General features: G+C 41.2%; 3 protein-coding genes and 2 long non-coding RNA genes across 8 annotated transcripts; 2 read left to right on the plus strand and 3 right to left on the minus strand.

Annotated features, from left to right (window-relative positions):
• Nucleotides 1–75,071: 75,071 nt before the first annotated feature.
• Nucleotides 75,072–106,338, minus strand: LOC125323169. Its single transcript, XR_007202407.1, has 3 exons — nt 106,122–106,338; nt 99,223–99,470; nt 75,072–75,202 (listed from the first exon to the last, which is right to left on the minus strand). It is a non-coding gene; the product is annotated as an uncharacterized LOC125323169 (long non-coding RNA).
• JAG1 (jagged canonical Notch ligand 1) lies at nt 106,031–141,920 on the plus strand. The gene is made up of 26 exons (XM_048297885.1): nt 106,031–106,113; nt 106,953–107,258; nt 118,029–118,080; nt 123,524–123,778; nt 124,778–124,838; nt 128,609–128,739; nt 129,045–129,164; nt 129,601–129,714; nt 130,268–130,381; nt 131,132–131,245; nt 131,650–131,696; nt 132,203–132,376; nt 132,862–133,012; nt 133,536–133,700; nt 134,210–134,323; nt 134,942–135,055; nt 135,161–135,274; nt 135,399–135,515; nt 136,023–136,050; nt 136,161–136,246; nt 137,044–137,157; nt 137,382–137,491; nt 137,573–137,809; nt 138,142–138,273; nt 138,728–138,878; nt 139,250–141,920. The coding sequence occupies exons 1-26, from the start codon at nt 106,042–106,044 to the stop codon at nt 139,705–139,707; spliced, it is 3,651 nt and encodes a 1,216-aa protein (XP_048153842.1). The 5' UTR covers nt 106,031–106,041; the 3' UTR covers nt 139,708–141,920.
• On the minus strand, nt 133,243–148,815 carry LOC125323170. Its single transcript, XR_007202408.1, has 2 exons — nt 148,342–148,815; nt 133,243–136,412 (listed from the first exon to the last, which is right to left on the minus strand). It is a non-coding gene; the product is annotated as an uncharacterized LOC125323170 (long non-coding RNA).
• A 1,074-nt stretch (nt 148,816–149,889) lies between these two features.
• On the minus strand, nt 149,890–222,026 carry LOC125323155 (SLX4 interacting protein). Of its 4 annotated transcripts, none has more exons than XM_048297835.1 (9): nt 222,002–222,026; nt 220,591–220,751; nt 217,671–217,719; nt 186,081–186,170; nt 182,906–183,029; nt 167,267–167,344; nt 165,284–165,372; nt 152,701–152,810; nt 149,890–151,222 (listed from the first exon to the last, which is right to left on the minus strand). In XM_048297835.1, the coding sequence occupies exons 3-9, from the start codon at nt 217,695–217,697 to the stop codon at nt 150,394–150,396; spliced, it is 1,347 nt and encodes a 448-aa protein (XP_048153792.1). In that variant the 5' UTR covers nt 217,698–217,719; nt 220,591–220,751; nt 222,002–222,026; the 3' UTR covers nt 149,890–150,393. The 4 variants fall into 4 exon arrangements, with proteins under 4 accessions (XP_048153792.1, XP_048153791.1, XP_048153790.1 ...); XM_048297834.1 differs by having other exon boundaries at nt 221,958–222,008; XM_048297833.1 differs by lacking the exon at nt 222,002–222,026 and adding an exon at nt 221,524–221,942.
• Nucleotides 222,027–225,415: 3,389 nt separating this feature from the next.
• Nucleotides 225,416–230,262, plus strand: LOC125323154 (McKusick-Kaufman/Bardet-Biedl syndromes putative chaperonin-like). Its single transcript, XM_048297832.1, has 4 exons — nt 225,416–226,406; nt 226,891–227,066; nt 227,712–227,822; nt 228,265–230,262. Exons 1-4 carry the CDS (start codon nt 225,416–225,418, stop codon nt 228,703–228,705), a joined length of 1,719 nt encoding a protein of 572 aa, XP_048153789.1. The 3' UTR covers nt 228,706–230,262.
• The last annotated feature ends 28,697 nt before the right edge of the window (nt 230,263–258,959 follow it).

A 258,959-nucleotide genomic window follows, 5' to 3' on the forward strand; every position in this document is an offset into this window, starting at 1 on the left:
CCAGACTGATACCCAAAAATGAGAAGTGCTCAACTGGCAATGAGCACAGCTTCTGTTTTCTAAACTGAGTGACCTAAAAAATAAATCAATAACATCACTAATCCTGTCTGGCACATACCTTTGCTGTTTATCAATTCAATAGATGTGTTACTAGAAGCCTTTCAGGAGCAGCTTGAAGCTTGTCTCTGGAGTTCCCCTGGTGACTCTGGCAGGTGGAATGCATTAGCTAAGTCTTCACCTATGTTAGGCAGGGAAATAGGAATTATTTCAAGTAAACAAATGTGGCTTTCTCCTGTAAGAGCATCATAAGCTCCAGAGTTCCCTCCACTTCCCAATGCAAACACAACTTTTTATTGTGCTGAACAAAGCCTTTATTTTATCAGTTACACCGTGGAAGCTGCTCCATAAAATGAGTAGGAAATACTGTTTGCTTTTCCAGTTAAGGATCACTTGGATGCAATCTCCCAGCAATAATGCAGGTAGATGTAATTAGGGATATATACACAGCATTCAGTCTCACGACTGAATACTCCAGGACCAGAGTGTGGAAAGGGACAATCACTTCACTCTGAAGCAAAGGGACCACAGTGGAAAAAACAGGAGTCTCTAACCCAGGGTTTCCTTCATGGTCTGCCCAAGCAGCAGCAGCTGCACACACCACTCTTCAGTGAGGTTAAGAGCACAGCTACAAGCTTGCCCTCCAGTAAAACAAGTAAAACAATAGTTTCAAAGTCTCCCAGGATGTTTAAATCCTTGGCATAGCTCATGTAACTATGCACGGTAGCACAGCAAAGAGTTTCCACCGGTATGAACATGAGTTCTGTGCCTACATAACTGCCAGCAATGGTTGTGTACTCCTGTTGCTGCCTGTTTTGAGCTTCCCCTGTACCTGTAACATTCTCCACAACCTCCCCAACCATCCCCTGGTGAAACTGTCTTCTCTCAGATCCTGTCACTTCTTTGTCCAAATGTTCCACCATTCACATGCTCAACAACCAACAAGCAGATTCAATAGGTGGAAGGTTAAAAAAAAACCAAAACAAACCCACCAGACAAATGGCAGGATAAGGTTTCTTTCAGCTCGTTAATGTTCATTAAAAATCAGAGTCTATAAAAATGATTAAGTTTTTAACAAACATAACAGGTTGTCTTCAGGGCTGATCTAATAATTTGAGTGAAATATTTATAACTGCAGCTTCAATAGAACCTCCTAAAGCTGTGTAATGCACAGGTTTATGCTGAATTAACAATATGATGGATGTTTAAGAGCAGTATCCCTAAAACTACTCATGTTGAAGAAACTAACCAATGGATTGAATGTCTCTTTCAGCTGACAATTAATGCAATCATGGAAAGAAAAGGAGGAAACATGAGTGCCAAGGGATGGGAAATGGGAGGCCTGATTTCTTCTGCAAAATTAACTCTTGGGGCTGAAATAAAATTCAACCTGTTGGCTAAAATTTGGCTTTCTTCCTATTCAAATACCTTTCTAATCAGTTCAACATGTTAGATGTGTTTCAAACTGGACCTTGCACCTCGGGGGGAAACACTGCTTTTGATTTCTTGTTCTGTGGGGTACTACCAAGAATATTCCATGTACCCAGGCCTTTTTCTGTTTTTAATCCAAGCATATCACTATTATACAGAAACAATGCTAACAGATAGTGCCAAGTCCTGATAAACAACATCAGAATATTCTTCTAATTAGCAAGTAGTGAGGTGTCCAAAACTGAAGTCAGTCACAGGACAGGGCAGGAATGCAGAGGAGGTGGAAGTAATGTGTGGAACTGTAACTTGGAGCAGGCATATATGCAAGGGAATATAATCTCATAGCAACATTTTTCTCCGGTGAAGCATTAGAGCACTTATTTTTGAGCACACATTTAAATCCAATCAACATTTAAAAGCTTTGAAGAGTGTGTTGAAATGCTTTGCTAAGCTGAGCTCAAGATATAACTCACTTCCATCAGTTACTCTGATAGTGGGGTATGATACATGCTGGAGTTGTCCACACATCTCTGCTTCCAGAAGATGAGGAAAGGCTGAGATTGTTCAGCCTGGAAGAGAGAAGGCTTTGGGGTGAACTAATTGCAACTTTCCAGTACCTGAATGGAACATACAAGATGGAGAGGGACTATATACAAGGACAAGGGGTGATGGCTTTAAAGTGACAGAGGGTGGGTTTAGATTGGATATCAGAAAGAAATGTTTCACTCTGAAAGTGGTGAGACACTGGAAAGGGTTCTTCAGAGCAGCTGTGGCTGCCCCATCCCTGGAAGTGTTTAAAGCTAGGCTGGATGGAGCTTGGAGCAACCTGGTCTAGGGGAAGGTATCCCTGCTCCAAGCACTCTCCCTCCAATCCCAACAACTAGCTGGGATAGCTGTACCACTGCAGGCACTTTATCTTTAGGGGAGACACAAAAAAAGAAAAATCCCAAACTGAAGAGCAGAATCTTTCTATTTTACAGCCTGAAGAGTGGAGGGAAAGCAGGGAGGGATCTGTGTCTCAGCAGCGTGGCTGTGAGTCACGCTGCCTCCCGGGGCTGCTCCTTGGGTGGTTCAGTTTACACCCCATCACTTGCTCAGAGGACGAGCCCAGAGTCACCATCCAGCTCTTTGGGAAGGAAACAAACACCGATTTTACATAGGCTCGGTCATGGGGCCTGTGTGATGTTATCCGGCGTGTAATTATCAGGAGGAAATTTTCTAAAGCTCAGACTGTTTGCTTCCAAAGGGATCCCAGTGGAAAGCATTTCTACTTCCACATTTCCCTACTTTGAATATCTTCCTGACAATTATTTTTTTGCTTTGGTTTTCCAGGTCCTCTTGTAATTTATACCACCTACTCAGCAAGTTTCAACGCAGTCAATACTGACTGACCACAGCCACAGAGCAACTCAACGCTCACGCCAATTATTTTCAACAATATATGGATTAGATTACACACACGCTGCCAGAAAAAACGATCTACCTCAGATTTAAATCATTAAGAATGGCCCTCTGGAGACAATAATCTCTCCTCAATGTGAAGGCTACAGACAAATGTCAGAATTCTGTCTGGCCCAGGAATGTTTCCTCATAACAAGGCTGGTTTGTGCAATCAATGAGACTGACAAAATCTCCGATACGCTCTCAGGGCCTGATCCAAGGCACGGGGAAGTTTATGGTAACACTCCCATTGACTAGAGCTCTGTGGGAAACCTTTTTTTTCCCTGACCCATGAGAATTTTTGAGATTTTGAAAGCTTTTTCCCATCCTGACCAAGACAGAAAAATTGAAATCTCAAATTTTTGCAGCCTGAATATCTACTCATATAACTCCCACAAAACAGACAAGATTTAAAATCAAAACCTGATTAAAATATTTTGTTTAAAAGTGAAGGGAAAAAACTAAATTTTGAAATTAAAGGTAGTTTTCAAAATCAAAGGCTTTGTATAAAGATATTGGCATTTTTTCAACAAAAATGAGACATCAAAAACTTGTTGAACAATTCCAACATTCTCTCCTGAACTGTAGAGCAGGTCTTTCCTGCATGAGTGAGTTCACCTGGCATATTTTGCTCTTTAAAAATAGAAATCCCTTGTACACAGGGACTCTATTCATCTTCCTAACAAGCATAATTTATGTTCCAGCCACTAAAGAGGGACGGTCTCCCCTTGCACACTAAGAGGTGGAAGCCATTTGATTGCAAGGAGAATAAAAATTCCTCACAAGTAATTGCAAAATGTAAACACCACATCTCTCATTTTAAATCAATTATGCTTCCTTCTGCAAGGTGATAATTGTCAAATCATCTGTCTTAAAGCAGCGTTTTCCAGCCCCAAAGGTCTTGAACCCCTGTGAGACAAACCCCACACTCATGTTACAGCCAAAGCCACTGGATGGAGCTGTTAGAAACAGTCTCACAAGCTCCGGCAGTGAGTCATGTTTAGTCTTTAGGGAATCTGCATTGGTATTATTTTTAAGACATTTGCAATGGGAAAGCTCTTGCGAGCAGGGAGGAAGGTTTTTGTACATTTACAAGATTTACACAGAGTTCTTGCTCAGCAGGGAACAGACACAGGGATATCCTACAAAGGAGATGACTGATGTATTTTGTGGAATACGGGCAAGCAACACTGAGAACATACAAACACACACCTGCATCCCCACACCAATTTCATTTCTTGTGAGGAGAAACTGTCTTGGACCCTCAATATGGACTAGCATTCAAAAAGATAAACAGAACAGAACAAGCCTCACTCCAGGTGGAGAGGAGAGAGGAAATGGAGGAAGATATATCTATTGACTTACTGTAGTCCTAAAAGGAAACATGCAGAAAAACTGGAATTTAAATTTAAAAATCCTGATAGCCAATGCTAGGGTGATCTCCTATGGATTAAGCAGTTCCTGCCAAGATTTGAGTCATTGCAATCCATAATTCTTAAGGACAGTAGTTTCCCAGACAAAGCATCACTGGTAATAGTAATAAAGAGCTGGAGTTCATTATTCTTCCTATATGTGTCTGTGTGTGTGTGTGTGTGTGTATGTATAGCTAGAGAAAAACACTGACAATCCAAGAGCTAATAATAAACCAGGTGACAGCACCTGCAAATAAACGGCTCCTCCATGGGAACTCCTGAATTGACACTTTCCAGTCTCTGACTCCAAGGGCCATGTGAACTGTGTCACCTCCAGAACCTGGAGCACACTTTTCCACATGACAGAGAGAGAAGAGCACCCAAGGCTTCAGCTGAGTGTCAAAAGAGGAGCAGGCCACGTTCAGCAACACCCTGGAGCAGCACAGAGTGTGCTCTATGACACCAGCATCCTCTGTGGAATGTGCCACTCCAGGAGCACCTCTGCATTTACTGGGCAGTAAATCTCAGTGCTCCTCCTGTGCTGCTGACTTGGACAACCAGCATAGTAAGTTTAGCTTCATATTTTTCATAATAACATCAAAATAAGTGCCTGTGTCAGCTCAGTGAGCAATCTACCCAGATATCTCCCCCTTGTATCTCTGGCTTTCGATGAGCTGTCAGGAAATTCAGGATAGCAGTCAGTTCCCTCACTTCTAGTTAGAGCCTAAGGCCGGTTTCGCAGACACTCATTTAACCTCCCACTTTAAACCTCTTGCTGAGTGGGCCATGCTTTCTATCACCAGCCACCTCTCCTTAGCTATCATCTCAGCTCCCACAGCAAGCAAATCCAGCAGCTTTCCCAGCACAGGAGCCTTCTTGCAACGCTTCCTGGACAAAGTAGCACTTGAGGCCCGTGACTCCCCCAGCCCCTTATTCTCGCATCCTTGCACCCATTCACGCTTTCATATGCATCAGACAAGTTCACCACCTCCTTGCCCAATCATCATCCAAATGCAAAGCCTCATCTGTTGCCTGAAAGGTTTTCAGATGGTGCAGCAGATGGAAAAAATGCTTAATTTGTCTCCAGTTTGTGGTATTGATGCTATGCATCACATTTACTGTTAAAATAAGAAACTGGGGGGTCAAAACCTGTGCACATCTTGCTCCTTCATGGGTTGTGGGGTCCTACAAGGCAAAGGAAATATTGTGTCTCTCCTGAGAATAACTGCATAAAGTCAGCTTGAAGATTCCAGAGGGCAGGATGGGTCCAGCTAAAATTGTTAGCAAAAAAAGTTCAAAGGGAAGCTGGCAGACTCCTGAGAGGAGCAGGAGCTTGCCTACAGGAAAGACATTTTAAAGGAGCTTCATTTGTGGGAAGATGTGGAATACTCAAAGACTTCATAGGGACTGCATGGAATTAGCTACAGCCTCAACAGTCACCAATAACTCTTAGACACAAAGAAAGAGTGAAGGCCATAAAGCAAACTGTAAGGTTGTAGTAGGGGAATAAGTGAGTTAAACTGGATCCCTCTCGGAAGCTGTGAGCTTCTCACACCAGAGTCTTTTCCTGTCATTTTTTGACAGAAGCACAGCCTAAAAAAATTGAGCTTTTTGGCATCTTCTGGCACATGCATGAGAAAAAAGTGGCATAGTTCTGCCTCAAAAGTAATGTACCATGACATTACAGATCAGCTGAATAGGTCATAGATCCATGAGGACTACAATAAAACAGAGTCAAAAAGCCACCAAGAGGTCTGTCTTGCAAAAGAGAGAGAGAGAGAATTAATATATGTACCTTACTCAGCAGGTGATCTGATGTTCAAAATATGTTCCACAAAGTGATAATCTCAGCTTTGTTGAATACAACAGATATGGTTTTATTCTCAACCTGCATATTCCCATGCATAGAAGATGACTGAATTTGAAAGACAATGGATAATAAGTCTATCTGTCCCCCTTTTAATTAAACTTGGAAATTAGATGCCTGTTTCATTGTTGGTATTCTTGATTTTTTGGGTTTATTCTGGATTTTGGCAGGGGCGAGCTTGGGGTTTTTTTTTAAGGAAAGCAAATTGAAATAACTATATTGTTCTGCTGTGGAGAGAATTTCCACACTGCCATCAGAGCTTTATGAATATGTACATACATACAGCTGTTCATGCCACCAAGAGCATGGAAAAACTTTGCATCCTAAATTTTCCCCACAGAAGTGGGAAGTTAAACTTTCAAACTTTGAAAGGCCCTTTTATTCTTTCTTTCTGTCTCCATGTTGGGACTAAGGAGAAAAGGATAAAGAGTGACAAGAATAAAAAACGAAAAGGAGAAAGAAAAAAATCAGGAAGGGAACAAAGCTTGAAATCAGAACTCTGAAGTACTGTCAGCTATTTTTCCAGGTGTAAGAAATTCTTTCCTGACCTTCTTTAAAAAGGAAAAGTACTCTGATATCTCTTAATTTTGAAAACTCTTTTCTATTTCTGAACTTGTGCTATTAGTACTATCATGTTTGTTCCAATGCAATCCATCATCAAAGACTCAACAACTATTAAATTATTGATATAAACAAATGCACACATAAAAATACATGCAATGCTAAAAGGCATCTTTTTAGGATTAAAGTATACCTGATATGTGAGCACTGCATCATTTATACCTAAGTAATGTGTGTTCTTGGTTTCTACCAATTCTGAAAATGCAGGAGAACAGGAAGATTCTCCATGAAACACATCAGGTCTGTATGAAAAATAAAAAGCATCAGTGAGAGCCTTCTTCATGCATGAGATAAAAGGGCAATTTGTTTTCTCTGCTCCTTCCTCGGACTTGAAGTCCAGAGGACTGAGCAATGCAGTGGGTTTTGAATTCAGAGACACCAGAACCTCTAATGGTTTTTAAACCTAAACTCATTTTTTTTTTGGCAGGAATATAAGATAGCCCCATGCCTGATGATTAATGATCAAAAGAAAGTCAGCTAAAGAGAAAAAATATTAAAGTGCAAAGTCTAAACTTTATGGACTTACAGAATAACTTTTCCTGACATGTTGGAAGAAAAAGGAAGTAAACTGAAGCCACTGAACTCTCTGGATTGCACAGGCCTGAGACAATGACCTGCAGAATCATGATGAAATAATGTATTCAACACTGACATTCTTGAAAAGGCACTCTAGGTTAAGGCCAAAATTCCCAGGTATGGAAGATAAACAGCATTAACTAAGATTAAAAAAATCCACTATTTTTTCTGTAAAACTGTTCCTTCAACATGCAAGGCACAGACAGGCGTAGATGCATGCACTTGCTCCTTCTCTGCTGCTGGGAATTTTGCCAACATGTAGGATTAAACCACACTTCCATATCGTTCCCAGATGTGCAATCAGAAGAACATCCTAGAGCATCACCTCCACAGTTTGCCCTAGGAATCAAAGCTGTTCTTTATCCCACCCACCATTAACATCTTTCCATAATTCATCAAGCAGCAATAAACTGAAGCACTGCACAAACTTAGCCCTGATTTATTTCATTTGGTGGGTATTGTGACTACAAGACCTGCCTCTAATTTACTATATTGTAAACCAACTGCTCCGAAGCAGCACGTGTTTTCCCAGGCTTCAGCTATGCTATCGGGGGCAATCCATTCCCTGCAGAAATTTCCACTGGGAAAAGGAAGGTGAAGCGATGCAGCTGTGAGGTGTCTGCCCATGCCTGACCCTGGGTCAGCAGCAATAGCCCAGGAGGTGCTGGAATCCCTCGTAGCCTTCTGGAGGATTTTTCACAGCTCTGTATTTCTGCAGTGGGACTCTTTTCCCTGCCTCTGGCAGCCCCATCCCAGAGAGCATCCCTGGCATCGCCTGAGAACAATACACCAATGTGATTTCAATTAGGGTAATAACCAATTCATGAAGGCTCAGCCCTCACCATCTGTCCAAAGGGAGCAAGGCTCTGTTTGGATTGGGGCTTGGGGGTTTTTCCCCCTCTTCCCATCCTCCTTTCTTATGAGCCATTTGACAAAGCCATCTACATAGCAGAGAGATTTAATGGGGTTTATGGCAAAAAAACAAAAGAGCAAATTAAGGCAGTTCCACTATTAATTCCCACCACACCGGAGCATTACATAATTTTTCACTTAACATGTACATAATTTAGCATAATTCAACATTCAAGAACATTAAACAAAGACAGAAAAATAATAGTGAAAGCTTATTAATAATACTGATTCTGCCTTTCCAGAGGCGTCATGTCTGTCTGAAATCACAGCTCCACCAAACCTGCCGTTTCTAAAGTTTAGGTGCACTTTGCATTGGAAGGCAAAAAGTGGATCAATATATCTGAAGCAGAATAATTGAACAGGAGGAATTTTATAGGTTGCTATCTGGCTGTCTCAAAACCTTTACTTCCTGTGCACATACATACAGGCAGTAAATTAAGATTTTAAAGCCATTAAAATCTTGAGGGAGCCTGTCAGACACTCACCTTGTGCTGCCACTTTCCAGGGCAAAAGGTCAGGCATGGGTCTGCACTGACAGCCAGTGTCTTACCCTACGGATATTTCACACGTGGTAACTCCCACAGCCCTACACATCTGAATTAACTGGGGTGGTTTGTGGCCCTGGGCCCTCACTCAGAGAGCTGCATGTTCAGATCTCATTTCTGTTCCATGAAGGAAAGAAAATAAAGTGCCACAAAGCAGGATGCAGCAGGGAGTCTCAGGGCACACTTACAGTGAGGGACGTAGGGAAGGGCTGAGATAGGAAGGCACATCCAAGGTAATTCCAAACACCTGGCTTCAGGTGTGTTTTGGGATGCTTTGCAGAGCCTGGGCCATTACAGAAACTGCCAGAAAAACATGTGGGAAAGGAGGGGCAGGGTGGGAGAGAAGAAAGGAGGAGTAAGAGCTTTCTTCCAACATACTGAAACAATTAATTAGAGCAGATTTAATCATTTCACTCATGTTGAAGTGAGTAAATTCATGCTAAACTTGTCACGCTGAAGATAATGGAACAAGTCATGGGAAGGAAGATGTTACTGAGTTAAAGAGCAACGAGGGAGAAAGCAGCAAAATTCTTTACTTTGTTTTAAGATACTCTGTAAGCTTACGTCATCACACTGAGATGCAGGGATGAGTAATTTATTCAGATCATGGATTTTCCACGCAGGATTTTTCTAGCTTTGTCTCAGTCAATACAAAAAAGCCTGTATTTCAACATTAGTTTTCAAAAATACGGTCATTTTCTATATTAGGAAACAGCTTTAGTATTCTAAAAACTAATACTTTTCTACATGTCAGCCAAAACTCACTGTTTATTTCCCTTCATTGCTCAACATCTGCAGCCTGGACAGCACCTTTGCACACTGACATGGCTAGAAAGTGGGAATATATCAGGCAGCAGAACTCCTATAAATTATCTGCCATCTGCAGAAAAGTAAATGGACATCACCCTTGACCTTTCATCCCCCAAAATGATGGTTGCACACGATCACAAATGGAGACAGATTAAGAGATGAGGAAGCAGAGGGGAGCAGAAATCAATTCTTCCACTTACAAATAATTAAGACATAGAAGGATTAACCCCAAGTTGTAGTTATACCATTCAGTGCAAATATAAGCAACAAGAATCAATTAGAAAAGATTGAAAAAGTATTGAAAAGTACTCGACTGAAATGAGCACAAAGGAGCTTTAGTATGGCCTTCAAGTGAGTCACTTGAGACTGGGTGCAAACTGGTTTTGAAAACCTGTTTCTAGACCTGTATTTCAGCAATTTAGTAAGTCAGGGAAATCCATTCAAACCCAGCTCCAAAATCCATCTCCCTGACTGCAGGGAGATGCAGCACTGGTGACTCATTCTCCTTTGGACAGCTATGGGACCGAGCACCACAAGAGCTGCAAATCCATATTTTAAGAACATTCTTGCCTAGATCATTCCTGGGCATTGTGGAAGGAAAGGAGTGAAGGATGAAACCATACCCTGTTCAACCATATTTGTCCACATGAATCACTGAAATCTTGCCCAGACTTCCCCAGGAAAAGGAATGTGGTACCTCAAACTTAACTTAATCCTTCCTTTGTGGGAATAGGAAACTCTAACCTCAAATATCTTTCACCAATGCACTTACTCCTCTTTTATTCTCCTTGATGACTCCTGGAGGTGACTTTGAATTTTGGAAAAGCCTGCAGCCATAGCAATGAGAAAAGATGTTCCTAGGAACCAAATTCAGAGTTTTACCTTTAAGCTTTCTAATAGAATATTTCTCTCCCTCACTCTTACCATACTGAATATTAACCAGGAGGGAATGATTTGAAAATAAGAGGAAAAAAAAAAAATTTTTTTAATAACTTCGTGTACTGAAGTCAATGCAAGTTTTACTGCCAATTTAGAGAAAGCAGAATTTTGTGTTTAGATTGCACTTAAGATATAGATCAGAGTTCAATGATATTTCATGTTCTGGCTACTGACAATTTTTATCAGACATTTCGTATAATTCATTGCATCTACTGTCTACAAACATCTTTTGTAATGAAAAAACCTGCTTACATAAAGTAGAAGATGCTTCAGTCCATGGCACCACTTGAGCAACAGTTATTTATGAAAGCCTAAGGAAGAAATTGTTTCACTGTATTTTTTGTCAAATAATGAAATTCTGATGCACAAAAAGAACTCCCAAATTTAAATTTGCATCATATTTGTCAGAAGGTGTAGAAGTTTGAGCACCTCCTGGAGTGCTCTTAGATATAGCAGGCCATGACAAGAGGTCAGGTCTGATACATTGTGGGACAATTTTATATCTTTCCAAAATATTATTTGAATTTCTTACGGGCAAAGCCAGCAGGGCTAAAACAAACAGTCTATGGGATTAGTGACCAATTTTATTAAAGGAGTTTTGGAAGCTTCAGTAATTCTTATTCAAAAATTTTAAGCCTTCTGGGCTTAAATGTAGTGACATTTGGATTGGTCTAACCAGATACATGATGCATCTTCCTTCTGATATAGCCACAAAGTTCTTCAGCCAAACATTTTTGCAGCATTTTTAACAAAACAGGGAGCACAGGTATATGAAGGCATATATTCATATACATAGGTATAGGAAGTCATGAAACAGAGCTGCTTTCTTCACAGATCTTCTTCAAAATACTCCAAGAGTTCAGCTAAGTTCACTGCAAGACATGAATGAAGTTTTTGGACAATTCTGCTTTCTTTAAGGCTATTCACACCACTGCCACCCTTCACTTAACAATACTGTTGTTTTAAAAAAATTCAGATTGCCTGCAAATGTATAGAATTTGCTTATGTGGGAACATATTTCAAATGACACGCAGAGACTGGCTTTTAAGAGTGCCTGGCACTCAGAAGCTTCTGGCATAAAATTGAAAATAAGTTTTTCAAAGGAAGATGAGCACTCAATACTCAGCAGTTTCTGAAAAACAAGCCAGTTTGAGCCTTTCTGAAAGTCTGTCCTTGATTATGGAAACCCAGTAAGATCAGTTCTGAGAAGGGAGACTCATCACCACTCACAAAACTCTGCTGCTGGACCATATCAGGATTTGGCAAGAACGGCCTACATTCTTCACTGTCAGCTTCAACCAGGACTAAATGAAGACAAGCCTTTCAGTCAAGGTAAATGTTGGATTTTTAATATTTAATAAAAACACCCCATTCCTATGAACCCATTAGCTAATAAAAAACAGCTCTGCCTTCAGAGTTAGAAGATAAAGAAGAGGAGTTTAAGCTTTAAAGGGAATAATGCGGTAAATTATTACATTCAAGAATCATATCGTTAACTGGTGCAAACTGGCACAACTTCAACAGAGCCCTGTTGATTAACATCAGCACAGGATCTTGCCTAACCTGTTCAGCACCGACAAACGTGTGCACCCTTGTGGTACTGGCCCCAGAATATCTAAGATTTGCTTTCAGCAGGGACCAGTCAAAGAGAGACAATTCATAAATTATAAAGAACAATAAAGAAGTTTTTCTTCATTTTGTATGGACTCCAAAAATCTATTTTCTTTTCTTGTACTTTGGTTATTTTTGCTCATGGAGGCTTTGGGACAGCGGCAGTGGAAACTGAAGCTGTCTGGTTAATCTGAGGTCAAATTTTGTGTAGGCAGCTGCAATCCAAGCTTCCCCACCCTGCCCTACCACTAGACTGAACTCTGACCTGCCAGGACCACCCCCTCACTCCTGCAGCAACTCAAGCCACATTTCTACTGAGTGAACACAGACAGCTAAAATGCCAAAATATCTATGTGTGAAAATACAGCGCACACTGTCAGGTCTCTGTGACTCTTTCAGTTGGAAAACACCCAAGACCACCAAATGCATTTGGCAGTCTGGAATCTACTGATGAACCAAGGCACTCAGTGCATATACTTTGTCCTTGGGAACGAGTTAGGTTTTTGAACTGAAGCAGTGGTTTAAGGGAAAAAGAAAACACACACACGCACACAGAGCCACTGCCGCCCTGCAACCTCGCGCATCTACAGTGGGGCTCCCAATCCATCTAAATCCACGACATCCGCCAAAATATTCAGTCCCCCAAATTCACATCTGCCATATTCATGGCAGAGTGCTGGGTGGTGAGCACATCCGAAGTCAAGCAACTGATTCAGGGGCCTGAATACGGATTTAAAATTTGAATTTCCCAGGCTATCTAAGTGGTCAGTCTGTTGTTTCCCCAATACATGGACATGGTCTTCAGGAACCTGGAAAATCCCACCCTGGAAATCTACAGTAAATTCTGGCTTCTGAACATTTCCATTACATGCATTGCTTTAACCCTTTAGCTCATGACCAAGGACTACCTCACTGATTTTGGTGTTGCAGCACCTTACAGAGAACATCAGCTGTGGAGAGCTGACCCCCTTAACGGCTAAGCCAGAGGAAGGGCAACAGGAAGTTTTAGCATCTTGATTTTACAGGTGGGACACTGAAGCACAAGGAAGCAAAGGAGGGGCAGGAAAGATGTAAGTGATATGTTCAAGGCCACCCAGGAAGGCTGTTGTAGAGTGAGTGCATGAATCCACATTTCTCACCCCACCCCGTTCCCCTCCTCTCTGCACACAAAGTCTCCACTCTCGGAGCTGCGGGAGAGTTTCTATGGGTCAGTGCCACTGTGGATGGTGGTTACCCAGAGGAGCCCACGTCTTCACAGGTGCAGAAGGGTCTAAATCAACTTGCAGCTCTTGAATCCATCCAGCAGAGAAAGGACCAGTGTATGAATGAGTGCTCACATCCTGCTCCTTAGGCTTAAGGAGACAGAGCTGGCAACAGAATCCTCAGGAAGGACCACACGGAAAAATCACAGGGAAGCATGGTCAGTGAGAATTTCCTGATCAACACTGGCTGCCGAAGACAGGGGAGAAAGGGAGGCAGCCTAAGTAAGCACTTTGAAAGGCCAATTCTGATTATTTTAGAGAAAGGAGAACAGCACAGGCCAACATGAAGACAGTGCAGCTCAGAGACAGAGAATGAAGGATTTAAGTCCAACTGGGCAGATGATTCCTTGCACTACTTTTGTGCAAGTCACCTCAACCCTTCTCTTTCACTGGTTTTAAACCATAAATGCCTTGAAGCAAGGACTGTGACCACATCTGTCTTCATTTCACACTGAGCTATGGAGAGTCACCACGCTTGACTTTGAACCCTGGTACTATTCAGATAAAAAGTTTACGATACAAGTCCAGGAGTTTTTAAGCCCATAACAGCTTCTGTAGCTAGAGGGTCGATTTAATCCCTAAACCTTAAAGAGTCAACCAGAAGAACAGGCAAAATGGGAGGGAGAAGAGTCACTGAAATACTTGCCAATCTGTGTTCCTAAATCCCCTCCAAACAAGAAAGACATTTGTCCCTGAGTGACAGGAGAGAGCCCAAGAATCAGCAACACACAGGTGGAGACGGGCACAGAGAGGAGCCCCACAGGCTCTGCTGTGGAATCACTCACTGCTGGCACAGACAGACCTGAGTGTTGGTTGTGCAGGTTCACAGGGGAGACACCTTGTGTGTCTGTACAAGGAAATCCCAGCAGCTGCGGCATTTAGGAATCGTTATTACAGGGTTTTAAAAACCACAGGAAAAGAGCTGGCTTGACTTTCCCCCAGCTAACTGGAAACATGGCCCAGGATCCCAAATCAGAGACATTCAACCAATCTTTAGGTAACATCTGTAGTGCCGTTGACAGCCCTGCTGATTGACAGAGCTCCCTGTCCCTGACAAGCAGGGAGGGATATCCTTTTAGAACACACAGGCCAGCAAAGCCATGATTAGCATAGCGTGGATTCTAGAGAATAAGGAGCATGATGTTCACCACTAGGCTTTGGTCTGCACACCACAGACTGCATTTGTGAGAACCAAATATTGCCCCCATGCCAGCATTTGTGTGCAGAGCACCAGTGCAATTTTGAAGCAAATCCACCACCATCATCTGCATGGATGATAAGGTGGTGTTAGGTTGGACTTGATGATCTCCAAGGTCTTTTCCAACCTAGTTGATCCTGTGATTCTGGATCACACCCAGGTTTGCTTCAGTGTGGTTTAGTGTGGCACCTTCTCTCAAAGGTTTTAGACCACAGGCATTATTGAGATATATTCGATCCAGAGCACATTGCCCCAGCAGCACACACAGCTACAGGGGCTCCTGTAGCACCAACTGCTTTCATCTACTGATACTGCACCAGATTAACCACCAACAAAGTCACAGTCAACACAGCATGGAAATTACTGAGAATTAATTGCCCTGTTGATGTGAGCATTTTAATAAGAAATAATCACCATGAGCAAAGAGATAAAAGTGAAAAGCAAACTACAAAACAATTCCTGTGGTCAGAGCAGAACAGCAATATGTACAAACTGAAAATGTAAAATCTAAGTCACAGCGCTCAAGTCTTGTCTGAACTACTATGAAAATAGTTTTCACCAAGAAGGTGGTCTTCGAGCAACAGCAGTGTTCTGTTCATAAAACAGAACCTAGTTCTCCCTCTGAAAAACAGGTTCTAAATGGATGTTTCCTCCAGAAACACAAATTTCAACTAGTTTTGTATTTTGTTCTTCAAAAATAGAAGAACCACTGAAGTCATGAAGAGTCTGAAGTCAGAAGATGAACACTGAAACACAGTTTTCATTCTATCTAGATCAAATGTCAGACTGCTTGAATTTCTGCTTTACTAACTTTTCAAGTTTTTGTTCCATCTTACTGCCAACTCAGCCTAAGATAATTAACCTCTTACAGGAGGAAAGATTATCACTTACACTCATAGGAGAAACAGAGAGCAGGTATCACTCCTTATAAAAGTATCAGCTGGTTCAGAACTTGTCAATAAGCACAAGATCCCCACACACATCTTTCCCCTATGTAATTGACCCAAAATCTGCAAAAAAACCCAAAACGAAATAAATGTATACCTTAATAATTGCCTCAAATTTTTGCCAGGCAGCAGTTCTTCACTATCAGCCTCTTAAATAACAGTCCCACAAAAAGCAAGATAAGGAGAAATTCTGACTTTTGCATCAGTAGCCACAGTAATGAAGAAGGCAGAGTACAACTCAAGAAAATAAAAATTAAAAAATCTCAGCATCAAACTCCATGCCTACACTTCAGCCAAGGAGAAGGGAGGGTATACTGCTGCCCAGTAATCCATGATTTCACTGAATACTGTAAACACAGACATAAAAATCTCCATTTCAAAGATCCCTGAGTACAGTACATATGTGTAGTGGGACACGATAGCACTCCTGAGGCTTTCAGTCCAAGCTTTTCACAGGCTATAATAAAAACCAAAAGTTTCTTGCATTGCCCAAAACAATAGACATGCCTTTAACCCACTGGCAAATAACAGACCGAGGAGAGATTCACAATGATGAATCAATTTTTTTTCCTGGCAGTTTAATGGGATCACAGGAGTGCCATGTTAGCCCCCAGAACACCGGTAGGGCTCCTCTTTGTACCTGTTTAGCAGTGAGAAGTTTGGATAGGTTTGGGGTTAAAACAGACACATGAGCAATTCCAACTCTACTGAACAGAAGAGTTACCTCTGCATTTTCAGGCTGAACAGAAGTTCCAACCCAGGAAAGAAACACCAAATGTTAGAACAGCACCAACTTGATCTAACACAAGTGGCATGGCATTATATTGCTTTCTCAGGAAGGGGAAAGAGTTTTCTCTCATGTCCCATTAATCTTTGTGGAGAGCCCAGTCTAGAGGTGACAAGGAGCAAAATGAGTAACAGTCAGCCATGCGAGGCAGAGCTTCCCGCCAAAATCTGCTTGCTTAGAGACAGATGGCAAATACAGCCAGTGCTCAGCAACTACAGCTGCGTGCCTCAGCTCCCTCAGATCTATGTGTGTGATCATTAAAGATTTTCAAATTATCTAATAGACCAGAGTCTCCTGGAGATTTGGGTTCCCAGTCTCTTGTTTCCTTTACAGAGGACCACATTAAACTCACCCAGAACAAAGTCAAAAGAAAACAGTTCTCAAGCTTTTCCATTTAAAAGTGTTATGCACACACAAACACTCTGAGTGGGCTTAATTTTGTCCTGTGAGTGCCATTTGCTTGCACTCTGCATGAGTGGGAACAGCTGGGAACAACTTCCAGCAAGAAGATCGAAGAGTTCTCACTGCACCTTTCCAGCCTGGACACCACAGGTGGGCACCACCCTCTTCCTTCTCCTCTTGCTCTGGAGGACAGCTCCAGCCTTCCTGGATGCTCAGGGGCTCAGCACATGGACATCTACCTGCCTGTACATCTGGAGAGCTCCACAGAGCCCCTGAACACATTCCCAGCCTGCTGCATGCACACAATTATTGCTGGTCAGGTTCTGTTTAGCTCGGTGCAGGCACCAACGCCTTACGGCCAAGTGTAGAACGTGTCCACAGGCAGGGCTTACGGGGCTCACAGGTCACAGTAACTGCACTGAGACTGAGAAAGCTTGTGCTTCTTGTGCTTGTCTTGCGCTTCTTCAGTGGTGGAGGGGATCTCTCTCACCATCCCTCCTAAATACTGCAAATATCCCTTATTTTGCTCTAATAATATCTTTTTTTCCTTATGTAAATGCAAGTTCCTCAGGGCTAAAAGCCTGACCAGCATCCAGTCCCCAAGGTTGGGGAATCCCACCACAGCTCCTTATTGCAACCAGGCTGGCAAAAACCTAGCAGCACACCAGGATAAGACTGAACATTTCCTATTAAATCTCATCGAGCATCTTAAGAAGAAATACGTCTCTGGAACAAAAAACTTTCCTCTCTCAGGGTGGGAAGTTCCCATTCTGACCATGTTTAATAACAAAAACTTTGTTTTATTTCAGTTGTATCCTCCTGACTTCTTATTTAAAGATATTCTTTCAATAAATCAAAGTAAACCAAGCTTTGGCTGTTAGTTGCACAAAACAAAGTAAAATCACTTTATTTCTGCAATAAAGAGCTTCAGCACTTTGGAATCAATATTTTTACTGAAATATATACAGCAAGTGTTAAAAAATATTCATTTGGAGAAAGAACTTTTATTTTTCAAGTCCATATTACCCATGGTATGAAAATCACAGTTCCTGTATGGATACCTGCGCTTCCATTACTTACTACTGGTTCCATCTATGAGGGTTTTTTGTTTGTTTGTTTATCTTTAAGTGCATAAAATCCACATGAAGGCTGTTGAAGGTGTGTTTTTAAAATGGCTTGAGACCCTAACTTCCCTAAAAGATCCCCACCAAAATCTTGCTTCAAAACATGTTCCATAAAAAATACTACAAATAAATGCAAATATGGAGTGATTTTCTCTTTTTACCTGATTTGTGACCATGATTGACTCTCTTAAGTGACTGGTATCCAGACCATAAGCCAAATTTTCCAGGCAAAAACAAATCTGAAAACAAACAGTACAAAAAGAAATAGTTCAGTTTGATACCTGGACAACCAGTTCAAACAAAAATGAATTTTCAAACAATGACATTCGGCTGTGTGAAGTCCCTGCCATCTTCTAGCCTGACAACAGAATAAACTCAGAGATATTTATATACACATGACCACAAACAGAGAAGGTCAGTGTGTCCCACACAATGAAAGTCTTGGGCAAGGAGTCCCTAGGAAAAGGTGTGTTCACTGCACAGAAACAGAACAAGTCGGTGAGATTGCAAAGCAACTTCTCTTTCGGGCTACGACTGATAAAAACTCATATGCATGCAAATGGAGGGAGGGCAACAACAACAAAACCCCTGCCTTTGCCAAGCTGCATTAACCTGTTTATTCAGAAACTCCTCCAGATCCAGAGCGGCACTCCATTCGATAGCTCTGTTCTGCAAAATTTCTGAGCCATGTAAACTACAGACACCCTATCAGAGCAGCTTGCAAAGTGAATCACTTGTATGTAAAGTTTATGCAAACAAGAAAACCAAAACAATCCATCTCATTATTTTCTTCAACCAATTATGTCAAATACAAACAAACAAAGATATCACTTATGTGCAGAGAACAGCCCAATGCTGGTTTCACACAGGAGTGACCGACTCCAGTAAATTAAATGCCCAGGGCTTCAGAGACTTCATCTGGTCCTAATTTTCAATCGGTAGTAAAATGATATGTTTTCTTCACTTTCATTGTGGCTTGTTTTCATCTAGGTTGAGTTCCAAGACGTCCTGTTTTGCAAGCTCGGATCTGCTACATTCAAAAAAAAGGACTTGAAAAATGTGCAATAGCCGACGCAGCGGCACCGCCAAGGCAGCTGAGCTGCTGCTCTCTCAGCTGACTGAAGAATCCAGGTTCATGAGGCCAGCAAAAGTCTGGAGCAGAGCATTATAGGTGGAGGGAAGGATTTGGCATGTGTGGAAAGCACCCAAACTTCTTCACCTTCCCCAAAGATCATGAAAGCACCACCTCCTCCCATTCTCTGCCGGACTGGACTCCCCTGCACTGCATTTTGGCCATTCTGGGTTTGCCTAACACTGATCAAATGCAGAGAGCCTTGGGATCTATCCTGATACACTGTGCTATGGCAACACAGTGGGAGAGGACGGGAGAAGAGAAGAATGGTGTTGTCATCACCTCCAAGCCCTCCCTCTCAACCTCAGTGCTTCATCCTCTACCTTTCCTAGTGCCAGCAGCCTGCAGGAACCAATCCACTGCAAGCCTGTGGAGATGAGTCCATAACAGCAATTAACAGCACACAGTGTCACACACAACATCAGTTCCTGTGACCTGCATAAAGACAGCTACTCCTCTCACACCACCAGGAAGGACAAGCCTTAGCCAACCTCCCCAGTGGAACATCAGTAGATGATACGATCGTGTGTGCTCAGAACACCACTGTGGCTGAAGAACAGCTGCAAGATGGAGCTTGGTGTCAACTACAAAACCTTCCCAAAGAGGATAAACATATAGTGCTCAGGCTGAGCTCCATGTTGGTCCAGGAATACTGTCACCAGTGCCAGAGGGAGATGGAGTTACACACTCACAGCACCACGTTTAACTGTGGCAGAGAAGTATTCCAAGGATCGATTTGTTGCTCATAAAATCAAATCACAGTTTTACTGGTCCCATCCAGATTAAATTAGAACATTTCTAAAAGTCAATTTCGCAGATATTTCCCAAGCACCCTGTCTCTGTGCAACAGGCCAGGCACAAGGACACTCATCCAACCTTTCCCAGGAGATGCAAACTACTCCTCTACACCCAGTTAATTGAAAGGTCTTCACTGTAATAGGAGGACACAAACCACGTGCATGTGTATTTCATAAGAAAGATTCCACTCGATCAAATGAACACTATTATTCTTCAGCTTTCCCACCTCCCCTTTGAAATAAGGCCGTCTAATTTCACATCTTCTGGTCTGAAAAAACAAATAATTAAGAAAGCAGTTTGCAGCCCCTCAGTCAGACAGATTTCCCAGGGTAGGATTGCTCAGCCTCAGCACTCCCATCACAGCTTTGCCTCCCACCATTTCTAACTTTAAATCCTGCTGCCAAAACATCTCTCACTGCCCCTCCATATATCCCTCGTTTTCTTTCTTCACTTGCAGGATCACATATCTGCAGCTCTCTCAAGACCCTGCAGGACCTTTCTTGGCTGGTCTAAATCAGAAGAAACTTTTTTTATCCAAGTAACAGCAATTTCAGCCTACAGCAGCAAAGAACTTGGCCTCTCCCTCAGCCCTTCTAGTCCCGTGTTCATTTCATGAGCCCATGCCTCTCTTTCCCTCTAGGAATTCAGTATCAGGACTCAGATTTTCTTTATTCACCATAGACCCCCAAATACACTGAAAATAACTGTGAAGTCTAAATCTGATCAGTTTCCAAGAGTCACATTTTAGGTTTCATTTGGTTTTATTTTTTTAATTCTGGCTACCTTTATTCTTCTCATCATCAGCATATATGATGGACAAGATAAAGTCCACAGGAAGAAGCTGGTAAAATTGTCCTTTTTTGTAACTATTGCCAGGCACAGTGAGACAGGAAAGAAAAAAAAAGCTGTAATATCTGGCACTAAGAGTCTTTATACTGCTTCTAAACGGATCTACATGTTTTAGGAAAGTTCTGTCTCATCTAAAGATACATCCTTCCATTTATCTACCCTAATGGACACAACTTAATTTTTGAGGAAAAAAAATCCCAAAGGTTGCTGCAGGTTCACTTAATCCTATTTTGTCTCAGCTCTCACTGTGAAGACTTTGCTGCTCATTTTAATAGTAGCTAAAAAAGGCAAATTAAAAAAAAAAAAAGCTTTAGCATCACTGTATATGAATACTGTATGTAGAAGGGAGGAGAAAAAAAAGTGACATTACGTAAATTTCCCAAAGAATTCACAACATAGAACTCTAAGAAAGCTGTCTCATCTCTAGCAGTGCTATGCTTCAGTCACTTAAAAATATTTGCCTTAATTATTTTTTACAAGGACTCCTCTGTACATTGGCAGGTACACCTACTTAAGGTGCTAAGTTTTGTACTTTAAAAAGGGATGTAAGAACAGCTGCTCCATTTGTACCATGTTCTTCCTCTCTTTGCATACAATCTGATGGGTGAAAGAGACAGGGGGTGGGGAAGAATTCCACAACATAATCATTTGGCAACTTATATTATTTTCTTTCAAAGGGCATTACAATACAATTCTCTCACTTGGGGAACTTCAAGAGAAGATAATTATTCTTGTCTGCCTTGTAATATATATTAAAAATGTTCAAATGTGGCTTTCCAGGGAATTCTGCCAAATATTTTTAGGCACCAGACCCAGCTTTACTTAATTTTATGTTGCCTTCTTAGTCTATTATAAAATACCCTTCCATGCAGTTTGAATTTGGTAAAAAGGCTGAAGCATACTCATTTATATTAGAAACATAAAAATCCCTCTTTCCTTGAAATAGAGATCTTTAACTCCTAATGTGACAGCCATTCAGATGTACAGTAACTAAAGAGCTTAACACATATCAGTGAGCTTTTACTGCCACAAAAACCAAGAAGAAACAGAGAGAGCTGTTGGGGTTTTTTTAGGAGACAACACACCAAGAACAGAAAGTAGTTTTAAATAATTTTGTTTTATAAGCCCTTTATTAGTAGTATGACAGTAGCACCTTGAGACTCCAAAAAAAAGACCACATCCCTGCTGCATGAAGCATTATAAAAGCTTCAAAGATGCAAATCCTAAATCTTTAGTGTTGTCATCAGCTATAGGAAAGTATGGGATTATATGGTAGTTGGGGTAAAAAAGAGAAGCTGTTTGAGGTAATAAGAGATTATTGTTACCTCAAATATTAGCAATGATGTTTATTATAAAGGATAAAACAATGACTGTGGGCTAAGCAATCTGCTCCAAGGACTTTACAGCCTAGACAAACAAGAAAGCCAAGCACAGACATACAGGCACAGCTCATGATACAAGAGTAGAATATGTAGAGTTGGGAAAAGATAAGTAACAGAGAGGGAGGGATAAAACAGATAAACAAATAAAAAATACTGAGCTGGCGGTCTCAGGCCAAAGAGCAAATGGGAAACAGAGGCAGAGAGACTTGCTCCGAACCTCACAGAGCAACTTGCAGTCAGAGAAGCCTGACAACCAGATCCTCACTTGAGCATCCACCCAGTGAATTCTCACATCTCACTTTATAAAAATTCAAGTCTAGCCTAATATAGCCTGGGGAGAAAGGCCAGGCAACCCTCATCCTGAATTTCTAAAGAGTCAGACGTGATTTACACTGCTGCTCAGGATAAACCCCACACGATTTCCATCAACTTTCTGGATATGTCACTGTCTTCCCCCCACCCTTTTAAAAATCAGCATCAGAAACTGTAGATAATTAGCACAAAAGTCCCTGTGAAATGTTGTATTTGTTTCAGTGTTTATTTTGGCTTTCTAAAGTGGGCTGGAATCCAGCTCTTTTCCTCAGCCCCACCTCAGTTATATTTGTCCTGCTCATGCAACAAACGTGGAGCCACATTTAAATATGAAACACTTTGAAACTGTAATAATGCTACCTCTTTATCATTATTATACACTTTACCTCCCCTCACAACTGTCCATAAGTTCATTGGTTGACCTAACTTGTTGGTTTCACTTCTTAGCTTCCCTGATAATCAAAAGGAAGCCAGCCCAGACTGCAAGTTGAAAATTGAAACAGCTGAGTGGACTCCTCCTACCTCCCCTCTCTTGTGTTTTCATCTTTATGGTGGCAGGCCAGTCTGTGCCAGACAAACTAGGATTTCTTCTACTCTTCAGTCGTTTGGCTGTTCTTTCCCATAGATATTCCAACAGCAGATTAATGTCAAACCATGCTGAGCCAAACACATGAATCTCTGAAGATTTCAGTCAAGCAGGAATGCTGCTGGATAGGCTTTTTTTGCTGTTAAACCAAGAGATCACAACTGAACATGGTCAGGTGTGTGTGAGTGAAGAGGAACTCTCACCAATATCAACTAACTGAGGCGTTTGGGAGGTCAAAATAGGGTCTCTTAAGTAGTGCCTGAAGAAACAGAGTTCCACAGGGAAGTGAAGTTTTCCCTCCTTAGTGTGTAGACACCGGCTCCACAATTTCAAAGTGCTGGACTTCACAAATACAAGGAAACAAATGACTGCCCCATCCCAGGAAAGCCAAGGGCCAGAGGTGCTGCTTCCCAGTGCCCCAAGGAGCACGTCTGTTCCCTGCTCCCAGCATGCCCAGTGACTCCGTCCACAGCACACATACTTGGAGGACAGAGACAGCACACAAATGAAGCATCCAAATTCACAAGCTGGTGAGGAGCCCTCAGGATGCTTATTTAGGGCCTTGCCTTGCCTGGGAAATTGATTGGGTCAGTTTGCAACAAGCCTTGCATCCCTCAGGGCAGGATCAGTGGCCCAGGACACAGGGGCCCAAGTAGGCATCATTATTTGCAGGCTCAAGGATACCAGAGAGGAAGTAGTGATTCAGGAGAATGTTCCCCTTCCCACCAGCTCCAAACTCAGTGGCATCTGCTGTGTCTTGCAGAAATAACATTTTGGCATGTTCTTACCTCTGGAAGGGGTAGCAGCCCCCACTGGGTTTCTTCCCTCATGCTTAGTCTCTAATATGGGAAGGAAAACTCTGAGACTTCCCTGACCCCCTCAAAACGGTGATAATCCCTCGTTCAAACACCTCTAAATCCATCGCAGACACAGATGGGGGAGGAATTTCCCCTCCTCACAACAGTTACAGAGGAATAATGGAAAGGGGGAATAAACACAGCAGAGCAGCATGCTCCTCTTAATGCAGTTTCTATCCTAGAGTACCTGGGAATGAAGCACTCAGGAGGCACCTGTTGCATCTTTTTGCAAGAAGACCCAAACATTCCCTTTAAAATGAGCAAAAACCTTGTTAACTGTTGAGCATTTCTGTCAAGGCTGTTTACCTGGAGTTGCACGCTGCACTAGCACAGCCAGGCAGCAATACCATGACCTCCCCAGCCTGCGTGTAGAGTCTTTGCAGATCCGCTCCTGATGCTCACAAGACCACTGTGAGGAGCACACCGATCCCACTAAGGAGTCAGGGACACTCCTCAGAGGGTCAGTCCAAACCCAGCACCTTTCCTGCCAGCATCCCAGGCTTTGGAGAAGGTATTGAAGACCAACTCCTTGCAGTTCCAGACCAATCTGATCCCAGCCTGCCAACAGCCACTTCCCCAGGTCTACCCTAGTCGGCCTCTCTGCAGCTCAGCCCTCCAGCCAGCACAGAACCCACAGCTTCAGTGTAAACCACACAAGGAAAAACAAACAAACAAACAAACAACACACAAAACCACAAAACAATAGATCGTCAGCAATTCCAGACACAGTACATCCAGGCTTTCAGCTTCTCTCCCCCACAGGTCAGTGAAACTACAAGACATTTGCTATCTATTCCAGCCATGGAAACTGCAGCCTCATATAGATTCATCTTAAAAAAACTTTCTTGTGCAAGAAAATACCAGGCTGAAGATTACTAAATGAGAATAAATTCTAATTTTCTTCAGGAGAAAAGGTCAGTCTATCATTAAAGGAAAGCAACACTGATAGGCAACTGATGGAAGAGATCACATGGAGGGTTTTTTGACTAGAGACATTAGAACCCACTAGCAGCTAAACATGATTGACAGAAAGTCATGAATTATTTGTGCCATCAGGAAGGGGGGAAAGAACCTCCAAGCTCATATAGCTCAAACTATGGAATGCAAGTGCTTGAGTAGGTCCATAATCAGCCCACAAAAACGCATGAAAGAACAAAATCTATAAATTCATTTCTGTGCAGTTGTGCAGGGGGTCTGCAAGACGGATCAAAGGTTGGCAGTGGTTTGCTCTCCAAAAAGTTTGGAATCCAGGGCTCCAAGCAGTACAACTTATGCTCTTCATCTATCAGCAGCTTATGTTTCTAAAAAAATTATCCAAAAATTTAAATGCCAAATTACAAACTCCTCAGAAGACATTCTTAAAGAACTAAAGGAGAATTGGATACCAATGTTTTGCAGTTAAAAGTGCTGGCACTTTATAAAGAGAAGCCTTTTGTTAGAGACAGGAAGTTTAGTTTATTGCCTGGTGTATACAGTTCACCCACCACATTATTTTGGGCTATTTTCATTCCTCACACAGTAAAGAGGAAATTCTAAGAACGTTTCATTACTTTTCTTTGTTTGATGAACAGCAAAGGTTTGCAGTTTGCTGACCACTGTATTGCTTTGCTACTTTTGATACACAATTTCACTTCACGTAGATCCTCGGGAGGATAAAACATTTGTTCTCTATAAAAATCAATTGTTTCTGTCCCATTCACTTTAAGTCCATCTCTCACCCTCATCTTTCATTACTTCATAGAGAGAATTCCTGAATACAAAACTAGGGGAAAAAAAACTTAGGTTGACTTTTTTTTTTATGTGAGCAAAACTTCAGGCTCAGAAACTACCAAGAGGCAAACTATGAAAACTTTTCTCCTCCTTGCAGTTTCCACAGATCTTTTCCAGTACGCAATTTGTAGCAGAGGAATAAAACCACATCTATAGTACAGCACTACTATTTAATAATATGGCTGCTCTTCTGAAGAGCATTAATTTTCACCCAGATAGTGTATCTTATATACTTGTCTCGGTTTTGGAGACAAAACTTCAGGAGGAAACACTCTGGAGTGAGTGTCTCCTCCAAAGGGAAAAGGGCCTCCCCTTTTCCTCCACCAATAAGACAAGTGGGTCACAGCAAGTGAAAGTGGAAAAAACCAAACTCTTTATTAACACCCAAACAAAACCGGGTAGAACAGGGAAAAAAAACACCTCAAAATACAACAAATTCCCAGAGAGGGAACAGACACACGGGCTTGGACCAGCCAGGGCCACCCTGCAGGCCCGCTGGCGCCACCCCCACAGGCTGCCTGGACCAGCAAGAAGGGAAGGGAGGCAGTGAGGCAAGGGGAAGGAAAGGGCAAAAAGAACAAGAAAAACCAACAGAACCTTTTTCCCGCTAGCCAGAACACAAAAGAAACCCAAAGAGCAGCACAGGGCTCCTGGCGCATCCCTCCCGAGCCCTGCCAAGCCCCCGAACCATTGGGCTGAACCGTTCAACCGCCCCCTTGGGTCCGTGGCTCCGGCCCCAACCCCATCGTAAAGGCACAGCGTCCTTGGGCATTGAGCAGATGGTTAAGGAATAAAGCAGCCTCATAACATCACCCCAGGACAATAATATTGTGATTCTCTTTGCACAACGTGGTTCTGTATAGCTGAAATCATAAAGCAAAGAGCTAGAATACATGCTTGCCCATTTGTTCTCCCCCTTCTCATCAATTCACAAGGTTATCCCAAATGTTTTTTTTACTATTCTGGTCTAAAAGAAAAAAAAGGATTCCTTATAAAAGGCTTGGTTTCTAAAAATGCTAAGCATTTAAACATTTATTAGAAACAGTTTTAGTTCCTCATTAATCTGAAGATGAAGTATTATTGATCTACAATGAGCAATTCATCCGATATCCATCAGCAGCATATAAAAACAGAGCCTGAGAATTAAAAAATGGGTGATGCCTGTTTGGCAGCAGTTTCCTGTGTCCTGCCAATGGCACAACCTGTCCAACTGGATGGAAAACAGCCCTGCTCTTTCTGTGTGTGTTCTGCATGCTTGGATGTATATGTCCCACAGATCATAGGCTAACCTACATTTATTTTTATATTACAGGATCAGCAAGTATATATTAGATCAAGGCTTTGGGGACTTTACATATTGCTTAACCTCAGTCACCCAGGCTCTTAGTCACTGCAGCGAGGAGCACGGCAAAAATAGATAAATTGCACAGATAGATTGACACAGAGACATACACACATCTGTGCACATAGACATACATATCCCTAGGGCCTGATGGAACCACTCCAGTGCAGCACAGTGAGCTTTGGATCAGGCCCAGCACCAGTATATGATATGGACTAACTGCCTCTGATCTTTAAAACCAGTTTTAAAAAGCTTATACGGGGGGTGAGCCTCTATTCTGGGATGCTAGTTTTCTACCAGTGGAACTCTATTGGCTTTAGTGGAGTGTAAAACCAATGTAATGAAGTGGAGAATTATGCTCACATTATGTTTTTTAAGTAGCTTATTAGCCTGCATATTACACCCTTTTTAGTGAGTTGGCAGCTGTGCAAAGGACTCCAAGGACCTAATTCACTGCAGCTGATATGACTCTTCCCACTGGCTTTGGGTCAGGACCCTAAATCATTCTGAAAATTCTGGGGAGAGATATTATAAAGCAGTGCAGTAAAGGTAAAAGGGTGTTAATGAAAGTCCCTTGAGGAGGTCATGGCTTTTATTAGTTTGGAGGAGCTTTCCACAAGCAAAAGGGGTTTAAAATAATTTTCAAAGTATGCCAAATGTCCCCGTACGTGACTTTTTCTTCCTTTTTACCAATAAAAAAAATTAATAAAACCCATTCCCATCTCAGAATGGAAAAAAAAATCTATTTCCGTCTAAATAGATTTGTTTATACCTTGTAACATGCAGTGAGTGTATGAGGTGGGAGTGGAAGGTAGAGAAAAACATGTCTGTGCCACCCCCACCTCCTTTGCTGCATGTTTGGCCCTCGGGGGGAATTTCCTGCCAATGTTGCTTGATCTTAACTCTTCGCTCTTGTTCCTTTCAAGGCTGCCTACCTCTCAGGAGTGCCAGAATCACATCTCTCAGCCTTTAGGGCTGCACCTGCTTTTCCCCTCTCTGCTGCCATTGGCCTTGCATGTCTCCCCCAGCAGCCTCCTGTCACACCCAGCCCTATGCCTGCCCTGGCTTCCCACACACACGCACTTAATGAGCAGGTACAGTAATTGCTTTCATAACATTTTTCCCACAATGACAATTCTTAGTTTGCTCAGGCAGGATTTAGTGCTATTGTGCCAGTTCCTCGAGTCCTGTCGCAGCCCAAGTTCCCTCAACACTATTAATAACTGCTATGGAGACAGGCAGAGAGAGCTGGGGTGGTTCAGCCTGGAGAAGGGAAGGCTCTGGGAAGACCCTAGAGCACCTTCCAGTACTAAAGGAGGACTTTAGAAAAAGAAGGAGAGCAACTTTTTACATTTGCAGATAGTGATAGGACAAGGAAGGATGGTATTAAACTAAAAGCAGAGAGATTTAGATAGGATGTTAGGAAGAAATACTTCACTGTGAGGGTCCTAAGGCACTATCACAGGTTGTCCAGAGAAGCTATGGATGCCCTATCCCTGGAAGTTTTCAAGGCCAGACTGGATGGAGCTTTAAGCAACCTGGTCCAGTGGAAACTATCCCTGTACGTGTCAGGGACATTGGAACAAGATGATCTTTAGGGTCCCCTCCATCCCAAGCCATTCTTTGATTCTGTGAATTACCAAATTCCGGTGCTTTGTCCCAGGAATGACTCCTGGAGCCTCTGCTACAAAGGGAACTGTCAAAGATTGTGTGTGAACCCCGGCTCCTGCACCATCTCCCACCACCTCTTTGTCCCCCAGATTTTGCAGAATGGGAACTAACAGAACTTGACCCTGCAGAACAAATATGGGAACAAATGCATCAAAGATATGTGACAACCAATGCTCAGGTCTATCCAAAACACCGCTAAAATACAAAAGACTGTAACCAACAACTTTCTGAAATTAGGTCAGCCCTAGGCCAAGGGATCGAAATAAGTCCTTCAAAAGAAGATGGGCCAGGTTCCATTCATCTGATATGTCAGGATCAATGTGGAGGCCAGGGGGAAACCATGGATTTCAAGCAGGATCTACTCAGAGCCTCTAAGCCATGACAAACTATTGTTACTGAACAGATGACTTTGCAATGGACCTGAAGATTCAGTGCTGTTGATCTGACTCTTCCCTCCTGGCAGCAGGTTGGGGCCCTCAGTTACTGGGAGGTGAGAGGCCACTTCCGGAGGCACAGCATGCCTGGTTATTTCCTGAGCTAGCAGCAGCTAGCCAGCAGCACAAACAGCCCTTGGAATAATGTAACCTAAAGCAGGGGGCAAGCAACATCCAGCTCAGGTCTCTGCCCCTCACTGCTCTCCATGCCTGAAATTAAAGTTACCTCGAGTGATCACTCTTGGTACAATTTCTTACTGATATCTGGATAAGTTTTTACTGAAAACCCCCTTTTCTTCTAATTTTCCATTTCTCCTATTACTTTTTTTTATGACCTTACACATTATTTTCTTTTCAAAGGATTGAGTATTAATCTACTACTCCATTACCATACCTCTGTGACTCAGAATAATTTGCAAATGTTTAAAATTTTGACTGCATGATTTTGAATAGAGATTAATAGAAGGAATATAACTATCCAAAATGGTTTTTTTCAGAATACTTATTGGATTCACCAGAGGAAAATATTTTCAAATTAGAAGATCTAGTCCAGAAATGCCAAAATATTTCATAGATATACTTATGAAAAAAGAAAGTAATGCAATTTCAATGTATTTTCATTTCAAGACACTACCTTTTGTTTCAAAATATTCGTAGAACAAAAAGAAAGTGAAGGGTAAAGTCATACTTTAATCCAAAATATATATTCCACTTCATGCCAAAATATGGATGTAATTTGGGAGGTTCACATATTCTTGAAAGACATGGAAAATGTCTGCTTCAGTTCCTGCTCAATCAAATTGTTTTCTAATAGTTTGGTTCAGTTAGCAAAATACGAAGCAGAGAGGTGTCCATTCCTTCACCTCTAAAAAAGAGATTTATGTCCCTAGAAAGTGATGATCCGAAAGCAGCAGCCTCATGGTCGCTGGAGCAACGAGGGAATTGCACACGACAGACATGTTCTGACAGCACACACTGGAAGTGTGTTCTTTTTATGTGGAGCTGAAGTAAGTAAATCAGTAGTTGTTTCTGTCTATAAGAGTCAATGCTTGTCTCGTGTCACCAATGCCACCTAAATCATCGACCATATGCCCATTTGTTAAATGAAGATACACTGAGGGATGGAGAATTATCTCTCTGTTGGACTGAAAAAAAGTGACTAATCCCACATAATAATATGCCCATGTACTAATATCAAAATACTTAACAAAACCCTCCACACTTCTCAGATTGATGTGCTAAAAATCAGAAAAAACATTTCCCTTGGAATGCCAAAGCCTCAGTTGCCATATTTTCTTCATGAATCTCCAGGAGTGCAAAATTCATGAGGGTCTTCATTAGGAAAAGAAAAATTATATGTCCAAGAAATATTTCTTGATAATATTTCGTGCACGTTTGCAACTTCAGGACTCTCTGCAACAATTTTAGGTGAAATTTATCTTAATGAAATTTATGTTAATGAAGATGTTCCTGCACAAGCTTTTATAACTCAGCATTTGAGTCCTTCTCCTTTCAGGCATATGTCACTCTTCACGTGGTGAAAAGCAAGGGATAACCGTGCTTAGCTGTACCAGTAACATATGAAACAACTGGTGAATAAAAAGCTTGTGCTCCTGAGTTGGTATTATTTCGAATCAACTGCTGCCATTACTCACTCACTCAATAATAACGTTGCTGCAGAGGCTTAGTGAAGACAAGGGGAAGGAATTCAGCATTGAAAAGTGAGTCTGAAACACTGCCAGCCCTCACTGAATTTTCTTGAGTTAATGATACAGAACACACCACGACATGTCTTGACCACGCCGTGGATGACTTTCCATGGAGCACAAACGTCCAATCAGCATCACCAGACCCTGGGCCTTGCGTCACCCGTGAGAATGCAGATTGCTCCCATCCATGAGGGATTTAGGCTTCACTCAGCACAGCGGCTGGAGACCCTGGCGATGCAACACAGGATATGGAAGTGAAGCCATTAAAAGCCAGCACTGAGCACAGTTAGCACACTGGCATTTGAGGCATTATTGGGATGGAGGTCAGAATTTTCCAGCTGGGGTGGGAAGGAAACACACTGTCCTAATGCAGCTGTGTTTTAACTATGAAAATGCTGGGGTTCCTTGAAAATGACCCCTGGACAGTGCTGCTGCTGCAGGGTGAAGTTTATTGCAATGCAAAATTTTAACTGGCAGGATAATTATGAAGCAGGCCCAGAGGTCAGTTTAGACTGCTTTCACAAAAAAGGATTAGGCATTTTTCTAGGTCCAAGGTTTGGCATCCAGTTATTACTACTGAAATTATTATGAAGCATGAACCTACAGGCCGAACACAAGACCCACTGTGGGTGTTCCTACCATTCCTATCAGACTTTTCAAAGCAAATCAAAATGAAAAACTAGCTGAAAATAATCTGTGGCAGAGTTATACATTGCATCCATCAGTTCAGGTCTGATGTTTGATTTTCATCTATTGAATCACCCCAGATTTTTGTTTCCAGATGCATTTCCCAGTGGTACTGCATTGTTTCAAAGGTGGCTTAGGGAGTCTAATGGTCTCTTTGCTTCTGAATGATGCAGTGTCCTGTTCTTAGGCCTGCTAAGAACTGCTTTCCCATTAGGCAGTCAATTCTGGAGGGGAAAGCCTCCTTCTTTCTCTGTACACTGCTGTTGAACTACTAACTTCATCTTCCATCACAGCAAGTAAAAAGAGATTCTGTGACAAGCATAAAACAGGCTTGAGTTATCATAAAATTAAATCCTTAAATCCCACTTAATCCTTGAGCTCAGAAGGGCAATCAGAAGAAGAAACTGAAATTATTTTCATATTGACCAGTATTGAAGCAAATGACATCCTCTCCTATTTTGTTTTTATTTTGAGCAGAGTAACCTGGAGATATGTTCGTTCTTTTGCAATGTGCCAACACTGTATTAGGCACTGTGTAACACAGAATATGCATTCCCCACTGCTGGTCTTATCTAGCATCCACTTTGTTTCTGCTAGCTCATTCCTTTCTCACAGGGGTCACCAAAGTAGTGGTACTTGAGCAGGACTCAGCAGCTGCGAAGTCTGGACTTGGGCACACTTTCTCATTCACTAACCAATTACAATTTAAATTGAGAGCCTGAGTGACCCAGTTTTCTCTCAGTGTTCTCAGTGGGTCTTCCAGATTATTTCCACTCTCCTACATCCACCTGAAATTCCAAAATGGCTCACAAAGTTGGAGGTCACTGGCAGCAATGGATGCCTGGCTGTCCACCCTGAGGGACAGGGCAGGCAGGGGCAGTGCAAGCCTTTTTCCCCATGCCATGGTGTCCCCTCTGCTCTTTGAGAGGCTCCAGCTCTCCCTGACAATGTTACGTTCATCCCACTGAGCCAAAACATGGGCAGCAAAGTGCTCTAGGTTGTCCTCCGTGAGGACCAATGGTCTGATCCTCCCAGAACATTTCAAATTTTGTTGTTGTTATTAAAATGAACAGTTGCAGGCCTGTAAGCCAAGCAGTTTACTCACTATTCTATGTAGTTCTCTTATTTCCTGGCTAATATAATCCGTAAGTCCCCCAGTATGTGTTAATGTGCACACCAAAATGTTGATTTCGCACTCAGTCAGCCTTTTTAGCTTGTTTAGACTTACATTGAAGACATCATAAATTTGACACAGCAAATAGTGCTTTACTTCAAATATCTTGGATAAGAGTGTGTCTCAGCAAGGCAGTTTTCTCTTAATAGGGAGAATTTGAGAAACTTTTTTTTCTTTCTGTGACATTAATCATTAAACTTCAAAAATGGAACAGACTAAGCAGTTTCCTCTTTGGTGGTGACTATCCTTTTCATGATCCATGGTATTTTACACCACCTATTCTTCCTCCCTGCTGAAAACATCCTTTATTTGGAAGACTTCCTACATGTTGCTTTTTCCATTTTACAACCAGCTGCTTGCCTGTTGGACAATCAGAGCAAACAGTAAATATTTTCAGCTTTGAACAAGCATCTGGGGAGTAGTCACTACAACTGTCTGAATTACCTCAAATTGATTGGCAATCAATTTACCTGAGGGAAAACTATCTAGCACAGAGTATCTGAAGAGGAAGAGCTGAACTCCCTAATGGTCCCAAGTGGTTTAGTAGTCAACAATCACAACCACTCAGGAGAACAACGGGAATTAGACCTGCTCGGTCTGTTAAAGCCGATTTGCCACCTCTTAAACAACTGGGCTTTAAGCGTCTTTAAAATGCCTGTGACAAGTTCAGATATTCTGATAGAGACATTTTTGAAAAGATGAGTCAGTTGTTCTGTTGGGAGAGTTGCTAATAACACCGAGATCACAGATTTCTGAGTCAGGCACATGCATAGGCAATAACGCTCCTTACCGGAAGCACGGCACTGATGGGTGCAGATAGAGCCAGATATAGATGCAGAAAAATGATGGCATGGGATGGCATAAAGGCTTCGTTGGCAAGGGTTTGGGAAAGCTGAATTGCTCACAATTAGTGAGTTATGCAAAATGTCCTCAAGGAGTGATGATGCTTTGTATTTCAGAAAAATTGTTACGCGCTTACTTCAGACCTCTACTCTTCCCCTCACCTCTGCCTTTCAAGCCAAACACAGACTTGGCAGATAAGCAGTGAGGTTCAAACTCTTCCTACCATAATCTCAGGGCTTCCAGTTCCAGAAAACTCCTCTATCAACATCAGCAAATTGCTTATTTTTATGGGTTTTTTTAATTAAAAGTAAATTTTGGAATTAGAGGTACAATTTGGTGGCCAAAGTAGGAAGAGATCATTCCAGGAACAGGAAGTGCTCTTTGGAAGAAAAGGAATGGGGGAATGCAGAATTCTCTCCTAATTCAGTTGCTGGAAAATCTAATGTGCTCAGCGCCACTGAAATTATCACAAACTAATTTCCAATGCTGAAAAATTAAAAACTTGCCAAAATTTTTTAAATAGACTTGCAGGGGATTAAGAATAATTACAGCTGTATTGTTCAGGGGGCTCCACTTAAGTGCAATCAATTTGATTAGCTTATGTTTAACCTCACCATCATTTTACCATCAGTTTTTATGTCCTGCAGATTCTAGATGCTGATAGATCATCCCAGCTCCCCATTTTTTCCATTACCAAGGTTTCATTATGCACGTTAAGCATGTTTCCATTTGCCTGAGGTACATCAGGGGCAGGGAAGCATTTTTCAAAGATAACTCATTTAATATTAAATGTCAAAATACTACTCACTTCTTTAGCAAGATCATGCAGCTGCAACCTGGAGAATTAATTTGGGATGGTGTCTCTGTGGAGTTCAGGGCGTTGGTCTAAGCATACCTTTAGCTAAACAAAAAATCATTGACTTACCCAGAATTTAAAACATTGTATGGAACTGACTAAAGGGCAATAATGAACAACTAAACATATGAAGGAAGTGGTTTATAAGCCAGAAATGCTGTGATTAATTATGGGTAAAACAGCCAGGGGAAACTTCTCATTACACAAAGTAATGAAATAAGTTCATTAACATGATAACAAAAAAAGTGGAAATGGCTGTAGGCTTTGTTTTGAAGATTATCACCATAGCATTTTCCTTCTGCACAAGCAATCAAGAACCCATTCAATAAAGGATCATGAATAACCCCCACTTTACAGACAGAAAATCGATGTAGGAGAAGAAGACAGGCTGTTTATACAACACTTGCTTCCTGTGTTTCGTTGGAGGCAATTCTTGATTCACATTCATGTAAAGCAGCTTCCAGACAGCCCTTAAATGACATGTCCAAGGATCTGTGTCAACAGAGGGAACTGTCACCTGATCCTCCCCATCTCAGCTCTGACATTATGCAGCAAAGGCTTCCTCTTCATGGGAAGACTGAAATGATAATCTGACTTCCAAGAAGAAGGGTTTGCCATGCCTGCACAGGTAACTGTTCCAGGAGCAACAGACATCCATCCCTGAACTGTGCATTTGTCAAAAGACTAAAACAGAGATAATAACTGATCAGTCTTTATGTGGACTTCAATGTTTATATTGTTATTTGGCGTGTAAGTCTTGACTATTGTGGGGTTTATTTCTAAGTTTTTCATTATGTGTTTTGCTAACTCCTTCCTTCTACATAGTATCAAACTAGGAAACAAATCTTTCAGGGTGGATTTTTTGAACTCACACTTTTTTAGGGATTTTGTACACATAAAAACTTTTTCACAGAAAAGGCAGAGTGAATTTTAAATACATATTGGTGAACAAAACCATATACAGATACTTTGATTTTGTATTAAAAATGTCCAAACTGGATGTCAGTCAAAAGCAATAATACTTGTTCCAAATTACATCCTCTTTTACCTTGAAAAGTTCCAAGAGTCTTTAAACCCAAACTAACTAAGCTCTCCACACTGCAGAGTGTCAGTACAGTTTGTAGTAGTCAAAACAGTCAATCTTTACTGACCCACTCCAGCTCATTCACTACAGAAGCCATATGAAAATAGTTTTGCTAAAAAAGCAATGAAAAGGAGATAAATTGAGTTTTTCCATGTTTCTTAAAAATGGCATTTGAATGTGGTAACAGCCACTCTTTTGCTTGTAAAACAAGACAAAGCCAAATTACTCTTTAAAATTATATGCCAGTCTGAAAGCCAAAGAATTTTAGTCCCTCTGCTTAGTTCTCTTATTTAGCAAAACAGTTGAAGTCAGCCAGGCTTACTCACAGGACCTGAAGTTACCTCCTGAAAGCCAAGACTTGCAATATGGCTTTTCAAAATGTTCTGTTCAGTCTTCCCTGCAAGTGTCTTCTACCAGATCACCTTTCTGCATGGGACTAAAACCCCAAGATTTCCTCTCAGGATCTGTATTTTGAAAATTGCTGCCTTTGAGCCATCAGGTAATTTTTGGTGCCCCAAACCAGCCTTCAACACATTCTTTTGGGTTCCTGTATATTTATTTCTTTGACCCTCTGCCTGCAAAGAAAAATAGACACCTCAAGAAGGCTCTTGAGGTTTTCTCTACAGCTCCCCTCTAGCACTGGCCATAGGCCAGACTTCTTAGGTGGGGCCTTATAACCCCAAGATGAACCAAGATAAATCTGTGGCACTAGCAAGAAGCTGGGAATGCAATACTTGCCTCCGTTTCAGAAAACGGCAAGCAAAAATAAAAACGGCTTTCTTGTGGCTACATGCAAATCCAAGATCTGAAGCTGTACCTAGTAACTGCCTGGTCTCAGCTGCTGTTACTGCACAATCCTACATGATAAGGTCTTCAGGCATCACAGTAATGGCTACAATAGAAATGCTTTTCCTGCAAAAATCATAACCTTTGGGTTGTACATCACAGACATCATACATGTAGGCACAATCACTTGCATACAAGAAATTACTTTCCTGCTTTTGAAAGGTCTCTGTTTTGTCTTTTACCATGATTTGGCTCTTGAATATTGCCATTAGATGCTCCAAGTCATAAAAATTTTTTACCAAAAGTGTCCCATTTCCAGAGAATCCTTTTCCCTAGTACACACTAATGATGAAATACAGAGACTCCTCTAGTCCTCTGTAAAGACTAGGAAAGGAAATTGAGCAGAGGAGAACTGCTCTTAACACAGCAGGAACATTTCCACACTCTCCTTTCCTCTGTCCAACTGGCAGTGTTCTCATTTATGTCCAGTCCACAGATGCTTCTATAGGAACTGATTGCAAAATCCCTGAAGTTGAGACATATCTGTTTAACTTTAGTAATAAAATTAACATACTTTGGGGACAGGCACATAGAGAAAATGTTTGGTCTGAAGCACTGGCTACGGAACTGTGGGTGTATCATCAGTCCAGCTTTCCAGGAAAAAAAGCTACATTTCCCAAAAGCCAACACAATCAAAACAGATTTTCCCTTTGAAATGGTTCAGTACTTCTTTATGCTGATCTTTCACACAGTTTTTCAGGTCATGTAAGGAGTGGAGAAAACATAACTCTTTACTAGTTCCAACACTGTTAGGTGGCTGCTCATGCTGGCATTGCTCTTCTGGCTGACAAGAAATATCACCACGCCCTAGAAAATGCATTACACAGTACAATGATTATGCATGTTAAAGAAAGAATTATTGCTGCAGGAAAAAGTAAGCTTTAATTAGAGACAAGCAAATAAATTCATAATAGCGTCTCTCCCTTGAAACTTTCAAATACTGTTTATTTCCAATTTTTAATGCATCTTTCTCAGTAGGATGTGGAAATTACTAAGTTTCTCTGACAAACACTTCTTTGTGATACTTCACCTTACTTCACCAGTAGCTGGCAATGCCCAGAATTACCTGGGACACTGTTTGTTTCCAAAGAGAATTTTTTAAGAACAGTTCTGCTGCCCCATAGGATTTGACCCAATCTGCTTGGAGTCATATGTTGTCTCTTAGAGGGGTCAGCATCACATCTTCCTGAGGAACCGATAAGGTCTCAGTTGCTGCCACATGAAGCAGTTTAATCGCCACAGAGGACTCATCCTTGTCTTTACAGTCAGATATTTCCTATTAAGCCTGGAAGCTCAGTATTCCTTCTCTAATGTTGTCATGATCCACAGACATCCTCTTTGTCTGTTTAGATAAGCAATGTGCATTTAAGCTGAAAACTCCACATGAGGAATATTAAAATTAAATAGAAGTGCTGGTCGGATTTTGATTCAAATTTTTTAGTTTAAAAATTTTAATTTAAAAACGAACATTTTTTGTTTTATTTGCTTCTGATAAATATTTTCCCTGGCAAACACTGGGCACTAAATATTGTCAGAACACAAATACAAATGAATTGTGGATATCGCTCAACTCAAACTCAGTTTTGCATATGTAAACTAGTTTTTAATAAATTTCCTTCCCTTTTCTACTGATTGTCTAATAATACCATGTTTTTATTGTATTTCTTGGGATTTTGATTTATACCTTTCACCGTTTGACACTTCATGGCAAATCTGTCTACTATATTTTGCCAAGGTGGTTCCACTGAGAATCTAGAGCTTAAACAATAGGATTTTATTCCAGCCACCATTTTATTTAATCAAGAATTAACACGACTTTCCAGCTTTTGCCAATTCAATGCTGTACACACCTTCCCAAAGACTTTTGCTAGGTTAATGAACTTGTGGTTTGGCCTGAAGTACTGTGATACTGTGATTGTGTTTTTTGACATGCCTTAAGTTTTCTGTCATGTGTTGCACAAGCCTCTTCTAATATAAGGGCTCTTGCCATCACAAAGATTGATAGCTTAAGATGATAAAACAATTACTGGGATAAGAATACCAGCTTTATATTTTCTGTATCTTAATAAAACTTGAACAGTTTAAGCAGAAAATTACACTGCAGAAGCTAAATTCTCCTTCAAATTCCATTACACAAATCACAGTTGTTTATTACCCACAGAAGTGTAGTGGAGAGATCTTTGTTTTGTAAAAGATTTAATATATTTCTGACATTTCCAATCCTTTTAATTAAAACTGTTCTCATGACTCATTGAAGTCACTTTAAAATGTAGACGTATATCAAACTAGGTTGTGGGCGTGCACTGATACCGTGATTTACTCTCAATTGCTGGCCAGACTTATCAGTTAAAACAATTTAAAACACATGGGAGTTTTGTTTTTCTCAACCACAGACTAACAGGCAAAAGCAAAATGGATTTAACCCCTCCAGTTTGAGAGTTGCGTGGGATTTAGCCACACAGCTGTCATTAAAGTCAAGAGAAGTTCAGTTCCATGGGTGTGGCATGGCACCCTTCCACCTAACTCCTGTAAAGCTGGAGGCTTTGTGTGTCTGTGGGGCAGAAAGGTGGGCAAAAATACCTTATCTAGTGGGGTCACTGCCTTTATGCTGACTTCAGTGGAGCATCTGACTGGATACCTCGGCCAGGTACCACAAGGTGGACAAACTGGTGGGCCAATATCCAAACGCTGATTTCCCACTGAAAATATGGAGCAAGCAGAGTTTATGCCAGTTCAGAATAACCCACTGCTCGTACCTATCCTCAATAACAGGCCACCTGTGACACATGAAACCTGTGAGAGATCAATGTCACCCCTTTACAGCAGTGACAATCAGAGACTCAGATTAACTTCTTGAGGTCAGTAACACAGTGCCAGCAAAGCACAGGAATCAGTGAGACAATTTAGTTGGCCAGCTTGGCCGTAACAGCTGCTATGTTTATGCTCTGTAGAAGATCTGCTCCTGTTTTACATTTGAATGCAACTCGAGGTGTTGGTTGTTGCTCCTTAAAAGCCACAGATGGAATCCTGAGCCCATGGAAGAACATGGGAATGCTGCCATGGAAGACTTCACCCCACATGTGGTGGTGAAGATTCCTAAAACAAACTTTCCTAGAGGGCAAAGACATTTTGAACTGTTTAAAAGGCTTGCAGCAATGTTTCAACTTGTCCCAAGCTCTATTGCCTTTTGCATATTTTCTCAGTTTTGAAGAGAGCTTGGGAAAGACTTCCAGGAACTGATATGTAAAAACAGGCTCTGGCTCCTGCATTTCAGCATCTCCAGCAGTTCCTGCTGAGTTATCGGAGCACAGTTCTGGGCTCTGCCTCAAATCCTCTCTGTGACCTGGGGTAAAGTTGCTTATTCTCTCTCTTCCTTAGTTTTCCAATCTTGAAGCCCAGCTGATAATGCTTCCTTTCTTCTGTGCCATGTCTTGTCCACAGAGACCGTCAGCTCCAAGAGAGGGTCTCTGCTACAAGGCAGTGTTTGTTCTGTGCCTACAACACAGGGCTGGGATCCCACTGAAGGCTCTGGGGGTACCGGGCTGCAGGCCAAGATTCGGATAAGCTTGGCTTTTGGTTCAAACAAAGGTTCTCTCTCCTCGCAGGCCATCACATTCATTTATTTTGCCCCGTGGTGAAGTTAACGCTCCATCTGTGATGTCACAGTTGTTCCCATGACAACAGGTTTATGACTTCAATGTAAAGTCAAATGGAAGGAGAAGCTCAGGGACATGAAGGAAAGCTCTTATTCAAATCAGAAACATCTGACACAATAACAGAGAAGAGAAATGGCCAAGAAGGTACATTTCTTTTATTGTTATACATGCCTGTGGTTTCTTCTTAAGTTTTCAACAACATGTACTCCTTCCATCACATTTTAATAGCTACTCTTCCACTTACGTTTCTTCAGTTAAAGATGTCTTCTTTTTTCTCTTAAAAAAGTAAATTTAATACCGTTTGTTTAACTAGTTAATGAATGTCTTTGCCTTTTTTCAATTATGTTTAATTTAATAGGAGTAAATTTGGGCTTCAGTGTAGTCTTCCTTCTGATGCCAAATAGGAGCGATACTATTTCTGAACAAACAGGAGAACTGTTAAAACTGTGGCTTTCCATACTTAGCAGAATAGGCTTTCAAAGAAGAAAATTAAAAAAAAAAAAAAAAACACCACATCAAAGATTTTCAAAACATGGATTAAAAAAAAAATAAAGATGCAAGAAGGCAAAGCTGTTATGGAATAGAAGTAAGTATTGGGCAGGGTAATGTGCAGACTCAGAAGCTTTTCATTCCATGGTTTTTCTTTGTTTGCTGTTTGCTTTTTGCTTGAACACCAATCTACTCAAACACAAACGTCTCCGCATGGATTAAGGTGCCACCAAGGTACAGACCACTAAGTGCCACTGATACGGCTCAGTGTTTGTCCAGTGTGGGAACTTTCACAGGAGCTATCCGTCCTGTAGTCTCAATAAGAATTCCCAGGAGCATCTAAAGGTGGAGATGATGCCTGAAGAAAGCCTGTGAGGTTACCATCCACCCTTGTTAGCAAGTCTAAATACATAAAGCAGTCAAAGACCCTGTGAGCCACACTAAAAAGAGGATGGATAGCAAAGCTGAAGTTACACATTGCAGTTTGCTTCACTGAAATTACTGGATAATGTTTGCCAATAATGAAACCTTTAAAGTTTCAGTTGAAAAGTGTTCAGGTAGCTCCTGTGCAACCCAAACTGACTGGATTTAGCATGTTATGTCTCTGCTTGGTTCACAGATAGTTGATTGAATTAGTTAATTAAGGCTGGAATTTTCAAAGAAGCCACAGGAATTAGGTAACCAAATTCAATGAGATTTGGGTACTTAACTCCCTTAGACTCCTTTGAAAAGGCCAGCTATAAATGTTCACCTCTTTAGTTGCAATTATTTGTACTTGCAGGATTATGAGTGCAGCTGTTTATAAATGCAGAACCGAGGTTGCAAAAGCAGACATGGCATGAGAACAGAGATCTGTCCATGCATAGCACAGTACATAAATGTTTACAGGCAGTGGCCATACATTTAAACCATCCTTAATGTGAAAATACCAGTAGAGCTAGTAATAACTCTGAAGCCAGTGAGAGCTTCTTAAGCTTACCTAATTAAAATCACCTAGATATACACACTCAAATATACATGTGCACAAACTTATAATATATATATATATATACATATGCACATATAAAAGTATATGCATGTCTACAAAGAGCCAGATGTGAACATGGGTGCAGACAGTTGTTTGTTTCTGTGTGCAATTTTTTCTTTGCAAAACAGTAAATTGTAATAGTATTTGCTCCTGGGAAAAGGGGTGGCTCATCTGCTGTGGCCATGTCCATGATCTTATCCAAGTATATGAGGAAACGCCTTTCTAACAGGTATAATACCAGCAGGATGGAGGCAACTCTTCTTTAGGCAACACAGGAGGAAGCAGAAGTATCAACTGGAACGGTAACCATCTGATTAAGAAGTAAAAATAACAACCTACAAATACTGTAACAAAATGACCCTTTAATCAACAGAAGCAGTCATCCTGTTGTTGTACCTGGCTGCAAGGCCAAAGGACAAAACCACGGGCTGTTTGGTAAAGGCTCGGGGCGCTAATAACCAAATTATGGCACAGCCAACCAATACACCCTTGGTGCTGGCGCCCGCTAAAGCCATTGCCCGGTGGCATTTTGAGGTGAGCAGGTAGACCTTAACCTTGCTGAGGAGAATGACACAACATGGGATTGCTTTTTCTGAATAGAGCCCAGGGCTTTCACCCCATGTCTGCGGCCTCCCTCCAAGGCCGCTGCCATCACCATTGCTGCCAAAGGAAAGGTCCATTTGGCTTAAATGAGGTAGTGTAGCTTCTTATCAAGCAAAATACCCTCAGATGTGAGTAACCTTAGGCCTACAAATGATATTGGGACTACTCATGAGCTCAGGGATACACATAGGCTTAGGATCTTTGCAATGAAGGGAGTCTCAAAAAGGAGGATATATCCTGAGACCAAACAAGTGGGAATGAGGAGCATCCAGCCAGATCCTATTCATTAGTGGACAGCAATTGTTGTTCTACTAAAAGTTGCCAGGACTTTAATTCCATGTGTTCACAGCAAGAGTGTTGGCCCATAAACAAATCCAAAATATATAGAAGATCAATTTCTTCGTATAAGGAGGGTCGGTGACTTTCCATTAGAGTGAGTCACTGAGTTCTCCAAACCCTTAAGGTGTAGTAGAGCAAATAAAAATGTGGTTAGGTGAGGAATGCAAACAGATATATACAGCACATATAGAACTTTAGCTTCCCTCCAGCATCCATATGTGGCCATAAAATAAGGCCTCTTAAATGTAAAATGTATAGATTTCCCTCTGCAACAAAGGCATAAAATATTTCACTCCCAAACAAGTATTTGAGCATACGAACATGATCTTTCACTTCATCTAGGACTACCCACCCAGTAAACCAAGCTGTATTCTTTCTGGGTGGCTCAGAGAATAGCATATTACAGTGGAAACACCCATTTATTTCATTTACTGCCATTTATAATATTTTCCACTATTTGCAGATAATGAATTCATCCACTTTTTGCCAAGATTATGCAGCCTGTTTTATAGCCAAAATTATCCAGAATCCTTCTAAAAATGTGTTACCCTTCATTTTCCATGATTGCTTAGTGGTTCTCTTGGAGCAGGACCAAGATCAACCATATTAACAATGCACAGCAATAACTGAACTGTCATGCTCCTACTCTCCTAGCAGCAGGAAGAGTGCCATCGAGCTGGTCCCTGAAGTACACACGGCTCCACAGCATAACTGTTCAGGTTAATTAAAGCCATTAGATGAGAAATGAGGAATTACTTTTGGAGTTCTTTCCTCTGCATATCCTACACTGGTCTTCTCATAAAGGTAGATACATTTCAGATTATCTGATGTCTTCTTGGCGCCGCTGCCTCTTTGGTTCTCCAGGATAAATTGTGCTTGTAGAACAGAGCATAGCACAGACCTGCGGCATGTAGCAGCCCTGCACAGACCCAGATGCTGGCCCTAGGAAGATGGACACACATCTGGAACATCACACACCACGAGGAGCCTTTTCCAATCCAATAGAGGATGGAACAGGCACACCACGACCAAGCCCATGCACAGGGCACTGCACCAAGGCACAGGCAAGGCAAGCAGGAAAAGGTGGAAAGGGACAAGTCCTTTGTGAAATGATGTGCATTGGGTTAGTGCTGATTTCTTAGCAGAGAACTTCCCGCTCCCTCCACTGGCTCAGCAGTGCTGGCATGCTATGGAGGGTGGAGCTGCAGCAACATTCCCTTCCCGCTCCGCGAGGGAAGAGGAGAAACAGGCCGGCCACATCTGCGCTTCCCTTGTGCAGTGTCTGGCAGCCTGCAAATCCCATGCAGGGGAGAGAGAGGGCTCCTTGCCATCACCAGGCTCAACAGCTGGGCCCAGCATGTAAGATGAAGCACATGCAAATCTTTGCAGGAATTCCTTACTGCTCAGCCTGAGGGTTTGATCTTGGAGTCAAGGAAATCTAGCTCAGGACCTTGCATGAAAGAAGCAGTGCCTGCCCAGAGGTTCCAGTGGTCAGTGTTAGCAGTGATAACAGGAGGAATCACACTAAAATTAGAAAAAAAAGAAAAAAAGCTAAACAAAACAAACTTGTCTTCATTTTTTATAGTTTTGCTCAAAAGGAAAATGAGTGCAATAAATATCCTAACAGCCAAACAGTCCTTGTTTCTTAACATTATCACTATTTTCTTTGGCACCTCTGGGAATCTCTTAGTGGGAGCTATAGGGAAGGAGAAACTGTCTCAGCAAGAGGCTCTGTAGCAGGCAAAATATGTTCTTCACCCAAATCAGCTGCAAGACTGAAGCCGAGCAGCCAGTGCTGAACAAGTTAACCAGCCACCACGTGTGACTTGGGAACCAGGGAGGCAGGGGAACCTCACAGCAGGTTGAGTTACGGCCACTGGAACAAAAACAGGTTGTCATGGCATAACTGAAGATTTCTCAGCACTGACAACTGACAGCACTGCAATAAATATTAATGCTCCAAACTCCTACTTGGATTCTCATAAATACTCCAGACTTTGCCAGAAACTCCTTTCCCTTTGGCCACTCCATTATTCAGTTTTACCATACGTAGATGGTTGGGGCCTTTATAATTTCTCCCTTCCTCCACAGGCAGCACCACTTTACCTCTTCATCCAGAGCAGGCTCTGCCACATCACCCAATTTGGCTTGGCTGAGACTTCTCCAGCCAACCCAAAACACACAGATTTTTTGGGCTCACTCCCAGTTACATCTTGAGGGTGAATACTCATCCAGTTGATCTCAATGGAGCAGGATCTCAGCTGATTAGCTTTATCCAGACAGGTTTGTTTAATCCTAATCTCTCTCCCTCCTTCTCTTGCCTTATTCCTTTTTTTTTTTTTTTTCCAGGCACTTTGATTCCCTCTCTGGCTCTTCTCAGGGTCTCCAAGTTTCAGGCACTTCTCTAAACACCCTCTAATGTTTTGATTTTTGATGGTTAAATTTAAACAAAACTTAAAAGCTTTTTCCAGCTATTTTTACTCATTGTCTTAGTCATTTATCAATCCCACAGAAAGCCTAGATTCCCCCTATATAAATGGATCACCCTCTTCATGTGTAGCTAATGTGTAACCTCCTTTATTCCACAAAGACAAGAGCCTGGCCTCTTCCTTCTGGGTAAAGCAACTAGGAGGCCACTGAATCCTTCCTGCTCAAAACATGACCACTTCTAGGATAAGTCCTGCCAGACCTACCACTAAGGTTACAACCAGCCCAGCTCCAGGTTTTTGAGGCAGTTAGGGTGCCCTAAAGGATGTTGCAATGTATTCTGGCTGCAAAGGTAACCATCTGATTTGTCCTGGCACAAAAAACCCTGTGTGGTTGACACTGCAGTCAGGACAGCTGCATTCCGGCTCTTCCCATGTCCAAGGTGTACTTCCTTTCAAAGCCCAGCCACAGACTATGCATGCTGCTCCCCTCGTTGGTCCAGTTCCCCTGGCAGGGATTCTGACTTGCACTTCTTGCACTTACGGGAATCGCAGAGGCACATGAGAAGGAAATGTGTGGCCTCTCAAATCCTCTAAACATTGTCCAGCTGCCACTAAAAAGGTACCCTGACTTGAAATATTTTTTTTATTTTATTTTTTAATAGACAACTACTCCGTGCTTTTGTACGAAGCCATAGGAATTTTATTCTTGGACCAGCAGATAACCACAGCACATCTCTCCCAAGTTTCCAACCCCACAACCATTTCTCTTAATTTTGAAACTTTAAAGGAAGAATGCTGCTTTGGCTTCACAATTTTGCACAACTTGTTAGAACCAGGGGAGAATGTTACAATACCAAGCCACATGAAATGGAAACATTTGAACAGACCTTTGGGCTGGATCTCTTGCTTCCACCAAGCTGCATTCAACCCATGACTGAAGAGTGTCTGGCTTGAGTAAAAGACAGTTTTCAGCCTCAAGTCCTGGTGGCCAGCAGGAATGGTTTGACCTCCCAGTGCAATTAAGAACTGCCTCAAATCTACTCAGAATTGTGTCCCTGACTCAGGAGCTCCTAGGGACTTCCTGAGAACTGAAGATAGCTGAAGCCCTTACATGCTGTGCTGTACTCAGGGCCCTTGCTGCCATGAACAGCTCTTTCCTAACACCTTTGGCAGGAGGCTGCCGAATCTGGCTCCATGGGGTTCACTGCCAGCATAGCAATGCAAGGAGGCCACAACAGTTCCAAGGAACCATTTCCCCTAAGAGGAAATGAAACGAGAGACTGAAGGCACTGGCAAGCCATACATTAGACATTTTGGTTAAAGCAGCTAGACTGCACTTTGGAACAAATACTTTTTGCAGAGAGCTTTGTTCTCCTCCTGCATCCATTGTATCCCCATTATTCATTGCTCCAGCTATAGACAGTGCTTTTAGTTTAATCCTCCAAATTGTACTTTTCTATCATAAATTTCCACACCACAACAGGGCTAAAAATACAAAAGAGGCATTTAAGTGATGTTCTTCTCCTGTAGACCAGCTGGCTCAGACATCGCATTTCAGAAGGACACAGCCCAGTTATGAGAACAATATAGGAATGTGTAAGGAGAAAATCATGGTGAGCAAGAATCAAAACCAGAGATTCAAGAGAGATGGACTTCCACATGACAAAACTGTATTGGCTTGTACACAGCTCAGATACTCTTATAGTGGAGTTGCTTTTGTGGGCACAGCTCTTGGCAACCTGAGCTACCCCATCTCAGGCTGATCCTTCCTTAGGCTGGGCTGCTCTGCTTCCCAGAGCAGAACGAGCCATTCCCTGGTCCCTCCTCCCTTGAGAGGAGTAGGCAGAAACAGACCAGTATTAGTTAGGTCAGGAGCTCATGCCATTGTGCTAATCCTCCAACATCACTCCAAATAAAATCCCCCAGGCCTGGATTTGAAAACACTTGACAACACAAATGCTATAAATACAGAGAGAAGCCAAGAGCAGGAGCAGAATGAACCTATGAAATGGAGGCAAGGAAAGACAGATATGATTTCAACTGAGATGGAGAATTGATGTGTAGATAAAGACTTCACAGGTGGCTGGAGCTGTAAGAAGCCTCTTGCTCTGAAGCTGGTCATACTGGATAAAAAGAGAAAAGGTTTGGGATGGTAATTGGGCTTCACAAGGACTCAGAAAAAAGTTCTTTGCAGCAGATCAGAGATTTCTCTCATGGAGAGGCAGACTGCAGGTGAGCCCTTAGATGATGCCGAAAGTGAGAAAGACCCTGCCTTTAAACCCTATTGGAAGTTGCTTCATAAAATACTGACAGTCACACAAACCACCCTGCAGGATCAGTGCCTGAGCACTTACTCAGCCATCTCAAGTGGGTTTGCAGCCTTGGCTGAATCTGTGTGGCCTCTGCTTTGTTGTGATCAGTACCCCAGACTGACCTCAGAAGTGTCCCCATGGTTGCAGTCACATCTATAAGTCACAGCACAGATGAACCAGTGACTTGGCAAATCCCCCCCAACAGTTACTTTGTCTTCCTTAGCTTTGCACGCTTGGAAATGGCTGAGAAAAACCTACAGAACAATGCCTTCTGCAATGGCTTTTAAGGGTTCCCTTTTGTCAGATTCCTCACCTGCTCTGTCAGGATGTTCTTTCAATGCCTTTCATATTTCCCATGAAAGACCATAAGCTCCCAAAGCCCCAGCATATCTGCCATCTCAGCGCTATCAGGAAAGAGCTGATGAGAAGATGATTGTCAGGGATGATTACAAGGACTTTACAAACACAGGAAAGCATGTTCTGCATTAATTGCTAATCTATTTCAGCCAATTTGGCACCATGACAAATGCAACTGGTTGTATCTAACAAGCCGGGGGATCGGGAATAATTCTGTTTCAGTACAGTATGTCCAGGGAGAAGAATCAACCACTAATCCCAGGTGACTAGTTCCTTTATAAATATATTAGCAACATAATGGAGGGCTTTTTAATGGGATTATAACCACACAAGCAGACCCCAAGCAGCTGCTCTACTACTCAAAAGGAACATGGCTGACAATAAGATTTAAGAAACTGAATGAGGGGAAAAGGAAAAACCTCTGGCATGGCACTCTTAAATGACCTTGCTGCTTAAAAGGAATTGGAACATGTTGCATACATGTAAAGAAAATCAAATATGCTTAAAGCAATCTCTTTGGGCATGCTCATCACTACTTTCTTCCACTGATCCTCTGTCAAAAGCAGAGAAAATGGCCAAATCAAGGAGAACTCATCTTTTCATATACTAGGGACAGATTTTAAAGCCAAAAAGATTTTGCTCACGCACAGAGTAACCAAGGGGGCATTGTCAAGGATGGCAGGGCCCCTATATTGTGAGACAACCTTTGTGTTATACCCTGTGCAGAGCTGAAATAACTCTTCATTCTGAGTACAATTTATCAGCTCAGTGCTGTGGAAATATGAGTGTGCAAGAAGACCTTTGGGGGTCTATGTGAGTATGTGTACATGGGTTGGACTCTGTGATCTTCATGACTGGACTAGACAATCTTTAAAGGTATCTTCCAAGTCCACTCATTCTATAGATAAATATATATAAATGTGCGTACAAAAAAAGGGACAGCCACGACGCAGCCGCTGGGAATAACCCTGTAACGGCAAGAGCAAGAGAAGATGCAAATGTCATTCAGAAATCCCTCTTGATATATTTTACAGGACTGTCAAAATCACAGCTCTAGATTCTATTCATGGTAACACCTGGATTGCCTTTATTACTGTCTCTTTAACAGAGAGGTATAAAGATGGCATTGAAACTTACTAAGGAAATCTTTATTTTTTTTAAAGTCGATGAAATAATGAAAGACAACTGTGTCTGTGTAAATGGCACATGCACCACAAAGTATAATACGTATCTATTTTTCTGAGTCCTCACTTGTTTGCAGTTCAATGGCTTGAAGCTGAGGCTGGAATTTGGCTCTGTGGCTTTGAAAGGAACACAGTATGGTACAAAACATAACTGTTATGGAGTACAAGCACTTGCAGCATGTAGTTGCTATGGAGTACAAGCACTTGCAGCATGTAGTTGCTCTAGCAGTGACTATTTAGGCAGCTTAACCTTAGCATGACAGAAGTCACTTCTGAAGTCCAGATATAATTTTTGCAGCTTGGAAATTCTGTTACCAGAGGCCCTTAGTCAGGGTGGCAGAATGACCTGCAAGAGTATTTAAGAATTCCTTTACCACCAAAGTACACCTTACATCCCTCTCAAATGCTTTTGTTAGAAGCAGCTAAAACAAAGGCCACTGGTACTTACAAAATATCCCCAGTGATTTCAGTGGCTTAACTGAAATCAACCACATGTTATTCTTGAACACCTCTTAAACTTTCAGGGCCTGACCTTGGGATGCCCTGGCACCAGTCCAGGTGACACTGTACCTCCTTTCAAAGAGTTGCATGGAGCACTGACCTTGATCTCCTGTTCCCGACACTGCTGAGCCCATCATGATGGCACAGGGATTGTTTAAGATACGTATTTCTGTCCATGTGCATCATTAGCAAGGATACCAAGGCATGTAAGGGTCCAACTGGCTTCAATTTTCATGGGTCTGATGGCGAGTTAACAAGGTTCAATGAACTCTTTCTGTGCTCTGTGGATTCTTCATGTAACACCAAATATTGGCAAGTACCTAACTGTGTCTTCCAAAACAATTTCCAACTGTGTAAGTGCATCACTTCCAGCCAAGTAACCTGAGTGCCTTCCTGCCTTTTCTGTAGGACATTAATCACAGTTATGAAAGCGCCTCATCTTGAGTCTAGCGGGTGACAATGCTTCTGTAGTGCCCATCCACGATCCCCTGACACATTTACATTTTGCTAATGATAAGCTCTGACTGCCATGTGCTAAAAATACCGTGACTGTGGAGAGAATTAAGTGTATCTCTAGTGCCTGATTCAGGAGAGCAGTTAATGCTGTGATTAAGTCCATGGCTAGTCAGGACAAGACAGCTTATGTTAAAGAGAGCTAAGTATGTCCGGTGGTGCCATCCTATAACACCAACTTCCAGAACTGGGTCTGTACTAAGACTGTGGAAGGATATCCTTAAGGAGCTAAAAGCTGCCAAAAACCCAGCTGTCTGGTACTCAAAGGATAAGAAGTGCTTCATCAAAAAATGTACCAACCCGTGTAATTTTAAATTTATATAATTTTTTAAAAATCTAAACACAAGGAGTACACTCTACGCATTTCTCCTCCTAAAGAAAGAATGAAAAAGTCTGCATGAGCTATTAGGCACACTGAATAACACAGCTGGCAGGACACTCAGAGAGGAGTTATAGGTGCCTATTAGAATCCATACAAAACCAACTAACAAATGTTGGAATTAAAAATGAAGGCTTGCAGGGAGACAGGGGCTTTGAGCAGTACAGTATTTCAGATCATCTTACTGAAAGCTTCAAAATGTCATCGGCTTTCAGTCTGAAATGCGTCAGCAATCGTTTCATTTTTATCAAAACACAATTAGGCTGTGGTAAATGACAGCATAAATCTTAAATAGGAAAGATACAGGATGAAAGACCACCAGGGTGGAACATAACTGTAAACCTCTCCATAAAACTTGCATTTGAGTTCTGATCATATACACAGGAACTCCTTTAAATGATCCAGCAAGAGTCTTAACTCACTGACTTCCAAAGAAAGTGTTACCAATTAAGCGAGAGAAACTTTAACAGTCAATTTTAATTACGCTAAGAGATTCACCAATCAATTCCCAGCTCAAGCTGAAGTTTTTACTAGCAACGACTGGAACCAATTTACGTGCTTTTATGTTGCGTCTAGACTTTAATAAATGGTCTAAGCACAGCGCAATTCTATGCCAGTATTGAACAGTTTTCATGTACACTGAGAAATACACCAGGTTCTCTAAAATTCTCCAGTCCTTGTGCCTTGAAACATTCCCCTGAGGAATGGGTGCAGAGCTCACCAGCACCGTACATAAACAGCACTGTGGGCATTGCTTACCATGCAGAGCAAGGTAGCGATGCCACAGAGTGTCCTGCAGCTCGTGGCTTCCACGTAACAGGCACGAAGTGTGCAGAGCTCTTCTCTTCGGAGTGAAATAGAATAGCTGTGCTATTGCTACAGGAACAAGACGTTGTTCCTGTTAGTATGAACCCACATTTATTAGACTGAAAAATATCTAAACAATATGGAGGCACCCAGTACAGCGACAAGTACTTAACTGATGGCCCAGAAAGGTACATCCAGGCAATCCTTTGAACACCAACAAACCTTATCCTTCTGTTCTGTCATCCCTTCTCTGGACGTCTCATGATCCTGATTAAGCTGTGGGCTGCTGTGCTGAGGGACCTGAGCATCCAGTCAGCCCAGCAGCTCTGATACAGGAGAATAAAGCACCTGGTTGAGAGATGAAATGTTTAAGCACGGCAGAGCCTGCTGCAGCACACTCAGTAGTGCTCTGGCTGTAGGAGACTCACCACTGTGGCACCACTTTGATCATTGCTGTAGGTCATAGAATCACTCTGAAGCCAAAACAGGCTTGTTAAAAAATTAAGTTGAATTACCATTTAGGGAGCTCTGTTGCTTTTTTTTCCCCCCTTCCCTCCCTTCCTTCTTTTTAAACATGCCTGTCAGGAGTGTGAAATAGTATGCATTTATCACTACCCTGCTGAGCAAAGCTTGTTAAATTAAGAAAGACTTATTTAATTAAAAGGATTGATAAACATTCCTATACTTGTATTCAGAAGCCACTGTATATAATTTTAATTTTTAGAAACTGAGAGGTTGCTGTAGTTATGCAGAGACTCTTAGGTTGTTTCCTAATGAATGAATGATGATGTCAGACTAATAAACCTCTAGACAGTCCTGCATGCCAGAGTTCTGACAAAGTTGGGCATCCTGTCTTCAAGAAGCAACACAATGATTTACCTGCTACTGTATTTTAGGAAGAGGAAGAAAACAGCTCTGGAAGTGCTGCACCAACTCAGCTGCCCCCAGGGGTAACAGCCATGACACCCAGGAAGGGCTGTTTTCCATTTTGCAGTAGCACAGAGCTCATGTGCAGCAATGGGCAGAGGGAGCCCCATCTCTGGTGGTTCTCCCAGCAGCTGGACAAAGAGATCCAGCCTGTGGGGCCACATGCACCGACACAGCAGGCACCTGCATACAGGGCTGGGCATGCTCTGGAGGCCACTGCTTTGGCCAGCATGTCTTGAGCATTGTCTCTGAAGCTATTCTGAATCTGTGACATGAAGTAGGACTCTTCTCTTAAGTACAGTAAAAAGATACAGGAAAACCTCTATTTCGGGAACAGGACAGTGTGGGCAAACAGGATTAAAGAAAGGAAGGGAAGGAAAAAACTAATGAATGAGGTTACACATCTAAGATTAGCCAGCAGGCTGGTGCCAGAGCTCAGACCAGCACCTGCCAGCTTGGTTCCCTACTCTGTTCTCAAGAGTGGTTTATCCAAGGTGTTGTTCATGACTGCTGCCAGAATGAGCAAAGCAGACTTGTACTTAGGCAGCCGAAGTCTTGACTTGACAAGACACTCTTTGCTCTCAAGGATTAATTTTGCTGAATGGCAATAATAGCTTGTAAAAACCAAATAAACCCCAATGCACCACATGTTGCAGGGTGCTGGGATTGGACGGGGAACTGTAAGCAGTGCTTTTTGCAAAGACAGGGAATGTTATTCATCGTGGCTGTCTGTGGTGGGCAACTTGGTCGCCTTTCAGGGAACTCACTCTAACACAGGATCCCTGCCAGCATAAAGAGCTGGCCAAAGCATTGTGCTTTTCAAAGTGGAAGGATTTTCTTTCCTTCTGTCTCCTTCAGAAAACATACCAAACTCTGGGCAGTCACAGCATTTCTGTTGCTGAAAATAAATTACTAGCAATTAAAAATCTTCTGCTTCTTGCACACTTCCACAACACAGAATAATATACAATGTGAAGATTCACAGCCTTTTGAGGAAGCATCGTGATCTACAGCCCTGACCTTCCGAATACCATAGGCCAAAGCACTTCGCTTCGTGGTCACTGCCTCCAGCCCAGATCCTGCGGCTGAACTGTAGCAAGTCATTCAGAAAGACATTCATCTTGATTTATGGCTACCAGTCCTGATGGGAGAATGCCACACAAAGCAGTTCCTGTCTTGAGCTTTGTGGAATGAATTGTAGAGTTAAACTGGTTCATGGGTTTGAAATGCCTGTAATCCAGAAAGATTCTCTCTCCGATTCCAGGCGGAAATAGTGTGTAGGTGGCTTATAAAACTTCCTTTCCACAGTGACCCCAAATCTAAGAAAATGCTCAGAATCCCTTGTGTTGCTTCAAAGGATCAGTTGTTACTCAGGCCAGCTAGTTAGCCATGGAAAAACTATATTCAGTTCTTCAGTCTCTGACATAGCTAAGATAAACATGGTGAAAAATTGTGATTGTTTACTCAAATTCTTCCTCTGCTGAGAGAAATTGTAAAGCCACTTTTCAGTGCATTGATTGCTATGGTTCCCGTGCTACAGTTTTTAAATCCTAGGTGCTAGTTTTGCTGCCAGATACATACATGGGTAATAGATTCTCTTTATAGGAGTCACAAAACAGGTGGAGGATGTCCCAGTCCCAGTGAAGTTACCAGGAGTTTTGCCAGTCTGTATCCAGCAGGGCAGTCAATCCCCTGTGGGAACAATACCCATTCCAGTGCCAGCACAGGTACCAATTCCAGCACTGATTCAGGAGAGAAAATTAATCCTTTTACTAGCATGAGGAAGTTTTCTGTTTCATGACTGTAAATCCCTGTCAAGTACAACCTCTGAAATGTTCCAGTTGTATTTAGGAGAGGCTACATAAGCCTGCAGCCCCATACAGCCCCGGAATGCGGCTGCTGCTGTGTATGTGCACATGCCTGTGTCTAACAGCCCATCTCCTCACACTGCTATGTTATACGAGATACAAAGCGTTAATCATGCAAATGCCAGAAGGTCATTTATTAAGTTACAAGGCCCTTCAGATTCAGTCAACAACCCTTCCATTTCAACATGGGGTGTACCTACCAAGCACATATATGCTCCATGGAAGTGTTCTTTACAATGCAAAGCATTGGCTGCAGCCTCATGTTTACCCTTCCAAGTGATGTAAACCCGAGAATAAATCCACCTGTTGCCCTATCTTCAATGAGGTCACCAGAAAACCTCCCTTCTATTTGCAAACAGCTTAGTGGCTACCAAGGAGCAGTCACCTATAAACTTATTCCAAACAAAGATTAAATCCTGATTAATCACTGAGAAGGGTTAAATCTAAGGAGAGTGCCAGCCACTGAAAAGTCAGATTATTCTGTAGTAATTATTGTAAACTTCCACGCTGGGGCTAACTAGAATTGAACACAAGAAGATTTAAAAAGTTGTAAAAAATAAAGTGAAAGGCTATAAAATTGAAGAAAGAAAATAATAAAGAGCAACAAGATAGGGAAGCAGGAAAGATAACAATAATGACTTAATCAAACAAAGTATGTATTTAGGTGATAACCTGGGGATGGGAAAAAAGATCAGGTCTGAATAAATCCTTTGAATAAAGATGAACACTATTAGAGATGAACTCTTGTGGGTTTTTTTAAAATTAACAGTGTATCAAACCGCCAAGGTCCAGTTGATTTGAGAGCACACAGCTTACTCTGGGCTAAAATCTTCTGGTTTGAGGGAGTAAAAATGGATCCAAGGAAGCAGATGTTGCAAGAAGAAAGACTTCTTCCCAAATTCTCATGGGAAAGCCCAACTCCTCAGTAGGCAACAGCCTGGATGCTTTTGACTGGGCTACTCCTAACCAGAGCTGGGTATGAAGTTCTCTTCTCTCTCCCGCCAAACTTCAGAAATGCCACCTTTAATAAAGTCTAAGGAATATAAACCAGCACAGATTTTAATGAAAAACCAAAACAACTGTTGCCCTAGTCCAGTAGCTTTGAGCTACACATTCTACAGAAGTAACTCAATAGAATTATGCTTCTCGATCTTATTATTTGATCAGAATCAAACTTCTTTAAAGTTAAAAAAAAAAAAAAAGGCAAACACAAACTAAAGAAAGAAGGAAAAATAACCCAACACAAGTGATCCCTATGTTGACCAAGCACCATGAGCTGAGCTCTGGGTCTTTTTGGTAAAGCAGTTCCATGAGCAATCTTGGGGTCTTTCGCATTGTGCTGCACCACTGTAAATTGAATTGTTGGTGAACGACATAATACAACAAGGTGTTTGCAAAGCCACTGAGACCTGGATTTACGCCACTTCTATTACATCAGTAAGAGCTTGACAATTAAATTCAATAGTAGAAAAGGTGAACTACAGAGTCTGGTGGTTTTTTCGGTAGGATTTCCTAAATAGGACTGGCTAACACTGTAGGGACATGTTGTTTGCTGGAGCAGTTACAGTGACAATCTTTTTTATGATTTGACCATAATGATAAACACATCTGCCTTAGGCAGGGACTGTTATTTAAGGATTGGAGAATGATGCTTTTTGCTTGAAGCATTTGCTCAAACGATGTGTTTTTCTTTGACTTTTTCTTTCTATTTTTGATAAGGCAAGATCAGGAAGAGGAGAGAGAGAAGACGGAGAGAGAGAAAGAGGGAAGAGGAGGGGGGGAAGAAAGAGAGGATGACAAAGAAAGCAAGCAAGTGCTAAAGAGAAAAAGAAAGACAAAAAAAGGAAGAAAGAAAAAGGAAAGAAGACAAGCAAAGCAAGCAGCTGGTGCTGAAAGTGAGCAAGACTCTTTCTCCCTCATTTTCTTCTGTCTTTTAATAAATCATTGTAGCAGCTTTGTGACACGTCTCTGTTAACCATAATGCCCAAGCAAACAGCTTTTCTTTCAGCCTCTATTCAGCTGGCTGCCAGGGAAGCAGGACTGCAGGCAGGAAACTTCAGTGGCTCAGCCTGCTCCCCTGTAATTCAATTAGAAAAGCAAGCATGAAGTCAATATTCATTGCGCCCGACCAGAACTGAGCAGCACAATGAAATGATAATGAGAAAGTTCACAAAGGAGACGGGCTTAATGATAAGTTTTTAAAGAGGTGCTGCAGCGGGTGACCCTCTGTACGACCGGTAAACATACACAGGCATATGGGTCTTTACCCTCAGGGATTTACCCTCATCCCTCACCATCTGGATCCAGGGCAGACGGCTGATTGTGAATCCAAGGGAATCTCTTGATATACTGTCTTAGGTCACCCCATTCAGCTACTTTGCATCTCTGAAGGGAAAGAAGATGTGTTTCTTAAACACCCAGGCCCCAGAGGAACACATACAACTTGCTGGATCATAGGCAATGCAGTTTCAAGTAACACAGAGCTGGGACTCCCAAGCCCAGCAGGGGTGCTGGACCTGTGGAGCACAGACCAAGGAAATCACAAGAGAGAACTTCCAACACTTCATGGAAGTACAGGAGATGAAGAACTGCACCCTTGTGCTTTCAGAACAAGGCAGCACTGGGTCCTACAACTGTGAGAACTTGGAGCATTTGTGCTTTAAACTGATCAGGACTGCGTAAATAAATGCTGGACTTAATTCTGCAGCTCCCTCTCAAAGAGATCTCCCACTGGAGAAGGTGTCTACAGGATTTCCTTTCTTCTCCTTTTAGCACTTTTCTGGTGACTATAAAACATGTAGTTATTTATTTTGTAAACATCAGTGTATTTAGTTTTAAAAATAATGAATGATTGAAGTAGTAATTTAAAAACAGCATTGTGTGTACAAGCCCAGAACTGCCTTGTTCTAATTTTGCTTTGAGATTCAGCATTCCAGATATCACTGAATTTGTTTCTTTAAAAATTGCTTCTGTGGTAAAGCCCAGGGCCCCTCACAAAGAGACTTGGGTCTCATTCTTCTCAGTGCTCTACAGAAAGAACCAGTGGCCCCAACTCTAAGCAGGCAAACATGAGAAACAGAAAGTTTTTCTTTTCTTCTCCTTTAACAAAAGGCAAATAGGGCACACACAGCTTATATAAGTTCCCTGAGGTCACACAGGGTGTCAGTGACAGAGTCACAAATTGAATTCAGATTCTCAGGCTTTCGGTCCCAGTTCGTGTCATATTGTAGTTCAGGGCACTCCAAACTTTTAATGTAATTTTCAGAAACATGTTGTAATTTCCCTAAATTAATCTCTCATCCTAATGTATGTTAACATTCCACACACCCCCAACATCTGTAACGGCTGCTTAATATGCTGGTAAATAATTAGTACAATTCAACAGCAGGATGTTTTCTCAAAATCAGGCGGTATTTTTCAACATTGCTGATGACAACACCCCATTTTTTACTTCGGAGCCCAACAAAAAGGAAGTCAATTTTGCCATTCTTCCTGATTCAAAAAGCCTCCAACTGCTAATAATAGAAGTGAATTGCTTCGTCTGCAGTAGGAAGCTCTTCATGTCCTATTGGGCCAGATCTTCAGCTGCTACAAACCCACAGAGCTTCACTGGAGGCAGTTTGGCTTTGTCAAGTCACACGAGCTGAGGGCAGATGTGTTTGTGTTTCACTGCCCACTGAATCTTCCTCTGAGACTGATCCAATCTCTGCATCTCAAAGGGAGGATGGAGCACTCCCCACAACTGGAGCTGTACCCAGGGATGGAACAGGTAGAACAGGTTGGCTGGATGCCTCTTACAGCCATCACTCTTCTCCAGAAATCCCCATGGGGAAAGGCAGAGGTAAATACCAGAAGTGGCGAGCCTGTCCCAACAAGCCATGCCAATGTCCTGGCCTAAACACCCACCCCTCTTGGGAATATTACACGGGATAACAGCAAAGCATCTTGGAACAAGCTGCTTTCTTCTGACACAGATCAAGACGTGAGAAAAAAGGGAAGAGTTTTAACTCTAAAGCTGCACACACTTAGAGCTGCTTCTGCTATTGACAATTTACAACAATTTTCTTGCCCCAACAGCAATTTTTTGGGTTTTGCCAGTATTTTGAAGGGTTAAAGACCCTTGGTGGACATGAACTCCTTCTCCCGGCAGAAGAGATCTGATGCACAGAACAGATCAGATCAGAAGAGAACGGATGTACATTCATTTCTCTAAGGAATTATGTCAACAAAGGGCCAGATCCCAGGACTTTTCCTTTTGGTTAATGTGCAACTGTCTAATAGACTAGAGAAAAAGGGGAAGGATAGCCACGTCTTTCCTAGGTGTTTGTGTTCATTCTTACTGTTATGTAGAAGGCCAGATAAGATAAGAAAAGCTGGGAACTTTAGATATCTATTCATAACATAATTATACTCTCACTATGTTTTACCAAGCATATAAACATCAATTTTCACAAACAAGTGCAAATTTTGGGTACTCTCCGAAGGCCCAATATATAGGATGGAGCCCTCACTCCTCAAAACAACTGGAGGTCAAATGCCCCTGTGTAACTCCTGCATGTAGCTGGTAGAAGCAAACACAAAAACTTCCCTTTTCTTATTTTAGAGGCAACACTCTCACTCTTATGTAACGAAGGCAGAAACTGTTGAGGTCAGGGATTCAGAGTCACCAACTTCATCCACTAAACAGCCTTTGCCTCTCGGTGACAGCCCTGGGAAGTTCACAAAACACTGCAGGAATATCTCTCCCCTCAGTTATCACTCATCCATGTCAGACCCCGCAATCCTGTTTTGTGCTCTGTGCTTTGACGGGAGACGTCGCCTGCACAGTATCCTCAGCTGAGAATTGGGTTTTGCTGGAGACATTAATGCATGTAATTGGCACATGCTTTTCTGGAGTATTTCTATCGCCTTTCAAAGATAGAGGCAGCCAAATCTCTCCTCCACTCATCAAGGAAATGCTTAAACCATCAAGTGGGGAATTCCAGGCCAGCTTAGAGATGGTACTTACTTTACATTTTCTCAGGCAGCAAGGTAATGTGGGACTAGGACTGTCACAGTGTTTATTTTGAGTTCCCTGGTGAGAAAAACATTTTACACTTGTCCTGTATGGTTGAAGCCTCCCTCCCCTCCTGGGGAACTCCGGCTATCTCTGCCACTCGTGCAGCTGCTGATACTTCACTTGGTCCATCCGCAGTGAACACAAAACTGAAGCCAGTTATCCCAGGCCAGGGGTCTAACTTTCACAAGGGTAAGGTAAAATCACGCTCTTTTCTCCCCGTAGGTCATAGTACTCATTAGAGATGAGCTCAAAACTCATAAGCTCGGCTCCAAGAAAAGTATTTGGTAAAGAGAGAAATCCTTCTCAAAGTTCTGCATCTCTCTAGTTCCTGACATACTGATTTCAGTCCTGAACAAGGTAATCTCAAAATGGAAGAAGTGAGAAAAATATATTCAAAAGAGAAAACGTTGTTGTTATGACCGCGGTTATGTAATTAAGTGATTAGCCTGACCAGGGTTTAATTTCAAACACTGACAGACATAAGACTGCTTTGCCTACGTGGGCAGGTGGAGCTGTGAGCTCTCTTCATTGTGCCATTTTAAGAATAAATGAGAGTTGATAACACTTTTCTCCCATTCTTTGCTTTGATTGTCTGTGTTTAGAGGCAGATGTTTTTTATTTGATCAGCAAGTAGCTTGCACAACAGCCCTTTCATCTTCAGAGAGATCGCTGTGCTGTGATACACCTTTTATTTGAGCACTGCAGAACACACCCAGATGACAAGGAATGTAACAAACCTCTAGGCTCCGTGCAACCTTCCAGCAAAAAGGATTGAATTTGGAGGTGGAGACAAGATGATCTAGGCACAGGTTATAGTTAAAGACCAACAAAATTGCATGCTGAAGTCAGTACAGCAGAGAAATCACAGAAACACAGAATGGAGAGTCTATTTATGTTATTAATAATAAAGGTACCGCAACCAGTGAGCCCAGAGCTATGCAATTACAAGGAGACATGCAGTGTACACAATCAGGAATCCTTATCAGATTGTTTGGTCTATCTTTTCCATTTAAAAGTGATGTTTAAACTGTGTTTACAGACAAAAGAACTGATCAATGAACCTGTCATTTGGTCATGAGTAACATGGAAAAAAGTAATCAGGTGATGAAAATATTGCTAGTTCTCCATTTGAGGAATAGAATGAAGATACTTCAAAAAGATTTTGACAAAACTTTGTGCATCAGCAAAGTCAAATGTTACAGCTTTGAAAATTTCTCAAAAACAAACATCTCTAAAGTTATTCAGAAATGAGATTTTATGAAGGTAAAATAACTGGAAAAAAACAAAACAAAAGATTTACTATTATTTAAGCTTTTCAGCTGCTCCCTAAGAAAATAAACTTGGAGTTAAACAAAAACTTCGCTGTTTTTCTACAAAACAAATAACAGTAACATTATACCTACAAAACAGGAATCAGCTGTATAAACAGTTTACCTGCCTCTGACAGTATCAACTATAGAAAGAATTTCTGGGCAACTATATTCAAAGGAGAAATAGCCCAAGTCGTGGTTCTTTGTGTCTCAATGCATAATAAATGTGGTGCAGTAAGTATGAGCGGAAATCACTTTAAAAAGTTGTCATCTTGACAATCTTCCCATTTTATAATTGGTAACGATGATAATCGCCATGCTTTTCTCCTGTTTGTCACTTTAAACTTGTCCAGTAGTTGCTGTCATGAGCCTATGATTCAAAATTTGAGTGTCTTTAGCCAGATAATTTCAGTTCATTTATTTCTGAAACATGGGTGTCTGATTTTCCATTTCATTCCTTTCACCCGCAAATAGACAGATGTTACATGCCAACTGAAAAAATTTTGCAGCTTGGAAACAAACCCCTGTTTCTGTCATTTAGTCCCCCTGGATTCTTTGATTAATTTCCATAAATTAAATCTGACAAGCTCACGGGCCTCACATCAACCAAGCAAGTGAAGAAGATAAAAAAATTAATCAATCATATTCACTGTATCATTCTCTGCAAAGTTGAGTTCTAACAACTCCACGATCAAACAATTTGCAGTTGTGAACAGTAAGAAATGGGAGCCTTTGAAATATGTCAGCATGGCAGAAATCTATCTGCCCCCTACTCTCGTCCTTCCCACCAGCTCAGCATATGTAAAGTTTTAGGCAGGGCATGTTCAACTTGTTCCCACAATATAGAACTAAAAAAGGTATGCTGCTGCAGAACGGAGGCATGTGGAATAAATATTTTATGTGCTCAAGAGCTTAGAAATGGATTGTAGGCTGTATGTGTATTACAGACTCGTGACAGCATAGCTGGATCCATCAGGTGCGCGAGGGGAAATGATCCTGACGGACATGGGCGGCTTTCAGGAGCTGCGTCTACAGGCTTATTTATAGCAGCCAACCCGTTGGTGCTCTGGTTCAGCTCCTGACAAAAGGATATATGACCATCTCTGCTAACGGGGCTGCAGCTACAGCAGGAGCTGGACAGCAAATGATATTTGCAACTGAGAGAAATCGCCCAGCACAAATCTGGCATGAGATCTAGGGATAGAGGCTGGATGTGCAGCGATTACTTCCATTACTCTCTAAGGCAGTACTCTATGAAGAATGAAAAGGGCTTGACTCTACCTTGCCCCAAATTTTCTGCTGTCATCCTCATCAAAGCAACCACAATGAAAAACCTTCTCTCTTCAGTCTTGGATACTGATAGGTTTCACACTACTTTGAGAACAGCTTTGTTTAGTAAACAACTCCCTGGAAATACCAAACTTGCTTCCTCTCATACAATTTCACCTTTATCAAGCAGTAGTCACTTGTCCTTTAGAGGATTTGCAATATGAACCGAATGCTGAATTCCTGTTCATGCTTCTTTGGACCAGACCCCCAACTAATAGAAACTAACTTAACACCCATGTCACAAAATATTCCCACACTTGTGCCAGCTGAAGATCCAGGATTCGTTTGCCAGTGTGCGTGTTGCTCTACAGTAACACGATTTCTGGTCCAAGTAATTCCTAACATTATGGTCATTTACCACACTACCAGGCACAAAAGGGAGAGAGTAACCACCAAGAGCAAATCTTTTTTTGTGATTCTCTAGAACATGTGCATGTAGCTAATATATAGTCAACAGAAAAAAACCAAAACCAACAGGGATTTGTCCATAAATATATCCTATAATTATCTTAACCTGCTGCTTTGGGACAGACTTCAATGTGCGCTTCCCTCAGATGCTCTCCTGCCTCCTTTCTCACACCCTGAGCGCTGTCAGTTTGCTGTCAGCTTTACAGTATCAGGAGTGTGATCTCTCCATGGGTACCCTGCTCAGTGTCATTTAAACTGGCCAATCTGCAAGGCCACCAAGGTCAAGGAACTATCAGGAGTAAGGTTTCCTAAGTGCAACGTGTGAGACACCATCTGACACTGTTTATAGATAGACTTAGCCTCTTATTGACCACAAGATAGAAGTTAAAAGCATTGCTTTGGGAGTTCAAATGTGTTAACCTCTGAAGTGATGTTTGAATTAGGGTTATAAAGGGCCTAAAGTTTTGATCAGAGGTTTGGAGAATAAAAAGGATTTGGAAAAATGTTAGAGTGGGATCAGAGTAGCTACACTGAGTGTGCCAACTACTACATTATTGTTGATTTAATTGAGTCCATCTATCAGGTCTGTGCATTATGTGATCCAGTTCCAAAGATGTTTCCCTGCTGCAGCTGACAAAATACAGACTATTCACTTCAAATGCAGTTGTCGGTCTTTAAAACAGGCAGTTACAAAACATGCTGGCTGCTCCAGCAATCAATAATGGGAAGGGCAGTGTACGTTGGACTAACTCCCAAACAATTAAATACTTGCCAGTGTAAAGTAAAAAACGACGCGAGGCCAGGCCAAGAGCTTGTTCACTGTTTGGCAGCGTCACAGCATTACAAACACTGATGGTTTAATAATCGGGGGAAATTAACAGAGCTGGAACAGCAAAAGCATTTTCTGAGAGGTCTTCTGATGAACACACTGAAGAGGTAACAAATACACCTTGCCTTGAATTTTATCCGCACGACACCTGGAATTCCTGATGCAGTTTTCCTGGAAGATGACTCACAAAGGAGGAGGTTAGATACTTGTCATGGATTGCGTATACAGACTATGAAGACACCTCACCACCTTCTGCAAAAGAAGAAGTGCCTCTTACCCAGAGAGGAGGCACTTAACAGCTTAAATATTTTGGAACACTGGCCTTGAATTGAGAGTGAACAATCCAGCCCAGCCCTGAGAAGAAGGGAAGGAAAGTGTAATGTCAGAGTGCAGCAAAGGCCAGTTGCTCCCTAAGGGACTGAGCCTGATGACACAGCCAGGGATGGGCCAGAGAGCTGAGCAGGGCAGATACAGGGTGACAGCCCAGGGTCAGCCCTGAGCCCAGACCACCAGCCAAGTACAGGGAGAGCTGAGGCCAGCCCAGGCCAGCAGACTGCAGGTAAGGCCTGGCACAGCAGTGCCAGAGGCCAGTGAGGGCACGGCTGTGACAAAGCCGAAGAGCAGCATCCTACGGCATCACAGGGGCAACAAGTGACAGCCCCAGCTGGGCTGAACTGCAGCCCTGAACCATGTACAGGAATGTTAGTGGAAGCCTCAGGAAAGGCAGGCAGGGCCAATAAGGCCCATTAATGCAATTTTTTGCTGAAGAATTACACCATTTTTCAATACGAAACTACCTCTCTACCCATTCCTTGCTTTTACGAGAACCAAGTGTTAAACGTGTTGACACTGTTATTACAGAATCACAGAAAATGCTGTGTTGGAAGGGACCCACAAGGATCATTGAGTCCAACTCTCAGCCCTGTGCAGGACACCTCAAGAGTCACACCATGTGCCTGAGAGCATTTTTCAAATACTTCTTGAACTTTCTCAGGTTGGTGCTGTGACCACGTCTCTGGGAAGCCTGTTCCAGTGCCCAACCACTCTCTGGGTGAAGAACCTTTTCCTAATACCCAGCCTAAACCTCTCTGGACACAACTTTAGGCCATCCCCACAGGTCTTGTCACCGGCCACCTCAGAGAAGAGATCAGTGTCTGCTCCTATGAATCTTTCCACACTTGTGATCTGTCTTATAGACATAGAAAAGAGACAGAGTATGAAAACTGCAGAGAAGCACTGGTAGAAAGGTCCATGCTCGATGCTGCTTCACTTGTTGTTCATGAATGAACATGAGAGTAACTGGATATAGAAATACCTATTATACCTATTATTTTTCATGCCTCTGGTAAAACATGGTAATGTGTGATTTCTAGGCATGTACAGAGAAAGAAGAAACAAAGCAAAGCATCACTCTCAATACACCAAACTCTCATTTCAGAGTGCCACGGAACATAGTTCCCTTTCTGTAACCCTGCAATAAAATGTGTGTCAAATCTCTGTAGACCAGACCCCAAATAGTTCAAGTTCAAGGCTGTGCAACCCTTCCATTTCCCACTCAGCTATCAGTCAGAGAACTGCCCCAGGCGCGATGCATAAACAAATTGTCAAAGTACACCAAAGTCTCTGACTGATGAAAGAAAAAACTGATGTCAGTCAAACCAGGGAGTTCTAGACCTGGAGAGGACACCATAGGTATATCAAACAAAATCCCAGTCAACAGTGAAGAAAGAAGGCAGTGGCAGTGCAATGAGTGCTTCAGCAGTGTCAGGAGGTAGACTCTTAAGCTTAGTCCTGCAGCTGTTCAGGTGAGGTGTGCGAGGAGCTCAGGCTGCCTAAGGAACTTTGACCACCTCACTGGAACATAAAACCAGTGTTATCTTCTTTTTTCATCCTTAATTTTCACTCAGAGGAAAAGGAAATGCTGCTAGAAAATGGTTAGGGCATAATAGTTTGCAGCAGAAGATACAACATTTTACTCAGTGCTTTATAAGGTAATATGCTGATTTGCAGTACAGTCTAACTCAAACTGCCTGCTGGCAAAGAGTCTGATGAAACCCTGGGAAAACCAGACCAACACTATGTACCCTGTAATAGAAAATCAAAATATACCTCTAGAGGCTAATTCTGACCCCAAAAGTTTTTTTGAGCTCTCTCATAATGCTAACAATTTTTTCTAAGCCAGGACCTTTTCAGATGGACATACAACCTGATCTGCAATTTGCAGTTATTCAGAGGACTTGCAATATGTCACTGACATTAAAATGGATACTTCAGCTGAGTGTTCCACCCTATCAGGAAAGAGCAAATATTTAGAAGAGAAACCTCAGATCCTGATCATTACTAGTTTGCAGAAATTATGTTAAAAATCACCCAGAAAAATTCGGTCTTGAAAATTTTTAAAAGTGCAATCTTGACTTCACATATTTTAAGAGCAGACTGAAACATTAGTTGGTTGACTTAAGGTAATATTTTAACCAGAAACCACAAGAAAAGAAACATCCTAATTGACTGAAAATCCAGCTGTGGACTTAAAATAGAAATTTAAAAAGTCACATTTTTCATGTTACTAAGTTCAGCACTGTCTAGTCTTTGAAGAAATGGATTGGCTCAGCAGAGTGAGCTGGAGCACTCAGCATTCACACGGGAACTCTCTTCTGCTGTCAAATGGCCCAAAAGCAGGGCTGTGAGACTGACCATGTCCTGGCTGCTCAATATTAAATGTATCTGCTCAGGCCACCTTCGTGCTTGAGGGAGTGGTTTAGAGATGAAGCTTTTTAAGCTTTTTGTGGATGCTTTGTTCTGTTTAAAAACATCTTTTCCTTTACTGGAGAGATTTTCAAAGCTGGGGAAAGAATCTGTGGGCTGGACTCATTACGTTTGAGTAGTAATTAAACTTTGTCTTCCTAAAGGCCCAGTGTCTTAATGAAATAAACAGCATAGCTCCCACTGTATGCTAGGGAGGCAGGATCCACTTCCATCTACTTAGGGATCTTCACAGGAATGCTCCTAACTGAGCGAGACAGCAGCAGATAGAAATCAAAGTGGAGCAAAGTGTTTGAAATTGGTACCTCTAGCACAGTGGTTAGTCTGTGTCACATTTTCCACTATCAGCCCCTTAATGGAAAGTCCAAAAACCGTACCCGCTGTGTGTTACATTGGCATTCTGCACTCACACCAACCACCACCCTCGCTGATTTCCACATAACACCCACCTCGCAGCCATATGCATTAAACCCCTGCAGTGCCAAGTGTTCCAGGGATCCTGAAATGAGTCCCTGCTAGCACTGACTTTTCCATCCTGCAGGCCTTTACCCTACCCACTGAACTCTCCCCTGTTTCCCTGCTGCCTCATGACTCACCGCTGAGCCATGCTGCCTGTGCAATGCAAAGAACCAATCTCTAGCTGTCGGGTCCCCAAACCCTCCTCACTCCAAAGCAGCACAGTAGCAGTGTTCTAAAATTCAGCTGAACTCGCAGGGCCTCTGGCTTCTCTTAGAACCAATACTCGTTGGAAAAAATGCTGATTTGGTGAAATCAAGACATTCCACAGAATCATTTTTACTTCTTTTTTCTTTATGAAGGGAAAAACCCAAGAAATGTTTCAATTTGAAACCTCTTTCGTTTCCCGACAGCTCATCTATCCAGCACATTGACAGCTCATCAGGTGGAGAGAGGCATCCAGCATCTGCACTTTATTACCCAGATGGAGCCAGGGGACCTCAGGCTTCCAGCTGATCACTGGAAAGCTCTGTAGTAAGACAGCATTTATCTCAATTTAGAAGCTTGAGGGACAAGGTTCTTCAGAGAGTGAAAAATCAGTGCAGCCTGATGGAAACTGGCAAGTGCCAGGGCATTTGCAGGAGCTGCAGATTTGGCCCTTGTTTTCTAATATTTGATTAAAAGAGACTTCCACATCCCAAACACTACACTGCCAAAGTTGAACATCAACTGCATGAACAGCTATGAGGCAGGATGTGGAAAACTACTTTGTGTTAATGATTCTGTGCTCTGATCAATATTCTACAGCATCCCCATAAACAAGTTAGTGTTTCACAGAAGACAACACAGTGGAAGCAACAAGTGTGGAATCTCTAGGTCACCGCCAGGTTTCATGCTGCTACTATCCCCTCCTGCAAGCATTTGGAAGGCTGTCTGGAGAAAAATAATAAAACAATTGCACAAATATGGGGTCAAGAATCACACTGCTCTATGAAATGGAGCATCTGATCACATGGGGGGTTGCTGTTTGGAAGATGAGAGAGGGAAAGGACCCCAACGAATCTCTTCAATCACTGTATGGTTGTATCACATCAGGACATGATCATATGTCTGACCCTCATTTGGTATTTTTAAAAGATGCAAAGGTGTATAAATCCCATTATTAAAATCATTGCAGGGTGTTTGATAGTTGTAGGTTGTCTTTATAAATTATAAGTTTATTACGTGACCTAAATCTGACTATGTTTTACAATAATTTTTTATTCAGTTGCCAAGAAAATCAACAGGCAATGCTTGCCTAATGGTCTGCCTTTGCAACTAGAAGGTTTCAAGGCTTTCTCTTATTTAAACCTTTCTGTCCGCCTTCCTTGGAATTCTGTGATGCTCTGCTGATAAGCCAGACAGGCCTCCACCTTGAACAGCCTGTCCCATCCATGATTACAAACGTGTTGCTCTCTCTACTGGGGCTTCACCGAGGCACTCACTCATAGGCTGAAAGTGCCAAATCCAAGCCCACAGCGGCCACAGATCTATACAGGCACCCTCTGCTTACCCACCAATCACATATGATTTTCCCCATTCATTTTCCAAATCCCACAAGCCTGTTCTGGGTGTCTGAGCAGTTAGTCTGCACCTCCTTAGTTTAGGAGGTCTGGAAGAGAATTAAGAACTGAGTGTGGGAAATATCTTTGGCACTGTCAAAACCACCTGTTAAAATGAATATATTTAACAAAACTTTATCTTTCTTGATGGCATGAAACACTAAGCACTACATCCCAAAGGTTTTCTCTGCTTTCATTTTTTTTTTTTTCCTGGATCAATTTTCTATTCTACTATTTAAAGATGGTTTCAAACCGTTTCTGTCTGAAAAGTACCACCTAATTTTTCTTCCCAAAGACAGGAAGTATTCTGCTCCAGAAACTTCTTCTGCTTATGTGTTGTTGGAAATTGAAAAGGGTTAAATATCTGGGCAGGAGCCTATGACCAGCATAGGCCCAACAAGTCAGCAAAGCCCAGTCTTTTTTTAAATTTTACACAGGCAATACAGGAAGAGACTGATAATTAGAAGAAAAACAATGAAATTACTGTCACACTGCAGGAATAGAGATGCCTATGAAGGCAATCATGAATTAAAAGTTCAGAGCCCAGGTTCTTAATTCTTAATCTAGAAGACAGTTGGGGGACAAGGGACATCTGTTCCTAGAACAAAAGGCCAAGAGGGACAGGACGGGGCAAGTTCAGCTTGTTGCTGCACCTCCCCCTGAGCTGCCACATAAGTCTGTTTTAGCCTGATGATTTTTAGCTCTCTTTGGAAGATGCATTTGACACTGTGCTTGTTCTACTTACTGTCACTACTAAAACCTTTTTATTCCTCTGCAGGGAAAGCTCAGTCACCAGATCTGTCTACTCCTTCTCCCATCTCCTTCCCTTCCCTCTGACCCTCAAAACCAAGACATGAAGTTACATTTCTCTATTTCTTCCATCAGCTATTGTGGTATGAGAGTTCCACTAAGACATGGGCATGTTCCAAAAATAACATTAGAATAAGGACTTCTGTGTTTTTAAGACCTGACCCAAAATATTTATTTATCCAGAAGTTGAAATTCTCACGAGCAATGGGTGAAATTCTGAGGAGAGGAGATCTGCAGCAAGCCTGGACATAACTCTGAATCCCAGGGCAACAAGTGCTATAATAGAGGCAATGAAAGATAAGCCATAAACGAAGAGTCAGCAGAAATCCATATATTAACGCAATTTCATAACTCGCATCAGTTACTTTTATATTAGAAGTGAGAATGAAAGCACAGATACACTTAAATAATAATAGAGATTCCTACAAATCCTGGAATGACTTGCTACTGCCAGGGAAGTAATGGATGGCTTATGGCAAATAGGAGATCCACAGTTTCCCAGGAGGCTTATTCCTGCCCCCCACTGCAGGATACAAATAATTCCCATTGACTTTAGTGCCTTTCCTGCCGTGAAGGACTAGGAATTTATTGGTTTCAGTGGGAGTTATGAATAACTTGCATGAGGAAAATGAAGCTCTAAAGAAACAAATTAAGAATGACTCTGTCTAGTTCTGAAAACTATCTCAAATATTTCTCTCTATGTCGGCTGGAAAAAAACAACAAACAGTCAGCTCAAACATCCCCATCTATAGAAACTGAAAATTCTAGCAACACTGATAAACAAATGTACATGGTCAGGGTAGAGCAGAAGTAGCAACAAAGGCCATAAGAAGCTGAAAGGTTTCTCATGGAAGAAGTTCTCTGTGAAGCATTTGTCTCCTGGGGAGGTCTCAGCAGCCAACAGCCAAGATGCCTTCACCCTGCAGATGTGACAGGATTCGCTCACTAACACTGTGTAGTCATCTCACTGTGGCTCTGTGCTTTGTTTCATTTGCCACTGAAGAGAATTACATTTAAAAATCAACACAAATAATAGGCTCTACTTTTTGGCAGTTGTGTGCTTACATTCCCCCGCTGCCCATCTGTATCACTTATCTCACGGAATATCTGGTGCAGAAGAAGAGAAGGAAGAAAAGCTCTTCTTTGAGAACTGCAGTCAGAGAAAATTCATTGCTTTGGAGGAGACACGAGGGCTAATATTTAATCTGGAGAAGCAGCAGATGGACAATCACACAGCTGTTGGCCTACCTAGTCAGGCGTATCACATTTCCACAGCAGGAAAGTGCTCTCAAGAAAGCAGTGAAATGTGCATATTTGGCAGCCAAGTGAGTGAGCACAGGACTGCTGTGCATTTCTTCCCACCTCCTCACAGCCATCTAGCTGGGACAACTCCCAGCAACAGGAACCAGTGCCAAAGGATCCAGTGTAGCAACTGGGATGGAAGGAGACCCTGCCACAATCTCCACTGGTATGGCAGCACTGAAGGAATCACTCTTGGAAAGGGGAATTAATGTATTACTCTCAGACACCCTAGGAAGTCTCCCACTGGTGTCAGTGAAACCTTGGGTATAGGCTGGGGAACAAACAACACCAAAAGGCAGGGCTTTCCAACAAAAGGAACACAAGACTAGAAGCAACATATTTGCTAGAACTGATTTGCCTTTGCTGTTGAAGAAAGTGTGGACAGCCTGTATGACTAAGTAATACAGGTTCTGCTGGTAGAGGATGAACTAAAGATGTAGTTTAGCAAAGGATTTAGAAGGAAGCACGAAAAAAGGGAGGCTTCTTTCTCTATTTAACTTTTTTTTTTTTTTAAACCACCTGCCATGCAGTCATTCCCTAAAGCTGAAAAAGAAAGTATCCTTCCAGAGTATTTTCGTGGGCCCTGGGGCCAGGCAGTTGCTAATCTGGAGGAGACAAGAGCATCCACTAAGGAGGAAACAACAGCAGGAAGCATGGAAATCATCTCCGACTTTCCTGGGCTTTACTGACTTACCAGGGAGACCCCACCTACACATTTAATGGGGTCAGAGCCATAACCCGAGGCTATAGGGTACACAGACTCCTGATCATTCCCGTACAGTAATGAGGTACATTTCCAGTTAAACTCACAAACAATGCTGAATAGCTACAGAAGTTTAACAGGACCTCCCACTTCATGGAAACAGTGACTGTTTACATAATATGTAATGACAGTAAATCATAACAAATCCTAGGAGAAAACTCCAGTGAGAGATAAAACAACATGACCTTCTGATTTTTCTTCTTTTCTCAGTCTTACAATCCCTGCCTTTATTCCCCCAACCTGTAAGGAGTTTTGCAAATGCTTAATTTTCAGCACATCATTAGGCCCACAGGTTTTAATTAGCCTAATTAGGTGCAAAAAAAAAGTGCACTCATAAGAGAATGTCCTTTTCCCCTTTGCTTATTGAACTCCCTACCACTGTGGTATCAAAAATGTAATTGTTCCACTTGGCAAGGTTAAACAATTAGCACTCTAAATTCAGGACTGCTATTGAGTAGCTCCACTATTGATCCCATTACTGTGCTGAGCCAGGCCAGCTGAGGAGCAGACCCTGCCTAAGGTGCTGAGTAGTTTGCAATTTGCAAAGGAATTAAACAAACTTCTGCAGGAGGTGGGATGAAATTTGCAACAGGACAACTGGTTTCTGAAACTCAACTGTTGGTTGAATTTTATTCCTGAAGAATGTCCCACATGAGAAGTTCTTGTGCTATCATTTGCTATATTATACAACACAGCTTTTGCAAGACAAACAGACTTCATTACTTTTCCCCTGGGAACTCCTCCACTTTTTTTTTTTTGGTCCATGTTCATGTGAGCAGATCCATAATTACACAACCAGAACTCAGATTTGCTTAAAATGAACCAGTCTAGTTTTTATTCCCTGACAGGACACTCTTGTGAAAAAAATTACGTATTTTCTGCAAAGACAACGGTGTCAAGGCAAGAAAAATTAAAAAGAAAATGTGTTTCTCTTCATATCTAATATTTACTTGTGATGCAGTTGCATCGGGAAGCTTAACATGTCAGGCCTGAAATCCAGTCTGGTAGGAGTGGTACCAACACGTGGAAAACCAAACAGAATCTACTCCTGGAGCTTTCCATCAGGATGTGTCTGCATTACATTACAACACAGGACTTTTAAGCAAAGGAATTCCTAGAATCAGAGAGTCACTGAGTGGCTTGGAAGGGACCTTAAAGATCATCTGGTTCCAATCCCACTGCCATGGGCAGGGACACCTCCCACTAGGCCAGGTTGCTCAGAGCTCTATCCAGCCAGGCCTTGGACACTTCCAGGGATGGAGCAGTCACAGCTTCTCCAGGCAACCTGTGCCAGGGCCTCATCACCCTCACAGGAAAGAATTTCTTTCTAAGATCTAATCCAAACCTACTCTCTTGTCAGTTTGAAGCCACTGCCCCTTGTCCTGTCACCACACGCTCTTGTATTTGCTACAAGCTCTTGAATTGCCTGTAGCAGATGTGCAAGGCTTGGTACAAAAGCTCTGCCTGCCTGCCAGGGGCTGCAGGAATGCAAACCCTTCCAGTGTGAGAGGAGCTGATGTACATCCTGGGAGCACCATCTGCAGCCTTCTCCCAGCCCAGGGTGTCCAACATGGACAGACTGGAGAGTCCTCCTGCAGAGTGTCCCCACCTGGGCAGGGGTCGGGAGAGACTTCTGGATACTCTTTTCACATCATCAGTGATTTCATCATCCAACAAGGAAAAAAATTCAAAACAAGGACTCTCACATGTGAATTCATTACATTTCAGGACTTGCCCAGCTCCCATTCATGAAGCAGCTAAAAGATCTTGTGGAAAAGAACAGCCTTTAATGACCATGCGTCCTTGTGCTCTGGAGTGTGGGCTACAGCAACTAATAATAGAGAAGGTTTACATGTTTTTCTTGTGTTTCTGCTGGGCCTGCTGTGTCATTAATTCAGCTTGTGCCTGGCTACTTATGTTAAACATTCCCTTTGTGGCTTTCTCTAAATCTTAAATTTTGCATGTGACCACACGTAAATGTAAATGTGTATTTTTATGGTCCTGTAATCTCAGTGCTTTTAAATCCCGGTTGCCTGAAGGTATACAAGGAGCTGAAGCAGAAAAGCTTGGTCAGTTTGTGATCATTTAGAGCCAGTTTATTTGCTCTTTCTGAGTGGATTCAGTTCCTGTAGAGGTTTTTGCCTTTAGTGTAATAGAGTAAAGATAAGATCTAGAAACCTAATTAACCCTGCAGGGCCTGTGAACAAGGCTCATTAGAAAACAGTCAAACACATTTATGCTTAAATACCTTATTTACAGGAATTCATATCGTATTTCTGAATGGCAGATATACATGCCACACTCTCATACCTTTAACCACTGCAAGCTATTTCCTCAAATACAGCTGAAAAATGTACGAAGTTGGAGCTCTGTCTGCAGGACACTGTAAGATAGAGTGTCCTTTCACCTGCACCCCAAAGCCACTGCAAGTGTTCCACAAAACCAGTGTCATTGCAGCCCACATCCTGATCAGTAAACACCACTCTGAAGCAATTTCTCTGAGGACTTTCCCATCTGTCCAAGGCGGTGACAATAAGATACATGTGATCACAGGCATCTCTGGAGACTTCTGGAAAGACTTCATAAGGACTCAGAATGAGGTTATTACAAAGTTGCTTCACATCTCTGTAAATATCCTGGGTCTGACAGCAACAAATACTCAGTGTCCATGAATATACATGTAGTTGTCATACAAGTTCCAGTTATCTGAGAACAAAAGTATTCTCAAAACCTCTGAATTCTCCTTCTTTCCTAACCCTTCACTCCTTCTACCCCTGCCCCTCATCACAGAGAGACCAGAAAAGCTAAGCCAAGAGAGCTCTGATATGCTGGCGCACTAATGGGTGCAGCTCTACCTATGTGTACATAGTGGCTAAAAGCCAGAAGAATTAGTTATTCTTGCTTCTTATGACATCTTGAAGGACAGCCTGGATTCAGAATTAGGTCTGCTCAGTACTTAACTTTGTTGTGAGTGACTGCCTGAGCAGTGAGTAGGATAAATGATGCCACTGGGACTGAAATGTATCTTAAAATGAATCATTTGCTTAATGGTTGTCCTGGAGAAGGATGGGTTTAAATAAAAATTTAAGGGCATTTTCTGCTTCAAGGCTTGTGGGATTGAATATCCCATCAAAGAGAGATTCTAAGCAAGACAGACCTGCTGTGTCACCAATGTTTTAAAATCACAGGCATTATAAATTAAGTTTATTTTAAATCCTACATCCAAGAACAATTGGTAAATGCAAGCAAATCTGTAGGCTATAAATTTTTCAGGGAAAGGATAACTTTTGTTTGGGATTTATTGGCATTTAATACATCATGAACAAGTCTAGAACTGGGGCAACTGTGCTCTAATGCTATATGAATGAAAATAATTGTGGTTTTTAAAAAACCCTTAGCTTTAAGTTCTGCTTCATAGGCCTGAAATAATTATTTTATTGGCCAGTTTAAAAGCATGCTGTTTTTAAAAAGGCAAAACCTCCACCACTTCTATAAGTAGATCCATAACTTATACTGTGAATCACTTTGACAAGAGGAAAATCCCAAATCAAGTTACTCTTCAACCTGAACTAATAAATCCTGTCTTGACATGAATTCTTTTTTCAGTGCTTCATTTTCAAGGAGTCATGTGGTTTTTTAATAATCAGTCTCGTTGTTTCCTCTTCATCCTATTCAACAAAGCAGTGATAACTGCAAAAGCATCTCAGGCAACTCACAGCAACTCAGATGCAGCACTGAGAAATATCCCTGTGAAATCAGGTTTAATGACATATCAAAATATTACATCTGCAAGTCTTGGCGGCTGGACAGTACTTTGGAAAGCAAAGCCAGTTTCCCTAGTCCAGATTAGTCAACACTAGGTCTAACATTTCACAAAATATTTTCCCACATATGTCCGACTGCATTTTGAAGGGTGTAGCTGACAACATAAATGTGCCCTAAGGTGAAAATCCCAAAACATTTCCCCGAGCGATCTTTGCGTCTGGACATTACCAATGCAGATGTCTGTAATCAAGAGATCTCTGTGGACCCGCTAATTATTCCCCGGGCTTTTCTACTGGCAATAAAAATCCCATTTGTCGCAGCTTGTTTGCAGAACTGCTTCCATTTCCACAGTGGTGGCATTAATTAGCAAAAACCTGTGAAAATTGTTGGAGTTAATAGGTTCAAAAAAACCCCAATAAGCATTGCTCCTAAATATTCCTATAAATTCAACCATGGCAACAAGTCCTGAAAGTCCGGCTTTCTCAGTTGGAACAATTTTTCATGCTTGTAGCAATAAGTGGGAAATAATGGGGGTCTCAGATTCACATTAGGAAAGTTGCTTCTGTGACCTCTTCATGCAGATGGATGGTGAATTTCTCAGATAATAAATCAAAGTTTCCTGATGGTGCAGTGGCATCTCTTGCTGAGGCCCGTAGAGCTGCTGGCTGCCTTCTATTCAAAGGCAGCAGGCCTCTGCCCGGCAGGAAGCTTTCCCTACAAATCCTTCCGTCACCATAAGGAGATATTAGGGCCTCTATAAACTGCCCAGGCATTTTGGGGAACAGCCAGCACCCTGCTGGGAAACGGACACTTTTCAACTTCATTGACATCTGTCACACATACAAAGAATAGAAAGCCATCAGGAAAAAAAGCCACATTATGACTTTCCCATCAGCAGGGCCAGTTAAGTCTTTGTCCTTAAAAGGTATTTAAAAGGTTCATCAGAGCTACCTTGCTTAATGCTATATTTAGGAAGAGAATCTTACCTTTGGGTTTTAAGGACCATGGAATGCTTCTCTGTTTTTTGATACTTTTTGCATTCGGCTAACTTTCCTGCAGGAATTTCGGACCAAAAAAAAAAAAAAATAGCTGTGATGCTGGTTTTTCCATGCAGTTTTTATTAACTTTCTTCCGAATAAGTCCCTGCAAGGAAAATGACACCAATTTTTATTATCAGAAATATATTTATTAAGTGACAGTCTAACTCCCAGAATAGCAATGCATTCATTTTTTTTGGAGTTAAAGCTTTTTTCCCAAATGACCCTAAAATAAGCATGGGAAAGCAGCATTGTAAATACAGTAATGAATTTCAAGTGAATATACTTTTTTCCCTCAATGTATTGCCTATATTAAACACTGTGGGGGGGATAGTGCTGTCAATGATTAACATAAAGATAAAACTTAAAGGTGATGCTCTCCTGCTAACTGAAATAATTTTGAAGTTTCTTAAACATAGGTGGGAAATCTTCAAAAGGAATTTCTCCCGCTCTGTCTGTGGCAGATATACATAACTAATTTTTCCTTCTTTATGCAAGTATTTCCCTCAAAAAGCAATAGGATCCAGTAGGTAAATGCACCCTTAAGGAAAGAGGAATTTTTAACTGTAGATTTGACATGTTATGGGAGCATCGACACACTTTCGGCACTTGGTTTCTTCAAAAGCTGATGATGCCTAATGTAAGAGCTTTTATATGGCATTATAATAACTAATGGTAAAAAGGATTTTTAATTGCTCTTGCACTTATCCCAGAAGTCAATATAAACTATTCATTCTGGGTTTTCTCTGCTGACTTCAGTGGAGTCAGTGTAGTTTATGTAATGGTGACTGAAAACAGGATTTGGCCAACTGGCTTCAGTCTTTTTCCTTGTTCGACCAAGGCAACTCAATTCTACACTGAGGTAGTTGAAGGAGGCAGGACTGGGCCTTATTTACTACACAGATGTTGAGCTTGATGCAACAGAAGTATGGGAGACAATGTACTTACCCGAATAAAAACTGGGAGACAAACTCACTGGTCAGGCAGTCACTTGTCAACACACCTGCCCAGCAACAATGACAAAGCCCTGGCACTGCAGAGGCTCCAGGGGAAAGGGATTTAGCTGCTGGTGGCTGGACAAAGAGGAGAAGTGACAGGCTGGGCTCATCAGTCACTGCATGATGACCATGGTGTAATGGATGCAATTTAAGATGAGATGAGTAAAGGATAAGGTGGGCTTAGAAATGGGTCCTGGTGAGGCTCAGAGCTGAGCTCTAAGCCCAAAGCCAGCTGGTTCCCCAAAGCAGCGGGAGAGCCAAAGTCATACAAATGAGTCACACCTGCTTAAAGCCATTGCAACAGAGCCATGAGGGGCAACCCTGTAATGGAAAGCAGTCAGGATCCCTCCTTCTGGTGACAGATTTTTAATAGGCTTTTTTCTAGAGGCTGAGCCTGACTGAGCAAACCGAGCAGCAATGTCAAATTTAGCAGTCTTCAAAATTTTGATGGAAAACACTATCAAATTCTGTTGGGCAGAAAATGTGCTTTCCATGAAGAAAACCTCTTTGTTAAAAATTAACATGCTGCAAGCATTAACACAGTGTTTAAAAGACTAGCTCATTCTGAACACCTTAAAACAAAAGTAACTACAACATTCCAGAAACAGGTCTCCATCGAGTCAGGAGTTTAACAGTTAAATACCTTTAAAGGTCCAAAGTTTAATGATGCAGACTCTAGAATGAGTCTTTTAAACTGCCTAATTCTACTAAAGCATGTAAATTTTTATGGCAAATGGACTTTTCTGAAATAAAGCTGCAAATTTCATCTTTCTTATTATGAGTTCCTGAACTGCTCAGAGAATGTAGTTCACTGAACATTTCAGTTTTGGGTGTCTGTGAACAGGCATGAGGCTGATGGAGCTCAGCTTATCACCATCAGTCCTACCTATGCTCAGAGCTCAGGTGTGGAGTACAGGACTGCCCAATGAAGTATTTAAGTGTACACTTCATGCTCTAAGAGTCAAACAGTGAAACCAAAGCCAAAGAGACTGTTTGGATGCTTAAAAATACTCAGCCTCAAGCATTTCAATGGAAGAGCCTAAAGTACTCCCTGGTTTCCTGGATCAGACTCTAGTGTAAGGACAAAGGTGTAAAATCACAAAATCAAGGCAAAGGCAGCACTGAAGGCAGTCATTGGACTTCCCAGTTCATCCTAGAGATATTCCATACAAAACACTAAAAATGTCAATGCTTTTTTTGTGTACAGACTCTGCTTTCAAAAAGGGAAATGGTCCAAAACAATTTGAAAAATATCTTTCTATTTTTGAACAAGTTTAAATAATGCGAAACTGAGATTTGCAAAGTACTGTTTTATTTTTTGTTCATTTTCTGGGAACTGTCAAATAAACCATTGTCCTTCTCTCAGGCTGTACCTTTCGCTGAACATCTGCACATATACAATTCTATGTAGAGGGAATTTTATCACTGAGATTTGAAATAATCAAGATTTTATGGAATATAAATGTTCTAGAAGCGTCCTTAACAATCTGCAAGCACTTATATACAGTAGAGAAGCACATTTAATACTGACAGTCAGTGCACAGCTAAAGGAAAGCACCACAAATTCTGAAACACGGGCACTTGTGGTTTTTACCCTTACATCATCAGGTTCTCTTTTGAGCATTATAATAGAGCTTCAGAAATAATCTGACACAATTTTTCCCTTGTGACCTATCTATAAGAAACTCCCATCCTTCTCTTACCTATTGTCTTATTTCACAGAGAGTCTTCTGGGCTCTTGTTTCCTATAGGAAAATCCTACTGAATGCTGGACGTGCCTCACTGTCATTCAAGCACATTTAAAAGCTAAGGGATGTCTCTCCTCTGTCTGGATCAAATAATTTCTCCTGTGTAAACATGTCTAACATTTTAATACTCCTGTTAAATGAGAAAAAATCTGGCAATCTTTCCCCAGGATTTTCTGAGGAACATGTGAATACTTCATCTTCCAGTGCTGTAAAGGGGAAAATTCCTTCATCCTCTGACATTTATCCATAGCAGTTACTGCAGAAGATAAGCTAATGATCCAAGATTTGCTAAGGGACTGCCCCATGCTGTGACTTTCAGCTTTGCAAAGGCCACACAGAAGGTTTCATTTGTCTCATTAACTTTCCCACTGTACCAATCTGAAGTTTATTATAGAGTATTTTTCTCTTTTAACTTTTACAGTCCATATACCTCGGCAGGAGCTGGGACACACTGACCCAGGACGCCCCTTCCAGTCCTGGCTTCCTATGAGATGGAGGAAAACAAATCACAAAGGTCCAAAGCAGTATTTTTGCAAACTCTAGATTAGATGAAGCACAACAATGGAACATATGATTACAACAACAACAACCTTCAAGGTAATATGACAGACACAAACCATATTGTGCTGTATATAAACTATACAAACATTTCCACTTGATTTCCTAGGGAAATGAGGCTTATGCAGTCATGCCTTCTGCCTGTTCATGTCTGCCCCTAATAACATTCAAACCCACTGCCACATTTCAATGCAAGTTGTCAGGGGAGAAGCAAAAGATTTGGAGATAATTATGTTCCTACAGCTCTTGTCATTGCACAGAAGAAAGAGACCTAAATTAGTGCCCCCAGCTGAGGAAAATCTCCTGGAAGGAGTGGGATCAACGGTTCCTTGTCCAGTCAGTACAAACAGCTTATTTCCAGCCTTCCAATCAGCCCAGTGTGGGGCTCCACAGCAGATGCAGCAGGAGCTGCCTTTTGCCCTTCTGCTTATGAGTGGTCCTGGGATCTGGGGGTCTCACAAAGGTCCCTACAAGGTGCATGGGAGACCAAGGATATGGTTCCATAGAAAACTGAGCTTTGGTTGCTCCAGGAACAGCCCCTGATCGTTTTCTCACAAAATGAACCGGGTAGTTTTGGATTTTAATTCCTTGGCTGGACAATTTCTGCTCTGTTCATTCTTACAGCGGCCTCAAAGGGCCAGGAATCCAGCACACAGGCATTCAAGAATGCTTGGTCATATTAGTGGCTACATTTTTCATCTGAGATTGAGAAAATTTTTACTGGGCTCAGGATTCCCTCAGGCCTTCCAAAGACTCTTCTAGAGAGGACATGTCTCACTGTCCTAACCTTCCAGTAATTTATTAAACAATAGGAGTCCCTGCTGACATGCAAGGTTTGCTCTCTCTCACACTGAAGTTGAATCTACCTGATTTGATTCTTTTGCCACGTTGCTGCATTATCTGCTCTACTTGACATTCTCAGTGGCTTGGAAACTGTGTCAAATGTTTTTCAGAGAGTTAGTCCTTTTCTTCAGGGTGATTTTTCTTGAGGGTGTCCTTTGGAACCAGTTCATCTTCCACTGTTCCCTTCCTTCCCCCCACACCCCACCACCTTTTCTTTTTATTCTCAGATCAGAGGCCTGCCCTGCTCAGAGGCATTCCGAGACACCTGTTAAAGTCATGCTAAGTGGAAATCAAAATGAGAATACACTCCTTGAAGCTGTGCTGCTGACATGCATCATATGGAAAAGCTTTGTGAAAGCGGCTGACTTCAGCATCCTGTGGAGAATTCTAAATCCTGTCGCTGTACTTTGGGAAAAAAAAACAAACCCTAAATATTTTAAATTAATACGTCTGGGTGCAAGAAAAGTCACCCTGAAGAAAAGGACTAACTCTCTGAAAAACATTTGACACGGTTTCCAAGCCACTGAGAATGTCAAGTAGAGCAGGTAATGCAGCAACGTGAGATCCGAGCAGAAGAAAAAGAAAACTTCAATCCAAATGTACCTTGAAGTACAATACTTATGGATCCAGAAAGGTCTGACCTTTTAAGTTAACAGTTATTAAGTAGTTACACACAGGGAGGAAGAGGAGATTCATTGCTTGTGAGATAAACAGAATACTGATGCCAAACCAGGGAGTCTTTTAAAAGTCAGATCAATTCAGTCAATAAATTAATGACTGCAACGCTTTACACACTTGGGATGGAAAGCTTCCTCCCCTGCCAAGTTATCTGACACTTTTTGAGGAATTATTATGTGCATAAAGCATTTCTAGAGATTGTGATTTTGAAAAAGATTTACACTTTTATTCTTCGCTGAAAGAGAGTTACTTCCTGGGGATGTAGTCATATTTTTAAAGGATTCACCAGCAGACCTTATTTTTAGCAACTAGTTAACCATTCTGCCAACAGAGCATTATTCTTAAGAATTAATGAATGAGTACTGTTGTTAAAATATTTTTTTTTCAAGAAGAATCCAGCAAAAATGAAACTGCAATCAGGGCAACTGAACAAACAACACAACAGCTTCCAAACCCACTGTTCTAACTCAGCTGGGCACTGCTGCTGAAGTCAGCCTGTTTATTTGCATGGTTATGAATTGTGAGAATTGAGCTTTTTTCTTTTTAATGAGTTATTGATTTTAGAAAATCACTCAAGGCAGAAAATCCATACGTTAACAGGCTGGCTTCACTCGCCAAGACGTGTTACTTTATAGCACTTCTGAGAAAATTCAATGCATAAAGTCCTTTGAGCCACTGCAGACAAGACAAATCGATGTGGCTCCGAGACAGAGATCAGCGCTTTACGGGACTGATCCATACGGAAATACCTGGGAGACTCCTCCCTCAGGGGGATTAAGTTGTTCTTCAAGACAACAAAGACCTGAGATCCAGAACTCGAGGGTGAAGTAGGTCTCCTGTTTATTGTACACAGAGTTTTTATGGATTTCCGGCAGATTTTCTTGAATAAGGAATTCCAGGTTTCAGAAACTGTGACTTGTGAGACTGTAAAGGAATATACTTTCAAACTCAACAGAGGGGTTTTTGAAGGGAAAAAAGGAGAAAAGCAACAAGATCCCAGAAAACAGATCCCTTAAACTAATTGAAGCACACAAGCTGTATTTCCAGTTCAGGAAAGCATCCCTAAACAGAACAGGGGTTTATGTACACAGTTACATGTTGTCCATAAGAAGGATGGATTTCAGTATGTGTGTAAGTGTGGTCAGAGTCTGGATAGTCAGCCTTCTCCAAAATAAATGTGCTCAAGTACATTTAGAGAATATTCCTGAACTTAGGAAATTCAACGGTAACAAAGCTCAAAAGGAAGATTTTTTTGTCTGTGTTCACTTTTTTTGAATACACTCCCCACTCAAAAAAAGAGTAGAAATTAAGCATAAAATAAATTCCTACTAGGTGCTAGAGGCACTCACTTCCTTGTGACTTGTTAACTGACAAGTATTTCCAAGTTAAACATTGATTTTCCTTTGCTTCATTTCATTCCTGTCTTGAGCAATCCCTCGGATTGTGGGATTACGAGAGGAGTACATACATACAGCTCTCACTTCATGTTTCATGGACTTCGGAACCATTAGGCCTTTCTACAGTAAAGCTGCTACAGCCCAGTCAGAGAACATCTCTGGAGAGTGCTTTGAGACTGAAGTGGTTAAAGTTAGCAGAGGTGAGATCTGGCCCACTATCTGGCAGGAAATAGTTTTGCAGAGATAATTGAGTGGAATTCTATGGCATGCAAAATACATATGGTAATATTAGATAGTCTTAAGTTTCCTTCTCCTCTAAAATCCATTAATTTAGTGAAGTTTCCTTGGTAAATGAAGGAGTAACTTTTGACAGGACACAGATCTACTAGCATCTTCGCTAAATTTCTGCTGTACCCCTTGAACTCAATATTGTCCCAACTTTGGACTAACTTCACTGTGGTTTACTTCTTTCCATATACGAAAGCAATCAAAAAAATGAATAAGTACTACTTCTCATGAAAAACATTTAAAAAGTAAAATGTCAGCGCCCTAGACAAAGCCCAGAACAAAAATCTTCTGAATTTTGGGTCTGCTTTGCTACTTGCTCCCAGGAGCTGAGATACTTCATTTTTCTGCCTCTTTTTTTTCCTAACAGTAGGAAAAAAGCTGTTTGCTTGCTTTTCTCTCAAGCGTATTGTAAAAACTGGTTCTTTTGTGCTTGTTCTGTTTATTTAGTTTACTCAAATTTAATAAGGCCCTCATCCAGCAAAGTTCCTTAGCATATATTCCACAAACACAAGCATAGCCTTCTGTAAGAACAGAACACCTTGAACCTGACCTTCACAAGTATGACTTTTTGTCTTGCTTTCTGTGCACTCCCTAAGGTTTTCCAGTACATTTAGGGTTTCCTAAATGGATTTCCTCTTCTACACTTGCAAGGAAACCACCTCTAAGAGCAAACCTGCCCTTCAGTTTGGTTTCTCTGGGTAGAGTGGAAACTGCACCAATGGATGCAGGGAAGAGAAGAGCTTGTTCAGAGAGATGTAAGGCAGATGAACAGGGCTTTATGTTTCTTCTTCTTCACTGTTTCTTCTTCAATGAGAAGAGTAATAGAATGACAGAATCATAGAACAATTTGGGTTGGAGCGACCTTAAAGATGACCCAGTTCCAACCCCCTTGCCATGAGTAGGGACGCTTTCCATTAGACCAGGTTGCTCAAAGCCCCATCCAACCTGGCCTTGAAAATGTCCAGGGATGGGGCAGCTACAGCAATAACAAAGACAATATTCTGTGTGGAAGAAAGAAGAAGTTAAAAATCCCACCAAAGTCAAAGCCCTTCAGAGAGACAGAGTAGGGGTAAGAGATGCTTAAGCAGCAACTTTCCTTCCCAGCTAACAGGATCATGTTCTCCTTCCAGGGAATGTCTGATTCTAAAGCCAAAGATGATTTATATAGTTTGGTTAGCCGAGGCAGGGGAGGCAGACTATTAAACGTGCAGGAGTACTAGACTGAACCAGGATAGACAAAAAAAGATGGAAATACTCTGTTATTAATTGATAGCTGAAAACATAAGCTGGTATGAGGGTCAAGCTGATAGTGTAGCATAGGGGTGGAGGAAGAGACAGAGAAATACTGCTAGAAGATTTAGGAACAACCCTACTAGAACTTGCCAAGAAAAGAAAGCCACTTTACCCAAAGTGAAACTTAGAGTGCAGGGACAGTTCTGACAGATATAAGAGACAAGACACCAACAAAGAGAGATCTGCAACAAAAATATCAGAGTCTGCAAAAACAAGACATAGTTTGGGAACAAGAGAAGCCAAGACAACATCTGGTATTTGCGAAAAGATACCAGAACTGCAATGGCTCACATCATCTTGGCATTTGCAAGCTCTTGAAGGGAGATACTGGAGAACCTCCAGCACAAAGTCAATGGCCAGTGCATGACAAGCCTGGAGAGGTTGTACGACATGAGATAATGCTGCAGAGGATCCGCTGGTGGCTGAGAAAATTGATCGTTTCATTCAAGTTGGACAGAAATGTGCGAGACAGCTCAATGCCAGAAAAAGCAATATTAGTTCTACTAATATTGCCACTCAATATTAGAAATGTACACAGAAAACAGCTGACAAAAAGACAAAACTCTCCTTTTTACTACAGAAATGTAAATTAAGCATTGAGGTAGACAAAGTAGAAAGATATATTGTAGTACCAAGAGAAAGTAACTGCTGCAGTAAAAAACATGTTCCCCGCTCTTCTTAAGAGTGTAAATTCACCGCAAGGTTATGGGACAGGAATAAATAAAGACTTTGATGCAAACTTTTCAGGACAAGCAACTTCTCTGAGTACACAAAACTTAGAGAGCTCAAACACGTGATATTGTACATTCCCTGGAAGCTAGTAGAACATTTGAATACTATTGTTTGAGAATAAGCAGAAGAGCCAAGAGTCAGTTCAGCCGTCAGTTCAGCCATCAGTTCAGATTGAGGGGGAAAATAGTTTTTCAGCTGTGTATGGGCACCTCCTTTTTCCTCCAACAAAAAAAACCAAAAACCCAACCTTCAAAGGTGCTCACTCAAGCACTGGAAGAGATGAAATCCATTGGGAGAGAAGTGTGTGATGTGAAGATAATGCTCAGTCAAACCATCCAACCCTGATCTGCGAGGACAATGGCAGGGAACAGACACAAGGGCAAAACAACAGTTAAAAAACAGGAAAAACTGAAGGGACAAGTTAGAGGTGCCAGATCCAAGGTGTGACCACAAACTTAAATCTGATTTCCCTTGGAAATTTCTAAAGCGGGCACCTCCATGGCCTTGACAGCTGGATGCTGAGGTTTCTGAAGACTCACAGAATGCTGCAGGGGCACAGAACATCCTGAGCACTGAATGAATATTACTGATTAGCTAACAGGTATTTAGACAAACACACACGCACAAAAGTTGCTATGTTAGGTCAATGTTTTGTGGTAAATAAACATGATTTCTTATGAACAAGTTGAAATTTCATATGTCACACAGTTTCATGTGAAGAAAAGCTGAGTCTGTCAAGGCGCTGGCTCCAAGCGGTTTCTGCATGGCAGAGGACTGGATGCTGCTCTTGTGTTTTACATGTTTCTCAGGGATGAGAGTCCTCTGCCAAAACTTGCAAGGTTGTATCTATCTCAAGTTCATAGTGGATGAGGTAAGGCCCTGCTCACTCTGATGTAATCTGAAATAAACGGGATGGACAAGGGATCAGATTAAAGAAGTGGGTCAGATCTGCTGCTGACGCTGCTCCACTGACGTCAATGGAACTAAGCTGATTTACACCAGCTGAGTATCTGTCCTGGAGGTTTCCATGCATTTAGACAAAATAAATAAAAATGCACATTAAAATCTCCCCTTGGTAGATCCCATGTCCAAACCCGTCATTCCTAAATAGAGTAAATAAATTACAAGAAACCAGTTACTGTAGACATCACTTGTTACAAGTCAACAATGACCAGAATAAAGGTCAGGCCACGCTAAATCTTTAATTGGTCCTTACACCCCTCAGTGAGCGGGAAACTGAAAATTCAGCACAAAATCACCTTAACTCCAACCCAAAACAAATATCTTAGCAGTAACTGCTCCTGGAATGAACAGGTGCTTTCCTTTGCCTCATAAAACATTAACTTCAATCCCCATCAGGCAACTGAGGCTACAAAATAAAGTTTAGCTTCAGTCCAGAACTGGGTCATACCTTTATTGCTGAAGAAAATCAGTGTTCGTGTTCTATAGACAGGAACGCAAACACTTTCTGAAAATAAACCTAAATGCACAGATAAATTTTCAGGTGTTCCTCAGACTTACATTCACACCCCCACAATCCTTATCCTAACTCAAATACAATTTCCTTTGGAAAATGTCTTTATAATTGCTGTTCTTCTAAATAATACTTTGGAAATGTTACAGCCAGACAACACGTGTGCATTGGCAACACTCTGTAACTTTGTCCCCAAGGAGGAAATATTTAGCTGTTGATAGTGTAAAACCACCCTAAGAAATGGAAAATCAGCCTTATTATAATGAAATTACAAATCATACAATTTTTTGCATCCAGAAAAAATAGGCTATATCCTCAGACTGTTGGACATTGGTGTTGTCCTTTAGAAATTACGTTGCTTTGCCATTCACACCAAGTGAGTGTTTGCTTTGGTGCATTTATCATACCAAAAAGTAAACCATACCTTATTTAGGGAGAGTGACCTACACAGGCGGAATTTCAGACAAGTTTAGAAATCCTTGTGTTCACGAATGACCCCAAGTTGTGTGTATTCCATACAGAAGCACTCTAATCTGTGTTTCCAGTTCACTTCAACCTCAGCAATTCTGAGGTGCTTCTGGTCACACTGTGTTGACTTAAAGCACAGATGTTTCTGCTGAGGCCTGAAAGAGAGCTGAAGAGTTTTATCGCATTTTAAAAGTCCATCAGAAATCCTACATTCAAGCAGCCAAATTGACTAGTTGGATATACAAATTCAGTCTGGCATCTCCCAAGTTTCTACTGCTTGTGTTTCACACAATAAACTTAGGTGTAATCTACATATAAAATCTCAAAAAGAAAAAAATTTACTAAGTAGATAGATTTATTTGTTGTTTATTCTCATGGTAAAATAACTTTTCTCCACTTCTACTCTCCAGGCTCAGTTTTGAGGTCTTGCTGACGTTCCAGCTCCAGCTTTCTGCTATCCTGGGGTTCAATCCATACCTGCTTTGTGCTACAGAGAGATGAGTGAGGACGCAAACCTGACAAGGTTGACTTGCTGCTCTAATCCTTCCTCCTCTACCTGCAGTTATAAAAGCCTTCTGTGTGTTTGTGCACTAGAAACCCCTCCTCTCCAAACACCCACCCTGGGCAGTTGTATGCAAATAAGCCTTGTGTTGAATCCATGCCTCCAGCATTCCTAAAATGCTACAGCTAAGCACAGAATTTGACCTATAGCACAGTGGAGGAAAAGTTCAAACACAAAATGTCATATCCATTCCACAATCTGAATTCCAATAAGTAATTTCCTTTTCCCAGTGCAGCACAGATTCTCAACAGATAGGGAACAGTAGACAGAAACTTTGCCAGTTTTTATTTTATTTTTTTACAACTGGTAAAATTTCTAAAAGCAATTGTACAGATTTCAGGCTTCCCTTTGATCACTCTTTGCAACAATGACTCCAGGCCTTTGCCTAGGTATGATTCCTCAATCCCAACACATACAATGGAAGTGTCCTAGCCCACAGAAAGCCTTCTCATTAAAGCTCTAATCTGTTCCACTACATTCTTGCAAGACAGAATTATCCAGCTTTAAAGCATGCCTCAATGGTGAGCCGTAATAAGACTGATAGAAACAGCTTAAGTAATTGGATTGCTATATGGTATTGAATGTCTGACAACAAAAGATATCAATCTCTATTCTACTACTGAATCTTTGTTCCAGCAATGAATTCATTTAGTAATGCACTTGGAGGCTTGCAGTCCCTGCAGGAGAAATAACAGACTGCAGACACAAAGGCAGGGCCATCTGATGAGCACAGAGAAAGCGACTGTGCCATTCCAAGAAGTTAATTACAGTGAACAAAAGCACAAGACTATGACTTGTTGACCATTACCATAATCACATTACTACAGTCTTCTTCTATTCCCAGCAGCAGAGGGTCTATTCTTTCTTTCCATTTGGCACTGTGCATCATATTTGTGTTTTGTCACCTGAAATGTATTGTTGAACAGACCTCCCTCTAAAGATAGCTGGAAATGTTGCACTGTTTCTTTTACAATTAATTCTTTGGAGGCTGATTTATAAATGCTCTAAATTGATTACTTTTTTTTTTTTTAAACTTTGAACAAAGACAACGGCTCCCGAGGTTTTCTGCAAATGAAAATTTGTAATATTTTTGCCTATGAAACCTGGTGCTTGTGACACACGATACTTGTATGATTTCTGTATATTCTGGTAACGCAGACACAATAAAACGATTCATGACATATTGTTTACAACCTCACCGCTTTTGGAGTTAAACCTATCCCATGCTCACATATAAAGTAAAAGAGAGTAGATTCAGACTGGATAAAAAGAAGACTTTTTTTTACAATGAGGTGGTGAAATACTGGCATGGTTTGTCCAGAGAAACTGTGCTTGCCCCACCCCTGGAAACATTCAAGATGAGGTTGGATGGGGCTCTGAGCAACCTGATCTGGTTGAAGATGTCCCTGCTCATAGCAAGAGGGTTGGGCTATGTGACCTTTAAGGTCCCCCCAACCCAAACCATTCTATGGTATTTAGCAATTTAACAAACCTGATTTACTCCACAGCAAGGCCCTGTCTAATAACACGTAACAAATATTTTGCTTCAGACAAAAACAAGTTCTAAGGCTTGATGACTTGATGGAAACGGCACTGGGACCCGGTGTTTCCATATCTATTACACACAGTAACAAACCCAGGGGCTGGGGTACCTAGAATTGAGGGGGCTTGGTGGAATCTGTTCCTGAGAAAACCCTCAGCTTTCAATCCCGTGTGCCAGGGGGCACATTTTTAACCGGTGTACATCAGCCTAGCTCAAAATTAATATATCTGGTTCCAGTAACTCCACACATTTCATACAAAATACAACCAAAATAAAACATAGCTAGATCTCTTCTTCTTCAAAGTAGCTTAAATGGCACAGTAAATTAATTTCCAACCACTTAAAACTATTCAAATGCTGCTGTGCCAAATGCTGTATGAATTTATTTTTTAGCACTACAATCAGCTTCAAAGGAACAGTAAGTACTTCCCAGTTTAGAAGACAGGGAGAAATGGGATTATTTGCAATGGAAAAGACTGGACCAGTGTCCATTCCTCCTAGATTTTCTCCCAGAGACAAAATCTTCAAGTGAACTCCAAGAAAACAAAAAAAACCAAAACCCAACAAAAATATGGGAAAATATCAGGATCACCAACTTTCTCTGGCGTTCAACTACCGGACAGGAGAAAAATGGTTAAGTAGCAGGAACTTGCCTGCAATCCATAATGGATTAATGCACAAATGGCCCAAATTCCCTGCTATTAAACTTAAGCATCATAAATTAGCAGGACACCTTTTAACTAGCCAGCCAGGGAATCAAGAGTGCAGTCATAGGAGCAACTGAATTGCCAAGAGCTAATTGAACCCTCAAGCCTCGAAAGAAGCTGTAGTGTATCCAAATCCTACCTCACCCGTCGTTGGAACACCTTAGCTAGTCATTCCAGCCCACATCCTGCCTCTGCAGTGAACCACCTCTGCCCCAGCACAGCTCCCAGATGAAGGACAGAGAGGTTTAGTGAAGCACGACTCTGCAGACTTCAGCTGACCAGTGTAATTTCTGCTTTGCTAGAATGCGTCTCACCCAAACTGATCCTTTTCCACCCTCAAAAAAAAAATCCCCTGTGGACCAGCCAAACCCTGAAAAATTTCAACCAAAGCAGGACATGCTATAGAGGAGCAACTGCCCAGCAGAGCCCTGGGGAACCCATGGGGTGACCACAGGGCAGTCTGATAAAAATCACCCACCATTGACTGGAATCGCTCTCTGTGGTACAGCCTGACACACCACAGCACATTTCCTGTCATACGCAACCCATATTCCAGCAGCATCCCAGCAACACCAAAAAACCCCAAATATCCATCTTTCCTGGAGCACGTCTCCCCTCCAGAATGCCAGTGCACTGCAGAGTGCTGGCCACAGAACCTCGTGTTCGGACACGGTAACTGAGGCACCAAGTGGCAGTGCAGCTCCCCAGTGAGTTAAACCCAGAGAGAGAAGGGGGGTCTCTGCTCACCAAGCCACTTCTCTTTCAGCTGTGAATCCAGGAATCCCCAAAAAAGCTTAGTTTGAGTTGGGACAGCTTCTAAATCCAGGCCTGACTTTTTAATAGCAGTACTGCTGGTTTGGAAACACTAAGCAGTATAGACACTTCCCTATGCAGAGTAATGATTAAAATCAGCAGTGCTGTAGGCTCTCTTGAAACTTGCTGAAGATTTATTCTTTAAACCAAAGAATGATTTATTTCAACAATTATCTTCAGGCGGATTAAATTATGTGCTTTCAGGGCTCTTATTCACCACAAAATTAAGAACACTGGGTGCCAGCCATGGAAGCCCCATGATTCTTTGAGACTCGGCACTGACGGAGACTCATCCCGACCCAGGAGAAAGAGCTGTCTCTTTCCCATGGCCACAAAATGCCATCCCTGACCTTCTGCTTGGCTCCACCATTTGCACAAATCCTTTGGCTTCCCCCTACTTGACCTCCTGCAAGTTGCAATGGACATATAAGGCACATGGCTCCCCAGGACCTCACCAGGCATGCTCTGGGTCGGTGTCATGACGGAAGAGTTAGACTGAAAGGATTGACTGATTACAAGCCAGATGCCCCACAGCAATTCAGCATTTCCTAAGAGTATGTTTTAAAATGCTCTTAAAGACTAAAGGTTTTTCAAGAAAGCAGTAGCTTCCAATAAGTGGGAAGTCTCCACCAGGAATGTTGAGTGCATTTTTTTTAAGAATAAAATTTAAGAAAGCTTTTCCTGCAATGGAGTTTTTCCTCTTACAACAGAGAACCCTGGCTTCAGCTGGCAGGCTGAGAGAATATTTATCATCATGTAAAGATACTTTTTGGCTTTGATGAACTGGGCTGAAAGTTGAGAGGGAGGGAAGGTGTTGGGGAATACTTGCTGATAATTTTTTCCCCTCCAAGAGTCTCAAATCCAAACTTAAAACAAGGGGTCCTTGCATCAAAAAGTTTTGGAAGAATGATTTGTGTCTTTCCCCCACCTCTGGAACCCAGATCTCTGCTTTGTACAGAAGAACCCTCAAATGTTGATTCTCCTTTTCCATTCCCACTCCATTATTTCTACGTCCCTTGATTTCAGCTTTTGCTCCCTTTATGGTTTTACAGCTTTGACTCAGTAAACAAAAGCCAGCTGTTCTGTGTGTACTGGACTTGTTCCTGTTCTTTCACCACAGACCAAGATCCCTTGACATGAGCCATTCACACTGCTCAGTGCTCAGTGTCAGCAGCAAGACACTCTGAAATATGGAGTGAAAGCCTTCCTAAAACACGTACTCCAGAATTAAAGATACCCAAATGTACAGGAAACTTTTAAATTGTAATGTGATCATCCTGCAGAAGACCACAGGCCCCTGAACCAACAGATTTTCAGTACCACCATGCTATGACTCACTGTGAACTTACCTCCAGCAGCACTATGAAAGATCGTGCTCAGGCTGAAAAGTCACGCTCAGTGCTGCAGCTCTTCTGTCATTTCAATACCTGTATTTTTCACTCAGACATAAGTATTAAGTAGTAGCAGCATAAACCACCTGCCTGGCTCAGCCAAGCCACTGCATTCCTAGCAACAGAATTCACTATATTTGTACTTTGATAGTCTAAAACCTAAAAAAATAAGAGCCATGGATGAGAAAAGTGTTGTAAAGTCTTGTCTAGACAGTTGTTTATAATATGTGGGCATTTAGTGTACATTTTATTACTCTCCTAGTACAGTAGTGTCCATATATAAGCTCCTTGTCTGAAATCCTGAATCCACAGGAAGGGGAGAAGAGCAGAAACAAGAAGGGTCCAGAGATGGGCAAGTGAAGTTCCTAGGAAGCTTAAAGAAATGTCTGGGAATAAAAGCCTGAAAACACCAGTATTATCACTATTAAAGAAAATTAGATGAGAGTGGCATAACAGATCAAACATACAGAAAGTGAGCTGTGTCCTCTTCAGCCTCTCTACTAACAAAAGACAAAGGTTCTGTCAGTGGAGTAGAAAGATAATATTTTAAAATGGTTTCAGGAAAGTCTCAATATGAATAATTAATCCATGGAACTTTCTGCTAGAAAAACAACCAGGAAACCACAAATGCTGCATTTCAAAATGAATTAGTGTTATTTATGACAAGGTACAACTACAGGGTTATCAAGCTCTGTGATTCTCATCCAAATTACTAACAAAAGGCTTGGGATCCTTTTTTCATTTAGGAAGATAATTAATTGTTTTCTAATTTCTTTTCTCCTTATACTGACCAATAGCAAATAACAAATGTTATCACACTGGATATCTTATCTGGTATGTCAGTGTTTGTGTTTCCCTACTGCTTTCCTCCTTATGTCATTGACTTCTCTATAGTATGGTGTTATTTACAGCATTTTCCTTGTTTAAAAACTGTCCCTTTCAAGCTAGGAGTTGTCAGAAATCCCTTGAATGCAGGACTTGAATTGTGAAAACTGCTTGTACAAAATTTTTTATGATTATACCTTTTTGTTGCCAAAAACCCAATGACTATTTTGAGTGAGAATATGATTCTTGTGCTAACATAAGTAAGCATAAGAGACACTGTGCAGGAACCACACTGTAATAAAAGAACAGCTATATTAACACTTCTGTAAAAGCAGCTGTTCCTAATTCTTAGGGATCTTCTTTATGGACTTCTGAGCTTCTGGAAGTTTGGAGGAAACTGTTTACTTACTTTATAAAAACCTTGAATTAAAGACTAATCAGTTTTAATCGTGGTCAAAGTCATCAAATATTTAATCATGTGTTTTAGAAAGCCGGGTGCTGATGAAAAGTGTGTAAAATAAAGACCCCACAGGTCCTTTTGGATCAGTTTTCAAGCTATGTTTATCAACACTGTTTGAGTCACCAGAATGAAAGACCAGCCTTGAAAGCCTTGCACACAGCAAGGTATTTCAGCAAAAGAACCTCAGACAATTGATGTCTTCAGTTTCATGTTGAAGTATATATTTCATTTCCTGCCTGTTTTTGTGTAAGGTCCAGGTTAAGTGCTTATTCCTAAGCAGGTTTTCTTACTCACTTTGGTTCACTTTATCTCTCTATGCCACTTTTCTGCCTCAAGAACTTAAATTCAGTTTTAAGGACTAAGGATTATCTCCTGATTGATGTAGTTGATTTCTGATCCCAGTTATCAGTGCAAAACACAACCATCATAGTCTTACTGGAAGCTGTTTGTTTGCTGTCCTTAAAAAAATTCCAGGTGACTTCCCACACATCTGAGGCCAGCTAAACACTAGGACAGTATAAAACCTCTTGGACTCAGTGAGAGATTTCCTAGCAACTTTGAAATACTCTGTATAAAATTACTCAGAAACTGTCCAGTCTGCTTTAGAGCTGGTCTACTCCATGCCTTTCATCACGGTCTCTTCAACTTTCTCCCACCAATGAACTTCCTCACAAAATTGGGCAGGCCCAGCCTTTTCTCTTCTGGTGACCAGGATCACTCAGCCACAGAGTTCTGCCCAAATTTCAGATCTGCTGTACATATAACTACCAAGAACGAAGCAAGTCACACACAGGAATTTATTCTGTGTTTGGAAGGCATCAAAGGGAATAAATTTTTAAAAGCTAACTTGGGCTTGGGATAATCCTCTTTCAACAAAACATCCCACATTTTTTGTTACCTGAAGTCACAAATATAAAGACCACATTTGAACAGAGTAACAGAAGTCACTGTATGGACATGCTCTTTTTGGAATGCCAGCTCCATTTTGCCAGGTCAGGTCTGACAGCTTTGCATTTTGTCACTTGATGTGGATAGGTTTAAACAACCTAAAACCAACCCATGCACAAACTTCTGGACAGCAACAAATTTTCCCAATCCCTTGCTATCTATGACTGCAGTGCACTCACAGCACCACAGGCACTCTTTCTCAGGGAAACATCATGCTTAGAATCACAGCACAGTGAACTGTCAAGTCTTATTTCCTTTCTTAATGGGTTAGCAAACGGGCTGATGGTTTTTTACAAGCATCTAACTTGTGAATTGATAGTGTTTACCCCTGGCTATTATTTTTAAGGAAGCTTACTCTGGCCACAGTACAAACATCCCTTTTGCTGCAGGCTGTCCCTTTGTCTGGCAGTCCTAGACTTGGAGCCTATTGATTGGTCCAGGGCTCATGCAGAGAGGAGCTTCCCTGGACACAGAGCTCAAACTTTCACTGGTCTACATTCAGGCTAAAAGTGGCCACTTTAAAAAAAGTTCAAAGAACGGGCAAACAATTCCGGAGTCCTGGAGAAATAAAAAATTGCTAGAGGAAATCTCTGTCTGGTGCAAACAAGGCTCAATTGGTACAGTGGGAAAGCATTGTTTTCCACCCACCCTCAAGCAATCTCAGTGAGAGTCTTCAGAAGAGCAGCATTCCACCAGTTCCTCTCCACAAGGAGCAGGCATCATTTGTGCACAGCCCAGGGGAAGATGGGAGGGTGAAATGTATATCCCATGACCTGCACAGGATGGGTGCAGCGGGGCCTGCCCTTCCTGATGAACGGCCACTCTGCAAAGCAGAGAGAAAAGGGGCTGTCTACCTAAAAAATTAAAAAAAAAAAAAGAAAAGAAGAAAGAAATCAAATCTTTCCAACTACCAGGCAATGTCAGTCCAGCTTGTGTCCTGTCCTTGAATCTCCAGAGCTCTAGGAACTCATTCTACTCCAGCAATATGGACCAGGGTGCTTTCAAAATGTGTGTGGCTGCAGAAGTAAGAAAGGGGGGTGAGAGGTAAGAGACACATTTAGCTCTGTGTAAAAAAATGTGGCTCATGAAGAATGATTGCCTTTCCACTTGCTGGCCTAGATGAAATAAATTACGTCCTGCACAAGAAAAGAGCTGTTTCCTACCAAAGGTGAGGTAGGTGCAGCACTTGCAGCTTCTTCAGCTGGAGAGGCACATGGAAGAGCTGGCAATACAAAAGGGAAATGGACATGTCTGCAGGATCCACAGGAGGGAACACAATTAGCCCAAAAATCCCAGCTCCTCTTGGCTGTTAGACAAAAGACCCTTCTCCCTTCTGCAAGGTGCTTCGTCTTGCGTGGAGAATTCTGTGAATCAAAACCCTGAGGAGTTCAGGAATTATATGCCCATCGCTTCATGAAGATGCATCCAAGAAAGGACTGGACCAGTCATTCAGCTAAAGAATGACTTCACTACGACAATTACCAAATCCCTATCAATTCTATTTTTACAATTGATTATTGAAGCAACATAGTCATTTATATGTAAGTGAAACAACGAGTTTAAAAATATTCAGCAGTATTATATTTTCTATTAGAAACAGCTCTGAGGTAGATTTGTACTCTCATACATTAAATCTTAAACAAATGCATTCTAATTGAAACAGCTAATAGTAGATACATTCAGAATTGTTCTGTTCAGCAAGTATGAAAGCTAAACTACCTAAATAGTGAAAGTTTAGTCATGGAGGATGACCTGATGATGTGCTTTAAGAGCGTTATGGGTGAACAGTGAAACAAACAAGTTTTGCCACAGACTTCGGCAGAGGGAGGCTCAGGGAAAACTAGGGAGAGAAGTAAAGTAAGAGATAAGGTAGGGTGGTGAAAGGCAAAAGCTGGTATCAGTGAGATCTGCTGCTGAGTATGCCCCTTATTTGTTACTTTGCAAATACAATGGAGATGCAAAAATAGGCTGGAAAATTCCTCTGAGGAGAAAAATCTATACCCTTATATACCCCTCTCCAGTATCTTCTTTAGCAATCTTGCCTTTGGTTTCAGTGAAATATGAACAGACCTATCTACTTACAAAAGCTCCCCTCTTCCCACCAGTCTTGTTTGTTATTTTATGTGTTTCTGCATCATTTGCAGAGTTTGCTTTGATCTACATTCCTCCTGGATGTGCGGTTTCCTTTTCGGCTACCAAAAGGAAAACTGTTTGGTTTGAGAATTTGCTTATTTTGAAGCTCTGCTGGCCCAAAATACCTATTTTTAATCCAAATGAACACAACTCAGTGCTTTTAGCTCTTCAGCACTGGTTGCCTTCCTTTCAGGAAAAATCTCTTTGAACAATAAGTGACCTCTTCATACTCTAATAAAATGTCCAAATTGTAATCTCAGCTGGCATAAATGAGAGCATTCTGTTTGCTAGAGCTGGGTTATGGATATACACTCATACCTAATCTGATCCTTGAATTGCTTTTATTTTAGCATCATCCTGAAATGGTCAATATTTTGTTCCACATCAGATGCCAAATAACATATACCATGCTGCTCTAAAACATCATCAGAGCAGGTAATTAGGAATTCTCTCAATATTTCTTTATTACAGACTCAATCTGTCTTCCACCAGTGGCAGAATTCCTGCAGCCTCCACGGGTTGACTGGACTTTGGTGCAATTGTAAAATGACTGTAAATCCTTCTGCATAGATTATGTGATGTTGAAAGTAAAGTCTGTGCCGTTTTAATCCTTCCTCCTTCTCTAACAAGCATCACAATGCCACCGCACTAGGAATAGTCCATAGACAAAACACAGTTCATAAATAACAGGTAAACAATCTTCAAATGAGAAGAGAAGACAGAACACATCCTTGGATTGACTCTTTGACTGGGAAACAGGATATATTCTTCAAGGACCTTGCAGGGATGGTCCCAGAGGACAATCAGAGATTAGATCTTCTCCTCTTTGGGGTTAGGCCACAGGAGTTAACTTGGGAAACAATTCACATAAACAAAGTGCTAGCAAGAGGAAGGGCACTGTCAGATTTCGCTTCTGTGTCTTTACTAGACACGGGCCTTCATGTCAAGCTCCACATTAAGAACTTGGTTTCAAATGGTAATAGAGCATTAACTGACATCACCAGTACTGGAAAGGAGCAACCCCCTGTGATTCTGGAGATTAGTTAACTATTTTTGGAAGATTCTTAATGAGATAGCCTAGAATTAGAGTATCCTGATCCACTGACCGAAGGTACGGAAGTAAAATGTGCTTAGTATCACTCAACGGATACTGAGCTCCTTCCAGAAGAGCAAGTGCAGAACCTTGGAGATTCATGATCTTTTCATCTGCAGCCTGGTCTATTATATGCAGTCAAAGCCAGAATTGCTCTCTATGGGTAATTTTTGTTTTAAGAAAAAAGTGGTGAGGGAAATTTGTATTTGAATGCCTGTGTACACACAGGCACCACCAGAGCTACATAAGCAGTGGGGGAAAGTGTAGTCCTACTTTGCAAGAAGAAAAACATTCCTCATAAAAACACAGCCATGCCCGTTGTACCAGAGTAAATACTAAGGAAACTGTTACCAGGGATAAATAACTGAAATATCTGAGAATACCTTCCCTTTTTCACACAAATACATATATATATATATATACATATATATATATATAGATGGAGAAAAAAGCATATACATGGAGCAATGTATATGACCACCTTTGTATATGAATTACGAAGTCTAAATACAAAGTCTATATGAATTATGAACAAGCTTTGCTGGAAGAGGAGACACATATATGGGACTTGTAAACTGCTCTGTATTCAATCTAAAATTAAGCAAATGGAAGTTGTTTCCTGCTAGGTATATGTGGATGAGGCTATTGCTGATTCTAATGAGAAATGTGGTTGTCTGTACACACTCTCTTGAAACACATTTTTCTGTATCTTTAAGATATAAGACTTTAATAATAAAGATACATTAGAACACAGTGATGGTGCTCTGCATAGTTCTTTCTGCAAAGCCAAATCCTCATCTAGGAAAGTAAGAAGATTAAAATATCACAGAAGGAAATTATTACTTGCACCCATAAAGCAATGCCAATGGACAATCCAGGAAAACAGTTTCTTTTTTTTACTGTTACTTATTCAAAGTATCTAGAAACATATAAAAATTGTAAATCTCAGATAAATAAGCTAAAGGCAGGAAACACCCCATATCCCAGCTGGCAATGCATTGCAAAAGCAGCACATCAGGGTTACCCCAAAGCAGAGCCCCCAGAGCAGTGCCTGCCTCAGCTGTGCTGCCTGCCATCTTCTGCATTGTCAGGACCACAGCTTGCATCAGTAAGACTTGAAACTGATCCACTTCACTGATTAGGCTGATCCAAGGACACAGACAGAAGAGCAGGATTTAATGGGCAGGCAGGCAGGAAAAGTCTTTTAACACTTTGGAAAACATTGACTTGGTGGAAGGAATTGGCTAGCTCAAGGGATTAGTAATGAGATACTGAGCCCCTTAGCTCTAGGTCACCACACTGAATCTGGTCCAGGTCAGTAGAAATCAAAAGCTGTTGCTGTTCAGTGGCCTTCGGGAATCAGTTGGTGGTCCCACCCCAGCCACCTCTGGCAAGATATCTGTACCAACACTAATGATAACAGTTGGCAGCACTTACAGGAAAGGTTCAGGGCTGGCACAGTACAGGAAAAGTCTGAGCAGAGAAAGATGTCCCTGCAAACACACTAGGCTGGGACTCAAGAAAAATGAGAAAACAAGTTCCCTCATCTTCTGTAGATTTCCAGTGTGACTTGGGGCATGAAATTGAATATCCTGTTCAAGAAAACTTTATTTGCTCACTGCTACGGTCTTCAAAAGGCATTTAAGGCCTAAAAATCTCTGAAACTCAGACCCCCACCTTTTAAACGAGAGTCATTATCTTACAGGGCCACTGCAGGGAGATCCTCAGTAAAGGCGTGATACAAAAGCTGAACAAGAAACCAAGACAAGGGGCAAACCCTTTCCAAGTAAAATCAGCTCCCCTACCTCCAAAGAAAGGCATTTTCTGAATATGCTCCCATTCACAAAGCTCTGTGCTTCAGGTGCTTTAAAAAAAGAAAAAAACCAAATTCCCCTTATAGCAAAGAGTGCCCCCAAAAACCCCCAAATTTCCACTGCTGCCTAGCAGAGCCGCATCAAAGAATCCAGCTGCTCACAGCTTTTATCCCACCTAGGATGAAATTCTAATGCATTGTGCAGGAGGTCAAATAGATTATCATAATAGTCCCTCTGGCCTTAAAAACTATGAAACTGGAGAGTGAATCACAAGACATCAGTCACTATTGAAGGCAGGACGGTAGGCGGCAGTGACAGGGTATGATATGGCAGAGTAAATCCAATGTTCTTAGGCCCTGTGAAGCTGGGAAACTGACATTTTGCCTTCTTTGTTGCCCCTTTGGGACACGAGAGAGATGCAGGTTATTATAATAATAAGCCCAGTCCGCTGTCAATGCAGCCTAAGAATATTGCCTCTTACGAGAGTGAGTGCGTGAAGGATTGAGAAACACTAGTTATTTTCAAACTGGATTAAGTCTTTCAAAAGCTAATAGGTTTCCAATGAGCTGTGGTGTTGCTGCTGCAGCTGCTCTAATTTGAGAATAAAAGAATGCAGGCTTTGTGCCTAGGGACCTGTTATTGATCTGAGCATGAAGGATGGGAAGGAAGGGGGTAGAGGAGGGTTATCCTCCTTTCAGCTGGGGCAGGGGCGTTCTTTTCAAAGTCACATTATCTGCTAGTAACAACAAAACCTAACCCCATGACATGCTGCTCTATACAGGATTGCACTTGTTGAGAACTAAAAGCATTAGAGAAAAAAACCTCCACTGGCAACCTCGTGCAGCAAACTTCATTGAGGGCCCACGAGACTCAACAGATGGGTCTCGAGACTCCCTCATTAGGAAACGTGCCTGTCCCTTTGCATCTGCTGCCCCACTCCACTCTGTGCCACGCACTCATTAGCATTGCAGGCTCACAGATTCCTTAGCACGTGCTTCCAATAAATATTGGAGAGAAAGGAGGGGATGGAAGCCACAGCTCGGAGCAGCAAGATGAGGAGTCACCCACTAGGCTGGGAAATCCTGACATGCACACACACACACACACACACACTGCCCTGCAGCCCCAGTGAGGGGAGGACAATAAAAGACAGCCAACCACAAATGTGCAGTTAAAGGGACAGGTGTGGAATTGCTTCTATTCAAGTTGTGGCAGATCCTCATTCGTTCCTCTCTGCCACAGTAAAGAAAAATCATCATTATATTTAGGAAAAACCCCAACAATTCAGGGCAACACACAGACTGTGGATCTGCGAGAATCTGTGGCCCCTTTCAGACATAAAGCTGGGTAATGCCATTACCTTCAAAGAAATTAATAGGTTTTAGGGGTCCAATTCTACAGCCACGCTCTTTTTCTTTCAGATCTTCACCAAGCTGTCTTGCTGCCACAGTGCCACAAATCAGGGATGTCCTTCACCACACTTGGAGTGGTCCATGACTCAAGGCTGATATCAGGAGCAATTGAAGAGAAAATCGTCTCCCATGTGTTTGAAAATGTTGTGAGACAAAACAGCTGTCAGGGAGGCAGGAACGTAAAACCTTCCAGGTACTGTGGAAAGAGAAAAGACAAACCTTTAACCAGAGTGGCAGAGTGACAGGGAGCTCTATCATGCTCAGACTCCCAAGGATAAGTCCCTTTATTTGCCACCTCTCCCTGATGCCCTCGACTATTCTTATTCCAGTCCTTCTCATTTGCTCTATTTTCCACTACCCTGCTGGAAATTAAGGCATTTTGATGACAGCTAACTCCAGAGTGGGACGGGAAGAGTCTCAAGTGATGAACTGTGGGAGTCAATACGAATCTTGTCCAAAAAGCAGAGTTTTCAACACCAAAACTCCCAAATCAGTGCGGAGTCTGATTCTTCCAGATGCTGTTGGCTCTAACACCCAGTCCTGTCACATCTCTCACTGCATGATCAGTGACAGAAAAGTCCTCAATGTACATCTGCATGCCAGTGGCACTGCTGTGACATGCAGAATGGTCAAGAGGCTTTTTACATTCTTGTGTAAAGGATGAACACAGAAAAAGCAATTTTTATCTCCTTTAGGGCCTTGTCTTTATCTGTACCACCAAGGATGCCAGCCACTCTCTCTGGCCTGTGCTTTATCTAAAAACATATTCTGATACAAAAAGGTTCCTTCTGCCAGGGAGTCGGCAGTGCCAAGGGACCAGATAAAACCAGGCCACTGTGCACATCCCTAACTCCCTGGAGAAAGGTTTTCCCTTGCAGATCAGCAGCATCACTCCCATGCACTCAACTTTGGGGCCCAAACTCGCTGGCAACTCCAGCAAGTTACCTGAACATATCCCTAACCTAAAGTTTTTTGTTCCTTGATTTAGGCACATTTATATTTTTGGGCTGAATCTGGATTTTAGCAATCTTAATGTCTCTAAAAGTTTATTCAGGCCAAATGAAGCAACTCCCTTTATATACCACATGCAGGAATAAGTAAAGTCAAGGCCCAGAATATTAGATCAGCCATGGAATTATGGCAGGCAAAGGCAAGAAGTCACTGTACACTCAAATTTAAGTCTGCTAATCGCAGGTCTCTTCTTTTTAGTCATTTCCTTAGCTAAATGACACCCCTGTGTACTTCAGTCTTGCACCCTCAGGATAATTTGTGATTGAGAATGTATTGAACACATACTCTCATATGCAATTGACAATGAAAACAATCTGCTTGAGAAGTTCAGGCATTTTGATGCTGTCACAACAAGAAAATGAAACTTGGTCTGAGCAATTCCTCAACAAAATTGGCTCAAAGAAGCACCTTTGCAGTGAGCTGTGAGGAAAACCCTACTCAAAACTTGGAGCTCTCTTAAAAGCACCCATTGCTCATTAGAGATAGGGCTCAGCCGAGGTTTCAGCGCAGCCTCTTCGACAAGAATAGCCGAGGTTGCTGCTTATCAAATGAAAGTGTCATCTTGTCTGTGACAGACGTGCCAGCACTGCTCAGTGTCACAGTCTTTGCACCTACTGGAAGCTACTCCACCTTGATAAGCTGTACCCCTACCCAGATCTAAAACTGTAGTCTCAGCTCTTCCCTGTTTTTAGAAAGCAGGGATTTGAGATCAAATCACTGGTGCGGAGGAATCCCACCCCTGGGGGGGATAAGTGAAGGGCAAAGCAGTTGGGTTCACAGGTTAATGTGGAGGCATCTGATCCTTGAAGGGTTAACAGAGAAACAGCCAGAGAGCAGGTTCTATGTGCATATAAAAGAAACTGAAGGAGAAACAGCACTATTTTCTGGAATGGAGTAAAGTCTCAATTTTAAGCTGTGACAGAAAGCAATAATGTTATGGATTCACTTAATTACAGCTGGATAAAACTTAAAGGCTCTACAATAGACATGTTTTTTGGTTCTACAGCTTTAACTCTTTCATGGAGTTTACTGGTTCTCACTGCAATAATTTCTGAGTACCCCAGAACCTTTTTTTTTTTTTAAATTGTTCTCAGAGCATCCTCTGAAACAGATTTAGTGCCTCACTTTCATTCTGGGGAGCTAACATACAGAAAAAGTAAGGTAGGAATTTCAAAGTGACAAAATGCACATGCACAATAAACACAGCACAGCTTTGAAATTTTAGTTCTCTTAAGCAACACACTCCAGGGAAAGGAGATAGTAAGGGCTTGTGGCAACAAACTGGATTTGGGGCTCTGGTTACTAGAGCATCTTCTGCTCCAAAATCTTTTGTCACATTTGGAAAGCTTGCCTGAACACACAGCTTTAAGAAATTGCCTGACTGGGAAGAACTGAAGCTTACATGGAAGCAGGAATGCACTGCGTTGGGTGAACTGTGCTCTTTCTCTTAACCTCTGCCACTTGCCCAACTTTCTCATCAGTGGTAGTTTTCTCCCCTGCTCCATTTGTGAAATAGTCTAACCCTGGGTGTGGCTTCCCCACAAAACGCTTCCTAATTAGCTTCTAAACATTAAATGATTATGGAAGCACAATTCCTATTCCACTCAGGTGATGAAAAGCTTTACAGGAGTTCAGTCTCACTTTGTAATTAGAGAAATTAGCTTTCCAAGTTTAGATCACTCAACTGTGCAAATGGGTTCATCTGCTGGAATGTGTTGCTCCGAAATGTGTGTCAGCCAAGCAGCACAGCGCGGTCCCTATCTCTGCTCCACGACACTCGCCCAAGTGGGGAGGTCACTTCCAGAACAGCGAGAGGAAAATAAAGTGTTGTGGGTGTATTATAGGAAAGGCCTTATCTAAAAGCTCACTCATCCGTGATTGACTGTGGCGATATGTCCTTCTCCTTGCAACAGGGAAGCTTAACTCCTAGATAAAGGATTATCCAAGTGGATGAAATTTCACTCTTCCACTCAGATTGTCCAGACTTATATCTAAAACTGCAGGAAATTTATTTTATTGGCTAATTTCGAGGAGCAAAACTACTTTTATAAAAATCTGGAGGAACAAAGGGCTCCTTTTGCCTCTTCATTTGCTGTGAAAAGAGGTCACTGAGCTGTATAAATGCTTTATGATTACAGATTCCACATGTCAACAGATTCTTTTCTGGTAATACCTTTAAGTGGTTTATTGAAGGCTGATGCAGGATCGGTCCCCTATGATTACGCAACTTTCTTGGTCTGCATTACAGTAGTAAACAAAAGTTTAGTCACCGTCTTGAAAATGAGATGCATCAGGTCCCCGAAAGAAGAATTTTTCCAGGGGCGCCATTCCAAGCTTACCTTCAGGTATCACAAATCTAAGGAAATCCTGTGGGATTGTTCACAGCCATGGCTCAATGAGTCACCGAGCTTTAAAAGGAAATTACAACTTTCCTCACACAAAGAATTGACTTCACGACACCTGACCCTCGTAAGCCAGGCACTCCCTCTAAAGGCTGTGATCCTCGTCCCACCGAGGTCCTGGGCAACCTCCCAGCGGCCTCAATGAACAGCTCTATATTAGGGAACTGATTCAGGCCCAAAGCGAAGCACTGCCTGTAATGCTGGACTTTGGCACACTCGATGTCTGTAACGGCTTCTAATGTGGATGTGATCTAATTATGTCGGAATAGGAAGATTAGCAGGAAGTAACTTTACGCAATGTAAAAAGCCCAGTGCCAGACGCCGAAAAGTTCTTCACCAGCCACAGAGGAAGACACGTCGGCTCCACACCTCAGGAGACGTGCAGGCAGAGCCTTGCAGCAGGGATTTTATGTGTACCAGTCTCGGGCTACTCAAAGCAACTGCAGTTCAGGCCCCCGCGCACACACAGCAATTTGCATATTGCTGTATCCGCAGTGAAAGCAGCATCTTGAAAAGATGCTCAGGCTGCAGGCAATGCGCTCAGCTGGCTTTCAGTGCTGCTGCGCACTGCTTCAAGATCTGGCCTTGACAGCCCAGTGAAAAAAGGCAAGAGACAGGACTTCAAGGGTGAAATTGTGGACTAAATAAGTTAAAGGAGATTTTACTGCTGTCTTCTATGAGATCAAAATTTCTTTCAGGGCTGCAAGGGTTTGCAATGCACTTCTGCACATGACTCATGCTCTGCCTTGCTTTACCTATCACTAATACTCTCCATCTCAAGACACTGGGAGATTAATTCATTAATGCTTGCAAAGCATTTTAAGTTGTTGGGCAAGTAATTCTGTTTGAGGGCAGCTACACTGCTGAGTCACAAGCACTGTGGGAAACAGAACTCTGGATTTCCTAAGCAATGGAGTCAAACAGGTGGAGTAACCTTCTACAGAAAGGCCAACTCCAGACCTGCCCTAAAGGTACGGAGCATAGCAGCAAGCAGCAGGGTATTTAAAGGCCCAGAGGAGCAGATGTGCGGCACTTGGGAATGAGTAACGCTTAACCAGGCTGTGGAAGCTGACCAACACCCACTGGAAAAAAAAGAAGAGAGGCACTGCTATCACCAAACTGCAGCGACGTTGTGGGTTAAACACCATGAAGGTTTACCAGCCTTCGAAAAGTTAATGACTCCAATAAGGTACAACCAATGCTGCTGGAACCTGGGGCTGAGCAAGGCTGGAAGGAGTATTTGGCAACTGCGCACCTCACAGGCATGCAAAAGTGTGCAGTCCAAGTCGTGAACTCACAAATGGGAACTGATCTGCAGGAGTCTAGTGGAAGTCTGAGCACAGTTCCAAGGTGAGGGGCACAAACATCACCAGCTTTCCAGCCTGGGGAACTCCAGAACGGGACAGACCTCACCACAGCCAAGAACAGGCATGTGTTTTGCTTTTGCCATAGGAAATGAAAACAAAGGATATAAAATTAGGTCAGAAATCTTGTTTTCCTCTGTACCACTGACTCTGGTGTATAAAATAGATATTCACACATCTACTCTGTTAGATCAGGGTGGAATAGATCAGGACATAAGAATAGCCGTTCTGGGTCAGACCAAACGTCATGTAGGCCAAGTTCCTGTCGCCAGCGCCTCAGGAAGAAAGGGACAGTGATGCAGCGAGTTCCCAGCACAGTTACCCAACTTCTAGACCCACAGCCCAGGGACTTCCCAAACCAGACACAAAGTTAGGGGTGGGGTGGTTTTGGTTTTCTTTTTTTGTTCAATATGCTTTGATGTGTGGGTCTTCCTCTGGGAACCAGTCTGAACTCTTTTTGCTACAGTGCAAACTTTTGGGCTTCTCAGTAGCCTGTGACAGGGAGTCTCTTAAGTAATCACCTGTCTGTGTGGCTCTGGAGCTTGCTCCTGAAAGGATGTGCAGCAGAACAACCCCAGCACCCACTTGAAAGCTGGGAGGAGCCTCTCCAGCCGGGGGACGGGGGTCCCTGATGGTCTCAGCACTCCGCCAGGATTGTGATACCGGGACTGATCAGCTGAGGGATCTTTCCTCCCACTTGAAGCGCGGGAGGGCCTCGGCGGCACGACCTCGTGTTGAGGAGGGCACAAGGAATCACACGGTGGCGACTGCCACCTCCGCTTCCCTGAGGAGAGCCGCTGGCCGGGGCTCCCTCAGAGTCCCGGGCCGGCCGTGCCTCTCGTCCCCTCAGGGCACGCCGACCCGCTCCCGGCAGCACTCCCACTCCGTCCCGCCTCTGGTACTGAGGAGCGGGAAGGGCGGGCGGCCGTAGCCGGCCAGTGGCAGGGGAAAGGTTTCACACCGCAAAAAGTGTCCCCCAAAAGGCTTCGTTCTTCCTTCCACCAGCGGCGAGGAGGAACAGGCTGCGGCTCCCGGGCAGGCAGGACCCGCGCATCCCCTCAGCGAGCGGCGGCGCGGGAAAAACTCTCAGCCGGGAGCGCCGCTGAGAGAGCGCGGGAGCCTCCGAGGGAGCACCGGGGCCGCCTCAGCGCGGCTCCTCCTGCTCCAGGTAGCGCTGGAAGCACCTGCGGAGCGGCGCTTCCCGAGGGACGGACCCTCGGGGCGGCCGGGGCGCGCCACCTCCCTCAGGCAGAGGAGCCGCCAACCCGCAGCTCACTCCATCCCTGCCGCCGCCTCCTCCTGCCGGTACCTGCCTTCCCCTGCCCGTGCCATTCCCCTCCTCTGCTCCCTCCTCCTGCTGTCTCCCTCATGCATATGGATGAGCGCATGCGCCTGCCGCCCTGGGCTAGATGAAGCGGAGCGGCGGCGGCGCCGCTCCCAGACGGGCGGGCGGCTGCGGGGCGGTGCGTGTGCTGCATGTGCGTGCGTGCGTGTGTGAGTGAGTGAGTGTGTGTGCGCGTGTGTGTGTCTCGGGGGGGGCGAGGGGCTCCGCCGCAAGAAATAAAAGGATTGGGATAATAATCGCCATAATAAAACAAAAAAAAAAGGAGAGAGAGAAAAGAAAAGGGAAAGAAAAGAGGGGAGGCGAGAGAATAAGGCGGATAAAAGGAGGCCGGGCTGCTTTGCATTGAAGAGCGGGGCGCTATTGAAAGCGCTTGAAAAGCGGCGTTGTCCGGCGCGGGTGCGCCGCGGTATATTAGAGCGGGGCGGCGGCGGCGGCGGCAGCAGCAGCGGCAGCGGCAGCGGCGGCGGCACCTCCTCCTCCTCCTCCTCCTCCACTACCATCACCACCACCTCCTCCTCCTCCTCCTTCTTCTCCTCCTCCCTCCTGGCCCTCCCCGTCCCGTCCCGACCCGGAGCGAGCGGCAGCGGCGGCGGCGGCCCTGCAGGCGGGCGGGCGGGCGGGCAGCGCGGCGGCGGCGGCGGCGGCATGCGTGCGCCCCGGCGGGCAGCCGCGGCGGCGTGCTCCATCCTCACCCTGCTCCTGGCGCTGCGGGCCGAGGTACGTACCTGGGCACGGCACGGGGGACGCGGCGGCTCCGGCCGCCCGGAGCGCGCTGCGGGCGTTTTGGCGCTTTTCTGTAGTGCTTGCGGGAGATGGGTTTGGAAGATCCCGGACGGGCACTTCTGCACAGCCTCTCCAGCCGGAGCGGAGCTGCTGCCCTTAACTTCTCGGAGATGACAAACGCGGGAGTGCTCTTTGCAGCAAGGCTTAATTACTGCAAGCCGCTTTTATCTCGCCCCCACCGCCCCCCGAAATTACTTTCCCCCCCCCCCTTTTTTTTTTTTTTTTTTTTTTTAATAAACTTAGTTGCAGCACTGCTGGGGTGATTAATGAGCGGGGTCTGAGTCTCAGCTGGGCAGCTCCAGCCTTCCCCGGCGCAGCTGCACCCCGGAGGAGGCAGACGGGTGATTGGGTGCCTTTCCCGGCAGTGCATTATTAGCTACATCGTTTTGCTGGCTTTGCCTCTCGCGTGTGCACTCTTGGTTTGGTTTAGTTTTATTTCCTAACCATTTGGAAGCCTTCCTCACGCTGTTTTTTCGGAGCTGGCACTTAAGGTTCTTTTTTGGCATTAATGGCGTTATTTAGTTGGGCTGATTTATGAGCTCTTCTCATGGATGTCTGATAGGGAAAAGCTTGGAGTGGTTGGCTTTGTTTTAATATTATGCATGTGCTTCTTGAAAGCACACTTAAAATGACTTTTTCCTGTCTTCAGAGTTGTTGTAGATTGTGTTTGGGGAAAAAAGTTAGGTAACTGTCTGTCTCGTTTTTTTTTTTTTTTCCCCCCCTTCTTGTTTGTTTTGGTTTTTTTCCCTTCGGTTCTTTTTTGGGATTAACAGGTGACTTTAGCGTCGGGACAGTTCGAGTTGGAGATCTTATCCATGCAAAATGTGAATGGTGAACTGCAAAATGGAAATTGCTGCGATGGCACCCGAAACCCAGGAGATAAAAAATGCACCAAAGACGAGTGTGACACCTATTTTAAAGTTTGCCTGAAGGAGTATCAATCGCGGGTCACTGCTGGGGGTCCTTGCAGCTTCGGATCCAAATCCACTCCTGTCATCGGTGGAAATACCTTCAATTTAAAGTACAGCCGGAATAATGAAAAGAACCGGATCGTTATCCCTTTCAGCTTCGCCTGGCCGGTGAGTTGCTTGAGCTGCTCTGGCTCTGTTGGATGTTGCTTGAGATGTCCTTAGTGAGCTGAACTCTAACTTCTTGTGCCAGGGGAAGAGGGATCAGGATTTGGGAGGGAGCAGGCATCTTGGCAAGAGCGTCGGGAATCCACAGCACAGAAATGAGTAAAATGTAGTGGTGTTTTTGTTTTTGTTCCCTGGGGCTCACAATGCACAGCCTGTTAAATTTGAAAGTCAGATGTGCAGTGAGGGGGATCTAAATGGGTCAGGGAAGCAAACCCAGTGTCTCTGCACTTTACAGCATGAATAAGTCTCTTGAGACTTAGAAGGTCAGAAGTTCATTTTTTTTTCTTTTTTTTCTTAACCAGTGAAGTCTTGGGCTTATGCCAAAAGAGCAGTGGGTTAGGGGCTGTAGAGGGATCCCGTGTGAAAAGTGTGTGTCATAGCTGGCCTCCTTCCCTGGAGCGTGTTTGGGAAGGCTTCCTGCTTCTCCCAAGGGGAAATCTCACTGCACTGCTTGGTGTGGATGGGAGCTGCTGTTGCTGTTCTTGGTGAAGTAGTTGCCAGCTTCCCTGGGAAGTTGGCTGTGTTTGGGGGTGCTTGTGGGCTCAAGAAGCTAAAGACTGGGAAAAGTCTGGCTTTAGCTTTTGGTGCACTTCCCTCACTCCTCCCCACAGCACACCTTTTCCTGGCTACCTGCCTCTGTGGTCCAGAGATTCTGGCTTCCCTCTAGTTGTGTGCAAAACTCGGTGGCTCAAGGAGGTGGGGCTTTTTGCCAGGAACTTTTCCAGTGTTGTCCACTCTAGTAAATACTGGTCAGCCCTGTAGAGCGGAGAGATGGAGGATTGGTGATCCCTTCTTTCATCAGTGATCCTGCTTTGTTGTTGGCCGTGGAAAAAACACTCAGACATCACTGCTGCTTGTTTCTTCTGGGCTGCTTGGGAGGGTTGACGCTTTGGCAGCTCTGCAGGGGAACCCTCAGCTCCCTGCACAGAAAGTGAGGACCATCTTTCCATAATCGCTATCATGCAGGACAGACCCACAGAGACAGGCTCTAGGGCCACAGGATCTGTGGAGATGGAAGAGTGCCGTGGCCTCGGATGGCAGGAGGTGCATGGTTTTTGTGCCCGGCAGTGCTGTGTGCAGGCGAGCTGAAGCGGGGGGTGACTGATCTGGGGGACTCCTGTCTGGCTTTTAAGGTGCATCTCTGGGATGCTGTGGTATGAGCGCTGAAAGCTCCCAAATTTCTTCTCCTAAAACTTTTATTTTGAGATCACCTAGGAAACACAACTGTTCCCCCCCACACCCCTTCTCCAAAGGCGCTGAGCAGACAATTTCCTACCAACTGCCTTGGGGTATGTTGATGCTCAGCAGTTTTGTAAATCCAGTCAGGCTAACCTAGATGCCTAAGGTCATTTTTGGGAGGGGAGGAGGGCCCTGAATGTGCATGCAGGGGAGGGGTGAATCTTGTTTCCTATCCTCTGCCACTGTCGCTGCTGGTGAGGTGGAAGCATATCTAGACCCTCCAAAGCTTGGCCCTTCCTAGTCAGATAAGGGCCGGTTACTGGGACAGCCTGGACTTTTTCTGAGGGGAGGAAAGCCCGCCCCAAAACCATTCCTTCTCTAGTGTAGACACCCACTTTGTAGTCCTGCCGCCAAGTGCTGCAGGCAGCCATGTGTTCTTGAAATGTCCTGTGCTGCCTCCTACCTGCCTCCTCCGTCATTTGGGACTTCTGGAATATCGAGGGCTGAAGAGGCACAAGGGAGAAATTAAGTCTCCATTTTTAAGGAGATAGTATTACAAAGTACAATAGCAGAGTTAACAAAAGTATTCTCTGTTGGAAGTACAAGTCTGTCCTTTCTTTCTTTCTTTCTCTTTTCTTTCTTTCTTTTTTTTTTTCCCTAACATGAAATGAGATAAAACTGTTATCAAATATGCCATCAAAGGGATAAAGGGCTTTGTAAAAATCTGAGGTATTTGAAGCTCTGCCAATGGCTGTAGTGCTTGTGTTGCAGATTTTGACTTTTGTCAGAGAAGTCAGGTACATCAAGGATTTTTTTAAACTAGCTCCCAGTAATTTGAGTGCCTTGAATCTATATGTGTGCATATAAAAATGGTGTGAGAACTAAACGTGTTTCTTCTAACAGCCTCTCTCTTCATAGGGTTGGGAAGGGAAATCTGTGTGTAGAGGGTGGTTTGGGGGGGGGTGGGGACCCTGGGAGAAGTCTCTTAAGCTTGCCTGCATCTTAGTAAAAGAAATGCTTCTATTGTCCTGCTGAATCTCATTCAGTACTGGAATCCTTGAGCAGCAGCAGCAAAACTCCAGTGCAGCCTTTGAAATGGGTAAAACTCGACAACTTGAGACACTCAGTTCATAAGCCTGGAATTTTGGAGTCATCTCTTGCATTTTCCCAGGCAAAAATGCACTTTTTGAGACTCTGATGATAGTCTGTGTGCAATTATCAAGCCTGCCTCCCAGCTTTAGCTTCCACAGGACACAGCTTTTATGCTAGCTATTGTGACTTCAAAATGGCATTTGAACAAAAGAATATCTAATGTGGCAAAGCTCTTATTCGTACTAAAATTGTGTACACAAATCATTTCAGGCATTTTCAAAGCTCTGTGGATAAAGTCGTAAACTTAATTTAGTCAACTCAAATCTGATGCTGAAATTTCAGAACTTGAAAAACTCTTTAGGTGGATGAATACTGTTGACTTCAGTAAGAGCTTGCAATTAGCATTGCATTTACTCGTGGCTAATCATGAGAGATACCTTTGAATACATTCAGCTGAAAATTACAGTAGAGGTAATAAGAGCTAGACTAAAATGTTAATCATATTGCACTTGAAAATTCATGCCCTTCTCTGAATTGTGCTTTGCTCTCTGAGGGAGGCTTTTCTTGGATGTTCCAGCTTGAGTCAGTAACATTAAGAAGTCTTGTTGCCTTGACTACTTAAAAAAAATAATTGAAAAGCAAAAGCCTCTTCCCATGTCAAGCTGCCCCCTTATGCCATTTGTGAAAAATAGTTGGATTGCATTAGAGGCCTTTATTCATCATGCAGGAGAGGAAGGAGAGAGAATGAGGTGCTTGAAAAGTATTGTTAGAGGTAGCTTGCAGTTGTAACGTAGATTTGAAGTGTCAGAGTCTTATTAATAACTCATGTGGTTTGCTCTTGTCAGTTTTGATACGTACCCCTGTGAGTAATGGGTGTGGAGACGGTGGGTCATAAATTAATTTAAGTGATGGGAGGTTTGAGTAAGTTGCTAGGAAACGGGGCAGCAGACCAGCATAAAGGAACTGGAGTGGATCAGAAAGCTGCCCCTGCAGTAGCTGGTAATTCTTCAGTAAATCGAAACAGTAGTGATGATGATTAAAAAAAATAAAATGCACCTAGGCTTGCTTCTTACATTCATTTTGAGACTTCACTGACTTTCTTGACAGGCAAGCTTAGCTTTATGAAGCCATATAAAAAAGTATGGAACAAAAGCATTTCCATGTTCCACTTGTCAAAGTCTGTCTGAACAAGTTTTGTTTCAAGGCAGACACATGCTCTTCTCTCACATGAATCAAATCTCTGGCCTTTCTTAAAGAACCCCAAGTGTGATGTGTGCTCTACCTTAAGGGAGCTGAGCATCAATTAACTAAGCAAAACTTAACACTAAACTTTGCTTTTATGTAAAGAAAAATCTTTTGGGGGTTTGGCGAGACTGAGTAAGAAGGTCAAACTTGGCAATTCCTTTGGTATGCATAGCTCCAATTTCAAACAGCTTGTTTATCCCGGTATTATGCCCCTTGTAATTATTTAATATTGGGGCCAATTGCACCAACACCCCAGGAAACTACTGAGGTGGAAATAAACCCTCCAGCATCTCAATGCGTTTAACATAAAATACAATTAAAAAGAGTTTTGAACATCTTATTTCAACCTTAAAATAGAAATAGTCAACCTTAAAAAATAGTCAGCCTTGCCCCTGTTTAACAACAAATCTTAGTGCTGCTGATTCCTGAAGATGTAAAATATGTTTTCTAGGTAGGCATTGTTTTCTGTGGCTAGAGAGGGATAGTAAAAGAGCTTTAGTGTTTTTTAAGCTTTGTGAACTTTTTCTCTCTCTCAACACAAAAGGCTTCCAAAATACTAATCTGCAGCTGATATTAAAGTAACAGCCTTTTGAATCTGAGGAAAAAAAAAAAGCACTTCATTCATCTGCTTTTTTTCTCTTAAGCCCAGTATGTCACAGTCATAAGACTAAAATTTATCTTTTGATTTTGTTTCTTCTCTCCCTCCAGTTAGCTTCTTGAAAACTTGTAGAAGCAAATGCTAGATATTGTTCAAGATTTTCTTGAACAATGCATGATAAGTCATCTTGGAGGATGGGCAGATCAGAAGAAATCTTTATAATAACAAAATGCATATTAATCAAATCCATACTCTGTCATTTATTGTTGAATTAATAATATAAGAATAAATCTTCACTCAAAGTGCAATGTTTGGCTATGGCCTAGGATTACTATTCAAACGGAGCTGGAGGTATTAAATGACGTCTGAAGCATAATTAGCATCACAAGGCTGTTTTTTTTCCCAGGGCTGGAGAGAAGTGATGCAGCCATTCCGAGATTTTGAATTTCTTACATGTTTAAATTAGAGTTTTTTATGTTCTAGCCAGTTCAGAACTTCATCTTCCTGGTAAATCCATTTGACTATATTAACATGTCTGAAAATAAATCCTCATCTTGCCTGCTCCCAGAATTTTTGTTCTTGTTATAATAAAAGCCTACTCCAGTTTAGCTTCAGTGGCAGCTGGATTGGGCCTGGCACTGAAGCTTATTCCTAAACTTTCTCAGACTACACACATCCAGTACTGTCAGCTTGTTTATGCAGCTGGAAGTCAGCATGGCTGAAAATGAGTTACATAAAATTGGTGCTTTATGCTTAAAGTTGTAGTTCAGTCAAGGAAACATCGCTCCACTGTGGGCTGGAGGCTGGAGTAGAAGTCAGCTGGTTCTAAAGCTGGTGAACTCGGGTCTAAACTGTTTATTCCAACTTCAGTCCTAATGGAGTTGTGATGCCCTGCAAAGCAAAAGCCTTAAGCTACAATTCCTAAAAGTACTTCTCTGTAGATAAGGAGAACTATCTCTCTAGATAACACAAATGACAGGATTGGTTTTGAAAACTAAACTAAGCTTGCCTTTGAATTTCTCTTGATGAACAGAAGTTTTGTATGGTAATTGACTCAGTTCTAATAATTTAACTGGTAGCCCCTGTGTCTTAACACAGGGAAAGATGTCAAAACTAGAAGCTGTTGCATTTGTTTCTTGTTAGTCTTTGGAGCTCATGGTTCTGTGGTCACTATTCTGCAGCATAAATTACACTCATTATTCTTGTAGTGTTCAGAAGAAACTGCAAAAAGTGGATAGAAGTGGTTAAAGTGGTTTGTAAATAGTCAAACATCCAGAGTCCTTTACCAGCTCAACCCAGTTCTTAGGCACTTAGGTAAATAAGTAGAAAGGCTTCTTGTTCAGGCTTGCTCCATGTGAACCTGACTGTTTTGCTTGGCTGGCTACTAGGTATTCTGTCTATTAACCTTGCCACCCTTTTGTAACTGGTGCATTTAATTATCAGTGGGATGCTTTAAACAGGTAGGGGGACTGATAAGGGCAGGTAATCTGCTTGTTGGGGAAGGTTGAAAGCAACCATTGACATTTTGGCCTATCTGCTGCTCTTTGACAAGTGGGGCTCCGTGAGAAAGTAACTCTGTAACTAGATAAGCTGCTGATTAAAATACTGCTGTTGTGTGAAGCACCCTGGTAGCTGAGATCACTTAAAATCGTTAGTTTAAAAAGAGAGAGGAAAAAAAAGGGTGGGGGGGGGAAGAAGCTGCTATACTTTTTTAAATTTTTTTTTTTTAAAGGAGGGGAGGAGGGAAGACCCCAAGTCTCCCCCCTGTGCCCAGTACATTGTCTCGTTAATGCATGCTAGTTTTATGATTGGAATACATTGTAGTCCGGCCACCCAGACAGAGGCATTGACTGCTAATATTAACCAAGAACAATAGTGTGGCCATACTGACTGCAGTGAGGATTACAGAACATAATGGGGCCTATCCAAAAATAATGCTAATACAGGACAAGCAACAGGAAGCAGCAGTAGACTCAGCATTGCTCGGCTCTCAGACAAACCATGGACTTACTTCACACAATGGCAACTTCAGCACATTATGTATTCACAGGATACTCATTATTCCAGCAGGCTTGCCAGATCAGAGATCAGCCTGGTTTACTGGATGCTTAAGCGTATGCATGGTTTGGATAGCGGTACTTTTGTGTCCTGCATCATTTGGCAGGAGGGTGGCCGTTGTAGTGCAATGAAAGTCTTGACTTCGGCTGCTGCCTTCCCTGTGCCAAGGCAAAATGGGGGGCAAGTCTCTCCTGGAAGCTGCTAATATGGTTAAATTTGTTTTCATGTCTCCTTTCTGTGGCAGTGCAGAGTTTACTGGCACTAACAGCAGCGAAGGAGCTACTCAGAATGAAGCCTAAAGGAGCAGCGTGCTGTGTTTTCGTGTGGGCATGTTCTGATGAGGCTCTTGGCTGGGCTGCCTGCTTGGGGTTCAGCTGAGCTCTTGGCCATGGGCTTTGAGGTGTGAGATTGCCATGGCTTGGGCTGTGTTTATATACATGGGGTGGAGGGAGTAGCAGCTTTGTAGGGTGTTGCCTTGTCCTTACATAGGCTGTCCCAAAGAGGAGCTTCCTGATGATGTTCCATTTCAAAAAAGGTTAAGAGGGTTAGGTGGTTTCCCTCCTTTTCCGGAGTACGTTCACATGTCCTCTGGGTGAGGAACCAGTGCCTTTAACTCCTTTGAAGGCTATTTAGTTGTCAAAGCTGACTGACCACAGCACGATGTTGTGAGGCACCTGTATGGTGTCATCGTGGAGTGGCAGGGTACCCCAGTGACAGTCCTGGTGATGTTCAGAGGAAGTGGGTTTGTGACTAGCATTAACCCTGCTCAGAGATATCCTCCTCCTGGCCCTTAGGCATGCTGAAACATGCCTCAGTTTGCCTCTTCCATGTCTCGCCCCCTTCCCAGCTGTTGCTGGACCCCTTGGTAGTGAGCTGTGGCCTGCTGTGCCAGTGTCCTCACCACCCTCCCTGGATGCAGACAGGGTGTGAGCACTGTTCTCAAACTGGTCTTCACAGCTGTGCAGAGCGTGAGGAGAAGGTTGCTGGGCTCAACCTGCTCTCCTTGTTTGGCAGAGGAGGAGCGGGCGCAGCACTCTGAATGCAAAACTTCCCACTGCATTTGTCTAGTCATGGTTTCACATGCTCAGCAAAGCTCTTGCATGCTTTAACCACAAGGATAGGAGGGAAAGGAGTTTGACAAGTTGCAAGCCCTTTGAAAACGGAGGCAGTGCTTTCGCTAAGGAGCCGGATGTTTTAATCTTGCTCTGGCCCACTGACTTGCAGAGTGCCTTTAGAAGCCAAAGTACAAAAGCACCTCTTTTGGGTGGATGTCTGGATGAAGGGAGGGAAGAAGGTAATCAAGCAGAGAGCTTTAAACACCTGTTTACCCGCAGCTGCCAGGATTCATTTAAATAACCAGAAAGCAGGTTGCATTGCCTGTTCAGACCCTTAAAAGGGACAGTTTCTGATGGGTTTTGGGTCTTCACAGTCACTTGAGCTGTATTATAAATGGATCAAGACACGGTGTCTTGTTATTGAGGGAAACAGCTCTTGCACTCTGGTGCTGGCTTTGTTTTTTGGAATGTGGACTTGACTATTTCTATCCTGTCCTAGCTTAACTCAAAGAAGTTTTGCTTAAATTTGGCCGTGCTGCCTTTCAGTCCTCTGGGCTGTTCTGCAAAGTGTAAGGACTTGCTGTTCCTTTCAAGCTGCCTTTCCTCTCAAGCCAGAATCCCTGCCTTCTGGTCAAGTTCAGGTTTACAGTGGCTAATTGGGTGTGACTCTGGAAAGTTCACTGCTGCCTTGTTGCCTAGGACATTGCTTTGATGGAATAAGGTGCATGATGTGGAATTCTTGTGTCTGGATATATATATTTATTCAAAGATGGGCAGAGGTCATCTATGGGCATGGGAAAACTTAAACCTCCACACTGCAAGCAGTCATTCCTGAGATATCTGAATCCTTGATCTATAGAGTGGGGATGATACGCACTTCTAAAAAATCTCAACAGTGCAGCTTTGCACAGAGCTGCTTTTTGGGGGGGGCTGAGGGAATTGGCTAGAGGTATGTGATAGTTGGATTGTTGAGGGGGGCTTGCTACTGGTGTGAGGCTCTGGGTGTCTGTGTGGCTTTTGTTTAAAAGTGTCCCATCTTGAACACAAAGTCTTGGGTTTTTTTGGTTTTTTTCCCCATGCTGAGAGAGACAGAGCCAAGCGTTCAAATGGCATTCTTTGTATCATGCCTTTTCAGGACAGGGATTCTTCATTTAAAATACTCAGACGAGATGAGAGGGGGCACTTAGAAACAAGGGACTTGCCAGGGTAGGTCTGTTCCCCCTGCATTTTTTTTTCCATCCAGTTATGCAGAAGCATCTCCTCTCTTCTAAGCAAACTCTGGTGTGGTAGTGTAAAGTGGTCACACAAGTATCTAGCAACAGTAGCACTCATAGCTAGGATTCAGCCTTTCCTTTCCTTAAGGGCTAGGTGTGTTGGTAAACAGTCCTGAGAACCAGCAGGGAACTGTTGCTATGAGTTTAGACAAAATATCTTCCAAAACAATTATGCAAGGCCGAAAGGAAAACATCCTTAACTTTATTGGAAGTAGTGTCAGTTGCCATAATTCATTCTCTATATCATAATATTTTTTTTCAAGCTTGCAGTAACATGTTGAGCTTGTGCTGCTTAATGTTGGTAATTAAACCAGTGAGGAGGCACCCAAGATAGTGCAATCTGCATCTGTAATGTGGCTCAGGAGTTCTATTCTGGTTTTGTTTGTTTGTTTTGATTCTTTTTTTTTTTTTACCACTGACTTGTGCAAAGACTTCTTGAATCTGTTTTAAGCAGTGTTAGATGTCTGAGTTGCACTTTGGTTTATTTTATTTTCAGAGTTTCTTTCAAGTTGTCACACTTGGTCTAGAATAGAAACCAATAACATAAAACTTTTCATGAAATATTAACCAAAAATGGTTTGGGCCAATAGAGTCTCTGCATAGAAGTTTGGGTGCATGTCTTGGCTTGCCCAGCTTTGCTTACTTTTGGAAGCATTTTCCCACAGTTATCAGTGAACAGAATGGAATCCTGGTCTGCTTTGAATATGAAACATATTTAGGCTATACAGCAAGCCGGTGTCCATCACAAACTGGGTTTTCATTCAGAGGCTCATGCTGTGTCCAGTCGTGAGAAAGCAGTCTGCTCCAATTCTTGTTCTCCTATTTTTTTTTTTTTTTCCTCCTTTTCTGTTTCCTCTCCTCTTCAGGAATCTGAGGTCTGCCTTACCCCCTTGCACCTTGTAGCAGCTCACTCTCGGAACTGCATTTTGGTTTCTGTTACAGAGAGGGTGTGAAGCGCTGAGACCACAAATGAGCAGCCTGTGACTGAGCATGGACATAATTTAGGAGAAATAAACCTTGCAGTGCACAGCTGCTATGGCAAAGCATCAAAACTCTTCACAGAGTTTTTATTTGTACTATATTTGTTCTACTCTCCAGAAAGATGTTACATTTGTTGCCTTATCTGTAGTTATTATTATATATCTTACTTTGCAAGTCATATTTTTTGCTTATTTTTCCTCAGCCTTTTTTTTTTTTTCCTTCTGGAGAGAAGGTGTTTTGTTTTGGTTTTTAATCATTGTGTAAGTTTGGATATGGCTGGCTAAATGGCAATTTTGAAAGATACAGCCTGGATAATACTATCTCAGGGTAGAGCTGGAGGAGGAGATGTTTTAATGGGTCTTGTTCTCAAGTTAGGGTTGAAGATAAAGGTGGCTTAGATGTAATAGCTGGCATCTTTCCAACCCATGGAGTCACTTCAGTCAGTTTATGCTTATGATTATTATTGCTGGAGTGCTACAGAGCTCATTGGCAGCTTCGAGCATCTGTAAAAGTGACACGGGGTGGATAGCGCGGCTTCCCTTTCCCTGCTCTTCCAAAGAGGCTGATCTTAGCCTTTGTTTTACAATGCTTCTCTCTCACCCCACCCCCTTCCCATATCCATCAGTTCTTCCCTCCGTTACCTGATACTTGTGGGAGCTGCGATGGCCCTCATGCAGACAAAGCTTTCAAAGGGGGTGCTGAAAAGCAAAGTCCCTGGAGATTGCGCTGTCAAGGCAGGGCACAGTAATCTTAGCAACACTTCTTGCTTTCAGGATGGCTGGGGGAAGGGACATCAAGACTATTTTTCTGTAACTAAAATTCTTTTGAAGCAGTTTTTGAGAGCGGGGGTTTGGTTTTGGGTTTTTTGATGCTGCTGTGCTATCCCGGTGCTTTCTGTCTTCCATGTGCAGTTGTTCCACACGTGCTTTATTTCGGCTGCAGTGCAGTGTCAAAGGCTGTACTTCCTGGTTAAGTACATAAGATGCTTTAATGATGACAAAGATGAGCTATCCAAGGTGAAAGGTCTTCTAAGTCAGACTGGATAAGGTAGCTTACGGGGTTTCAAGAAGATCATGTTTGTCTCAACCATAATCTTTTACCTATTTCTGTTTTCAAGTATTCTGCTTTGGGGCAGAGACCAGAATTTTTCTTTCTAATTAAAATCGTTTTCAGGGTTTTTTTTCCTTAGACATGTGTGGCTTTGAAACTAACTCCTGTTTCTCTTTTGCAGAGATCCTACACACTGCTTGTTGAGGCGTGGGATTACAATGATAACTCCACGAGTAAGTATTCCTTCTGCTGGCTTATTTACTTCTGACACCTCTGTGTCCTGGGTGTTGAAAGGCCTCTGGGAACCTCACCAGCTTGCTGTGAGTTAGAGCACGAGGAGAGAGAAAAGCTCTCCCCCAAACAATTTGAAGCAATTCCTCCAGGCTCTGCAGCAGCCTGTCTCACTCACATTGCCTGCAGAGGATGAGTAGCTTGCTCACCTAGGCACCAACAGTTTGATGCCTAAAAATAGATGCTGTTAATTCCTTCTTTCTCCTTTGGGAGAGTAAAAGCCAAGGGATTTCTTCAGGTGTCTTTGTTTGGTTTTTTGGTCTTGTTTTGTTCTTTTTAATTAGGAGCAATATTCAGAAGCCTAAGTCTTGTCCACCTGAAACCTCTCTACAAACTACTTCTCAAAACAGAATGTACTGCTTTAAAAAAAGAAAAAAAACTTAAAATCTGCATAAAACTTGATATCAATATCTGTCTAATGACTGTAGGTGAGAAATAGGAGTGACTGGAAGCTCTTGGGAGTTGGATGTCGGGGGGTTTATATGCAGGGGCTGAAAAAATATTTACCAGACACCACCTGGTAGAGCTGGCTGGAAATCGAGGGTGGGGATCTTTCTCCTGGCATGTTTTTGGTTTCAGAAACATTCTGCTAAGCTTTTCCTGTGGCTAGAGGAAGCTGTACAGGGTCTCCTGGCACATGAACTGTTCTGCTTTTTGCCTACTGTTACTGAAGGAGGTGGGCAAAATTAGCTCTATTTCAACCTAGGGCTTTAACAGTGTGTGTGGTAAAAGCCACAGGAGAGAGTGTGAATCTGAACTCATAAAGCTTTTGTTGACACAACAGGCCTTTTCCTTCAGCTAGGAAGCAGCAGCACTGTGGTCCATCTTACAGAAATCTTACAGCAGCTCCTTGCAGTCCGCTTTGGAATGCCAAGGTGGCAGCCATGCAGGAATGAAATGGGCTTCATGCCTCACGAGAGAAAGGCCTTGTAGAAGTGTGCACAGTGCTGTGCTTTTATGTTTTAATTGGTGAAGAGGGCACGGCTTGGGAACTTCTCTGCACAGATCTGCTCCTTATATTTTTTAAAATATACATGAGATATCCTATTAATTCTTCATTCCAGAAAAGCAGCTGTCCCTTGAGGTGAATCATGTAGCCTGTCAGGGGTAGCCACAACCAACCTCATTCGGCATTGTTGCAGTACCTGTGATTTCAGGCCCTATTCCAGCACAGTCATGGAGCAGTGGCAGGGGGATTTCTTGGATGTAGAGTGTTCTATGGAGGAGAAGAAAGTAGATGCTGCAGCAGCAGTGTTGTATTAAAAATGGAAGATGCCTGAATTCAAAATGAAGGTCTTGTTTTATAGTAGGATCTGAGAGTTTTTTCAGACTGAGTCTCTGCCACTTCTTCTATTATTAGAGCTCATCTTTTTTCATGAAACAACTGCATTTCCAAAGCTACACAATGAACCCTTTCTTTGCTTTCATGTTCTGGAAGTATAATTGTCTTCAGACAAAATTGCCTCATTTCTCACCAGTGCATTTGACCAAGTGCAGACATGTTCTTGCATATGTTCCCGATCTGCATTCCTGCTCCAGCTTTGCTGTCACTTATCCATCTGTAGGTCACTTCAGTCACTGCACTGCACAAAACTTTTCCTTTGTGTGCTGCATGGCTTGACTTAGTCAGCTTTCCCAGAGATGAAGAGTAAGGCTTGAAGAACTAGTTAAGAAAACAATTAGAACTACACAATTGTTGTCATATAATGTGAAGAGTGGGGGGTTTTTGATGTCCAGGATTTTCTTTTGCCCTAATTGCCACTGAATTGTGAGGACCCTGTGAGAGCTCTCCACAATAAAAGTGGGTTTAGTAGGCCTTGTGTGACTTTTCAATAGCTTTGAAAGCATCCTCTGATCAATGCAGTTGTTAGAAGATCCTGGAGTGGATGCTTCCTTCCCCCCTCTACATTCCGCTCCTCCTACGTTCCCTTTACCACATACTCTCTCTTGTCTCACTTCCAAGAGTGGCTTGCAGTTAAGTTCTGGCCCTGTTGAAGTTGATGAGAATCGTGCTTTGTTGGAGCCAAGATTCAACTCAAATGGTTTTCTTACTCTGGTTCTTGTCTGGTTGCCATCTTGCTACTGTTGCTTCATACATAAAGCTAATGGGCTGACATTGCATCTCAAACTATGTCAAAGAGCAATTGTAAATTACTGGTATCAGTTGCATGTGAATTCTAGGCAGGCATAAAAGACTTCAGCACAATGTAAACCAAGCCATAGCTGGAAGTTGTCTGAAACAAAGACTTTCAAAAATAACTGTGCTGTCCTTGGCCACCCAAACTGCTCAGAGAAGTCTGGACTTTTTCTGTTGTTGTTTTTGCTTCCTGATGCTGCATAGTTATAATTTCCAGACATTGGAGCACTGAAAGGCAAAGGTGGGCAGTCAAAATAGCTCATTTCCATGTGTCTAAAACCTTTGATACAGTTGCCCACTGAATAAAAAGAGAGATTCATAGCTTTGAAGTGTAGCCACAAGAAGTGAATGAAACCAACAGAGTTTCTGACAGCGAAGTGCGAGCGGAAGCTTGAGATGTACAGAAAGCCTCTCTCTTCCACTTCATCAATTTCTAATGGGTTAATGCTTCCTCTAACCTTTCTATCAAAGCATGGGGTTCTGAGTCAGATGAAGGCAGGGGAGTTCGGAAGATCCCTTTGTCTCAAGCTTGGCCGACTGCTGCTTTTTTATTTGCTTAACCATTCTGCTGTGTTGGGATTGCTTCCTATAAAACTGAAACTGTGGTTGGTGCAGGCTAAGAAGGGCAGAGTTGTTGCAATGCCTCCCCTGGAGTCTGGGTCAGCACCCTTGTGTAAGTGCACACTGACAGGTGGGAATAAGCAAGGGTGGAGGAGTTTTTGTACAAGAAGGAACATGCCAGCGCTTCATTGTGAAAACTCTGGGTGATGGCTAATGGAAAGGAAGCCTAAACCTGTGAGACCACGCTTGCATTTAGGTGGATGGGGGTAGCTTTATAACGTGTATCCAATGGAAGACATTTTATCCATGATCCAGAGTGAAATTGCAGCTGGATTTCATCTGAGCCCCTGAAAGAAATGAAATGCAGTGGATTTAAAAGGGTGTTTCTGTTTGAGTTCAGCCTGTGGTTAAGGTCTCCAAAGAGCTGATGGCTTGAGTGAGAGGTCATAGACAAACAGCAAGGACAAGCTTCCTAATGAGCTGGCACATAGGAGAAGTGATAGAGCAGAGGCAAAAGGAAGGCTCACTTTTCCAAGGCAGCTCCCTTTCTGGTGCCAAGCTCCGAAATAGCTGTCAGTGGTATGTTCCCAATGGGGAGCAGGAAAAGGCTGGAAAAGCAAGAATGAGTGTGGGGGTGGAGGTGGGGGGCTGGTTTGCAATACTAAATTGAGTGTCGTTCTCCTTTTCTTCTGCCACTTACAGGAAAGGATAAAAGTTGTTTTTACTCACGAGGAGCAGGATGTCTTTATGCACACTCGGTGTTTGGGGAAGTGCCTTTGCTTTCCAGCTGTGCTGTGGATGGAGTGTAATCTTGGCAAGTGCAGCAGAGCCATCTCCAGCACGCATGAGTGGAACTATAATTGCCAGACTAGCCCCATTCAAGACCAGCAGATATGCATCTGCTTAAGTACCTCTTAGAATTAGTCAATAACCTTGCTGATGAGATCTAAGAGCCTTACACCTGCACAGCACAGAACATGATATTGCTCTGGATGTACCAGTATGGAAAGGTCCTTAGGCATCCACATTACCTGTGAATGGGATTTAAATTAATAAAGGCCTGCATGCATTTGAAAGTCTGACACATAGTTGTGGGGTTGGGGGCTTAGTGCCAATGAATAATAAAAACTGATTGAAATGGAAAATATTATAGAACCAGAAATACCAGAAGGTGAATAAGAAATTGTTCCTCTTAATTTCACACTGTAAACATGTAATGAATGCTGTAGTCTCAAGTCACAAATACCCCCAAAAATGGGCAAATGCTCACAATGTCTGAGTATTGACACTCTTATGTGGTTGTGCAGTAAGAGCTTTGACTTCATTCCAAACTGCAGACAAGCAGGCAGGACCTAGTGGTGGATCCATAATGGGTATCCGAGGCTTGAGAAGCCTGTTGGGAAATTTCTTTTTTGAAAGCTGCAAATCAAAGGTCCTTAGCAATACATTTAAAAGCATTTTAGATTAAAAATTGCCCATGTGTCATCTTAAGGCTTTAGTAGCGACTTCATTAGTCTTCAACTCTGCCTCATATATAATCCCAGAAGGTTCTTTTGTAGTTGTTGGAAGAACAAGCAGCACATCAGTACATTTTAATTCTTAGCACTCAGAGGTGCCAATACTTCACACGCTGCTAACACACCATTGGCAAACTGCCTTCCTACCTAAAATTCTCCTGCTGCTGGATTATGCTCCCGTGTGCTCACTGTTGGTTTTGAACTCTGTCTGCAAGGATATTTTGGCTGTTTTACGATAAACTTTCACTCAGCAGTCAAGTGCTGGGTAGCAGCAGGTCGTAAGGCAGTGTCAGATCGTTTGAGTCACAAGACCTGGACTACAAAGTGAAATACCACAGATATATACAATGTTCCAAGCAAATGTGAAATATTATTTCAAGCCATAATTTAGACAGTTGTATGGCTCTGGAAGCCAGAAGACTTTACTTTTGCTAGAGCTAGATGTCAAGTGCAAACCTAAACTTTGAAATGCTCTGTAGAGAGGAAGGGGATCTATAGCACATATATGCAGTAGTTTGGGTCTTCTGCTTTGAGCTCCGGTAGTTTTGACTTTGTATTCTCAGCTGCCATCTGAAGACAGAGCTTCCATGGTATTTCTCAGCCAAAATCTGGTGAGATTGCTGATGTCATCTGAATGCTGGAGTTGATAGTTTTCAATTTAGTGTTTGCACATAAGGAAAAGGCTGCAAACCTTTTGCAGTGTCTTGTGTTCAGTTTGTAGACATGGCTTTATTAGGCTGTTGTAGTATGTTGTTTTTGTAAATGCTCCAGTTGAAAACAAGACTAGTGCCATTAATGGAGAAGCAGGGGAAAACACATTTTGTACCAGTCTGTTGGAGCTGGAAGTAAAAGCAGCTGAATTTTCTTTAGTCATGAACTGTATGAATTCTTAGTGGATGCCCTTACACTGCAAAAGGCATAAGTGATTGGCAGTAACTGAACAGTCCCTTTTGATTTCAAGCTTTGTTCTGTTTGATAATGCTGCATGCGTGTTTCAGTTAATGGTTTGTAGCTCCAGGGCAGCCTTATCTGACTGTCTAAAACAGAAAATTAATAAAACCAGCTGGCTGCCTCAGATAGTCTTGCCTGTGAAGCTGGAGAGCTGTGATGTGGCAGTCAATGATGAGACCTAAATGAACTTTTAACTCTGACATCTCTTGTGCCTTGCAGACCCCGATCGCATTATTGAGAAGGCTTCCCACTCCGGCATGATCAATCCCAGCCGCCAGTGGCAGACTCTGAAACACAGTGCAGGGGTTGCCCACTTTGAGTACCAAATCCGTGTGACCTGTGCAGAACATTACTACGGCTTTGGCTGCAACAAGTTCTGTCGACCGAGAGATGACTTCTTCACTCACCACACCTGTGACCAGAACGGCAACAAGACCTGCTTGGAAGGCTGGATGGGACCAGAGTGCAACAAAGGTTTGTGACCGATGCTCAACCTGCAAGGGACCAGTGGGATTGGGAGGGATTTGTAGGCATCGTATCCAGATTGCATTCAGTGGTCAGATTGTGTAGATAGGGGGGCTGAGGACTGATGGGACAGTGACCAGCTCTTTACACAGGGAGCTGGGGGCAGGAGAAGAGTGGTTTCTGCCTTGTGTTAAAGTCTTGGAGAGGTCTGCCGAGTGCTGGGCACTTAGCAGATGTTTTCTTGCTCTGATTATCCGCATCTTTGCCCTTGGGAAGAAAACCCAGCCCACTAACTTCAATGGGAGTTCTGCTGCTGACTTCAAAAAGGATTTCCCCTTTGGTGCAGAACTTCAAGACAAGCAGGAAGGAGAGACTTGTTTTAAAGCTGACCTGGCAAGTGTAAAGCTTTGGTGTTTGAAAAGTCCCAGGCTTGTTTGTTCTACCCGAGATCATGTTCAACATGTTTATTAGGGAATGGTTACTACCTAGGTAATTGGGGAAGGAGAAAGCAGGACCTAGAACAGAATATCGGCCTGTCTTAATGACTGAGTTTACCTGCAATTTGAATTGTTGCTCATCTTGATATCCTATCTGTTCAGAGATACAGCCAGAACTAAATCCAGAGTAGTTACAAGTTGGTTTGAATTAGGTGTAGAGCCAGGGAGAGTGGCCCAGATCACCTGCAAAAGACAGAGAAAGGAAATCTGTAGACTTCAAGGCAAGATGGTTTCTCCCACATAAAAACAGCTCTTTGAACAGCACTAGGGACAATTCCTCTGCAAAGCCAGAGGAATAGATCTCCTATAGAAAAGAAAAGCTGATAGATTTTCTATCTCAGGGAGTCACCTACCTTGGTTTTCCTTCTGGTAGACTTGATGCGAGACACTTGTTAAAACCTAGGATTTGGCAGGATTACAATGCTGGTTGGAGATTAAAACATTCTCACAAGTGCGAAGGTGCTGGAAGCGGGCAGCGTGCTGATACTCTTCTTTTTTGTTGTTTCAACAGCTATTTGTCGTCAGGGATGTAGCCCCAAGCATGGTTCTTGCACAATTCCAGGAGACTGCAGGTAAATGCTTCCTATCCCTCCTTGCTTTCCCCCCACCCCTCCCCAACTAATTAAATGAGTGATGCTAAACACAGTAGGACTGGGGTGGGAGGGCGTTTTGGAAGTTGTGGTTTTGACCAAGACACATTTTTCATGCTGACTTGCCCAGAATAAGAGGGGAGCAGGCTTTTAATGCACTGATAATTTTAAGAAGCTTTTGGTTTGTGAAATGGTGGCACTGAGGGAGAGGGGAGTATGGGATAAATCGTATGAATGCTGCCTAATGAGCACTAACTAATTGTTTCTGTATAAATAGTGCAAATGTTTGGTGGGTATGTTTTTTCCAACAGCCTGATTAATAGGCTTTTTCAATTCTAAGCTTGAAGTACAGTGTGGCTTTTCTCTCTTCTTCTCCCTTTCACTGTTTCCCCCTTCTTCCCTCCCACCCCCTGGTTTCTTCCATCAGTAGGCAAAAGTCAAGCATTCTTTAGAATGGGATTAGTTAAATCTCTGGGTTCCTTTCCCATTGTGAGCCTGGCTCCAAGTGCTGAGAGGTTAATGGCTGGGATGAAATCTTGTCAGTGGGCTCTGATGAATGCCAAATTTTGTTGCTGTGCTTTGAAGTCCCTTCTGTCCTGGCAAGGAGACAATGGAAAGCAGATTTTATCCATAACCCAACAATTAAATATTTGGAATGCCTTAAAATATGCAGCATATATTTACAGCACAGGGAAGTTTTGTCCCTTACTCTTAGAGGGGCAGTAGATATTAAGTGTGGATATTCTTTATCAACAGACAGGTTCCAAGTTGCTGCATGTAACCCTTTATCATTTCTGTTTACAACTGAGAGCTTCTGAGGTTACAAAATGTTGATATTGATCCTGTGTGGGAAGGGTTAAAAGTGGAGTTTGGGTATTCCTGAATAAGACTCAGAAGTCTGAAGGAATAGAAAGTAATTTTTCCGCCCGATGAGCGTGTTGGTGGATTCTCTGTTGCTGGGAACCTTTGCCTGAAGTGGACTGCTTGATGAGCTAGAGTTCCAACAGGAACTGAATCTGGAGTGTCTGACAGACTGTTCTATAAGAATTCAGCCTAAATAGCCATAGTGGCTCACTCATTTTCTCTACTTCTGTAATTCATGCTTCAAAACAAAAAAAAATTACCAAGGAACCTTCTGAAAGTGAGGTGGGAAGTAACCTCTCATCTTCACAGAACCATGGCAAAGTGAAAGTCCAGCCACAGGATGGACTGCTGTCCTGTGATTTTAATGTTCAGCAGCACTGATATAAGCTGGTTAACCCCCAGAACACCAAATCTAAATCTTGTTTTAATTAAAAAAAAGCCTAACAAGCAGTAGGAAGTATCGGGGGGCCAGATGCTGAAAGGAGCATATCAGTCAGGACTACCAGTGATTTGTGCTTCTGTCATCAGAATAAACATGCCTTGTAGGGGTTGCTGTCTCCTAGTCAGAACAACAGGCTTTGTTTCCAGATTTTTTTCTTCCCTTTCTCTTTCTAAGTCTCTTGCCTCCCACTCACTGCCCAGACATGCACTAGTGCTCTTATTTACTTAAGGTGCAACTTTCCCACACTTGATTTGCATAGTCTTGAAACAATGCTGTCCTTCTGGTGCTTTCAGATAACTTCTGCTTGCCAAGTTAGACCACTATCTTTAAAGTGAACACAGAAACAAGATTTTATTTTCTTTTAAGTTTTGATGAGTCATATAGCCTGTATGCTACAAATGCAACAGAGTTTAAAAATAAGATCCGAGCAGAAACTGCTCTGCGTTCTGGTACAACAGACAACTTGCAAATGTTCTTAAAATATCCTTTTCCCTTTCGCTGCCAGTCATTTTCTTCAATGCAGGCCAGCCAACTAAACCATTTTTACTCATGAATCACTATACAAGGAAAGTTAACTTTAAATTTCTCATGAGAAACTGCTGCGTACATATTATTAAACATGAGTTATTGCTGTGAATCTTTTTCTGGAACTGATATCTCACTCTTTTTTTCCTAAATGCCCATAGCCTTATCCAATTTTGTGTGTTATGTTTTGAAGCTGATGTTTGAAGTAGTACCTTTGGCTCTAAAGCTCATTAATTTTTTTCCGTGTGGTGTGGGGGTTTTTAAATTATTTTGCTTTCTTCACACTTGTTCTAAAGAAAACAAAACCCACCACCACTTTGATTTGACAGAAAGGAGTAAAATCCTTAATTTGGATACCTGCTTTTGCAGGTGAGGTCCCTTAGTTGGGCTTGTGTGCAAGCTCACAGGCAAGTTGCTTTGAATGCAATACAAATTAAAAGCATACGGTCCTAAATCTTGATCTTTGTGCATTCTCATTATATGCCCTATACAGAAGGATTTTCCAAGGATTTTCCAAGAGCCACTTGAGGGAGGTTGTTTTGCCTTATCTGGGTGTTTTTCTGTTCTTTGCACTGACTGGCTTTTTTTAATACACAAACTAATAAGAATTTCCCACTGACTTTGAAAAGGCTGCTATTGTAATAGCTGTTAAAGGAAAAGAGTTAATTAGGATGCAGTTTGTCACCTGAGATTTTTAGAAGGGAAGTTGGACTTACCACTGGCTGTGTGTGATTATCCATTGGATAGATCCTTCTGGCTTTTTCCCATGAGAAGAAATTGCCAGCAGAAGAATGGTGGGGGGTTTAACAAATAGAAAGCTTAGCTGACTTCTGTAGAGCTGAGGTTTGTTTTCGTAATTTAGTGACAGCTTAGTGCATAATTGCTGCTGATCAATTACTCTCAGGACCTGTTAATGAAATACAGTACCTCAACAAAGCCTTGCTTTTCATTTTCAACTTGTTTTGCTTGTTTTTATCTATAGATCCACTTTAATTTGAAGGATCCTTGGTCTGTCTTGCTAGTGAGAACTAAATGAAAGCCAAAATAAGCTTTCCCTTAAGGGAGCTTTATTTTAAAAGAACATCTTCCTTTTAAGTAGAAAATTCAGGTAGCTCATTGATAATGACAGTAAAGAAATCAAATAGTGATAAATTCTTCTTCAGACATCAGTGTTTCTCAGAATTGGATATGATTTAGTTATTCCCTGAGAAGAGGTTATTAACATCAATCAAATTCAGAAACACACCGACAGCTGATCTTTGAACATGTGCAAAATCCTGATGTGCTGCTTTCTTCCATCCCTGACTGTGGCCCAGTCCATACTGGCTGTGTGTGTGTGTCTCTGTCCAGAATAAGGTTGGCTTTTGATAGAGCAGGGAACTCCTCATGTTTTGCTACTGCCTTGCCAAGGCCCAGAGTTGGTGGTTATGGCTTTGTTTGTCTTCCTGCAAACCCAGCATGGCTGAAACGCCTGGAACCTTGTATTCATGAGGATCTCTGGATAACTATTGTTTCCACAGACTTTTTCGTCCCCCCTTCAATTTATAAAGCACCCTGTCAAAGTCCAGAGATTGATTTGTAGTGCACACCCACCCTCTCTGCCACATTTATATGAGGCTCCAAAGGAGTATTATTGTGCTGAATGGCCTCATGCTGGTTTTCTCAGAACAGTTATTCTTTTGTCAGGAGGCCGGCTACAGAGACCTTGGCAAAACTACCAAAATGTTTGTTTACAAGAAACCATCAAACAATCCTTGAATAGCCTCTCCCCTCCCCTCATCCTGCCCTTCTGCCCCACTTCCCCAGCCTTTCTTCAAGCTTTGGAGTTGCACACTCATATCTACACACAGCAATTACGATGGGGTTTGGTTTGTTTCCCTGTTCTGATTTTTTTTTCCTTTTTTTCACCCTTTAACTGAAGGTGTCAGTATGGATGGCAAGGCCACTACTGTGATCAGTGCATTCCGCACCCGGGATGTGTCCATGGCACTTGCATTGAACCATGGCAGTGCCTCTGTGAAACCAACTGGGGTGGTCAGCTCTGTGACAAAGGTATGCTAATCCCAGAGGGCTATGTAACACTTGAATGTCAGCGCTGGCAGACTTTGCACTGAGGGAGTGCACGCGGGGCTGAGTGAGCTCCTGAAACGTGCTGGGAGCGTGCTGGCCCTCAGCTGCTTGGCCTTGTCCCCACTGCTGTTCTGGCATGGTCAGCATCTGTCCTTAGCTTGTCCCTGTCCTGTCCCACTCCTGTGTGGAGATGCGTTCTGTAAAGGCTCTGGGATAACAGAACAAAGCACGTGGTGATGTTCCTGTTGCTTTCCAGCCATGGCTTTAACACTCCTCCCCTCTTGCAGATCTGAACTACTGTGGAACCCATCCACCCTGTTTGAATGGTGGTACCTGCAGCAACACTGGCCCTGACAAATACCAATGTTCCTGCCCTGAGGGCTACTCAGGACAGAACTGTGAAATTGGTAAGTTGGATGCAGCTGCTGAGCTGCCACCTGACAGTTCATTTGTGCCAGCTTTTGGTGGCTGGTTTTGGATGCACTTTATGAGATTGAGGAAAACTCCGTTTCTAGTGTATCTAGTCAGGGCTGGGTACAAAGATCTAGCCTTTCCTGTTCATGCTTCATCATGAACATTTAGTGTCTGTGAAATCAGCCTTCTGCTCACCGGGGAGGTCACTCCAAGCCCCCCTGTCTGGCTGTGGCTCCAGCAGGTGCCAGTCAGTGTGCTGATGAGGTTAGCACGGAAGGAGACCTCCTGCGAGCCAGGAAATTCCTGGTTCTTGCAGGAGCACAGTGCAGCAAGATGGTGTGTCCAGAGCAGAAGCATGTGGAGGGAGCAGGGGTGGCTCTGGTGGCATTGCTGTAGCTGCTGCCATGATGTCCTTCTGTCCCTGTGCAGCGGAGCACGCCTGCCTGTCTGACCCTTGTCACAACGGGGGAAGCTGCCTCGAGACATCCACGGGATTTGAATGTGTGTGCGCTCCTGGCTGGGCTGGACCAACTTGCACTGACAGTGAGTCCTTTTCAGTGTTTATTAAAAATGTGCCAGTTTGCTGGTTTTGATCAGTCTTTCTAATCCCTCATAAACTTACAGGGCAGACTACTTAACCTTTCCCAGCCTGAGCATTGGTTTCTGGCAGCCATTTATACCCCTGTGTACTCTCTTCCCCTCTGCTTTTACCAAGGTTTTTGTCAACTACCAGGGGAGGGAATAGCCAAAATCATCTTGAAAGAAGCAGAGTGCTGAATTTTTGTAGCATTCTGGCATGTTATTTAAAATGCTTTTTAGACGGACTTGCTGGATCAAAATATGACTTCCACTTACAAAAAGGCCACAGCGGTAAAATTTTCCCCTATGCTTTGAACCTATTTGTCACACTGCTCTAATTTTTAAAGGAGGCTTTTGCTGAAATCAGAGATGACCTAGAAATTCCAAGTAGAAGTCCTGTTGCCTTTCTGCTCCTCAGGGAAAACCCTGGGTAGCAACAATCCATTATCAAACTTGTCAGTTACTGCCATTGCCAGTCTGGGAGCGGAGCTAAGTCTTTCCTTACTCTGCATTACAGATATTGATGATTGTTCTCCAAATCCCTGTGGTCATGGGGGAACTTGCCAAGATCTAGTTGATGGATTTAAGTGTATTTGCCCACCTCAGTGGACTGGCAAAACGTGCCAGCTAGGTAAGAACTGCTTTCTCTTCATCCAGTGTTGTTCCAGAGCCAGGAAAGATAAATGCAAAAGGGATCATGGTCCTGCATTAGTCATGGTCATGTTTCTGGAGCGTGTGGATGTATTGTGGCACATTGAAGACATTCAGTGTCTGTTTGCAGGACTGGGGTCTAGGACAGTGACTAAGAGTAGTGTGGCTTCCATCACCTTGCTTTTGCGAGCTGGCACTTGAAGGAAATAGTTAACCAGAGACATCTCTCAAACCAGAACTGCCCTGAAGTGGGGAAGGGTGCATGTTGTGCCTCCCAGTCCCGCCCCCACATGTGTTTCTCCCTTTACCCTGTGAGAAAGTTGCTGTATCTCTTCAACCATGTCAACTCCTCCAGACCCAGGAGTTCACAGCTGGGTTCCAAAATGTGGATGATCTCAGGGAGAATGAGCTGGCTGCATTCTTTACACAACACACTCATCCCAATGAACAGGCTGCAGCATTCCTCCCTCAGAACGCTCAGCCGAGATGTGTGTGTGGGGGCAAGTTGCTCCTAATGAGTGGCTGGGTAATTGTGAAATAATTAGCGTAGCCTGTACGTTCTAATTGCAGAGAAACTGAAAGAGCTTGAGAGGCTGATGTATGATTGACTTTTATTCTTTCAAGTCACGCTAATCCCTGTTGTCCACTGCAAGTTCCTCTTAGCTCTGTAGGAACTTCTGGGGGCGTGGGCTTCTCCCCTCCCCGCTGAATGTTCCTCTTGGTTTTCCAGATGCGAATGAATGTGAGGGCAAGCCCTGTGTCAATGCCAACTCCTGCAGGAACCTGATCGGCAGCTACTACTGTGACTGCATTACTGGCTGGTCTGGCCACAACTGTGATATAAGTAAGTGTCCATACCCTTGGGTTTGTTAAAGGCCAGTTCTATGGGCATGTGTGTGTGTGCCACTGAGTTCTAAGCTCAGATTTAAACACTGGGCAGAGCCCCAGCAGCTGATGTTTTTAGAAAGGGAGTAGTTAGTACGGAATGAAAATATACGATTTTATCAAAGTCATTAGCCTGTACCATAGCTATATTCTGATAAAGGGACTAAAACAATGATGTGAAGTTTTACTGCCTCTCCTAGAAGAATCGTGAAAGGTTTCCCACCCATTATAATAACCTTATCTCAAGGAAGGCATGCAGGAAACTTGACAAAAGGTTTATCTAGCTGCAGTTGTAGAGAGAACTGAACTCTCTATCTAGTGTAAATACATTTTTGCCTTCTAACCATGCTAATTTTGTTGCAGATATTAACGACTGTCGTGGACAATGTCAGAATGGAGGATCCTGTCGGGTAAGCCATTCTTGTTTTGCTTTGGTTTCCCCAAGACTTGCAGCAGTAAGTGAAACATTTGAGTCTAAGCACAAATAGTTTGGAAAATAGCAATTAGCTGGTATAAATTGTCATTTCTTTAAGTTGGGGGGAGGGCCTATGTCATGCCAGAGCATGTCGAGATATGTCTGTAGAACAGTAAGGGCAAAAGAATATAACTTCAATAAATGACTCATTTTCACTGTCAGTGTCACTAGTGAATGGGCTGGTGGTTGTGCAAACTACTTACTGGAAATGCAGGCACTTGCCTTCAACCTGTGGATTGATGTATCCTGCCTGGAAAATTAGGAGTGTAAGCTGGGACTGGGTCTCTGTGTGTGTGTTTTTTCCCCTCTAAATATTTTTGCCTTGTTTGGACACAGTAATATGATTTTTCTTTTTTAACTTTTTTAAACTCTTTTTTCTTAATAAGAATGTATTGAGGGAGGAAAACCCTCAACTCTAAACTTTTTTTTGTTCTTTCCCAGGACTTGGTTAATGGTTATCGGTGTATCTGTCCACCTGGCTATGCAGGAGATCACTGTGAGAAAGACATCAATGAATGTGCAAGTAACCCTTGCATGAATGGGGGTCATTGCCAGGATGAAATCAATGGATTCCAATGTCTGTGTCCTGCTGGTTTCTCAGGAAACCTCTGTCAGGTAAGAAGCCTGGGTGAAAGGCAGGCCCTCAGCCAGTGCCGTTTGTTCCGACGCTCCGGATCTGAGCACGGAATGCCTTGCATCCAGTGAAGCATAGTATAAAGTTGTACTCGATATCGCTGTCAGTCTGCCAAGAAAGTGCTTGATTAATATATATTGGGGGGGGAAAGAAACCAACAAACCCCTGACAGGCTGCAGAGGATTCTCTTTGTTAAGCAGACTGCAGGGTTTGCACGTCAGGCTTTGTGGAGCTCTAACTATTTACTCTGGCAATTTAATATCAAGAGTTGTCTGCTGAAATAGTGGCAAGTCCGACTAAACTCTGTGTGCTATGAATGATTCTTTGAGACAGCAGATAAAAAGGTCAGATTCCACAATGTCAGCATGGTGAGGGAAGGCCGTGATAAACCTCTTTCACTCAGCTTTCCCTCACTCCCTTTCCTCCCCCTTCCTATTTCCCTTCCCTCTCTGTGCACTACTTACAGCTGGACATAGATTATTGTGAGCCAAATCCATGCCAGAACGGTGCCCAGTGCTTCAATCTTGCCATGGACTATTTCTGTAACTGCCCTGAGGATTACGAAGGGAAGAACTGCTCCCACCTGAAGGATCACTGCCGCACCACTCCTTGCGAAGGTTTGTGTTGCCTTGCGGGTCAATGGGAATGTCTGGCAGTGGTTCCTGCCCCTCCCCTCGCTGGAGCCCTAATGCAGCTCCTGCAAGGGAGTCACTTGAGTAGCTCTGATGTAAAGAGGCTGAATTTTGCCCTCTGCCTTAGTTCTCTCTTTATGTGAAAAGATGAGTGATATTTGTAAGTATCAGCTATTGAAAGACAGTTTTATGTCAATGTGGACAGAAAGCACAGGTAGCAAACAGCCTGATGCATTTATTCCAGGCCATGGATGTGGTCCAGCAATCATCAGATAAGATGCTGTGGTTATTTTATGCACAGTTGGCAGAGTCCTGTTATTTTAAAGCAGCAAACATATTTCCAGTCATATGTTCATGGTTTCACTCGATGATCTTAAAGGTCTTTTCCAACCAAAATGATTCTATGGCACGAGTGTCTTCTAAACATCCATGGCTGGAAGTGAAAATGTTGTTCTTAAGGAATCAGGTCACATGGGCAATTCTCATGCTGGTCTCTGCTTTTCTGCAGTAATTGACAGTTGCACCGTGGCAGTGGCTTCCAACAGCACACCCGAGGGGGTTCGCTACATCTCTTCCAATGTCTGTGGTCCTCACGGGAAGTGCAAGAGCCAAGCGGGTGGGAAATTCACCTGTGAATGCAACAAAGGATTCACTGGCACCTACTGTCATGAGAGTAAGAGCAAAAAACAGAATATATTTTACTGTCCCCCACTCTTACGGGAAAAAGGTTCCATCCTTCCCTCCCAAACCCCTTTAAGGTTTCTTCATTGAAACTCAGTGAACCTTGGAACTGCTGTAAGTTTTCATATCCCTCATGGGCGAGGCAGAGTGGAATTTGCTAGGCCTTGGGGGAAGTTCATAGTAATGAACCCTGTGGCCTTGAATCGTATGTTTTTAAAAACCTTATGTATACAAGGTCTGAGGGAGTTAATAGTAGGTTTTAACGTGGATCTTAAGGACTCCTGATATTTTTTCTGGTTTTAATAGTGACAGGTTCATCACCTTACACAGTTTTTTACCCTTTTTTCATCTTGCTTATAACCATTCCTCTCCAAAGGGTATTAGAAATGGAAGTAGCACCAAACAGTCTGTAATAAGATGATGACTCCTAGTAGCTGTACTTTTAGTTTGATTTTTTTCCCCTCTTTTTTTAATCCTCTTTTCTCTTCCCAACTGTTGCAGATATCAATGACTGTGAGAGCAACCCCTGTAAAAATGGTGGCACTTGCATTGATGGCATCAACTCCTACAAATGTATTTGTAGCGATGGATGGGAAGGAACGTATTGTGAAACGAGTAAGTTATTCATCCTTCAGCACACAGAAAGATCTCTTGGGAGAACACTGGCTGGCACTGTCTTTAAGATTACAGTGACCAGTGTCAACAAACTCTGCTTCAAAGGCCATGGAGGACCAGGTACTTCCACCGAGTCCCAAGCTTTTGTATTGGAACTAAAGCCCAATTACAAAATTGGACTGGAATTAGAACCTGGCTCTCTCACTGTTCAGTTTCCTGCTCTATCCTTTGGATAACTTCCAGGAAGAAACCCCTTGCATTAGTAGATGCCACTTTAGGAATGGCTGTCTGCATGTCACACTTGTATTTTGTCAGTCTCGGGAGCAGAAGAGCACTCTGCTCCCTTCCCCTGACTAACAGGGCAGTTTATGTAATAGGCCTTTTCACTGCTTGTTTCTGAAACAAGATTACAAACAAAATGAAAACAAACTGGAGGAATGTGGTGAAACAGTCTTCATCTCTGCGACAGTGCCTAAAGCTTTAAAATACTGACTTAAGCATTTAATCCACGATTGAAACACAGGCCAAAATTGGGGATGGGTTATGCTCCTTTCAAGCACTGTGTTTGTCAATTCTGTAAACACCACTGAGCCTGTTTTCTCTCCTTAACATATCCAGATATTAATGACTGCAGTAAAAACCCTTGCCACAACGGAGGAACTTGCCGAGACTTGGTCAACGACTTCTTCTGTGAATGTAAAAATGGGTGGAAAGGAAAAACTTGCCACTCCCGTAAGTTCAGCATTTCCAAAACATAACAGGCATGCTCTGATAGGCTGCTTGAACTTGTTGCCATAAGAGAGCACCAGTATTAAGGATAGTTTGGGTTTTCCACAGGTGACAGCCAGTGTGATGAGGCGACGTGCAACAACGGGGGGACGTGCTATGACGAGGGGGACACTTTCAAGTGCATGTGTCCTGCGGGATGGGAAGGAGCTACTTGTAACATAGGTAAATACCCTGCATAATCACCAGGAAGCAGATGCAGCGCTGCAGCTCTGACCTCAGCTGTTCCTCTTGGCTCAGACTTGAGGGCTTTCTAACCACTGAGCGGCAAACGTTGTTTGTGTTACAGCGAGGAACAGCAGCTGCCTGCCAAACCCCTGTCACAACGGTGGTACCTGTGTAGTCAGCGGGGACTCTTTCACTTGTGTCTGCAAGGAGGGCTGGGAAGGACCCACATGTACCCAGAGTAAGTCAGCTCTGCTTGAACTCTTCCAGAGTGTTGCATGATGAGAACATGAGCTCATCCTGTCGCCCTTGGAGTCAAGATTGAAACCAGAAGGGAAAGCTTGTTTGATGTAGGCTTTAGCATCACCTGAATCTTTGTTTTTAATGACTTTATGTGATAGAGCCTTGACCTGGGCATGAGAAAGTTGCAAATGAGCTAAGTGGAGACAGATGTTGTCTTGTTTTCTCCTGCATTCTTTTTCTACAAGCAGCTCTGTCTGCTTCCACTTTTTTCCCCCGTTAGATTCTTTACAAGGATCTCTTCCTGTGTACATGTGTTCCACAATGTAGTTAACAAATTTTGTGGTACAAGCCTGGAATCAATTTAGTAGAGAATTTCAGCATATTTTTGTAAAAGTTGAGCTAAGTGTATCTTGGGCATTCAGGGAAGTTTGATCATTCTTTACTGCCAGTAGAGCTGTATTAGCCAAAGTCTGCATGTTTAATGCTGTCTGTCTTTGCTTTGCAGACACAAACGACTGCAGTCCTCATCCTTGGTAAGTTTGCTATGTTTATCCTTTGATTTTTTTTGTTGTTGTTTTAGAATTCTGGGTTCCTTTTATCGGTAGCAGTTTTTAATGTCTGTCATAATGCCTTTTCTCTGCAGTTACAACAGTGGCACTTGTGTGGATGGAGAGAACTGGTACCGCTGTGAGTGTGCTCCAGGCTTCGCCGGGCCCGACTGCAGGATCAGTAAGTGTTCGATGGCTCTCTGCCTCAGTTCTTGTCTTGCTTGGATCTTGTTGGAAGACAATCATCTTAATTGAGTTAAGTGGTAGATCAGATGAGTGATAGATGTCTTGTGTCATCTCTATCCTTACCTGGATCCGTAGCAGATTTGGAGAGGGCAGGAATCACACTGCAAATGAAAGAAATTTAAAGTCATTCAGCTGGAGCTGAAACCTCTTGGTTCAGCTGAGTGGGCAAAGTACTCTTTGGGACTGTCTTCCATGTGTTTGTGTGGCCCAGGCTTCTGCTTGAGATGAAAGTGTGCCAGCCAAAAACCTTGTCAGTTAATAAGCCACCTCCAAGCCCTGAGGTGATGTATGCGCTTCCCTGTAATTTAGTAATAATTACAGGTAGGAGGACACTTTTTTTAATAACAGCCATGGCATAGAAGTCTCGCAGCAGCAATAGAGCTGGGAAGGGTTTAACATTGACATCAGTTGAAGAATCTAGTGGGGGACAAAACTGGAACACATCAGAGGAGAGGAAGTGTGTCTGTGTAGGAAGGAATGTGTCCTTGCCCTGGAAAGCTCAAGTAGCCACAGGGGTCAGGTTTTGATCTTTGTTAGTGCCACACAGCAGAAACGTCAAAGGACTTTTCTGAGGTTATACTGGTGCTGCAAGCAGGAATCTTTGTCCCAGGAGACACTAGAAGATGAACATAAAGCTCCAGTAGGCAATTCTATCCTATGTTTGCCTTTTTCCTGACAAAACAAAAGGATACTATGGAGTAACTATTCTATTTCCTCTCCTTCCCATCATAGATATCAACGAATGCCAGTCCTCGCCCTGTGCCTTTGGAGCCACCTGTGTAGATGAAATTAACGGGTACCGTTGCATTTGCCCCCCGGGTCGCAGTGGTCCAGGATGCCAAGAAGGTATTCCAGATGCCAGAGCTGCTCCTAGCACTTGCAGCAAGAGCTGTATAATTGCATGTTGATGGGTTTGTGGTTGTATGGGATTGGTTTTGGGGTGTATTATCTGTTGTTTTTTAAAGCAAGTGTCTTTATTGAAGAAGCAAACTTAGTGGGAAGTTTAGATGAACTTAGAAAAGGGTTTTTTTCCTATTTTAAGCTTATAATTCTGTTCAATCTCTCTTCAGTTACAGGAAGGCCTTGCATTACCAGTGTTCGGGTAATGCCAGATGGGACTAAGTGGGATGACGACTGCAATACCTGTCAGTGTCTGAATGGAAAAGTCACCTGTTCTAAGGTACAGCTGTGCTGTGCTGTGGGTTACACCATTTTCTGTCCTCTAACCAGTGGGTTCTTACCAGTATTTATTCTCTCCTAGGTTTGGTGTGGCCCTCGGCCTTGTGTCCTGCATGGCAAAGGCCCCAGCGAGTGCCTCGCTGGCCACACCTGTGTCCCTGTGCGGGATGACCACTGCTTCACCCACCCGTGTGCTGCCGTGGGGGAATGCTGGCCCCCCAACCAGCAGCCTGTGAGGACCAAATGCAACTCGGATTCCTACTACCAGGACAACTGTGCCAACATCACCTTCACCTTTAACAAAGAGATGATGGCCCCAGTAAGTAGCAGCAGCTCACTGGGCTGTGGCACACATAGACTCACTTCCCAGAGCATAGAATGATGTTCCACGTAGGGAAAAGTGCAGTAAAAGCTGACACTGCCTTATTATCAAAGAAAACAAAAAGCAGAGGAGGATTAATACAGCCTTGCAGCCTAAATCCTTTTGTGACTAGAGAAGAACAAAAGCTAGGTTGGAGGAAATTCCACCTCCTTTTCCCTTGAGAACTCTTACTTCAGGGCAAGAAAAAAAAGATCCCAAACAAATCTTATATCTGTGTGTTCGTGTGCATATGTATTTTACAAAGCCAACATCTTTTTTGTATCCTCCAGGGCCTTACCACAGAACATGTTTGCAGTGAATTGAGGAATCTGAATATTCTGAAGAATGTTTCTGTTGAATATTCCATCTATATTACCTGTGAACCTTCCCACTTGGCAAATAATGAAATCCATGTTGCTATTGTAAGTATTCCTGGAATATTTTTAAATATGTCTTAGTAGTTAATTGCTTGGATATGTGTGCAACATGTGGATTTCATCAAAATCTTAATTCCTGGCTTGTCAGCACTTCTTGTGGTTTAGTTTCCATCCTGATTCCCTTTAAGAAAAGGAAAGGAATTCTGGTTACATGTGCGTGCGTACCTGAAAGCTGCCATCTGGGGGCAGCTGTAATAGGGGGAGTAAAACATTCCTCTGTTACATTCTTGCTTTTTTGGAGGTTTTGGTCTTTTTAAGGATGAGGACAAAAATTCTGAGTTCTTAGTTTCTGCCCATAGCAGGCCTTTTTGCTTTGTTTCTGTTTTGTCATCTATTAAAAGTAGCAAGAGCCTTCACTGCCGGTGAAGGTTTATAAATAGCAGGTTCCCCCGTGCATCTGATGTGGTGCTTGGTGTTAATTGCGTGCCTTCTCCTGCAGTCTGCAGAAGATACTGGGGAAGATGAAAACCCGATTAAAGACATCACGGATAAGATCATCGACCTCGTCAGTAAGCGCGATGGGAACAACACCCTCATCGCTGCCGTTGCCGAAGTCAGGGTGCAGCGGCGGCCGACCAAGAACAAAACAGGTGAGCTGCTCCTTGGCCCCAGACTCCTGTACCTTGCCCTGACTGGAACACCCCTTCCAAGGGGCAGGGGCTTTCCTCTCTTCGGAGACTTGTAGCAAGTTTGGAATCTCTGCTTCTTGGCCCTGTTCCTCAGGAACAATGGGGAGGCTTTGCACCAAGGTCTTTTTATTTCTAAAAACCCTAAAAAAACTTTCCAAAAGTTCTCTAAACCTGTGGCCTGACCTGGCAAAAGGGCTGCTACCCTTCCGTGCTCCTCATGGAGAAATAAGTGAAGAAACAAAGTGTAAAAACTGAGGTTTGTTTTCTCTGTAGACATCCTGAAGTGTCCCCTGTGGTTTGCAGCAGGACTAACTCTCTCCTCTCTCTTCCAGATTTCCTTGTGCCCTTGCTGAGCTCAGTCCTAACAGTAGCCTGGATCTGTTGCCTGGTCACTGTGTTTTACTGGTGCATCCAAAAGCGCCGAAAGCAGAGCAGCCACACCCACACAGCCTCTGACGACAACACCACCAACAACGTAAGGGAGCAGCTGAATCAGATCAAAAACCCCATTGAGAAACACGGAGCAAATACTGTCCCCATTAAAGACTATGAAAACAAAAACTCTAAAATCGCCAAAATAAGGACACACAACTCCGAGGTGGAGGAGGACGACATGGACAAGCACCAGCAGAAGGCCCGATTTGCCAAGCAGCCAGCCTACACTTTGGTAGACAGAGATGAAAAGCCCCCCAACAGCACCCCTACAAAACACCCAAACTGGACAAATAAACAGGACAACAGAGACTTGGAAAGTGCACAAAGCCTAAATCGGATGGAGTACATCGTATAGCAGACGGTGGGGTGCTGCCATGCAGGGCCTTTGAGTATCATTATAAAGGCACTCAAGAGCTTGTAGTTCTTAAACTGTTGTGTAATATTTGAGTCTAAGGCTATTATTTACTTAGAATCCCTGTGTTAATTTAAGTTTGGACAAGCTGGCTTACACTGGCAATGATAGTTGCTGTGGTTGGCTGGAATACCAAGTGCTGCATTTCACATCTATGCAAAACTAGTCAAAAGTGCCCTCCTGTAAATTCAGCTGCAGCTGATCCATCATGGAGACGTTCCATAAGGTATTACATAGCCTTATTACTCTTCCTTAGTGTTCATTTTTTTTCTGCCAGATGTTCCGATTTATACAGTTTCTTTAGAATAATACATTTTATTTATATTTATTGAATTTGAGTTTTTTGTATATTGGTTTTATGGTGACGTACAACTAGTTCTGTATTTGAAAGTGCCTTTGCAGCTCGGAACCACAGCAACTATCAAAAATAAGTTTATTATTTATTTTTTTATTGTATTTTTGTTGGGGGTGGGTGGGGGGAACTTGTCAGCAGTTGCTGGTAAATGAAGAATTTAAAGAGGAAAATGTGTCAAAAATAGAAGTTTGTATAGATATGTAAATAATTCTTTTTTTATTAATCACTGTGTATATTTGATTTATTAACTTAATAATCATAAGCCTTAAAATATCATTCCTTTTTATTTATATGTATGTGTTTAGAGTTGAAGGTTTTTGATAGCATTGTAAGCTCGTGGCTTCTCTATTTTGAATTTATTTTCTTGTTACATGTTGCCTATATGCCAAAACTAAGGTGTTCTAAAATAGTTTATTTTTAATAGGATGGGCTTTCATGCCTTGATGCTGGTTTTTGTACAATGTCAAACGTTTGAAACACCTTCCATAGTATCACTTTAAGACTATTTGTAAGTACTGACTGAGGCAGTTTAGAGAATTAGACTAGAAAATTTTTTTTGCTGCTTTAGACTTGAAAACCGAGTGAAAGGCAGATAATCTGCTAAGAAGCAGTTTAAGGGAACAAAACTGAGCTATTACTTTATGTAGATGAAATGTGAGTGGTTGCATGTAATTCAAAATATCAAATTAGCGTGTGAAGTTGGAAACACAGCAATCTTATTTTGTAAATTCTAATTATTTTCTTCTCACCATGAATATGTAATACTGAACCACTTGTAGATTTGACTTTTTTTGTAATCTACTGCATTTAGGGAGTATTCTAATAAGCTAGTTGTTGAATACTTGAACAGTAGAATGTCCAGTAAGATCACTGTGTAGGTTTGCCATAGATTACACTGCCCGCCTTAACAAGTGAGGAAATCAAAGTGCTATTACGATGTTTAAGATCAAAAGGCTTATAAACATAGTCATCTCGGTGGTTAACCATTGAGATCATGAAGATACCTTGTATTGTGATATTAGTGTTATATGAAAATGCATCTTTGATGTGTTGTTCCTGGCAATAAATCTTGAAAAGTAATATTTATTAAATTTTTTGTATGAAAACATAAAAGAGCGTGGAGATTATTGAGCTTGGAGGCGCTCCCGGCCAGTCAGTTGTGCAAAAGCAGGGGCAGGTGCTGCTGGAGGTTTCCAGGACCTGCCCCTGCCTTTGGTGGAGTCAGTTTTTTTGTTAGATGATTACATGTTCCCCTCTGGCTCCGAATGGCGTTGAGGAGGTTGGAAAACAGCATGTCCCTTGTTCTCACTGCCTCTTGGCCAATGTCCCTCGGTGTTCTCCTGAGAGAGGATGGTGTGGCTGCACTTGTGCAATGAGTTTACCCTGCACGGGCCAATGAGCTGCCCCCAGATAGGAACCAAATCTAAGTAGCTAGGCAAGATCCAAAGTGCTGACCTGGATGGGAAGGGATCCATAGATGATGCTGATTTCTAGTGGGCAAAAAAGCGCTTTGTAAAGCAGAAAATAAACTCTGAAAGTATTCAACACAATGGCTTCGAATGCTGAACTAATGCTGCCCCTCCCACCTGTGTGCAGGGGGTTGCTGGCTCAGGGGCTGCTCTGGTTTTACCATGTTCTGATGAAGCTGCAAAGTTGTTCTGGTAAAGGGCTACTGCAAAGCTGAAGGAACAATTAAATGTGTAACAAGTTCATTGAAAAATAGTTAACCCAGCCTGCTGCAAGGTTAGGCCTTCCCATCTGTATTTGTTTGTAGTAAATAAACAGATATTTTATATACAGATTGCTGCGATATGAATAATGTTGGGGTTTTAGGAATTCTCCTTTTGGTTTTTTCCTCTTAAGGAATTTTCCCCCATACGTGGTGCTAGGAGACAATAACTGCATACTTAAGAGAGACAAAAGATCTGGCCACAGCTCGGGGACGGGTCCAGATGGCTACTCTCTTTTACCTGGGGTTCCTCATGGAGGGCAGAGATGCCACGAGATTTGGACTGGGGAAAAGGAGTTGGGTGGAGGCCCTAGCTCCACTTGTTCTCTCAGCGTTCGGAGGGGAGAGAAGCTGTGGTCACTGTGGGGAGAATTCATCACCACTGCAGGGTTCTGCCTTCTGCTGCCTTTCTTCTACCATGAATGGAGCTTGCTCCCTGGAGTGGCCATTTCATTGGGACCTTATTTAACACTACCTCACTAAAAGAGGGACTTTTCACTGTCTGTTTGGGTGCCTCAGGGGAAAAACCCCAGGATCCCGAGCCTGCTTTTCCCTAACCTGCTGGGATCTGGGCCACAGCTGCCCCACCCCCACCATTCCTTTGCCACTGCTCTGAGTCTTTGCTACACTGTAGCTCCTCACTCCCGGCCTGCCAAGACATCCCCAGATTCCCGCTACAGCTGTGGAGTTTGATACATCCCTTCTACCACCCAGGATTTTCTGCTCATTCCTGCCCTTCCAGTTTGCTGCTCCCAAGGGTCCTGCTGGGGCACCGGGATCAGCTGCCCCTGGGGGTTTGTGAAGCCTTTCTTCCATCCCTTCCCGGCTCCATCTAGTCTGCCATCACTGTGTGCTCCCCGAGCTCGCGCCACAGCGCCCCCTGCAGGCGCGGGGAACCATCGCAGCCGCCCTGCCCGGCCGGGAGCCCCCAGCGCCCCTGCCGGCTGTGAGCGGAACTGCACCGAAGGGGAAACCACCTGCAGCCGAGAGAGGCTGGTGCTGGGCTGCTGCTCTGTTTGCTGCTGCTGCTGCCGGTGTTGTTGTTTGTTTGCCTTGTTATACATATATGTACTAGTAAAGAACTGTTATTGCTATTCCTCATATCTTTGCCTGAAAGCCCCTTAATTTCAAAATTATAATAATTTGGAAGGAAGGGGGTTACATTTTCCATTCCAAGGGAGGCTCCTGCTTTCCTTAGCAGACACCTGTCTTTCAAACTAAGACAATACACTGAATGCCAACAAAACCTGGGAGTGAGAAATACTTTCTTCTGTACTTTTTTTACAGCTGTCAAAAAAATTGATGAAATCTTGTTAGTGTTAATTTTTTCATTTTAAACTCGCTTTAGAAGGTTTCCATCGTGGCTACTCTACTTTGGCTGGCTGCTGCTTTTACTCTTCACACTCGCACGCCACACAGGGCAAGTACCGGAGCCTGTTTAGTTTACTGCCTCCTGAAGGGGAAGTCAACAAGATTAGCTTCAGCTGACCACTTCAGTAATTCCTCATCAAACAAATCCCATGAGTATTTATTTCCCTTTGTTCCCTGACTTCTAAATCTGCAATAAAGCAAACACGTCCTGTCCAAAAAAGCCACTTAAAGATAATAGAATCTTCCACCTGCCTCCAAAGGGCAAAGCCAGGCTATTCCCTGACTGCTTTCCCATGTTGAATTAACCATCTTCCTGCTGTCTACTGTTAACATGGGTCTCAAATTCAGTGATACAGAAACCAACTACCTCTTCCAAAGAGCTCAAACATACTTGAACTTTTAGGAATTTTTAAGAGTCTGCCTTCTCTTAAGCAAAAAGTAATTAAATGAAAATAGGGCATTTGCTGTTTCTGGGAACATGTATTTGTCAGGCTTCTCCAAAACCTACTGAGGCCATTTCTATTTACAGACTTAATCATTTAACAATGTAAATTTAGTGACAAAGCTGTTTAGGTATCTGAAGACTCAGTGAAAGCAAAACCTGGGTTCCTCAAGCTTCAAAATGTGTCAAAGCCCTGAGCCCAGAGTTCATTTATTTATTTCCAGCCTTTCCTGTGCTCCATACAGAGGTTTTGTTACTGCAGAGCTGCTCCACACACCCCTGCTTTTCCCCATTTCCCCATGGATTTTCCTCCTTTTGTTGCTACCTCATGGTGTTAGAAAATTAGAATAATGCAATTTGTACAGGGGGCAGTCAGAAAATTCTGCGCAATTTTCATAATGGTATTTTTAATTAATCCTCCTATCTCAATGGTACACTGTAACACAAGAACAGTCCCCCAAAGCCCAGATCCACCACCAGGATGGGGGCTGGTCTATGAAGTGGTTTTCATTGCCATGAAAATAAATAGAAACGTGAAGTTTAGGGCTTCCCCCTTAAGATACCAAGGCACATTTATTTTTGTGGAAATCATACTTTGCCAGTTCACACTTTACTACTCAGGGCAGATACATTCTGTTTAGTCAGGAGAAGTTTCCTGCTGCTACTATGTGTCTGTTCTTTGGATCCTTCTTCATCTAAGAAATAAAAAATGTGTGCTTCCTGAGCTGCCAGTTAAGCACAGGAGCTTTAAAGATAAAATAAAACAAAACAAAACAAAACAAAACAAAATAAAATAAAATAAAATAAAATAGCTCCCCTTAGCACTCTGAGCTTTGCTCTACCTACAGGTAATTGAACCTGCCAAATCTGGGTTTGGTTCAGCCTGAGCTGAACACGGCCACATCAAAGCTCTGCACCTCCGCATGGAAAAGGCCCATCTTACGTAGAGGTACCTGGGAAAGGTGCTGATGGTGCAGGTTACATCAACCTTCACACCATCATATTCATGTCACTGGGAATGCCAGCCTTGGGAATGGCTCCCTCGCCATTGCTGACAGGAGCCAAGGGCAGCTGGTGAGCACTGAGACCTGAAGCCCCTCAGGCCAGGAACATGAACCGGGTTGGGGCCCAAACGTGCGACTGCATCTCCAGTCATGTCCTGGTGAAACCATTTTCCCCTGCACAGACACACCTCCTGTTCTCACACCAGCTGACACCTGCACAGCACGAGTGAATGTTATTAATCAGCTCCCTGCCAAGCTAAAATGTACAAGGTTATGCTCCCTGCTGCTCCTTGAAGACTGCCTGATTCTTCTCCTTATCTTCCAGCCCTCGGGCTGGAATCCAGCCCTGCCTCCCAGCTATCCCAGGTTCAGGGTGCTGGCCTGCCATCTGTGGAGTCACAAGGCAGAGCCTTCATGGTTTTTAGGAGTTCCTGCAAAGACGAGAAGTTCTGACAAGGGAAGTACCAAATTCAGCCTTTTCCTCCCCAGAAGATGGAAGTGATTGCGTAACCTCCCCCTCCCCTTCAAACGGAAGTAAGAATATTTGAGTATATTTAAGAAGTTTTTGGCTTCCTCTTTTTTTCAGCATTGACAGCAGTGGCCATCGTGGTAACTGTTTGCCAGTGCCACTGAGTTTGCTTGCAAAGGTCAGTGATTGCTCCCAGAGAGGGAAAACGCAGTAAAATAGCTGTGCAAGGATTAACTCCAGTTTCTGGGGCAGAGGAGGAGGAGAGGGGTGCAGGCTCTGTATGGTTCAGCAGCTGTCTCCCTGGCACTGGGGCAGCAGCAGAGCCATGCGGGATCAGACGGCGTCAGACCGGAGTCCCAGCCCAGATCTGCCAGCGAGCGCCTTCTGTGATGTGCAAATTGTTTCAACCAGTTTCTCTACAGGGTGGAGAAATAAATCTCTATTCCTTTCATTCTAGCACTATGAGATCATATTAATATTAAAAAGGGGCATGCCCAGCTCTAGAATTAGAGCTTGAGACACTTTTCTTTAAAGATCTGATGCATAAATAAAAAAGATAATTACTATGCCAGCAAGCAAGGCAGTTATGGAGCTAGAGTACCAATTCCTACTACTGTACTAAAGGATTTAACTTGGACAGAATGGGAGCAAATCACTTAAAATCTCATTCACAAAAGGTGCACTGTCAGCTCTCACAGGAACAGAGTCCCAGCTCTGGACTAATTTAAGTGGATAGTAAAGAAGGTAGGACAGTTGTGGCTAATTTCCTGGACAATTTCCAGGTTACATCTGAAATGCCTTGCGACACTCCATCATTTCCACAACTTTTAGGATTTCTCAGCATAAGACAACACCAAATAAACAAAAAGTCCCCACCTGAAAATGTCACCTTATTGCCACTGTGGAAAGGACAAGGTCACACACTACCAGGTTCAATTTTAATTATCTGGGGAAAACATGTGGACAGAAGGAGTTGTGTGAGTTGATGAAAGAATTTGCTGTTCCTTAACCAGCTTGCTTTACCTTGGACGCACTGCTTCCCTCAGTGCTGCCCCAGCTGTCAGAATAAGCACTTCCAGCTCCCTGAGGTTCAGCTGCTGAGCGCTTTTGATATCCCTCTGATGAAAGGCTCTGTGCGTGGCCGTTCCCCTCAGCCCACATCTTCTCCTTCACTTGGGTTACTGGAAGTGAGTTAATGTTTATTAAAGGAGAAAAAGCACAACGCAAAGAAGTGAGGAGTGCCTTTTATTAAAGCTAATTTCTGAGGCCAACCTGCACTTCCCACTGCTGGCAAAGAGGCTCAGTGCTATTGCCTCTGTTTGCTGCAGCTGTTTAAATAGAGAACAAAACCTTTCCCTGGGTACTGATAAAGCCAAGGAGATAACTATTCATAGCATGCAATCTGGGAGAGCCTATATTTCACATCTTTCTTATTCCAATTGCAAACACAAAAATATTTCCTCCATTTTTTTTCTTTAGAAAGAAACCATTTTCCAGTCAAAGCCAATGAGATGATGATACAAAATGCCAATTAAAACAGCCAATGCAATCCACATGCTGAGCAGTGAGAGGGAAGGAAGTTCACACTGACCAAATAATGTCTTTGGAAGCTACTTAACACCTTACTTGCGCAAAACTTTCTGTAGGAAAGGAAGTTTGGGTGCCTACCTGGCAGGTAACACCAGAACCAGCACAAAGCTTAGTACCCACAAGATCTTGGGTATGATACTTAAAACTTTCCTACCGACAAACGCTGGGCAAGGGAGAATTCACATGAGCTGCTTCCTCTTTATAAATGATTATGTAAAAGGCTGGCCTAGCTTTTGATATATGTTTAACCATAAAAGTCCACTAACAAATATTTTTAACTGCTTTGATGTAAAGAATAATGGCAATGATCATCTGCATGCAGCAGAAAGTGTTTCACTAGGAAAGGACTGTTCATTATCAGCAAGCAGCACAGACCAAATGAACCAGATGATTCATTAAAAATAATAACCCATCAAAGCTGGCTGGTTTAGGATAAAAAAACGAACCAAAGGCATTGTTTCTGTGCTCCAGTGGCTGTTTCAGAAGAGAACAGAGGCTTAAATATTCATTACTTTTACAGAAAGGTATGCTAATGCTGTGCAGAAGCAATTTGGTAATAGAAAGCCAAGACTTGCAAACTGCTAATTTTACTCCAGCTCAGTTTCCAGTTCGTTTTTTCCCCCTAAACCTGACTTAGGAAATCAGGTTTGTGGTTCAAGAGCATGTCAGACCACACCTCTGCCAGCCCTCTGGGTGCAGGTGGATGGGTGATAAAGAAAAATGCTAAGTGTGAGGTGACCCTGGGCTAGAAGTAGAGAGAGGAGAGAGACACGGACACAGCCTGGGTGTCCCAGCAACCCCAAAGCACCACCAGGTTTGCAAAAGGGAAGCTGGTATAGAAGTCCTGCCGCACAGACAAAAGAAAGCCATTTTGAGCTGCAACACCATCTAAAATCCAGAAATGACCATGAATTCAAAGCTTTTTCCCTGAATAGTTGCATTTCTGAGAGGATCCAGGACACAACTTTTCATAGTAATGAAGCTCAAAAATACACAGCTCCAAAGAGCCTAGAACTTATCAAGGACAGAAGGAATGATGCCACTGTGAACTTGTGAGAAAGTCCACCGGCCTTTGTTCTGACTCTCCAGGCTCTAACACCCTCAATCACCCTACATCTCTCACTGTTGCAGGATCACTGCTTTGAAAGTGAGATGTTCCCAGGCATCAGAGAGGAGATGAAAACAGCATTTTAAGTAACCTAACACAACATCCTAAAGGAAAAATCAAGTGTTCTTAGCTACACAAACAATGGTTTAATCTACCCAAGCCCCCTATAAATGTATGACATTAATTTGAAAGGGTGCAGGCAGGTATGTTATTCAGTTAAGATTAAAACTAAAATGTAATTATAAGGTTAAAATATACATATATATGTATATAGAATAACAGTATGGGATGATAAAAACCGTATGTGGTTGCCTTCTGGTTTCTGACACTTGAGTTATCTATGTTAAGACTTTAATATAAATTATCAAATTATTCCAACTACTCTCATTTTTCTGATAAATACTCAATTAAATATCCCTGTATCTCTTTCAAGTCCATCAAAAAGGGGTTTTTCACTCCCTTCCTGGCCCAGTATCTCCAGCACATAAAAAAGACAACAGTGAACATACCTCAGGCTCTTCTTCCTCCAAACCAGGTTCTTTGCAGCCTTGGTTTTGCTGGTACTGGGAAAGACCTTTTAGCAGAACCTGGAGCTGGGTAAGGATTAGCAACCTGACTGCAAAGCACTGAGAAACATCACCCAAATAGCAGAAAGAAAAAAGAGAACATGTCTTCCAGACACATGCAGAATCTTTTTCATTTGCAGCAAGAGCAGAAATTATTTCCAGCAGGAGGAAGCTGTACAATCAGCAGTGTCTTGGTGTCAGCTGCAGAGCTGCAAACTCTCATCAGGACCTGGGTTACACCACCAACTCTAATGCTCCTGGATGTGAATCATCTCCTTAACCTCAATGAGGATATCCACAGTCATAGGTAAATGTCACTGAGATTTTTCTAAATTACTTCACATAAAATCATAGACCACAGAACATGCTGAGTTGGAAGGGACTCACAAGGATCATCAAAGTCCAGCTCCTGGCTCTGCACAGGACACCCCAACAATCCCACCCTGCACGTGGGAACATTGTTCAAATGCTTCTTGAGCTCTGCCAGGCTTGGGTGTAGTGACCACTTCCCTGAGGAGCCTGTTCCAGTGCCCAAGCACCCTCTGGGTGAAAAACCTATTCCTGATACCCAACCTAAACCCTCCCTGCCACAACTTCAGGCCATTCCCACAGTCCTGTCACTGGCCCCCAGGGAGAAGAGATCGGTGCCTGCCCCTCCTGTTCCACTCACAAGGAAGTTGTAGCTGCAATGAGGTCTCCCCTCAGTCTCCTCTTTTCCAGGCTGGATAGACCCAGTGCCCTCAGCCGCTCCTCGTACAGCTTCCCCTCAAAGCCCTTCACCATCCTCATGGACTCCCCTCTGGATGTTCTCTAACACCTTTATATCTTTTTTATATTGCAGTGCCCAAAACTGTCCCCAGCACCTGAGGAGGGGCTGCCCCAGGTCAGAGCAGAGCAGAACAATCCCCTCCTGTGCCTGGCTGGCAATGCTGTGCCTGGTGCATCTCAAGGACATGGCTGGCCCTCCTGGCTGCCAGGGCACTGCTGACTCAGTGTCTGTGGTCACACTGATCTTAAGAATGATGAAAGAAAATGGCTTATAAATTTATTTTACACATCTAAAAAAGATAAGCATTAAATAAAAAAGGTATGTTTCTTTAGCTCATTATCATTTAAATTTAAAAAGCAGTATGAACAAGCACTATGAAATTAAAAATTATCTTAAAATAAGAATTAACTTGGGTATCACTAACACATGAACACCAGTGTGTTGCCCTTGCACACAAGCAAGGCCTGATTTTGAAACATGTATGCATAAAGATGTGTACACGTTTCTATATGAACTTCACCCAAGAGCAATGTCTGCACATCCAGGTGGAAATATATAAATCTAAATATATAAAAACAATCTTCATTTTTCCCCAAAATGAAATGCATGATGACTTGTATCCACAACATGGGCTAGAAAGAAATGTTCATATCAAAACTACACAAGCAGAAACTATAGTTATTTTGAAACTTCTCTGAAAAAGTGGGCCTCAAATCATCAGCTATTAATCCCGGTTCAAGATTTATTTTAAATAACCTCAATTTGCTTTATTGTTGTAAAGATCAAGTAAGTAACCACAAACTTTCTCATATAGAGAAAGGGTTAATTTTTACTAAAATAAACTACATATTCAGAAACAAGCAAGATACCAAATAACTGCAGCTGCTAACGGATCACACAAGGGGTTTTACCTTTTGCTGTCACCAGCTGATAGGACTTTTTAATAGCAGTGAATATGCATAAATCTAAAATTTTGCTTAGTAAATATTATTTTATAAGAGGTATTTCTTTCTATAAATATGATGCTGATTTGTGCAATAATAATGTCTAATTCCTAAAGACTTAAAAGGATTATCATTACTAAAGTTCCAAATGACTAAGATCCTTAGTTAACAAAATTTTCTTAACGTTCTCTAATTTTGATTTTGTATTTATATTATTTTCCATCATTTTGAATCGCTACCTACTATTTGCTTATGCAGAAACTTGGCTGACCACCCGTGCCATCAAGGTAATATTTCAGATTGTGACTTTTTAAGCCTTCGCAGTTTTAACTTCCTGAGACCATTTTCCACTTCTTTTTTTCTTTTTTGGGAAAGCTCCTCTGAAGACACAGGGTGCAGTTCTAGACACGATGCTGGCACTGCAGGCAACTCTTCAGTGGCTGTGCTTGGCTCATTTTGGCTTGCCTGCACTCCACTGCTGATCGCCGACAGAGACCAGGAGGGGTTTTTTCTCAATGATTTCTTGTCAGCCACAGTCTTTGTCATGTCTTGCTTTGAAAACAGCCTGGAATTAAGGGGTGTCTTCTCCTCCAGGAACGGACCCAAACAATTATCATCACATTTACTAATTTCTGTATTGATAGAAGTTAAAGGAGTCCCTTCGGAGGACACTTTTGTGAAATACTCCAACTCTTCCTCTGAACCACAGGTCTTTAGCTGAGCCTGTGTTTTGGTCACTCTCTGACTTTGTTTTGGAGCCGGCAGCGCTGACTCAGAGCTGCAAGGAGGGTTCTCGAGTAGAAGACTCGTCTCCAACCACTCCAGAGAGTGAGGTTTTTGCTGGCTGCGAACATCATCTGGCTGTCTCTGATTAACACAATTTCTCTGCTCTAACGCAGGAAGCTCCAAGGTGCTCTCAGCTGTGTTTGTGCAGTCTTTCAGCAGGCCTGGACTCCTACGTTTGACATCAGACCAAGCACTGAGGGAAGTCTGACAGTCGTTCTTTCTGTTCTCTGTCTGCGAGTCCCCCAAGCCAAGATACACTTTCTTGGAGTCCTTGCTGATTTGAGGTTTGCTTGCACTACTTCTCCTTGGTTTTGTCCTCTTCACACTGCAATAAAAAGGAATTTTGTTTTTTAAAGAAAAAAGAACCTTTACTGCCTCCACCTACCGTTTTTCCAACTCTGAAACACCACTTGGGCCACCCTCTTTCTGAACATGGAAAAAATCCCTGCATATCATCTTGACAAGCAGCAATGTTTGTCTAGTGTGGATAGTATCAAGCGTTATCCATCTGATTTTCCACTGCACTAGGGGAGAACCCTATTTATTAATGACTAAGCCATGAAGGAGTGAGTTCACACTCTTTTCCAAGAGGCAGAACTGGATTCATTACAGATGTTAAAGGTCAACAGAGCAGAAGTATATTGAATTCCTTTCTGAACCGGCTAGATAAAATAGCATTTCCTAAGTGCCTAAATGATTGCAAACCATTCCCATATATCCACATGCATAATGCATATCTACAGGACAGAGGGGGCAGGTGGGGAGAGGCAGCAAGTGCGCCTCTGTGTGAGAGTTCCTAATCTCTATTTTAGAATGTTCCTCTGGAATTTTTCCCAGGACATTTCAAAGCATTACTTTAAAGTTAACCACCACTCATCTAGTATCAAGCCCATTCATCTGGCAAGGACTTAGGTAATGCAAGTAGATGATATTCTAAAAGGAATTATACAGGAAAATGGGATCACAAGGGAGCTGATGGAGTGTGAGTACATAAACACTCCTCAGCAGTGTGGTACCTATGGATCTGGATTTCACACAGCCCATAAGATGAACGTTATGCCCAAGTACTGAAGCTGCATTTTAAGTCCAAACATGTTACTAGAGATGGCCCCAAGCCGAAACCACTTTCTGCTGCCCAGCTGCTGCCGAGTAACTCCCAGGTCAGTGTATCTAACTCTTCTCAAAGAGGGCTTACCCAAAACAGGTAGAGCTGGCACAGCTCCAAAGCTAATCTAACTTCTAAAGACAACACAGATGAGACAACATGGGTAAAAAGAAAAGTTGCCAGGGCTCACAACAAATCCCGGATTTCACAGGTGATTTGGAGCTGCTGGGAGCTCACGCAAGACCGGATGGTGTCCTGGTACCACAAGGAGCAGTAACATGTTCAGCTGATCAGCTCACCCTCCCCATCCATTCCATCACAATTCTTTAATTGTGATCAATGATCCAGATGCTCAAAATTAACAAAAAAAAGTATTTGTGAAGTGTTTTTCACCCAATTCAAGCATCACATATTTATTTTGGCTGAGAGCTTAATTCAAGGAAAAACAGCCTGTTTTGACTCTGCCTAGTGCTATGTGTGATATCTGTGTGGGTTGTAATAGCTTTCTCTATGCTGTAAAAAACAACAACAATCATTTTATGTGCTTATCCACACCACAGCAGTAATCTTTCAGTAATTCAAAACAATCTTTTGTAAAGTAGTTTATATTATTTAAAATTTTATTACATAAGCTAGATTCTACCAAACCAAATTTTACCACTTATAAATTCAAAAGCTTAGAAAGAACAGTGGCATACATTTTTTTCAGGATGTCTTGCTTTATTTGTTCACTCAGTCTAATCTCAAGCTTCTTGTTCTCAGCAGATTCAGTAAAATACTCAGACGTCCCACTGGAAAGTTCTTCTTTCTGCTCCAGAAAAAAATACAGGTTTAAAACATGACACATCAAGCTACGATTATTCAACAGAAAGCTTCATTTCTAATACTAAGATTTACAGCTGTTCTTTATTATTTTGATCTGAGCAGTCTAAGAGAAACAATTATTTTTAATCTTTTAATATTTGGGAGTCTAGTCAGTTCCCTCCCCTTGACTCCCAACCAACATATTTTGTATGCTAAAATACACCGCAAACAAACAAGACTGCAATGTAAAGGATGTAGCTTTCCAAACCATCTGAGGAAACTGTTGGCAAATATTTGACATCTTTGTGGCTCAAACTGTGACAAATGCCAGGAATCTCTCTTGCAGACAGGAGCATGCTTGTCAGTTTTTTTTCTAAAGAGACTGACTGGCGCAGTGGTCTATACACTTATTCTCAGAGGAATTCCCATAATTTTCCATACTTACAAAAAAACATACACAGCATTATTTGCTCATTGAACAAGGCAAGGGTTAAAACTTTTAATTCTAACATTTAAACGCTTGCAGCTTGTAGTGGTTGGCTACTACAGGACAACAGGGGAATTCTTTCTGGTCTCAGCTAACAGCAGCACCATCCTTTTATATAATACGAGGTTGGGGCGAGCGGGAGGGAAGGAAAATGCTCTTTTTCATCAAGCTGTGAGCACTTCCTTTCACAAGGAAACAATCTCAATCAGAGAAGGGCCATTTGCTGATTTCACTATTAACTACTACACACTCCAAAAAAGTATTATCTCCGAGGCTATGGAGGAGAGGAAAAAGAAGTGGTGAAGAAGAGAAGAGGCTTTGTGCATCTCTTTGTCTTTGACAGCACTTTTCTCCCTCAGCCTCCACGATGCAGCCTCTGACAAGGGCTCCCCAAACACAGAAAGTGCTGCTTTAGCCCATTCCTTGGTGAAGCAAGGGCACTGGAACCAGGTGATATGGAAGAACTGAGGGACACAGAGAAAGCCAGCAGAGGCACAAGGCCAAAGCCTGTACATGACCCCTGCCTGGAACACCCCTCGGGAACCTGTCACTTAGGGGAGATTAAGCCCTGTCCATTTTTATTTCTGTTTTAAAGGAGAGGGTGGGGGGACCTCCATGCTCTTTCCAGAAGAAATAGCCAGTGAAAACAGCTTCCTGTTTTGCAAGCAGAAGGAGCATAGTCAGGCAAAGAAGCAAAGCCATTTTGGCACTTAAAAAACTACAGCTGTTCTGAGCCTTCCTTTCAGAAACAAGTTACACAAGTGTGCGCACTGAGCGATGCATGAAGCTCTGTCCACTCATGGTGCAACGAGTGTGCTTACAGCAGGCAGAAACACATGGAGCATACATGCAATGTGATCCCAACCTCAGAAATCAAGCTTAACTAGTTTAATCTCAGGGATTAATTGCTGCTTCTGTTCTTGTTGGAGGTAGATTCCCCTAATTTGACTAAATATATTATCATACTTTGTAAGCTATTAAAGACAGGAATACTATTAAGATACTTGAGCATTCTGCTAATTTTAAGAGAAGGCAGAGACTGTAAAGTCTGTAGAAACTGTTTTGATTTCCAGTAACAGTCACACAATTTGGAGGCTGAAGGATCTTGCACAATCATCCTGCATCAAAGCAGCTGGAGAGCACTCATACTTGGCCAGAGAGCCCATCTGAGTTCCTGCTGGGTGGAACCGGGTAAGGTTAATTCTGTTAATCTTCTTCAGTCCCCAACACACCGACCAGGACAGGATCAGCAGCCCACTAAGGCAACTCTTGTTGCAATGCGTGGAAAGTAGCCCTTAGTACAAAATCCAGGGGAAGACTGGGGATAAGTCCTGTCCACACATATGCCCTACTGCAGATAAGCAATAAACCCCAGTTCTAACTTGCATCCGATTCCGCACCCTGCAGGACTGGGATGGTCCTGCCACGGTGTGAGGAGCAAACCCTGCAGAGAGGCAAGGATGACGAAGTCATGGCACTTGTGAGTTGAGTCAGGCTGGAGTTAATGGCCCCAAGTTGCAGGGCTAACACATTCCCTCACTGCGCTGTCATCAACCCCTTGTTTTGCTTTCAAATAACTTATCACACAAAGCCGTGACAGAAAGGGTTAAGGCATCAAAAAAAGTAAAAATCAAAATGATTTATATGTGAAACACTTCTGAACATGCCCTCTAAGTACAGTAGATTTTCCCCTCGGAACCACACCCTGTAAGTGCTGTATTTTGAGAGCTGAACAATTAACATAAGGCATATGAGTCAGTCTTTGAAAGACTCTGTGGGAACCAGAGAGCCTTTTGCTATTAGGAGTGATGTAAACTCCCTAAGGCTGGAATAAGTCCACAATAGAAGCAAAGAGAGTCATAAATAACAACAATGGGCACTCCATATACTACTAAGACACACAGCCATTATTGGTGATACTTCCTTTATTTTCTTTATTAGACTTAATAATTTTAGTTAATTAAAAAAAAATAAAACACACTGTCTGTTTTGGGAATACTATTTATTTCCTATGGGAACTTCAGGACTTGTTAAAGAAAGAAAAAAAGCTAATCTGCTCTCATCCTGTCTAGTAATCCCAAATTCCTTTTAGGCAGTGAAATAATTAAAGAAAAATATTCCAGGCATAAAAGGGAGGACAGCAGAAGCAGACATCATATAAACAATGACACCATGACAGAGAAAAACGTCAAAGCACCGCCAGACTTGCGACTCGACTCTGAAAGAGCTGCAGGGAGTGGGATTGCTGCTAACAAATTAAAACCACATTTCTTGGCAAATTGTTAAAGACAGACATATTTACATTTGTATAGAGACTGGGTGGGCACAAAAGATTAAAATGCTTCTCTAGCCCTTGAACTGCCAAGTTCTATTAGAAATATGTGCTCTTAAAATCCCAGGGTAAGCTCAGTCCTTTTTGTCACTAAAACTGCAGAGAATGGCCTGCAGAAGTGAAGCTTACAAAGTCTTACCAGCCTACCTGCTCATGACAATGGCCTCCCCAAACCTGATTTTAAGATACAAAATACTTATCCAAAGAGATGTCTGGGGGAATAAAATCCTCTATCAAAACTTACAGAGAAATACGACTGTTAGGCACTGAACATACTTCCTTTAAGGTTTATCAAATTGATTTTTCTTTTTTTTTGCCACCTTACTCAACTTACTACTCACTCAAGCTGAAAAAGAAACCCTCAAAACTGTAAAAGTGGTCACTGCCATCTCCAGCTCTCTCCCGGACAGCTGAACTCAGCAGTACAGCATTAAATATCTATTAAAGAACTACCCATGGATGGGCACTTGTGAGGAACCCTTACAACTCATTACCCTGAAGCAGAGTGAAAGCTTTGGCCTTTTCAGCATGACAATATGCTCATACAAATACCCATTTTTTTTCCAGTCTAATACTGGGTTGAAAGAAAACTTTCGAAGTGAACACTGCTGCACCCCTTTCCTACCTCTCCGGTGTCATGCTTTCTAGTTGTGTCTTACTCTTCTCAGTGCCACAAGCTTATGTACCAATAAAATAAGACTAAGGGATAATTAAATTTTATGTCTGGTTAACAAAAATAAACCAACCTCATAATAAAAACACACCGTTTTTAAAATGCATTTATCAATGTGGCTCATCAAAAATACTTAATAGAATATATCAACAGGTTCAAGAAATCAATTTTTATATCACAGTGGCAAATGGGAAGGGACTATAAAGATAATAATATAGGCAAAGCTATGAACTAAACTATTATCCCAGGCACACACAATAAAACTAAAATTATTGAAATGATTAAGACAGAAATACTTATTTAGGGGAGCTTTATAGAAGCTTGCAATTGCATGATTTCTCTTAGTGTCATTGTAAGCTGCATCATTAGCTCAACCATCAAAGATAACCTTTAGGTTTCAGAGGTGTCCTAATAGATGACTGACAGATCACAGAGGTCAGACAGGACTCCTTCCAATCTGATAAACAAAAAGGGCTCCTTAAAGCAAGTGAGGAGGCTTGTGAGGGAAGGATAAATCAGATACTACAATCTAACTGATAAAAAAGTGACAGAGACAGGACTTTGGGTCTGGTCTCTTGCCCTCTCCCAACCCACATGAAGGAAAAACTTCCCACAGTTTCAAGATGCAAATTTTTTTGCATTTCCAATGTAGTGATGCATCAGTCCTGGCAGTTCTACTTAGGAACTCCAACCACATCATAAAACACTTGCAGAAGTTTTCCAAGTACAGAAATGGATATTATTCTCAACCTGAAATACAGTTCCTTGATCAGATTTCTGGAATATTGCTCTCTACATTTTAAAGTTGACTGCCCTGCTCTAAAAGTCAGTAAATTCCAGTAAAAACCATTCGGATCATTCCACGTTACATTGGAATACTGGTGTTGCCTTTGAAATAGGTATTTTTAAGGAATACTGGTGGTTTTCAAAAATACTCCAATTTCAATCTTGAAAAGAATGTCACAGCCAGAGCAAACTGCAACTCGCCAGCAGGAGCAGAACTGTTCAACCCACCCATGACCTAGCACAGAAAGTAAAATCAAACTCCTGGATCAGTACAGTCTTCATTATCTACCACCAAAATTCCTTAGAATTTGACACCATGGATCTTAAGTTTTGCTGGTCAGGAGACCCTATGGTCTGTACTATTTAGTCCAAGCACTGGCCCAGTCTATTACAAGCCCCAGTGATACACATTTCACTTTCTCAAAACACAACGTGTGAACCCAAGTTTCTCACTCAATACATAAGTCCTGGCAATTACAAACATTTCAAAGGTCCCCCAGGCATCACCAGATTAGCTTAAAGCATATGACTTCTCTGAAGAAAAAAGCCTTCTTCCTTTTGAAGTGTTTGGTTCAGATTTTAACTGTATTTCACGTATAGGAGGAAGCCCAGATGGTTCTGAGTGTAAGAAATTCAGAGCTCTCTAGATTTGCATTTCAACACTCACTAAAGAAGAGAAAATAGAAGAATTCCTGCTGTAAATAACATAGAACAAATGAAATGTGATTCTTCCTAAAACCTAAAGCTGCAATGGAGTGTTTTTATAAATTCAACCTATGTATAACACACAGAGCAAATACTCCCATCACACTTTCTAGAGGCAGAGAAGTGCTCCTGAAACAACCGATTTATTTACATACTGAGCAGCACGTGACACAGGCTGTGTGCATTTGCTTGAAGGCAAGAAGTGCTAAAATTAATGTTAAGTAATTGAGCTATTAATCATTCTGATTTTATACACTGATGCTACAAGACTCAGATTCTATCTTCAGAGAAAGTATCCACTGATAAGAAATGCAGGAGTAGACAACAGCTTTTCAACCAAAATAACTTCTCTCAGTGACACTGAAGAAAAATTTAAAGCATATTAACAGTCAATTTTTACCTTTTTAAAGGAAGCCAATGCCTTATAAGCATGCATCTTCAGCCATCAATTCCCATCAATTTTATGTTCTTGACTCCAGTAGTTATGAAAGAGGACATGCATGCAAGACACACATTTCATACTTGAAAGAGATTTTTATAAAATAAAGGAATAGCAATTTTATGTGGTGCTCGACCCCTTTCTCCAACTTACAAACCATGAGCCAATATCTGAGACAGGCCTGGCATGAGGATCCTCTGTGTGCCTACCAAATCTCACTGGGCATCAGGGCCAACCAGTGCAGATGCCCATCAGCATCACCCACCAGCAACACTGAAGCGAACTTTGCATTTGCCCTTGCAGACAAAGCATGGGTTATATGACATTAGAGAATACTCCTTAGAGTACATGATGTATACAATGTGATTCAGATGCTCAGCACTTTTAATACTTACAGGAAAATAATCTGGAAAAAAATACATCAATTTTATGCTCTTTTGTTCTTTTTATGCAATTACAATACACAGTAACAACTGGAGGAGATCTTGTAAAGAATAACTAATACTCTTGATCTTGCTGGTTATACAGAAGCAAAAAATGTAAAACAAGAACTGCACAGCTCAGGAAATAATTACTGTGCAACAATTTGATGTTTTAGCTTGGTTTCCAAAACAAACACCAGTACCACCACCCCAAAAGCTCCCAAGATTTCTGAGCTCACACTGGGGATCTGTCCCTCCAAATAATTTCAAATCATTACAAATTGTTCAAAAATCCTGCCATGAACTTTACACCATCATATATTTCAGTTTCCTGTTCAGTCAAGTTATGAACTTCCTATTAGTTCTAAGAGATTTCTGCTGAAGGCTGATTGCTCTTTAAAACAATTTTTTAAAATCCTGTCAAATAGTCTTTGCCCAACAGGAATTTCAAGAATTATTGTCAAAATCTGAAGTAAGTTAAACCCTTTCAAGTCCTAGAGCCATCAAAATCTCACAGATGCACCACAGCTAAATAGAACTTTTAGCTCCCTGACGCTTTAACATGATCTCTGCCAGCCCTCCCCCTGCCCCTCTGCCAGGGGTGCCCATCCTCTCCAAGTCTGCAGAGAGGAAGGAGCAGAGGATCAGCTCAAATCCACATGAAACACCAGCATAAGCTGTGACAGCAAGAGTGAGAGGGGAGAGGAAAATGAGGGAGGTGAAAGGATGATGACAGATGATAATATCTTAAATAACCACAAGGCTTTGACAAATGGGAACTTGTGAACGCTGCTAAGTAGTTAGATTTAAATCAACTGGAGCACTCATATAAGAAGCAACTACCAAAATGAGTAAAAGATTGCTCAATTTGTCCCTACTTTTTGAAGATTGGTTCATATGGAAATCATTTTATGAGCTTAATCATTTATACTGCAACTACAGGACCATCTGTATTTCTGCTCTGCTTCACCTGATTTTGTATAATGAGGTACACTTTTATTGAGGATGTATTCCACTTACTGTTGGCTTTAAGGCAATAAATAAGACTTTTTATTTCATTCCATATATACTCTAATATTCTGTCTGCTTTTCAGATAAATAATGCTACGATGCTACAAAGTTCCTTGCAGCAATATCTTGGCCTTTTTCCAGCAATCCCACAGTTAATTCACTCAGCAGTTTGCATGAGCACTGCAATTGCTCTTTTCACTAAAAATACTGTGCATTTATCAACAGATTATTTTCATTTACAGCCCTAGTGCCCCTCTACCCAGCTCTGGGAGGTTTCTCTGAAATGCTCCAAAGCCTTCTCTAGTCTTGACTAATTGAAATAATTGTGTCAGTTTTCATTTCATCATTTGTTCACTTTTCTGGATAGTTAACGCAGCAGACAGCTGTGAGACTTTTGCCATGCAGAAAATAAATCAGTTTGGAAGCTATAAGAAGAAACTCCGACAAGTTCAGACAAATCTCACTGAGGCAATTCACAGCACCACTGCTCTCAGGTCTCCTCCCTCTCCTTTTGCAGGAGGTTCCTGCCTCACGCAGAGCTGGCAGGAGGGAGCACACACATGCCCCAGCTGCTCCCACCCGCAATTCAGTGCCCTAGCCGAAAATCCAGGGAAGTTTGGTGTGCATGAATCTGCAGGACTGTGATACACAGCAAGATGAGATGCAGGCACACAGCCCTTTTGGCAACGCTGCTGCAGGAGTGGTAATCTCCAAGGAGAAGAGGTAGACAGCTGGAACAAAAGGGAATATTGTAAAGCTGCTGTAGCTTTCTTTTTATAACCGAGTCAAAGCCTTCAGGATCATTACTCTGAGATGTAGTTTCTCAAGGACAGCAGCCTAATGATTCAAGCTAATTTAAAGCTAGACCAACAATGAAAGGAAAGTCTCAGCCTTACCCAACACGTGGTCCTGCCAAGGATCAACACTGAAGGGATCTGGCTGAAAGTGAACCACACAAACGGCAACAAAAAACCAAAACAAAACCACCTCTTGGCTTCAGAGGGATCACTGAATGAGCCCAGCTCCCCACACATGCCAGCACTGACAGGCACTGAAGACAAGAATGCCCAGGGAAGCAAAGGCAGGAGGAGAACAGAACATGAAGGATGAATGAAAAAAAGTGACAGAAGCTTGAAGTGGCGAAAGTGAAAGCTCACCAAAGCAGTTCTTTGCCTGTTTCACTAATGTGGTATTAGGATAAAGTTCATTAGTCTGCAGTTTCCCCTCTCTACCTTTTCGAAAGAAGTAGTGAACCCTGCTCATATCTACCAACTACAGCGTAATATTTTTATCCTGTTTCCTGTAATGACTGAAAAGAATTCAGCACATTATCTAAAATCCCAGAAAACTAGATTTTATAAAAATTTAAAAAGGATAGTGACATAAAAAAAACAGCAACAAGACAAATATTACAACAAATGTAACATTAAGGTGTTGTGGATGTTACTTCCAAACCCTCTCAGCCGCTACCTAAAGGGTGCTTCTGCTCCATTCAACCAAATCCTAGCTGCTTGCTCCTGCAACATTTTTTTTTTACATCACAATTGGCAAGCGTGTGGGTACAGGATGAGTTGGTTCAATGAACTGACATGATGGAAAACTAATCCTCCAATGAAAAACAAAAACTTCACAAATAAATAATTTTCTGCTAGATCAAGTCAATGAACTAATTCATTCTCAACTGAAGAATCACTTGGTCCATTGTAACCAGAAAGGAAAGGAGTATGTGGCTGGATGTAGAGGGGACGTGGACTGACCTTCTCAGTAGTAGCCCACCAGCACAGCAGTTTCACTATAATATTTTATACACATATTTAGATAAACACACACATGCCAAGTACTTGCAGTGTGATTTGTGCAATTCTATTTCACAGCATTTCCTTCTTTCCCTACCCAATCTGATATCACTTAACAATAAGTCTTTAAAGCATTTAAGATAACTAAATTCCACATAAAGTCTTGTACTAATCTTTACAAATTGCTGCTATCTGAAGTTTTCATTCTACATTCCAATAGACACACCATTCCAGCAGCACACACCCCAGTGGGACAAGTCTCCTGTTAATTACAGCTAAGTTTCATGTTTGCATGAAAGAACCAGAAGCCTCTTGCCAGCATAATCAAAACCCAAGCAAACCCTGCCACTAATGCTCTTAAGAGTTCTAAGAATGAGAATTCTCTAATGCTCCTGAAGTATATTACAATGACACAATTTACAAATCGCACATGTATGAAGATGAAATAGTTTTATTTCCCTGCTGGGGATTTAAAAAGCACTGGGCACATCTTTAGCACTTTTCTTCTCTGTGTGCACCTATGAGGGGTTTTTTTATTTGGTTTGTTTTTTAAAGAGCAATATTCTGATGGAAAAAGATCTTTATTTTTGTACGACAGTCTCTGTAACTTAACAAGGCTCAGTGGAAACCCTGAGACCCTTTTAATCAAGCCAGGATCTCTTACTCCCCACTTTCTTTTCTGATTTCAAAGAGTAATTTCAAATTTCCACTTTAATACCATCTTTAGCTTAACCTCCTTCATGCTTTCCCTAGAAGTGCTTCCTCTCATAGATTCTGGTATAAAGCCGATGTGGTTATCAATGAATACTCCATTGTTTGCACATTTTCAAATGCTCATAAGCCTTCCACCCATTTCCATTTCCACTTTTATCTGTTTCTCCAGATAACCCATTTCCAATTTTCCATTTCAGCTCTCTACATAATAATAATCGAGAAAATGTCGTCACTGACAAAGATGACTAATCTCTCCAGAGCTCTTATATATTTCCCTGGGTTTCCTCTTCTGCCATGTTCCCAAAACTGTCGTCTTTTTCAAGCTAAAACTATTCAAGATTACAAACATAGTTTGGTAAAACAGGAAACAATAGTTTCATGTTTAAACTTAGCATTAATCAGCCAGCCTATTCTTCCATCTTTTCCTTAAGACTTTCAATTTGCTTATGTAATTTCAATAACTAGCTATATTGTTTCTTTAACAGAGATTTCCCTTCTTCCAAAATGCTTATTACTGCCTGCAGCCTGAGTTTTAAACATAACCACAGACACACCCATTTATAAATACATCATAGAAAATTAAGGGTCGATAGATTTTCTTGTATTTTATTTAATCTCTGCTCCTTAGAGGCACTCTCAAATATTTTATTAGTTTATGCTTAGAGCTAATTTGACAGACTGTCTAATCCACTCTAACCTTAGTCTTACATGAGACATCATTGAAGGATTCAAATTGGTTCTCCCAGTAACTGATGCTGAGGTTTGTGCTTGTGAATATCTCAGAAGCAATCTAATTATACTCTTTCCTAAGGTGCAGGACATGAAAATTTCATTTCATAGCTGGCTACATCCCCTGAAACTCATGGTTTAAGCACAGCCTATTTCAGAGATACACAGAACAGCCTAAAAAGCAGTGAAAAGGCAAAGACTAAAGGGCTGAAGACAGGTGAAGGAAGAGAGCTGTGGTGAGTGGAGGCAACGTGCACCAGGCTGACATAGAACTGGTTCCAAGTAATGGGAAAGGGGAGCACTGAGCCTGATTTGTCTTGACAGAGCTCAGGAACGAAAGCTTGACCCAGACCATAAACCAGCATAAAAACAGTTTAAAAAAAATAAATAATCACCAAGTCTTGACTAAGTCAATCACAGTCACAGCAACACAGGAAAGTGACAAAGTCTCCATTAATGTATAGTCAACTGCTTTTGCAAAACACAAATATGCCCTCAAATCCAAGGGTGTGAGCTGATTAAAGGTTTAACAGAACTTGCATCCAACACTGTGGCACTATTCAAACCCAAACAACATAGAGAAGAAAACAAAACACAGCCTCATTTCCAGCCCCTGACAGAATCTGCTGAGTGTATTAACAGAAAGGTCTTCTGGGTGGTCTTTTGTAGGGCAGAGTTTAGAATTCCAGCCTACTCACGGCTCAACTGCATGGAGAAAAGCAGACACACACAAAGTGCAGATCCTTTGCCTTTCTTCTGGAGTGCCAAAAACTTGAGAAACTCTCAGTGGCAATCAAACACTCCCCCAGTTTGGCAAAGTACTCAACTGGAGTATATGACAAATCTGGTACTAACATGCTGTAGGAATACCGGAACAACGAAACAGTCTGGAGTGGACCCTTTAAGAGAGAGGGAATTAAACAGATGCTCCAAAACATTTGCTGAGGGTCTGCTCTCATCTTGCCAAGTTCTTCAAATCAGGGAAGATGCTTAGGGATAACTTTCTCTTACTCTCTCTCCAACACATTACACTGGCCATCCCAGCCAGATCTGTGCACACGCATTGCATCTGTAAGCAAAGCAAACTCTCAAGACTGTATTTCTGATTAGGTTATCAGCCTACTAAGAGATATTTTCTTTTTAAATATAAAAGTGTTTTAACTTGCCTTTTAAACAACAAGGAGTTTCCACAGATCAAGATCCAATTTTGAAACAGTAAAGCCAAAGTCCCTAACATCAAATTTTTAAATTTGCCTTCTCCTTCCGACACAGAATCACGTGAAAAACTAATGAAAACTTCTCAGCTCTCATTTTATGGAAAGATTAAAAATACCAGATGAGGGAATTGGATACTTCATAAGAGTTACTTAAGCAAGAAGAAAAACCCATTATTATTTCTCAGTCAAAATGCAAAGATAGACTTTTCTACTTAAAGCATTAAGTAGTTTTCAAGACAAAACTGAAGAAGTAATACTTTTCAAAATAGCAAAGTACATCTAGAGCAGAGAGATAATCTTTTCTGAGAGTGCAAAAAACATTTGCTTGATTCTTTGACATTTAAGGGTATGTACCAAACTAGGAATTGAAACAAGAAAATCTGCATTTAGCATTACAAATATGAACACCCTGCCTGGTATTAAAAAAAAAAAAAAAAGAAAAAGAAAAAAAAAAGAGTCGAATGAGTAAAAGAAAACCCTTTTTTTCAAGGGTCAAATATGCTTTAATACATGTAAGATCAACTACTAAAATCCACCCAGACCTCAGGGTGTAATTGTGACCCTGGGTGTGAGCCACAGAGCAGCACCTGGGCCCATGTGAGCACTCCTGAGACAATCAGCACTTAACTGCAGCATAAAATTCAGAAGCCTTTGACCCTGATGAAGCCTTCAGGATGAAATATTTAAGGAGAATTGCTTATGGTATTTAACCACACACCAGTGCCTTTTCCTCCATAAATGTTTGGGGATTTTTTTTCCCAGCAGGGCCAGCACTGATCCGCTTGAGTTGCTGCACAGGACAAGTGCTAAGAAAACATACAAGAAACCCGTGGACATTACAAACAGCTACAAGGACAAAATATAAAGGAAAAAAAAGATCCTTAAATCAGGGTGCTAAAATCACACCCAGCTTTCTAAATACCTTTTTTTTTTTCCTCCAAGTTTTACAAAGCTCAGAAAATGCTGAGCTTTCAAAATTCCCCTTTTTGCCTGCCTTAGGCTCATTTCAGGATGTCCTTTTGAATACTTTGGCCCAACTGTTAATGTGACTTTCTGCTTCCAAGAGGACAGTAACAAATACTTGAATAACTACATCTATATATATAAACATTCATCTCATTGCTATTAAAAAACCCCCAAAATTTATAGAACAGTTTTGTACTTACCAATATACCATTGTCACATGTCCAAGCACTTGGATCAAAGTCAAGTTTACTGACACAAACAATAAATTTCTCTGGAAACACACGGAGCTCTACACAAAAAGAATTGACAAGAAGATTACAAAAATCATAACCACTTTCAAAACCACTCATAACAACAACATACATACATGTTATTTTAGTAAGCAAAATTATTTATTTTTTTAATTGCACACTAACTCATTTCATGCATCCCTCTAGCTTTTCACCTACTCTCTTCAACATGCCACTGCCTCCTTTTGTTTTGTTTTTATAAAGCATTCCAAAAAATCAATAAGTAGAATAAATTGAGTTCCCAAAAGGACAGTCAGGGCTGCAAATTAGTCCACCTGCACCCCTGGACAGAAAGACCAGACAGAACCAACAGACAAACCACTTAACAAGGATTTCTTTTGTGCTATTCTGGTGATGAGTCTTTTCATCACAAAAGCTGTAAATTAGGTTTGTAGCCCAGAACAACATTCAATCGGGGCTTGGCATCAAACCTCAGTGTAAGGCCAGGGCAGAGTGCTTCACATTCTGACTACAGAGATTTTTGAAGTCATTAAACAAACTGGTTAACTCCCACTGAATTACACATTTTACTCAAGATCAAATGGTTTGTTATGAACACAACAAAGTTTCTATTTACAAAGGATTAAAAAATGAAAAGTTCTCAGATTAGAACAGATGAGACAAAGCTTTATTCAGTACCTGGCAATGCTATGGGAAGAACACAGCTGGATAGTTTCTTGTTTTACATTATGGAATTATTTCCAGATCAGTATCTTCATATTTTCAGCCCTGCTTTTTTGTTGTTGTTTTTTTTTGTTTTGTTTTTATAAAAAGATAGTTAATAATTTTTAAAGTTAGTTATATTTCAGAACGAAGCCACAACACTATTTTTGTGGGACAAGAAAGCGACAAGGCTTGCAGGAAAAAACCTATGAGGTTGATCTCATAGATGTTTTATTGTAGAATTGAAGCGTAGGACAAGTTGCTTCCAGGAACATGTGTTTATTGTTATATTTTATAACAATCTCATCTGCTGGCTAGCAAAATGCAGGTGTCTTTAGGTATTCACTGATGCTTCACAACAGTTCAAATTTAATAGACAGCAAACAATGTTGAGATAGCAATGCAGACACTGCTATTCTAGTCTAACAAGTAGACTACTTTGATGAAATATTTAAAGTCAACACTGATATCTTCAGCCAATATGGACTTAGAAAACAACCAGTTAGCATTTGAAGACAGATTTAAACATTTATGAATATCATGAATTCCTATAAAAACAAGAAATTATTTTAAAATATCTATTCAAGTATTCAGTATTTTTAAGGATTTTGCTCTTTTTTTAATGCCACAAGGTCAGCGCAAAGGGCAGTGATCATTATAGCTCCTTTGCATTGCTGTTGCCAGGACAGGATTGATATCACTTCCTTCCAGAGCATCTTGGCTTGAGAAAACATGAAGAGAAGACCTGGTCCCAATGACATCACCTACGTCAAGATTTTATAGCTGTGAGGTGAATGAAAGCCTTTCCTGCATACACTTGTACTGTATGTTGATGTCACAAGACACTCGAGCAATAATGAAGTGATTCATGCTGCAACCTCTGCTTGATTCACCCTGCAGAGACTCAGGAAAATGCTGAGTCTTGTCATACTTACAGAATTTGGTGTGGCTTAGCTGATAACCCTAGGGGCAAGGCATACACAAATTTAAAATTAAGTTTAAAAAAAAAAATCCATCTTATCTCAAGAAACACTTCTCCTTTTTTGTCGTTTTTGGGGGTTTTGTGGGTTGTTTTGTTGTTGTTGGGGGTTTTTTTGTTTTCAGGAAACCTTTGAAAAAAGCCCAAGTTCTGAAAGAAATTTTGATTAAGTAGACCAAAATTTGACAAAATCTTAGTTATGTTCCCTTTCTTCCTCTTGTAAGTAACTCTGTAAGAAACTGATTTCTTACCACGATAACGTTTCCCTAGAGCACAACGGAGATTAACCCATCTCTTCATAAAGTAGGCAGTAATGTGCAAACTGTTGGCTGCAACATAAAACAAAGGGATAATATTAAGTATAAGGGTTTCTTGGGCATTCTGGTCTCAGTGTTGCACATCTGCTAAGACAGGATTGAGAGAAAGGAGCAGCAGCTCAACACTACAAAGGAAAACGTAACTTTAATGGAATATTTTCCAAAAGAAACTGCTGAATTCTCATACTGAGGTCTCAAGAAATTAAAGTCTGAAACGGGACAAAAATCTACACAAATTAATAACCACTAAGTTCTGGAATCCAACCACAGAAATTAAATTAATTGATCAGAGGTGTCGTTTGCTTAATAGTGTGGTGTCGTGGTCACTAGGGCTACTCACAGGGTTTTTCATACATATTCTACAAGAACACTACAGATGTCCATTATCTTAACTATCTTCTAGAGGAAGGTGACAGACCTGGTAGGAAAATAAAAGATAACTACAAAGAAAACCAACCATGAGAGGGCTTAATTATCTACAATTCCATTGAATGAAGTGAGAAATGCCCACATTTGAACTCCTCAGTATGTTCAACAGCCAGAGCTGGCCTGGCTGACTAAGCAGGTACCTGCAACCTCCAGAGGCTTTTTCAGTTTCTATTTCCAAGAATGACAGAAATCCTTGTGCACCAGGGGCGTAAGAAAAGGGCAGAAAGGATTATATTATGACTGAGAGAGTATTAGACCAAGGAAATCAGCTTTTACTTTTGTTCTACTTAAATTCCCAAATGACCCTGGTAAATCAGTTAGCACTTCATTCATGAAGGTATTTAGCAACTGACTCCCACAGAAAGCGTAAAAAAACCTGACATCTGTGACTCATCCTCCCCAATCTCCCTGTGCACCTCACTGAAATGAAAGTGTGTAAGAAGGTTGGGTGTTACTTCCCCTAACTTGAATGGGATTTGCAAGACTTAAATTATTGATGCTTTTAAGACAGTCAGCTACCCTAGGTGCAGTTAGCACAGAGAAGTTAGAATATTAAGTGCTCCTGTTGTTTTTATAATCTAACCATTTAAAAAGAAGGAAAGCTTGCTTGTTGCAGTCTCAACCCCTACTGAGCAAGTGTCAAGGCATGCCTTATTTTCAAGTATAAATGCACATCCTCTCCTGTGGGGTCCACCACTCTCCTATTTCTACAAGATCTTCTGGAGCTCACCATCGAGCGCTGTTGAGCCTCAGCTCTCATTAAGAACTACAGTTATCAATCATAACCAATCCCTTTGAAATTTATCAGCCATCTTTTTTCCTTCCCCTCAGGAAGATACTCAAAATTTGACTTCCTTTTAGAGATCGAGTCAAGATGTGACAAGTTGAACCATCCCTTAAAAATGATGAGCGCTAGAGAAAAATTTGGATGTAATCCACCAGCTTTATTAACTGTTTACTTAAAAGAACAATTAAGGAAAATTACTTTTAGCTATTTCCAGTTTGGCATCTACAATTCTTTATCACTGCTAGTAGGCTTAGTCCAATCAAAGAATTTGCCCTGTATATAAATAAGTTATTAGTGTGATAACAACATCCTCCACTGTGACCTTGGAAAGCTGAGAAAGTAGCATTCCTAAAAGCACAACTTGGAAAACAAAACTTCAGACAGTAAATATTGGAAGTTTTTCTTTCTACCTTCATCTGTTGGTGATATTCCACATGTTTTGGGGTTTTTTTGAAAGGAATCTAAAATGAAAATGCGCGAATCTTTGTGTTTCACAGGAAAAGCAGGATACTTCGTTCCTGAAATTCTTTTATAAATCAATGGCATCCATATCTGCTTGTTTTTCTTGCTATCCTGGTATTCTCTGAGAGCTTAAGTGTTTAATTGCATGTGATTGACTGAACAAAGTTTCAAATTCTCCTTAGAAACCCTTGATTCAGCCAGCTACTGTTCTGTGGAAGAGAACATCTACCTCAGATCTGACAAAAGAAATAATTATGTAAGAGATCAAGACACCTCTACAAACTATTTTTGCAGCACCAGCTTAAGTCTGAAAGTCTTATAAAGCCTTCACAGAGAATTGCACCTGAGCTAATAAGCTTAGCCCAGAGGGACTAACACCAGAAAATCATTTTCGTTTCCATTATTATTTACTACTTTGCTGAAAAGGCCTTAACAGATATTTGCTGTTACTTGTTGCTAACCCTCTAATATGAGAAAATATTAAGATGCACTGCATTTAAGATACCTGCATTTTGAAAGTGTCACACAGCTACACTCATCAAATGCTTTGAAACCCTCTTGTACAGGACATATGATCTACTCTGTAGTCAGTTTTAAAGTTGTCAAAGTTACTGTAGAACTATAAAAAATGGTGATATCCTCTTTCAGCTTCCTTCTGGGGAAATATATTTTCCAATTAACTATTCCGCTTCATGAAAAAAAGAAACTTAAAAATAAGACCCACAAGAAAACCTTCTTATCCAAGAACCCCATGTGACTTGCAGCTTTTTAAACTTTCTACACAGTTACTCAGCATGAGTTTAAATTTGTTCATGATCTCATGGAAGAACAGATCAACTGATATGTACCAAATGCTCCATCCGTAACTCCTTCTGAGCACAACACAGAGGTACCACAGAGAACCTCAAGGTACAGACAATTTTGCTTCCAGTAATGTAGAAAATTCACACATCCTGGGCTCAGCAAACCCAGTTGATCCCATCTTCAATTTCCTCTTCACCATGCAATACAGACAAAGCTCCATTTGTGGATTACCAGTACACAGGCAGAAATAAAATTGTGTTTAGTGACTTGAAGTTTTGTTTTTCTTGTTTCAAAACTGGGCACTTAAATCATCAGATTCAGGGTCCAAAAACAAACAAGAAAAACAAAACCAAACAAACAAACCAACCCCAAGGAAATAAACAGACCCTGGAACCCAAAAGGAGACTGCATAAAAGTGGTTCTAGAAAAGCCACAGCTCAGTTTCAGCTGAAATAGGCACCAGTGAGCACTGCCTTTTAAGGGAACAGTAATTTGCCCTGCTTGTTGTATTTCAGAGTCCCACGACACTGAGAGGAAGTATCAGACACCAACTCTCCTGTAAGACTATCCAGCAACACTTGTTTTCCAAAGGAGACACAGCCAAGCTGACTTGAGCTTCCAGAAGGCTGCCAAGAGGCGGCTGTGGTGCAGCGTGGAGCAGTGGGAAGCCGTCTCCCACGGCTATTATGGACCATTGAGTTGGGAGCCTGGGAAAATGCCTCTGAGCTGCTGAGTTATCTGGAGCAGCCTGGCAGGTGTTCACTCCCCAGCACGATCTGGCACCTGCCCGGCTCCCTACTTCACTCCAGACTTGTCCAAAGCCACAGCACAAGCCTAAGGCTGACTGCCCCAAAAACATTTCCATATCTGACAGGCACCTATTTCTCATCACACAGTATTTTTATATCATACCATTTTCCCTCCCAGCTTAGACACTTCACGTTTCTGAAAGGTTATTGTGGATTAGAACTGACTCTACTTTTGAAAAGTAACAACAAAGTAAATCATTGCAACACACATTAAAAATATAAGAGGATAAATTCCTAATGTTACAATGTGGAAGTAAATACACAGGTGCACTGAACTTTCTGAAACACTAAACTGTACATTAAAATAAAAAAAATCTACACTTAGCTCATGCTAGATTAATTTTTCCACACAGATTAGGCTATACCAATAATGATGTTTACAGTATATAGAGCTTTTCATCTTCAAAGTGCTCCACAGACTTATTATTACACTGCTTTTTAGCACTCATATTTCTCCACTTAAAATTATTCACCATGGAATCAAAAGTCCTGATCATTTGTAAACAACACAAAAAAAAAGGAACATTTTATTCTGAACCTACCGTTAATTGTGCAGTTTTCCTTCCCAAAACAAATACCATGTGCTGCAGAGTAGGCTGCCATTTCTAATTTAGAAGAGATTCAAATAAAATATTGGCATTTAAGTTTAAAGCCAAGTCTAAGATAGGGACAGCAGATGCAAGACATCATATACAAAAAGCTGCTGAAAATTCCAAAGCCTTTTCTGGAATCCACTTGATATTTTTTAAACAAGACGCATCTTCAGTTCAAAGTTTTACACAGCAAAGAGTGGGCTTCAAAACAACTGCAACAGGTCAGATGGCATCCATTCTTTCCATACAGTCTGCCTCCAGCTCAAAGAAAGTGATTACTGTAAGCAAGTACACAGGAAAATGCGTACTGAAAAACGTAGCATCAAGCCCATAAGCTTTTTAAAAAGAAGTTTAATAGCTAAGGAAAAGCATTCAGGCCATTAAATCAATACACTTGAAGAATGGACAAAAAATACTTGGGTGCAATATTGAGTGAGTATTGCTGCAGGGTCTGTCCTTGCCAACTCTTATACCTGCAAATAAATTCAGGGATGGAATTTGCCTGTGTCTTTTTCCAGGGTGCCTCGCAGCAGCTGAAACCAAGTACAGACAAAACCAGATTGCTGATTTTTTTCACCTTACTCTTTCAGTAGTTTTTTAGCATTACTGCATCTGTTCTATCTGCTAAATCTTCTGAACACAGGCCAGTTGCCAACACAAATAGGTAAGAAATCCTTCCCACCAAGGACCTGGGGACGAGATTTAGCTGCCATCTGGGAACAGGGTCTCTGACTGGAAGAAAGAAATTAACCTTTCAAAGAGTGTGATCAAGAGAAGAAGGGATGGGCCTAGACAAACCCTTCCTGCTACCAGAACCTGGATAGCTGGACACAGCACACTGTCTAAACCATTCAGAATATGAGCCACAAAGTGCAAAACTGGACTGAGCCATTTTGTGAAATCCTAGAGTAGGTTTGTACGGCTCTCCTCTAGCAGGAGAGGTGGAGAATTCACTGCAAAATCAGAACTATCCTGCAAAACCAGGTCCAAGATAAGGCATTTCTTAGCCTCGCTGTTAGTTCTGTTCTGGAGGAAAGAATGAAGAAAAGCACATCTGAGACCATCTGGCTGCAAGATGATTAATGCCCCTGATGGAGGTCCTGGGAACACAGCAGCTCTGAAGGAAAAAGACCATCTTCTCCTCACTAATACTTAAGAACGGAGAGGAAGGCTGATCCATTCCTGGAAAATCCATATCCATCCATAATGTATGAGCAGTAACATCCAGCAGCACCTGCCAATGCATTCAAGCAGGTAAATGTAGAGCAACAGATTTGATGGTCCGTGCACCTTTACCACAGACAACTGTTTTCTAACAGGAGACAAGATTTGATTTCACCCTTTTGTTGGTCTCAGACTCAATAACCACATTATTAATTGCATGTGACGAGCACGAACTGAAAGCTATTTAGGAACGCTCCCTGTTTTGAACATCTAAACCATATTCCAGAGAAAGCCACATGCCTGGACTTCTTTAACCACTGGAATGAGCACAACAACCAAGAGAAAGGCTGAAAAAGGCATCTGTTGCTACCAGCCAAAAGGCAGAGAGAGCTGGAAAACAAACCCTGTGGTAAACACTGTCTGACAAGTCAGCAGCCCAGGAGAAGCTGAAGGATTTTCGAAGTGTCTGTACTGCGATGGAGTTCAGTTAAACTGGCCGGTGCCACTTTTGCACATCAGGCTGAGTACATCCCACAAACTGGACAAACATAGCTCTACCCAAATGGACCAATCACTCATAGCACTGAACTCCTCACAGCGATAAAAGAAAGGTAGATTCTGGCTCAGATGAGACAGACACTCTGATGGACTCAAGTTTGACTCACAGGGCACTAGGGAATGCCTAACACAGCACATGCCTCTTTTACAAAATATGTCCTTTCAGCCTGTCTCTGTGGTTTTTCCGTGAAGAAATCCATGAGCTGCAGGAAATCTTTGATGCCATGAAGTACTTGAAATGGAGGATTTTGTATTTTAAGTGTGATGAATCTCTACAAAGCTAAGTTTTTTCAAGCACAAAAATTCAACCAACACGTGGAAATTAACCTCTTGGAATTCATCAGCCTAGACTGGTTCCCCTTACTGTTAATCAGAACAACAAAATCACTGGTGTAAATACTATGATGCTGAAAGATTTTCAAATAAAGTCAATCAAACCTTTCACAGGTCTCCAGGCCCCATTTTTTTTTTCCCTGGCAATAGGAAATAACTTCTGCAAAACTTTTACCCCCAAGAGGAAAGGGTTTTAACCCTAAAGCTCCCACAGCTGCCAAGACTTTCATCTTCGACCATTAACAAGGTCTCTAGGCAAGGGTCACTAAAAATGTCAGGAATATATTGTATCACAGGGCTACAAAAGCTCTGGGTTTGGTGAAAAAGCCCAACACTGCCACTGGAGATGTGATGGGAGAGAGGGAGATAACAACCAGGAGCAGGTATATTCAGCAGAACTTAAAAAAAGTGGCGTGAACATGAAACGGTTTCTTCAAAGGTGATCTTGATATATAGCAAAAAATATTCTTATATTTAAAATTTTTTTTTTTTTTTGAGGATTCCTGTTAGGATATCCCAGTGGAGCTAGGAGGTAGATGGTGATGGCCATGACTCCTCTTCTATGCTAACATCTAGAGGACACTTCAAAAGAACTTGAGTTCTAAGAGGCATGTGTGGACTTGAACCTGCAGTTTCATCCTGTTGTCTGAATAAAGCAAGCTGTGCCAGAGGTTCACAGGTTTTGTCTTTTCACACAACAGACTCTTGTTAGATTTGTAAAAACTCAGAACAGAAGGAAATTCTGGGGCATAGAAAATAGGTGGAAAGTACCACAATAGAGCCTTCTGTATCTTCTCTTTTTAAATGCTGGCAAGCAGACCATAATTAAGTCAGCTGCTGAAAGGCTCTATTTCCAAATAAGTCTCAATCTCCTTCTGCTCTCATAAGCTCTGATGCAAAGAGGATACCACCAAAAGAGACCAAGAACAACTATGATTGTGATCATCTGCTCACTGCCACCAGCTCAGCTCTGGTTCTGGTGCAAAGAGCTGGAGACTGACTGCAAACCAGTTTGTATAAAACCACTCATCTTAGCTCACTCAAGAATACTGTGTTGTAAGGGACCACCTTGAATGGCACAGCTCAGCAGCCTCCATTTCCAACATCAGCTTAACAGATGCCAAGTGCAAAAAAAAAGTAAACAGAACATCCTCTTCCTCAAAACTAAATATCAAAGGTAAGGTCCTTTATGCAAAAGACCAAACTCCACAACCCTGTCTTGTGCCATGGCAAGTAAACAGCAGACAAAAGACAGGCAGTACCCATATTCTATGGACAAACTTCTGGTTGCCCACACGCGTACACATAAAAAAAAACCCCACCAAACAAAATATCTTAATTAAAGGAATTAAGAAAAAGATGCTTAGTAAACAAATACAAAACTGCCATCTTCTATTCCTTCTAAAGCAAGTTTTGACATTTAAACTTGGATTTGTACAGTGACTATTGAATGTTTCTCCCTGAATATGTGTAATTTGCTGTGCATTACAACATCTCTGATCTGTCTGAAGTTGATGGAATACATCAAGTTCAAAGTCCACAACACAGTCAAGATTACACTGAACTTTTTTTCTCCTGTTTTCAAGTAAAAGTCTTTATTATTTGCTACACTACTCAATTTTTATTTAATTATCTCTTTTTTTACAAATTAAGGCACGGGCCCTGCAAAGCTTTGCTGCGTTGCTTTTGTTTGTGGTCTGCCACTGTGCCTTTGTAGTCCACAGAAATACTTAGTGTGCAACAACCACAACATACCTGGTACTTCAGTGGTGAATCAAACACCCAGAACTGCTCCCACTGAACTACTTACACGGGGAAAAGAGGCACAGTTTTTTTCAGGAATTGGCCCTCCATTTCTACCTGGACAGATTCCTATAATGGCTAATAAAAATTTTCCAAATATGAATAAACCCACAAAAATGTTTGCAATTTTAAAAGCTGTAATTTCTACCTTGGCCATATGATAATGAAACTTAAGAACAAAAGAACAAAGGAGAGTATTATTGTATAATACGGCAGCATGGAAAGTTTAAAAGAAATTCCTATTCATATTTAACAGTGAAATTATACCCCCCATTACTTCCAGTTAAAATGAAAATAGAAAGGACTTCAGTGCTCAACCCATAGATGCAATGATTTTTTTTTTTCCTTAAAATATCATGATGATTTTTCTTTTGCTGGTGATTGTTTGCAGACTTTTACTGAGACTTTTATTGAGACTTCTAGGGAAGGCAAGGGTTAAAGATGTATAAAAGAGATTTTCTCACAGTTTAAAGAGAGCAAAACAACACATTTAGGAAGCCAGACAGCTAAAAGGTCAAAACATTACACTTCCAGGTCAAACTTCTGGTTGCAATTAAGTGAATTCCTCTGAACATTTCTAGGGAAATCACATTTCTTTCAGGTATTATTTCAAATCCCTATTCTTTCTTGCTTACATTCTAACCAAAACAATATTGCTCTCTTTAGATACACTTAATAAAGAACATTTTTAAAAGGAACCCAACAGTTAATTTCAAAATAAGAATCAGTCCTTGGGGTTTTTTCCATCTCATTTAATGCACAGTTGAACTAAACACAAAAGACACTGTAAACCTAGTTAATTTTTAGGATCAAAACATTTCAACCAAAACAGTGAGCACTCAAAAAAACCCCAAACCTATCTGCCACCTCTTCCAGCTGTGCCTAGTGCTAAAACAGGTCCATGGGCTGTACACTGAGAATCCATCCTCTGTATTCCTGATTTCAAGGGACTAGAGAAGCTGTAAAGCCTATGGCGAGCACACATGAAAGAGCACCTTCAAGAGGAAAATACGTTGCAAAGAAGAGTAAGGCAGTCAAGTAAGAAATAGTGCTTAGGAATAGATTTTCAAATTCACCTCATGTGCCCTCCAAAAATGCTGAATTCCCACTCAGAACAAGCATGCCAAGGGCTCTTTCCAAAGGTATGTTCCCTAGCCTAGATGAGAGTCACTTTGATATTCTCAGGTGAGTATCAAATCAGAAATTAAAGGCGGGGTTCATCTTGCCTAACTTGAAACACCTGCATCAAACTAGTACCCTAAACTTCATTTTTAACTGATGGAGATAAATTACCTATCAAGTTCCAGCCAACTTTGAGAGACTGAGACACATAACTCCACTTTGTAAAGACACATGATTAATGGATGCTGATTTTTTTGCCTAACTATAGAATGAAAACACCAAAGATTAACTTCAAATTTGCATAAATTAATAAATATATGTGTCTTTGCATAAACTGAAATACTAACAGCAAAATCACTGCAGAAATACTTGGATGATGAAGGAAGACCTTTATAGTTCACACAGATGTGTAAGAGTAGCTGTTTGTGCATACAAACACTATTTTTTTTGCACACATACAACTAGGGGTCCTTTTCATACTATTTTTTCTTCTCATAAAATGAAGAAAATCATATGGAAACAAGAGACAAAAAATGGAAACAATGAAAGCAAAAGAAAGCAATACAATGCATTAAGGCAGAGATTATTTTAAGGCTAGAGGTCAAGACTGTTTTCAAAACCAACAGCAAATTCTTCCTTTTCACAAAAATACACCAAATTAAACAACTCTCCTGTTGTTTTAAATAAATTATATTTCTTTTCAATCCAATACTATCTACATAAAACACTTTATTAAGGAATCTTTAAAATAAGTACAACATTTCATTTCTTACCCAAGACCATAAATAATTTCACGGGGAGCTGCCACCAGGGAAGAAGTAAAATAGGAAGATCACATTCAACCCACCTGGTGCTGCAGCTGCAAATATCCCGTGTAAGACAGAGACAACCATTGCTGAAGCCTCTGCCAGTATCAGTGCCACGACAGAAGATCCTTCCAAAGGTAGATGCTTCAGTCCAGACAGTGCAGAACTTCCTCTGCCAGTCTCTAACTCCCACTGACTCTGACTGAATGAGGTCTTGTTTTACAGAGGAGCACGGTGGTAAGAAAGGCCACACAGGGGAACACCAAAGGTCCCTAAAGCCAAACACCTTGGCTGTAAAATGCCTACAAAGAGACACTAAATACAAGAGCCAAGTGCACGTGGTTATTCCCCTGGTAGCTGCCAGGCTCCAAGCCCTCTCAACTCAGGCCTTTAGTGCACCAAAGGAGATTCTGTCCCCTCGCTGGAATACTCTCTCTTGCTGCTGTGGATGCAGCACAAGCCTTTATCATGCCCATTATCCTTTGGCAAAGAGTTCCACAGTTCCCCTAACTACCACAGCATTTCCAATACCTTCATTTGATACACCCTTGCTCTCAAACTGGAAAAGAATGAGACAAGAAATGATTTCATAGATCTTGGTTGTATTCCCCATAATTTATATACTTCCCAGGCTGAAGAGTCCAGGAACACTCAACTGTTCCCTGTATTGCATTTCCTCATCTTAGATCATCTCTGTTGCCCTTCTTGGCATTTTTCCCAATTCTATTGTATTACAATCTAAGGTAAGATAGAAAAAAAAAAAAAATCACAGAAAAAGAAAACATCCAAAGAGTGTGTAAGTATGGACATTTCTTTTGTTCTTGTCAAGTATCAGTTACCCTGAGAAAAGAACAAAACCAAACAACAACAACAAAAAGTTCAGATATATAACCTCGATCTTCTAGAAGAAAAATGCTTTGGTGAAAAAAAAAATGCCCTTATTCCCCCATTATCTGGCTGTAAAAATGGGGGGCGGGGGGGGAAGTAACCTAAAGCAAATACAGGAAATATTAAGTACGTGATACTAATCAAAACATTTTTCATAAGTTATTGCATAAGTTACTGCATACTTCAGGGAGCTCTGTTGTCACAGACAGATGAATGTAAGTTTAAAGTTCACACAGATTTGCAGGACTTGGCCACAAATCATAAATGAGCCCATTGTAGAGAAGCTGCAATGTAATTCTTTGGAGAGACAGATATTACAATGTGCAACTGCAACTATCAAAGTTCATTTGAAAGACTCCTTCTCAGTCCCCTATGGCAGCTTATTCTCCCCTGTAGCTGCATCCATCAAAGCGTTGTAGAGTTGCTGTTTGAGCAAGGCAAGTGAAAAGATTCTAGTTCAAACCAAACCAACAGTTTCACAGCAGAGGAGTGTGACTTAACAGCTGGGAGGGTGGGAATAAATCAGTTTTGCTGTTACAGGATTATAATGTGGGACATACCCTACAAGCATTTCACACAATTCATGTCCTACAGCAATAGTGAACACTCCTAAAGCAAACTGGGGCAGTCTGAAAAGGGTGTTTCCCTTAAAAACATCATAATGTTCAAATTAAAATGCAATGCCAAAAGAGTTTGGAATATTTACCATCATGATTTATTGTATATTTTTTGTGTGCTTGCAGGAGCCAAAAAAATCGTTTCATAAGCAAGAGAAAAGTATTTTCTTATGAAATTGCATCTTATGCATTTTTCTTTACACTAAATGAGACATGAACTTTGACTCCAGATCTTTGTAAGGCTGAACTACTCATAACAGCTCTTGTATCTCTTCCAGTTTCTCATTTTAGTAAGCTTCTCAGAAGTTAATGTCAGAGAATTTCAAGTCTGAAACTTCTACCTGTTAATAAACTACAGTCACATTTGCAAAAACACCTGGATGAACAGATGAACACAGAAAACATGACCACAGTAAGCCCCATTTCATTAGAGAAGAAAGTTAAAAATATGTAAAAAAAATATACAGAATCCCAGGGAAAGCAGATAAAATCAAGCTAGGAGCTCACTGTGCCATGTGACAGCATGATCTCTAATTATTTTCACTGTAGAAGAGACTGTACAATAAAAAGATCTGAAATCAGAGCAAAAATGTCCCACCCTCAAGCCAAGAAAAATAGCAAGGATGCTAGGGAAGGAATGAGAATAGATCTGAAAATTACTTGTAGGAAAAACATAGTTAACTTTCTCCTCCCTCAAGAGGGGGAAGAAGGTCAGTTTACAATATACCCTCTTCCTTCCTTCCATTTCTAACACTGACATTTCTATCAGCCATATTTTTTTTTTCACTTCTCCTTATTGTTTCCTCTGTGCCCATGTAAACCTTACCTTCTTCCTTATTGTTTTCAGTTCATCCTTTGTCATTTCTCCTGTATTTAATATCTCTACTCAGTCCTCTGTAGTCTCCTCTTAATTCTCACTGCTCTTGATCAAAACCAGCCACTTTCTGTGGAACATGAAACTTCAAATAATGCAGTCACAAGCCATACCTGGCCAATATCCTTCTTGCATGATTTTGGCCATGCAGATGTGATGCAGGCAAAATTCAACCTTTGAAAATCCACCCCATTTTAAATTTCTCTTTAAAAAAATAAAATAAACCAAAGTCAAACACGTTTGGACATTAATTAAACACAGGAAACAGAGAGTTTATACCAAAGCCTATGTCCAAAGACTAAATTAAAGCTTACTTTGGCAAATTGTTCATACTGGCCATTTGGGAGGGGTGTGGAAATTGTTCAGACAGAAGGAAGAATAGGAAGAACTTGCTTGTCTTGGCTACTTTTTCTCATTTTTCCATTCTTTCCTTCTTTCTTTCTTCTCCTGTGTCTAACACCCACAGATTTCCTAATGAGCTGGTATGCGACCCACCACACACTGTAGAGTGGGTGGAACTCAAATGCAAAAGAAAAAAAGAAACGTAAATTAACGAGTAACTTGCATGGATATTTACATTAAGTGCCACAAAAATGAAAGGTAGTGTCAAATAATATTAATATTAAACAGAATATAACATTAATACTAAAAAGAAGCTGTGATAGGTGAAAATTTTCTTTTCAAAATAGTTATAGTAGTAAGGAAGTAGAAGACTTAACAAGTCTTCCCTGCTCAACAGATCTTGCAGGATTAGATCTGTTCATTGAAGTAAAGTAGCTTGGCTTCTAGTTCTGAAATGAAACCTAATACAACATACCTTCACATTAAAGGTAGCCTAAAATCTTATTAATACTGGTCTAATAATTCTCTTTTCAAGAAATTTTGAATACATCCCGCAGTGTGTACAGCAAACTAGCTAAAATTGACTTGAAAAGATGCATCTTCAGACAGGGATGGAATGCTGACCTGGGACACTGGAAATAGTAAGTAGCCAGTTAGTAAGCGTGTGGAGGTTCCTTCTATAGATACACACTTCCTTACAATAGCAGGGGTTTGAATACAGATTGAATAACTTGGAGCAAAAGAAACCACTCAGAGTTTGAAGAACTCAAACTCTTCATAGCCTCCAAATGCAACAATAGCTGCAGCTGAAGCCTTTTCCCAGCAGCACCTCTGTGGAGCAAGTACCAGGCTCGTGCATTCCTTTGTGTGCTACACAACACTGCCAGCCAAGCACTGGCCTGGAATGAGGCACTTCATTGGTGTGAAAAACACAAAACCATCTCCCTGCAGCCTACAAACAGAACCTGTGATCCTAGAGAGGAAGGCAGAACACAAGAGGTAACTGGTGAAGACTCCCGGCCCTGTGGCTCACCTCAAAGGGTCAGTCCTTAGAGGCAGGGCCCGGTTGCCCCAGTGAACACCCACCTATTCTGTTATTTCCTCCCCAGGTAAGAACAGACTTGAATAGAACTTGAAGAAACTTGATTCTTGGACCTGAACAAAGCACTCCTTTCTTACAAATTACAGCCTTGAGCAAAGCAGGCTGAGAGAAGAAGAAAGAGCTGGCTTTGGAAATGAAGCTTAACATGAATGTTCGTTATCACAGCCTGTTTTCTTCCTTTAATTCTTTATTGTTAATTAATGACGGTGAGATTAACTGCAGAAAACTGATGGAACAGTCATTCTGCCTCATCCAAAGTAAATATCCTTTAATCTAAAACTGTCACTGATCTTACTGATGACCTCCTCAAATGCATATCCCTAAGATTTTAATTTTCAGGAAACAAGGGGAAGAGTCAAGCAGAAGATCAGTTCACAACCCTGGGACAGCATACCAGTATTTTTACTGAAATGTTCATGATACAAAAGAAAATAGAAGACCCTAAATTCTCACAAACACCCTCAGATCAGTGTTGCATCTGCCCACATATATAAAACCGGTTATTATGTCTGGCAGTTTTACCTTATAAAATCATCATTTTTCAAAACCTACTTTTTACTGAGGCAGGAAACTTTAAAAAAATAAATGATAAAAAACATCCCTTGATAAAAGAAAACACAGAAGAATCTCAACAAATCTTAGAAATTCTGATCCCACCATCTGTAATGTCCCTCTGCTTTCACTGAAGAAAATTCTTTTTGCTCACTCACAATCAGAAAAGTACAGGAGTCTGAAAGTTCATGTGCTTGACATTAGTAATATTTTAATGGGATAAAATGTAGTTACTACTTGAAAGGAAAAAAAAGAGGTTGAAAATACTTTAGTGGCCTGAAGCACCCCTTGCTTATGTGGTATTGTGTTCTTGGGGGTGAGAAAAAGGCCATGTCATGCCAGAAGAACCTGGCTCCCATATATGCCTAAAATTTTGCAATAATAAGCCAACCATACAGCATGTAACCTGTGTTTTCTCATTAAAGCCACTCATTGTTATTGACAATAGTGTTTAAAGCTGCAACCATCTAATAGAATTCTATAGGAATATACCTTTTCCATAATGGAAAGCATTTCAAGAGGCAAAGAATTTGTGCACTATTAAAATTGTTACTATAACATATGTTGAATTCTAAAATTTATGAGTACAGTGATCATATATTGTAAGTATGTAATTACATGCATTGCAGAAGTCACACTTCAGCAGAGATTCCTCAATGTATTTAAGGAAATGTGACAAACCATGGCCAACACAGAGCTTTACTACTGCAGCCCTTCTTTTCTGTGACAAGTTTATGACCTGCTCCAGGCTAGTAACAAAAATCTGTAATTTTTTGCCCAAGAACTATTTAAAAATAAATTGCTGGTATGATAAAAGACCAACAGATAAGCCTATCAACTGTAAACCCCACCATTATGCTATTGGTGCAATGGTATCAAACAAAAACTGGCAGCCAATTAGCCCCAAAGCTGATCTAACAGCAAGGTACAAGCTACAAGTGACCGTGATCTTTAGTTTCAAATGTAGATGTACTGAAAAGGCACCCGTTGGTCTCAACCCTTACACAAACACAAAAAAAGAGCTCCGACGGGGTGAAGGCTCTTAATGCTGTTCTCTTCTGCACTCCCAAGGTGATGGGTGCTGCTGCCAAGCCTGCAGCAGCACTGGTGGAATGACAAATGTCATTTATCACACCACACCGACTTTTTAAGACTGAACAGATTGCCAAAAGCAGGAGAAGTAAAGATATTATTTCTGTATTTAAAAATTCTAAACTAAATGTTTGAGTAAAAAGGAGACTTAACTAACCAGCAAGATTTCAATCAATTTTGCAGGACCAAGGGTTATATAAGTTCTTTTTCTAAATTCTAATAATAGGCTCTTGGACTAATAGTACCAGCACTACATTCACTTTTAAGTAACAAAGAAAATTAAAATCCACTTAATTTGTTCACTAACTGAAGTAATTCCATACCCAAACATCAGCTATTTCAGGCCTTCCTGATGGCAAGTTTCTCACAGAAAAAAACGAAGAACAGTATTTTCCCCATGACTTTACTTCACACTAAGTTAAATAATTTCTTTTACCGGTAAGAAACAAAGGCCCAGATGATCCATATTCCATGGCTTTCCACTGACCACGTTGTTTATGTGCCTCCAAGTAGTGTTTGACCCTTGAAGCAACAACTTCTTCTAGCAGCTTGCAGACCTCCTGAAAGAGAAACCACCGGCCTGGTTTGATCTAAATTTACAGAAATGCCCACAGGCACACAGCAGAAATCAATACAAAATTACCCCCTCTCACATTAAAAGGAAAAACATTGAGAGCAGAAGCATATCAGTTAGGAAATGAATGGGAAAAAGGAGGGGAATCAAACCATTTTTCTGCAGAACAAGAGAGGAAAGTACATTATGAAATTCTTACTTGGCAGATGAAATACATTATATTACAATGCTAACTTTTTTATCAGAAATTAGTTTCATATGCATTCAAAGGAGGAAAATGTTAAAATGTAGGATACATGTTAAAAATGTATCACAGCATGAGTTATTTAAGCAAAATTTTAGTATAAATCCTCTCAGGAATTGTCAACACACTATTTCTCTACAAGAATCCTTATAAACCACAACAGATATTCTGCTTCAGTGTAATTTCAGGGGGGGGAGGGGGGTGGAAAGAGAGAAGACTCTGAACAAATTAGGTCACAGCGACTTAATTGCTCTAATTAATTTAGATTGTTCTGCTCCTAAACATAAATGTTCATATCTTTCATACTTTCTTCAACAAAGCACAATAAAACCACACACAACTCCGGAAGAACAAAGCCTCCAGCCAGAATTACCCAGGAAAAAAAATACTTGGAGTAAAAACAAAAAATTCATCTCTTGAACACCAGAATAAGTTTTAAGCTTAATACACACATACATATTTGAGCCCTTTCCTCAGTGTTCTCGTTTTCCATTGTTCATAACTATGTGCTCACAGAAGCGATACTTTGTGGCACACAAAAATATAACTTTACCTCTGTAATGTGTTTGGGTAACACATAAAATTATATAAGTAGTTTCTAAGCTATCTTGGCTTGAAATTTCCTTTTGATTAATGTAGAAAGTACTCAGAACAACAAATTTTTAGTGCATTGCTCTAAATAAAAGCAGGGCACATACATTAGTCAATCACAACCAGTATTTTCTCTTTACAGTAAGAAATATATTTTCCTTTCTGCTTGTAGAGTACAATTATAAATTACTGTATTTGCTTTTTCTTCTGTTTAACTCATTAAAGTGCTCCCATTACACATTCCTTCATGGGCCTGTGTTCAGGTTAGAATGAAAAGGTCTAGAAAGCAGCAGAAACATGGTTTGTCTTTGGTTCCTTCTGCAGCAATAAACATTACCATGCACTTCTTTCATTTACATGGAACATGTTTTACTTGTTAGGCTTATGGAAATATTATTTAAATGGCTTTCCACAAAGTACCCTACAGACCTCAGAGTGCAAAGATAAAACTTTGACTTTGCTATTCCAGGGGAAAAGGGATGTGGAAGAAAGGGCAGGGAAACTGGAAGGGCAGAAGGAGGACAAAAACTGCAGCATCTCACAGCAATCCCAAGAATACACTACATCCAACTGGTCACAGCAATGTGTCACAGTGCTGGTGGTCATTCCAACACCTAGCTGTATTTCCTTACACCAATCCCATGCTTTGGGCACTGGTGAAGTTCCCATCCTGCCCTCCATGGCACATGCTCCAAGGAGGAGCTGGCAGCCAAAAGGCCACTGGGACAGCATCACCAGGGTCCATGAGCTCAAGCCAATGCATTTCATCCAGGGTAAGTAGGGGATCAGCAGGAACTGCATTTGTTACAGAGGCATCCACATTTCCCACAGACAGGCAGAGAGGGCTGCACCACCACTAGTATTTTCCAGAAACCACTTGAGATGAACATGTAAAAGCCCTCATAAAAAATATGTCAAAATAATCTTTCTTTGGGACCCTTCCTCCCCTCACTTACACAAAGATTCTGCATAGGACTTTCAGGAAGTGAATTGCAAAGCTATTGGACTCACACTTCTCAGTTGTTGAAAATATGCAACCTTTGTACTTCTCTCGAAACGTGCAGTCACAGAAATGCACTGAATGCTGTCCTGTCATGCCTCTTTATTAAATCAATCATGATCTAATTTCCTGAAATTAATCTCTTTTGTTTTGGCTGTCTTACAAAATACATTCTGAAAACGTTTAAAACTCAGATAACCAGGAGCGTAAAGCTGGTTATAAATAGAAAAGGGAATGAGCATTCATTTAGTCATAAAAAAGAAATCTAAAATATTTTCCCTATTTTCTTATTTCTCTGCTTAATAAACCACAAATCAGATGAACCACAAACTGCTAAATATTCGGCTTTTGCTCCCTCAGGATATTAATTTATTGTTTCTTTTAATTTCACTTAAATGTATTACTCTCAGATGTCTGGGGACGCTGTGCAGTGACAAGTTAATGATGGCATTATTAGGGAAGCTATCTGCTGAAAATTACCGTAACGGAGACTTGCGGGAAAGTCCACAGGCATCCCAAACATGTCCTGCCTTCGTTTTCAATAGGGAACTTCTCAAGTTCCCACACAGAGGAGAAAGCTCCAGCCAGGAACTCATCACAAGATCATGTGTGATTTCTCTATATTCTGATGAAAGTTACAGGCAGAATTTTGCAGCTCACTGATGCACTGATTTTCCCCAGTTTCATCAGGTTATGCACATGATACACTTAAAAATCATGGAAATTTCTTTTCATAAGATGCAACAGTTCTACTATGGTTTATCATGCATATTTATGTTTTCGTGTACCCTCTAAATGCAATATCATTTACACTTCTCAGAATGAAAAAAGAAAATTAATAGAAAGATATTTCACCAAGAAAACGATACCTGGCACAATCTGGTTTATATCACAGAAGATAATTTACAAATGTTCATGAGAAACATATTTTTTAAATCAAAAGCTAAGTCAGAAGAATCCACATTGCATGCATGCATATATGTGCACACACACAGAGTTTAAAAATTAAAAAGCAAATTTAAAGTGGTCATTAGTGACCCAAAAAGCACATATGGTTGACTTAGGGGTCCCACAGCAACCACTGATGCTTAGGTATAACTAACAATATTTTCATAACACTGAAAAATTCTGAACAGTTCAAGGCAATCCAACATTTTCCCTGCAGCCACATGCTTTTGAAGTAGAATTGATATTTGTTGTACCTCTTTCTCATGATCTGAAAACCAGCTGGTGTCTTTACTGGAGCCTTGAGGCAAAATATGAACATCCACCAAGACAGCAAAGTTCCCACACTGGAAAAAAAAAAAAAAAAAAAGAAGAAAAAACATGTTGAACTGTAGCTGCTAGGAAGCACATGTTGAGCAGACGGGGAGATAAACAATCAGGTAAGCACATGCATCTGATTCAGAGTTACAGCAGGCAGAACACTAAATTGTGGAAGTTTATGAAGTACGCAATTACAAATTTATCATTGTTTGTGGACAAGAAACAAGAGCACCAGACCTATCTTGGATAGCTCACTGAAATATAACAAGCAGAAGTATGTGGAATTTTCTTCTGCTATTTAAATGCCACTTTTAAATCTGAGTTCAAGCAAATTTTAATGTGTGAAAAATTAGCTCTTCCTTCACCAAACTCACATCATTCTATTTTCTGAAAATTTGGTACCACATTAATTATCCAGTTGGTGTTTAAAGTTTATTCAGTACTTAAAAATTCAGCATCTTAGAAGTCTTTTCCTCTCTCCAAGCTGCCTAATGTAAAGAACAGCCAAGTTTGAAGGACTTGTCAGTGGATATTTGGTATATACCACATTTGCCATTTAGTCATTACTGTACTTTGAATGGTTAAATAATAAGGCTTACCTATTACCAAAGACTACATAGAGATAGTAGGGTGATATAGGCTACATCCCAAGACACATCAGCTATTTCTGAAATTCCTTGATAGGTTTTGATTGAGGACAGTGTGACAGACAAGGATTATTTTCTTTCATTGGTACATCAATCATTACAATGAACTAACACCAGGAAGAGTGAATGGCATGAACACATCCCAGTTCCACTGGGCATTTATTCACTGCTGCCTCCTGTCCTGCACAGAGATATGGGGCATTACAAGCTAATGGGTTCCCTTTTAAACCCAGCACCAAATCTCACTCAGACACCCTTTAACTAAATAACATGCAAGGTAAAAGCCAATTTAATCATTCTGGCTTGGCTGCTTGTGGCGCACTTGTGATGCAATGAAGTCACTCTGTGAGAAGACTGGACATGTGCGGTCATGGCAACTGCACATCCGGAATGTCTGACGGAATAGAAACAACATCCTGATCCCAGACAAACCTCCCATGTGCACGGACCATCCGGCGTGAGATTGGGCTCGTTTCAAGGGATGTTGCAGTGCTCACCTCCTGTCCTCACTCACTCTCTCCATATCTGCTCTTCACTGCCAAACATCTGCAAAGCCCAATCTCAGAATTCCAACTGCTAACAGAGTTAGTTCTACAAATAGTGGGATATATGGTTTTAGACTCTAGTTTTACATCACCTACAGTCTAAGGGATACATCAATATCTCAGGCTTATGGTATAGCACAAGTACAGTTGCTGAGAGTACCCTTACCTATGCCATTAGCACTAAGAGCCACAAGATTTAGCACTGATTTTATTAATCATAGCAGCGTATTTGGTAAATTAAAAACCTCTTGGTTTATAGAACACTTGGATCTGTAAATCAACTGCAAACAGAAGTTTCTAAATAATGATGCAAATATAATTAAAATGTAATTCATGGCCAGTGTTGTATTGTAGCTAGAATGCAAAAGTTTGGCAAATGAGACAGGCGTTGTGAAATCATTTTGAGAAACTTCTAAGTTACTTATAGGTATCAGTCACTGAAAGAGCAGAATGCTTTGATCTATTGTATCAAAAGGCTTCTCTTTTCTCCAGAGAACCAAGAATTGCCAGATGGCTGCAACAGCAAACCTTTCCAAGCTTTAAATGGATGACAAAATATCTCACAAAAATCTCTGGTGAATCATTAGTCAGCTCCAGCAAACTTTAAATTGACTACTGAACTTCAAAGTTAGCAGACGCTGCAGATTAAAGTGAAAGCCAGTAAATTATTCATGGTTCAGCACTAATAACAACAAACAAGTAGTTGATACATCAAGAAAATTCAAATTATCAAATGCTCCATGTTAATTGGCATCATTTTCTAATGACTACAAAACTTTATATATAGATACAGATGCAAAGTATAGACCTGTTTTTCAAGGAGAGAGAATGCTTGTAATTATTTTCTTCTGAATGGCACTATTTGTCTCAGTTGCCAATCTCAAAACAACTGGGAAAAAAGAAAATAACAAACCACATTCAAAACTACATAACGGTACAGTTAGAATTATCTTTAAAATTTTACAAACACACCTAACATTTGTAGTACTTCAAAGAAAAAACAAATACATATAAATAGTGCATAAATCCTTATAAGAGACAAGGTTTCCCCATGGAAGATTTTTATCCCTCTAAGCTTTGGAGCACTCTTCTTGTAGACAGCACACCTGAAAATATTTCAATAACCACAAGCCAACAGTTTTGCCACACAACCAGAACAGCTCTGGGACAGGACACAGGGATGCACAACTGGCACAGGCAAAGAGGAAGATGAGGAGTCAGAGAATACAAGCACAAACCTTCATGAGCCTCACTACACCCTGTTTTTCATAAGTCCTGGACGTGATATGAGCGACAGCTCCCACGCAGGCTCCCCTGCATTCTTGAGCTGCACAATACCTGCTAGAGCTACACCTGACTTATGCTTTATGTGCCTTCACACGGTACAGCTGTAGGGATGATATTTATACTGAGCAGCTCAATACAACTTTGGCTGCTCCAGCAGCAAAAGACAAGTACAGACTAAATGCCAATACAAATAATTGCAGGGAACAGAGGCAAGTGGAAGAAAAACGAACACAGTTTTATATTAGCAGATCTGATGCTCTTATAGAAGTTTCTATTTTTATTTTTACTCTGATGACATGCAATTCCATGAAAATACTAGCTTTTATTTTAGTGGAAATGAAGTGTTTCCAGTCAGCATGGCTGCCAGATGCAACTCGTGACTCCTAAGTACCACAAATGAAAGGCAAACAAAAAGAATGGCAACTTTTAATTTCATGCTTTCAACATCCATCTCAAAATTTGCACTGAAAATTGTTTTTTGAGGTGTGATTGTCAAAACTGAAACTTGAATGCCTGATTTGATGGGAAACACATTTGTCAAGAATCAATAGGAAAACATTTCACTCAAAAATTAAAGACAGAAGCAGATGCTCCAATTTGATATCCCCCATAGTTCTAGATTTCAAAAACTCTTCATTTTTACAAGCTGTTTTTAATGTTCACATTCTTACTCTAACAGTCTAATGACATTCATTGTGTTACTAAACAAAGGGCTTAAAATGATCTCAGAATGTTGTTAGTATATTGTTGTACAGCAATGGCATCTAATTCAGAACATCTTTTCAGAAATCAAATTGTTTATACGACTACATCAAACACTTCATAGCCTCTGCAAATTTAAAATATAACCAGACATGTAACGTAAATAGAACGAAACCCAACACAAAGTGGTCAGTCAAGCAAATTCATCTGCTCAGAACCTGCTGAAACCTTGAAATAAGCACATATTAGACAGTGAACTATTATTGCAAATCCCCAATGAATAAATAAACCCAAATAAATACTTTTTATTGCTATACTCATTTTTACAATCAGTGGGTTCCTACATGGGTACTCTTGTTTCCTTAAACTGCATCACTTGAACAGCATAAAACTAGTCCTTAAAAACAGAAAGTCCTTGGGATGCTGGAGACGAGCATGGTGGGTTTGTATTCAGTTACACCACTCCAAATGTGCTATATCATTAAAGCAGACAGCACTGGAGAACCAGCCTCCCAAGACACATATTAGGGTTTCCCATTTCTGAGATTACGGATGTGGGCTGGAGGGTCAGAATTAATTGAAGCTGAGTTGGAACAGAAACATCTGATAGTTTGGCTGATTTTTGGAATGGGTGGGAAGGAGCCGAGCTGCAACCTTTACACACTCAAAACTCCAAAACTGCTCCATGATGAACACATAGGAACTGTTTACTTACTGTTCCCTCTTCCCTGAGCACTGTGCTACTTTGTTAGTTACAGAGAGAATTTTATTCCAGTCTTAGATTATAGCTAAAATTAAAAAAAAAAAAAAAATAGACTTGATCCCAATGACCACTCAAAAATGCCACTGGAAGCTCTTTGTGGCATTGTGACAAAATTGATAGGACGTTATCATGTCCAGTCTCCAGCTGGCAAAAGCACAGCCAAGAGATTTTGTGGGAAAAAATAAAAAAAACCACACATAAAAAGCTTATGTGAAATATCTTGTCTTAAAATAAACAGGAGAATTGAAATATTTTCCATCGTAAGTTCTTTCTGAAAATCAGTAAGTGTTCTGCATTGAATCAAGCAAGTTCTAACATCTGCAGCATTAAGTATAATTATGTATTGTCATTGGTCTATACACTATGCCAACTGTATTATGACAAAATTCACGTTTCTGGGCTTATTAGAAGTTTATTCTCCTCCTTTATCTTTCTGATCCCAAAGAAAATGACTTGTTTTCTTTTGTTTATACTTTTAGCACCAATGATTTATAGTATCTTGACTTTTTCTCTTAAATAGCAAGAGGCAAAAATCACTTAAGCAAGTGAGCATACAGTACAAGAGATTTATCTGTCATTATACAACATTAATTTAACTTTCATTTACAAGCATGTCTAGGAGCACAATGATTGGAGGTAATGCAGAGTTTCCCGAACCATAGAGGACACTGTTCCAGTACTTAAATGCCTCAACCTGTATAAACACAGGAGTCAGGATAGTTATTTATGCCACCACCACTGCTGACGGCTAACAAGGGACAGAGGAACTTTGGTGACAGCTAACACCGTACATTTCTCATTCTTTTAAGTAGATGAAGTTACAATTTGATATGTGTATGACTTTTCCACATATTTTTCTCCAGAATCTCCAGGGGTTTGCTCATTTTTTGTTTCTTTTCCTTTTTCTTTTTTTTTTTTTTGGGGGGAGGGCTGTCCAAGGGAAACAAAAAAACCCCCAAAGAAAACAAAAAAACAAACAAACCCCCAAAATAAACAAACAAAACCCCCAAACAAACAAAAAACAAACCAAAAAAAGTACGGGGGGGGAGGGGAATAATAGAATTTTTTTTCACAGGCAGCAAAGTTGCACAGAAATAGTGTTTCACTGGTTAATGCTCAGAGCAAGGTGTTTTTCCAACTCTCTATTTCAGGGGTTTTCAGGAACCAAAAGGTCACCAGTGAATGGTTTTACTGTCATGAGATTAATCAGGAGCTCACCTAACAAGAGGAACTTGCAATTATAGAAAGATTTCTAAACAGCTGATTCAGAAACAGAGCAGAACAAATGAGAGAAGCCTCCAGAAGAAGCCAAAACCAGGATCCCTCTAGAAAATCATGACATAAGTCCACTTTTCAAAATGCTCAAGAAATACGATGCAAATGTCGGAGTGGGGATAAAAAAGTTACATTCCACTTTTGACCTTTTTTCTGAATAGGAGCTGCTTGGTTCTGGAAATTGTACAAAGCTTGTACTTTGTTATAAATTTATATACTAAAGTTGAGAACAGTTTCAATAAATAAATCCTTCTTACTGAAGAAGGATTATAGCCATCAGCTAACATCACCTAGATCTTTTAAATTCCCGGCTTTCAAAGATCTGTGGGGTCACTGCAACAGTAAAAAGGGAGAAGCAGATCAAGGTCAAGTTAGAACGGGGTCTAACTTGAAAATCTATCCTCAAAGATAGCTGTACTCAATTATACACGGATTCAGCAGGAATTGGACAATCTAAAGTGCATTCAGACTTTCCAAAAGCAGGGAGGAAATTCCCCGTTTTATAACCTGCATAAGAGTTATATCTAAGTAATCTTTCACAACTGGTTGGCTTGCTTTTTTTAGAAGTATAGTTTATGTATGAAAAATTCCTGAAGGGAGGAGTATTTAATTTTCTGGTGTTTTAGTGGAAGAGAAGAAGCAGTTATCTGAAAAGTCAATCAATAAGTTATAGGCACACTAAGATCACACTGAGAGGTTCCCATGCCAAGCAAAGAGGTGCAAGCAGAGAACAAGCCTTTAGAACACACCTTTGATAAATGTGGCCTGACAACACATGAAACTAGGATGCAACATCAAGGCAGCATTTTAGACTCTTAACAGATGCAGATGGACAGGATATTAAACTTAAGAAATTACAGGAAAAAGAAAACAAGAAATACTTGTGAATTATTCAGCCCTGAGGAGAACATAGAAAAACCTAAGGAGTTTCAGATCTGATGGAGCTGTGTATGACACAGGAGACTTGCAAATTGAGGACTAACACACTGTTGTTAAAGCACATAATTGTGAGCGATCCACCCAAATCAACAGATTAAAATAAATTAATGAAGACACCTCCTTCAGAGAGCCGAGCACCTGCCGAGGTAAAAGAGCTGCATGTTTTCAGCAATGTAGGAACGCTGCAGTGCAAACAGCGCCTTCAGTTCATCACCCACAGTCAGGCTAAGCAGTAATTACTTAATCTAAACATCTGAACTGGTCTCAGAGAACTGCTCTATCAGGAACAATGTTGAAAAAGAGGCCTAAATTGCATGAGAGAATTAAGCATAATTTAGGTTGTCAATCTGTGCTGGTCTGATCCCAATTCCGTAGGAGGTTTTGTAGCCCACATATTGAAACGAGTCGTGTAGCTGGAGCTCAAACAATTGCAAAAAGCAAGTTTTTCCTTAGGGCAAAATCTCCAAGTAACAGTGCAATCTCACCATTGTTTTGAAAGGATATACACCATGTCCCTGCCTGTGTCAGGACTGATCCAGAAAAACAGAAATAGCAGCACAGTATTTGTTCAAGATAATAAAAAGATAATTTGAGATTCCAACAAGCTGCTTTCACCCTCTTGTTGTGAAGTATTATTCTAAAAACTATGGTATTTTTTAAATCATTGCAAGCAAGCAATGATGAAATACCCATGTCTGCAACAACCTGTTTTTATGCCACTTCAGGCTGGGGAAGGTGAGCGGCCGTATTAACTGGAGAAGTGAACATATTCACAATCTACCCAAATGCAATTAATTCTTAATTTTAAGGACACTTCCTAGGGCTTAGCCACACCAACGGAGTGCCACAGGATAACACATTATTGTGTATCACCTCATCATTGGTAAGTGGATGCAGATAAAGATTATTATCTTACCGAGTTCTTACCCTGCGCTATCAATAATAAAAGTTTGGTATTATGAAAGCAATTCATGAGAAGAATTGAATTGCCACCGCTGTACTAAACTGGAATGGGGGACCTCCTTTGGGGTTCTACAAAATCAGTACAGGGATTTCATTTCTTCCCCAGGTGGAGAGACAAAGGCACTCATACACACCTTGTACAAAACACCCTGCAAGGCTGAATTACTCGGTTTGTAGTCATCAGATACTACAGCAATAGGTATCAAAACAACTGCCATGATTACTAAAGCTTCCAGAACTCCTAAAGATTGCCAACTGTAACATGACAATATAATTTTTTGAAGAAATTACAGCCAGTAATAAAAAGGTTTGAGGGCCTTTTTCAGACATTCAACTTGTTAAATGATTTTCACAGGTTTTCCCATACATGCTTTACATGCTGTATTTTAATATTAATCTGCCAGACTTTAAAGCATCAACAAAAGATCACCAAGTATGTATTGGCAAGTTATGGATGGATTTGTTCAGCATGAAAAGAACCACCATAGAGAAGGGCTGAGGAAATTAGCAATGTACCACCTGATTTTATGTATTTCTGCATATATCAGAAAACGAAGTGCAATAAATATTAGGTGAAGACACCACCCTCAGTATCTTCTGATGTAAACTCTGTCAGAGGAAATAAATCCAGCCATCAGATAGCATGAAAACACAATTTACAAGGTTCCCCTAAGGTGAAGCAGAGGCAAACCACAGTGTTCGTTTCACAAGGTAACGTGCACATTGCTGGGGTGAAGGAGCAGAGGTTTTCCAGCACATAATGCACTCATGACTATCTTTCTGAGTTATTTGTCCAACAGCTGCAGGGATGGGCTGACTTCCCTCTCACAAAAACAGAATGGGGATGTGAGGGCAGGTCCCACGCAGGAAATTGTTCCACGTGTCCAACTTTGCAATTATTTCAGATTCCTTTTTTATTCTAAGAGACAAGGTCTTACCTGCTGTGGAACTCCCTTCCTTCCCTGCCTCTCCTGAAAACGTTACCTACCGCAGCACGCGGCTACTGAACGGGGAAGCAGGAGGCAACACAAAACCAAACCCAACATCTGCAGCCCATGTTTCAATATAAAATATTTGCAGATGCTAAATCTTTATGCCAAAATAATTTAACAGATTAAAGATACATCAATTGCACATGATCAGACTTTAAGACAAATACATAAAGCAAAAGTATTTTTATTGGCTAAAAAGGTATACCGAGCCAAACTTCTTAATATTGTTAAATTTACTGAAATGGTTGAAATGTTGCATTTTCCAAGTATGTAAAAGAAGTTCTTTTTAACTCTGTGTTTTAACTGAGTTGTCTGAACCCAGCCAGGAAAGTTTCCGAACAGCAACAAGGCTTTTTCAGAAAGAGCGTAAGAAAAAAGTGACTCACTGCTGAAGAAGGCATATTACAAAAGTGACACCCTTTGGACAAAATCCTTCTATTAAGTGGGAGCATATTAAGTCAACACAGGGCAGAAGAAGAGGAAAGTTCAACAAAATATTCAATGCTTTATCTACAAAGGTACAAGGGAAGAAACAGATGAGTCTTTCAAATGAAAAAGTGATGCTCTAAATTTTACTGCTGAAAAAGCAGAATCAGATGATGGAGAATACCTCATATTTCAAAATGGAAACAGATCAGCAAAAACCTCAAGGAATTACCAGCTGGCAAGCAAAGGAATATAATTTTTTTTTAATGTCCAAAAAAAAAAAATCATTTCATCTGGCATTGAACAGAGTATGTAATAAATAGACTTCGTGCTTAAATAAAAAAGAAAAATGGATACAAAAAGAATAGGAGCAACAAGTAATTTATAAAAATATGTAAAATATTAACATAGTTGAACACTGAGGAGCTGGTGAAGAGCAAGAATCAACTGTGAAAAGTACCTGGTGGAGTGTTTGTCACCAGAAAGGCTCCTGGGACTAAAACACAACCTGCTAAGGAAGCACTTTCCCCATTTGTCCATCCGTGCCCTAGACTGCCTCCATCTCACATCTCCCACAGGTTACCACCAACCAGAGCTGAACAGGTATAACTGTCCCCTACCTGAACCACTTTTGATTCAACATCTTTTTGAAAATGCATCCTAAAATCTACTGAGTTTGACAGAAATAAATAGGAAGTGACTATTCATATATCTCTCCTAACAAACTTAAGTGGTAACTGCTGGGAGGAGGACAGGGCAATGAAAAGCAGGTGGTGGATGACAAGACCTTAACTTAAATCAGATACAGCTGAAAAAGTGCACCTGACTCTGCTCCAACCTCAGGCCTTCAGGAGGCCCCAGTAACCCATCCCTGACCTTTAAGGAAGGCAGGTGAGTACAGCATTAAGTTGCACAGGTTAATCAGTATTTATTTACATGCCCCCACAGCAGGCTCACCAAACAGTTCTAATTCGTAAAAGTGAATCCTTCTGCAAATATTCCTCTTCCTGCAACTCAGTTTCTGAGGTTGGGAAGTGTTGACCATTTTTCTTCTAAAAATTTATAAAAATCAGTTAATTGACTCCAGTCTCTTCCAATAGTGGAAAGGAAAATCCAAACAAAGTGTGATTGTTTCTAACATGAAAACAAACATTTAAAGAAACAAATTCAGTACTTTGCATAAGTAGAGCCTAATCTCTAGCTGGCTTTGCCAGTTTTTATAATTCTTTTTCATACTACATGCACTGATAGGTATGATATTCACATGTGGTCAATCACATCATGAAAACCCAAGGAAAAACACTTGTGAAAAACACAATGTACAGACATTATGGGTAACACATTGTTCATTTTCACTATTATGAAGAATAATAGAAACAACATGCTCTCAAGATTTCAGAGAAGCTCTATTTTACAGATGGAGAGGGATGGAATGGCAAGAAGCATTGATTTATTCTCAAAAAACCATTTCTCTGTTTCACTGGGATCAAAAAAGCTGTTGCCTTAAAGAAACAAGGACATAATTTTAGTACAGTCAAAACACACTACCAGTACCTAGGATTTCAACTGCTATTTGGGAATGCCTTTTTAAAAAGTTTTACATTTCAAAGCCTTTGTATTATTTTTTTTTCCAAGTTTCCCGTGGATTATGTTACTAATTGGGAATATGTGGGAAATATTTCCCACAATTATGTTTAGAAAAATTCCAGTGATAATTAGCACCAATCCTAATACACGTGGAAAACATTAAAATCACTGAAAATGATAAATAGTGTTGATTTTATGCAACAAAATGTAGACATTAAATATATACAATGTTATATTGGGTTATATACCGACCCGTATGCTCTGACAGAAACAAGAAGTCTACAGGAAAAGGTTAAAAACATAAGCAAATAATGATACTTTCCTCAGCAGATATATTAGACTTTTGTCAACATGAGACCCTGGGTTTTATATCTCATAAGATGCATCTGTATTTGGAAGTCATCCGTGACTGTGTTCTCCCACAATTTGTTAACTGGTTCATAAAACTGCTTGAATATTTGCATCTACAACATCGTGTGGCAAATCCAATCACACATGCCATTAGGAATCACATGTTCTAGTTCATTTCAAATCATCATGTCACTCAATACTTTGAGATTTTTTGCACAACTGCATTTTAACCTTTTGTAACTCAGCTCCCTTCTCAGGTCCTTTACAAATACAGCATCTGCTCCAGAGTTCCCTGTTCAACGCCAGTACCGCCTTCATCCACCTTCATCCTTCAGCCAGGGAATCTGTGCATGGACCTTCTTTTCCAGCTCACTTCAGGAGCCTTTGGTGAAGCACCTTGTCAATCCCTTCTGGAGAACCTGAATGGGTTATGGCAACCAGATTTCCCTGTTCTTAGACTCACTCCTGTAAAGATGCCAGAAGGCTGTGATGCTTGACTCCTGTTTATAATCGGTGTTTTGACTTTTTCCCAATGTATTACACTAATCCTGATATCCATTTATTCTGCCCCACTGGAGTTTGTGCTAATTCACCCAACACAGACGTCAGATATTGAACTGACAACTTTCTAGTCCCATCATACAAGGCACTCTCACATACATGGAGCTAGGACAGTTTAACAAGAGCAACATCTGCCAAAGTTCATTCTTCACACATACTCTAAACGGTGGCTTTCTGTGTACTTATTCCAGTGCAGAGTACAAATTAACTACAACAAAATAAAATTAGTAAAGTGTATTAATACCTATTGTTTCTTTTGCAGCTGAGAACATTATGATTCCAAAGTTAATGCGTATGTTTCAAAAAGGTCAGCTCTTTAACATATTAGTAAATAGCAAAACTCTACAAATGCATCTTAGCACCCTGTCCTGTTGTGTGCAAATATAGAGAATCATGCGTAAGCTAATGGCTAATTCTGCTTCACTTGTCTTCCATATTTCCCCTAAAATGAACCAAACTGCTGGAAAAAAAGCCCCACCTTCTGTAAAACATTCTCTCAAAATTCTTATTTTTATCATTTTCTATCCAAAAATACACATATTTGTACATTCACTAGATTCTTTTTCTCCCTGCTCCATCTGTAACCCTATTGCAAAAAAACTGTCAAAGGTCTCCTAATTCTTCCATGACATTTTTCCTGAATTTAAATACAAGACTTTCTCGACACCTGCCAAGGTCAAAATTCCTCCTTAATGCATCTTCTAAACAGGCAAGGGCTACAGTAAAACTGACAGGAGAAAGCAGCTCAATAAATTCAGCTATGCCATCTATTATCGGGCATCTAAGATGTCACCTGGCTGAATTAAATCCTGCTTAATTGCAGTGTTTATGTCTACCCAGCAAGATGTTAAAATGGAAAATTAAAACGGAATTACTTAATATGTCTGCAGCACATCTAATTTTCCATAACCTGTATCCACCTGCTTAGCTCTCCAAGGGTGAAAGAAATACAGTTTAAAGGTAAAAAACTTCCCTGTTTGCTGTACTGAAACTTAATGCCCATGATCAATAAAAACAAGAGAACCATCATTGTCAACTGCTTCATCTCTCCTGAGGAGTAAGCAAATAATTTTCATCAGTTCTAATACTGCTTCTCTGAAAAAATGAAATTTGGAGACTGATGCAGCATTTCACATTAATAAAACCAGTGCATTTTACTTTATACGAGGCAATAATCAGTTGCTAGAGATGTAAAAACTAGGCCCAGATTACACTCCATGCCAACAAAAACAACTGCTCCTTAGCTTGCTAGTCCTTTTAATTTATTGCCATAGCATGGAGATATAACTCCTATTTGTAATCAACAAAAAAAATTATTGGTGCATCAGCCTAAGAGAAGACTTTTTCCCCAGCTTGCTCAAGTTCTGGTCTATATCACTCTCAGTTCCCAAGCCTCTTTCCACCTCTCCTTATCTCAGTCTTCATTTTCCCACTGTCAAAGCCTGTTTTTCCAGGAAGGAAAGTTATGGTAAAGATGAGGAATATTGTTCAGCACCTCTTTGCCCTTTGGCACTGCTATCAAACACTGGGATTTTATCTGCCACATTAGCAGAGATCTTACAAAAAACACATTCCTTTTTGTATAATGTACATGGTGGTCACTCAAACAATAACCAGTAACAGATGTCTGAAGTGAGGAGAATGGACTATTTAAATAGAACTTTATAAATTCTGATGATCCTTTCCCAGATTTGAAACCTTGACACTTAATTTATAACTATCAGTATGGCCCTATCTTTCCCTTTGTGTGTTTATTTCTAGTTCCAACTCGGTAAGGATACTTTGCCCATCATGCTTGAAGTTTCTCTCTGACCCTGCAGATAATCTTACCCTCAACTTGCCTTCATTTAACAGTGTAAAGATAAAAATGAAAAAAACCTCTGCAAAGAATCCAGCAGCCAAATAAGGAATTCTGACATAGCTATGAACTTACATGCTTACATAAAATTACTGGTTTCATTCAGTACCCTGCAATGACCATCTGGGAAAGCTTTTCTTTCAAAGGAAATACAGAAGTATGAAAGAAATGTAACCTGCCAGAGTCCACTGAAGTTTTGATGTTACAAGATTTGTATTTAGGTCTGCTTTCCAGGGGCTTTTAAAAAGTGCTCTCACTCAATATTCATGGGAAATTAAGTAGTAACTGCTTTAAATATCCTTATGGTTCAATATTACAAGAAAGTGTTGGAATTTTAGAAGAAAATTCTGCATGAATCTATAGCTGTAAACCTTATCTGCCAACAGCACTTTCACTCATATGGAAACAGCAGAAGTAAAGATCCATTTGGCATAATACAGAACCAGATTTTAAGACTACAGTCTTTCTAATGCTGCATTATGTTTAATTACCTTGTTTTCACAGTCCCTTTTAAGATAATAAAGATTCCTGTACGTACTTCTGGATACAGATGCTTAAGAAAAAAATATTTTCAAAAAAACGTTATTAATTATCCATCTTATAAAACCAAAGGATATCACCGATAGTAGAAGCAATTGAAAAGCATAGATTTTTAAAAGACATGGTCAGATTCTGCCATTGTAACACCTCTGCACAGATGCAGAACAAGTTTACAGACACACTTAGAGACTCAATTTGTTGTACTTGAGGACAAAACTTATCCATCAGTATCTTTAAGGTTGTAGATCCAGTAGAAGTTTTACATTCCCAATTAAATTTTTCAAATAGTCAAATAAAATTAACAATAATCCCAGAAGACATGCAACTCTTAACATTTAAAAACTTTGCAATCAGCTTCAACAGCAAAAATCCACGTGCATTCTGCTGAAGACTTTCAGAGATGAATTTCAAGATCACTTGTAGGAAATAGACTTCCCCTTTCTTCTAGGCAATGCAGCAGTGGTATTTACCCTGGCGGGCAGCAGATAAACAGATCTGTGAAGCATTTCTCCAACTGACAGATCATATTACAGGGCAGAAAGTTTCTTTCCTTCCGGGTACAATACTCACCCGTACCCACTGCACTGGAAATCCATTGTGCTCAAGAGACCAGGCTGACAGGAGGAAAGGCCTCTTTGCATGCAGCAGCAACATTGCTGATGGAACCTAAGCAATGCCTACCAGAAGTCACAAATTTTATATTAAAATACATGACAGCAGATGCTACTAATATAATGTGATTTCACTGGTTACAAAACCCACCCTTGTCATACAATTGTAAGTGTGAAAACCACAGGAGCAAAACCCAAGGATGAACCCTCACATGCTGCAAAAATCACCTACCAAAGACAGGGCTGTGCCAAGTGAGGAACTTTAACAATATCTGCAGAGCTAGAACAGCTGTGGCTGAGATTTCACTTCCTACAAGTCTGCATCTTTTTTAAGAGCCACACAGGAAAGAGTAACCTGGTTAAATTAAGTTTAAAAACCTACCTTTTTTTCCATTAATTTCAACATGGGAAAAAGAAAAAAAAAAACCAACAAAAAACCATACCTACTTTACAGATTGAGAGGGAATTACCCTTTGGAAAGCAGCAGCTCATTTTTTAATTTAAAAAATTGATAGTATGCTAGCTGCACAACTGTCTTTGGTAAAAGCAATGAAGGAACAGAGATGACAGCACATGACAGATTACAGCTCCTGGATGTCAAGAACCACACAGACAGTTCACAGGCAAGTGAACACACCATCCATTTCATCTGATTCACATTAATAAGAGCAAGACAAAAAAGAAAAAAAAAAAAAGATGACTTGGTTTTAACATGTCCAAGAACACTATTAAGCTTCATTATACTCACCTATATCCATGTATTTATATCTTTATATTATTTTTTGCTTGAATTTAGTAACAAAGCTCCACTCAGGGCTTTTTAAAAAGATGGAAAGACAAGCATTTGTATATAGCAAAGGCAGCAAAACCACACGTTATTCAACAATGACTAAGACCTACTGTGTTGCTAAGGGGCACAGGTAAATGAAGAGGAAATATTTCCTTACTTGACTGATATGAAGAACGAACTCATGATCTACTGTAATGTAATTAACATCAAAGAGAAGAATAGTGATCAGGGTGTGTAAACATTTTAGTTCATTAATATTAATGATTATAACATGGTAGGAGGGCTAGATGTTCCAAATCTTGCTGGCTTTAAGGTTTTTCAATATGGCCTTCAACCTCCCTTCATTAGGTTTTCAGAGAAACACTGAAGAACAACAGCCCACAAAAATACTTCAATTTTATCAACCAAATATTTCTCAAAAACTTCAGGTAAATATAGAAGTGTTTAAAAGCCGTCATGAGAAATACACCCTTTTTGCATGAAATATTTTATATAACTGTATAAAAACAGAGTGAAGCAATGCTATAATAAAACACAATCACAATATCCTACAGAAAGACTTCCAAAAAGGCCAAGGACACCACACATGCTCCTTGATGACTGCAAGTACATTTATGAAGTTAAACAGTCTCTGAATATGACCTTGGTAAGGGCAGGTGGAAAAGTGATTAAGGAAAATCTGCCATCTGGTGACATTGACTCCCACAGGGAAATGGGCAGGATTGGAGGCCCCACAGACCTCTCCCCCGACTGGATCAATACAATTAACCTGCAGTAAACCATCAGCCTTTCTTTGGATTAGCACTGGGGAAGGATAAAACGTTTTGCCACTCTGTGTCCCCTCAGGGGCCTTAGGTTCTCCTTCTGGGGTGCAAAGGGGTACATAAAACAGACAATTGTGCCCATCATCTCTCAAAATTTAAGCTTTCCAGCATCTAGATATTCCTGATCTCTTCCCTGTTTCAAGCCACTGAAAACAGTTTTTCAAGCAATTAATCTTGCCAGTCGAGATTTTTCATCAGTTTGAGTATCACCACTCCTAATCCTCATCTCATTATCAAGCAGCTATTAACTCCTGTTTTACTCCTGCTGCTCCATACCTTGTCTTGTTCCTAACCTGCTCTCCACCTTTTAGCTCAGTTCCCAGCTTGACACAGCCTGCACATCCCTGCTCCAGCATTGACATCCATCGTTCATTTTTTCCTCATTCCTGCTCCACTGCTCTCCTACCATCAGTCTTTATTCCTCACACAAACTACTGAATATCCCTGTAGCCCATTCCCATGCCAGCTACTCCCAGGCTCTGCTCCATAAATAACAAGAATCTTCAAACAGTTTTTTGCTGTTTGCAGGGCTGTTTTCTTTTTCTTGTTTTGTTTTATTATTATTTTTTAAATTTTGTTTAAATAAATCATCCAACCCTTTCTCTTTACTTTCAAACTGGACAGGCTCCATCTCCCCCCTTTCTCATCTCCAGTGCAGCAGAGGCCACCAAGATCACAGGAGATTCACTCTCAGTAGAGGGTTTTCCTAAATGAAAAGTGAATCTAAAAACTGATTTTCCCAAAGCTGTATAATTTGGTGGGGAGATTTCCAAACCAAGGGCAAAGGGCTCATCACAAAGCTCCATCACAAAACTGCTGCTTCTTAAAGCCTGGGATTTGTTACCATGCAAAAGACTTGGATACATAGCTGGTAGATATGTCCAAAATAACACCTTTGCAGGGAGTAAATGAGTTAAAAGTTCTGTTCCAATTATTTTACTAAACCAACTTATCTGCATGAAATTTGTAATTTAAGTTAAATACTTAAAATCTTGGAAAACAAAACAAATATCAAGAATTTAGTTTTAACTAACTGATAGAAATCATTTGCTGCCTCACTTTGTAAGTTGTATTTATCATTTTTTCATCAAAGGAAATGAAACTGGGCCAGACAGCAGAACAGGAATGATGAAACATCGATTCTCTTTGCTCATATGCTGTTTAGGAGAACAGTATTTTAGGGCTTTACTGGGCAAAAGACTCATTCCAATTTTAACAAAACATCTGGTTTGAGTGGTGCTAAGAAATGGCAATTGAATTTAAGCAGCAAAGAGCATTTAAGTCTTAAAAATAAAAAGATAGTGATCTACAAACTGAAAGCTTTATTAATCTCCAGCAGTAATATTGACACATTTATTAAATACTTTATAATACTGACTTCAAAAATGCAGGTTTGCCTTTTAAGAGTTTCACATAAAAACTCATTCTGTCAGCTGACTATCCCTAAAACTGAACTCCCCTAACAATTTCCCTTATCCTTGTTGCAGTATCTGCATTTTTGAGATCTTTAATCGGTCTTATGTACTGGTGTGCCATTATTTTTATCTTGTAAATAAAATACTCATAGAAAAAAAAAGCACTTCAGAATTGTACAAAGTCATAAGCAAAGCTCAAGCGAAGTATTTTAATCAAGTGCCCCTGAGATCACAGAATTAATTAATGGCAACCTTCTTAGGAGCAGTGGCAAGTCTAACTGATTTTACAGCCTACTTCTAATTAAACAAAAAAATCCTTACCAAAGTTCTGCACATTTGTCTGATAAGTTTGGGGGACCATTCTTTTTGTTACTTGCAAAACCTCAAAAATACGTTGAAACTAAATTCATAAATATGCTAATAAATTATCTTTGAGAACAGAGATAAAAGACACTATATAAACCCAAACAGTTAATATTTGAACAGATACATTGCCCATTAAAATGCTTTTATGCCATCTTACTCTTATTAGCTCCATACATACATATCCATATGAAGAACTTGTCTATCAGAACTTGTAATCCTCAGTTCTTTGTGATGAAAATGATATGGCACTTAGGTAATATTGCACATGACCACTGCACTTGCAGTTCCTGACAGTAAGAAGAATGCTGAAAACATGCATTAATTACACAAAAATAAGGAAAACAAAAATTCCCAGCTATTTTGAAGCCATGCCAAGTCTCACAATAACTGAGGCTGAAGGAGATGTGCATTCCTGTCCCTATAGCTAAATTCATGTCAAACAGTAGCTACAGAAGGTTATTTAATGTATTGTACCTGTGCCTACCAATATCAAAAAGGTGTAAGTACAATATTTATGAAAATTATTGCTCCAATAGCCCTTTGAAGGTCCCAAAGCCAGCCGGGAAGAATAAAAAAGTCCTCTGTTTTACTAAAACCACAGTGATGATGCAAAATAACTGTTTGATCTATTATATATTTGAAAGCACTAAGCTAAATGCAGACAGTAATTGCTGACAAATCCCAGTAGTAAACAAACCAGTCTCACATTTTACATATTATCAAGAGGCTACAGAATTAATGGTTACAGCCAAAGAAATGTTGACACAGTTGCAGATTGAGCCTTAACATGCTGATCATGTTAAAATGCTGCACAAGAAATATTTTTCCACTTTGTAAAAAGCCAGACTGTTTACACGCGTAAGTGGCTGGAGATCTTGTTGTCTGTGTGTGGTCTTAACATTTCAGTATCATAACCATGAATATAAAGAGAAGCAGCATGAAATAACCTATTATACTTACAATCAATGCCAGACTGCACATATTAGAAGCACTGAGATTTACCTTTCTGAAAATGAGCATTACAACACACATATACCTACATACAAAGCTTTTATTTCCTTTTCTAAAAGGAATTAATAAATTGAAACAAAGCTTTTCTAAAAGTAAAGAGGACTCATATTTCACAAAATTAAGTTTTCTTCCCTTTACATTGCTTACAAAGGAAAAAAATCAAGAAATTAAAAATAATAAACATCATCATTGCTAAAAGCTGAGACATTCTGTAACTATGGTAATTTCACTTGTATTGTTTTAGCACATAAAATGTATTAAATTGCCCTAATTTTTATACAAATATAGCATATAGAACAGCTCTAGCTCATCAATGTCTTAAACCTCTAATCTGCTGATTCTTAGCTGATTTTTGCTACAAATTGCTGTTACTAATTTACTTAGGAATCACTGGAAAAATCTCCTGCAACAATTTTTTTTTCCTTTTAATAAAAAGCAAAGCCTTACTGAGGAAAGAGAACACTGTGAAATCATTAAGGAAAAGAAGATGCAAGCTCCCTGTACTGCAGGGAGACCAATTAGCAGCTTTACCATTCACACACAGCCAAGGACTGCCAGTGGGTAGGTAAAGTGTATCAAACTGTCCCACCTTCCCACTCCCTATGTCTAGCAATCAAACATGTAATTTTAAAAGGCAAGTATGCAGAATAAATAGAAATACTTACTTCAATCACTTAATGCAAGAACTCGCAATATTTTTCACACTAATTGAGACTTCCTGCCACAGCCAGCAACAGAAAACAGAGGCCCTCATCCTTCCAGCATCTATCTGTGAACCCCACTACCCATGGCTGAAATTCCTAAGATTTCAGTGGGAAAAAAAATGAAGGATTGAAAGTACAAGGTTGTATCAAGAATGCATCTGTCCAAAGGTTTGAGACAGATTTCTGGTCCTATTGTTCATTTGCATATGTGGGAAGCTGAACGGGGAAGGAGGAATAACCTATTAAGTTTCCCACACGTTTATACCCTATTGATAATTTAATGTGTGCACAGGAAGCAAAGTTCTTCAAAACAGTTTCTTCTCTAAAATTACAGGATTAAAGTTAGAAGAGAAAAAATCAGGAACATAATGGATGAACAGAATTAACACTGCGGGATCATTCTAATTCCATTTGGGACACACATGCCCCCATGAGGTTGCGTTTCTGTTCCATAAGCATTTAAGAAAAATAAACATGTCACCGAAAGTCTTTAAAAGTACACTTCCCAAATTAGAGAAACGAACAGGGAGCCAATAGAAAAGAAATATGTATGAAGGGTAATTCACTGCAAAAACAAACAGTAAATGACCCTTGAAAGGGGTCCTTCTGAGTTTCCTGGAGGAAGCAGCATGGCTCTGTAACCAGGCAGAACTGCAGTGCAGTATCCCCACTTTCCACTCCGGTCTCACAGGAGGGGGCCTCGTTGGCTGCAGTGTCCTAGGGAGGGAGATCCAAGCAGCCTTACGGGATTTCCATGGCTCTACTGGCCTGTCAGCCCGGCTATTGGAGCCTGGCTGCTGGAATCTGTATTTTTTGGTAAATAAAGCATTACGCTACGCATTTCTTCAGTGTGGAATTATTTGTAAACATTCAGCTTTTGCTCTAGTCCAGAAACATTAATGGATTGGTTGAAGACAGCTGCAAACAACAAAGGAAGGCCTGAGAATTTATTTTGTGTAATGCCGGACTGCAAAACCTTCCTGTGGAAGTCACAGAGGGAAACTCCAGAATACACAAGCATTCGGTGGCAGATTGCCTTTCTCTTCAGGTAGCAGAGTACTCATTCCAATCTCATCACCTGTTCATGTGCAGTCTCTTCCTTAGGAAGCTAATGGCAAATTTTTGCATTTTTATGCTTATTATCTGCATTTATCTGCAATTTAACAGTTAAACAGGCTCCCCTGCTATTCAACAGCAGTTGTACAGGTGACAGCTTATGCCACAGTTGCTCCCACCCCATAGGACAGACCTTCCACAGCCTGTTCCACGACCCTGCCACTTTTCACTTTACTCCTTTCCCTAGTTCTGTCTGATTTTTAAGCCTCTATACAGTGCTGCTGTAAACATGAAAATAATAGCAAGGGAGATCTTTGCTGCTGTGAGAATGAGCTCTCACAGAACGGAATTTTCATAGTGTTTTCACTTTGTGGAAAAGCCTGGAATCCTCACCCTGAATACACAGGAACCTCCATCACACAGCCCACAGGAAAACTACAAAACCTTGCTGTTTTTCACCACACTAGTAAGGTAATAGATAACACAGCATTTAAACTGAATTATCTTTTAACTGATTAACTATTTTAACATTTAAACAAATAGCATATGGACATTTTGAGGAGATCCAAACCATTACTGAAAACACAAGGGAACAAATCTAAACATCTTAAGGGGTCACTGAACTGACTTGCAGATGGTCAAATGAGAGAAACGAGCAAGCCACTTGTTGATCAGGGCCTAACCACCAAATCTGTGTGGCAATCCAAAGAGAAAGACATATTTCAAAACCAAGTACCAACATGATGACAGCCAGCAGCAGCAGAGATGATTTGGATTTGGCCATTACTACAGAGTAGATGCTCCTGGCGAATGAGCTTACCTTCTTAAGTACCATTACATTGCCTATTCTGAAACTACCACTTGTGTCAATTTAAAGCCACCAGTATCTCTGTAGACAAAATTTTTGAAGTATTCTCTACTTCTAAACTAGTTTTAGACTTGTAGTCCACAGTGAAGAACAAACTTTCTACTGGGTTTTAGGAATCTGTGATCATCACTGGTATTCCTAACACTTTGTAACAGCTCGAATACCCTGGCCTACTTACAAATCTGGAAATTATATTTTGCCATCTTCATTTTCTCGGCTTGGAGTGTGAATGCTGCCTCATAATGGTACATGAAGAACAGTAACCTCACCTTGTCACAGCACTGGCTACCAAGAAGAGAGCTTTAAGTGACTTTCTAGGTGTACAGCTTGAAATACTGTGAGATTCCTTGATGCTTGGAAAAGATAAAAAAGACAGGTTCTAACAATATCCAGGTATCATTTCACTTCTGAACTTACAATATTTTTTTATTGTATTCTTCGTCACTGGATTTTCCTTCCCAAAACCTGTATCATAGTTCAAATAGGAATTTACAAAACCAGATTACATCCCAACAGTTACTACATGCTTAATAACGAAGGCCTCTCCAAAACAGCAACAACAAATGAACCATCTCTAATAACCCTACGGAAAATGGCTTCAAATTAGCAAAAAGTTTTCTGAACTATGTAGAATATGCTGAGCATCTGTAATTAAATCTCTTTCCAGTTCATAATCAAAAAGTACCCCTAGTTGTATCCTCCACATGTTCTACAAATCAAAATTCCTGCCAATTATCAGGGTGAAGGGATAGAGACAAAGACACATTTTCCTTAACATTTTTTTGTCCTTTGAGGTCATCTCTAAACACCATCCTATTTCCACCAAACAATAGAAGCAAAATTAAATATTCAATTCAATTTACTGAAACACGCATAAATTGACATTAAAACATTTAAAACTAGTGACAAATTCTATCAGTTTTCTAAAGAAATCTGTAAACCGATGTTGCTCTTTTATTCCAGCCATGGCAGCCAATGATGATTTAATCACTGCTCTCTGCTATTCAGCTATTTTATGTTATGCTACAAACATTCAGTACTCACTCTTTGAGATGAGAATATGTTGTTGTTTGATTGCTTTTTTAAATTATGGGCTTCATTTTCAACTTTTGATGTGTCAGGCTTAATCCTATCATCCAAGTTGTTTGTAAATTCCCTGAGCCATGGATTGTGACTGTGTCAGTTTAACACCCAGGCAAATGAGAACCAGAGACTTGCAGACAATACCACAAAGGGAATGAGTAACTCTTTGGAGGCTTGTTTTCCACTGCTGAAGATTACCTTATTATGGCAGGGCAGCACACTCTGGTACAGCTCAAATGATTCTCCTTCCTATTTTTATGCTACAGGAATGTCAAAATAAAGAAGGGAAAGTTATATTCTGCATGAGCCTACTAACTGTCACATCCTAGGATCTTGGCATTGAACAGATCCTCTTTAATGGCCCAAGAGTTAGCTCTTTCCCAACTCTTTAGTTCAGCAAATATTTTCTGTTCAGATCTAGACGTTGCTATTCTCTCAGCCTTTATCTGTATGATACAAAGCAGGATAAACCACAGTCATGTATATTTGGTCCATTATGAGTGCTATTAAATCACTGGGATATTCAATGAACAAAGACAATCCTCAGAGTTTACAACAGGAGAATATTGGCTCAAGCTTGAAAGGCTGTATTTAACTATACCTTATATAAACTATTGTTTCACCAGCACAGTGGTGTCAGATATGCCAGGCATCGTACTAATTCCTGGAAACTAAGCAGGGACTTGCAAAGAGGACCTTGCACACAGAACAGAGCTTAGTTTAGCTCACTTATTGCATAACTTTTTTGAGTAAAATGAGGATAGAATTATTGAAGAAACTTTACAAGCCTCAGTCATCAACAACATGAAAATGCTGAGAAAATGTTCTGTGGCTATGACACATTTTCTTGGGTGGAAACCACTGTGTCATTCTTCCTTATCTCTGTTCTCACTCTCCCTCAAGACCAACAACTGACTGTTCTCCAACCAGCTTTGATGCAACATTTTTACAGTGATTCTCCACTTGAATCCTATCTCATAGTACATGGCAAGTTACACAGAAAAAGGAAAAAATCTCCATTTTGCTGAAGCGTGGATATTAAGGATTTCCTGCACAAGGATCTGTCTGCAAAACACACCTATAGCAAAAACAGCAAAGAACCCTCCGTGAAGGTCAAAGACAAAAAAAGTACAAACCCAAGAAAGATGGTACTTGCCCTTAAGGCTTCATAAATGCACCCTACTTCCCTAGCAAAGTGTACACAGCCAACAGGAAAATACTCAAATCACAGAAGTGAAGATTTTGGTTGAAAACATCTGCACATGATCTAGACCACAAACTATTTTTTCCCACTTTCCCAAGTGAAAAGCTTTCAGTTAGTTACAAACACTGTTTGGTAGTAAGAAGGCAGAGCTGTCTCTTGTGCTGGCCTCATTCAAAGTACTGCATTCCTTGAAGCAGGGAAATAAACAATGGGTGAGCTTCACATGTGAAGGGCCAGACACCATGGCTTGGCAAGACCCAGCTTCACTCACCACACCTCTGTATGACTAAATGAACATCCACAGCTGATCTGACTCCTATTCGATATAGAAAGGTGTTTATTCCTTCTTTCATTTTGCCAAGCAACATCACACGAAGGCAGAAGTTGACAGATCCTGCAAAAAACACCACCACACAACAGCAGAAGGGCCCCAATACAGACACACTGTGCAGAAGTTGCCTTCTGCAGTAAGAGTTCTGTCAATCAAGAGACCTCTTCCCTCCATATTGGGGCTTGTATTTCAAAGGGGTTTTTAACTTATTACTAAATGTCTTTATTATATCTGCAACACTTTGCCTCTCCATTACAACATTGCTTGTGGTAATGAAAATGGTGTAGAGGTATTCAGAGAAAAAACAAACACCACAACACAAACAAGCCATGACGTTTCCATATGTAATTTGTTGACAAAGTTTGTATGACTGATATTAAAACATTCAAGAAATCTCTCTTATTTCTACATTTTTTTAAATATCTGAAGTTAATTTTCAATTCTGATGAGACCATTCTTTTTCAAACTAGACAAATTTTTGGCACAAAATAAATACATGATGTTCATAATCTAAATTTAAAATGAGTCAGCTGGAAAATAAATAGGAAAAAAACCAAAGCAGAAGCGAAGATGTAACTAAAAAAATGTAGGAGTTTGCATGTTAAATTTTAAAGCATGAATTACTTATTTGTTTATTTTATATTAGTCATTATTGTAGCAAGTTTCAATCACACACATTTGAAGCAATTTAATATGTTGACTTTCTTAAGCATTGTGTGTCAGAAATACTTCCAGTCAAAAGAGGGAAACTAGATTAAGACAAAAATCACCAGTTGAACCCCTAATCACATTAGAGTGAATGAGCCATCCCACACTACCCTACATTCAAATACTGGTTGAGAACCTTTTTCTGCCTTACAACATAAAATCATATACACCTAAGCCTAATGTAACAGGTCTTTTCATAATTCTATTTTAATTCACGCATCCTTTCACAGTCCCTGGGGAATCGCAAGTCAGCAATGCAGAAGATTTAATTTTACTCATTTCATACTGGAATTAAAATCAATTTATGTTTTATTATTTGGCTGTATCACATTTCCATATTTTTCCAACCTAACTTCCTTACACACTGACATTATAGATGAACAAAATATATTAAAAACACAGATAAACTGGACTGAGGAAGTGTGTCCCTACTTAAGCTACAGCATGCTACCAATATACTCCTACAGGCTCTGATCCAAAGCCCATTGACTCCAGTGAGGTTTGGGTCAGATCTACTGTAAAAAGAACTTAATTCAGTAGTGGTAAATGATATCCAAAATATATAATTTGATTAGAAATCACTCCAAGTATCACTGTGAAGAATGTTGGTGACTGCTTCACAGCTCATACAGATTTTAGTTCCTTGAGCTATTATTAAAAGAAGTCTGGAATTCCAAGTTTTTGCCAACCACACTGTTGCAGCTTAATTGGGCAGCTGACAACTCTTAGAAAATAACTGCAGTATCATCTCTTTTAGAAGAACTAGTGTGGGAAGTGAAACACTTTCATGGGAGCTAAACTTTCTGGAGTCATGGTAATGAATCTGTTTTCATCATCATTTTATCAGCAGTTTAAAGGACTTTCACAATAGTTGAGCGTCATCGGTGCCCATGCACAGCAGTGACTGCAGCACAACAATGAAACGGGGCCATGTGCTGTGGTACCATTATTTAAGGAAAAGTCTGGCTACTGACTCAAGAAAAATACTGCAAAGTCACGGTGGAATAAGTGCTGCAGGGAACACAAAATGTCCCCAAACTGGAACACAAAATGTCCAGAAACAAAGCTTTTATTTGAGAATTGAAAGTAAGCAATAATTTTGCTATTAAAAATAGATGCCTTTTAAGGAAGTTGTGAACTATATGGATGAAACATCGGGAAAGAATAAAAACGTGTTGTCAGTCACTCTTCCCCCCTTTACTCCGTAGGCCTGTCAGAACACACTCTTATACCAACTATTCAGATAGCTCCCACATACTAGAATCCATCTACATTGTCCTAAGTAAGGAGAGGCCACATAAAAAATTACCAAAAAACATTATAATACATTTTCATTATCATAACATCAAGAGCAAAAACTGCATCACTGCATCATGAAACTGTTTTTACCAGGTACTGCATAAAACATGGATGCCTTTACCTCCCAGCCTACTAACCTCCATCTGAACCCACTGGAAAGAATTGAAGAATTTCACCTACAGTCTAAGCTGAAGCCTCTCCCAGGACCTAAAGACACTCTGTGACCCCACGCAGCATCGCTGCTAAGCCCTCATGTTTTGCTGGACTCAGAGAGATTCAAGTCTGCTCCTAAGTTTCCCATCCTTTCCTCCTTCAGGGCTGGACTCCGAGGTCAAGCAGGCAGCACCACCAGGATCTCCACGAAGCAGAACAGTGGAGGTGTAAAATCTGGTAGTGCTGGTCAGAAATAAAGCACACGGCAAGTATCATGGAACCTACAGTCTTTGAATTAATTAGATTAAAAAAATACCATGTTACTTAGTATGGTGGGTATTTAGAATCCCATATCACTGCCACAGTAATATAGTGCTCACAGTTAGCAAAAAACCTACTTTTCAGGCACAAGTGGTACTTTAAAAACTAATCAGATTTGAATTACCAAAAGAAGTAATGCAAGTTGAACCATCCTTTTATTCTTTATTTGAAGTGATCCCTGTGAAAGCAGTGTTTCCACTATTGTTGTTTATCCCTCTGGCTTCCTATTCCTTTCTCCTTCTGCTAACACTTTAATCTCTCAACTCTTCATCCACTCATCATTTCCCTGGGCTTGAAAATTAATCCTCTGAGGTCAGTGAGGAAACTTCCACTGACTCCAGGATTTAGAATTATATTATACACTTAATTTTCCTCCCCCTTCTACCTCCCAACTTCCTCTTTTGTTTCTTCTGGAACTTATTTACTCATCACTTTAGCCATTCCATATCTGGTCCCATGAAATTGGGAATTAAATGCAGCATTAAGAGAGAGAACTAAATAGATGTCCCTCCAGCCATTATTATTGTTTGCACTTCCTACTTTAAATCACATTCCCTCCTGCCCCTTTTTCATCATCTTCTTTAAGACTTCTAAGCCCTTTTAGACAAGTATTCTATTTTATCCATTTATACAGAAACAAACATGACAGCTGAGTGAAGTGTGATGGTACTTGATAATAACAATTTCAGCCACCTGTATTTCCAGTTGTTCTAAGCAATACCACTTCAGGAAAGCTCCATCTCTAGAAAACCACTATTTGATGGTTAACATAACTATTTCTTAATTTTTAAAGACCCAAAAAGCAAATACAAGAACACACAATACATGTAAAACTCAACAACCCCAAATCTGTTTGGAGAACACCAGTACCTTAGTTTTAGATTTACAATACTTTAGAAAATTCTATTTAAATCACAGAAACCTAATCTTAGCATGTTTCTATTGAAACATTTGTGAGTACTCCAACCACAGGAATTTCACATACAAATGTCTTCATTTTACAGTGAAGGGGAAAAGAACATCAGAAAAGACTGTATTTATTAGTTAATTTAACTAAGTACTCTCTAAAAAAAACCTAACTCTCAAACCAGAAATCAGAATGCTAACAAGCTCACAACTATGTACATAAAAAAGCAGCTGCAGACTCAGTCTTATAGCTCTGAGCAGTCACAATATATAAAAATTTACTCTAAATACGAACAGAATTCCTTATCCTTGCTCTCCCCTTGAGAGCACTGCACTCATGTATCTGTGGACTTAATACAGAAGTAAACACATCTGTTATCCTTTATCACTCACTATATGGGATCAGATAAATAAAAAGTCAGGTAAGAAAATCTACTCAACGCCATAGTTTTTTTCTTTCCAAACAATTCCCAAGAAAGAGGAAACACATCACTTTCTCACAAAAATATTATGACTTAACCACAAATATTTACAGAAATACTGATCAGCTAACTCAATGGACACACTTCACAGAAATGTGAACTTTCATCTGTCAAGCCCACTGAGATGTCACCTAAGAATCATCCAGACAGGCACAACTGGTGGAGAAATCTGTGCTGATGTACTGTCACTGTATTACGTTTCAACTGGTAGCTAAAAAACCCATCAGAAATACCAAAATAAACTTCAAAATAAATGCTCATCTTGTTAATTGCAGACCCAAGACAATCCACAGGTGTGTGAGCAGACCCTAAACTGACCCAGCCAGGGCTGCCAGTCCATACTGGGACACTGTCTGACAGGAAGATGGCTTTCCATTTCCTTCTACCTACTGCTAGAGCCTGTAACCAATGCTCTTGCTACACACACCTTCTTTCATGGCACACTCCTAAGATTCCAAAGACAGATGTTAGGATGCCTTTGGTTATACGTCAGTATCTTAATGATTACATTAAGGTACATCAATATAAAAAAACCTAAGTACACAAACTGATCATATTAAAATCCCACCATCATTTTCCTGGCCAATTATATCCAGTATTTTCATCTTTGTTCCCAATATAAAACAAAAAGCTGTGCTTGCTATTTCAAATGAACTTGCCACTTCAAGCAAGCAAAAAATGAGTAGGAAGGATAAAAAAAGGTACATATATGTCCAGCATGCAATAATTTAAATTGGTAACAAGGAGCAACAATGCTGAAAAATCAATTGTAGAGTGAGCTGGATGACCAGAGGGAACACTGAAACTACAATTATCTTAATCTAAGGCCTACAAATCTGAGACAGAACAGTGCTCAAAGTAGGAAACAAAGTAAAAAAAGCTTCCCTTTGAGCTGAGCTATTGAAATGTAGTAACAAGTTACTCTTCCGTCTTTGGCAAATGAATGAATTGCAGAAAACAGTAAATGAAATTTTTCTATTGCAGCCATAAAAATTACTATATTTAGTTCTGCAGCTTGGCATGAATAAAGTCAATTTACACAATTCTGGAAGAAAAATTCTTTCTACTTTGTCCAAAGTTTTAAACAAGGCCCTAGTGATATTATTTTTGAAATCCATATAGAATTCATGATTTTGCTTTAAGCCTCACCAATTAAATTTAAGATTTATTTCTCAGAACAGCAGTAAAATATTTTAGCAACACACAGAGAAAGATTAATTAAATTCATATGCTGGGGGTATTTTACCATGCAATGCTTTATGAAGTATCAATATAAAATAAAATTGAAAATTGATGATCAAATTAACTTGCACAAAATATTATCTATTGCAAATCACAACACTGTATCGTCCAGCTGCTTGGTAGGTGAAGAAAGTGTGTTTCGGACCTAAGTGTAGTTTTTGTATTAAGGTTTAAAGCTATTTTACTGCATCAAGTAGTTTATTTCAATCCCTCTTAACTGCCCATAAAGCTAAGCTTAAGATCGCCTCTCAAAAAACAGACCAATTGCTCCCTCCACTGGAAGTAACAGACCATTACCCGGCGTGCAGAGACCGGCAGATAAAACACACATTGGTAAGAAGGGAAGTTAAACAAATTAGAGGGGGTTTCCACTTAATTACTTGACAGTCAGCTAAGATTTGATGGACTGATAACCTGCACTTTTCACTCTTTTACTGAAAAGATTCACAAACACAAGTTTGCAAAATCTAAAAAGTAAAAAAACTTAAAAGTAGAGAATGTGTAAGATGAGGCGAGGCACCTGAAACACGGAATCATGGCACCACAGAGTGGTTTGGGTTGAAAGGGACCTTAGAGACCATCCCTCCTCCAGTTCTAACGCCCTGCCAGGGGCAGGGACACCTTCCAGTAGACCAGGAGGGACTGGATGGGGCTCCGAGCAGACTTGAACACTTCCAGGGATGGGGCATCCACAACTTCTCTTGGCTGCCTGTTCCAGTGTGTCACCACCCTCAGAGGGAAGAATTTCTTCCTAAGACCTAATCTGAACCTACTCTCTTTCAGTCTAGACCCATCCCCCTTCTCCTGTAGGGGTATATACCCTTGTAAATAGTCTCTCTCCATCTTTCTTGTAGGCTCCTTTCAGGTACTAGAAGGCCACAATTCAGTCACCCTGAAGCCTTTTCTTCTCCAGGCTGAACAATCCCAATTCTCTCAGACCTTCCTCAAGGAGAGCAGATCCATCTATCATCTCCATGTCCCTCCTGTAGACTTGTTCTAACACATCTGTCCTGAACGTTTTCAGACTCGGTAAAATGCCCCCATCAATTTAAACACAAGGAATCTACAATCAAGAATATAGTATTTTCTGTACTCCCTCTGCAGAGACAAGCAAGAATAGTTTTTAATGGAGAAATCTTCTGCACAGGGACCTTCCTTGCAAAACTTATGTGAAAGCTGAACAGTCTTAGAAAATATTCACATGAAATACAAATCCAGTGAATGTAAAGAAACAAAACTTTACCTGATCTAACAAGAAAATGTTACACATCTGTGCACAAAGTGAATTTCAATCAGGTCAAGGTAAAGTTAATTTTCAGCATTTGGTACATGCAAAACTTACTCTCATTTCTCATATACTATAAGAACGAAAAAGTTGTATTTTATTGCCATTCTCAAAAGCTTTATCTGTGATACTGCTTACCAAACACATCCTCAATCAGAACCCAGCCCTTGCTCAGGCAGTCAAGGATGCTAAACTTGGTGAGTGCAAGGCCCATGCTGAATACCAGTAACACATCTATACTGAACAATGAAGCTGTAATGATGCAGGTCAGAAACCAAGTGTCTTCAGGCTTTTTATGGAGTAAAGACATTCCAACTCACACCACTTGTTTTCTTGGGCACTTACATGAATATTGATGATATCAAGAGTTCTCAGCTGAGAAAAGCAATGCCTTCAGCCTCAGCTCCTGTTGTTACCCACATCAGTGGTGCACGGACTCACAGTATCAGCTAAAATGTGCTCAAAGATATTTCTCCTTAAGTCCTCTATCAACTCAGCAGCACTGAATAATACAAACATCATACTGTTAACTGAAGGTTTACAATCCTGTTAAACAGAAAGAATTTAAAGCAAACATCCCACTAAATGACAGCAGTTTTCCTTGGAAAAGAACACGTAGCACACAAAAATTAAGTGCTTGGTCTTCTCAAAAAAAACAAAACCAAGCTTCAACAGCTTCCACAGTCTGATCACTCAGGAAGGGTTTTGTAGCTGCCCTCCAAAAAAACCCCAAGCATACCCACAGAGGAAAAATCTCTTCTGTTAGGAAAAAAACATTTCCAAGAAAATAATATTTTGTGCTAATCACAAGTAGGTATATTTATTGATTAGCTGGTATAGTTACAGTAGAAGAATTATGAAGTGCTATGTTTATTATAGAATGTTTTGAAAAGCTTTGCTCTTCAGCACATAACCAAAAGTCTGGGACTGTTTGCAAAATGTACTTCAACGGTATTTTATTGGACATGAAACAACTAATTGCTGAAAATGGAAAAAGAGGCTAAAAAAGAGACAAATTTAATGTCAAGAGTGATAAATAGTTTAAGAACACTGCTACACCTTAAACCAGGAACCCTTAGACCTGGGAGGTACATAAATAATATTACAAGATTACCATAAGAAAAGAATCCACCCAAAATTTTACTTCAGGGAGCAAATAGTGTTTTACTGAGAATTCACGTTTCTACTTCTAACTGCACAAGGAATCACTTTGAGTTACAGCATTTTAATCCTCAGCTGACCCCAGACGCACTCTGCCATGATACAGCAGCAATCCCAAGTTTGCTTCCAGAGGGAGAGAAAAGCTCATATAAAGCCTGCTACTATGACCAGAAGGCTGAAGGATGCACTTTTAGTATCAACAGACACATTCTAAGCAGTATTACAGATTTTTTTTTTTTTTTTTTTTTTAAGCTATGACATTCCACTTACCTTAATGACAAATTTGTTGGATGCCATGATAGGTCAATGTGAGCTGGTCCTATAAAAATACCAATTAAAAGTGATCAGCACTGGAGAAACACTCAGATCTCAACACCCATCGAGAAGGATTTTTACATCTGTGGTTCATTTTTTCATTACTGCTATTCTTCAAACCTACACTCTGCTTTAAAAAAAACAAGGAAAACTCTTATTTAAACGAGAATTTCTTAGCTACCTGTGTTGGTTTCTTTTAGTGAACCTCATAACTGCCCAGGCACTTTCCATTCAACACAGGAAATACAAAGTTAGAACTCTTTTAAGTAAGAAACTATAGTTTTTGGCTCACCTGGTATCCATTCATACATACACACGTTATGCACATTTAAAATTTGAGACTACTACACACATAAAGCAACATAACCTGAGTTTTACGGTGGTTGCACAAAAGTAAAGTGAGCTTTGGACATCCTCTTCTCTTTCTTATCCCAAACAGGACCTGAATTACTTACTTTGGGATCCTGAGTGAAGTACATTGAGCTGCACAGACTCTGACCCTCCCTCAGACCATTCCAAGTAGCTCAGGAAGTGTTAACTTGTGCTAGAAGTTAAACACTCCCTTGGGCTCAAGAAAAAACCCTCAATTAATTGCTAAGATTTTTTTCCAAACTGACGTTTACAGTCACAGCACTGAAGCTACTTGGGAAGCCCATCATCCTCCACATAAATAGGAGCCCAAAACTGACTTGTCAAAAAAGGAGAAAATCAGGTTAAACTCATGAAAGTCTTTCCAGCTAACTCCACAATGCTGGGATTCAGGAAAGACATGCAATGGACCCTATGGTACCAATTAATAGCTACAAGAAACAGGAATACAAAAACTATGATACATTCTATTTCCACACAGGGTAGGAAGAGAGCCAACAGACAACAAAGAGATTTGGATTGGTCAGAAAACCAGGTGAAGCAGAGTCTCAGTAAAGTGGCAGGAGGTAGAGTACCCAAACCATACAGCTTAAGCTTCAAAATGAAGAAGGAAAATGAGCATCAGTAGCTGCTGTCTGCAATAAATGAACAGCAACAGAAACCACACTAAGAACAGAGCTGCCTTTTGTAATCTAAATTTTCCTAAAGGATTAGTCTCTTAAAGTGGAAAAATCTGCTCAATTTTGTAGGAGATGGTATAGGAAAATACTAAAAACTGAGGAATATGTACACATTTGTCATTGCATACTTCACTTTAAGTACTACGACAGAGCTGTCAAAATTTCAGGACACAAATCAGGTTGGGGATATGTGTCTCTGTCAGGCACTACACTTACATATTTCAAAATGCACTTGTTATCATTACTCAACTTCAAAAAAGTGCAAAACAAGATGAACACCCACTTTACAACAACACAGCATAGCACAGATGATTTTAATCCTAAAATACTTAACAGTCCTGCACACAGAAACTGGAATACCATCATGCCTTGCGCCATGCCACTGTCATTCTCCCTTGCACCAAACAGCCCTGGAAACTTCTCCATCTTATCAGATTAAACCCTGTCAACTTTACTGACAGCAATTTTGAGAAACACAATGCAAGGAACAGTGCTCTGGATCATTTGAGACATCCTGTTTCAGTTCAGTCATGTAGTAAGTGCTACTCTAGAGAAGTAAACATAGTAGAGAAACTACATGAGAACTCTCACTAGGATATAAAACCCACACGTTGAAAGAGCAGCTGCTAGAACTAGTTCAGAAGAGATGCTGAAGAGAAATTGCAGCCACCAAATCAAAACCAAGAGCTTCTCAGTTCCTCAAAACATTGCTTCCAAGAAACAATACTTGAACTGCTAATGTTTTCTCATTAATCCTTACAGTAGCAATAATATAAAAAAGAATTGCAACAAAACATGGCAGAGCATCACCTCTTCTCCAAATGTTCTCATGTTCTCTTGAGAACAAACAAAGCAGGTGGATGAATCTGAACTTATCCCAGGGTCACTGATCTCTTTCTGGTAACAATTTATCTGCCAGAATACTACTTGTGCAACACATCTGCTACTACTCACGTGTGAGCCACTGGCAGGCAGAAATACCCTCCAAATACAATTTACAAAAATAATACAAGAAAACACATAAAAAGGAGAAAGATGCACAAGAAAAGTTAGCTTTGGTTCAATTTGCTCTTCCTGGGAGTAAGCTGACTTTGGGAGTTTGCCAACTACCCCATTCTTTGCACTGACCTCACAGATAAGACAAAGGAAATACAGCAGACAGACAAAATGTAAGCAAATCCTCAGAAAACAAAAAGGAAAATATTTTATGTGTGAACCATCAGGAAAATCACTGAAGTGACACAGGTGAAAAAATACTCATTACTCAGACATCAGAAGATGAGGAAAACCACTCATCAATTGTCCAAGAAAAAAAAAAAAAAACAACTAGCCCCAAAATACTTTGCCATTTCCTGTGTTTAAAAAAAAAAAAAAGGGCAGCAAAAAACCCCACCAAAAACACAGATCTATTACAATTGCTACTGTCTGACAGCAAGATTCTGTTTCATGTTCTTTTTCAGTTGCAAACATCTAAAGTAAACTCTATATAAGGATATATAAAGATAAGCAAATACAGCAGAAAAACTCCTCTCACAAGACTATACATATATATTTTTTTTTTTTTTAAAAAAAGTCCTGATATGGGATGTGTAGTATTTCAAGACCTAAAATGTTGATACAACCTGTACAAGAAGACATGATTTAGAACTAAACACATAGGTTGCGTGTAAGTAGAGTGAGATGCACTTGAAAAATAATGTGGCAAAATATCTTCCTTTCCTAAATTTGAGCCCAGTGGAGCAGTGGATACTCAGGAGAAGCCAGAAAACATGGTCACCCAGAGAGCAAGCTCAAGTATCCTCTACCAGCTATGAACAGCATCTTACCTTAGCAAAGTAGCTTCCCGTGGTGTGGAAACTTAGAACTCAGAAGGAACGAGGAACTGAAAACTCCTGCCACACACTTGGAGACACAGCAGCAAACTTCACACACTTGCTCATTGCTGGATGCCTTTGCCACACCTGGGGACAGGGGGCACCTGAAAACGCTAGAAACAAACAAACGCTAATTACGGAACTCTGTAGGTTAACTATTTTTGTAGTTCAAAATGAGCTATCACAACATAAAAGAGGAGTTTTCTGAACTTCCCAGTCCAGCACCTGCAGTTTCTGGGACCAGATCTTAAGCTTGGGATGAGCAGGGCAATGCTCAGCTACTCTCATATCCAGTAAAGCATCTCTGGTTCTGAAAAGACACACCAGAATCTTCCCATGTTTGCCATTCAGGATTTTTATGCTCACTGTTGCCAATTACTCCACTTAACCCTTGAAAAGTACTCTTCCAGCTAGTCAGTACCTATTCTCCTCGTTGTTATTAACACTCCTTCATTCATAAACTGCCCATTCACCTTTAAGGTTCAACAACTCTGTTTCAAAAACATGACCCACTTACCACAGAACTGCCTAGAACTAAAGGAACGAGATGTTCTGAGGAGCATGAGAGGGCTGTCACAGACAGGTACTATTATCTTTCTGCACTGGTAAGTGCCTTTTTAAACTTTTGTGGAACAGCTGAATGCAATTAACAATGAAAAATTACTGTACAATGAAAAATAATTATACTCCTTTCTGCATGGAGATCAGGCATTAAATACTTCTCTTTTGGCTAGTTATAAACTCTGCACCTATAAATGAAAACAAACCCATTCATTAACACATTAATATAAAACGGGATATTCCTGACAGTGACTGCAGGAATAGAGAGAAGAGTGAACACGTGAAAAGTATTAATGTATTCACAGAACTATTTCTTGTACTTACAGGAATGAATACAGGAAAAGTGAATACAGGAAAGCAGAACAGCTAAGGAAAAGCGGAGGTCAGGGAACAAAGTTATTTGAACTTGTTTTGGCCAGGGCACTTCTGCCCGCCCACAGGAAGCCTCAGAGACCTGGGCGCAAGTGTAAGGCAGAGTGACTGCAATGGCAGGTAAGCAAGGAAGAAGAATCAGAGATATTATATACGCATATACATATTTTTAAGCGCGGCCAGTGCCTGGCCGGGCCGGGCAGGGGTGAGGAACGGGACACAGCGGCTGAGGCGGCACCTGAGGGAGGCTCGGTGGGAGCCGACCGGCACCGCCGCCAGAGCACCGGTTCTCCCCGAGCATCCCCTCACAGGTTTAACTGAGGAGAAAAGAGGGGCTGGAGCCCGAGGGGCGACCGCAAGAGCCGGGCGGCACAAGGCGGCCGTACCTCTTCCCACGCCGCGCCCGCCTCCCGCCGCTCCTCTGCCCTACCCAAAATGGCCGCGCCTGTCGCCACCGCCCGCCCCGCGCTGCCCGCACGCAAAATGGCCGCCAGCGGCCGAGGCGGGTCCGGGCCGCGAGTGACGCGACGCTCGGCTAATGGCGAGCGGGGAGGAGCGGCACGTCCGGGGTCGTGCTGCTTTCACTTCCTCTTCTTCCTGCCGGGCCGCGTTTGAACGCGTGGTGGGCGGGTGAGTTCTCGTCGCCTCGGGAGGGCTCTTGGGCAGCTGCTTCCTCGGGCCCTCCTAGAGCGGGGAGAAGCCTCAGGTGCGCCGCGCCCGCGGTCTGTGCCCCAGGGAGCTGCTGCCTCCTCAGCCGCCCGCGCTTCAAGGTCGCTGGGACCCGGGGAAGGAGGAGAAGGAGCGGGTTGTGAGGGCTCCGGAGCGCGGTGCAGGGGTGGTTGGTGGAGCGTGTTACACCTGTCAGGGGCATGGCGTTGGGCGGGTGTAGGAGCATTTCCTCTCCGACTTGTAGCTTCGTAGCCGCTCGAACCAGTGAGGTATTGTGGTAGGAAGCTTGAGTATACGTGCGTTTTCTTTTTGAAGTAGGTACTTCTTGACGAAATCCCATAGAAAGTAGTGCTTTCCCGTTTCTTATTATATAAGGATTAATTTATTGTCTTTGTAATGGTGCCGCTTCTGAATACCATAAGGTGCTCAGGCAAAGCTGCACGAAGATAAAGTGGTGTCAGAAGCATCACACCTTGTTTTGCCTGCAGTTTGAAAGTTCTATATTCCCTTAGGAGCTCAGTTTGTCATTGAATTTTATTAATTAATTGGGGGGGAGGAGGAGAAGGTGTATTTTGCATCTACTTTTGGGCTTCAAATATTTACCATCTGAGCAGTAGCGCTTGTAATTAGCTAAAGCTTTGTTGTGTTTAAGATTTAGCATGCCAAAGCTCGAAGCAAATGCTGCAATTAACATTTCAAAATGTCTGAATTGAGGTTATTTTTGTAATTTTTTTTAGGTTCACAAAGTAAGGCTTTTTTGTTTAGTGTTTTAGTCATCTGCTGCAATGGAATTAAAAGTATTAACATTCAGCTTCATCTGTTCAGTGTTATTATTATAGAGTAAGAAAAAAAGGATTTCTAGAATATATTCAAAATAATAAATTATCTTTACCTAGGTAGATGCCAGTTTGCAATGGGTCTTAAAACCTTCTGGAAGGACTACAAAGTTCTGATTGTTGTGGGAGCTGGCCTTGGGCTGGTGCACGGGGGCTGGTTACACATGAAGTCCAGTCCTATCTTCCAAGTGAAGACAGAGGATTTTGTTCCAGAACCTGGGATTGTGACATTCATGATGCAAAGTGATCGCAAAAATAAAGAAAAGTAGCATTAGTACTTTGTTTTTTGGGTAAGTTGCCTAATTAGTTGTATCTGTGTCTTTGAGGGAGAAGATGAATTTATTGAGAATTTTCAAACAGGTACAGCCTTGGTATTCTAACTTTAGTCTTTCAGAGTTTTGTTCTTCTTTGAAACTGAGTTAATTTTTTGTACCTACGTGGACCCAAAAAGCGCATCATAAAATCTCAGAAACTACTGCTAAATCCCACTTGATGGGCTCAATTAAGTGAGGGTATTACATGTCTTAAAGATATCTAAAAACAAACTCCAGTAACTTCAAGAGAGTAATCGGACTCTATAACAGTATCCCTTCAGGCTCAAAACTGCCCAGAAATAATTGTGACTTGTAACATATTCTGTGTTCATAGGGATGGTGATTACAATAGAGAATGAAACAAAATGAAGTACAAGTGTAAATACTGTAGAGTTTGCGTAGAAATGTAAATAAACATTGATTTAAGTTTTACTGTTTTAAGAACTGAAAAACTTTCTTGGTTGGCATCTTGAAGTAAGAAACCTTTGTTTGAGCCAGATTTCTTAAAGTTGTTTGGACATCAAAAGCTGTTGTTTCTGTTGCCTGGCAAGCACTGCTGACTAGTTGAGTTCTTTTGTTCTTGAGTAAAATCAGGTGAATATCGCTGTTGTTTTGATACTTCAGTGCAATTCAGTGAAGTTTATGGTAGCCTGTTACTTATAGACCTGCTGGTAACAGTATAGACCAGTGGTCAGAATTGAAGTTATTAACAAACGGGTATAATTGGTGCACTGTGTTTGTAGTAAAATCATATTAGTAGATTTTCTCAGTTAAAAAGCATTTTAGCATATGTAGGCCAGTTGTATGAGGTCCAACGAGGCCCAGTGCCATGTCGTGCACTTGGGTCACAACCCTGTGCTAAGCTACAGAGAAGAGTGGCTGGAGAGATTCCTGGGAATGCTGGTGACAGCAGCTGAACGTGAGCCAGCTGTGCCCAGGCGGCCAAGGGGATCCTGACCTGGATCAGCAATGGTGTGGCCAGCAGGACCAGGGCAGTGATTGTCCCCTCTGCTTGGCACTGGTGAGGGGCATCCTCTTTCAAAGAGGACACTGAGGTGCTGAATGAGTCCAGAGAAAGGCAATGGTCCTGTGAGGAGTGGCTGAGGGAGCTGGGGGTCTTCAGCCTGGAGAAAAGAAGGCTCAGGGCAGCCCCACTGCTCTCTACAAGCACCTGGAAGGAGCCTGCAGGCAGGTGGGGCTCGGTCTCTTCTCCGAAGTAACAAGTGATAGAACAAGAGGAAGTGGCCTCAGATTGCACCAGGGGAGGGTTAGATTGGATATTAGGAAAACTGTCTTTACAGAAATGGGTGGCAAGCACTGGCACAGGCTGCCCAGGGAAGTGGCTGAGTCACCATCTCTGGAGGTATTTAATGGATGCATAGATGTGGCACTTGGGGACATGGTTCTGTGGTGGCTTGGCAGTGCTGGGGTAACAACAGAACTCGATCTTAAAGGTCTTTTCCAGCCACAATGATTTTGTGATGCAGTGTTTGTCCTTCTGTGACTTTTTTTGGTGAAAACTAAAATAGGTCAAGCTATACAATATCTTCATAAGATTATTCTAATAGCTTTCTGGTTTTTATTGTAGGTATAACTAACCTTGAAGGTTTTCATCTGTGACTGTTGCCAGAAAAGATGAAGAAAACTACCTGGAGTAGAAAGAACCTTCTGCTTGTAGCAGGACTGTCACTTATAGGTGTTCATTTAGGAAGCATGCTTGTAAACTTTGTTGCAAAAAAGTCTGCTCAATCTCATTCAGGAGCTAAAAGAGATCGTCATGAATGAAATCGCTTCCTGCTGTCACTCTCATGTTTTGCAACATGATTTAAGCCTCATTTTAAGAGAGCTGTGATGAGTAATTTCAGGAATGTTATGTTACTGTATGTACTGTTTCACACTGAAAATAATAATTCCTACCTGCAAAGAATTAAAAGCACTACTTTTAATATTTAAAATTGCTGTAAGTTATAGATCCAAGTAAAAATGAATTGTTTTGTTGACTAGAATTAAAATCTTACCTTGACAATGTCTCGCCTTGAAGCTAAAAAGCCTCCGTTATTTATTAGTGAACCTTTAACTAGAGATGCGGTGAGTCAGTCGCTGTCTTTGCTGAGTGGAATATTAAAATCTTCCTATGGTCCTGCTGGCCGACTCAAACAGCTCCACAATGGTGTGGGGGGTTGTGTTTGTACCACTTCCCAATCCTCAGCCCTCCTGGGGCACCTTTCCACCAGCCAGCCTGTGCTGCGTGTCCTGACAGCCTCTGTACAGAACCATGTGTCACGTTTCAGTGACTGTGGCTTATTCACTGCCATTCTGTGCTGTGGCTTCATTGAAAATTTCAGGAGCCTGAATGTTGCACCTTTTACTATCATTAAAATAAGCAAGCATCTTTTGAGTTTGTGCATGGACCACCTGAAATCTGAGGCTTGTGGCTGCCGGGTGTCCGTGGATTTTGGCAGTGTTGAGACTCTTGTTTGTTTGGTACGTAGCATTTTAACAAGCAAACCTGCTTGCATGCTTAATAAAACAGAAGTTGATCATCTCACCACATTGGTTTTAAAGGCTTTTATATTTACTATTCCATGTCATGTTCAGACTAATGCTGTTTTAGGGAAGTGTATGATAGTACCTGTGAAAGGTAGAAGAGTTGTGGATTCTACAGTTCTTCCTGGACTGCTGATAGAAACGCCAGAATTTCAATTGGGAAAACCACTTGCTGTCAAAAGGACTGGTTCAAACACGATCAAGACTGCACTTTTCAGTGTGTCCATGTCAGGAGATGGCTTTAACGCCGAGGAAGGAACTATAGCAGTCCATCACGGAGTTTCTCTGGAAATGTCAGAGCTGAATCAGTTGCTTAATGTGGGGAAGCAGCTGGTTAAGGATGAGGTGGGCCTTGTAATGTGCCAGAAAGTGATGCATCCATCCTTGAAGCAGTACCTGAAGGAGAACGGTGTCATTGCTGTGGACAGGGCTGGGCTGTCTCTGATGGAGCCCCTGGGCCGCATGACAGGTAACGAGCCAGTTCTCTGCTCTGAACCCTTGGCCTGGAGCTTTCATTGTAAGGTGAACATTACCTGGGGTGGTGTCATTGCAGAGGAAGGAGTCTCTTATTTCACTCTGTATCCTACCTTAGCAGCTGAGCAGGAGTTGTTCTTGTCTAGTCTGAAAACCATTTTTTGAGGTGAGACTGGTCTTCTGCAGGCCATAGGTGTTATTACTGCTTGCTGCATGAGGGATATCCAATTCCAGTAACTTTATTTTCAAACTCTGATTCAAGGCAAATGAAACAATTACTTTATTTTATCTCAAACTACCACCAAGTCCTGCACTTTGAACGTGTTGGTTTCTGTTTGTGATTTCCTGTGAAATCATAGCTATTGGACAATGTATATAGTTTTAAAAGGCAAGAGGAATAAAGTTTATACTTCATGAAATGTATCTGCTAGCTGTTATGATGGTACAGCATACTGTTTTCTGCTTTTTTTAATTGACAGGTTCACAGCCTATAGCTTCCATACATTCGTTGTCTCCTGCCTGTTATGGCAGCTTGAAAGATTTGTGCCTTGAGAGTTTTGCTTCAAAGCATTTTCTGCATCTAATTCCGGAGGACACGGTTATCTGCAGCCTGATACTCTGTAACAGAAGTGAAACAGCATGGGATGAGCTGAAGGTAGGCAAGTTTTCTTCAAATCTTTTCTTGGAAAGTCACGTTTTTAATGGAAAAATAAAATACTGAGAAATATTAAATACACTGAGTTTAGAAACATAATTTTTTTGGTACATAAATGAAATTTGTTTCTAGGATTTCAAAATCCTTGAAGTGGTCATGTTCGTTTAATGTGTCTTTTAATACAGGAAGTTGTTTAGGGACAGACACATCTTTCACCTGTTCTTGATGCCAGTGCTGGATAAATATTTTCATTCTCATTACTTGGTCTATGAGAACATAAAAATAAAAACTGCCTAGCAAAAAGCCAGCAGCAACACCTGCAATGATAGTGAAGCATTGTTTTGCATTGAATAGTTGGCCTGGAAATGTCATTGATACTGATTGACTTTTTATATATAGCCCTCTTTTGAAAAAAAATGAATAAAATGCAGCTTTTTATTTCTGCTTTTCCATAGTGTGGACAAATAAAGAAAATTTCTCATTAAGTGAACATGGTTTTGGAAATCACTCAGCAGCTTTATATCTACGTGTAATTCAAGTTTATGGAATCTGTACCAGAAACTACTGAAAATTTGGGGAAATTTTCAATGGGGAAAATTCCTATTAATCATGGTATGTCTGACAAGAATTTCATATGATTTTCAGCGTGTCTGTGAAACTGCAGAACACGTGTTACAGTTAACAATGAAGGAACCTTTGGCATTATTAGGAGGGGGCTGTACAGAAACTCACCTGGCTTCATACATAAGACATAAGGTATGTAAGACATCAGGGTTTTAAAGATGCTTAATATACTTGAGAAACAAGAATTTATGTAGAATCACTGCAGCAGTTAAAACACTTGTCTCTGGATTAATGTGGCATTTTTGCTAACTACTAATATGAAATAAAGGCGTCTGTTTGAAGCACTCCATTTTAATTATGTCTTTTTAACACTATATTTGTACTCGTTAATCTTTAGGTATCTATTATAGTAATTGCATGTTTTTAAGTGTTAAAAATATGTAGATTTTTTATATTGAAAGATGATAATACATCTTTGACTCCTATTGTGGAATAATCATGACCTAAACATTTTTAGTTAGAACTGAACCATCTGTTTCGGGGAAAGATGCAGCAGCATGATACATAAAATCTAAAATTATTTCTGTAAAACAGTGTTCTAACTTTGCTTTCCTGGTTCTGGTTTCTTTTTTAGAGTTCCACTCTGCCTGACAGCACTTTCAAAGACCTAGATTGTTCTCAGACGCAATACCAATTGGTTGCTGATGGGTTTTGCCGTTCCCTGGAGTCTGTAGCTCACTCTCTGAGTCATGATGATGGAGAAATTCTTATAGACATGGTTTATGGACACTGTTGGTTTGTTCCATCAGGTTCTCCCTGTGTCTCAAAGTGGTCAGATTTAGTTTCAAAATGCGGCTGTGGGATGAATGGTAACACAGAGGACCTCAGCTGGAGGTTTTTGCAAGGCCAGTCTGGGTCTCCTGTTGTGCAGGGCTGCCCTCAAGAGCCCTCAGTAAAGGTTACTGACCTCCTGACTCTGGATTGCTTTGCTGCCAAGTGCAGTGGCCTGCAAGTAGCTCTGGAGACAGCCAACCTGATTTTGGATCTTTCATACATAATTGAAGATCAAAATTAGCTCTGATCTAACGTGATTTGTGTTGTATAGCAAGACACTGAGTTGAAAGCAGGATAATGTATAATGTGTTAAAACACTTGAATTGGTTAGAATGTGGATAACACACAGAAATTTTAAATTCAACAGTTGGCCACTGAGTACTATTCTCATTGTTAATCTACTGTGCTCTCAAGCATTTTCAAATGTTCAACCTGTTACCTCTGCATTAAGGAAAGTTTTGGATGTTTGTTAGCTCTGTGGCATCTTCAAAGGAAAGGGAAAAATGAATTCACTAGCTGAGAAAACATGTTATGTATTAGAATTTATATAGTCTCAACAAAAGCTTTACACATTCAAAGAGACGTATTGCAGCAGAATTTTATCACTGAAACTTTTAATTTTATAGGTAAAAAAGGCTTGGCTTGGCAGATGCCTTGAGCCCCTTGTTTTTAATTTTGTTCTGAATTTTTCGTCACCATACACTGCATGCAGTTTCTGTTTCTAAATGGCTGAAAGATTTTAATTCATATATGTAATTTATTTAACAAGTTATAAAAACTTTAACCTGGAGCTCTTAAGGTAGCAGGTAGCTAATAGAAGATTTGAAAAGAAATGACAGTCTAGGTGGAAAAAAAAAAAGTCAAATGGACCTTGATTGTCTTCTGTGGGATACAGGACAGTCTATAATGAAGTTTCTATCATTTAAGCAAAGCTGCAAGAAAGAATGTCCCACTTACCATTCAAGTAACTGACTATGCATGGCTTCTTTTAATGAAGTAAGGCTTTACGCTGCTGAGGCTTGTTTTGATCTTTAAATGAGACTGTAGACTGAATGATCAAAACTTTTTCTCATTCTCAGCTTGCATGCAAGATCAAAAAGGGTGTTAGAGTTTCTTACTTAAGCTCATTTTCTCTACCACTTTTCTTCTCCCTTTTTGTTTTCAGTCACAAGGGACAAATTGTTCATGGTGTGTTTCCAGAAAACATCCGAGTCAGTTGTAGTCTAGTCTGCTTATGTTTTTCCTGGTCTCTTAAGTTTTAATATATTTATTTAATATAAGCAGTAGAATTGTTATGTATAACTCAGTTTTGAAATATGTAATTAAAAACAGATCTTTCCAGACCTTTTGTACCAAGTCCTTTTAATTTTAAGAGTATAAGTAATCATTTTCTCACTGGGAAAAAATGAAGAGTTATTTAAAGTTCTTTATCTTTTTATGACCTGAAATGATTGCTTCAGTACTATAAGGAATCCTTTGGGGACTTGTGGGAGAATGTTACAAGGGTTGAGAATGGAGGCTCTTCAAAGTTGGTTACTGAAAAGGCTGCTTTTATATCTTGATCCTCCCATATGCCATGAACTATATGAAAACATCAGGAATAATGAAGCCAAATGATGGTGTGTATCTTAAGGCACAGAAGAATCTTGGTAATACTTCATCTAATTGTGATTCTCCAGCTCAGTGCTGAATTATACTATTTTACTTCCTATAATAGCAGCTTGTTATGCAGTGTGAAAAATGTTGAGTTTAGTGACTACAGCTGTGAAGTGAAAATTAAAACAATATTCAAGTAGAAGAAGTTGTGAGCATTCTTTTGTCTTGGTATCTGAAGGTCGGATCACAGCTCTTGAATTAGAGCTGACAATGGTTTTTATTCTCCCCCAAAGAAATTTGCAGATTAGAAAACTGAAAAAAATAAATTTAGTTTTTGGTAAGTAGCTAAAATTTCATTTATACCTGAACTAAAAGATTGTTTCATATATAGATAATTTTAATAACGATGAATTTTTTTCTCCTACTGTGATTAAAAAGGATAAATAAGCAGCTTGCTGTGCTGTTTGTGGACAATTCTTAGTTATACTGCAGTATGCTTGAACCTTTAGTGGTTAGTGTTGCCTCACCTTTGAGGGGTAACATAGGAGGAGTACAACTTCGGATACTTTTTAAAATCCAAGTAAAAAAAATTTTGTCTCTCATATACAGCAACATAAAGTAACTTTTTTGAACTTTCATGTTTTCTGATAAAATTTGGGTACAAAAATGGTTGGGTTTCTCCCTGTGTTTTAAAGTTGACAAAACGAAGTATAATGCCTCTGAGAGGCCACTATGGTTTTATTCCTGTTCCTCTTGATATTTGAAGCTTGTGCAGTGGGAAATATTAGCATTACATAAGTATTAAGAGACAAGTGTTTTCTGATCATGACCTCAGTCATGTCTGATTTCCACAGATTGCTCAGAGGCTGTTAATTTAAACTTCAGTAATTCTACTGATAATGCACAAGAAGTATGAACGTTCATTTCCAGCCTTCTCAGCTGTGTTCGTGCTCCAGGCTAGAAGGAGAAATAAAGGAGTGCCGATATTATAATCACTCAGGTCAACATACTTAAGTAAGATGCCAGTGTAATACAGCTGCTCCTCAGTTCAGTATTTGTTTGCTATTTCAGTTCCCACTTGATACTTAAAACTTCAAAGTGAAGACTTGAAAATGCTGATTAATTAAGGGATCTTTTTTCCTACTATTGTGACCTGTTTCAAGCAGATGCACCATTAAATAATATTATTTTGGCATTGGTTAAGAATGCATGCCTGTTTTTCATTGATTCTGCTTCTTTTCTGTGACTTTGTAGAGTCACTCTGAGCCATATCTAAAGTCTTTTCCTGTCTATTCTATCTATAAAATGGGAACAAAGATTTGTGGGTGAAGAGTTCTAAGATCCAGATGTAAAGTGAAAAACTACTTGCTGCACAGGAACAAAGAAAAAGATATTTTAAAATAACTCAAATCCTTGATAAAATATTAGAGTAATTTCATTAAGGGAGCTTTGATTAGGATTTCATGTAGACTCCTTAAATTATTTTGCTGGGTAAAACACCACGTTTTTTTATATTGAACCTGGATGCATTTTCTTGTTCTCTGAAGTTCCAGCAGCAGTATATCACTGTTGCTACCAGTATTATGATTTATTGCTTTGCATCTTCAGTACAGACACACACAGAAATGTGACCTTAAAGCTCTGTGCAGATACGGTTGGAATTCAAGATGAGCAATGTCAGACATGTCAGCAATCCTTACTGTGTCGTGTCTTCAGAGTCTGTGCTCTGTGTTTCAGAGTAGATGTTCAAATGATGCTAATCCTGTCAGACAGGCTAGAAACCGATTTGTGAGTTTGGGAAACCTAACCTTACTATATTGTTAGTGTAACACTGGTTTGTTGGTTTATAACCTTGAATTATTTTTTTAATTCAAGTGTTTGGGCTTTTTCGGCTGACCAGCCGTTTACAGCGTTAATCTGTCCCAGTAAGGAAAGAGAATATTGATTGCTGTCAAATCTTGTAAGGAAAATAGTGCCCAGAATATCACAAGCACAGTAGAGCATGTACAAAATAATTCACCTTACCTGAAACCTCAATTCTTGAATTTTACTTGTGCCCTTATGTTGCTGTGCTGGTTAGCAAAATGTGGTATTTCTCACATTTTCAGCAGTGCCATGTGAACTGAGTCATGTAAGTATTACACTCTTCAATCTCAGGAAAATCAATATCTTTGAGTCAGTCAATGTCGTAGGAAGAACTTTAACTGGATCTGCATTTACTGCTGTTCTGAAGATGCAGAACCAGTTGGACTTCATTGCAAAGGGACTGCCTCCAGCATGCTCACAATCCGCCAGCCAGGCTTTTCGAGAAGCCATATTACAATGGTTAGTTCTAGAATATTAGTAGCTTTTATCCATTATTGTAAATATGGGTTATTTCTATGTTTGCCAGCAGAGACAAGATGCACAGTACTAATAACTGTTTGACTGGTAACACTGTGATCTTAAATTCTCATTTAAGAAATACCTTTACTTTTTGTCTGTATGCATAGCCTGGTTTAAATTAGTCTTGCACATAGTAAGTTCAAAAGCATATACAAATTTATTCTTTATGCAGAAGCAGAAATGTAGTCGCAGTGTATGTAAGTAGAGCCACCATGTCATTATTCCAGTCACCAATAAAATTAATTGCAGAATAGGTTCCAGGATTGGGCTGGGAACTTTGTAGTTTAACTCTGCTGACTTCCGTTATTCTTGACCTAACCATTAAACACATTTTATTTTCATACCTTACTGCAAACGTCTCTATAAACTTGAGCTTTTAAATCTGCTTGCACATGAAAAGCTTTTATTCAAGCTTTCATCATGTGCCTGGAAGGCCCCAGCTGTGTGTGTCTGCCTTGTGCAAACTGATTACTGGTGTCCTTGTTATTTTCTGTCCTGACAACATCAGCTCTCTTCAGGTACACATTAAATACACATTAAATACTAGCTGCTTATTATTTTAATACTATTACGTGCTGTCTGCTAAGCATTTGTGTGGCAGCACTGTGATGTCAACAGCTATTCCTCATGGTAACCTTTTTATAAACCATCAAGTCTAGAGTCTTTTTCTTTAAGGCTTTATGATATTGGTAGACTGTTATGTTATCCCTGGTAAAAAAAATGTGAGTTTTGGGAAAAATTAGTTCCCTAATCTGTGGTGATGACTCGGAAGGATCCTGAGTCACCATTTGCATGTGGGCTGTGCAGGCTTTGCTGATGGATGGTACACTTGGGCAATGGCTGAGTGGTTTTTTCAGGGAATTGTAGGGATGGTGGTACTTTCAGTTCTTGGAAGACTTTGTGACTTTAAGAGCCATAAGCAAAACTATTTCCCCCTCATTTATTAATCTTTGTAACAATATTTTTCCTGCAATGTGCCTGCCCAGCCGCTTGCTCACCCCTCACCTCAACAGAGGGAGAAAACAGGATGAAAAACCTCCTGGGTCAAGATAAACCTCTCCTGCCATTTTTCCCACACTTTTCCTCTAAATTCCTCGCTGCCAAGTGGCATTTTGCCCTTTTTTAGATGTGTTTAAGCAGAGCTGCCACAGTCCTAGGGCTGAGGGCTGGGCTGTGCCCGGTGGTGCAGCTGCTGGAGCTGGGCGGGAGCCCCCTGCTCCCCTCAGAGCTCCTGAAGTACCTCACAGGGAGCCATTTTGTGAGCCCTCACAAAGGCTGCTGAAGGGTGTGGGAAAATGGCTGCGTTTAAAAACCTGGAGCCAGGGAAGAGCACTAGAGCTGTCAGCAAAGCCTAGTCCTGGGGGAGGTGCTGAGAAAATGGGGTTTTTCCTTGTTCAATGAGTACTTGAGGAGGGATAGGCACCCCTAGAGATCAGCTAGCCAGAGAGCTGACCTCAGATAATGGGCAGGGGCAAAGAAAAACCCGGCTTCTCTTTGACGAGGGTGATATAAAGCTGTGGTTGCTGATGCTTCTTATCCAGGCCTCCTGTGACAAGCTGCCCTGCTCCCCTCAGAGACAGACCCCAGGGAACTACCTGTGGAGAAACAAGGGTCGATGGTGTGCCTAAGGACTGGGGAGCTTCCAGAACGTGGGCATTTCTGAGATCACTTCCCAGTATCTTTGGGAAGGGAAATGGCCCAGCAACACTTCATGAGCGAGTTCAGACGGGAAGACCACCTACCCACACCCATAAAGGCCTTCTCAGGAGTGGTCTGAGGATACAAATGTGTATGGGATAGAGACAGAGGATTGACCCACGGCCCCTCCATCATCGTGTGTGCTGCAGTCCATGAGATGACTCCAAAAAGTGAGTTTTTCTACATTTACTTTGCACCAGCACTGTGCCTGCTAAGCAGAGAGTTGTGTGACATGGCTGGCTGTCTATGCCAACCTTTTTTCTGGTTTTTTTGCCTTTCATTTTTAAGCAAGCAAGGACATATTTCTCCTGTAACTAACAAAGGCAGGACAAATTCTTCACTTGGTTTTACATGCCTTACTTAACCCTGGTATGCTGTATTTCTTCTTTGGGATCACTAGCAGAGGCGAAGAAAGGAAAATTAGATTTTTAGTTTTTACTTGAGTTCTTTTTGGGTATTTAAAATCATGATCCTAGAAAGCATGACCTGAAACTGCCTGTCCCTGTATCACTCAAGTGTCATGTAGTTGTGATCAGCATTGCACTGACTTCCATGCTTTGTGTTTGACCCAGATATCTTTGCTGAATCAGGTTTTGAACTGTCCTGTCATGATACTTTACTTGCAAAAGTGAATTTGTGCATAAATTATTCTTTTTTGTTCCATAAATTGTTTGGTCTGGCCAGTCAGATGTGTTGATGTTCTACAGCTGGGAACATTTCTAATTGAAAGTTGTTCTCCGCTGAAACATGGTTATTTGGGTAGTAGCTAAGACAGCTGAAGATGGCCTTGCTGTTTATCTTTGAAATTAACTAATTAGAAGAATATAATACAAAATGCTAAGAAAGTGGAATACTTGAACCCTGTATTGAATAATCTGGTCTCCTCTTTTTTTTATTGGTATAGTGTGAGCTTTTCCAAATAAAGAACTGATCTCCAAAGCAAAGCAGCAGAGAAATTAGTTTAGATTTCTAATAACATAAATTGCTGTGCAAAATCTTCCTTTGGGTACTGAAAATATTATAGCATCAAATAAAATTTTTAAAAAGCTGTATGCACGTGATGTCTTTGTGAATGTAAAATCCCTTCTAGGAGTTCTTTATATGAGTGTTCCACAGAAGGGAAAAATTCTGAGGGGAGTGTGAGTGCACATGTCCTGGTTTTAGGTGTTAAGAGGATCTGTTTAATCAAAATGGCTGCTAAAAGAAAAATCTTACTAAAGCTGCATGTGAAACAGCAGATGTCACTCCAGTTTTTATGCTGGGGCCAGAGAAGAATTTGCTTCACTGCAAGAATAACTCACGCATGGCATTATCGCTTATGTTTAATATAGTGTGTTAAGGAATAGATGGAATACATCACAGAATTTTTGAGATTAACTGTGGATTGCTGGAGTAAATACCAGAGAAACGCTGTTTCTGGAGTGTCTCCATTTGGAGCTGTGTATGCTGGCTTGGGGTGGAACCAGTTTGTGAAGAGCTGTGGGCAAGGAGTAACAACACATGCCTTATGCATGGAGTATGGTTAAAACAGCGTGGTTCTCTGTTAACTGAGAAAAATATACAGCTGCATGCCTGAACTGATCTAAGTGTTTTAAGGTTATATTATAATTAAGTTCATTTTAAGCAAACTACAGCAAATAGTCTGAAGGAGCAGTTTGTTTCAGTGTTCATACTTTGGTCATAACAATTGCTAAATTTATACTAAATTCATGTAGAAGCCCAGAATGAAAGTTTTAAGTTTTATGAAGTAGTGCTGATTGAAGCAGGCACATTTTATATGACTTTATATGTATTGTGTTGCAAAATGTGGGCCAAAAATCTCATGGCAAGGTAGCAAAATTAGTTTCCTGAACACAAAAAGAAACATAAGCATCCACAAATGCCATAGTAGGTTCTGTGAGTACTCAGTGCAATCTTAAGAATGTGGTTTTGGTTTGATTTGCACACTGGTAGGGGATCTAAAACCTACCTTGCTATTGGCCCTAAAGAGACTAGAGTAGAAAGCAAGATTATTTCTGTATTATAGATTACTTCTAGTTGCTTGAAACTAATGACTTACTGGCATAAAGTCATCCAGAGCTACATCTGTCTGAATCTAGTGCCTGTAGAGAAACAAAGATAAAGTTATTTTTACATTGGAGGAAGAAAAGAAAAAAATGTTTTATGATATCAAAATGCATTTTAGGGGAAAAAGGAATAGTTCTACCTCTGAAAAAAAGCAGAGGTGAATTTACATTTTGCTGACAGACATTTTGCTTGAAGCTTTGCATAGTGAAAAGCATTGCAGATAGTTATCTTTGTAACAAGTTAATATGAATGTCTCTTGAATGTGCATACCAGTCTTACAAGGATGACTTGCAATATTGGGAAATAGAGATTTATTTGCCACGATTCTTTGGTCATACCTAGCAGTTGCTGCAAGGTGCCAGGCAGGTGATATTAAAGGACTGAAAATAAAATACTTCTCTATATTTATAGCTTCAGATAGAGAGTATTTGCCACCCTAAGTGATGACTGGGCATCGTGACTGGCAAAGGCAGCAGTAATTGTAAGGCACGAAATCAATTCCATAGCTGTAACAAATATGGTTTAAAGAACAGCCATGAAACACAGAGGAGAGTGGATTTGGAGCCATGGGCCAAGAGATTATTTCTCTACAGGGTGGAAAGAAAACACTCAATTTTGTCATAATTGTGTAGTAAGGCTCCCTGAATGGAGAATTAGGTTGATGTTTTCAGGTAGTAAAAAACACAGAGTAGTTTGGCAAGGATACTACGGTCTTAACTGTGTGTGTAGTAGAAAGAATACCTGAAAAAAAAAAGCAGTGTATTGCATATACAAGCTTGAACTTTATTGGGTAAAGATGGGCAAACTCTGTCCCATATGCTTGTCCCTTGTGTTCAGTAATGTTTAATCAAGAATTCATTTGAATTCCTACCCACACATGCTCTCTATAGTTGTCACAGGAACAAAAGATTGGCCCTACTCAGGGCTCTGGCTATCAGCAGAAGTCCAGCTGAACACAATGTTTATCTCTGTTAGGGGCAAATCACTTAGATGAGAACTTGTGCCATAATGAAACACCCAGAAGCAGAAATGCTGTGCTTCAGCCTCTTCCTGGCAGAATCCTCAGGGACATGTTGGTAATGAATAGAGTTGACGAAATTATCTCAACAGAAGGTTCTTGGTGTGATGAATTTGAAGGTCTGTGTGGGTCTGGTTATTGTCAGAGTGAGGCAGGCTGTGCTCTGCCTGTCGACCTCGAATGGAGAACCTGGAGATTTTCTACTGGAAGTGCCTGGCTTCCAAAGAGCTCCAGCCAGATGGTGAGTGTGGGATCTGCTGCCTTCCCAGAGACCGCACAAACACTCACTGGTTTCTTTTGGCCTTGAACAGTGTGCCAGGAGGTTGTTGTCATAGTGCTGAGTACTCAGCTTAGCTTGGAGGAGCTGGAGTTGATGAAATTCCATCCTTTTCAAATAGTGTGCTTATTTTTACTGTGATTGTCTGCGTTAAGCTTTTTTTGTCTCCTCTTCATTAAATGGTGGGATTACAGTGACTTGTAAGGCAAGAAAACCTGAGAGTCTGATTTTATTGCATTTTTTAAAAATTGGAATATTCAAAATTTGGGCCAGATCCTGGGGATGTCTGTTTCTTTTTTGCTCCGGGATATGAAAAGGTGTCATTTCCCCACCACCATGTTGAAAATTTGGTCTGTTTCTTGACAGTGTTTGAATACAGGAAGCACAAAATAAGATACAGACCAAAAAGACCATTTTCTCTGCCCTCAAAAGATATGAGTGATGATGAGACACAAAGTAAGGACACTTATGAGATAGAATTATTGTCATTCTCTATAGTGGCCTTTTAAGTGCTGAGGGAAGAACAGCAAGAACTCTCCTGGACGGCTGCTTTATCTTCTAGCAATCAGCAATTTAAGGACTTCTGTGTCAGGCTACATCTGGATTGTCAGTTTTAATAGGCACTCGTGGGACAATTTCTCAGTAATGCCTAAATGTGAGTTTCTTTAGGTTTGTCTTTATTTGGAGCAACTAAAATCCGGCTCAGAAGAAAAGAAGTGGACAAAGCAATCAAGTCCTGAACTGATATTTCAGATCTATGAAGGAGTATATCTAGGGCTGAGCCTTTTTGTGTGAGTTTTAAGAGCAGTGACTAAAAGACACGGTGAAATACAGATGTGGCAGGATGAGATCCAGAAGTGTTTATATGGACTGTCTCTGAGGCCCTGGATCACACTTTAGTGAGAGAGTTTCAGGCTCTGTTTTGGTCAGAAGAATATGAGCTCATGGAGGTCACTTTTATCTGCGTCAGGGACAGAGTGGAGGGCTGAGCTGGAGAGCCAGAGAGATTTATTGTATGAAAGCTGGGAAAGAAAGATGAAAGATGTGCATGTCCTGTTCTTGAGGTCTCTCAGTGTCCCTGTTCTGCCCACCCAGGCTCAATGCCATCTCTTCTAGAGCTCCCAGAATCAGATGGTAAGTCATAATACAAATTACTTAAAAATGAAAAAGAGATTTACAGGTGAAGCTACCCAGGGCACTTTCTTCATAGTGCAGGCACTCCAGACTGGGGTTATTCTGTAATAGCAAATATTTGAAGTGGTTTATGTTCCTGATGTCTAAATGGTCCCATTGCTCTGAGTAAACCAACGCAGTGAGTTGTTACAAGCATGCAAAACACAGATTAAAAAATACGACTGCCAAGTGCAGCATAGGCTGGACAAACCACCTGTGATGGAGTAGTGACCTCTGTGGCAGGAGCCGCCTTCAATCATTCATAATGGGAGTGTCAGTAGTAAAAGACCACAACCTGAATTTAAAACATCTTTTAACCCACACTGAAGACATAACTTTGGACTTGTTTCCTGTCATGGTAATACAGTAAAATAAGCCCTATTTGTTTGGTTTTTTTAATGGGCATGAAGGAAGTGAGTATGGTTGATAATGCATAAAATCCTTGTGCTCCGTGGCAGCATCCCACAGCCCATGGGAGCACCCTAACTTCCAACCTGAGCCTTATGAGAGGAAGACATACATGTTTATTTCTGGGTTTTATTAAGAAAAAGGAAACAAAAAATACTCTTCAGTCAGAACTGTCTGCATATAAAAGAAAAGGGGCACAGTGACCCTCACTTAGATAATCCCCACAACAGAGCAAGTGTAGGGAGATGTGGCTTCCTGATGGGTTGGAAGAGGAAGCCTAATTTAGGATGCTGTAGGTCACACCTTACGCGGGAAGAGGTGGTATTTGATCTGTTGTCTCAGGAGTCCTAAACTCATGTCTTGCCTACAGAGGGCCTGAAATTTTCTACTTTACGTCCACGTCCTTATGAATTAAAGAGTAAGTGTTCATTTGATCTGGGCATTTGGGATTTGGCAGCTTTATATCACAGTTCTCCTATACCTGTGTGTGAAGTTAATACTGAAGTCCAGGTTGAAACCTTTGAGATGCCCGTGATATCGAGGATGAGAGATTCCATTCTTCTAGACTTAGCTTCTTTTGCAAATTGCTTGACTAGGGAAACCATTAGAGAGGAAATCTGTGCCTTTTGCTGAATTTATGCCTGGAGAAACTATGCAAATCAAAGAAAAGATTTGCTGCTCTGCTTTTCTTCCCTCTTCTATTTGTATCCTTTAACACTTTTGTCAGCTGCAGATGGGCAGTAAGTGAAGGACAGAGAAAGTGGCAGGTGTTCAATCCTTCCAAACCCTGTCTCGTTTTAGTAAAAAAAAAAAAAAAAAAGAATTTGAAGAGTTTGGTTGCTATGATAAAGCCAAGTCATCCATTACTCTGGCTTGCTGCAATGCTGTCACGGAACTGCAGGCAGGCTGCTGTGGTAAGGAACCTCAGCCCTCATTGTATTGGGACCTCAGCCCCAATCCTTTGGTTTAATTTGCATGAAGTGCTTGTAAAATTTGGAATGCTGGTAAAGTTGGGTTGCAAATGTGCATTTTACAGTCCTCTTGGTACTGGACATTCAGAGCAGCTTAGGCCTTAGCAGTATTCCTCCCTCAGTCCCAATACACCAGTGAAACACTTCTGTATTGCTTATATTGGTAGTATTAAATGCACAGAACACGGCTGTTGAACTTGAGTTCTCTAAATATTTTAGTTTTGGCTGGTAGGTGGGAATAGTGAGACCAAAGAGGTCAGAACCCCTGGTGCTCTGGTCTGCCCCTGTGCTTTCATTGCTGAGCTCCAACAGTTTAACCCACAGCCTTTTAATGCACTAAAACAATACTGAGCTATAAACTGGGGATTTCAGTAGCTAATTTGTAGATGTTTCAGTCCATTGTGTAGTGGGTGTGAGTCAGCTGTTGAACAGATGTCTCTGAGCCATTGTCCATGCCAGCAGTCAGTCTGTCCTTCATCTTTCCCCTTTGGAATAAACAATTGTGTTCTCAGTGGTTGTGGGTTTTTTTTGGTTTGGTTTGGTGGGGTTTTATTGGCTTTGCTGGTTTGTTTTGGCCAAGGACTGTTTTTGGAAAAGAGGAGCCAGAGCAGTATGAAGTCAGTTTTAAGCAAACCATAATGACACTAATATTTTGCACTAATATTCAGCCGTTCGCTATCTGTGTGGTACGCTGTGCTTGAAGGAAGATCTAGCCTGGATAAACAAAGGAGGTAAAGCTGGACAGCTTTTCTGACTGAAAGCTGTTTATTTGGCTCTATATTTATAACTGTTTTCTTTAATAAATACCTCTGTTTAGGAGGTACTGTTATGCCATATGTTTCAACAAATCGCATCTCAAGCAAGTCCTGATGGATGAAAAACATTTTGTGAAATGTCTAGGGTTTTTTGCCTGAAAAGGGTGAAAGTAATATATGAAGTCATGCACAGTGTATCCAGATGTTCTTCCAAGATCTACTCAAAAAGCATGTATTTTCCATGGTTTTAAAAGCAGAGAAGATAGAAACCCACTTCATTGGTCTGTCCAGTATGAATGCAAATAGCTCTTTTCCTAATGACAGTGTGGTATGAGTTCCATCTTTTTTTCCTAAGGTTCTACTACTTTTGGATGACAGGCACTATTTCTTTCACCTGAAGTTTTGTATCTAAAATGAGTATCTAACAAGTTTAACTTATTTTAAATGCAGTGTATAAAGCATCTGCCACCAAAAGCATCTGTTTTCCCTCCATATCTGGCCATGACCGTGTCTCAAGTCTTCTGTTTTAAAGACAAAATTTTAAAGTGACCTTGCTTATAGAAGCAGCTGTGTCCAGGACTATGTCTGAAAGTGTTTTCATGCAATTATTTTCTAATATATTTTCTTGGTTCACCTATTTATCTGTCCTAGCCTTTGCAAGGGGTAGAGTGTGTGGGGAATTACTTGCTATTCCATGAAATTAACAGGAGTGATCTCCAGCAGCAGTATCCAGGGGTGTGCTTTGTGTACTTGGAGAAATTGAAAAACTTTATTCTTTAATGCTTGCTGTTGATACTTACTTGAATTGCACCATCAAGAATGTCATGACATTCGGAAGACAGTTACATGCCACATCCCTGGGACTGTTCAAGGACAGGTTGGATGGGGCTCTGAGCACCCTGGTTTAGTGGAAGATGTCACTACCCATGGCAGGGGGGATGGAATCAGGTGATTTTTGAGGTCCCTTCCAACCCAAACCATTCTGTGATTCTGTGAGTGTTCAATGCTTCTGTCATATGCAGGATAATAATTCAGCCTTGGAGCAGTGCCATATAATATGCAGCCTCTCACTATTCCTGGCTCAAGCAAATCAGTAAAGAGAATCATGGAATGGTTTGGGTTGCAGGGGCCTTAAAGCTCATCTAGTTCCAAGCCCCTGCTGTGGGCAGGCACGGATGCCACCCACTAGATCAGATTGCTCAGGGCCCCTTCCAACTGGTCTTGAATGTTTTCAGGGATGGGGCCTCCACAACTTATTCTAGGCAACATGTTCCAGTGTCTCACCACCCTCACAGTAAAGAATTTCCTCCTAATATCTAGTCTAAACCTATTCTCTGTCAGTTTGAAGCCATTCCTCTGTCCTATCACTCTATGTCCTTGTCAAAAGTCCCTCTCCAGCTCTCTTGTAGTTCCCCTTTAGGTACTGACATGCTGGTATAAAGTCTGCTTGGAACCTTCTCCAATCTGGACAACAACCCACCTCATGGAACCCATCATTTTTCCTGTTTTAATGTGCATGTTTCCATAATAAAAATGTCTGGGGTCACTTCAATATAGGTACTTGTTACTGTGGTTCAACACTTTTATATTTGCATGTTGATCACAAAGGCAGTAGCTGGCCATGGACTCTAAGTCACATCAGAACTCATCTCATATTGAGTCATTTTGACCTCCTGTATTTCACAGGTAAAGTGACTGTGACTTTACAGCCACCTGCCACAGCCAAAGGGACACAATCTCCAAAAGGCTCCAACCATTATCTTTCTAAAAGAAAGCATTCAGGCATCTGCGCTAGTCACAAACTGGTTCAAAGCAAAAATCACCAGTCATCTCTGACAGTCATCCCGTGGTAGGCTTGTGGTTTTCTAACTGCTTCACACCCACTCACAGCTCTCTGGTGCTGTGACTCAACTGCAGGAATGATTCTGTGCCTGGCCTAGAGCTACACGTGTCACTGTGCTGTTGTCAATCCACATCCAGGCAGTGCTCTTGGTTCTGACAGAGTTTGGTTACTTGGTGTGAGCTCTGAGCAGGGCAAGCCAGGGAAGCTCTGCACAGGCCCCTGCTCATCCTGAGCCTTCTGTGAAAGGGAAGGCTGTTTTGGCTGTTTTGTCCTTGCTGAGGTTCCTGTGTGCTCCAGCCTCTCTGCTGGCTGACAGGCTGTCCCTACTGATTTTTCTCAGTTCTCTTATAGCTGGCAGAGCCAGAAACACATAGTTTCCTCTGGAAAAAATAAGCACTCCGACTCTCCGATTTCTTGCATGTTTTCTTTGTGCACTTCTCCTTTGCCAGTGGTGCCAGGGTGTCTTATCACTGTAGCTGATCCAGTGCTTGGGTGTCTTTAGTGTTTTCTGTCTCAGTGCATTGTGTCAGCAGAATTTCATTGGAATAAGAAGAAAAGTGTCTTTATGTTTTCCCTCAATATCTTGTTCAACCAGCTTTGTTAATTGAATATAGGAATCTTGAGGGCAGAATTGACAAAAGTCAACTATTCAATCAGCTCTCAGAAGTCAATGCTATAGTCAATAATCTGCTTGCTAAAAGGAAAAATTCTGGGGAAAAGATGTATTTTTGCTACTGAAGTGTTCTTGTAATGAAAACAAGGGAGTTTTGCACAAAGAAGAAAAGAAAAAGTAAAACAAAATACCAAAATCCTTTTTGTTGCTGCTGTTTTAGTAGCACAGAGCAAATGAATGTTCAACATGAAAGAAAATATAGATAAGATTAAATTAATCATTAATTAAACCAGCTTCACTGCAGAACTTGATTGGATCCATTTGAGACTACTGCTTTGTGATATCTGCCTCTTCAGACTGTGTTCTGGGTTAAAATACAGTGAAACACTCCTTGATCACCCAAGGATATGAAGAAAATAGGATTACTGCAGGGGCTTTGAGGAAAAGATCTGGTGTTCTGTAATTTGTGTGTTTAGATTTGTGAATGGGCTCATTAAATTAAAGGTTGCTTAATATGATAGAGAGCATTAAGTGGCTGCCTAAATTAATATATACCAGTTACAAGGATTTTTAAGAAATATATTCTATAGGTGTATTTGAAGCTAATGGAAAGTGTTGGTATAATTCTGTTTAAAATTCAAGTAAGAAACTTGTGGAGACCAGAACTAGAAGGAATATCAAAAACTGCAGGATACAGATTTGGTTTCATTTTTTTACCTTTCACAGCACTCCCTAATGTGCTTGGTCAAGGAATTGATCAAAAGAGTTCTAGGCTTAGCCAGACTAAACAAGGGTGGGATTGTTTGCTGGAGACCAAAAACACCAAAGTAACCTCTGCCACAGTCTATGCTATTGACTTTTATTGTGTTATTTTATCTTAAAATATTAAACATTTCAATACAGATATTTTACAAACACAGGGGGAATTCTCTGTTCAGACTGCTGTGCACAAAGACACAAAATTCCTTGGCTTGCATCCTCAGGAATACAAAAACAGGCAGTCACAGAATAAATTACCAGGATTTCTGGCCCAGTGATTTGTTGGAGAAATGGCTGTTGAGCATTCTTCAGTCTTTATTGCTTACAAATGGTTACCAATGTTGCTGCTGCTTTCTATCCAGATTAATCCAACCTTTTGAAGTAAAAATTTCAAAACTACTCTTTGTCAGTGATCCTGTGAATTTAGACATATTTTTAAATCCTGTAGTTTCTTCTCTGAAATAACTAAGGTGTTTTGTCTGTATTTTGAGGCTTTGGTAGTTCCCATCTTGAATCCAAAGTCAGCGCCCTTCTTTTTTTCCCTCCTTACATTGTTCTGACTTTGTGAAAGATATTCAGAAGTATAGAAAGCCTGAAAACATTCTTAGATCTCTATGAAGATCTGATTCACTTCATCCCAGTAGTGGCTTGACTATTATTAGTCCAAGCCCTGTTGTACTCATCTTTGTCCCTTGATGTTTTTAGGGAACAGCTGCTAGTGATGTTCAGTCTCTCTGGATTCTCAGATGCCCGTTGTGCACGTACATTGTTGTTCCTAGGGAGGCCTCTGAACCATTGTGGTGGCAAACACAGCAGAAAGGTCCTGAAAAAGTCTGATGAAAAGGGCAGTAGTGTGCAGGCAACTTTTATTTTATACACAACAACATCTGAGGCAGTAAACGACCCTCTTTGGCTGTGACTGTACAGTATGAACCACCAGAAGGCCTCTGAACATTAGACTGCTTTGAGAGTTAGGATAAAGAATGAACACTGAGCCTCTGAGATCTGTATCAGAAAATTGGGAAATCTGTGAGTTTGGGTGAGATGCTTCTCTATTCTTTATGAAAATTCCACTTTGGAATCAAACCGCAATAAAAAATCATAGCTGCTGTACTCGGAGGTAAACTTTTAAAAAGCCTGATTGCTTAAATGATAGAAACTAATAGTGAAGATCCAAATCAACCTCAAAGAAGTAACAAGTGAATTAATTTGAATTCTTTCTTCTCAGTTAGGAGGATTCCCTCCTTTTCAGTTGGACTGCTTTACTTTACCTGTGTTTCGTCTTGTCCTGTCAGTCTTCACAACATCAGCCAAATGCATTCTGGGAAGTCATCCACTGCAGTGGCCTTCCTAATTTTTGTTTTATTGTGTTTTTATATATATGCATGTATAAAAATGTACATGAATGTTTTTTGGATTTTTGCTTGGAGCTCTAGTCAAGAGAAGCAGTGATCAGGAAATGTTGATCGCGAGTACAAATCATCTCTACAGCAGAGATTCAAATGAGTACTCCTTTATTAATCTGCTAAAAAAAATCTGATATTTTTGACATATTTAGATCATAAACAAGGTCTTCCTTTACATGTGTGGTTGTGGAACTAATAGAATTATAGTAAGGATATTGTATGTGCAACAGAGGGTAAATGCAGCTATCATACAGCAAGAAATCTTTCCCAAATTCCTATCTTTTGGATAATCTGTAACCTTAGTTACTAAAATACACATATATTCATGCCTGTTTCCTGATCTTGAGTGTCCTCTGGGTTGTTAGAGCGTGCATGAAGAGCCACAAGCAGTTGCACCTTCTGATGGCATTTTTATTCTGTATCTTGTTAATGGCTTGTAAACCATGGTGCGGATTTCCATTCTTTTTGTCTAGGAATTCTGGAATATGGATCTAATGCAGTGTTAGATAATCAGACAGAATGATTTAACTTGGGATACACAGCATTTAAGATTTCTGTTTTGAAGCAGTAGAAATAGACATACCTATACTTCCTGCAAAAAATTCAGTGAGCTTGGCTTCTTCCTTCAGTTACACATACTTGGAGTCCCAGTTTTCGGTTTAAAAATAAAAAAAAAAAAACAAAAACCAAGTGTAGTGAGTGCAGTGCAGAGAAGCTTGAAAATATGAATCTGACAGTTTCCAAGCAAGCAAAACATTGTAACTACAAAAACAGTCTTTTGTTCTACCTTATTATGAAATGGGCACTGGAGGGAGCTTAAAGGTTTGGCATGACTAACATTGGTTTTAAAGCTGTGGGTAGATTTTGTGTGTGTGCTGGGGGACTCAAGTGGGGAGTCATGATGAGTTTTGTCCTAGTGAGGCATAAGGAGCACGTCCTCTTTCCCCACTGATGTGTAGTGAGACACAGCACTGCCACATCTATTTGCGCTGTAGCTGCTCTGGGGTTTTTAATTCTTTTTATTTTTTCCACTTCACACTTTCCAAACTTGCCATGTCCATCCCAGCTTGAGGAATTGGACAAACCACTTTTTTCCTCTCCATGGGCAGTGAGTCCAATTCTTCCTGGAAGTGTGAGCCATAGGAAGCCTGAGGAACAGGCTGTTCTCCTCTGCTGTAGTGTTACATAAATACCGGGCTCCTGAGACCTCTGCCATCTCTGCAGTGAGAGGACCAGCTGACTGACACACAGCCAAAGCAGGAACTGGATTGTGTGGGGGGGTGACTGAGGACTCTGCTGTTCTGGAGGGGATGGCAAATGCCGTTGTTACCCTGATGCTCTCAGACAAGAGCTCTGTTTTTCTTAGGGCCTCAGCAAATAACAGGCGCGTAGTCTTTCACGTTTTCTTCTGGACATGAGGAGATTAAAAACAGAACAAGGAAGAAAAACAGGCAGATCTCAGTAGCTGTCCAATGTCAATCCTTGCTGCTTTTCCACATCATCTCTGTGGCAAGGGAGAAAGCAAAACACAAGTACTCAAATCTGCACTGGATTTTAAGTCTCCTCTTTCTTTTGAGGGAGAAGTTGCTAGTTGTTTAAGGCAAAAATGGGTCATGTAGCTGCTGCATCTTAAAAATAAAATCTTTGGCAGACTTCCCCGCCTGCAATGTAGTGTGCTGAATTTCAATGAAAATCACCCAAATGTACAGAGCTCATAGGCAGCTCCAAATGCTGCAATAGAAAATGCTGCAGCACACATTTCCCGGCAACTTCCGTGCCATTTGATTTGCTTGTTCATAAATCTTTTCTCAATCAAAGTACTATTATTTTTTGCAGACAAATATCTAGATTCTGAACTAAGCAGCATTCATAATACTCTATTTCATCTTCCATGCTCATACAGGGGATGTTGGTTTCTTTGAAAATATAAAATGCATTTTTCTGAAAGCAGTGAATTTGAAAGGCAAAAACCAAATCCAAAACCTAACGTTTAGAAGGGGTAGAAAAACTTTGTCACAATTTATTGATACAGACAGCTATGAAGTCTTTGTCTTGCTCAGGCTGTTGAGCATTTTCCTTTGGATCTTGTTTTGTTTTTTTGCAGTGCTTGTGTCAAAATTGTCAAAGATGTGTGATAGCAGTATAGGATTATTGGATTATTGCTGTTAACCAGGAGGCTGTTAAGCAGCTGCTGTGTTGATGCTGGCATTCTTTTCCCTGCTGGTTGGCCATTAGTTTATTGCTGCCATGTTACACTTCTAACATAGTATGGTGGAAAGTAATGGGTATAAACTCACGGCAGAGCGTGTGTGATCATGTCTAAACCATCAGCCAGGCTGGGATGAAATCTCCAGAGCTTCTTGTGGATATCTCTATCAACATGAAGCGCAATGGAACAAAGAAAGCATTTGTTTCAATTCTATATTCTTCTGAACAGCCTCAGAAAACAAAAGACTTGCAGCAGCAGTAAATTGTATAATCCCAAAGAACAGAATGTGTGCATATGGCTGGCAGTGGAGTCTCAAGTCTATGTACCTCTTCTAGTGACTGAATGTAAGTGCTGAAAGAGCAGGTAGAAGTTTGATTCTGGTGTGATCAGTAATTGAATTTCCTAGTGGAGGGTGCACATCCTTTCACAGAGAGGAATCTCTCCAGAAAGGCTAAAACCACTTCTGTACATTCCCCTAAAGCCCTGCCACTTGTGTCTGGCAAACACACAGCAAGTTCTTACTTTTCCTGCCACTGGATAGTGCAGGAGCTTCACAGAAGATGAAGATGGGTGTGTGTCTTCTTTCCTCTGACAGTCCATTAACGTATGCTCAGTTTTGTGTCTTAACCTAAACCTAGGCAGTGGCAGACCAAAAGTACACGCTTTACAAGAACTGGTGGCTGTGCTTTGGCAGGATCATTTGTGAGATTGCTCAGGAATGGAAATCTCAGTAGTGGTCAGAAACTGGGGAGGTCCCTGTGACCAGTCCATCTACCAAAACTGGAAGTAGAAGGAAAGGGGTCTTCTCTGACTGCTCAAGTCATATGATTTTTACCTGTCTGTACAGAGTGTCTGTCTGCCTTTTCCATTTTACCAAGTCACTGCAGACAAATTATTAATTGTGTATTTTTACATCAATTAGCACTTGCTCGTGTGAAGTTTGCCTATGGAAAGAAATGTCTGATATCACTGGGCTCTGGTTCATATTATCCAAAATTAGCATTTTCCTGTGTAGTATCTAAAGGGGATGTTGACCACATTTCAATCTAAATTAATCTCATTTATATTTGTTTTGAAAACATTAGATGTCCTGTCTTTCCTTCTTCCCAAAGGTTAATTTTCCCATATTTATCCTTGCTGGCTTGTGACTGTCTCTGTGCTAGTTGTTTAATTGGCAGCTGGGTTCATTTAAGTTGATAGAAGACCAAACTCTGAAGGGAAGCATGTTATCAAAATGCAGAGGCTAATCCTATCAGGTGAAAGCATTTTTGTTTAAATGGAAAATGATTAGACTGTATCTTCAGTATCTCTTCAGGAGTGGCTGTAGCTGATTGCTGTTCCTGGAGGCTCATATGGTATTTCCTGAGTCATGTAACTGTGAATGGAGAGGCAGAGGAGAAATGGTTTCCCCTAATTGTAAGTGGGGAACTCGGTCTTGCTTCCCATGCTGGAATCACTGTAGTGTTGTTTTCAAATATCACTGCAAAAGCAGTAGGACACAGTGCATTTTGGGAAATAAATGAAATTCCCTCCCCCCCCCTCCCCCCCCCTTTTTATCCTTCCCTAACTGAATCCACTCTGTTTTATTCCTGGCTGTGCCTGCAGCTGAAGTCATGTGGCCATACATCTGCTTTACACTAACAGGCCCATTTTACATAATTCATTATGTGCAATCACAATGCCCTGCTGCTAATCCGGGCTAATCCACCACTTTCCTGAAGAGCTGCATTAACAAGTGTTGATTCAGCCTTTCCAGCTCAGCCCTGGACAGCTCTGGATCCGCTGGACACTGCCCGGAGCTCGCAGGAGGTCAGGCTGGGGAGTGCAGAGCCACAGCCACCAGTCCCCACCTCTCCCTGGTGTATGCAGCCCCCCAGGGCTGGAAGCCCTGGACATGCTCCTCATCCCTCTGTCAGGGCAGGCTCCAGCAGCTCAAGGAGATGAGGTGCCTGGGAGAGCTGGCACTGACAGCCAGGAGCTGATGTGCCAAGACAGGCAGAGCCCCTGGTCTGCATCAGTGACTTCCGAAACAAATCCTGACGAGCATGTCTCTGGGGGAGTGCAGGCTGTGGTGCCTGCTGTGTCCTCGTGTCCCTGCACAGCCAAATCCAAGGCCCACCCAGAGCTCCTGCTTGTTTCCCTGATTACAGTAACTTCTGCAAATTGGAAACGTATAGTTTAGGGGCAGGGGGGTGAAAGGTGAGGGAATTTTTGTTCACTTTTGGAGGTTTTTTATACCTGTGCTGTCAGGAGATGCCTCCTGGCACCTGGACAAAGGGAGCTCTCCTAAGTAGCAGTGGACACCTGAACAGCTCCTGGAGCTGAGGCCTCAGCTGTACTCCCACAGTAACTCTTGAATTTCCAGCTACGGCTTCAGAGACTCTTCTTTTGCTATTACAGACAGGTCTTAGCACCTCTTCCTTGAAAATTACAGACTTGAAGGTGTTTTCTTTCCTAATTTCCCCCTAAGTCCTTATTCCTCACTGAATTTTTCTTTTCTACCTGTCCCTGCTTTCCTGGTATAGACTACATCCTGGCCCTGCCTGAGAAAAAAAAAAAAAAGAAAGAAAAGAAATTTATTACTTTTAACTTTTCTGTTTTGGCAAATACAAACATTTTAGGTCTGATTTTTGTCTTGAGACTGCTCTGATGGAGATGATGGTGCTGTGAGCATAGTGAGGCACTGGAACATTTTCCCCAGTGAGGCTATGGATGCCCTATCCCTGGAAGTGTTAAAGGCTGGATGGGGCTCTCAGCACCCTGGAAGGTTTCCCTGCCCATGGTAGGGAAGTTGGGATGAGATGATTTTAAGGCGTCTTCCAACCCAAACCATTCAGTGATCTTATGTCCCCAGAGTCAAGAGAGCACAGCCTGGCATAAAGCTGTGCCGTGGATAAGGATGTGCAGAAGCTATCCCGGCCCTACTCTGTCTGCTGTAGGAGCAGCTCCAGGTCAATTTAGGGCATTTTTGATTAGGATTTGGCTCAGAGCCATATGGATCTCCAGAAGGTATTCCTTGTCGAAGCACCGAAGTCCTTTGGAGCAGAACTAGATGCAATATCCCTAAATATTTTCTCCGTGTTGCTGTTAATTATCCTTACATCCACATGGTTGTGAGATGCTGCAGCATGTGGGGGTCAACATCAGAAACACATTGACAGCCAGACAGTCTGCTGCCACTTAAAATACACTGATTTTATTGGGGATGCTTGAGATGGGGAGGAATATTTTTTCCCCTTCTGAAGTATTTGTTCAAAGAGCAGCAACAACAACAACCCAAGCCACAAGCTGTGGAAGCATGACTTCATCTTCCCGGCTTTCTCCACGCTGTGCTGGGCAGAGGAGCAGCAAAGGCATTTGCAGATGCACAAACACACTTTTGGGACTTCTCCCTGTGGGAAACCATTGCTTCACAGAGGGGTGATTTAAACAGCTGTAGTTTGTCTTGACAGCATATTTTCTGTACTCTGAGCTGCAAAACAACCTCTTTGCTAAAGTTACTCTGCACTATGTGCCTTTGCAGGTGTTGGCTCTGTCTCTAAAGAGGCAGAGATAACTAAAAATTGAGGGACACTGTGAAAAATAAAATATTTTTTCCTGCCCAAAATCCCAAAATTTGAAGTTGAAAGAAAAGTTTAATTCACTTAGAAAATAAAATTTACAGGAGATAAAATTTACAAGGGGAAAAAATCCCACAACAGTATTTGATCCAGAAATGCTAGGGTTTTGTTGCATAGAAGTTGCTGTCTAGGTCTTTTTGGCACACACACTGGATTGGGGCTGTGTTGGACTCCTGGTTTTAGAAGGGTTTTGTTTGGTTGCTTGCTTGCTTTTATTCCTCATTCCTCATTCCATCATCACCACTGCATTCCCACACTCTGTTTCCCCTCTTCTCTCCCTGAGGATAAGCCTTTTTTTATCCCACAGAACTTCCTATTATTTATGACTACACCAATATGGCATTAAATCCCCTGTCAGCATTGAAATTCAGCTCAGACAAAAGAACAAGAACCAGGGGGGGTACTTTTAAGTTTTGAAATTACTAGTCTTTGTTTCAGGCTTGTCTAAATAAACTGTTCAGTTTGGGTTTTGTTTGTTTTAATAGAACAATGAAAATTCTTCATGGGGAAATACTTCTTTCAAGAAGACAAATAGCTGAAAGGAATTAATTTCTTTAGTGTAAAAATAGATTTAATGTGGCTGGTCATTCAAGTAAGTAGAAAGAGACTTTCTATAAAGTACCACCCCTGGTGAGGGGATAGAAGTATCTACAAGGATATCAAGGATTTTCTGTAAGAGATGGGCCAAGCTCAAAGACTATACCAGACCCAAGAGATTTGGAGTTTTTGTATTGTCACTTCAGTGTTCAGTTCAGGCTGAAGTTCTGCCAGCCACATCTTAGTGAAAAGATGGACAGGGCTTGTTTAGAGCTATCCCTTCCTCACCTGGCCTTCTGCCTTTTGGTTTTTTTGCCTTGCCTCAGTCATTACCATTCCCCATGTTTGTGTAACTCACTGGCAGCAAGTCACTCTCTGTGTGTATCCCTCAACCACTTGTAAATTTCCATCATATCTAATTCTTGTAACCTGCGTGATGCGTTGACTTTGTGTGCTTTGGGAGTCACAACTTCATAAAAAGCTGATTGTATCACAGTGTTATACAACACATTAAGTAGATTCCTAATCCTAGAGAGTTTTCCCAGGACACTGACAGTTATTCAGAATATATTTTTTTAAAAGATGCTGGTGTGGACCTGCACCCTCTTTTCTTTTCAGATTAATTTTGCTGTTACCTGTACACTGCATTGGCTGAAGTCGTGTGTCCTAATTAGTGGATTGAGTAATCCAATTTCCGCTTTAATATTGGAATTTCAAATTTAATATTGAAATTTCAAATTTAATATTGAAACTACCTAGTTGGCTGTGCTAGATCAGTTTTAAATACTTGTCCAGCAGTCCCTGTGAGAAGACTTGTGAAATAAAGGAGAACAAATAGTCTTCTTAACGTTCTGTCACAATTTCACAAAACCCATAGAATCTCTAATACCATCACCCTCATCTTACACCTTCTGTACATTAAAAAGCTTTTCTGTATTTCAAAGGTCTTGTGGAAATAACTTTGCAATTGTATTCAGGTAATTCCTACACCTCATGGTATTCACAGCTTCAGGAGCTTATCTTAGGCAAGACCTATAGAACTGAACATTTCCAAGCTGTGCTTTACAGGGACCAGCAAGAGACAGAGTACACCTCAAATATTTTACAGTGGCTGAAATCCCACTCATCATTTCTCAGGTTTTCCTTAGTATTTTATCAGACTTGAACTCCAAATGACTAATAACATGCTTAGTTGTTTTGGACAGTTAAACAAGGGATGAAAATCAAAGCCGGTATGCAGCAATGATATATTTTTATGTATGTCACTCCTTTAACAATGAGCTCCATTCTCAGCAGCCATTCTCACTTTAAAACTCTGCGGAAACATTGTGTGTGTGTGTGTGTGTTTGACCATAAATAGCAGGTGGATTTTGTTTGGCGTAGGATGACTTGTACTACTGCAGAGTCTCGAGACAGCCACGAAAAAAGAACTGCGTTCACTCAGGCTTCTGCCCTGTCAACACATTTGCCGGCCAGACTCAACTAAGATGAACCTTTATCGTTAAGAGACGGATGAAAGAAGATATTCCTGTGCCACTTCAGTTTCTCCCCCTGATGTAAGGATATTGACTTGTGAGCAGATGTGCCTACACACAGTTCCTTTTCCCCAACTGCATCTTTGCCTGTTGCTTGCTCAGGCTGAAGCTCGTGGGGCAGTGATGGGTTGTACGTGCCTGGACCAGCAGGATGCTGACCTCAGGAGGAGCCTGGAGGTGCTGCTGTGACACAGGCGCTGCTGCGCAGAGCATTTGATGGGCAGGGAGAACATCTGGCTGGCACCTCATGCTTAACAAGTCAGGCCCTTCCCTGCAATAAACTGCTACTGACTGAAGTTGAATTAAGACTTTTTAGTTCCCCTGCTTCGCTTTAAACACGCGTATTTTAAAGGGAGTCAGAAGCAAATATTTTGAATATGTTATCAAGATACTTTGGTTGAGTTTTCTCCCCTCCCCCAGATTGCTTTTCTTGCTTTATTTTTAACATTGAGCATAATCAGAAGTAATTAGAGAGTTATGTCATAATACAGTAATCTGCAATCTATAGGTCTCCAACTGAGTATCAGCTGAGGCCCTGATCTTACTCAAGTCTTTGCTCACTAAAGTAATTAGACATGACCTTCTGGTTGGTGGTGTCCCTGGCCATGGCAGGGGGATTGGAACTCGACGATATTTAAGGTCCCTTCCAACCCAAACCATTCTATGGTTCTGTGTTTACAGTGGTCTCTGCTATCCAGTCCTTGCTGTCTGTTCTCTCTCTGTGCCTTTAAATGAGGTCACTGCAAGCAGAGCAATGTCCCAGGGCTGTGCCTTGGGTTCTCTCTGCATCCTCGCAGCCACCGCAGCCACCGCAGCCACTCTGCTTTGCAGCATGTGTTTTACTGTATCCATTTTCAGCTTGGATTTCTTCTCCTCTGCACCCTCCTCCAGCCCCAGCCCTTTCCTCTTCTCCAGCTGTCTGACTTACCAGTGCTTCTGGTGGGTGTTTAGGGGTTTAAAACTTAATTATACATTAGTTGGAGGGCAAATAGACTTTCTTTTTAACCTCAAGGCCCAGAAAGTCAATTAATACGGGTTGACTTCTGAGGGTAAGGCTGTAAGGGTTGCCTGAAAAAAGCAGCAGTTCATTAAATGTTATGTTTCTGGTTAATTTCTCCTCATACTCTAATTTAATCCAAGAAACAGAAAAGTGCAGTAGGCACTGAAGATGCGGCTTAAGATAAAGGCTTAAGGCTAAATGTCAGAATGATAGCTACTGTTTCTTCAAAATTAACTTTTCAGCATGTGTTTTTATGGAGTTTGTAAACTGACTCTAAAGCAACCCAGGCTTTTGGGATCCTGTCATCAGCTGGATTTACTATTGTTGATGTGGTAAGGTCCAGGAATCCTGTACAGAGAAGTTAAAATAGGTAAGGTTTCTTAAAAACATTTTGCTCAAGTTTGTGTCCTGTTGGTTTTGATACCTAAAGATCCCCTTAGTGCAGTGGGATTTGTGCATTTGTGCAGCTTTGGAAGTCTCATCAACCCCCCATGAAAGTGGAAATGAACTGTTTTGTTCCTTCTAATGAACTTCTGATCAGAATTTGGATAGAAAACCTACTGTGTTGTAAGTAGAACTTAACTGTATTTAAGGTAGCATTTAGCAAATTAACTTAGGACTGCCTATAGCAAAGTTTACTAAATAATTTCTGATACAGTATTTTTTTTATGCCAACTTGAGGTGTTCTGCATTTAGATTAAATAAACCCAGCACTGGATAGTTATCCTAGGTGGGAGTGAGGGAAATCTACTTCCTCTACCTGCTTTTTAAAAGCACAGGTTTTAAAAGCTTCAGTAAAATAGAATTTTAAAAAAGGCAAAAAAAACCAAAACCAACCAACCAAAAAAACCACAAAACCCTAAGGAGAGGAAACAAACAAACCAACCAAAAACTGAGGTCTTGGTAGTTTTAATGAATGAAATTTGTGGAAGAAGGGCAAGTGAGTTGTTTTGCCTCTGTTAGGAAAGATTCTCCAGCTGTCTCATGGAGAAACACTACTTGTGCTGTGGAACAGAGACATGAAATTTAGCAGCTGAAGGGGCTCTCATTTCTTGCCCTTCTGTGAAATACCTTCCCAGTGCTTGCCTGTCTGTGCTCAGCTATCCAAACATCTCTGTTTGCATCAGCCTGTGGAAACCTTTTAGACTTTTTTGGATAGATTGTCTAAAATACTCCTCTGGCAGAATGCATTTTCTGGCTTCTTGGACTGTTGGGGCTGAGCCAAGACTTCCTTGCAGGTGTCCTCCAGCATGACGCTGGCATGGTGTTTGGCTGTGGAGTGAAAAGCCAGAGGCTGTTTGTTTCTTTGGAGCTTCTCCTGATGAAGTCATGAAGGAGAGAGCCTGACTGAAAGCCCAAGGGTAAAAAACATGCAGGGGGAGGGACGAGAAGTGAGCAGAATGAGGGACAGCAGTGGAGGCAGGTGAATTCAGCACCGGAAGAACAGTAAGGGAACAAGCAGCTGAGTGGGTGCTGGGAGTGAAGGAGGGAGTGGGGACAGCCAAGAGAAGCCAGGGAAGATGGACAGAGGTGTGGGGTGCACTGGAGCAGAAGCAGCGTGGAGGGAGCTGTGGTCTGGAAGGTGTGGAGCAAAGGCAGTGCAAGGCTGGAACTCAGCCATGAACGACTGCCCACAGCACTGTGTTTTGGCAAGGCAAGGATGGCTTGATCCCCCAGCCACCACTTTTCCCATTCAGCAAGGAGCTGGGAAGCCCACCAGGCAAATGAGCCCCCCTCCATCTGCTACCCACTGCTTGACCAAATTGGTTACCCATTATGTGCAGAATTTGCATGGGCAGTAGTGATCTTGGAATAGATCCCAATTGTGTGGGAATCAGCATGGTCCCACATAATGGTTTATTTTGATTTCCCTCATCACCATCTTGTAGGGTTTGGTTGGGTTTGATTTTTTTTTTTTTTTTTGGATGTTTCCTTTTATTGAAGGGGGAGAGGGTATTTTTTATTTACAAAATAACATTCAAAACTGTTTGGTACTTTACAACACAAACATAATCCCTCTTAATACTGTTTCAGAGGGATCCAACACTGGCAGAGTAAATCATCTGGAACCTGCCCCCCCCAACCCCATCCAACCAGCCCAACGCCCTAATTTCTCAGCAGGGTTTCTCTCCTCTGCCTGCATTTTGTGTAGCTGTTTGCAGGTTTAAAAATACTCTGTGTTCCACTAACTTCCAAACAAACTGTCCTCTTTCTAGAAAGGCAACTAAATGGCTCAGCAGACAGCAGTCACATCCTACACACCTACGCCCACAGGCACACACAGCAGCCGTGCACATACTTAAGCTGTCTCTAACACACATAATTTTCCATATTATCAAGTACGTATCTCTTCCCTTTTCAATGCCTTTAAAATAAAAGAGTTATATGTGCACATGCACACAAAGGAGGAGGAGGAAAATAAAATGTCTGTGGATTGGTTCATCTGCTTCCAGATGCCTTAAATATAAGTCTTTGGTGATCTCTGCATGTTCAGGTCCAGATCCAAAGCCTGTGGAGGTTAGCAGTTAGTGTGGCACACAGAATATTTTGGAGAATAATTATCATCTGTATTTCTAGATATAAAGTATATCTGTAATAAGTGTGTCACATGGCACAGGCATCTCTCTCAGGGGGCACTTTACAGTTTGCTGTGCAGACTCTGGCATATTTAGTTTTCTTCAGAAATGAAGGGTGCATTTAGTGCATGTAAGCGAATAAAATTTACTTTTCCTAAAAACAAATTAAAATCAAGCTTCATGGATTTTTTTTTTAGTTATAATTTTCTGTTATATGCAGTAATATCACCAAATCTTCAGTAATAATAATCGGTTATATATCACTTTAACTTTGCATCAAATCCATTCACTTTTCGTAACACATGCTCTGTCAAACCACAACATGCTGAGTGTTATCCAGTTTCTTTTCTTGCATTTGTGTCAATCCAGAAAGCTGTAACACACTCTCTTGAGTTCAAAAGTTCTGTGTTTGTCCTAAGGTTGGGAACCATTAACATCCTAAAAGTGTTAAGGTTTCTTAGAGGTAACCTGCTTTGATTTTTACTTACCTTTTTCAATATTCTTTCTTAGTTTCTCCCCGCTGAAATCAGGTCAGATATTTGATGAAGGTTATTTTTTTCTTTTTTCATGAGTATTACACTAGTTATGAATTTTGTTCTGTTGAGGAATAACATTCAAATATCCTTCCTTGGGGTTACTTTTATATTGCCATTTCTCACCTAGGCTAGGAAAGGAGGAGAATGCATGAAATGAAAGAAGTTATTAATTGTGGATTTTTAGAGCTCAACAGACATTGTCCTTTTTGTTCAATGTTTCCAGCTGAGTGGTTTATTCAGCTATGCCCTTTGTGAATATTAAAAAACCTTTTCTGTGTAACCACCTCAAACCAATACCAACATGAGGATTTGCCATCCTACAAACCGTTGGTGAAATTGCATTAAAAGTCTAGAAATAAGTGATATTTTATCGAACTTTGTGTCTTCCAATATGGCCTCTTTATCTCAGGGGAGTTTTAATTCCAGCTGCTTGGTGTGTCCCATTCCCTCTAGTGAGCCTTGCCCTCAAGCAGGTAACTCTGCACTGTGCTTGTGCAGCCTCAGAGAGAGGCTGCAGTGTATCAGGGACCCAGGAGCCAACCAGAGGGAGAAAGGGGGCAAAAAGGGAAATGCTGCATTTGAGGCAGTGTTCTGGTTAAAGCATCTGGGGTTTCCCCCTTTTGAGTCAGCTGCTACCTCAGGGATTTGGGGTGCACACAACTCAACAAACAAAATCAGATTGTTGTAATGACAAACTGCAGGAGATCGAGGCTTTCCTTGCATTATTTCAAGAATAATTAATCCTAGAAAAGTCAATTTCAAAAATATCAGAGAAATGCAATATATTAAACATATTTACTGAAGTAATTTTCAGCCAGCTCATTGAAGACCCTGCATGCAGTGGAGGAGGACACAAAGACAGCTGCAATAAAACATTTCAAAATTTCTGTCCTTTAAGCTTCCCACTTGGCAAAACGTTCCAATAGTTTGGGTTTTGATCTTTGTTCAAGACAAAAACAGATGTCAAAACATGTTCCTTCACAGCAACAGTTATATTTTTGATCAGCTTTAATGGCTTTTGGAAGTATGAGTTTCTTCAGATAGAGTGCATTGTTGTCAAATACAAAAAATAATACCTCCATTAATATCTTCATTCCTTTCTTATATATTTCTCCCCTTTGCAAATATCCTTGCATTTGTATGTTCCCATCATGATGCGTTTTCCAATATGATTATTGCCCTCCCCCAGTAGGCTTTGACATTGCAGAATGATTGTGCTGTCACAAATACTGGAATGCCCGAACAGACACGATTGGAAATGGTCAGCAGATTAAAAGTGTTTGCTTGAAGTTTATTCTTTGGTTTGAAGTAGTGGGGGGAAATATTTGCATAAATGAATTTTTAATAGATGCCAAAAATAAAAAGCTGCTAAAGAAAATGTAGCTTGTCTGCATTATCATGCAATTTTAATTATGCAAGCATATATGTTCTTTGTGTATTTTGACTTACGGCCATGTGAGACACATGAGTGAACTGTCACTCATGCAGAATTAATTCTAATTTGTCCATATAG

This window comes from Corvus hawaiiensis, chromosome 3 (assembly GCF_020740725.1).
Source record: "Corvus hawaiiensis isolate bCorHaw1 chromosome 3, bCorHaw1.pri.cur, whole genome shotgun sequence".
Taxonomy (NCBI): Eukaryota; Metazoa; Chordata; class Aves; order Passeriformes; family Corvidae; genus Corvus; species Corvus hawaiiensis.

What these genes read in the sequence shown, in the direction of transcription:
- JAG1 (XM_048297885.1), top strand. Translation starts at nt 106,042, where the DNA reads ATGCGTGCGCCCCGGCGGGCAGCCGCGGCGGCGTGCTCCATCCTCACC. An exon ending in AGGAAAAACTTGCCACTCCC is followed by an intron (nt 135,056 to 135,160) that starts GTAAGTTCAGCA and finishes GGTTTTCCACAG; the next exon opens with GTGACAGCCAGTGTGATGAG. An exon ending in GCCGACCAAGAACAAAACAG is followed by an intron (nt 138,879 to 139,249) that starts GTGAGCTGCTCC and finishes TCTCTCTTCCAG; the next exon opens with ATTTCCTTGTGCCCTTGCTG.
- LOC125323155 (XM_048297835.1), bottom strand. Translation starts at nt 217,697, where the DNA reads ATGGCATCCAACAAATTTGTCATTAAG. An exon ending in TGGGCCTTTGTTTCTTACCG is followed by an intron (nt 167,345 to 182,905) that starts GTAAAAGAAATT and finishes TTTATGTTGCAG; the next exon opens with CCAACAGTTTGCACATTACT. An exon ending in TCTAGGGAAACGTTATCGTG is followed by an intron (nt 165,373 to 167,266) that starts GTAAGAAATCAG and finishes CTTTTTGTGTAG; the next exon opens with AGCTCCGTGTGTTTCCAGAG.
- LOC125323154 (XM_048297832.1), top strand. Translation starts at nt 225,416, where the DNA reads ATGTCTCGCCTTGAAGCTAAAAAGCCTCCGTTATTTATTAGTGAACCT. An exon ending in CAGCATGGGATGAGCTGAAG is followed by an intron (nt 227,067 to 227,711) that starts GTAGGCAAGTTT and finishes TATGATTTTCAG; the next exon opens with CGTGTCTGTGAAACTGCAGA. An exon ending in CTTCATACATAAGACATAAG is followed by an intron (nt 227,823 to 228,264) that starts GTATGTAAGACA and finishes TTTCTTTTTTAG; the next exon opens with AGTTCCACTCTGCCTGACAG.